We start from the raw sequence: 281,196 nt of genomic DNA on the forward strand, positions 1-281,196 counted from the left end.
CAGTAACTTCTGGTGAGCCGCCGCGGTCACCTGCAACCGTCGCTGGCGGCAGCGCGTGCGGTGGCCGTTGGCTGAGATTTTTGGCAGATTTGTAGATCGAGGGGAGAGGAATCCAACGGGACCGGCGGTGAGGTAAACGGAGGCCGGACGGCTGAAAAAGCTCCGATCCCAGCGCGTCGGAGGTCCGTGGCCGTGAAATTTAGTGGGTAGGCCGGACTTGAGGAGGTGGTGAGGGGTGGCTGGCGTGTGTGGCCTAAAAATGGCCGGAAAGGGGTCAAACGGCGGTGGCCAGCGGTGGAGGGAAAAATCGCCGCCGAACTTCGCCGCCTCGATCCGGGCTCATCCGACGACCAACGGCCGTGAAATTTTGGGGTTTTTCCTAAAATGGGGAGAGGCATCCGTCTGGCCGGCGCGTGTAACGTGAATCGGCCGAAAAATTTGAAAATTTCGACGGCCGGTCGGTTTCTCTCTTTCTCTCTCTCTCTCCTCTCTCTCTTTCTCTCTTTTTCCCGAGATTTTTGTCAAATAAAAGCCACCGTGGTGACACTGTTCATTCCACGTGGACCAATCAGGTGATGACACATGGCGTCACTGTGCACTTAAGCCAGATATAATAAAATATTACGATATCCGGCGAACTTCAAACGTCCATAACTTTTTAACCAAACGTCCGATTTAAGCGTGCCGCTAGTCTATGAACTCGTATCGACGAGTACTTTACAACCATACAAGAGTCAAAACAAAATTACACCACAAGAAAAAGTCAACTCCGGGCACCTTTTGGACTGTTTGCACCTCAACTTGTTTTGCCCATAACTTTCAAACCGTAGCTCCGTTTTCGACGTGCTACTAGTCTATGAACTCGGGGCATCATGCACTTCGCCAGGTACCCTGGTCAACTAGAAATTCCAACTGGGACAAAAAGTCAACTTTTGACCTGCTCGGTCAACGGTCAACCTCGATCAACGTGCACGGATTCTGGTGCGATTTGGGATGGGATGTTACACGTATCTTGTTGGGTGGGTTCGAGATAAAATAAAGAAAGGATGGAAGGCAACTATGTATTAGCTAATACCAATTATTTTCTTGTATAAGTTATTCATCACCTCTTGTATTAAATTGGACTCCATGTAATAAGCTATCCAAGCTTTTTTTTCTCACCGAACATGTGATTAGGATTAGCTAATACAATAGAAAGCCTTTATACAATGTAATAAGGCGTGCCAAACAAGACCTTAATCTAGTTGAAATTCTTATAATTAATTATTATTGCTGTATTGGCTTTCTATTGTTATTTTATTTTATTTTATTTATTTACTTTGAATTATCATTGGTCTACGATTTCTTAAAGCTAGTCAACGTGGTGTTTTACATTGTTCAAAAAAATAAAAATAAAAAAGGTGGAGTTTTACAATTTGAGCCAGATGTGAAGTTTTAGACCCAAACTAAATTTACCATTCCCATTGGACTGGACTGAGGAATCATGTCCAAAGATGATAAGCATCCTAGTTTTTTTTTTTTCTTTTTTTTTTTTTAAATAAAAATAAGCATCAAAGTTTATAGAATAACTGTATAATCTAGATTTCTGATTTAGTTAAACCAGCATAATTATTATATATCTAAATTTAAATTTTAAAATCTGAATAACAATTATTATAATATCCATAACTTATTTATCAACTAATATGGCAAATAATATAACAATGCTGTCATTGGTTTTTATTGATGAGTTCACATATTCTTTAAGAGTTTTTTTTTTCATTATTTTAACAATTAATATATTGATAATTATTTGGAATCACATAAATTGGTACACAAAGTCGTATCCATACTATAGAATTACTCTTTTGTATATACCTAAAGTTCGTTTTATTTTAACCAAAATTAATAGGTAGAGAATAACAACTGGTTTTAGTGGCTACATGCATGAAAGAAACATTTAAGTATTTAGTCGTGAGGAGTCCATGTCCATGTATAAAAATTTAAAGAAGTCAGTGACAGAATTAATTTTATGAATCTTGATGGTGTCCACTCTTTGCCAAGAGAGTATTATGATCGAGTGGTTCAGGAGCTGTCTGAAAATAAGCCTCAGGGGACCTGGGTTCTACTTTGAACTTTCTGCAAAATGGAGCCATTGCTTTGCAAACCGAGAGGCATCTAACATGGAGTAAAAAGTAAAGTCGGACCCACCATCATCAGACAGATAAACACTGAGCTTCTTCGGCGGGTAGTCATAAGCCATGACTAATAACACTGTGTTTATAACCGTGATCGGTGGAGCTGAGGGAGAGGCGATGCTTGAAAGTGTTACAATAGTCAGGATTCCATCTAATGACGACATTGATGAGGTAATAGAAAGCGAACCAGAATTCAGAAAGAAACAGCCCAAAACCAAGCCCATCTTCCTACTATACTTTCTTTGTTGGATGGCATATGGCTGATCCTATACACAAAGATCATACAGATGCCACTGAAGGTTGAAGCTGCAAACAGTCGGAATGAGACAAAGTCCCTTGCCTGTTTTTGTTTCGAAGAGTGGAATATTATCATGTTTTGCCATCACACCTCTCTTACTGTCTTTTAATTTCTTCTCTCTCTCTAATGACATACGTATGGAAAATTATATATGTAGATACAAAGAGAATGCTAGTACGAGCGGCAATGAAAAATAGTTTAAATATGTAAAAAAAATAATAATAATAATTAAAAGCAGGCAATACGAAAATCAATGCAATGATGGTACACAAACTTGTTCCCTATGATCAATGATTTGTTACATTATTTTTTCCCTATAGGGATTTTTATTTTATTTTATTATTATTATTTTTTCGTTATGGTCAATTATATTTGTTAGGCACTTAGGCTTACTTATTTGTCATGCTAAAACAAATTTTAGTTTCAATAAGAATGTGTGCATATTCTGGGGCTATAAAAAGTTTACTAGCATTTCATCAGTAGATTAATGCACATCGTTTTCAAACTATATATGATAAGGTCTTTTCTAAAATAACCACCACAAAAAGCTCAAAGCTAAGTTGGAATTGTCCAATCAAACTCAGGAGGCATGTAAAAAATCTTTATCCATTACAATTATTTAAAAAAAAAAAGAAAAAAAGAGGATAAATTAGAAGAAATGATATATTCCCATTTTCCAAAACGCTACGAACGAGTAAAAAAATTATTATTGCCTTGGAAATAATAATTAATGAATTGGATGGAAGTAGACAAGGTAGATGTAAAATACCTTTCAATTCCATAATTAATAACTAGCACAAATATTTATCTTTATTGTTTACTTATTTATTTTGGTACTAGCTTAGAGTACCTCGATTGATACAAGCAATCATCCTAAGAAAAAAAATGCAAACACTTATTCATTAATTGTAGCAACAACAAACGTAATTCTAATCAAGTTACAATTAAAAAGACAAATTTTGCTTTTTATTCGTCATTAAACATTCTAATATTGAAGGGCTGCTAAACAAGCTGCCAGAGCAAAGGCTATTGACCTGTTTGTTACTGAGGAAGGCATTCTTCCTTTGTCCTTCCTCAAGAAGAAAGCTTGGTAAAGTGGCAAATTGATGAAAACCAAAAGGCCACATAGAATAATCTGCATATTAAATGGGTTTTGACCCAAATTAATATTCGGATCCTCCAAGATCAGCAGCCTTTTTATTCCCCCAACAAGAACGAATGCATTGAGCAATGCCAGTGTGGCCAAAATGGTAAACAATGGAGAAGTAGTACCAAACTCCATAAGCTCTTGCTCGTATCTCTCGGAAACATCCTCGTCCACCACCTTTGCAGTGATGGCAAAGGCTGATTTTGAGAATCCCAGTAACTTGATTATGTTGTCACAAAATCCAAACAAGAAGGAAGTTGTTCTTCTATAAACCCACATCCTTGTATCATTCAACCATTCTGTGCATGTCCCTCCTAGGTGTATGAATTCAACAAGGCTGTATGCAAAGTTGCCAAAGAACACATACACAAATGGTATCACCCATGGGTTCAAAACCTGTTCACACACAATAAAACCTTTTAGTAACAAAAAGCTCGTCACTAATTGAGAATGGAGGACAAATCCTCCATTATTTGCACAACATATATGCTATGGCTAAATTAGGGACAGATTATTTTTTATGCTGAAAATACTATATGAGGAAACTCAAACTTTTCAAGGAATTGAACTATTTTTGTTACCTGTGGAAATAAAGAGATTCCTCTTAGCAGGCAAAGCGATGGAACAGTAACATAGTAGAGTGAGGCCAAGGAGGTTGGAGCCCATAGCAAATACATGCAATAAGAAAATTGAAGTCCAAGTGAAATTTTGTTGTGTCCGTACAAGAAAGGACAATGTGTTAGAAAGACTTCAAAATCTCCTTCGGACCATCTCTTAAACTGTACAAGTGATTGAAGCAGAGTTACGGGAGCGACTCCTAAGAAACCCGGCCTCTCTGGATTAAAGTAGACAGATTTCCAGCCTCTATAGTGTATTGATAAGCCTGTTAAAATGTCTTCCACTGGGCAACCATACTTCAAGCCCATCTGCATGTATACTTTTTTGAAAATTTTCATATATAAATTGAGTGGGCACAAAATATACAATTTAGGCGTCATTAGGTAACATGGTCGGTTATTAGTTTTTGCTTTTTATTTTTCTCATTCCAAGTAGTTTGCTTTTGCCAAGTGTTAATTATTGGTAATTAGAGTTTATTACACATAAAAGCTAACAATATAAAGTTATGAGGGGAAAAAAATCAAATTGAGAACACAACTTTAAATTATGTTGCTTTTTTTTTTTTTTTTTTGTCACTTCCAAATTTATAGTTATTTAAGATGCCTAACATATTACAATTATCATTAGCTAACACTTAATGTAAACAAAGTACATAATTAAATAAAAAAATAGAAACAAATTAATTGTTTTGGCCGACACCATATATAGTTAATTGTATATTTTCATGAAAATGTCACAATAATGAAAATGTGCAAGCAGGAAAAAGATGATATTGCAATGATTAATTAATCCATATATAGTGAGTAAGATAAAGACCTCCTTTCCCCATTGAGTGTTTTCTTCATAGCTACAACTTGCAAGAACTTTACATATTCCTTCCAAAACCTGTGCATCTTCTTCATTCTTTATAATGTCAAGCTTGTTGCTCATCAAGTCTTCTTGACATGCCTTGTCATTGTACTTCTTCCCACAAAGAGATTCCCTTTTATGAAAGCAGCCACTGCCAATATAGCAAGGTCCTCCATAACGATCAAATCCATGAAGGTCGACCTGGAAAATCAGCCAGATTGATAGTGAAAAAATTTGAATAAAACTTTCCTCTATAATTAATTCTAATAGTAGTACTCTTTTTTTCTTCATTTTTTTTTTTTTAAAAAAAAAAATTCAAAAGCTGTGTGGCTAACCTTGCTTAGAATACGCAAGGAGCTGCTGTAAACATCATTCTTGGTGAGGTTGTCAAAGACTTGTGGAAACTGAACAAAAGCAATCTCACGGCCCTTCTCTTCATCCAACAAGAAGCATAGAGCATCTCTAACCGACTCTGAATCGTTTGAGTACATGTCGCAATCCACGTTAAGAATTATTGGAGCATTGCTTATCCTGGATGACACCCTTAACTATTTTCTCATTCCAAGAAAAACAAAAACATTGTTGGGGACTGTAAATGATAACCTTGACTATCACATGAAAATTATATATGCTAGCTATTTGCGTGATTACATTAGGGCAATTAGCATTGAAAACACCATTTACATTAGGGCATTTCTTTATATATTTTTAATTTAGTATTTGGATAAATATATGGTACTAATAATCGAGTAGTTAATTGTACCAGTGCATTCATTGCTCCTGCTTTGAAGTTGTGGTGGTATTGAGGCCTTTTCTCTCGTGCCAAGTATACAAGAGAAGGCAAAGGTTGTCCTTCAGAATCCACAGCCTTGGCATGTCTTCCATCAATAAGAATCTAAGAAAAATGGAGGTCATATATAAGTTGATAATTCTTTAAAGTGATTTCTTGAAAAATTGAGGTCATATATAAGTTGATAATTCTTTAAAGTGATTTCCTTTTTTTCTTTCTTTATTTCTTTCATTTTTTTATTTTATTTTTTATTTTATTTTTTTATTTTTTTGGGTGGGGTGGTGGGGGGCGTGAAATGAAACGGAAGGGTGAAGAAATACTTGAAGAATAGTTTGATGGTCACGTCGGCTGGAAACAAAGTCCCACTCCAGAAAACCCTTGTGCTCTTTGCGTATCTCTTCTGAAATTCGGCCTGTCTTTGTGGTGCTTTCAATTCTTGTCTTCATGTCTTCGTATAGTTTCTATATATTTTGGGAAAACGAATTTTATTAATTTCTAACTTGTGGTGTACAAACGGCTAGATAGTGAAAGATGGAGAAAAGTCCTAAAAAGTAGTATCTCTTTAATTCTTCGGGAACCATGTATATAAATTCATGGAACTAAGTGACAAATGTTACAAACCTTGATGGAGGTCCACTTCTGGGCCATGATAGTATTATTATCGTGTGGTTCAGGAGTTGTCCGAAAATAAGCCTCAGGAGACCTGGGTACTACTTTGAACTTTCTGCAAAATGGAAGCCATTGATTCGCAAACCGAGAGGCCTCTAACATGGCGTAAAAAGTCAAGTCGGATCCACCATCATCGGATAGATAAACACTGAGCTTCTCCGGTGGGTAGTCGTAAGACATGACTGATAGCACTGTGTTTATAACCATGATTGGTGGCTCTACCGTGGGGTCAGCCGTGCAGACAAATATGTCTATCCCCGGCAATACCTTCTCATATCTACAATAATAATAATAATATATTATCGTGACAATTACTTGTAATCAGATGACAGATGTCTATTATATATAGATAATGTCTTCCAGCATAGCAGAACTGTATATATATACTAGAGTCGTCAGACCTATATCATTTAAAGACTGTAAATGACCGTCCTTCTCTATAAGTTTCTCACAGCCCGCTACTTCCATATAAATATACATACATATATATATATATATATATATATAATATGAGAGAGATGATAATTAACCTGAGGGAGAGGCGATGTTTGAAAGTGTTACGGTAGGCAGGGTTCCATCTAAGGACGACAGAGATGACGTTGTAGAAAGCGAACCAAAGTTCAGAAAGAAACAATCCAATCCAAGCCCATCTTTCTTTGTTGGATGATGGCATATGGCTGATCCTATACACAAAGATCACACAGACAGCCGCGAAGGTTGAAGCTGCAAACAGTCGGAATGAGACAAGTCCCTTGCCTGATTTGGTTTCGAAAAGTGGAAGATAATCATCTTTTGCCATCACACCCTCTCTCACCATCTTTTAATTTCTTCTGTCTGTCTAATAATTTTTTCTTCTGTCTTTTGTTTTAATCAATGTTTTGTTTCTTCACTGAGTGATACGCTTACTTTTCATGCTAAAACAAATTTAGTTTCAATTAAAATGATGGAATATTCGGGGGCTATAAAAAGTTTATATACTAGAGTTTCATCATTATCTACATCGTTTTCAAACTAGATAAGATAAGGTCCTTTATAAAATAATCACCACACAAAGCTCAAAGCTATTTTCCAATAAAACTCAGATGGCATGTAAAACATCTTCGTCCAAAGAACCAGAAAACATAAAAAAAAAATTAATAAATTGGATGGAAGTAGTTAGGAAATGCAAAATTCCTTTCAATTCCACAGTCAATATTTATCAGAAAAATTAATCTTTACGATTTGTTTATTTATTTTGGTAGAGTAACAATTTTAGTTTTATTTTATTTTATTTTATTTTATAAATATATGTATATATATTTATATATATATATATATATATATATATATATATTTTTTTTTTTTTTTTTTTTTCTTCTACTAACAATTATATTAATTTTATCGAACTTATAAACTTCAATATTACTTTAAGTCCTCTTATATTTTGCTTATCGCTATGCATTGAAACTAAGTCCCTTTCCGAAATTGTAATCTATGTTCGAATCTTCCACAACATATATATATATATATATATATATATGTGTGTGTATAGCATGCAATCAAGTTTGTAGGGATGGCACTTTATCCCGATCCATCCTGTACCCATGGTACCCCACCCTAGCGGGGAAGGGGGTAAAAGCCGGGAAATAGAGTCTCCTCCTCGTACTGTGCCCCATTGCAGATATATATATATATATATATATATATATTTTTGATTTGAAAATAACATAAAAATATTAACTAAGTTTCAAATATGTTATTCAAAACTATTTTTAAAGAATAATTAAACGGGGAAACAAGGCAGGGAACAAAAATCCCTACCCCATCCTGGCTCCCCCATACATGGGATTGGGACAGGGATAGGGATGGGTAATCCCCACAAGGCGAGGAACTAGAGCGAGGTCGCTTGGGCCTTCAACCGCCTCATTGTCATTCCTAATCACATGGACTTATATTTTATCATCAAGTCCTTTACTGTAAATAGCTATATCTCCAAAGGCTAAGATCAGAAAATTAATTTCTTAATATATTATTAAATTTATATTAGATTATTTTTTTTATTTTTAAATCTCAATTATTAAAGCAATTCAACGGTTTATAATGGTTTATAATGACTAATCTGATGATAAAGCTAGTTAACCTAATGTGAACTTAATTCTTCTAAACTAATTAATATTAAAGTTTTGGAGTTTAATTTATTTAGGATTCCTAAATAAAAGTCTCTCTCTCTATATATATATATAACCCACTCTCCACAAAAAAACTCTTTATCTTATATTCTTTCTTTTTACCAATATCTTTTATTATGTAAATCAACAAATTAAAATTGTTGTATTCTTCAAGAAAAAAAAAATGAGAAGGAATTTAAAAAAGAACAGCTTGTTAAAGGATCATGTATAAAAATTATAACATATACAAGTACGAATATATACTTATATAATTCACAAGTTTGGCTAAATAGTAAAAATTATTAAAAATACACTTTCTAACCCAATAGTAAAAATTATTAAAAATTATTAAGAATACATTTTAAGGTTCGAAGTTAGAGCCCAAACTTGGAGGATACAATAATCATGCAAATTAGGAAGCAAGTTTAGACATTTATACATTAACTGCAACAATAAGAAACTTAATTTTATTAAGTTATAATTAAAAAGATAGATTTTGCTCTTTGTCCTGACATAACACTCTAATATTGGAGAAGATTTATGATACTCCCGCATGGGCCCCGCATGGGCCCCACATTAGAAGGGACTATGGTACTCCGGAGTACCTAAATTTTTTTCCTAAAGGGATGCCAAACAAGCAGGCGAGTGTACACTGTTGACCTGTTTGTTACTGAGGAAGAAGGCATTCGTCCTTTGTCCTTCCTGAAGAAGAAAGCTTGGCAAAAGTGGCAGATTGATGAAAACCAAAAGACCACATAGAATAATCTGCAAAACTAAAAGGTTTTGACCCAAATTAATATTCGGATCCTCCGAGATCAGGAGCCTTTTTATCCCAACAATAACAAATGCGTAATGCCAACGCAGCCAAAATGGGTAAACAATGGACAAGAAGTACCAAACTCCATTTATCTCTTACTCTATCTCTCTGAAACATCCTCATCCACCACCTTTGCAATGATAACAAAGGCTGATTTTGAGAATCCCAATTGCTTGAGAATGGTGTCACAAAATCGAAACAGGTAGGAAGTTGGTTCTTCTGTATATCCATGTCCTTATATCATTCAACCATTCTACGAATGTCCCTCCGTAGTGAATGAATTCAACAAGGCTGTATGCAAAGTTGCCAATGGAGTCAAACACAAATGGTATCACTCATGGGTTCAACACCTGTTGGAAGTCATCACAAATTAAAAATCTACGACAAAAGAGATATTACGATGACTAAAAATTAAAGATGAGCTATTATCTTAGCTGAAAAGTAATTTTTGTGACTAAACTCAAACTGACAATGAGTACTTGTGTTACCTGTGGAAACAAAGAAATTCCTCTAATCAAGCAAAGCGATGGAACAGTAACATAGAAGAGTGAGGCCAAGCAATTTGGAGCCCTTAGCAAATTCATGCAGTATGAATGTTGAAATCCAAGGGGAGTCTTTTGTATCCGTACAAGAAAGGGCAGTATCTTAAAAAGGTTTCAGAATTTCCTTCCGACCTTCTCTTCTGTTATGCAAGTGATTGAAGAAACGTTGTTGGAGCAACTAAGAAGCCTGACCTCTTTGGATTAAAGCAAAACCTCTTTAGATTAATGTCTTCCTGTGGGTAACCATGCTTGAAACCAATCTGCATATTATAAATTGAGTGTGTGTATAAATATTCAATTCAACTAGTTAACTGATTGTATATATGTTTGCAAGAAAATGTCATAAAAATAGTGATATATAATGTATTGAAAACTAATTCAATACAAAACTCATTCACAACAGCAAGAAAAGAAAGAAACACATAGAAAACACACAAGATTTTAACAAGGTTCGGTCTAAAAGAGACCTACATCCTCGGTGAACTCCATCCAAAGAGTTCTTGCACTATGAACAATGAACAGTGATCAATACACCAGCTTCTTTGCCTCTGTGATGGTTATTTATACCCTGAAACCTCTTTTACAACTCTCACTTTCTCACAAAACCACTCACCCAGAATGGCCTAATCACTCTAGAGAAAGAGATGATAAACTCATAGAAAAGAGGAATTTACAACCAACAAAGAAAGAAGAACAAGAAGCTGAAAGATGCCTTTGATCGAGAGCTTAATCGAAGCTGTTATTCTGTTTCTGCAGTTTTTATAGCCAAAACAGAAACTAACTTGCTGACTCATCATAACCACCTTCTTAAGTGCAACGGCACCGTTTCACAATTGAAGCTATAGGAAACGTTGACTTTTGACCTCCTCTCAATTAAATCACAACTAACATACTCCACCTTGATTCAAGTGAGAGGGAAAATTATGCAAGACTCCTTGGACTTCTCAGTTCACTGATTTTAACCTCTTAGCCAGGTTCAACTCTTAGCAAACTTTTGCAAGTATCAAGTTTGCTAACTGGAGGAACTTTGGTTCCCATCTCTGCTGGATTATATGCTGTTGCAACCTTCTCCAAACCGATAACTCCTTCATTCATAACATCTCTTGTGAAATGGTACTTCACTTCAACATACTTTGTTTGATCATGATAAACTGGATTTTTACACAAATGAATTGAGCTTTGACTATCTGAATATACAGTAACTTCACCCTCCAAAAGCTTCAATTCTTGCAACAAACCTTTTAACCATTCTTTCATAGCTTATGCAGTAGCAATATATTCAGCTTCAATTGATGATAATGCCACTCTTGACTATAGCCTAGACTTCCAGCTGATACAACTATTGCAAAGTGTAAATACATAAGAACTGTTGATCTTCTTCTATCTCTGTCACCCGCATAATCAAAGTCTACATATCCTTTGAGAACCACACCTTCTTTGCAGTGACTAAACATTAAGCCAACATCACAAGTCTCCTTAAGGTATTTTAGATGTCAGGACCCGTCCAAAATTCCTAACCGGAACCCTAGACAAGCCCTGATCCCAGGAAAACTCTACCGGATCCTCCAATGGAAAATCCGGCAGAACCTCCCCTAAGGGTTAAACTTACCACAATTTTTTCTACACTGAAAATACATTTCTATATACATCACCTTATTCCTCCCATATTACTACAATTTAAGTTCCATAACTGACAGCACTTCAATAACAAATTATACAAAAGGCATATAATGGAATTAATTTAGTAAATAACCAATTAAAATATACCATCACAGATTCTCGTCCGCCCACACCACTCATTTAGTGCTGCAAATGTCAATTACACTTCAATACCGTGTTAAAAATATGCCAATGCATAACATAGAAAGAAAGGTAAAACAACATCACATTAACAACAAAATAAAAACAATAACAACGTTTTAATGATACTGGTATTAATGTAACTTGCCCCGAAGGCTACCACATAACCACACCTGCCCAAGGGCTACCTCACCTACTCAAAGGCTACCACTTGTCCGAGAACTATTATACTTGCCCAATGGCTATCTTTCTTGTCCATAGGCTGTTATACTTATCCGAAGGTATCATATGGTAGTAATAATAATATAATAACATCAATTAAGAATATTTGTAAGAAATTAAATCACAATTAGATAACATAACATAAATATATAAAAATCATATCTTAAAATCCATAGCATAAAATGAAATATGCACGCTCGTAATGGAGATACGTACGATACCTTCTGACATACTATGTGATCCATGATTCCAGCTATCGCCGCACCTTGCTACCAATACAAACCAGGGTGGTTGTCTATATTGGCCATCCGATCCCCTTGGACTCGTAGGCAACATGATTATAGGGCTAGCTCTACATGGACCACATTTGTTCGCCGCCTCCGTATGGTGCGATATATACAGAATAATATCAAATAATATAACATACAAATATATGTACGAACACACACACACACACACACACACACACATATATATATAAATATACTTGATGCACCATACTATATACCAGTCATGTCCGAAGGTACCCAACGTCCCGAGCACCGACTGACGGGAGGTTAAAGAGATAAACTTGCATACGGTCGCTTCGGCGTCCCGACAGCGCCGCTGCTGAAACCGTCATCTCGGCCATGGAGGGGGGCGGCTTATGGCCAATATCAAACTTGTCCACCCTCGGTCCAATGGCAACGCATGGGAGACATTACAACTTGTGCGCTTATCATAATCACATATACAGTACAGAACACCGGTACGTATATGGATGCATCTAAAATAAATAACCATATTTATTATTAAAATACGCAATTTTTTCCAATATTCACCGTGGGAATTATACCATTTTTTCAAATTCACCATCCCACATTTTTCTTAATTAACACCAGCATAAATCCACCGATAATAATATACAAATAATTTTTCCCCAATCATAAAATCAATTAAATAATATTCCAAGGGCATAATTATATAATTTGGAACCACCAAACTTAACCAATATTTTCCTCGAAATATTTAAAACCAAATCATGCCCAAAAATAATATTAAAATCCAAATACCCTTAATTAAATAAAAACACCTTGCTCACACGCAATGAATACAATTAAATCACAATAATAAAAATCAAGAATTCCTTAATAAACCAAAATTCCATTTAGCATCAATAAACATAATAAAATTTAAATCATAATTTCATAAAATTGGTCTCTTCCACAATAATTCAATTCAACACAATTTGGCATTTTCAATATAAATAATAACTTAGTTAAATATCCAACACATAAAATTCATTCTTTAAATATTTAAGTAACACAAAATATACTTAATTCAACAACCCAAAATATAAATATGAGGCAATATATATAATAAATCAACATACTTAGCATCATAAATTTAAATAGCAGTTTCTCAAATATTAAACACATATGATCTAATTAATTCTATAAAACGAATATGTTTAAATCACATTAAAATAACACATTAAAATCAAATAACAATATCTCTTAAAATTTAAACATATATGATATACTTCAAAATTTTGAATGATATAAAATACATATGTATAAATGTCTTGATGCACACAAGTACATAGATATATATATTCACACACACACATATATATCCACATATATATAATTAGGTATTTTCATATAACATCACACATCTCCATATATATATATATATATATATATGTATGTATGTATATGCCCATTAACAATACATATAATATATATATATATATATATATATTTATACATACATATATGCATCATATGTTTACCGTACATGTGTATATATACATATATATATATATATATATATATATATATCAATCTATACACATGCAAACTATAATTTTTTTGTAATAATTCCAATCAACATAACAAGTAAACTCACAAAATCTATAACAATCCTTTTACACCTTCTACTTAATATTATTAACATTGCCCACTCTAATTTGATAGAAAATCAGATGAACCCGTATGGCCTACACTGCAAATTTGGAACTTTTCAATATCTTGACAATTAATTCAAATTAACCATTTCTTTAGCCTCTAACAATCGTTAAGAACCCAAATGTAATGGCAATTGGCTAAGGGCTTGTCCAATCTCTATCCAATTTCAACATAAACACAACCTAACTCCATCAATGGCAACTTCCTAATTACTCAATTATAATTCACATTCTAGCTACCAAATTGAAGCTTATGATAAGAGCATTAAGGAGGTACCTTCAATTGGTCCTACCGCCGCCGGAATCCTGCCGTGAAGCTGCTGCCGAAACGGGTCTCTTATCATATCTCACGAATGAGCCAGATTTGATCCATTCCAAGCTCGGAAACGAATTCAGGGGGCCCAAATTCATGGGAAAGGACCAGTCACGCCACCGGTAGCTGCCAAAAAACTGGTCAACAGGGAGGACGCCGGCCGCCGATGTTGGGCGTCGATCCCAATGCATCCGTCGGCCAAACGGCCGGAGAATCGACGACTGAGCTCGCCTGGCCGTGGGCCGTCCCATCGCCTGGCACGTGTGGCCGTCCGATGGCCGGAAGAAAAATGCAGACCGAGAGAGAGGGACCCGTCGGGGTGAAGAAGAAGAAGAAGAAAAGAAATTCCTGTGCCCCCCCTTTTTTTGACACGTGGGGAGAAGAAAAGAAAAAGATAAAAAAAGAAAAGAAAAGAAAAAGAAAAAGAAAATAAAATAAAATAATTAAATAATATTAAAAATAATATTATTATATAAAATAACAATAATAAAATAATATGGTATTAAGGATGGTTGACATGTGGCATCTCATCATGGTGAAACATGGTCACATTTATTAAGTCACACGTGGCACATTGTTACACGTTTAAAAATAATATTAAAATAATACAATATCTTAAAATTTTGCAGGTCTATAACTTTTTAACGAGATGTCCAAATCAGGTGTGCCGCTAGTCTGTGAACTCGTATCGACGAGCACTTCACAACCATGTATGAGTCAAAACTCATTTCCCCATAAATAAAAAGTCAACTCCGGCACCCTTGGACAGTTTGGACCCCAATCTCGTTTTGCTCATATCTTTCAAACCGTAGCTCCATTTTCAACGTGCTACTAGTTTACGAACTCGTGCCAACGTGTACTTTGTAATGGTACCTCAGTCAACTTAGAATTCCATCCGAGTCAAAAAATCAACTTTTGACCCTTTCGGTCAACGGTCAAAGTCAACGGTCAACCTCGATCAAAGTTGAAAAATTTCCATTGTACTTTGGGATGGGGTGTTACATTAGAAGCCATTGAAAAGCCTCCCAATGTTTTCTTCCAAGATTTGCCATATATCTACTAAGAACACTGATTCCATGAGCTAGATCAGGCCTTGTACATATCATAATATACATGATAGACCCTATTGCACTTGCATAAGGCACATTACTCATGTCTTTTTCTTCTTCTTCGGTTTGAGGACACAAACTGGCAGATAGCTTGAAATAATTCCCAAGTGGTACATTTGTTGAATTTGCAGCACTCATTGAAAACTTAAACAATATTTTCTGAATATAACTTTTCTGATTCAAGAAAAGCTGATTCTTCAATCTGTCCCTTTCGATATTCATGCCTAAAATTTTCTTTGCTGGTCCAAGCTCCTTCATATCAAATTCAGCCTTCAACTCATCCTTTATGTCCTTGATATTCTTCATATTTTGACCAGTCAATAGCATATCATCTACATATAAGAGTAAGTAGACTGATTCATGATAGTTTTCACCTTTATAATATAAACAACTATCATAGCTGCTCCTCTTAAAACCAACTTCTAACACATAAGTGTCAAATCTCCTATACCACTGCCGAGGAGATTGCTTCAAACCATATAACGACCTCTTCAGCAAGCAAACCATCTCATTGTTTGAGTTTGAGACCTCAAAACCTTCAGGTTGCTTCATATATAACACCTCATCAAGCTCACCACATAAAAACATTGTTTTCACATCAAGTTGTTCCAGCTCACAGTTGAAATGAGAAACTAATGACAAAATCATCCTAATAGTTGTATATTTCACCATAGGTGAGAAAATTTTAGTATAATCTATCCCTTGTATCTATGTGAATCCCCTGGCAACTAATCTTGCCTTAAATCTGACTGGATCAGCACTTGATATCCCCTTTTTCACTCTAAAAATCCATTTGCAGTCAACTACCTTCTGAGTTGCAGATTTTGGAACTAACACCCATGTTTTATTCTTGTGTAATGACTCCAATTCTTCTAAATAGCCTTATACCACGATCTGGAATGATTACTCTTCATAGCTTCAGAATAGGACTTAGGCTCCTCATCAGCAAGTTCCTAAAAACATAGTAGAGCAAACATAGTAGAATTAGAAGAAATAAATTTGACAGGGGGTTTTACCACTCTTTTTTGCCTATCTCTGGCCAACTGGTAATGTTTTAAAGGATTAAAGTCTTCAGTAGCTACTTTCTCTTCATTTTCTCGATCTGGCTGTTCATCTACAAATTCTGGAAGTTGTATTTCAGCTTCAGCGTCCACGTGGGTTGCTTGATCTTCTTTTGCCTTCATATATGGCTCCACCTCAAACTGAATTGACTTGTCTTTGGTGGAAATTTCAATCCCTGCATCTTTATTACTCAAGCAAGGCATAATATTGTCATTAAAAATAACATCCATACTTACTATGGTTTTAAAACCTTTCAAGTCTCTTGCCCACAACCTATATCCTTGAACTCCTTCTTGATAACCTAGAAAAACACACTTCAATGATCTAGGTTCAAGTTTTCCTTCACTTTGATGAGCATATGCTGCACATCCAAAAACTTTTAGCCTAGTGTAGTCTGTTGGTTTATGTGAACACATTTCTTGAGGAGTTTTGAATTCTATAGCTGTTGATGGACACCTATTCACCAAATAAGTTGCTGTCATGACAACTTCATCCCAAAACGGTTTTGGTAGACCAGAACTTAGCAACATACACCTAACCTTGTCTAATAAGGTCCTATTCATCCTCTCAGCAACTCCATTTTGCTGAGGGGTATAACTAACTGTCCCATGCCTAAGAATTCCAACTTCTTTACAGAAATTATCAAATTCAAGGTTACAAAATTCCAGCCCATTATTAGTTCTTAACACTTTCAATTTTTTCCCTATATGGTTTTGAACTAAAGAATGCCAATGTTTAAATTTAACAAAAGCCTCACTTTTACGTTTTAACAGAAAAATCCAAATTTTTCTTGAAAAATCATCAACAATTGAAAGAAAATACTTGTTACCGCCATGTGTAGGTGTGCTTGTTGGTCCCCATAAATCTGCATGTGCATAATCCAGTATTGAGGTAGCTTTATGTGTTCCTAGCTTGAAACTCAATCGATGTTGCTTCCCCAATATACAGTGTTCACAAAATTCCATCTTGCTGATTTTGTTCTTACAAAACAGCCCTTGCTTGTTGAGAATCTGAAGGCCTTTCTCACTGATATGCCCCAATCTCTTGTGCCAAAGTTAAGTCTCATCTTGATTTAAACACATAGTTGCTGCATTAATCCCAGTTACTGTTTTTCCTTGCAAAACATACAACCCATTTCTCTTGATTCCTCTCATGACAGTAAGAGCACCTTTACTGATCTTCATTGACCCATTTTCAGATTTACAACTAAAACCTGATTCATCTAAGACTCCAAGTGAAATGAGGTTTCTTTGCAGCTCAGGAACAAACCTTACATTGCTCAAAGTCCTTATCACTCCATCACTCATTTTAATAGGAATATCTCCAATTCCAGTCACATTACAAGCTTGATTATTACCTAACAGCACTTGCCCACCATTTAAACTTCGAAAATTAACAAACCAATCTTGTCTTGGACACATATGGAAGGTACATCCAGAATCCAAAATCCATTCTTGACTTGTTTAATCTATTGAGACAGCCAAGACATCTCCAATGTCATCCTCATTACTTACTACAGCAGCATCTCCATTTTCAGAATGTTTCTCTCTATTTTCTTTATTTATCCTCTTGTAGCAATCTTTAATGAGATGACCTTCTTTCTGGTAATAATAACATTTCCTTCCTCTATTTCTTGACTTAGATCCAGACTTGTCTCTAGATTTTCTCCTAAAATTGTTATTAAAGCCTTTTGAGTTTCTAACAGGATTTCTTCCTCGAGTAATCAGACCTTCCTCATTAGTGTCAGGCCTCTCAATCTTCAGTTCCAACTCTTTTGCTCTCAAGGAATTTATGACAATATCAGTGGTCAAAATCTCTCTTCCATACTTAATTGCATTTTTAATATCCTTATAACTATCTGGAAGGGAATTTAACAAAATCACAGCATGATGTTCATCAATGAATTTCTCATTGCAGTTAGCCAAATCTAAACCCAGCTTGTTAAATTCATCAAGATTCTCCTCTAAATCCTTTGTTGGATTCATCTTGAAACCAAAAAATTTCTCCAGCAAGTATATTTTATTTGGCAAAGATTTAACCAAATATAATTGCTCTAATCTACTCCAGATTTCAGAAGTGGTCTTAGAATCATTTACCTTCCTCAAGATGCTGTCAGGCAGATGTAAAATTATGGTGTTGTAGGCAATTTCATCCATGTCTCTCCTCTGTTCTTCCGTGAGACTCTCTGGAAAGGAACCATCTATTGCTTTGGCAACTTTCTGTTGCACCAAGACAGCCTTCATCTTCTGTGTCCATAAGAGAAAATCTCCTTTTCCATTGAAGACCTCTAACTCTACCTTTGAACCCATTTAGCCTTCTGGTTCGTCACTCAAGAATTTTTTCGAACAACTGACAGGCAGCAGTTTCCTTCTTGTGAATGAGTATAAGAAACAGCTCTGATACCACTATTGAAAACCAATTCAATACAAAACTCATTCACAAAAGCAAGAAAAGAAAGAAACACATAGAAAACACACAAGATTTTAACGAGGTTCTGTCTAAAAGAGACCTACATCCTTGGTGAACTCCATCCAAAGAGTTCTTGCACTATGAACAATGAACAGTGATCAATACAGCAGCTTCTCTTCCTCTGTGATGGTTATTTATACCCTGAAAACCAACCTTGAAACCCCTTTTACAAGCTCTCACTTTCTCACAAAACCACTCACCCAGAATGGCCTAATCACTCTAGAGAAAGAGATGATAAACTTAGAGAAAAGAGGAATTTACAACCAACAAAGAAAGAAGAGCAAGTAGCTGAAAGATGCCTTTGATCGAGAGCTTAATCGAAGCTATTATCCTTTTCTGTTTCTACAGTTTTTATAGCCAAAACAGAAAACTAATTTGCTGACTCATCATAACCACCTTCTTAAGTGCAACGGCACCATTTCACAATTGAAGCTATAGGAAACGTTGACTTTTGACCTCCTCTCAATTGAATCACAACTAACATATTGCAACATAAAATAACATATAAGAGGAAAGTTCATTTCTACTGCATATATTACTAATAATAGAAATGCACATGCTTATGTCCTATTACCTACAATAGGACATTAATTGATGCCCAGCATATATAATCTGATGCCCTGAAGAATCAAATTATATAAAAGGGTTTAGTCCACAAAAGAAAAAGGAAATTATATAAGAGGGTGTTCATACAATTTTGCCCTTTAATTTTATTAATTAATCCATATATATTGTAAGAAAGATACAGACCTCGTCTCCCCATTGAGTGTTTTCTTCATAGCTACAACTTATTAGAACTTTACATATTTCTCCCAATAAATGTGCATTTTCGTCGTTCTTTATAATATCAACCTTGTTGCTCATCCAGTCTTCTAGACATGCCTTGCCATTATACTTCTTCCCACAAAGAGATTCCCTACTGTGAAAGCACCCACTGCCAATATAGCAAAAGTTCCTCCATTACCATCAAATCCAAATCAATATATCTGAGTAAGAAATTTGAATAAAACTTCTTGTATAATTAAAGACTAAAAGTAATATATTTTTTATTACTATCATCAAAAGCTAATTAATACGATTTTTTATCATCTTTTTTATGTCCGATCAATGATAGAATTTCATCTCATTTTAAAAGCAGTTATTATATTTCTATTAAATTTTTTTTATTTCTTTGTTTATATTTCAAAACGGTAATACAGTATCATTAGTAAATAAACATAGGATACGAAAAAAGAAATAGAAGATTCTAATCCAATGTATGAAGTGGCTAACCTTGCTTATATTACGCAAGGAGTTGCTATAAACATCATTCTTCCTGAGGTTGTCAAAGGCTTGTGGATGTTGTACAAAAGCAATCTCATGGCCCTTCTTTTCATCCAGTAAGAAGCATAAAGCATCTCTTACCAACTCCGAATTGTTTGAGTACATGTCACAGTCCACATTAAGAATTATTGGAGCATTGCTTATTCGTGACGAAGCCCTTATCTATTTTCTCATTCAATAGAACAAAAAATTACCATCAGAAGAAATGCTATCTATATATACATATATGGTGATTAGAGTTTTCTTTTTTTTTTTCTTTTTTTTTTTCTTTTTTTTTTTCTTTTTTCTTTTTTCCTTATTAGAGAATAGCTAATTGTACCAGTGCATTCATAGCTCCTGCTTTAAAGTTGTGGTGGTATTGAGGCCTTTTTCGCCAAAGATGGCAAAGCTTGTCCTTCACAATCCACCGCATTGGCGTGTTGCCCATCGATAGTAATCAAGGAAATTGAGGTCGCGGTTTTTTTTTTTTTTTTGGTGGATAAAAAAGGTCATCTACAAATAGAAATTTTTATTCGGACTAATAGGTTGGATATATTAAATTTAACAGAAATTTAGACCCGTGGTTAACAAAGAAATACTTGAAGAATGGTCTGATGATCACGTTGGATTGAAACATAGTCCCACCCTAGAAAACCCTTGCGCTTTTTGCGTATTTATTCTGAATTTCAGCCTATAGCTTTTTTGCTTTTAATTTCTTCTTTGTCTCTCTATTAATATGTATAATGTTTCTTAGTTAGTAACAAATCAAAATTAATGTATTCTGTATAAAATAAAAACAGAAACAACTTGCTGCTAGCATAATTATATAAAAATTTAAAAACATATAATATAAAATATACCTAATGCATTGTTCGTGAGATATTGATTTTTAAGTAAAAATTTAATATTATTTGTGGCATATTGAATTCCTACACAGTCATATATTGGATCAAATTTGAAATAATACAGTTCAATTTAATCTAGTTCTGTATCTTAAATGGATCAATATTTAGTTAAGAAATAATATAAAATAATGAAGTAGTATGGAGCTTCACAGAATCAATAATTTAGAAAACTCACTAAGATTCAATAGGCATTGCAAAAGGAAAATTTAAAAAAAAAAAAATCATATCAATTAAATTATTTAAAAAGGAAACACAACGTATCGAATTGAAGTCCAAAATTAAATGGGAAAATATTTACTTTCCATCGATGTATATTGTTGACATGAATTAAAATGTTAAATGACATTTTTAATGAATAAAATTGTATTTACTACAAATTTAGTAAAAAGACAGTCCATTTTATCAAATTTACAATTATACAAATGAAAAATATAATGTGGAGGCCGGTGTTATTTGACCGATCCTAAGCTGGTCAGCGTGCGGTCAAGTTGACCACCAACTGATCGATGTTTGTTTCCTTATGGTTTGCAAATTACAAATTCCCACGTATAGCCCTGTGCGAAACGCGGGAGCCCAATGGAGGTTCAAGGGCAATTTCGTCATTTGGAAAACTCCACCCTTAGACGGTTGGTAAATACCGTTATGCAGCGCAAAGCTCTGAGAATTTTGCGGCTTAAAAAGGAAGAAGTGGGATTGTACAGGACCAATGCCTAATCCCATCTCTCATTTTTGGGCTGTTTCCGTTTGCATACGTATTCCAAACAGCTTCAAACTAGGGCAAAATTCTCTTTCCAAACCAAACTAACAGACCCATTATTTCCATCTCCATTTTTCTTTTATTTTTTTATTTTTTTATTTTTTATTTTTTGAACTTTTATCTCAGAGGTCTTCTTTGCCATAACGCCATCAACAAGGTATGATCTTTCTCTGCATGTGTTTTTTTTCTTTTTTTTAACTCAACAAAATCCCATTTTTATTATGATCATTTTTCATTTTCAAGCATTTGATTTTGTCATTGTGCAATTAATTTGTTGTACTATTATATTTCTCAATTTGCATAATGTATATGAATATGAACAAAAGAAATCAAATCTTGCCCCATTTTGATTTTTCAAATATATATATATATATATATGTATACAAGGTGGATGTTTAAATTTTGATTTGATTTAATTTCAGGTAGAAGCTTTAAAAGATTAACCAAGCAAAAAAAAAAAAAAAATAGGAGGAATGGCTAACATCCGTGTAAAGGAATATGAAAGGTCATCAAGTTCATCATCTCCAAGGGCAGAAGTTGGAGAGATTGACACCAGAGCACCTTTCCAATCTGTCAAAGCTGCTGTTAGTTTATTTGGAGAAGTAGCTGTTAGTAGAGGCAAACCCACCGTCAAAAAATCTAAACTTTCTTCTGAGGTTTGTTTGTATTTATTATATATATTTTTCCCTATCAAATCCTACAATTTGGTGTTCAAGGAATCCCAAGTCCCTAGAATATTATGGATTGTTATTATGTGCTGTAACATTACCAAAACCAGATACATTTTGTTATTGCTTTTCTTTTATCACATAATACCAAGAGGATGTATTTTCATAACACAAATTGGATTAATTAGTCCATAATAAGGATTTAGTTCTCTTGTGGGATTTTTTATTTATTTTTAATTAAATATTCTGATTTTTTTTTTTTTTGAAATTTGCTATAGAATGTACTGGACAAGGAGACGCAGTTTATCTTGGTCCAGAAGGAAATAAACAAGCTTAAACAAAAACTAGAGAGTGCTGAAACAACAAAATCCAAAGCACTCACTGAGCTTGAAAAGGCAAAGAGAACATTGCAAGATTTAACAACCAAGCTTGAAAACGTAAGCCAATCCAAACAATCAGCAATTGCAGATGCAGAAGCTGTCAAAAACCGAGCCAAGAAACTCGAAGTCCAGAAATCCCAAAAGGCCATTGGATTTGAAGCTTGGAAAATGGAACTTGAACATGCAAGGAAAGAATACACCTCCACTGTTTTCCAACTTGATGCATCAAAGCAAGAGCTCACCAAAATCCGCCAGGATTTCGATGCAGCTTTGGAAGCCAAACTCGCCGCTTTCCAACAGGCTGCAGAAGCTCAGCGTTCGGCGAAAATGCATTCAGAGAAAGCTTCCGAGCTTTCGAAGCAAATTGCTGCAATGCAAGCTTCTATCGAGCAGTTAAAGCTCGCTGCTCTTCAATCCCAACAAGAGCATGCCAAAATTGTGGAAGAGAAGGAAGCCAAACTAGAAACTTACAGAACAAGCAAGCAAGAAGCAGAGAACAAGTTGCAGTCTTTGAAGAAAGAAATTGAACCTGAACAAACAAGGAACATAGAGGCAGAGCTCGAAAGAGCAACTGTGGAGATCGAAGTTGCACAAGAAGAGATGAAGAAAGCTCATGCTTCGGAAATGGATAAAGTGAGAATTGTTACTGCAGAGCTCAACGAAGCAACGAAGACATTGGAAGAAGTTGCTTACGAGGAAGGCACTCTTCGAAGCCTAGTGAGTTCTCTTAACGAGGAACTAGAGGTTGCGAAGAAAGAGCAGGCTGAATTGAAGAAGAAGGAAATGGAGGTTGAGTCCATGGCTGCAAAACTGAGTGCCGAGTTAGAGAATGTCAAGGCTGAGGCAGAGCTTAAAGCTAATGATGTTGCTGATAAGGAAAAGGAAATATCAAATGAACACAATTTAAAACACCAGCGGCTAATAGAAGAAACCAAAAGTGCGAAAAGGGAAACAGAAGAAATGAAGAACAAGATCGAAGAGTTGAAAAGAGAAGCTGAAGATTACGGGAAAACAGCAAAGGAAACAGAGAAAAAGCGGCAGATTGCATTGGAAGAGGCTGTGGCAGCAAAAGAAGCAGAGAAAAGAGCTCTTGAAGAGATGAAGATAGTGACTGAAAGAAAAGAAAGTGGTCAAGCTGCAGATTTGGAGAAAAGCAACAAAATAAAAGTGTCACTGGAAGAGTTTCAATCTCTGAGTCAGAAAGTTGCAGAATCAGAAAATGTGGCAGGGAAAGCAGAAGCAGATGCAATGGTGCAGATAAAAGCAATCAATGAAAGGAAAAACAAAACCGATAAGAAATTGGAAGCTAACCTGAAAGCAATAGAGGAGATCAAAGAAGCAACAGACTTGGCTGTGAAGAAAGCAGAGATGGCAGAGAATGCAAAAACAATGGTTGAAGGTGAACTTCGAAAATGGCGTACTCAAGAAGAACAGATTTCTGAGGTTGATCCCCAGATGTCCTAGTATTTGAAAAAAACCACAAAACCTGCCAGATTTTTTATCAGGTGGGGTGTCTAAGAATTTGATCATAATGGCCTGCCTTTTGCTAAAAATCCTTTGGCATTTTGCGTTTGATAATGGAAACAAAGAAAAGAAAAAAAAAATTGATTCTGTAAGATGTATAGTTGATCTCCTCATTTGCTGACCAAGGATTATATGTATTTGCAGGTTTTGTGCCTTCAAGAGAACATATGAGAAAATGTGTGACTCAATTGCTTTAAAAAAGTAGTTTTTTTTCTTTTTTTGCCTTGAATGCCTTTTTCAGGGTCTAAGTTAGCATGCAACTTCCATTTGTAGCCATAACGCAGTGAAAGATGAAAGAAAATGCAGAAAAGGATTTAATACAATTAGCAATGTAGCAGAAATACCAAACGAGACATGGGATTAAGCTTTCTCATCTATCCTCTTATGCAGCCAAAGAAATATGAAGAAAGAAAAAAACAAGGGCTTGCCATTCAATGTAGAATTTGTTAATTTTCCAATTACCAGATAGCCGAAGAAAACAAAGACATAATCATTTGCGCGCCACACCCCCCCCCCCCCCCCCCCCCACATCATTTTGTATTTTGGACCCCGCCCCCCCCCCCCATCATTTTGTATTTTTACCCTCCAACTTTTATATACATCCTAGTATAGGAATTTGAAAATTTTAACCATACGCACAACATGAGTATAAAATAAAATACATGAATAAATTTGTAAACAAAATTGAATGAGGTTTGTATTACTGTTTTTTGGTAAATAATGAGGTTGGTATTGCAATCTTATTGCATTTATCAGTCAAATTGAATATGCGAACTAAAATGACAAAATATTTGACGGAGTCTGAAGGGCAAAAGTGCACCAACTATTTAATCTATCACATAAAGAGCCTTTAGGAACTTGAACGCATGAAATTGATGAAGAGGAAAACAAGTTGATCTGTGCAATTTATATATTTAACTTAGAAATTATGCAAAGAAAGATGATACTTTACTTATGCTGCATCACCACTACACATAATATACCGGAAGAGCTTCATCCAGACAATATGTCAAGTTACATACACCGTATTAGCCTTTTCCACGTGGAATTATACGTAGAGAGATATTATGAGCTACTAGCAATACAACCGTCGATAAATTGTATAACTGCAATTCTAGAACCAGTTAAAACCACAAATTCCATTTTCAGGAGCTCAAAAGGGAGAGATCAAGAATCATGGGAGAAAAATCATCGGTGCAAGACAGTGCGAGCTTTAAGCTCTCTTCCTGCTCTCAAGCACCATTGATTCTGAGGCCGTTGAGTGAGTCAGATAATCTCTTTCCATTTTCAAATTTGTTAAACTCGGATTCTATGGTTTTCGCAATCTCAGTTCTGTCTGCAGGTGGCTCAGGAACATCCACGTGAAAAGACCCCTGCTTGATCAGTTCATCGGGTTCATTGGTCAATGATTGCTGCATGATGTGGTTGTAGAGTTCTTGGTGGAAGGGGTGATCCAAGGAAAAGCAATTTTCATTTCTGTTGTCCGAATTTCGCGATGATCCAGAGCCTTCTCTTTTACAAAAATGTGGGAGAGATGCATAATCCATTATCTATATGAAAATTTAGTCCCAACAAAAAAATAATTGGTCATTTTGTAGGAAGAAATTAAAATTGACCAAGTAAGATACCAGCTCAAAAAATTTTCACCCTTGTCTTTCACAGGAAATTAAGGAAAACACGGAAGAAGAGGATTAAAAAGAAGGAAAAAGGAAAGCCTTACCTTTAACAACTCATCCCTCCCGCAACCTTGCAACACTTGTACTTTTTTCCTTGTCCTCTCCTGCAAAAGAGGCTTGACAACCTGCTTACAGGCAGAACTATCTTTAGGAGAAACATAATACTTTCTCAAGAGCTACATAAGTGCTCACCTTGTAAGTGCACTAAAAAAGTAGCCAGTATTAAATAGCATACCAAATGAAAAAATCACAACGAACAATAATGAGGGCTTACCTTCCAACAAGCTGAAAATATATACGGGACATTTACAATGTAGTATGTATTTGTTTTCTCGGGGTAGTTCAGGTCATCAATGGTTGATATGATTGTCAATAACTGCATGAACACGCGAACATAATAAGACAATGTTATGAGGACTAACAAGGTTTTACATTCTAAAACTTGGAAAAACCATAACCCTATCTGTTGTCCTCAAGATAGATAGTCTTAGGCTCTTTAGATTCTGGAACTTTTCAATAAGGTGATACTTACTATTAATTATAAGATCACATCAATACATTTTTGGCCAAAAGTGAAAAATGCAAGGAATCTAGTAATCAATAGATGGTCTCATTCTTTTCATATAATATTATATAGCGAGAGATTGTCTTAAACTCTCTGCTCTGGAGTGTCAACGGTTAGAAAACACTCCAATATTTCTTGATTTTTACTACTATATATTTTAATTGAGTAAACTTTGGCTCTTTAATAATAGAGATCAAAACCCAAGTGAACATGAGATGCATAAATTAACTGAAAACACAAAGCTAAAAAAATAGACAAACAAAGAGAAAAATCTATTGTCTGTCGTAAATCATACCTTAATCTGGTTTAGTGCTGAAAGCTTCAAACCAGTCATATCTAAAACTTTCACACATGTGGTAATAGGTCGCCCATACTTTTTGGATGCAGAAGGCTGGAACAAGTTATACATGTTAAAACAATGCTTCAAAAAATGTTAAAGAGACCAAATTAGCGTACTCACCAAAATTACACGGTCCCGATATTCATTGATTTGAATGTGCGACTGCACATAGTAATGGACCTGCAGGGCAAAAAGGTATAAAATCCTTAAACACAAAGTTTGCAGAGAGTGGCACAAGTTGCTACTCAAATTCTAGTTTGTCTCGATCAACACAACCAGAGTCTTTAATCATAATACTTACAGATGCTTTGTCAAATGTACTGAGCCCCACACCAATAGCAAAGACAGGCAATCCCTGGAGAGGAAAGAGTTTTATGAGTATAAACAAAGTTATTAAAATATTTTTCATGGATTCAATATACAGTTGCTTTGGTGCCACCCCATGATGGAAGATATTGCAGGTGTGAGCAAAACAGAGAGCTTAGATGCTATTAATAAGATCAAATTTAATAAAGAAAGAGCACCTCTCTCGAGTAACCTGAAACTCCTATGAGCTGTGAATCACGCACGGCCCTATATAAATCAGTTGGAACTATGGGTTTCTGCATAAAGAAATTCCACGTTAGAAATAACTTCAAGGAATTTATAAGATTGTGGTTTAGCAAGAAAGTAGGAAACCAAGCATATCGATTGAGGTATTGGTCCCTTTATACTAGAATATTACATCATATGCATACTTAATGTTCATGGAAACCAAACATATGTTCTAGCACATCAGCAGTCATGGCCAGGTCAAATCAGAAGATGATTTTCATCAAACCTTCATAAAGGAGTTAAGGAAATGCAAGACAAAGAAATTTGTTAGCGGTCGCCCAATCAAGAAGCGAATTCTACTTCATTAAAATACAATTAGGATTAGCAGAATATTTATAATTTCCAAGGTCCAGAAGTGAAAATGAACAGCATGTCTCAAAACACAATGATCCACCTTTGCCACTGTCAATATTCATTTAATAGATAATAATTTGATGTCATATTGAAATCAGATAACTGGTTTAGCCATTTAATTCATGAATTTTAGGCACAAAAAGCAGAACTCACAATTCCTATGCATGCTGCAAGGTTTCATATATCATATAAGACATTATCCATCAAACTGACATTTCATAACACCTTCATTATAATTACTTCTCTTGGAAAAAGATCAGGTAAATCATAAACTGAATACCAGAGTAGAAGATAAACTTACCGCTAATATGTTGTCAATCTCATTTTGAACCCTCCAATTTAAGCAATCCACCAACTGGAATATTATACAGGTGTCATTTCATCAAACTAAAAAGGGAAATAAGAAAACAATAGATTTTCCTTAAATACAATTTTTGACAATGTACAAATAGCTTCAACTAAAAGAGTCGCATCTAACCATTCTATGGGCCTTGTTAACATTCCACTCTCTTGCTTTCAGAAAACGCATCAAAGTTTCAACTAGATATCCTTGGTGAACATTCTGCAAACCAAGAACCATTCATGAGAAATCAAAATACCATTGAAAATTTTAACATCAAATCAAGCTTTTTTTTTTTTTTTACTTTTGCGTAAACTATGATTGGAAAGAAGAACATGCTTTCCATCCTCCCAGACCCTTGGGCATGCTATTCATGGAAATGATCCAATCAAACAGATATCAAACATAAAATTCAGCAATTAAATGAACCAAAGTAGAGGTAGCTATTATAATATTAATTTCATTTATCTTCGACTTCCAAAACTGCCTCACATCCCACAGCTATTTAAAGGTACAACTTTAAACCTAGACCTTTTTGGTTAAGGGATAAAGAAATCCTTAAACACCATAACCACACAAAATTTCCATGCCACCAGCAGGTGAAGTTGCTTTTAAAACAAAGATAAACAAAAACAAAAACTTTGTGCGCATCTCCTCTCGATTCTACCATCCTTGATTGCACTCAAAATATGGAAGTGCTTAGTTAATTTTTTATTGTATGATGGATTAGAAACATACAAAAGCATGTGCACCCATTTAACATATGATGCTCTAAAAACAGATCAATTTCTCAGCTAGTGCAGGGAAACAAGCATATTGCAAGATCAGCTTGTTAAGGCATTAGAAAAATCCTCCATCTATCCAATATCAACAAGGACTACTTCAGTTTTTCTTAACACAACTCTGATGTTGGATTGAACTTCATGAGGCAAGTCAGATCACAACCAGAAGACCACAATGCAAAGGATTCGAACCAATTACACAGATCAACATCAAACACTCACTGTCGATTTAGAACCCATTGATGCACATCATTTGCAGTAAACATTTTGTCAAATAGCACCTCCAAATTCAAGAAAAACACAACAAACCCACAAAAATTCATAGCAGACAAATTTCCCGGAAACATAGTCAGCGCTGGTAAATCCAAAGAGTAGACGGCTAAGCTTGGATAAAAGCACCGATTTTTTGCACATTCTCCAAAAAAATGAAACATATACTAAAAAAAGGAAAAAATAAAAAAAAAATACTATAATTGTGTGGACAAGCTGCAAATAAGATCGGACAGTGAAAAAATTAAAAATAAAATAAAATAATTAAAATTAAAAAAAAAAAAAAAAAAAAAAAAAAAAAAAGAGGCAGGAAATCAAAGTGAAAGAGAAAATGGGTACCTGAAACGTTATCTTCAAAGGCTCCTCCACTGCCATTTGCGATTTATATTAAAAAGAAAAAGGCAAAGCTAAGTAAGAAACAATTTAGATAAAAATAAAATAAATAAAAAACCAGTAAGTAACAAAAAGAAGAAGAATAAAGGCCAAAAGGGCAAAGAAAAAAAAATGTTGAGCTGGAGCTTGGAGGGATGTCTATGGCTGACTAACCTTCCTTCATTCGAGCTTCCAACTCCTTGATCGCATCCTGAGACACCACTCCCATTTCTTCTGTCTTCCTCTCCAAACTTCCCACCCCCAAAAAATTAAAAAAATTAAAAATAAATAAATTGGGAATTGAAGAGGTTAGCAGAGCAAGAATCTAAAGTTGGACTTGCTATTTAGTTTGTTTTTTTTTTTTATAATAAAATTGTTAGATTTAGAGAGAAGAAGAAGAAGAAGAAGAAGAAGAAAGAGAGACTTTGAGATGTGTAATATTACAGAGCGAGAAATTGAAAGGCTTGCTTATGAGAGAGAAAGAGTAAGAGAGGTCAAGATTCAATAAAGGTTACCCCACGGAAGAACCTACAACGCACCAACACTTACTTTTTTCACTTACCCCTCACCTTTCTTTTTTTCTTTTCTTTTCTTTTTTTTTTTTTTCTCTTTTTGGAATTTCTTTCTAATAATATTAAATAGAAAATGTTAATTTCATTTTGGAAAATCAATAAAAATTGTAGAGTCAAATATTTTAGTATTTTTCTAATTTATTAAAGTACAAAAATATTTTTAAAAATGTATAAAAAAAATGACATTTTTTCCGTACCAATAATTGTGAATTTTCCTTTGCTTATTGGTGAAATAAATAGTCTTTTACATTTACTTTCTTAAATGTTTTTTTGCAGACACGTTTTGATCATGTTTAACAAGTTGACTTAGGACATTCGGTGGAAAAAAGGTAGCAAAAAAACAGAAAAAAAAAAAAAAAAAAAAAGGACAGTCGGTGGAAAATAAAAATAATATTAACTCGTTTTGTGTTTTATAGTGATTTATGTGGATGAATTTTACCATAATTATATATATATACATACGGATTCTAGTTGGACATGAAATCCCATTTCACAAATCTATGTCAAAATCTTATAATTATGGAGAAAATTTAAAATTGGTGCCAAAGAAAAAATTAAACTAAATAATTATGTGGATGAAATTTTACAATTTTTATAATCTAGAAGATCATGCAAACACAACTTACATATAATTTTTTTTATTATTAATTACAACAATTTTCTCTCCCGCAATGCCATGCACGATCTTGTGGATGTGAGCAGCAATTGAAGGTTTTAATCATATCATTTTTTATCTCTATCATATTATTTGTTTTATTTATTTTAAATTTTTATTGCCATGATATAAGATACGGCATATTCTTCTTCTTTTTTTTTTAAAAAAAAATATGGAATATTCATTATTATTCAATATTTTTTATTCCATATTTTTCATTGAAAGATCAAGCATACTTCTGATTTACGTTTGTAGACCTACATGTGCAACAATAGTGAAGTGGGTGCATCAACAATGATAACATTTTTTTTTTTAATTATATCCTACCAAAAAATAAAAGATTAATTATCGAAAAGAACAAAATAAAAGAAATTTTTTAATTTTTCTTTCTTTCTTTTTTTGGCTTCTTTGCTTTTTATAGGTGTGATTTATTGGCAGATGCTGCTTCGTGGTCACCACCGAAAATTTGGACTGTCTGCTTGATGGTCCCCACATTTTTAGATCTGTTTACAGCCATTAGATTTCAACATTTTGTTAATATTATGTAATATATATTTATTTATATATATATATATATATATTTTATTTTTTTTTTGAAAAATAGGTATATATTTATTTATTTATTTATATTGCGAGGAACAAAATTGCTCCCGCCTTCCACAGAGAATCTAGACCACACGCCACGTGGAGAGGGGAAAGCTATGCTTTTAGGAGCTAAATTTTATTTATTTTGAGAGCTTTTTGAAATATATATATATATATACAATAAAATTTTTTTTTTTTGGGGATTGGAATATATATATATATATAATAATTATTCGGCCACAACATTTTAGTTTTATAAAATCAATTAGATTGAAATAGAAATAATTAATTTATCTTTATTAATTTGAATTATATGTTAATTTTATAAAATTAAAATATTTTAATTGAATTATCAATATTTTTTGATTAATAATTGAATTATAAAATATGTATATATATATATATTTAATCTCAAATAAAGTTTGTTGTATTTTAGTAAACTAAAAGTTCATATTTAATAATCATTAATCATATCAAAATTTATAGTTTACAATTTTAAAAATATAAATTTATTAACATAAAAAAATTAAAAAATAAACATCTCAACCGAATAACTAATGAATATAATTTTAAATTGTTTCATATAATAAAAAAATTTTAAAAATTCATATTAATTTTCATATTAATTAACTTATTCAACCCAAATTATATATATATATATATATATATATAATATATACATGTTATATACTTTTTTTTTTTTTTTGGCTTTGTATATATGGTATATACTTTGAAATCCATAGGTGCACCTTTGAACCTAAAAAAATAACAAAAAAAGAAAATCCGATCTGGTGGAGATTCACATATTTTATGCAAGGACCATGGACGGTTTATCGGTCCTGAGGACCATGAAAACGATGTACCTTGCTTGCACCACAAATTTATGCCACGTATTTTATATGTGTAATAAAATCGTTGGGCATATTTTCTGTTTTCGAAATATTATTTTCAAAATAGAAAATAAAAAATTATTTTTTACTATTTAATAAAAATAAGAAGTGTTTAGCCATTAATATTTGAAAATAATTTTTAAAATTAAAAAATATAAAACATGTTTGGTTAAATAATTTTTAATTTTTTTTAAAAAAAATTCATTTTTTTCTGCTTTTTTTTTTTTTTAACATACAAGGAACCTAATATGATATATATATAGCTATAAACATACATAAAATCTCATATTAGCATAATAATAAAATTACAAACTTTTATGTATTACCAATATAGTCAAGCCACATGTTTAGACCTTCTTGGCATGTTGCAAAGGAAATTAAAAAAATAATAATAAAAAGGAAAAAAATAAATAAATTGGGAGATAAGGAAAAATAAAAAATGGAGATAAGGAATAAAAAAACAAGAATAACTTATAAAAAAACATAAAAACAATGAAAAAGAAAAAATAAAAATTTTAAATTTTAAAAAAATATCTAATAGAAATGGAAAATAAGAAAAAAATAATGGAATAAAGGAAAAATGGAAAATTAGAAAAAAGAACAAAATAGAAGAGATAGAGAATATTTGATAAGAAAAATAACAATATAGTAAAATAAATAATTGATATAAGAAATATTTGTCCAATTGATAAAAGAAGTAAGATAAAAAAATAAAAAATAAAAAACTAGTAGGTATATAACAAAGGAAAAAAAAATTTAATAATATAAAAATAATTGATGTAACTTATAAAGGATTAAAAAAGAAAGAAAAGAAGAGGAATAACTATTCTTTTAAGTTGTTCAAAAAAAATAAAAATAAAAAAAGGAAGATAAAATAAGAGAATAAGAAAATTTAATTGGATACATTCATCAAGATATAATATTCTATCTTTCTCTTTCTATAATTTTCTCTCTCTATAACTTTCTCTCTCTAAGATATTCCAAAAAAATTAAAATAATGTTTTCTTTCTACAACTTTCTTTCTATAAGATAGAGAAAAATGATGTAGAAAATAAATTAAAATAATATATATTTTATTATTTTCAAAACAGATAAAAATATTATTTTATTATTTTCCAAATTTTGGTTTTTTTTTTCATTTGTTTTCGAAAACTGTTTTTGAAAACTAATGGTCAAAAAGTTAATCTTTTTTGTTTTGAAAACAATTTTCTATTTTACAGAACAAAAAATTATTTTAAAAACAGATAGCCAAATAGATCTTTATTTTTCGTTTTTAGTTTTTTTTTTTTTTTGAGAATTTTTCTTTTTAGTTTTTATTGATTGTTATGTTGGGACAGGAAGTTATAGCGTCTTCATCTTAGTTATGTATTATTCTAATCAATAAATAATTAAAAATTATATTTAGTTATCCAAAAATATAAATCAAATATTTTAATCTCATATCCTTGTATTTCTGTTATTTATATTATTATTATTATTATTATTATTTTAAGCGAGTTTGTTGGAAGTTGAACAGTGGTCCATGTTGGGGTATCGGACTTCGCAATATTGGTTGACAAGATTTAATGGCATCCGTACATCCGGACGGCAAGCAATCTTTCTCTGTTATTGCTATGGGTGAAAAAGTCAATTCAACTCCATGAGCTCTTTGATTTAACAAAAGTTACCCCAAAATAAAATGTATTTTTTATTTATTTTATGTATTATTTAATTTTCTTATTTTAATTTTAATATTTTATTACAAAAATGTATTTTTTTTATTTTATGTATTATTTGAATTTTTTCGTATGTATTATAGAATTCAATTTTCTATTTTTCTATTTTTTTTTTGTTTTTAAAGAATATTTAAGTATGGCCTACTTGTGGTTAGTAGGTGGTTATCAATTTGCGTAAGGTAGGGTAGGATTTATTTCCTGTACAACTAAATTCCTTATCTCTATGCATAATTCATGAATTATGATCACTCCTTTCGTCTGTCTTTCTTGCTTAATGTCAAGGCTTGAACCGAAAATCTCAAAACTAAATATATCATACTACTATTAATGGCCATCAAAATAAATGAAAAGGAATCTTTATAATTGCTTGGTTGACTTTTCTTGTAAAAAAATATATATATTTTCCTCGATGTAATTAAAGTAACAAGGGAAAAATAAGTGAGAATTTAAAAGTCATGTAAATTGATTACGTTTTAATATCGATAATTTATTAAATTAATGGTTCCTTTTATAGAAAAGATATATGAAAAATCAATATATTATCGTGCAGAAAATGACCAACGGATCCTCATACAAGTTAATACGGCTATTTGATTAGACTATGATTTAATTTTCCACTCAGGTTTTTAATTCTAGAAAATGAAAAGAGATTTAAATAGGCTACCATGTAACATGATAATTTGTTATTGTCAAATAGTTTAATTTTATGAGTTCACTTCCTCATATATAATTTTTTATTTAAAAAAATTAAAGGTAGAATTCCACGGTTAATAATCATTGATGCTGATAAATACTAACACTTTTATTAAAAAAAGTTAATCCCTGATTATACACTTGAAAATATGCTAAATAAACTAATGATTATCTATTGAAAAAGTACAATTTGTTTTTTTAAAAAGAAGTAAAACTCAAGAAATCAAGTGGATGTAGGTAAAACCCAACAAAAAAAAAAGGACAAGCTTAGGCAAGCATTTTGTTTTTGATGAAAAGTTCCAGGCAATGCTTATAATTGTTGATGTGAAACAAACATGGAAGGTGTCATCATCTCGTGGTCTTGGTGTGATACACCAATTAATTAATACTTTGCTTTCGGCTTTGATTCAAATTCAAAATGTTTGGGTCCACGACCATTGTGATAGCTTGGGAATGGGATATTCTAACATTCTTACATATTATAAAGCCACGCGTACTATTTATATGAATATTTTGACTAACCTATGTTATGTTTGACCATGATTTTTCTATGCCTTCGTGCCAAGCGTCCTATTATTACAAGTAAAACTAGTCCAAATGAGACCCTGAATTTTCGTGCATGAAAATTATGCAAAACTTGAAGATGAACAATACAAATTTGATAGGAAGAACTAAGCATGTCAAGTGATAAGTGATGCTTTTTTATAAACGGTATTTTTTTCGTCTCTGACATTTTTGTTAGATAATAGGTAAAGGAAAACATTAACAAAACAGGCTCTTATTATGCATGCAGTGTTTGCATATTGAAGTTTGGAAGTGTGTGAAAAGGGTTAGCTAAAGAGATGGATTGCTTTTTCTTTTATGACCAAAAAATTGCTGACCGATGTGGTGGCAGTAATAGAGACTTGTGCATCGGCAGTATGTGGTCATGTGGGCTTTGCATATTGCTACGCGGCAATGCATACATCCATCCAACACAATTCTTTGATTTTTTTTTTTTTTCTTCGCTGAAACACAATTCTATGATCGTGCAAGTTCTTTTGTTTTTTTCTTTTGTTTTGTTTCTTTTTCGTTTCTCTCAAATGCCATGTGTTGTCCTAACAGGATGGTTTAGTAATCTATTAATATCATTTTTATGTTTATATAATTTGTCATAAATTTGAAAATTATATGTAAATTCAATTAGCTCATATAATTTTTAATATTCAAATTTGTATAAATTCAAACTCAAAGGTTCAACAAGAAAATTTATTTACTTTTATACAATAATTTTGAGTTTTAATTTTTAATCAATTTTCCATGTAATAACTCATAATGGGTTGGTGGAATTGAGTTGATCTTTTTGTAATTAATTATGTTGTTATTCAAAAAAGGAGCTTTATGGATATGTGCCACTTTACACATGATTTGAATTCGGGATATTTTTTTCTTTTTTTTTTTTTTTTCTTTTGTGAGAGGCACACAAGACCAATCTTATCTGACAATCTACACATATTACATCTTTTTTTAATTTAACTTTAACAACAATTACTTTTTTGGTCAGATATTTTGAACTCATGATGTGACGCCAACTGAGTTGACCTATTTGATATCCATACATACCATTTGATGAGCCGAAAAGAAAAAGGAGATGGGCTTGGATGTGCAAAACAACCGAAATTGGGTAAAGCCTAATTTTTGGTCTTTATCCATTAGATGATATAGGTTCTCGACCCATCAAACCCTAAAGATTGAACCAGAAAAAATATACATAAAAATAACGAAGCAGCGAACCAGGTTCTGCCTAAAAAGAGGCAGAGACCAGCAATAAGCAGTATGAAAGCAAGTAGAAAAAAGGCAAAAGAATCCGGACTCCAGGGTCTCCTTAGGTCATCCAAAAAAAAATAATAATAATAAAAACAAAGAAAGTTTATGCAAAGTTTGGACTAAAAATCAGAAATATATTACAAAGGTCAGAAAAATTAGAGTATTTCCAATTGGCGTGCCATGTTTGACAACAAGCTTTTGTATTATGCCAAAGCCATTTTCAAACAAGCTGGAGACTTCAACTTTAGTTTTTTGATTTTTTTGATTTTTTTTCAGATAATAAAACTAACAATTTTTTTTTGCCCCTTAGAAAAAGACTGACTTGTTTTTTTGTATTGATGCAAAATCAGAAACTATACTTGTCTAGGAAATATGTGTGGAGTAAAATGCCTCTTCAAACGAAGAAGCAGGAGAGATAAGGAATTTTTTTTGTTTATTTGTTTGTTTTTATGTGCATATTTTCCACCATTTCGTTAATTAGATGTGATTTGTCGCCCATTGGAAAGCTCAAGGCTTTGATGCTAATATCTCAGACTTGAGCACTTTTTTTGATTGTATTTCGTTTGTTTGGATTTCTACATAAGCCAATAAATAGTTTAGCTCATTTTCTTTGTAAATGGGGTTCTGACAGTTCTGTAGCTCCTTTAATTAGCTTGTATTGAAGGAGAAGGACCTTTCGGTCATCTCCTTATTGGCGTTTCTTTGAGCTTTTTTTGGTTAATTCAACCTTCCATTTAGCCAAAAAAATATAATGATTCAGGATTGATTTTATGGACACATAAATTCTTACATGTGACTTATATTATATATATTTGATAAATTACTGTTGTATCATATTATTTCTCCATTATTTTCAACAAACATATGCAACATAATTTGAGCATCATATAATCATGCATAATGTTAAACTAAAATATAAAAAGCTAGCAAATTAATTATTGACCGCTGTACTATAAATGACTTGTTGTATTACTTCAATCGTATCTAAAAATATATAAATAATGTATACATTAAAAGATAATAAATAAATAATTTTTTATAGACCATCATTAACCTTAACCCAGCGCGCCATTGTCATTTACCAAGAAGGATTTTCTTCTTCTTCTTCTTCTTATTATTATTATTCAATAATTTGACATTTTAAAACAGACTCTAACAAAGCTTGCATACGTGAAAGGGGAAAAAAAAAAAAAAAGTGTTATTGTAGCATTTGGCACTCCATAAATAATTATACAAGTTGTTCACAGTCAAATGACAAAAACCATTATTTTCTTCAAATAAAAGTAAGAGCTAAGATTAAAAAATAATTATAATAATAATAATTATAAAAATTACCTTTTTTTTTTTTTTTTGGGAGGGGGGGGGGGGGGGGGGGGGGGGGGGTTGTTGTAGTGATGAAGCTAAAAAATGGTTACGATGAGTTGTTAATTCATGAAATTTGCAAGCAGCTCTTGATCAGGTAATATCTTTTTCTTTTTCTATCTGTCTTTTTTTTTTTTGGTTTTTTCTCCATTAATGCCCAACAATGAACCTCTTTAATCTTCTGATGGTAGGAACGCAATCTTCTTATCGTTATCACCATCAATTCACCTCATGTAATAAATCAACAAAATGTAGTTAACTTTTTAAATCTGTCTTTATATTTCTAAAAGTAGTATTTTAATATCTCTGTCTTCAATTACTTCGTCATAATAATTTAGAAATGGTGTATTTTAAAACACTATTATATAATTAAATATATTTCAATTAGCAAAACTCATTAATCTCAAATATTCATATACACCATATATACTTTTAGGCTTAGCCCAATAATAAAACCATTAAGAGCACACTTTAAATTCAGAGTCTATATTTTTTATTTGAATAAAAATCTTTTTTCTCCAAATTATAATAATATAAAAAAAAATGTTTATAGATATTAACACAGCTTTTAACTATCAAAATTCCATTTCTAGATGGGGTTTGTGATACTCGACCGTTAATTCTAACCAAAGGATCCAGATCTCATCTTGGACAGATCCATATTACCAAACAGTTGACTTTTGACTGATTCTTGATAAACGGCCTTGATTCCCTTACGATATTCGCATATTCCCATGCATTTCGCATGCGAACAGGAATAATAGATTAATGTTGTTATTTCAGGAATATATATATATATATATATGTTGGCCGTCCCTTCCAATAATTTATTATACTCATAAAAATAATAACAGATAATAATAATTATAATGATAGAAATAATAATAATAATTTTTAAAATGAAAAACAATAGTTTTTTGACATGACGATTATGAGAGCATTGAATTATTGCCAAACGATGCACCAAAGTTAATTAATTTTATATAAAAGTTTTGGTTGTAGTATTAAATAAATTCTATACTGTTTTATTATAAATTTATATTTTTATTTTTATTTAAAATTATTATTAAAAATATTTATATTTAAAAGTATATGATTAAACATTTTAAATGTGTTTAAAAATATATAATCGAATACTTTATATATATATATATATATATAAATATAAGATTTAACGTATTTAAATATGAATATCTCAGATGTATTTAAAAATATGCGATTGAACATCTCAAATATATTTGTAATTATGTGACTGAACGTTTTCAGATATGAACATCCTAAATATGCTTAGAAGTATGTAACTAAATATCAAATATATTTAAAAGTATACGATCAAATATTTTTAGAAATGTTCATAGGTTTGAAACCAAACACTCCAATGAATATATCTTTTTATTGCTTAAAAATTTTCTAATAGAATTTTTTTTTATAACTATCAATTTCATTCAAAAATATTATGGAAGATTTTTGTGAAACATTGTTTGATTTGTTAACGATTTATTTATAAAAAATAAAAATAAAAATTTGGCTTAGCTAAGATTTTATAAATTATGAATATTTTAAATATAAAAAATATTATATAAAACTATTTTATATTTTTATATATTTAAATAATAATAATATATATAAAATAATACTATATAATTTTTTTTTAAAATTATGAAAAACACTTCTCAATTTTATAATCAAATACACGATCCCAATACTCGGGTACAGTTAACAAACAATAATTAAATTATAATTATATGTAATTAGCTTCTTGCTCCATCCAGATTAATTAGAACCATATTAATATATATCAAAGGATATATAATTGGTATCTCGAGCCCTTTTTTTATTATTTTATTTTCTCGCACAAGGGAAGGCAGGAAACAACCCCATCTTTTCAAGTGCAACACCAAGCCTCACAGTGATATTATGCTGCGTAGTTGACCATAAAAATAATGAGATGGTTTTTAGACTGCCAATCTATACAAATTATTGATATTAATAATAGTTTATTGTATAATTTTAAAATAATTGATATAATTTAACATTTTTAGTTTAGTTTTTATCATGCAGAAATAAATGGTTTAGAAAGCATTTGGTTTTATCTCCGTCGATGAACTCTTTCAAAATATAACAAATGGGCATTGACATTTGCACATACACAATAGACTGATATAGAGTACCATAAACTGAAATTACAATCAAATCCTTCCTACTTTATCACTCATTCACGGGTCAAAATAAGAGAGAAAAAAACAAAAAAGAAAACAAAGCTTCAAAGTCCTTATTCCTCCGTTCAAAAACCAAAGCAAGCCAAACCCATCAGAATTTGGTTTTTTTCAAACCTCCAGCGTAAAAATGTCTGCGACATCGTTGACTGAAACCGGGAGGTTGTGGCCGGAGGAAACGAGTACAGATGGAATAGAGGGTTGTCACCAAAACCATGATCAAAGGCAGTACCAGTTTTACAATTCAAGCAACAGCATAAGCGAGATAGAAGAAGAAGAAGATGATGATGATGATGGTGATGATGGATCGAGAGAGGTACCGAAGGAAGTTAAAGAGCTGTTCGGGATGGGAGAATTCGCACCGATGCCGCCAATCAGGGAAGATCAACAAGAAAAGTCATCTTCTTCATGTGATGATAGCGTTTATGTGGCGGTGGGGAAGAGTGAGTCTAGCATGGATGCGTTAACATGGACGGTAAAGCATGCTATAAATCCATCATCATCAACCATGGTCTATCTCATACATATATTCCCTGAGGTTCGATACATTCCCAGCCCATGTAAGCTCTAGCTTTCTCATCAATATATCACCATCTCTTTTTTCACTTTTTTCTCTTTGATCTCTTTGGTCTGTGAAAAAATCAAAATTAATTAACCTGCAGTTTATAATTTGTTCCTAATTAATTAATCATTAGTTGCTTTAAGACAAAAAATACATGACAATATTAGATTATTATTATTATTTTTTTTTTCCCTTCTCGTAGCTGGATAGAAAGTTTTTATATAGTTGAAATGTTTGAAAGAAAGATGTTATATTTGTTGTTGACATCTAGCTGCAAAAATCACCGGGAAAAAACCAAGTGATTTGAGGGTTCAATAATTGTAACTGCAGATATACGATGAGTTAACGTTTATTTTTATTTTATTTTTTGCTAAGGGTGTGTACGGAAAATTAATTACATATAATTGGATGTTAAACCTTTAAAATAAATCAAGTAATGGAATTTAGTAAATAATTACAATAATCTTCTTGTAAGCAGTGGGGCCATAAACTATATTTCAGATCTAGATGAAAATCAAAACTATATATTAATGTCTTAATAGCATGGTGATGATGGTGTATATATTTATATATGCACAGTAGGAAAGCTTCCGGTGAATCAAGTAAGTCCAGAGCAGGTAAAAACCTACATGGCCCAAGAAGGAGGGAAGAGAAGTGAGCTTCTTCAGAAGTTTCTTGCTACCTGCTCAGCTGCCAAGGTAGACCACCAAAGTCTATTAGCTCAGGCTGACTATGAATGACCATCATTATTGATAGGCCTTAATTAATTAATTATTATTGTTGTGACAATAATATGTATAGGTTAAGGTGGATACCGTGATGATTGAGAGTGATTCTGTGGGAAAAGCTATATTGGACCTCATCCCTATTCTCAACATAAGGAAACTTGTTCTTGGAACCTCCAAATCCAATTCAAGGTAAATATATTATAACTAGTGTGGAAAATTACATAATATGGGATAATTTTTTAAATTTATATCAGTAAATTTTACTTTGAGATTTCATGTGTGTACTTATTATATATATACAAATTTCATGGGACAGGAAATTAAGGTCAAGGAGAGGAAGTGGAACATTAGCTGATCAGATACTCAAGGGTGCACCGGAAAGCTGCGAGATCAAGATCATAAGCGAAGGAAACGAAGTCAAAATGGACCAGCCGCCTCCTGAGTCCTCCCCATCTCCACGTGGCAATGCTGATGACTCCAAGTACATGCAGGACGAGGACAACAAACTCAACCAATCGTTTTCCTGCAACTGTTTTAAACCCAAGTTCTCATAATTATCTACATTTGAATGTCTTGCAGTTGGAACCTAATTGCGGGGATAGCTCAGTTGGGAGAGCGTCAGACTGAAGATCTGAAGGTCGCGTGTTCGATCCACGCTCACCGCACGACCTTTTAAAATTTTCATCAAATTTGTTTTTCACATTTATTTATTTGACTGCCTTAAATATTACAGGGGCATGTCTGTCTTTTTGCATTCAAGATTGTGAAAAATGTACCCTCACTGAGTTAGTTTCCATGTGAACACAAATTTACTGGCCGTGCTTGCAAAAATAAGAAAATATTTCCAAAATCAGATGCAAAGTACTTGGCTTAAAAAGCTTTTTGTTGTTTCAAAGTACTTACAGAGGGCTTCCACAGAAGCTTCTATATACCAAAAAAGTACAGTAATTTTTGGGTATACCTATTGACATTTCCCTATTGAATATTTAGGGTAACTTCTTTAGAAGAAGCAGGACTGAAAACATTGACAATATACTCTTTGGTTTCTGAATTCTGATGCGGGCACAAGGAAAAAAAAACAAAAAAAAGAAGGAAGGTGCGCATGGCTTTTCATGCCTTAAAATGACAGAGAATCCATGCCATGCCATTAAATATGCAAATACATATTTGAAACTGTCAATAAGGCAACAACAACATACACTTCCTCATATCCATCCATCTATCAAGAAAAGAACTTAACCTCACTACCAACAAATCCCCTGTAAATTGTCCCAGACAAATTTTCCCCAACTACCGAGAAACCCTTTTTTCTTTTTTGCCCTTTTTTTTTTTTTTTTTGGCAAATCGGATTACCATTGCTAAAAGAAATCAAACTCTAGATAATTATCGGAACCCTTTTGTTCTGCAGCCCCTATTATGGTTGGGGCAGGTGCCTTTTCACTTGATGAGGCCGTTGGGGCAGGTATTCGCTCAATCTCAACAGGCCTTGGGATCTCTGGTGGAGTCGCACAGCGTATCAGAGCCCAATTTACACCTTCAAAGAAGGGGTGTTGCTTGATCTCGGTTGCCCCTCGTTTGTATGCCAATCTATGCTGTGGTTCCTTAACAAGCAACCCCCTAATGAGATCTCTTGCAGCAAAACTCACAACTGGTGATTCTGGAAAACGAAGGGGTTGTCCCACGACATTGAACAGAGTAGCCCGGTTTCCAGATCCCTTGAAAGGAGTCTTACCAAATAAGAGTTCATACAAAAAGATTCCAAAAGTCCACCAATCAACAGCACTTCCATGACCTTCACCCTTGATGATCTCAGGTGCCAAATATTCATGAGTCCCGACAAACGACATAGAACGAGCATCAGTTGGCTCTGCAATGAGCTCTGGTAATGGGCTGACTTGGTTTCCAACCTCATTTTTGGGTTTGCGGTCCTTCTTGGACTTGCTAGAAAAGAGGCGGGGTGAGAAGCATGTTGTGGGAGCTACACAAGATGGCTGGATACAAGAAGGCTCAATGCAAGCTGGCTGGACACAATATACAGGGTTCTTCCGCAAAGGTTCAGAATCCATTGACGATGTTTTTACAAGAGTAGGACTGACAGCACAACGGAGGGAAAGGTCAAAGTCAGAAAGCATTATATGTCCATCTTCCCTCACAAGGACATTTTCTGGCTTCAGGTCACGGTAGACAATTCCAAGCATGTGGAGGTATTCCAAAGCCAGTAGGACTTCTGCTACATAAAATCTGCAAGTTAAAAGGGCAAAAAATAATTGTTACATTCCAGAATCATTAGAACTTTAGCTATAGTCAAAATGAAGAACTTCCATAGTTCTCATTCGATAGAATAGATGAAGACAAATGGGCATCATAACCTTGGAGGACAATGGTTCATCACAGATAATAAAACTCCAAATAAAACTGACCATGAAATTATATAAAAGGTTTGTTGTTTATTTTGGGCATTGTGCATTATAAATACAGACATAATTCAAGGCATTTACATGATTAGCATTTATCATTCCAAAAAAATTAAATAACTTAGATGGTTCAGAGCAGAATATTTGGTTAGCCTGCCAAAACAGACAAAGGGAAAACCAATTGTCGACTTAATATTAACTCATTGCATTTTAACTTTGTATGCATGAATGTGAAGTTCCAAACTTGGGTCTTTCTAATTAAAGAATAACTACAAAATGAACTCTCTTATCTACTGACATCCAGACAAATTTGGCTTCTCCGTTAAAAGCATAATATATGTAAAACATTTGACTGAACAGCAAACATCAAATCTTTCTAACATAATATCAGAGAAGACACACACACACACACACCAAAAAAAAAAAAAAGTGCACAAAAAAGAAATTGAAACAGAAAAAGCAGATCAAGTAAAATGAGGTAAAGAAATTATTAAAGAAATTTGACCGAACATACTTCACTGCCTGTTCAGGGAAGTGTTTCCCTGGCTGCCTCTGCCTTAGAGTGTGTAAGTCCCCTCCAGGACAGAACTCCATCACCAAGCATGAGAACTTATCTGTCTCAAAGTGAGTGTACAACGTAGGAAGAAAAGGATGGTCTAGAGATTGCAATATTTCTCTTTCTGTCTGAGCACGGAGAAGCTTTTTACGACTTGCTAGGGACCCTTTGTCCATAACCTTCATTGCAAAATAACATTTAGTTCCACTTAATTCTGACAGATAGACACTCCCAATATCCCCACAACCCAACCTCTTTAGCAGTCTGAAATGACCCAAGCCCAAATTCCCATCTCTAGTTCGTATAGCTTGGATAGCTTCCCACCTCAAGTCATTTGCTTTGTGAGGCTTGCTGATACTGCTACTAAAGCTACTACAAGTACTCTCATCGCTCACATCACTGCTTGTGCTTCCTCTACACATACTGCTCTTTCCACTCTCAACTAAATCAGCTCGGTCACTAATCTTTGCACTTCCACTAGTCTTGGCAATACTGCTGGCACCATCACTAACCTTGGCAGAAACTGAACTATCCTTCACACTTCCATACCCGGATGTCTTCTTTTCTTGATCAACAGAACTTTCCAGAGAGCCACGAGTATCATTAACAGCACAATCTGCTCCAGTTGAGGCTTGCTCAGGACTAGGTGACAACGAACTTGAACTAAGTTTATCAGCCAATGAATCCGTAGATCCATTTAGTATAGAATTTGGTGACTTTTTATTCTCAGAATCTTCTAAAGCAGCCTGCTTTGGTGCACTTTGTGCAGATTTTGGTAATTGTTCAGGAGTAGCTAGCTCAGGTTTGCTTGCCTTTAAAACTTGTGGAGGCAATGGCCTGATATCATTAGTCTGTACCATTTGAATAACAGCTCCTTTCTGCTGCGGTTTTGAGGACACTCTAACGCTATTTTTCGAGGCCATTAGAGATACCAAGAAGTTTTATAGTCAGTCAGATTGAAAGAGCTCATTGCTCATAGCCCATTATTAACAATATTATGTCTTCCACTGGCAGCCCAATATACAAATTCCTCAGTTCTGCCAAGAGCAATGCTAATATATTAGAGACATCTCAATAGATAACAACTATAATATATTACCATATAAAAGTTAGATGCAAAGTTTGCTTCCTGAAGGAGGAAGAAAAAAAAAAAAAAAAAAATTAGTGTAAAAACTAAATCAAAAGAAAACGGTGTTCCATAAATCAACAGACAAAAATCTTAGCAAAAAATTAACCACCAGTAAATTCCCTTTCCATAAACAATTCATCCAACAGTAGATCATACAGTATAATCAAATCGAAGGACCTATCACAGAATCAATTTTTGCTAGAAATTATGAGACGGCTAGAAGTACTGACAGCCTATTTGACAGCGGGAATGTATCAAATATGTGAAAAAAAAAAAATTAGTTAAAATCAATACTTTCAAGAGCAAATAGTTCATAACAGAATACCCAATTGTCAAATCATAGTAATATTCCCCAGAGGGTGCACAGAGTCAGCGGCATAGCTACATGCAGACCTTGATCGGATGATTTCAAGTAGACGTGGATAAGTAGAAGATTTGATTGCAGTAAGTATACAACTTAATAAACAATTTCCCAAAAAGCCCCAATCAAAAAACTACAAGAAGAAAGGGCAGGAGACGGAAAAAAGAAAAAAAAATAATAAGAATCCACAATTGAATAGATTCAGTAACAATATACAGGATTTGCGGACCACCAAAATAATAAAGGATAAGTCGTTGAAATAAGCCAACTAGAAATGCAGTTCGTAGAGATATAAGTATGCTCATCTTACATGGATGAACTTGCAAGAACTATACACACAAAACATGATCAAAGGTCAATTACATAAAAATAAAAAATAAAAATAGGATAAAAAATTTTAAAAAAAAACCCAGATCTAAAATCACAAAAACTCAAGCTTTCTCTAAACCCAAATACAGATCCAAGAGAAACATAAAAACCCAGATACAGAAAGCAGTTCTAGAAGGCAAAACAGATGAAAACCCATAACCGATGTGCCAAAAGGGTAAAGCTTAGGGAAAAAAAAAAAAAAAGTACCTAAATTTCAAAGGATCAAACTTGCGGGGCTTGTTCGCGTTGGAAGTGGAAAAAAGGAACGGCACTGTAGATGGAGAGAGTTGCTGATTCCGAATACCCAGTCTCTAGAGAGAGAAAGAGAGATGGCCAAAGAGGAAAATAAAGCTTAGAGAGAGTGATAAAATGGACTGGGCCTCCGCTTCTGATGGACTATTAGGCGCAGAGAGAGAGAGAGAGAGAGAGAGGGGTCAAAGCTAAAGTAAAGCTTTTATTTTGTTTTTATTTTTTATTTTTCTTCTTTCTCATTCAACAATTTTATTTTATTTTTTTCTTTTTCTTTTTTCCCGGAACTAAAGGGGTCCGAATCACCACACAGCTCTCTGAGGTTTCGCACCTGTCTTTCATGCCTTTGCTCATAACATCTAAACCAATCAAAACCCTCTTCACGTTTTCCTTGATCGTTTTACTATTTTATTTTATTTTTACTACTTTATTTTATTCCCTCTCTTAACTTCTTTGACTATTCAATTTACAAAATCAATTTTTAGTCTTTGGTCCAATTAATTAATTGTTTTTTTTTTTTTAAAGAAAATTGAATGTTTTTAAAATTTTCTAAAATTTGGTCCCCTACTTAATTAAACATCCAACTCACTCACTCTTCTTCACCCCCTCCCCCCCGGGCACAATTTTCTATACAAGCCTTTTCAATAATTTTGATGAAAAATAAAAAATTCACATCAAAAGTAAATTGGATGCTTACTTAATTATGGATTCCTAAACCAAGTTTCAATGGACATGGATGGTGACATATAATAATTATGAATTTGATGATGGGATTAAGCAGAATAATTAAAAGCATGCTTAACACTAGTTAGATTTTCTTAGTTGACCCCATTAATTTCTTTTTACTTTTCTTTGGGTAACATAAAATATATTTTTTTTTCAGGGTTTTTTTTTTCTTTTCATTTCGAACTTGGTTTATTTATTGACAGGGTAATTTTTATCCCCTCACTCAAATAATAGTCTAACCACCTCTCTTTTGCAGGAACCAGGTTAAAAGTACTACCACCATTAGTTTTTTTTTTTTTTTTTTTTTAAGAAAAGATTATACTATATTATAGTATACTTAAAGTGTATACAAAATAGTGTACGAATACTACTGAAGCCAACAAAGATAAAAATAAAATAGTGTATGAATACTAAATGTGCCATTAACTGTACCAACATGGGGGGTCTGGTTTGGGATAGCCTGAGTGCCTAAATTAGGTAACCACTTTCCCTTATGGTCAAGAAAAACCAGCAGTAATGAACCAATGGTCAATGGGAATGTTTTTCCATTATCGATTGGATAATAGGAATTTGTACACCTAAAATCATCCAAAATGTGTGGGTGGTTCATTTCTTAACAGATTATTGGGAAAAAAAAAAAATCATTGAAAGTGTTTTTGTTTTTTAGGTGTGGGGTTATTCAATTTTTATAAAGATTTGTCAAAATAAGGACCTCCTTTTTCCTCTCCCAAAAAGCTATATATATTAAGCTCAGGAAATCACCTTCATAAAAGCTGTTTTGTGGTGTTGTATTGCAATCCAAAGCAGGGCCCAAAATCTCTATATCTTTATTGTTTTTGATGGGACAAGGCATAGCATTTGGATCACTAAAACCCAACCACAGAGAGAGAGAGAGAGAGAGAGAGAGAGAGAGAGAGAGAGAGAGAGAATAAATAAATAAACACCTTGAGAGGAGATTTGCATACCAAGTTAGGTTAAAATTGCATATTCAGCTAGAGGATGATGACGATGACCAATTCACAGTATGATAATGTGGGAATGATATACGACTTTAATTACAATGTGGTCTATATATATATATATATATAATATGAAAACAGAGAAAGGGATTTTTACAACTGCATTAGGTCCCAAAATAGTGACCATAAAATACAATTAATTTTTTAACAAATGGGGTTGGTTGGAATTCATTGATAGTCATTATCCACAAATAAAATAATGCATTTTTTTTTTAATAAAAATTTAAAGCTTAATATATATATATATATATATATATATATTATAATTTTAGACATCACCATCTTTCCAGAAGATATATAAGTTACCTGGCAAAATCCCACAACCATCTTCCTTTTGTTTGACAACATGGATACGCTGTCTATCCAGTGGAATATATACAAATCTCTCCCCCTACAACTAGCCAAATTTTCACGGATATCTACTCTTTTATTATTATTATTATTTTTTTTTGCCCCCTTTTTTGATGAAATCAAGGATATCTACGTGGTTATAAGCTTGTTCCCTTCCTTTTTATGTTTCTTGTACTAGCATATATTTTACAAGGCAACCAATTTTTTTTTTTTATTATATAATTAATCATCCTGACAGAAAATTCATATACACGCAATATGGGGGGAAATTGCTTGTATATGCAATGCAAGGGGTTTCCTTTCTTAATTGGAAAAACATGTGAATGTAAGAGTTCTGAAAAGCTGGCTTTTCCCCACTTATAATCTAATACCAGAAAACAATACCCCAATAACATCATCATTAACATCAAACAAAAGTATTCCATTTACGTCACCCTGTTCTTTATTATTATTATTATTAGTTTTTTATTTCTAATCAAACATGTCACTTTCAATGTACAGTGAAAATCCCCCTTCGTTTAATTTTCTTCGCTTTTTTATGCCTCCAATTTATGAAATAATTAATATTATTATTCAACAAACAGGCATAATAGCATATTCTCATTTGCTGGTTGCATTAAACCTGTACGTCTTTAATGCACAGACCATCCCATACGTAGACCAGTTGTAAGACAAACTACGCTGAAAATTATTATTATTTTTTTCATTCCTATAAAGTAGTGTGTATATCTATAATATTTAATAATAGTGCAAGCTAGTTGGAAAACTAGAATACCTAATTCCTGATTATGTCATGGACTTAATACGACAAGGAATCATTTTTTTGGCAATGTGAGTTTGATTTTTACCATTATTTTGTTTGATTTGTTTTGTTTGTCGTGGGGCGGCTCTTTGATTTATTGGTCCAGGTCACAATCTAAGTCATCCATACCCCAACATACACATGGTTCAAGTCTCTCTCTCTCTCTCTCAATTCCAATGTTTTTTTCAAACTAATTAGTGGTTCAATTTAGGGGTTACCTGTTAGGTTCCGTATGGACTACACCAAAATCCTAATTTTGTTAGTGATTATCCAAATTCGTTCAACTCTGCTAGCTTCTACCTTTAGTCATTCTTTTTTTCTTTTTTTCTTTTTTAGATTTTTTCTTCCACAATTAGTCAAAATCTTCTTTCCAAAGCTTTTGCTGTGTTATCAAGGCGAAAACATAAACAATGATAATGGAAATTTTGACAATGTTTGATTCTTGGAGTGTTTCCAAACAAAGCATTTAATTTATACAATATGCAACTTATATGCTTTTTGAACGAGTCTTCTAATTTAGTTTGAGCCGTAAACTTTATCGTCAAGTTGAACAGTTTTAATTATTTTGTTTGAAAAAAAAAACCAGATTCTTTTTGTCGTAGAGAATTATTGAATTTTTACTATTCGAGATTATTATAAATTAATCTTTTTAATTGAGGCCAAAGGGGAAAAAAAAAAACAAAAGGGGGCGAAGAAATAAATGAAAGATCAAATAATTGTGGAGTGCATGGGAGGAAAAATCGAAAGTAAAAATATACTTTTCAAGAAATTGCGAAACTGGGATAAGATCAACTATAACTGAAACAGTAACATCAAATTCTGCAGTAAAAGTTTTATAGTACTACGAAAAATTTGTTCATATGTTGTTCCCAATCAAACTCATATATATGGTTTGACCCCCCAAAAAAAAAAAACTCATATAAATAGATTTGCTTTAAGCTTCCCCAGACAATATCTTGGGCTTAAACCTATCAAATGGAAAACTTTTTAGCAAATGATTCTATTTGCACTTGCTTTTCTTCAGAGTCAATTAAAGTATGATTCACAGAGAATAAAATAGAGAAACTTAAACTATTACATGCAAAAACCAATAATAACAAAAGAAAAAAGAAGACCTATATTTATATAAAAATATTATATATATATATATATATATATACATATAATTAATTTATGTAAGTACACAGCTCCAGACATGGAGGCTCGAGCAATAGCCCATAGTTAAACCACCAGACCACATGCATCCACGAAATAGTTTTGGTTGTTTATTGAATAATAATTAAAATTAAACCACAATCAGTTTTATTTTTTTTCCCATGTACTGCCAGTGGTCTCCAATTCCTGGCTTCGGTTTTCATTGTTTATTGATCACCGCCGATTACTGATCATTCTGATATCGCAAAAGCAAATTGATTATGACACGTGGCAGACAACGGAGATATGGGTCCACCCAATTGCGCGAGTGCTGCGATGAGTAATTTTTTTTTTTTTTAATAAATTTCAATAAATCGTTTGTTTTAATCGAAAATGGAATATATTCCATGAACATGGATAGAAATGCTGAGATGAGTAAAGGACTCTGGTTGAAACTGAATAGTATAGAGGAAAAGAGGAAAGATGGTAGCTTGTGAAGGCACAGCTTACTTGCGTTTTCCACAAGGCCTGCAAAATTTACTTCTTCGAATAACTTCATTTGATGGGGACCCTTCCTCTTTATATATATATAATAATTATACATTTAAAATTTTTTAATTTTATAAAAATGATCAATTTATTTTAACTAATTTGAAACTGCATCTGAATTTTATAAAATTAAAATATTATGAACAACTTAGAACTATATATGTATAAAATTAGCAAATTTTACATTTTTTGTTGAGGTATAATTATTATTAATTTCTTCTAATTGATAAAGGAAATATTCTTGTACAAAGCAAATAAGTCCCTATTTGGGATAGTTTTTTTGTTTTTAGTTTTGAGTAATGGGATACTTGGCTATTTTTTATGTAAAATGAGCTTCACTTACTTAGAAGTAATATTAGAAAAATGGTTAGACAGTGGCAGTGAGAAGAAGAGGTCACTTAATTTAAGAAAGTAGGAGAGCAGGCGCATAAACAATTACCTTCTTCCTGATGGATTTATAAATCCATATACATACATACATATATATATATATATATATATGTTTTTCTCAAACGAAATCAAAATAATAAATAAATGCACATATATGGTGATGATCATAAACGCATAAAACTAGCTACCACATGATGAAACCATATATTATACATTTATATATATATAAATATATATATTGGTAATAACATTTATAATGGTGTTAAATGTATATTTATGTAAGTGGCATTTTAACTTTTTTAATACAGAATAAATACTTTGTCTTTTATCTTAGTATTTCCTATTTTTATAATGAATTGTATGGTCCAACTGGACCATACATTTGTTCCTAGAATCCAATAAAGTAAGAAAAATAAAATAGAAACATTTTGATTAAAAAACGAAACAAAAAATAAAAACATACCAGATCAATAAAGTAATACATATCATATTAATTCTAAACATGCTTTTGTTCCCAGGGCTCTTTCAATGTATTGGATATTGGCTCCTTTGAGTATTTTTCAAGCAAAAAATAAATTGATAAAATCATCCTTATAAATAAAAAACAGAGAATTTTAAAATGCATTCTATTTTAATTTTATTAAAATTTGAAATACTGTGAAGAAAAACAAAATGAAAGATAAAGAGGAAATCAGAGTGAGGAAGGAAATCTGACAAGTCAATTACTTTGAGTTCAGAGTATCCCCGAATTATTACTGTCGCTTGTGGGGTCCATTTCCTGCCAAACCATTAACCACGTCACCATTTACGTATTTCAAATTAACAAAATGGTTATTTTTTTCTAGAAAAATGCTATGTATCCCTGTTGATAATGGCCTATTAGTGGTTTTATATGGTAAGTGATAATTTATTTAATTATTATTAGATTTTTAATATATTAAAATAAAAAAGATTAAATATAATTAATTAATATTTATCAAATTAACATAAATTTTAATGGTAATAATCATCACTATCCATAAATAACAAAATTCTTTTTTCAATGGTTTAATTTAATCCTGCAATTTTTCCTTTCTTATTTATTTATTTTTTTTCACTTTTTAGAATAAGGAACTCAAATCCATATATGATTGTTAAGTTAATTAAGGGAAATGCCTATATTTTAATTCAATGAAATCTCATTGCTAAGAAAAACTCCATCAAAACTAGTGAAGGTGGCTGAGCATGGTCGATGTATAATAAAGGCAGAAGATTAAGAACACATCATTCATTTTTGGTGAATAAGAACACATCATTCGTACAATTATGGAAGTCAGACTTGAAATATAATTTTTCTTTTATCAAAGTAATATAATCTAAATATGTAAATAAATGAATCTTAAACGAGCTTTTTGAAACAACATTATATGAGCAGGTATTCAAAATTAACATTCCATGATGTGAGTGTGACACGCATAGAATTATTGATTTTAATCCATTATTCTTTTTGACCCGAAAATAAACCCAAAAAAAAAAAGAAAAAAAAAAAGAACTCTTATTCTTTATCTTTCTCTAAATGGGTATCAACCGGCTGATTTTTTTATATTTTTTTTAGAAAGGAGTTATATTAATCAAAAAAAGATAAATATATAAAAAGGGTCATTAATAAATCAGGATGTAATTAACATACTATATTCTAATGTATAACATAGATAAAATATTTAAAAATTATAAAAAAAAAAAAACGATATCAGAATGATCACTAGAAAGATCCCAGTACAAAACTAAGTGTGCCAACTTGTTATTTTATTTTAAAATCCAAATAAAAGACATAGAATGAAAGAGGGGGTGCAAATCTAATATCATCAGTAGTTAAGGTTTTGAATGAAAGCTTTGGAGTCAGTCTCACAGCAAAACAGTAGACCAGTGGGCTGGAATGTTTTTGACCCTGTAGTAACGAACCAATATATAAGCCCAAGTCCAGGCTAGTAGAAAAAGTATGGTAATAATTCTTAGGCTTCAATCTCGTACAATAATGATTTTCCTTGGTGCCGATAACTTAAATTTTTTTAAGTAATTATCAATTAAGTAATTCTTGACTAATAAACAATCTTAAAAATAGACGAGCTATTTCAAATCTTAATATAAATGAGCTACTACAAATTTGTAGATTTACATACATGAATATGAAAGAAAATTGCAAGATGGGCGGTGATTGCGCTAGCGCCGCATGGGACTTTACTCTCATTTTGCATACCAACACTGGACTTTGAATTCGATGTTGCTTTGCATCTACCTCTTCATTATTATTATTTGGAAGTGTTTATATATCCATGGTCTTACCATTAGGAATTCAAGGCAATACCAAGAATATTCGGCACAACTTGTGTTGCAGTGAAGCAAAATCTACCATGACATGCTTTATTTTGTTGCTGGTTGTATCAGACTTGTGAATGCCAATAACAGGGATTATAGTTATACGATGTGGATTACTTGTACTATTAAGTGTTTATCCAACTAAAATTTGATTCCCAATATTGTGCACTTGATTAGATATACTCTTAGCATGTGAAACAATAATCATTATTGTTTTTTTCTGTTAAAAGGTTTAGAATTTGAATCACCAAGCTTAAAATAATAATAATAATAATTAAAAAAAGAGGTATATAATACTCCTCAACACAATCACGTGATTGGTTAATGCCAATAGGATGAAATTATATATGTCTGTTATATTTAGAAACTTAGAGATGACAAATCAAAGAATCAATAATGAATTGACATTTTATTAATTGTTATTTATATTATTTTTGATACTGTGATATTGGTTATCCTATGTATGACCAACCACATGATGTGATGAACAAAGAACGAACTTTTTTTTTTTTTTGTTTTTTTTCAATTTAAATTTAATGGAATATATTAGCACACAAGAACCTATGTCCATAAATGAAGTTGGAGACAATCAGTTATAATTCATAGACCAACGGAATTTTATACAATTATAGATCCATAAGTTGGTACTTAAAAAACTTTCTAAAAGGGAAACAAGATTAGAGATATTCATACTGAAATTGATCTGTTTAGAATATTAGAAAAGTTGGGTGAAAATGTATAAAAGAATTGCCTGGACAAGTGGCTATATATATGGGTTGGGGAACAAAATTTATGTACCAAATTGCATATATATAAACTACAGAAAAATGATCGATTATATTACTTAAATCATTTGTCCTGACAATTCATATGGTACGCTGCACTATGACAGAAAATGCTACTTAGTCTCCTTAGATTTTATGATGTTCCAACTTTCAAACACAACTTGACTGTATTTAAAACTTTGATCGATTGCAAACATAATTTCCATTTAATATCAAATATCTAATGGTTGAAATAAAAAAGATAAAAAAAAATAAAAATAAAAAATTCAAAGCAGTTAGAGCATCTTGAATTATTTCTTTATTTTAAAATGTATAATCTTTAAAATAAAGAATATATTAAAAAAATCTTCTAAAAAAGAGTTTGTTTTTTATTTAACTCCACTAGAAGATTTTGTTTTTTATTTAACTCCACTGGTGTTTTTTTTTTATCATGATATTTATTTTTTCATTACCCAATAAGTAATTAATATTCAACTTTCTCTCTATTTTTTCCATCAATGGCTTCCCTTTTTTTTCTTTTTCTTTTTTTAAAGTCAGTTTCCCTCAATCATTAATAAACTTTCCATTAGAACCAAATAAACAAGTTTATGTTTCTACCAAAAAAATAAAAATAAAAAAATAAACAAGTTTATCTTTCTACCAAAAAAATAAAAAAACAAAAAAAAAACAAGTTTATGGTTTTAAAATTTCAGAACATGCACGAAAATCAGTCTATTTTTTTTAATCCCTCCTTTTTTATTTTAAGAGTTTCATTTTCCTCCATCATTTATTATCAGTAAAGAAGAAAATAGTTTTACATCCTTTTTTTTTTTTTTTTTTTTTTTTAAATAAAGAAATCAGTAAAGAACATAATTTTATGAACCTTTTGTTTTCATCCCTCCTTTTTTGTTTTATCAGTTTCGTTTCCCTCCATCCATGGCTTCCTTCCTTCTTTTTTTAAAGTACAGAATAAATGCAATTGCGAGAAAGTGTTATATATATATATATATAATCAAATAAATCCAAATAAAATTTTACTAATTGTGCATTGAAAATTGTAAGTTGATAAATAAATGCATTAAAGATTTCTTATAAAGAGTGGTCCCAATCTATATTTAAACTTCTTAACATACAAAATAAAAAATATCTTACTGTGACTTTTTTTTTTTTTTGAATAATTAGCTGTGACTCTTTAAAATAGATAAATTAAAGCTTTTAAAGAGCCTGTTGAATATGATTTTACTCTTATAATAAAGTTTAATATTAAAAAAAATTATAAAGTTGAATATGAGGCTCCTTTTTCATAGTATATATGGAAATTGCAACTATATACTGCCAATATTTAAATGTCCAATTGTCACTGTGACAGAAAGATAAAAACGAATCTTTATATTCTGGATTAAATTGAAGCCTGCGATCCAATAATTTGTAGTATTTCGAACAAAAGTAAATAATTTTCTTGATCATTTCACAAGGTAAATTTTTGGTTGGCTCTGAAAAAAAAAAAAAAAATAATAATAATAATAATAAAGATTCTTATCATAAAATGGTCTTCCAACTACAGAAATCCATCAGAGCTGGCTGGGCTGTAGCTGCAGCTGTCTTCCAATTGGGATTGTGAATAAAAGTTCCAACTACCAAAATTAATATCCCCCGACAATTTATAGAACATATTTGACTGAGAAACTCAATGTCTTATCCCAAAATTTTTACATCCATCTATAATTCTTATCTATTAAGCAACCCAAAAAAAAAAAAAAAATCTAGAATTCTGGTCGACAACATTTTAATTTGCTAACTTGTTTATGGTCGTCTTATGGCATTTTAGCAGCAAAGCACCGAAAGAGTTCTTTACCTTCACTCCTCCATCCACACAACGAAGACCATTAATGTTGGTCCAGTACCTTTCGGAAAAGCACACCATATTTATGGCAAAGCGATATATTTCTAATACAATCCAATCAGATATGAGATTTGCGGTTTGGTCTATGAAGATTTTAATGTCTGGTTTTCGTCTCAATTTCTTGAATTAATTAAGAAAAAGAAGTTTCAAAAGTTCACATATAATTGCATTTAGAAGTGACTAAAACTTTGACCGGTACAATTATGCAAATTTGACCATTAGCATTATTAGTGCTTGATTTTAATGTCTGGTTTTCGTCTCAATTTCTTGAATTAATTAAGAAAAAGAAGTTTCAAAAGTCCACATATAATTGCATTTAGAAGCAGTATTCTAAAAGATAGAAAAAGATGCCGTCTAGCCATGATGCTTTTAGATAACGTCTCATATAGTAGCAAAACTTAGAAAAAAGCAGTCAACGCTGTGTTAACAGCCTGATATGCTCTTAGGTGTTAAAAGGCACTAGCTTTTTTGTTTAAATTTTTTTTTTCTAAGATTATTTTTTTAAAAATGTTAAAAAACAATTCATAAGAAATTAAAAAATAAAAAATATTGTTAAAAAATGGAAACTTTTTTAAGATTAAGTTTTTTTTTTCTTAAACAAAAAAAAAATGAAAACATAATGTATACGGATTAAGGAATTAGAGAAAAAATTTAATCAAAAAAAAGAAAAAATGAGATTAAAAAAAAGGAATTAGAGACTCTACTAGCAAATGATGCAAGTAATCCACAATCATGGATTGCCGAAAGTGGTGATGATGATGAAAATGATGATGAGATGGAGAATGATATGTTACCATCTAAAAAGTGTTCTAAAAATGCTCAAGTTGAAATTAGAAAGCCCGAGAAAAATGATTCTGTATCGAATGGTATGGAGATAAGTTGGATAAAGATGTAGATATTAAATCGTAATCCAATAAAAAATTAGACAAGAGTTAGATTATGGTAATAGTTAAAGTATGTATTAATCTAAGAATTCTTACGTACTTGTAGATTTGTAATATATATATTTTGAAACTAATTTGTTATTGGAAACTTAGAAAATATAAATTTTTATAAATCTATTATGATTAATTACATATTAACTCATATTTGTTGTACATACAAAAGTAATATAGACTTATATATATTTTGACATTTAAAATATGAATTATTTTATTTATTTAGTAGCCTTATAATAATTAAATAATAATATAATTATGAAACGCATTTCCATGCCTAGGTTTCGTCCAGACATTTCTAAGCTCGTAAGGCTTAAAGTTTGACTTTGCTGGTTTGCAACGCCTTATGCTTTTTAGAAGTGACTAAAACTTTGACCGGTACAGGCAAGTATCACCTATTTTGTGCACCATAAAACTTTATTATTGCAGTTATTTTCTTAAGCCAAATTAAAGAAACAAATTTTGAGCAAATAGAGTACGACAAAAACTATTGAGAACTATTCCTCCACGTCCAAGATTTAAACCTTGGTCTGGCTAAAATCCCTCCTCCCTCAGTTGTATTTTCTTTTTGCTACCTCAAAAACGAGAGTGACATTTATGCATGGTAAAGTGTGAGCTATGAAATATTCCTCTTTATAGTCTGATTCAGCATTACTCAGTTCAGATATGCTTTTGGCTTATTCAAACTAGAAAAAGGTATCTTAGCCTATAGATTCCAAGAATCATGTTTCAGCATCCTGTCTTTCAAAATTGGACTTTTTTTCCAGACAGGAAAAATTAATAAGGAGAAAAGTATGCGTACAGAAAATGGAACTTTATTTTATATATTGATATAATTCTCAGCCAACTAGTCACTGAAAATTTGAGGGTCAAGTTAGTAAAGAATGGAGCATACTGGTAGTCAAGAATTCTCTGTTTCATATCAGAACAAGAAGGTTGAGACAAATGCTGGTATGCTTGAAAAATCTGCTAAGCTCTTTTTTTTCTTTTCTTTAAGGACATAAAAAGTTGTTCATATTATATAGTTATTTTTGGAATCACCATGAGTAAAATATTTAAGGAAAGTTCAAATATTGTTGCTCCTTTGCAGATGAAGAAAATAATGATTCTCCAATTGAGGAAGTCCGGCTGACAGTTGCAATCACAGATGATCCGACTTTGCCATGCTTGACATTTCGAACATGGGTTCTTGGGACCATATGCTGTGCTGTTCTTGCATTCCTGAACCAGTTCTTCGGTTACAGACAAAATCCGTTGTATATATCTTCAGTTGCAGCACAGATTGTAGTACTTCCAATTGGAAAGTTCATGGCTGCATCACTACCAAGAAAGGAGATTCGGATTCCAGCTACAAAATGGTCTTTTTCATTGAATCCAGGGCCATTCAACTTGAAAGAGCATGTGTTAATCACTATATTTGCAAATTCAGGTTCAAATTCCGTTTATGCTGTGGGCATTATTACCATAGTCAAGGCATTCTATCACAGGAAGATTCATCCTCTGGCAGCTCTTTTGTTATCACAAACAACTCAGGTTATAATAATTAAAAAAAAAAAAAGAAGAATACTTCCATTGAATTGTAAACTTTTGAGTCTCTAATATATAATATTGTTCAATTCCTTGTATTACCATGCAAGCTTTTTCTGTTTTTCATGATAAAATTGATAACTTTATCTCATTATACAAAATACTGAAATGGGATTTGATTGATTCATTGTTCCCTGACAATTTTTTTTTTCTTCTTCATCCTGATGATGGAAATATTTAGCTGCTTGGCTATGGATGGGCTGGAATTTACCGCAAGTTTCTTGTTGATTCACCATACATGTGGTGGCCTGCCAACTTGGTTCAAGTCTCTCTCTTCAGGTGCACTCTAGCTAGCTAGCGTTTCATAGTTTATGTCTTTTCACCTCTATTTCTCTCCCTCCATTTATCTCCAATGAATTCATTTCTCATAATTCTGACATATATATATATATATATATATTTTTTTTTTTTTCTTTTTTCTTTTTTCTTCTTCCGACTGATATATAGGGCACTACACGAGGATGAGAAAAGGCCAAAAGGGGGATTAACAAGGCTGCAGTTTTTCCTTATTGTCCTTATATCAAGCTTTGCATACTATATCGTTCCCAACTATCTGTTTCCATCCATATCAGCCATCTCTTTTGTTTGTTGGATATGGAAGAACTCAGTCACAGCCCAGCAGATTGGCTCTGGAACTCATGGCCTTGGCGTTGGCTCATTCGGCCTTGATTGGTCAACTGTAGCTGGATTTCTAGGTTCTCCCTTAGCCACACCAGGATTTGCTATCATCAACATTATGGCTGGTTTCTTCATATTTCTCTACATATTAATCCCCATAGCTTACTGGACCAACTCTTTCAACGCCAGGAGCTTCCCCATGTTCTCATCCCATGTTTTCGATGCCAACGGGAGAAGTTATAATGTCTCAGAAGTTTTAAATGACAGTAATTTCCAATTCAATGAGCAAGGATATGATGCCTATAGTCAAGTTAATCTCAGTATAATATTTGCATATACTTATGGTCTTAGCTTTGCTACGTTGGCTGCAACATTATCTCATGTTGCACTCTTCCATGGAAGGTACATAATGATATAGGTTTCCGTTTTTATTTTTGTTTTTCTTTGGGTTTTCATTATGACTCATTGATATGTGAGATGCAGAACCATTTGGCGACAAACAAAGGCAACTTTCCAAGATAAGTTTGGTGATGTGCATACCAGACTGATGAAGAAAAACTATGAGTCTGTGCCTCAATGGTGGTTTTACACAATCTTATTAGTGGTTCTTGCACTATCCATGCTTACTTGCCAAGGCTTCGGCGGAGAATTGCAACTGCCCTATTGGGGAATCCTTCTAGCGATTGGGTTAGCCCTGTTTTTCACTCTCCCAATTGGAGTGATCACAGCCACCACAAATCAGGTACTTTTTGCCTTTCCAATTTCCACACCTTCATATTATATCACCCTGTACTTTTTTCTTCTTTATTTTCCTTTTCAACATTCTTTGTGATGTTAATTACAACATGATTATGGCCTTTCTTGTGCAGCAACCAGGACTAAATGTCATCACTGAACTCATAATTGGTTACATGTATCCAGGGAAGCCTCTTGCAAATGTTGCATTCAAGACCTATGGCTACATAAGCATGACCCAAGCCATAACTTTTCTTGCAGACTTCAAGCTTGGACACTACATGAAAATTCCTCCAAAATCCATGTTCATTGTTCAGGTTCTATGTTTTGAAATAATTTCATAAAGTCTATCCTGATTTTAAAGTTGACTAATGAGCTCCTTTCGTATTGAACTAACACCTAATTTTTTTGGGGTTCTTAATGAAGTTGGTGGGAACCATACTATCATCCTCAGTCTACTTTGCCACAGCTTGGTGGCTCTTAACATCAGTAGAAAATATCTGCCAACCTTCTAATCTACCAGAAGGAAGCCCATGGACATGCCCAGGAGACGATGTTTTCTATAATGCATCCATCATCTGGGGTGTTGTTGGTCCTCTTCGAATGTTTGGCCGCCTTGGCTTATATGCCAAGATGAACTATTTCTTTCTCATTGGAATTCTAGCCCCATTGCCTGTGTGGATCCTCTGCAAGAAGTTTCCACAGCAAAAATACTTGAGGCTCATTCACATTCCCATCATTCTAAGCGGCGCAGGTTCAATGATTCCTGCCAGGTCCGTAAACTTCCTTTGTTGGGGTGCCGTTGGCCTTTTTTTCAATTTGATTGTGTATGGTAGGTATAAAGGCTGGTGGGCTAGGCATAACTACATTCTGTCTGCTGGACTTGACGCTGGAGTTGCTTTCATGGCCATTCTCTGCTATTTTACATTGCAAGTGAGGGATATTGATGGAATTAGATGGTGGGGTTTGGAGGTAGATGATCACTGCCCTCTGGCAAGTTGTCCCACTGCCCCTGGCATTGAAGTTCAAGGTTGTCCTGTTTTCCATTGACTGGGTTATGGAATGCAGTTGTAGAACATGCAGGGTGAAAAAATTTAATAATAAGGAGTGCATATATATAAATGTTAGAAAAAATCGTTTGTCCTATTTATAACGTGTGCATCTAAAAATTTACAAGCATATTCTTAAAATGACAGGTATATAAAAAAATTTACCCACATGTCGTTTTAAGAATACGCATGTAAATTTTTATATGCCCACAGACAGACTTTTTATATAGCAATATCCTATATATATAGAATTTCAATGTTAAAGTGGAATTCTTAATGTGAAAGCATAATGTTCTTCTAAATTTTACGGCATCTGTCCTGTTCTACATGGTTGTTATAGAATTTCAATGTTAAAAGTGGAGTTCTTAGTGTGAAAGTATAATGTTCGTCTAAATTTTACAGCATTTGTCCTGTTTTACAGGGTTGATAATGTTAAAAACTGATCTATTCAAGGTCATCCACTGTAACTGAAATGCATGCATAGCAAAACTATTTGAATGCACTCAATTACTAAGGTTTAATGGTTGCTAAATTAAATACGTTGAACAACATTGTTTAATCACAAAGGAATTTTATAGCACTTTTGGAACTCAGACCTATAAATTCTGTTTAAAGGAAGAAATTCTTTTGCAAAAGACCAAAAAAAACAACCAAAAAAAAAAAAAAAAGGAAAAGAAAAAGAAATCCTCTAAATACTATCTTAAATAAGGATATATAATGGTATTTTTATTACAAAGAAACTTCTTCATATATAGGAAAGGAGAAAACTAGCAGTTGATTATAAGATTTTTCCACCAAGGGTACTTAAATTAAACAACTAATAAACGATAGCTTTTTTAATATTTGAAATATTAAACTCATTTAAAATTGTAAAAAATATTTTTTAAAATCTAAAAATAATAAGATTTAAAAAATATATTTTTACGATTTTTGTCATAAACAACTCAAAGTTAAACTTAAATTAATTTGGACACAATAGATTAAAAAGCACATATTTGGTCCATAAATTATAATTAAATTTCAGAAAAGAAACATGTAATATTTAATGAAGAAACATAATAATATGTATACTAGATAATATTACTGTTCTCTTTATTTTAAAAAAAAAAATAATCCACCCATATTTAGTGAACTTAATTTGTAATTTAACATCATCTCACATATTTATTTTGTTTGATATCTATTTATTTGTGTTTTTTTTTTTTTTTAAACAATCAGTCTCATACCTTAAAAAAAGTTCGATAGCCGGGTTTATTTTTATTTCCTTTTCTTCTTATATTAATCGAGGATGCGAGCTTTTGCGTCGCTTACCGAGAAGAGCTAGGAATGAAGCAAAAGAAATTTTCCTAAACTTTTTCCAAGTTAAAGTAGACTACGGAGAGAGACACAAACAAAGGATTTTATTGTCTACGTTAATTTCCAAAAGCATATATGTGTGCGTGTGTGTGTGTGTGTATGTATATGTAAATTTTTCCTCTTCCTCCTCCATTATTTCAACTCCTTAAGGTTTTGATCATGGATTCCTCTGCTGTGGAGCATGAGAAAGAGAAAAATCTCATTCTTCGTGATGATATAGTTGAAGAGTGCCATCATGTCGATGAGATTGATGATGAAAAGAGCAGCTCTTACAATCTACCATCGGATAAGAGCTTCTTTCTAGCACTCACCGACCAAAAATATTGTCCACATGATCACCAACAAGAAGATTACAGTTCTAAGGATATTGATGATCAAGGCCAAGCCATCGATAATTGTTCTTCTCAGGATAATGCTCGTGACGATAAGGAAGAAGAGGAGCTGATTATGAGAAATAGGAAATCATTATCCAACATAGACATAGATGCATTGTTAAATGACAACATATGGCACCCTCTTCTATCTCTCCGACTTTTCCTCTTGTGGGTTCAAAGAAAACTGGTTTCAAGTTGAAGACTTTTTGTTTACTTTTTTAGTCAGATTATTTAGGGCAAGTAACGCTATTGTTTTGTTTATGAATATTAGTATATTCAATTTACGTAGTGTGTTCTTTTTATGAATATTATTGAGATTGTTTTAAGTTATCCATCGCTTGGAAATTAATTAATTATGAACATTCCATTTGTCCCCCCTTTAGATTCAAATTTTTGAGGAATTTTCTGTTTTTATTTTAAGAATCTTATATAAGCTGTGCATTTATAAAAGTCATTGGCAGTGCATAACCATTTATTACATTAATCTTGGAAAAGAACCAAAAAAATACATACCTATATATATATATATAGTGAAAATTGGGTATTATTTTCACCAGCCATCAGTATCTTTTAAGTCGAAAATAGAAAGCTTCTAAAATTCCTACCATAGCAGCGTAAACTACTTTAAAAATAGGCGATTGTTGTCTTGTGGATATATGAGAACCAAACAAACACTAATCCGCATCAGTTCTCTCGTACCAAGATGGAGAAAAAACAGTTCATAGAAACTCAACAACTACTTATTTCCACCAAATTTAGTCAAATCTTTCTTCTTCTTCTTCTTCTTCTACCTTTTTTTTTTTTTTTTTTTTTTTTTTGGGGAAAAGGTAGAAGAAATACATACCTTTCCCGTGTTTATTGTCCAGTTTAAATTGCACCTACTCCTCAAATTCGAGATCTTCCTTTGCTAAGAACATTCTCAAATTTTTTAACCAGCATAAACAAAGAATGCTGATCACTGATCTATCTATGGCCCCATGAACTCAAAAATATCTGAGACCTTGCTTGTGTAGTAATCTGGTATTATCTTATTTGAATCGTCTTGAAGAGTTGTTAGATTTGTCACACCTGTTTTGCGATATAGCTTATCAATCAGCATCGGAAAATTTCATGGTTGAGTAACAAAACCTTGTAATAAATATTTATTATGGCATTGAGATAATAAATAGAATACCTGAAAGAACAAGGAGAGTTTTACACCCAGCATTCTGTCCAAACAAAATATCAGTGTCTAATCTATCACCAACCATACACATCCTGGAGCAACTGATATGAAATCTGCAAAAGAAAATACAAGTGAGTATAAACTCCTAAGATACATCCAAACTAGTCTTGAAACATTATTAACCACAAAATACAAAAGTAACTTGCATTTTCATCTTTTTCTTATGCTTTAAGCATGAAATTTCAATAAAAATCTGAGTTAGTTGCCGTTTTCTAAAACAATGTTTATAAGATCTGTGCTTACTTTTCTATTAAAAAGTCCATTAGAAAAGTGGATGGTTTTCCAACTACAATAGGCTCCTTCTCGGTTGTCCCACAGATAGCTGCAACCATGCATCCAGCACCTGAAACCCAAAAGACAAATTACAAGGTGAAACTGCATTTCACTGAGTATTCTTTGAAAGACTGAGTGGAAACGAATAAGTACCAGGCCATTCTTGTAAATTAGTCATGTGCCCTACTGCATCACGGTTGGTAGCTATGAATAGGCATCCTGGATTCTCACGAATGCAAAGGGTTCCATATCTGCCAGTTGAAATAAACGAATAAAAAATATTCAAGTCCTGTGTGTGGATATTGACTAGCAGTCTAGCAAGTTGCTACTGTAAACCAAACAAAAAAACAAACAAAATCTTTTGACGTTGATAACCTTATTACAGAGTTCTACTCTTCTACAAGATGTTTCAACCACTATTCCCTTAAGAATTGGTATTTAAAAAACTGGAAAAGGAGGCCATTGACTAGATATTGGAAAGAACGGAGATGAAATTAAAAGTTCTTACTGAAGCTTGTAATAATTAATGTAACGGTCTAATCCAACCACAACAGCTCCAACCTGGGAAAAGGAATTGCAACTGGTTTAATTGCAAGCCAACAGGACAAGCAACTTAAGAAAAGTAGTAGGCAAGCTGTTACATTACACTCTTATCGTGTTCAAAGAGATGATTTGGTTTGAGTTCGGCTGTTTTTTTGCCATCTTCCTGCAACGCAATGTTTCCATCAGTATCTACTAAAGTAAAAGTTCAAGGCAGGCATTTAAACCCCATTATTTGAGTCAAAACCATTATGCCATTACCATCCTTATCATAAAAATATAAATATGCAAAAGCAATAAAAAGATACCAGTAACAACTAAGCAAACACTATTGAAAAGATAAAAAAAACTACTCACTAACAAATCTGAAACCTCTTAGCTATTTCAAAAGGCTTGTGCCGCACTTCACTAAAATATGGCGTATATGAAGTAATGAGTTATTGTTAAAACCACAGAAGACAGGGTGAGCGGAGTGAAGCCAGGGATGCTTTAATTAGCCAAAGATGCGACCAAAAACAACAAAAATCTTCACAGATTGAAAATGCCATGATATTTACAGGCTGCAGAGTGCGTATATGTAGCGTATGCTCTAATATATAAGCTCAAAAACATAATTGGAAGGAAGAAAAATTGAGATGAGCTTACAGGGCCACCAAGACCTGTGAATCCAGCAAGCTTCAGCTCCTCTAATATGCCTTCCTCACCTATTACATAAACCTGCAATAATTTTTTTTTTAAAAAAATAAAAATAAATAAATATTAATCTTCAAAATTGAATTATGTTTAACCAATCAAAATGATAGGCCCATTGATTATATTATACAGAATGCTTCTGCCATTGTCAATCTTCAAATACGAAGAATAAGAAAACGAGAACCAACCTTCTTATCCTTGGGAAAATTATTAACCTTCAAGAACATAGCGGCCGCAAATGAGGAGGAGAACATTTCATCCTACAAACACATACATATACATACATACATACATATAAATAAAATAATTGGAAAATGAATATGAAAATTAAAAATAATAATAAAAAAATAAAAATTTGGAATAAAATGAAACCTCAGTGACAGAAATGCCGACGGAACGGAACTTTTGGGCGTATTGCCTTCTTGATTTTGTGGAATTGTTCGTAACGAACACCAGCTTCTTTCCCTATTAATAAATATTAATATTATTCAAAGCCATCCCCCATAAAAACCCCAATTCCTCCAAAGTATATATAAAAAATCCAATCTTTAGGAATCTTCGTAGAATTAAAAACTATATAAAAATAAGAGATAAAAAGATGGAATAATGCCTTTGATCGAAGAAAGTCCAGCGTCTGCGCGACGCCATCGATGAGCTCATCGCCTTTCCAAATGACTCCTGATTATCAAATGCAGCATATATATATATATATATATATATATATCATCAATTCCGCCATATAAAGTAAAATTGCAAAAAAAAAAAAAAAATGATAGAAATCATGGAATATTAGATATAAGAATGTCGTGAAGACCAACCATCGCAGTCGAAGAGGAATGCATCCACGGAATCCAGAAGATTTTGCAGGTTGTCAGCTGCGAGGAGACGTGAGGTCGATTTGCTTGCGGTTGCAGAGTTCATCGCGTAGGATCAGCTGTATACTAGTATCCTCGGCTGCTTGTTTTTCCAGGTTTTGCTGAGGCGCAAGGACTCAAGAGACTCACGGAAGTGTGGCAGAGTTTGTAGATAATGGTGCTCTTCCGAGTCTTCAGACCAACTCGCGAATCAAATCCACGGTTGCACTCCACCACCCAAATCTGCCACGTGGATGTTCAGACCCACGTATGGCCCCATTGGCCAACCGAAAGATGCTAAATGGCATGCTTTTTTATTTTTTATTTATTTATTTATTTTATTTTTGCTCCAATACTGTGATGCTCTTAGAATATTCTCTTCGTCATGGCATATGTGCTAACTTTTTTCTTTATTTTATTTAGAGTAACTTTTTCTTTTCTTTTCTTGTTTTTTTCCTTAAAAAATCTAAACTAATAGTACCAAACTTTCCCAACTTGATTCAAACTCTTTACATTATTCTGTGGACTGGATCAATATTCGCATATTTTAATTTTATTTTAATGCTAGACTACATGCTGACGAATATTTAATTACTAATTACTATTATAATTCCACTTTGATAATTTCAAATTTTTACAATATAAGTTTTCAATTTTTTTTATGCAATAATATTGATTTTTTATTTTTCAATTTACAATTTATACCTTATTGGAGTTTGGAATATTAAATTTTAACAAACTTTTCATGATATTAAATTGTAATAATTTTTAAATTATAATAGTAAAGTACAAGTTCATACAAATAATATATATACATACTAAAGTACATAATATCATACCTATTTTTAAAATTTTGGATTTTGATGATCTTTCATTAAAAAAATATGTACAAATTATTGAGATAATATTAAACTGTATTAAATTTCAAATTATAATTTAATAAAAATATAGAATTTTAAAATTAATATTTAAATTTTACATTTTAATATCTTTTAATCAAAAATTTGGTGCATTTTAATATTAATCACATGATATGATTCTTTACCCTATTAGTCTAAGGCTCAATTTGGTATTGATTTTGGGAATTCTATAATCAATTGTAAAAGAATTGTGGATCATTTAGTTGTTTGGTAAAAGTATAATAAAACTGATTATTTGAATTTTTTTAACAATTGCACAGCAGTTAACTGATCCTATGATGATTTTTAAAATTCGATTCTTTTATCAAGATAGATAAATTAAAGTTCATAAAATACTGTTAATTAATTAATAGAATACTAAATTATATTTATCTTTTATTCTATTAAACAATCATTCTCAAATTAAAACTATTTTATAAATAAAAACTCAAATAAAATTTTTAATATGAATTAACAACATATAAATTATTGATAATTTATTATACATTATTTAATTTTAGTGTAAGAATTATCATAACATAACTGCATATTAACTATTGGTTTTATTTGTTGCAAAAAGGAAAAACAAAAAACTTATACACACCATGTCTATTTTAGTTTTTGTAATATTTACTACAATTCAATTCTGTAAGTTATCAAACACTTATAATATTTATATCTTACAAAATTTTATTAATATAAATTATCAAATATTGATTTTGTTTTTTAACACAGCAGAAGTTGATTTTTTTATCACAATCACAATTGATTTTTTTTTTATTTTTTATTTTTTATGTAATCTAAGCATGATCAAACTAAATGAAAAGTAAAAAAAGTTCATACGGCAACAAGTTGAAAAACTAAGAATGTAAATTACTTATTTAAAAAGTTAAAGATTTTTCTTTTCAAAAAAAAAAAATATGGATTTAAATTTTAAAACCATAAAATAAAATGCTTGTAGTTATCAAAGTTTAATTAACCCCTAACATAACATATTTGTGATTTGTATATTAAATTAAGTAATATTAAGGAGATAAATAATACTTATAACAATAATATTTTTTCCAAAACTAACAAGAGATAGAGTAAAACTTAATTTAAAGCACAAAGATAAATTAATATTTTTTTGAAAGGACGGATATAGATTACATTAAATTATATTTTTTTTGAAAGGACAAAGATAAATTAAATTTAACAACTATAGATTATGCAACATATTAGTTATGTAATTAATCATAATTAATTAGAACAATTTTCTCTTGATAAATTCCACCATAAATTCCTCCAACTGTTTGTCCCTTTTGTTAGATCGGTGATACACGCATGCTCTAAATTCTAAAAGCCATCGAGGTGTACTTAAAAGACTTTTGGATTTCAACTTTGATACGCTACACTATGTGTTAGTCACAGTTTATAAAATAAGAAAAATCCAAACACATTATTACCCATTAAAGAATAATCACCAACTAGTATACGTTTAAGAACCTACATACATTTCTTCGGAAAAACAGAACCTATATACTTGATTATTGGTTTTGAGTTTAGAAGGCAATAACTAGCAGTTATATTTTTAATTCTTAATATTAAAGAATAATATTATAAATACCAAATTTGCTTATCAATTATTACGATAGATGAATCTATGAAAAATGAAAATAAATATCTTTCGTACGCTGTTAGTGATCTTTGAAATCTGTCCCAAAGATTTGTTAGCAATACAAATAATTGTATGGAGATCCACGACACTCTGCTTTGTTTTGTTTCAATTCGCAAAACGTGATTTTTATTCATTCGAAAAAAACGAATTGAATTATATCCCCTCTTATTAAATGCTCAAACTTAACTTTTTCTCTTCGAAGTGCGTGCACAGCAAAAGTCTCTTTCTCATTCTCCACCAACCCTTTTTTTTTTTTAATAATTTATAATTGCAATTATAAAACTCAGCATTAGTCAAAATCTTTGCTCCAAAAAAATTGTTCTAATCTGGCGGCCCAAGTCTGATATGAACTTCCAAATTATGATCTAATATTCAAAAATCAGGTGCCCATATCTCTCCGCCATGTGCGACCTCGTGCCTGTTAAATAAATTGCGTCCTTTTCAACATACTCACCTACTCTGCTACTTGGAAGTTCGTATGATTGTTTTTGTTCAATTTCAGCCTCTTGATTTTAATACTCTGACTCGGTAAGTTTGCCTTTGGACGGCTTTGATTGAAATGGTGTGGTATACGACATAGGGTCGCTGAATAGGTTAGGTATGAAGATTGATTGGCTTGCAGTGTGCATGTGTGCATTTACTTACTATATACGGACAGTGGACCAAACAAATAGGCGAATCTCTTTATCAAATCCTGCAATTAGGAGCCTCCACGTGTCACCAATCATGTTCCAGCCGTCCATACTAGTTTTTCTCCGTTTTCAATTTACAGAAACTATGGAACAGAAAAGGCTTTGGATTTTTAACTAACCACCACTACTTATTTACTTAATTTCGGTTTTACCATTCCTTCTTTTTTTTTTTTTTTTTAATAATTCTTTTTTCCGGTTCCAACACTAGTAAGTGTCTTTAAATTATTTTGCTGTCGTGTATTATTATTGACTGGGCTTGTACATCGTTCTTGGTTAAATTTAGAACTTTGACTTTGAATTTCACATGAAATGTTGGGAGATTCATTTAAATTTAACGAAGAGTTTGCCTTTTTTTTATTTTTTTTATTTATTTTTTGGGTGGGTAGAGTTTGCCAAATTTGCTTAGGAATATAAAACCAAGTGACATTTTTTTAAGCAACTAAGTTTATCATTAATTACATTACCAAAAAAAAAGTTTATCATTAATTACAGCACTAAAAGGTCATCTCTGATATTCATTGAAGGAAACAAGTAGTCATAAATGATTTTTTAGAGGATCAAATGCACATTTACCAAGCATATAAAACTGTTTGGGAAAAAAAAAAAAGTTGCTAAGAACTAAATTATTTATTAAATAATATAACAAAATGATATATTATTTTACTGATTGAAAAATTAATATAATTTTAATAAGGATAAAAACATTTAAAAGAAAGAATGAAATTGGATGACATGATTGGTGAACTACTCAACTTGTAATATATAGCATTATTGGAAAAGAAAATTACACATTTGGTTGGACTTTGAAGAAAAAAAAAACAAAAAAACAGAAAAAAGAGCAACCGATTTGGAAAAAACTTATCTATATTGCATTCCATTTTGACCTGCCCCACTCCTTAAAAAAAAAAGAAAAAAAAAAAAAGAAAAAAGAAGAGAATTTAGCAAACAAATAATTGATAGTGGCAAAAAATGGTGTAATTTACTTAAATGTTGAACCCCTTTATAATGAAGACTTGGTTTTGTATATAAACCTCCACCAACTCAACACTTATTTCCTCATTATATACCAAAGACGCAATTTTTTTCTCATCCCGTGCAGTTGAGAGAGAGAGAGAGAGAGATAGAGAGAGAGTGTGTGCTTGTCTGTCACAGTCATGGCGGATTACAGGTCAAAGTTCTTGAATGTCTACTCCATCCTGAAATCGGAGCTCTTGGAAGATCCTGCTTTCGAGTGGACAGATGCTTCTCGTAAATGGGTCGACCGGGTAAGTCTCTGTTTTCTTCTTCTTCTTCTTCTTTCTTAGAATGCTGATCTCTGTTCGTTTATGTCAAATCTTTTAGCTAGTCTAATTCAAACAAGTATTTTTGGACCCTTTTTTATATAAACAAATTTAAGAAGTATTTAATGCGATATTCTTTTAGATTTACTTCATCTGGGATTCCTAAGTTTTGATTAATTATATGGAAATTTGTTGTGTGTTTTTATCAAGCACACGTGACCTTGAAAATGATTGTTCCCATTTGGCGTCTGTCTTTGTAATCTGCTCTGAAAATGAGGAACGCAAAAAATGAAATTGGTTTAGATGTTTCTAAAAATATGCTATATAGCAAATTTGACTTCTAGATGGTAACCCTCCATGTCAGAACCTGATAAATAAATCATATTGATTTTGAATGGCTGTTTCAAAATTTGAATTGAATTGTAGAAACGTATGTATTTGCAGTATTTAGATTTTGGAAATTGTTTTTGCCAAAATGGATTTAATATATAAAACGTAAGAGTAAATCCTGGATTTTTTTTCTTTTGGGAAAATTTTTAGTAAACTGTGCATGTGGTTTATATATATATATATATATATATTTGGTTGTTTCTGAAAAAGTAGCATTAAAACTGGTTGTCTCTTAAAGGTGGTGGCTGTGGCTTTCTGGATTAAGATAAATAAACATGCTTCATGGCTTCTTGTTGATCTTTAGCTTTTCTAACTTGTTTAATCTACTTTTTGTTTGCAGATGCTGGACTACAATGTGCCTGGAGGTGAGAATTGAGAATTTAATGTAAAGTTTGTTAGGAAAAAGTTTCTTACGAAGTATTAAATTTTCAACTTAGCAGAATGCTATCAAAGAAAACTAAAAGGGATGAAGGAAGGGAGAAACTGATTAAAAACATGTAAAATTTGTCAGGACAAAGTTTCTTACAAAGTATTAAATTTTCAACTTAGCAGAATGCTATCAAAGAAAACTAAAAGAGGTGAGAAAGGGAGAAACCTATTAAAAACATGTCTTACTGTTTGATCTCAGTCTTTTCTTTTGTCATTCAGGGAAGCTGAACCGGGGGCTATCGGTTATTGACAGCTACAAGTTTTTGAAAGAAGGACAGGAATTGACTGAAAATGAAATCTTCTTGGCCTGCGCTCTTGGTTGGTGCATTGAATGGGTATGTTATTAGATAAAGTCTCATATTTTAAGTTGAGCTTGAAAATTCTTTATGTAGCGATTAGAATTTGTTCTATTTGTTTTGTCTTATTGTTATTGCAGTGCATGAGAACCTTATCTTTTTCACAATAATGTTTGCAGCTGCAAGCATACTTTCTTGTTCTTGATGACATTATGGATAACTCTCACACACGACGTGGTCAACCTTGCTGGTACAGATTGCCCAAGGTATGTGTCAAGAGTGAAAAGTGTTGTTTCTGTATAACTATTTTTTTTTTTTTTTTTGGGGGGGGGAATTTCACTCTGGATTCTACAATTGACTTCTGAAACCGTATTGTGCAGGTTGGTATGATTGCAGTAAATGATGGGGTTCTACTTCGAAACCACATTCCGAGGATTCTTAAAAAACACTTCAGGGAAAAGCCATACTATGTTGATCTGCTAGATTTGTTCAATGAGGTAGTGGAATTAATATGTTTAGTACAATTAGCTATTTTTCTTAATAATTAGCTGAAATATAATCTATTTCCTCGTTTTTTAGGTAGAATTTCAGACTGCCTCAGGGCAGATGATAGATTTGATTACTACCATCGAAGGAGAAAAGGATTTATCCAAATACTCATTAGCAATGTGAGTGAACTAGTATGGAAGTTTTATAGTCATAAGGTTTCCTTGTTTTCAAGTGTTAGTTGATCAATAAATTGTTTGGATTACTTGCAGTCACCGCCGCATTGTTCAGTACAAAACTGCCTATTACTCATTTTACCTTCCAGTGAGTATAAATCCTTATAACAGTTGAAGCATGCACTACTTGGATTCTTTCTGTATGTTCTATTATTATGGTGTTTATAAGAAATCATAATTCTCTACTAAGAATCTTGGTGGCTTAGTTGGCTTGTTTTGTGCTAAAATCATAACTTCATCTAAAATTCAATTTTTCTTGTGATCCACAGCTTAACTTATGTAGACTTCAAATTGATATTGCATTATACATACTTTGCGATACATTCAGATACATTTTGTTTTTGCATATTTTTGTGATGTTTACATTGAAAGATTGTCAACTTGACCGACTGTTGTTGTGCATATTCCCAATATCCAATCAGGTTGCCTGTGCATTACTCATGTCAGGCGAGAATTTGGACAACCATATTGAAGTGAAGAATGTTCTTGTTGAGATGGGAACCTACTTTCAAGTGCAGGTAAATTCTGTTTAACATTTGAAAAGCCTGTAAATTTGTTGATGTCAATATCTGGGATTATGCATGGAATGGTAGATTAAGCATATCGGAAGTTTCCTCAGTGATATACCTGGAAAACTTTTGTAGGCTACAGCAACCTCAGCTATATGTTACAATATGGCTCAGCCACTTAGAAGAATGGGTGCAATCTACTGTCATTTTCTCGTTATTATCATCAATGATATATATATATATATTTTTTTTGGGTCTTTTTGATAGGATGATTATTTGGACTGCTTTGGTGCTCCAGAAAAAATTGGTAAGGTGAGTTTCAGCGCGATTTTCAATCTTCAATGGTTAAAATATTCTATTTATTATCTGTTCGTTTGTTTGCTGGGAATTCACACTTTTGAGTTCTTTGTACTCTCAGATAGGAACAGATATTGAAGATTTCAAGTGCTCTTGGTTGGTTGTGAAAGCATTAGAACTTGCCAACGAGGAACAAAAGAAAACATTATTTGTAAGATTTGCTCTGTTTCTTAATATCAATATGCTGTTTCCATATCTGATATATGATAAAAATCCCATCTATGATTCTAATTTTTTCATGCTTCTTGTTTCAGGAGAACTATGGGAAACCAGACCCAGCTAATGTTGCGATAGTGAAGGCCCTTTACAATGAACTTAATCTTGAGGTTTGTGGTTGGTCTTATTTGTTTCAAATTGTTTCCTATAATATTTTGTTAAAACAATCCCAATAAATGCTGATTATGTTTGTTTAATTTTAACAAAAATTCGATATAGGGTGTATATTTGGACTATGAGGAGAAGGTGTCCAAGAAGCTGACAGCAACTATTGAAGCTCAACCTAGCAAAGCTGTTCAAGCATTGTTGAAATCCTTCTTGGCTAAGATATACAAGAGGCAGAAATAGATAATGAATTATCAAACAATGAGGAGGGCCAGAAAAAGTTGTAAGATGTAAAATTTATTCGGGTTATTTTCTAACCCGATTTGTGTTTTTAATTTTCAGATAAGATTGTTGAATTAGCATCTTGTTCCCACCGGTTTTGCATAGCTTGAGCTTGAATAAAAAAAAAAATATATATATATATATATATATCTATCCTTTTCTCTTAATTCCATTTTCATATTAGTCCCAAATTTGCTCTGTATTAACCTGTTATGAGGTAGAATTCAGATGTTGTTAATCAGGGACTTGTTAACCGATTATCTGCTTCATGTCTCCATTTTTTCCCTTTCAAACTTTCTCATCCAGTTTTTAATAATTAAAATGAGATATATCTAATTGGCAATCCTTGGCAGTTTACCAACAGTGACTCTAGCTATCCTAAAGAACTGCCCAATTCATCTTTGTTGATCTCATCGCTTACCAACCTTCCGAACAAATCTTTGATACTCTTGGAGTACTAGGGGTGTAAACAAGCCACCTAGGGCAAAGTACTGGCATTTTCAAGCTCGGCTCTTAAGATTTAGCAATATTTAAGTTCAACTAAAATTAAAGCTCACAAAATTTTAAAATTATTTGCTCAAGTTTAACTCATCTTGGATATAAAAAGTTTGAGTTTAAAGTTTGGTTTGTTATATTATAAAAATTTTAAATTTGAATATTTACTTTCTTAAAAATAAAAATTTTAAAATATTGTTTTTATATAAATATATATAAGTGATAAATTCTAATTATTTATAAACTACTTAATTTATTATTCAAAATCCATTCGGGAACTTAATTTCTTATTAAGTTCACTTCATTTGCTTTACAAATCAAGTTCAAATGAGTTAAAATCGAATTGAATTCGAGCCAATCACGAGCTATTCTAACTTATTTATAGCTCTACAAAGTATTATTCTCCCCATTTATAAAGATATTTGTACATTAATAATGTGCTCATGAGCGGGGAGGATGGTACTTAAGAAGCAAGTCATATGTTTCCAACCCAGTATATATTTGGTCATTCAACTTATCAACCTCATTCCTCCTAACTTTTCCAACTCAGTAATCGACTCAATTTACTCAATGACACCAACAAATTGGGACAATTTATGAAATAGGGATAAAATTGGGATTATATTTCATTCTAGCATTTGCCTTTGAAAGCTCTGAAAGGGAAATGCAGTAATAAAACAGATGGCGTTTTGATAAGACTGGGACTGCAAAGTCAATCCCAAAGAAGTTTCTTGGCATTGCTCCAAAATCTTACCGATCAAGTTTTCAATTTTGTTCCACTCCCCCAACAAAATTTTTTTAAAAAAATATATATAAAAAAAGGCGAATTTGTTTGATGACTGTAAGGGATAGTTATTAAATTTGACTTAAAAGATGGCCCAAAATTTTGTCCCGTGGAATAATAAACAAGACGAGTTGGATATTGGTACGAGGTGTGCTTAGACAAAATAATCACCATCTATTATTAATAGAACAAATTCATGTCATGCAGTTTTTTTGTCATCTTAATATAATTTCTGAAATATTAAATTTTTAACATTTTTAAAAAATATTTCTGGACTAAATTTTACATATTTAAATATAAAATTTGTTTCGTTTTTACGTTATGCGATGTATGATAGAAGAAGATGAAATATATGACAATACCAAAAAGAACAATGTCAAATATATATAACTTATGTTATATTCAAATTACGTAAGAACTCACCAAAAAGAAAAAAATTGTAGTCAGTCTAAAGTTAATTAATGTATAGAAACCAACTATTTAGATTCAACACCTCCTTATACCTGACCCCAAAAAAAAAAAAAAAAAAAAAAAAGATGCAACACCTTATCCTATAGTTTATTTATTAAGCTTTTTTAGTTATGCAAATTGTCAATCCTCCTACAATTTTTTTTTTCCATGCTAGTTTAGAAATAATTAAAATCACTTTGTAATAATAAAATTCCACCAAAACATATATACTTTTTTATTTTTGAAAAAAAGTATGCAGGTTTAACAACTGTTAAACATTGGAAGAGCCTGTAAATTTGTTGATGTCAATATCTTGGATTATGTATGGAATGGTAGATTACGCCCAGGCACTTGGAAGAATGGGTGCAATCTACTGTCATCTTCTTGTCATTATCATCAATGATATATATATATATATATTTTTTTTTTTTGGGGTCTTTTTCATAGGATGATTATTTGGACTGCTTTGGTGTTCCAGAAAAAATTGGTAAGGTGAGTTTCAGCGCGATGTATTTTCAATCTTCGATGGTTAAAATATTCTATTTATTATCTGTTCGTTTGTTTGCTGGGAATTCACACTTTTGAGTTCTTTGTACTCTCAGATAGGAACAGATATTGAAGATTTCAAGTGCTCTTGGTTTGTTGTGAAAGCATTAGAACTTGCCAACGAGGAACAAAAGAAAACATTATTTGTAAGATTTGCTCTGTTTCTTAATATCAATATGCCTTTTCCATATCTGATATATGATAAAAATGCCATCTATGATTTTAATTTTTTCGTGTTTCTTGTTTCAGGAGAACTATGGGAAGCCAGACCCAACAAACGTTGCGAAAGTAAAGACCCTTTACAATGAACTTAACTATAATATTTAGTTAAAACAATCCCAATAGATATTGATTATGTTTGCTTAATCTTAACAAAAATTCACTATAGGGTGTATATTTGGACTATGAGGAGACGGTGTACAGGAACCTGACAGCAACTATTGAAGCTCAACCTAGCAAAGCTGTTCAAGCATTGTTGAAATCCTTCTTGGCTAAGATATACAAGAGGTAGAAATTGATAATGAATTATCAAACAAGAAGGAGAGCCAGAAGAAGTTGGAAGATGTAAAATTTTTTAACGGGTTATTTTCTAACCCGATTTGTGTTTTTTAATTTTCAGATAAGATTGTTGAATTAGCATCTTGTTCCCACCGGTTTTGCATAGCTTGAGCTTGAATTAAAAAAATAATAATAATTATCCTTTTTTCTTAATTCCATTTCATATTAGTCCCAAATTTGCTCTGCATTAACCTGTTATCAGGTGGAATTCAGATGTTGCTAATCAGGCACATCTTGTTAACCGTTTACCTGCTCCTTGTCTCCATTTTTTTCTTTTCAAACTTTCTCATCCAGTTTTTAATAATCAACATGGGATGTATCTAATTGGCAATCCTTGGCAGTTTACCAACAGTAACTCTAGCTATCATAAAGAACTGCCCAGTTCATCTGTTACGAAAAATAGAATAAAAATAATAAAATAAAATGAAAACACATACAGATTTACATGGAAAACTCTTAATGGGAAAAAATTACCGACAAAGAAAGACAAAACTTTTGTTGATAAAGATCGGAACAAAAGATCAGCAAACAGAAAGGTAAAAACACAATACATCCAAAAATTCCCAAAAATATCCAATTTTTTCCTTAAAATAAATTTCACCAAACGTGTCACATCGCGAGCTTTTTGGGTCAAGTCAATAAGAATTTGAATCACCAACTTTAATATCATCTTTGTTGATCTCATCATCAATCAACCTTCCAAACAAATCTTTAATACTTTCAAAGTACCAAGGATGTAAATGAGACATGTAGAGTAAGAAGATCGGCATTTTCAAGTTCGACTTGCAAGATTTTAAAAGTGTTTAAGCTTGTTTAAGCTCATTAAAATTTTTTAAATTATTTCCTCAAATTTTTTCAATACGGTTTGTTCATAAAAAAATCCGAGTTTAATTCAGTCCAACTAGTTAAATTATAAAAATTTTAAAATTAAATATTTGTTTTCTAAAAATAAAAATTTTAACATTGATATTTAATGAATTTCTTTTGTTCTATTAATTTAATTTTAAAAAGTTTATAAATTTAAAATATAAAAAATATTAATTATGCATTATGAATATATGTTTTCTAAAAATAAAAATTTTAATATTAATGTTAAATGAATCTTATTTATTCTATTAATTTAATTTTAAAAAGTTTATAAATTTAAAATATAAAGAATATTATTTATGTATTATGAATATACGTTTAAATTTATAATATAATTTATATATATAAATAATAAATTCAAACTATTTATAAACTACTTATAAACCTAACTTAATTTATTGTTCAAAATCAGCGCAGAAGCTTTATTTCTTATTCAAATTCACCTCATTTGCTTTATGACTCAAGCCCGAACGAGTTAGAATCGAGTTTAAGCCAATCATCAGCTTTCGAACTTATTCACAACCCTACAGAGTACTGTTCTCCCCATTTATAAAGATATGTGTGCATTAAGACCGTCCTTATGAGCCGGGAGGAAGGTACTTTTGAAGTAAGTCATATTTTTTCAACCCAATATATATTTGGTCATTCAACTTATCAACATCATTCCTCCTAACTTTTCCAACTCAGTAATCAACTCATTTACTCAATGACATGGCAAATTGGGACAATTTATGAAATAGGGATAAAATTGGGATTATCTTTTCATTCTAGCATTTGCCTTTGAAAGCTCTGAAAGAGAAATGCAAATTTAAGTGTAATAAACAGATGGCGTTTTGATAGACTGGGACTACTGCAAAGTCATTCCCAAAGAAGGTTCTTGGCATTGCTCCAAAGTCTTACTGATCAAGTTTTCTACTTTGTTCCACCCCCAAATAATAATAATAATAATAAAAAAAAAAAAGCGGCAAATTTGTTTGATGACTGTAAGGGATAGTTATTAAATTTGACTTTAAAAGTAGGCCCAAAATTTTGTCCAGTGGAATAATAAATAAGACGAGTTGGATTTTGGTAGGAGGTGTGGTTAGACAAAATAATATCACCTTTTACTATTAATGGATCAGATTCATGCGATGCAGGTTTTTTTGTCATCTTAATATAATTTCTGAAATATTAAATTTTAATATTTTTAAAAAATATTTTGGAATTAAATTTTACATATTTCAATATAAAATTTGTTTTGTTTTTACGTTATGATATATATGATGGAATAGAATATAGAAAAAGAAGATGAAATATATGACAACATCAAAAAGAACCAACAAAAAGTTATTATATGACATTGTTTAATGTCAAATATATCTCATATTATATTCAAATTACGTACAACCCACCAAAATGAAAAAATTGTAATGAGTCTAAAGTTAATTAATGTATAGAAGCCAAATATTCAGATTCAACACCTCATTATACCTGACAAAAAAGAAAAAAAGAAAAAGAAAAAAAAGATGCAAAACCTTATCCTATAGTTTATTTATTAAGCGTTTTCAGCTATGCAAATTGTCAATCCTCCTACGATTTTTTTTTTCATGCTAGTTTAGGAAATAATTAAAATCACTTTGTAATAATAAAATTCCCCCTAAACGTATATACCTTTTTTTATGATTCAAATGCATTAGACAAGAAAAAAAAGTACAAGAAGATGACTTGAAACTTAATTTAAAAATAAAAAAATAAAAAAAATTAACATATCTCAGTCACTCCCATCAATTAACTTTACTTGAAAATGGCATATGAATTTTGTCTCAACATAAACCATAATATACTCCCATCTGACATACATCCAAAACTCCTCTTTTTTTTTCTTCTTTTTATTATTCTTTGGATTATACAATCAAATTTGTTGCTATATATATATATATATATTTAAATTATATAATTTAAAATTAGCCACAAATTGCATTAAAAAAACTTCTGTATCCCATCTCTTTGAACAAAAATTAAAAGAAAATTGGGACGTGACACATTCAATAATTTAAGGTATTTTGGATCCCATATGTTGTGGGAGCTAATGTCGGCGATATATTTACATTTTATTCATATTTAAAAATAAAAAAATAAAAAAACAAAAAAGGGGGGGTCAGCGATGATGAGGTGGCATGTAAAACCGGGAAATAAATTCATAAACAGAACGTGGCAAACACTCAAGTGGATAGCACCAATAAAATAAGCATTGATCTACGTTATTTCCATTTTTTAATGGGATCCACAAACAATTTTTGCGTACAAGAAAGAGAAAAAGATAAAATATTTAATCATTATTTTTTGTGAATTTTAATAATTGTTTTAGTCGAAAAGTCTAAAATCATAAGCGCACACAAATTAAAAATAAAAAAATAAAAATAATAATAATAATTGAAATGGAAAAAGGGCAAAAGAAAGTAAAAGCATGGTAGCTTTCAAGTTCAAATCTTTTTCTCTCTCTCTCTGTCTGTCTTTAACTCAACAATTTTTTTTTCCTTTTTCTTTATATTTCCGTTAGCGTTCTCATTCATTCTGTCTCTCTTTTTCAATTTCTTTTTGGATAAAAGTGATTTTTTTTTTTTTTTGGGTTGAATTATTTGTTTTGTTTTATTTCTTTAATTAATTATATTTGGAAGAAACTAAAAAGATTTTCGTTTTCTCTCTGCAATTTCAATACTGTGAGGGTTATGGCTTTGATTTTCCTTGTCATAATCCTCATTTCAAGTTCTCATATTTATCCTATTTGATCTAAATTTCCGTCCTTCATTTCTTTCGAAATTATCCTCTGATGCTTCGAATTGTTAGAATGAGGAAAATCGAATACTTTTCTTTTTATATATATATTTTTTCCTTTCTCAATGATCAGATCACTGATTTTTGCAGCGTCATTATGAGGTAAATTTTATGAAATAAATACCCCAAAAACAAAAATTGAGTCTTTGAGCGTTTTTGATCCTCAAATATAATTCCCAAAAGTCCCATTTGCATAGTATTTAAGCAATTTTGTATCTGTTCCAACGTTATATACATTTTTATTTTTTTTAACGCACAGAAAGAAAATTCCATATTGTATTGTTTGGTTTTGATAATTCTCCAATCAATCATTGTTACTGAAAGAACCAAAAAAAAAAAAAAAAAAATGAAACTTTTGGTTCGTGTAATGGAGGCTCGAAATCTTCCACCAACGGATTCGAATGGGCTGAGTGATCCGTACGTGAGGTTGCAGCTGGGAAAGCAGAAGTCAAAGACCAAAGTGGTGAAGAAGAGCTTAAACCCAGGTTGGGGAGAAGAGTTTAGGTTCAGAGTTGAGGACCTTCATGAGGAGCTGTTAGTCTCTGTCTTGGATGAAGATAAGTACTTCAATGATGACTTTGTTGGGCAACTCAGAATCCCAGTTTCCCGGGTTTTGGATGATCCTGATAAGTCGCTTGGCACTGCTTGGTACCCTCTTCAGCCCAAAAACAAGAAGTCTAAGAACAAGGATTGTGGTACGCCTTTTTCTTTCTTGATTGCTTTTTTTTTTTGTTTTTTTTTTGTTTTGTTGGTTGGGTAATTTTTTGGTTAGATTTTCTGTGGTGGGTAGTTGGATTTTCTGTGTTTTCGCATTCATTTTAAGTAGTTATATACCTATAATACGTATAGATATATGTTTAACTTTCTAGCAAATCTTCTATTTGTTCCTTTTTAGTGTCTATGGAGTATGGACATTTATGTTTCTCCTGTTTTCCTAGAATTTTTTTATTAGCTTTCTCGATTGATGTTAGCGTCTAAAATGCATAACAGGGTTTGAAGCACCAAAGTATGATAATTTCCTAAAATGAATTTGCTTTAGTGAATTGAATTTAAAAAAAAAAAAAAAATGTAATTTGCATTACATACTGGCAACAGAAATGGTAATTCATAGTATATTTATTGGTTGGAGTAATCTATGCTTCTTAATTTTTAATTTTTTAATTTTTTTACCTTTCCTTATTTGTAGGCGAAATTCTTCTTAGTATATGCTTCACTTCAAACAATTCATTCATGGATTTGAATGGTGATGTTAACAATGCATCACCATTAAGGAGGGATGCTGAGGTTGGAAGCGAATCACCTTCAAAGTCTTCAAGTGGGCCATTGAACTCATCTTCTTCTGCAGCACAAGAAGAATCGGGATTGTCCAAGGAAGATAAGTCTTGTTGTGCACAGAAAACCTTTGCCGGTCGCATTGCTCAGATTTTTAATAAAAATTCAGATGCAAGTCCATCCACATCTAGTAAAGGCACTGATATATCAGAGCCAGCTGAAACTGCAAAGCCTGATATTTCTGATGTCAAGTCTGAGGATGAGTCTTCTGGTAATTTTGAAGAAGTGATGAAAATGATGGAGTCTAGAGATCAAGGAAGTGAGATGCCAAGCAATTTTTCAGGAGTGCTACTTGATCAATTGTATGTCATTGCACCTGCCGAGCTAAACTCTCTACTATTTTCACCACACTCAAGTTTTCCCAAAGCACTGGCAGATGTGCAGGGAACTACAGAATTGCAGTCTGGAATGTGGAAATTTGATGACAGTGGGAGCTTGAAAAGAGTGGTTACTTATGTCAAGGCTGCAACTAAACTAATTAAGGCTGTTAAAGCCTTCGAGGATCAATCATATCTCAAAGCTGATGGGAGCAATTTTGCAGTTTTTGTGAGTGTGAGCACTCCCGATGTCATGTATGGGGGCACTTTTAAGACAGAATTGCTCCACTGCATAACACCTGGACCAGAGCTTCCATCTGCGGGACAATCTTCTCGTTTGGTTATATCCTGGCGGATGAATTTTGTGCAGAATACCATGATGAAAGGAATGATAGAAAATGGAGCCCGGCAAGGTCTAAAGGACAGCTTTGATCAGTTTGCTACCGTTCTATCTCAGAATGTTAAGCCAGTTGATTCAAAGGACCTTGGATCCAGTAAAGAACAAGTTTTGGCATCACTCCAAGCGGAACCCCAATCGGATTGGAAACTGGCAGTACAGTATTTTTCAAATTTCTCTGTTGTCTCCACAGTTTTTATGATATTGTATGTGCTTGTTCACTTATGGTTGGCTACACCGAGCACCATTCAAGGGCTGGAGTTTGTTGGGCTTGACTTACCTGATTCTATTGGTGAATTTATTGTGTGTGGTGTACTGGTTCTACAAGCTGAACGTGTGCTAGGGTTGATTTCACGCTTCATGCAGGCCAGGATGCTTAAAGGTATGCGGCATACCATATTTTCCAGTTGGCTAGTTGCCCTTTCTTGTTAGTGTAAAAAACGTTGCCTTTTAAGTTGAGAGTCTTAAGTTGTCATTATTAAATCATTGATTTATTCATTGATTTTCACAGTAATGGGTCAGTTGGACTCAGAATTCTGTCTGCATTGCATCTATAACCACTTTTCAGTAAATGCTATTTCTGTTTATAATCTTTTATTTCTTGTGCATCTCCTGACTATTCATTGTCTTATATTTAAACTACTGAAACCTTATTTTATCTCATTGCTTGCTTTTTATATATATTTTTTTCTTAATGCTTCCGAATAGGCAGTGATCATGGAGTGAAGGCACAAGGAGATGGCTGGTTGCTAACTGTTGCATTGATTCAAGGGTCTAACTTAGCAGCTGTTGGTTCCAGTGCGTTCTCCGATCCATACGTGGTATTTACTTGCAATGGAAAAACTAGAACTAGCTCAATCAAGTTCCAGAAATCCAATCCTCTATGGAATGGTGAATTTTCCTAATTTAAATCTAATCATTTTCTGCCTATATCCTTATGCCACAAATAGCACCCTTTTTTTTTTTTCCCAACCCCCTCCCCCTTCATTAGTTAGATTAAAATTTATTTAGCCTTTGTCCTCATATACAATCTGATTTTGTGTCTGAACCCCGATTGGCCTTTGCAGAAATATTTGAATTCGATGCAATGGATGAGCCTCCTTCAGTGCTTGATGTGGAAGTATATGATTTTGATGGACCTTATGATGAAGCTACACCTCTGGGGCATGCTGAAATCAATTTTCTAAAAACCAATATACAAGATTTAGCTGATTTTTGGATCCCTCTTCAGGGAACATTAGCTCTGGCATGTCAGTCTAAGCTCCATTTAAGAATTTTCTTGGACAATACAAGGGGTGGTAATGTTATTAAGGATTATTTAACTAAGATGGAGAAAGAGGTGGGGAAGAAGGTAAACATCCAGTCACACTATTTTTTGAAATTGCATTTGCCTATGGGCTATTCCTTTTAATAGCCTTCTGCACTCAGTTTTATATATTTCTATTCATGGCTGCAATGAAAATTATTGTAGATAAATGTGCGGTCTCCGCAAACAAATTCAGCCTTCCAGAAACTTTTTGGGCTCCCACCAGAGGAATTTCTCATTAATGATTTTACATGTCACTTGAAGAGAAAGATGCCCCTGCAGGTGCTGTTAGTATAATTATGTCGTGTTATAATTTCTCTTGAAGCACCTTATGGTGGGTGGGTGGGTGGGTGGGGGTGTGTGTGTGTGTGTGTTTTTAATGTTTTCTTCCTTTTAAGCCATTTCTTGTGTTGGGATACAATCGATATAAGGAGATTCTTTCCCTTTATGTGTTTGACTGACATTTACTGTGTCTGTTATATATCTCATAATCTTGCAGTTCTTCTTTTGCAGGGTCGACTATTTATCTCTGCTAGGATAATTGGGTTCCATGCAAATTTATTTGGACATAGGACAAAATTCTTTTTTCTCTGGGAGGACATAGAGGACATCCAAGTTGTCCCTCCTACTCTATCTTCTATGGGCAGTCCAATAATTGTTATGACTCTCCGACCAGGCAGAGGTATGGATGCAAGGCATGGTGCAAAGACCCAGGATGAGGAAGGCAGGCTGAAGTTCCATTTTCAGTCCTTTGTATCTTTCAATGTAGCCCATAGGTAGTTGTCTATCATAAAAATCATGGGTTCATGTCTTTATCCCTCCAATTTTTTGTAATATTGATTGTTCTGAACAGGACAATCATGGCTCTTTGGAAGGCTAGATCCTTGAGTCCTGAACAGAAGGTGCAAATAGTTGAAGAGGAATCTGAAACCACAAGCATTCAAACTGAAGATAGTGGGTCTTTCTTGGGCCTTGACGATGTCAGCATGAGTGAGGTTTATTCTTCTGTTCTTTCTGTTCCTGTGAGTGATCTATCTCTCTTCTGTACTTGTAATTGTATATGTCTTCCATCAAGTGCCTCAGATGATCTGATTACAATAATTACACATTGTCGTAATTGCATTTCTCCACTGATCATAAAATGTTGTGGCATGTAGTCAAGCTTCTTCATGGAGTCATTTACTGGGGGTGAATTGGAACAAAAAGTTGCAGAAAGGGCTGGTTGTCTTAACTATTCTTCCTCCCCGTGGGAATTGGAGAAGGATGATGTCTATGAGAGGCAAATCTATTACAGATTTGATAAACATATTTCCCATTTTAGTGGAAAGGTGACAAGTACTCAGCAAAAGTCCCCGCTTCCTGATAGAAATGGTTGGCTTGTTGAAGAGGTCAAGACTATCCATGGAGTTCCACTTGGTGACTATTTCAATGTATGTATACAATATGGTTTCTTGTTTGCACTTCTGGTTAATTATCCTTTTTGCCGTTCTTTACTTTTTGATTTCCGTTTAATTGGTGAGAGAAGGGTTATTTGATTTTGAAGCTCTCCTTCCTCTGGTCTCATATCTCCTGCACTGTTAATGATCTTCATTTTGTAATTTGCAGGTTCACGTTAGATACCAAGTTGAGGATTTGCCATCCAAACCAAAGGCATGCCAGGTAAAAGTATTCTTTGGAATTGCATGGCTCAAGAGCACTCGGCTTCAAAGAAGGATTAGTAAAAATATTCTTCAGAATCTGCAAGAACGCCTGAAGGGGAGCTTTAGTTTAGTTGAAAAGGAGTACACAAGTAGATAGTGGGATGGATATGTTGGATTTCCTTTAGTGTACAATGTTTCGACATGGAGGAGAGAGCTGACAATATTTTTTTGCAGAAAAAAAAAAATATCTGTTGATCTATGAGTCTACTTTAGCTGATACGGGTCAACTTGATGAGAGAGCTTGTTTTTAAGGTATGTCAGCTTCAAAAATCCCATGCAAAATGTGCCTTTAAACATTGGTTTGGACAAAAAATTTTGGGGTGTTAGGGTTTAATTACTTGTATTGGACCAACCAGTTTTAAAACCCCCCAAAAATAACCAATTAGTTGAGAAGAACCAAGGGAAGACCACCTTTAAAAGAAGTGGTTGATTACGCATCCATGGAGGCTCTGCTTGTTGGTACCAAACGGCATAAGAAAAACAAAAGAAATTGAAGACCTGATTCAACTGAGTAAAAGGATGTTCATATTTTCTTGGTGTCAATGTTATTTAAGGTCCAGGTCAAGGTCTGTCAATGTATATGTTTTTCCTCTGTACCCAATGGAAAGAATTAAAGCAAAAATTTTTTTTGAAGCTATATATATATATATATGTACTTTCTGATTGTATACATGCATGGTTGTGTTGTGTACCTATATGCAGATTATGGACCAGCTGCTTTGGGCTTCCCATAAAATGTAAAATTCCCAAAAAAAAAAAACAATGTGGTTTTTGTGTAAAGAATTGTGAGGTATCCACTATTGTAATGACGTAATCGTTTGCTGAGTAATGGAACAAGACATTAGAGCATAGCTTTGTTAAGCGGTGGGACATTTCTTACAGCTAAATGGTTTGAGATACGTCAATCTACAAGGTTCAATGACTAGAATATTAATTCGATCGGAAAAAGGGGAAAAAAAAAGAAAAAAAGAAGACTAGAATACTAAGGTCTCCATTCACCCAAATATATATATATATATATATATATTAAGGTCTTCTAATCAAATCAAAATTGACAAACCCATTATTTTCAGATATTTATATATATGTATATAAATTTTAACCTAATCAAACTTAGATGAAACACTTCTCAAGAGAACAAATTCTAGTTCTGAGATCGTATGGTAGCCCTGTGGTAAAAGGTAACAACAGTCCAACCTATGAGCTGGGTTCGAGTCTCACCAGTCAAAAAAAAAAAAAAAGGAACAAATTTCAGTTTTGTATTTATAATAGGGGGATAACGTATGTACCTTTTTTTTTTTTTTTTGGTTTGAGCACGTATTCTTATATACTATTCAAATATCTTATATTTTGTGATTTAAATTATAAAATTTGTAGGTATAGAAATGAATGTTCAATTACTAGTGCTATCTACTTGTCAACTTATATATTTTGCAGGTTGAAAACAATGATTTATCAAAATAATAATAAACTTTTAAATAATTTTGTATTACATTTTAAAATCTTTTTAATGGGATAATATTTGAGTAGTGAATCTCAAAGATATTGCTTAAGTGATAAATGTTCGAATGTTCATTTTTTTTTTTTTTTTAGTGTATCATTGTAAAAGATAAAAAAAAAATTCTAAAATATTACATATTTTAATACTTCTTCTTCTTATTATTTTTTTAAATAACTTATTAAATTTGAAATTTGTAAAATTGGTATATATGTAAAAAAAAAAATTGGTATTGCAGTTGAAAATAGGAGATTTAATTGAAAAATGGAGGGTATAAATGGCAAATTGGTCGACTGGTTTAACATTTTTAATAAAGAGCTTTAGAAGTTAAACCCGATGCTCGTTGCCCTCCTGAGAGAACTTGGAAGGCCTCTCCTTCTGTCCGTTGGCTGCTTCTAATTAAACCACAAAACCCTGTGCTCCTTTGGTAAGCATAGCTACCCCATATTCTACTTCTTTTCCGTTGTTTGCTTTTCCTTTTTTCAGATGATTTTGTAATAGAAATTCTACGCAGTATCTACGCAAACCTGATCAGTAACAGCCAAAAAGGGGGGAAAAAACAAAAGTTAGATGAAAATAGATAGACCCAGTTGGAAAAAAAGAAAGATGGTTGTGATTTTCAATGATATATATGCAGTTTTTAATTGGGTTCGATCCTTTTGTTATCAATATTGTAGATCTGGGTATTTTTTTTGTTTTTGTTATTTTGTTGGTACTTGTATCTGCCTTTGCAAAACAATAAGCTTTTATGCGCTTAGAGGTTGCTAATTTTACTGGTTGTCTTACTTGTTCAAGTTTGAATTTGTTTATCTTACTTTTATATGTTGAAGAACGTGGGGTTTTCGATAGGAGCAATTGTCTAGCTTGAACCTGAGCATTGTGTATAGATTCAGCAGCATTGATATTGAAAAGGGTTTTTATAATGTTTTGATGCCAATGAGACTTTGTGAAGTGAGAGAACTAAGCTCGTTATAAAGCAGATTATTTGAGTGATTCAGGATATAAATAATGTTCGGAAGGGCGGGTCTTGATAGATTCAAGAAAGCTCAAACCTTGGAACCTTTCTCAGTGTCCACCAATTCGGCTTCCAAATCTGCTTCCCAGTCTTCCCCTAAACCAGTTACCCAGCCTTCGGTTTTGCATTCACAGTCCAAGAATTCCATCTTGCAAACCCAATACCAACACCAAGTCCGTGTTGCTCAGAAGCCGGAAGTGCCTGAGGCAGCGCCGCTTGTGGGTCAGGCTCAGCAGGTGACTCAGGTTGGAGGGGGTCAGTCAACTTGGCAACCACCTGATTGGGCAATTGAGCCTCGCTCTGGTGTTTACTATCTTGAGGTTTTGAAGGATGGTGAGGTTCTAGATCGCATAAATCTTGATAGGCGGAGACAAATCTTTGGGAGGCAATTCCAAACATGTGATTATGTTCTTGACCATCAGTCGGTATCACGCCAGCATGCTGCAGTCATTCCTCACAAGAATGGAAGGTTAGACTCTTGCTCTATTTCCTTGGTGTTGTTTTGGTTGGATTCTGTTTTTGCTTCTTTTGATGCCTTGATTTAGCTTAATCTACATTGTAAGTTTTAGTTTTCACTTTTTGCAGAGGTTAAGCTTCTGTTGATTAACTTGTTATGAAAATGAGGGAATTGAGTTTTGGATATATCAGGGAAAAAACAAAATGCCAGAAAGGGGGCTAGAAAATGTTTGTCTGATTGGTAGTGAATATGAAAGTTGAAATTTGGTTTGTATTTGTGATGTTGATTGGTTAATGCTTTACACTAGGCTTTCAATTTTCTAGAAATTGAAGAAAACAAATAAATAAAAAAATGCATGTTTGGGTTAATTTTAGTATCTGATTTACAGTTGGATGTTTTTGCTATGAATTGTTTAGAGTAAAAGTTCACTATTATTTTGTTGGAGTTCTATCTATATTGGCACTAGGGCCCCCCAGCTTAAATCTAGTTGGCCGTCCTCCATCATGGCTTGGTGATTGCATCTACAATTTCTTTCATAATGGCATGGCAATCTAATTATCGCCGTATGACCTTTAGAAGGTTTCTCTCTTTGTTTTCACTGAGGTATATGACATTTACAAGCTTTTATCTTATTATCTCATTCACAGCATATATGTAATTGATTTGGGGTCTGCACATGGTACTTTTGTTGCAAATGAACGGTTGACGAAGGATACCCCTGTTGAGCTTGAAGTGGGGCAGTCTCTACGATTTGCTGCATCAACTAGAACCTATATCTTGAGAAAGAACAGTGCAGCACTTTTCCCTCGCCCTCCACTGCCCAGTGAGATTAATTTACCACCACCTCCTGACCCATCTGATGAAGAAGCTCTTGTGGCCTATAATACACTTTTAAATCGTTATGGCATAAGCAAGACTGATGAATTGGCTAAATCCCACGAGTCTGGTAGCTCAATAGGTGGAACAATTGACAGCCAGCAGTTAGAGAGAGCCACCAAGAGAATTAGGAAGGCAAGAGTGGCCTTCAGGGATCAGGTTGGGGGTGAACTTGTAGAAGTTGTTGGGGTTTCGGATGGTGCTGATGTGGAAACAGAGCCTGGTCCAGTAGGTGTGAAAGAAGGAAGTCTTGTTGGAAAATACGAATCTCTTGTACAGATAACAGTAGTACCCAAAGGAAAGGAACAAAACTCTGTGAAGGGAGATAATTCTTCTCAAAAAGATGTCACTGATAAACTACAAGAGGTTCTAAATAAGGTAAAAGGTGCTCCGAGAAGTGGTATTTATGATGATCTTTATGGAGAATCCTTTAAGGGACAAGTGGGTTCCTCCTGGGCACATTCTTTTGTCAGTTCAAGTGGAAAACCAGCTTCTTCTCTTACTAAAGATGCTGATGAAAAGTCATTGAGTATAAAAGCTGGAAATGACTCAAGCCGTGCTGATGCTGACGATGACGATGATGATGATTTATTTGGATAGAAGACGGTTGAATAGCTTGTGAAGAATTTTCGTACCTCCTGTTTCCAATTGGTTTTGAAACTATAATGGGAGGTTGGAAATGCAGCAATTCCTGAAAATTAGATGGTACTGCTTCCGTTGTAAAAATGAGATTTTTTGTTGTAACATCAACAATTTTTCTTTGCAATCGCAGACATGTTAGTGTTAATCCTACCACAAACATGTCTCATTGGGAACGGAATGGAAAAGAATATAGTTGTTTCAAAGGTTACAACCGGTTAAGTTATTTCTTTTGCCTGTTATTTGACTTGTTGAGCTTCTGATCTAGCAATTATGACAGGTTGCATAACTGGTCTGTGCTTCTTTGACAGATGGTATTGTTTTGCTGCAATTTGGATTTTGGACAACTCCAGACACTTGTTCTTAATTTTTATTGATGAAGATTGGAGGATATATGCATTTGTGGATCATTAGGCTGAATTGCTGAAACATAAAGGCTAAACTGTTCTCTAAATAAAGGACCAGAATAGGTGTTTTGCATTTTTTAATCAACCTGCTTTTACCATTAGTTGGTTTCGTCTTGATGTGTTGGAAATGCTTTTTTCCTTTTTCAATTAATTGGCAAAACAAATAGAGTTAATATAAGTTAGGAACTTGCATAAGAACGTCCATAAAAACCTAATATAAGCTAGTAACTTCCTATTGTTTATATACATGGTCCAATCTATATATATCTGGAGTTAAATAAGCGATAAACATCCATGAAAACCTAGTATAAGCTAGCAACTTGCTGGAAATACTAATCAAATATTTGAAGGTGTAATCAAAGTGGATGCTGATATTGATCTTCGAAGTTCACTTTTTCCTCTCCTTGTTCTGGAATTTCTACCCACTGTATTGTGAAACTGTCATGTTTACAGAAAACACAAAAGGTGTCACAAAAAAATATTTTGCTAGACAAGAACCATTTCATAAGGGAATTTACAAAATTAAGTTCTAAAAGGCAAATGATTGAGATCCCGAAGGGCAAAAATTATAAAATTGGGGTAATATCATTGGAATCTTGAGGAATGAGCAAAACAATTGCCAATGTTTTTAAGTGAATGTTTGGAAGGAAGATCAAAATTAAGGAAAAAGTAAAGAAGAAAAACCAATGCGTAATAAAACGTATTTCATTTTCAAAAGGTCAAAGCCGTGAATATTTGGATATATATATATATATATATATATAGAAGAAGTTCATTCTGCAGCAGGTCAATAGATCCTAATTCACACAAGTAACATAATGTTAATTTTTAGAAAATCTTTGAGGAACAGTACGCCAAATATGCTAATCCTTATAGTTTGTGGCTAAGCAAAACTTTTAACAACAAAGCTGTATTGAATATTGATACCTGCAACCAGTTTTTCCTAAATGCATTTTCCTTCCGGAGGTTCCGACACTGCAGCTCCAGTTGGCGGATGTAGGCCTATATAACGAAGATCCAAAGAGAGAGAACAAATAATTTTGCAATATAAAAAAAGATAAAATATAGTTTCCAAAATTTTAATAAAATGATATTCATTAGTATGTATAATTTAACCTGCTTTCTTTCAAATGATCTGGCAGCAGCAATTCTGTTCTTGATCTTATACTCTTCTTTTCTTTGAGCATCTTCTGGAGAACCCTTTTTGTATCTCTTTCTGGTGACCCATTTCTTCACATTATTGTCACCACCACCATCACCACCACAACTCCTCTTCAATATTGGCTCTGTCTTACAATTAGTTCCATGTATTATTTCTTGTGTTGTTTCTTCATTCAAGAATTTTTCCAAGTACTCCAAATTGTTATTGACGCAATTGTTGTTACAGTCATTGAAGGGAGTCAATGCTTGATTTGCCTCTGCAGGCTCACCTTCTTGACTTACTGTTCCTGAGTTAACCAAATCAAACACACATTGCCAATCAATAAGATCAAAGTCATTGAATGGAGAACGATCCTTCTGTTCTGCATTGCAGTCATGATTGCCGGTATCACAATTGGTTGGTGGTGTTATAGGTTGATTAGCATTGGCAGCTTCTTCGTCATCATGTCCTACTAGATGAGGTATTTCTTCATCAACTATGGTCATTTCCTCAACCAGGGTTTCTACATTATAAGGTGATACATGATCAGAAAGGTGATGATCCTCAATCAAGTTCCTCACATTGTTGTTCGTGGTATTGGCATTGGCATCCGCAGAGTAAGGAGGCAAGAAGGTGTCCTCAAAAAGGTTGAAATCATGAAGAAGTTTATAGGCATCCATGTCATATTCTTCAAACTGGTTGATGATGATGCCGTCCATGGTTTTGAACTCACAAGTAGTGCATGTGCTGTCCTGCTCCAAAGTGAGAAATAATGTTATTGAAAATAGCAGCAATTAGAAAGACACTGTTTGATCAGGAAACTTTTGTACATGATCATACAAAGTAGTGTAGAAATTAATTTGATACATTTTTTGAGACCAATGATTTTTAGTTTCCACAATTTCATCAAATGTTTACTAAAAAACTTAAGAACATATGCATAAACGACAAGCAAGCTAATGACTATGTCAGAAAAGTGTTAAAGAGTAAACAGACTTCTAATGGCATTTGAAGTGTTACTTATAATGGATGCTAAATGTTTAATGGTTAAACATTATATCTATATCTATATATATATATATGTAAATATATAAACAGATATTTTTGGTCTTGGAAAGAAAGCTAAATGTTCAGATTTCAAAGCTCGAAGAAGGGGGAAAAAGTTCAACATTAAGTTAGAGAAGGAAACAAAACCCAACTTGATTCAAAGCTTAGATGGTCTCCATCGGTTTGCAATAGAGCATGAAAAAATGGGGGTGGCTTTGTGATATTTTACAGTTGTGGACTACTTTTTAAATGTAATATATAATCGGTGCTTGGAATATATTCTAGAGCCAATTTGACATTTCAAATATTGTTATTTCAGCCCACATTTTCTGTGCTTCTCCATGGTTAAAAGATGCCTTTCTCACCATGAGGAGTGGATTTGAACCACAACAAAAAATAAAATAAAAAAATGTTAAACAAATTAAACAATTAAAAGAAAAAAAGAAATAGACTTGTATGTAGAGAGATTAGTTATCAATTTAGAAGGTATAATATGGCAAAAGTCCCAGCATCAAACGCAGAATGTGCTCATCACACGAAACAGTTATGCAAACCGTACGTATTATTGCTTTTCTTTCTTGCACATTCGCCTAAGTTATGAAACAAATAGAAAATAAATAAATAAATTAAGGCTGGGTCATTACCCATAAAGCCCAATTGTCCATAAACAACTGGGCTCAACACATGAGGCTCCTCCTCATACTCCTTTCAGCTTGGACTTTCTAGCAGAAATGGATATGGACCTATTTGGTTTCATTTTTATACATATTTTGTATTTTTATTTATTTATTTATTTTGTTGCATAATTATGAACTTCCACACACATAAATAGTAAAGATATTTTATACAAAGGATTTTAATTTTATTATGAAACTGAGAGAAAATGGATCTTCCTGTGAATATAGAGGTAATATACCAATGAGTGGAGGGGAGGAAGAAAGAAAGAAAATAATGGAGCTGAAATTGTGTAAGGAATAGTTGGAAAAAGTTCGAGAAGAGAATCTTTTGTTTCTAAAAGCATACATTAGATACGGGGATCACAATGGACCATATTTCAGAATTGAGATGCAAGCAAGCTAAGCAATGCTGCTGTGGAATTGACTGCCCAAATATGGAAGACCCTTGCTTTTTGGAATTTTGAGTAGGCCCAATTTTGGTGGAGTGCACAATTGACTATTACCATTTAGGAGAATAGGGTTTCCCCACCTACAATAAAACCACACCCTCCCTATTTTTGTCTATCCTTGGCATATTTGTCTATATTGTCAATTTGGAGTTAGGCTTGGAGGTCCCATGTAAGACGCAACATAAAAGAAAATCAAACTGAACTATTTTAAATTTAGACTAATTTGATTTATACGATATAAAAATATGTTTACAATGAAATATAAAAATACATTTATAATAAGGTAATGCGGCAATACATTTGCGGTCATAATCAATTTTTACTTGTTGAATGTATTGGACTTGTTAATTAGTCTTAATGCAATGAGCCATGCTATTTTGAATTTGTGATACCATCTTATAATTAAATTGTGATGATGAAAAACATTTTTGATTCAACATATAGCACAAAGGATTGGTGAAAGTCATGTATGTATACAAATGCAAGATTACGAAAAGCTAGCTACCCCTTGTGCACGCATATATAGTAAGATTCAATGGCTATAAAATTTCCAAGACAGGCAAAAACTTAAGGTGGACGATAAACAAACTACCAATAATTTTGCCCAAAACTTAACAAGGAGAGAGAGAGGTAGAGTGGAAGAAGGAACAACAACTTTTTAGTTACTAATTAATCGACCGCAACTCTCCAAAATATATATTACATGATATTTCAATTTGCATTTTCCAAAGAAAAATGAAAATAAAAACCAATCTTATAATTATATTATCTTCTTATTTATGTTAGTTTGATAAGATATAATCATGAATATTGACTTGAACAATAAAATTTGATCTTCCTCTATTTGTAAATAATTATCAATTGAAAAAAAAAATTTAAAAATTCAACCATAAAACCGATTGATCTAGAATGTATAAAATATCTCCATCGTAGACTAAAACTAAAGTGTACAATGTTGCATAAGAAAATTTTCATATATGTAAATTACGTTAAGAAAGTTGTAATTTATTAGAAGAATAAATAAAGATTTATTTTTTCCCTTTTTTGCTTTAAGAATAAATAAGCAAGGTTATGACGCAATTAACACGCCCTTTTATGGTACAACATTAATTACTTGAGTTGATAAAAAGCCTATTAGACTACTAAAAAGCTAATGGATTTCGAGAAGAAACTTTTACTTTGTTATAAAATTCAAAAAAGCTACATGGTTTGGCTCTTTTTCATAGGTTTAAAAATCTCATAATGTTTAAGAAAAACTTGAAACATCTTAATAATGATTAACATGAATCATAGCCATACATGATGATGATCATGTTGTCATGATCATGGCCATAATAAGTGTTTTGGGGGACCAAAAAAAAAAAATTAATACAAAAATAAAAAATAAAAATAAATAGTTAGAACATCCCCTCCAACGAAGAGGATTGAAATGATGGGAAGTGGGGCCCTCTATTCATCTTCCAAAAATTAGATGATATGAAGTGGGTCCCTGAGATTTTGCCAATCAAATTAGCAATAGGACTGATTGATGCACGTGGGAATGCACACGAACACAGAGAGAGAGAGAGAGAGAGAGAGAGAGAGAGAGTCCAACATCCGCATGGAAATTTGATGAAAAATAAAAAAACACACACATGACATCCAAGTCCAACACAAAGTTGACAGTGGAGTGAGTGTGGAAGGAAATAGTTGTCTGTGTTGGGCCTCCAAACAACCAACAATATGAGGCAGAGCAATCCCATCAAGATGATGTAACCAACGGCAGAGGACAAGACACGTGGCCGACATGCAGATCATGGGAAGGAAGAGCCAAAGCCCATGGAGAGAGAGAGAGAGATAGAAATAGAAGGAGAAGAAGAAGAAAGAATATACCTGTCCTCTGCTCACTCACTCTCAACCCTCATGGGTTTAGTGGGGGGAAGCATGATGAAGAAAAGCACACAGGATCTTTCAAATATGGGATTGGACCCACCTTTTAGGAAAAAAAAAAAAAAAAAAAAAAAAAAAAGAATCCTTATATCCCTCTTTAAGTCGGAGAGCACTTTCTTCTCTTCTTTCCCACTTGCATTGCATGCTTTTCAATCATGCACCACCATTTTCAAGCCTTGTTGGGACACCATAAAATATAAAACAAGAAAAGAATTAATTGCATTTTTGACCTCTAATTTGTAAATGTTGCAGTCTGGCTGATTGGTTTTTCACTGTACTTTTGATAATTTTGGAAGGGTGATCCATCACAATAGACTTTTAATATTAAATATAAAATTTTTATAAATGATAGTTTTAAAAGATTTAAAAGTTATTATATTGAGTGTTCAATTTTTTATTTGTTATAAGTCGAACTGTGGTTGACTTTTGTCTATAAAATCAAGATCACTCCATCTGAATTGCATACAGAACATCAAAAATACAAGTTTTTGAAAACGAGAAAGTATTTTTAAAAAATGAACTAGGGAATGAGGCAATAAATAGGAATCTTTCTATAGTTTTAGATTTTAAATTGTATAAAAAAAAAAAGTAGTAGAAATTTTAAGATAGTTTTAAAATTTTACATTTTAATATTCCATTTTTTAAAAATTTACATTTTGATATTTCACATATAACTCATATGAATAACCTTAATTTTCTTAATTAATAGTCAACTATAATCCAATTGACAACAAATCAAAACTTATAGGCTAAATATGATAAATTTTAAAATTGAAAGCTGAAATTGTAATGTTTTTAGAAAGTATCAAAATGCAAATTAGGGAACAAGAGACTGCTCCTCTTCACACCTAACATTTTCTTTCATTTTTTTTTTAATTACAATTTTTTTTTTTTTGGCATTCAAGGAGTTTATCATAAATATGCTTTTTGATACATTACCATGTTGACTAATCCCAACCAACCACCTTATCTCGCTCACTTTCACTTTCTCTTTCTCTTTCTCTTTCTTTCCAGAAGTCTTGTGGGTGACACCTCGAGCGACTCATTTTTCTCTCTCTTTAGTTGGCTAGTCTCTCATTTATGTTGATTTTATAACACAACCTTAAGCCACCCCTTCTCTTCTTCTTCTTCCCTCTCAACCTTCTCTCTTGCACTCTTTCTGTCTCTGAGGATTATGTGCATGAAACTCCATTCTCTGCTTCTGTCTCTGTCTCTTACAAGCTTCAGTTCATCATAAAGCTAAAGCCAATTACTTGGAGCTTTGAAGAGCAAAGAAACATGCTGCTTTTTCTCTCCAAATTCTGCAACTACAAACTAGTAATCACTTGGAGTAGTTTTGAAGAGTAAAGTTTGGAGCTTTTTCTAATTCTCAAATTAATGGTGGTTTGCTGGGATTGGAATCAAGTAACAACTTATTCAATCGTATGTATATACATCTGGGGTACGTTTTCTTTTCCGAATTCGTTTTGAGTGTTTTATTCCACCATTTACTTTCAAGCTAGCATTGTTACTTCACTGGTTTTGGAACTGATAATATATATAGTGCCAAAGTTTTATTTTATTAGAATAGAAGGGAAGAATTTTAGGGTAGGGTTTGATGGATTTGATATTGAATAGAAATCTGCTTGACTTGTAGTATATAATAATAATAATTGTAACATATATTCCCACCTAAAAAACCAATCAAAAAGCTCAAAGCATTTGCTTTCTTTTTCTTCTCTTCTTTTCTTTCATTTTGTTATATATCCAGATGAAGATTCTTCTGCCCATACTTTGGAGGAAGATTAAAAAGAAAAATGTTAAAAAGTAACTGTGTACCGCAGGCTTTAATTATATACTTCCAATAAAATATGGACAAAAATATATATATATATATATATATAATATACTATATAATATTTAAAAAAACCCTTTTATATAAATGGAGCTGATGGAGGAATTCTTTATCAATCTCATAAAAAGTTGTTGCTAAAACTGAGTAGTTAAACGCCAAAAACAGTGAAGCTAGCACAACTTGCATAGTTTGCAGCACAAGTATACCTGGCATGCCCTTATTCGTTTGAGACAGAGTTGTCAGCTCCTATAGCAAATAGAAGAATGCCATGTCAACTTGTGCTATTAAGCATTAAATTTTTCGACGAGTAGTGAAATGCCATACGGATACCGCCCCAACTTGAGAGAGAGGTTACAGGAAATTGAGCAAGGCTGACATAAGCTGTGCGTTTTATATGTATGACTAGTAAAGCTAGCTAAGCTAAGCATTGAAAAAAGTGGCTTTGGAGGTGAGCCTCTTCTTTTTCTTCTTCTTCTTCTTCTTCTCATTGTATTCCTAATTGGAAGAAAAAATCTAATTGGCTTTTTGGGTTTCTGATATAAAGTAATGGTTGTTGTTCCACATTAGCCACTGTGGTTTTTTTTTTTATCCCTCTCTCTCTCTCTCATCTTCCTTTGTCTGTCAAAGCACAGACCACCCTAAACTCAGATTTCAACCAATCAATGGTAACATAAAAGCAAAAAAAAAAAAAAAAAAAAAGAAAGGAAAGCTAAGCTTCTCCTTCCTATAACATCACAGCCTCAAGGTTAAGTTTTTTTCAATGCTTTTATTTATTTATTTTTTTTTTCCCACTTTTTACTCTCTCTTGTCTTTATTGCAGCATAAAAAAAGATTCTTGCTGTTTTTCTATTTTCTATTTTCTTTTTCTTTTTCTTATAAATTTCTGGGGACTAACTTTTTCCATATCTCGTAAAGAAGTCCTTTTTCCATATCTTGTAAAAAAGTCAAACCGGTATTAAATGATTTGCAAATTCTTCTTGACTTTATTTTATCTCCTACTGAAAAAGACCAGAAATTATAGTTACCGGTTTCTGTATTTATATAATTAATATAGTTCACCTCAGATTTTTTTTAAAAACGGATGCTTAAAAGCCATGAATGCATTATTTGGTGTGGAAGGTTATAAGTCAAAATTGATCATAAATGCATTATTTATGAAACAACAAGAAATAATAGTTGCTAATATATATATATATATATATATATTTGGTTATACAGTAAGTAATTTATATACTAGTGTGTAATGTGGAAATTGTTTCTTGCTTCCCAGTTAGGAGATGATGATAAGATTGCCAGATTTGTTTGTTAAAGTCTTCTCACTGAAATTTTCTAGGAAAGAAAAAAGAAAGTTATTGATGTAAAGGTGGGCAATTAAGAGTTAATCTTGTTGTTTTGGAGTGGTCCAGGTTACAATAAATGTTAGATATTTAGTCACAACTATTTCAGGGATAGATTAGCCCAAAAAAAAAAAAAAAAAAAAAAAAGAAAAAAAAAAAAGGAAGAAGAAGAAGAAGAAGAAGAAAATGTTTTTGGGAGTAAATTGCAGTTTTGTGAGTACTGAAAATAACATTGTTTTTTAATTAATTAATTAATTTTTAGACAACATACTTATAAAGTCACTATATATGCATGCACAATAAATCAATAGATATTTATTGCCAAATGCATGGCAATAAATCTTAGATATTTATTGCTAGATTTGTTGCAAGAATTGAAGATCTTTCTTGGTCTCCATTTCTTAATCACCAACCCCTCCAATTAATATCCAAGAAACAAAGAGAAAGAAAGTTTGGGTTTTCCCTTTTTAGTAGGAAACCAAAATCCTTCTGTCTGTCATGCCACATTACTTCCACCAGAAAGAAAGGGGGTTCCCTAAACAAACAGATCACTAAAAAAGCTCATCCAAACATAAAATAAGAAGAAAACTTACATTAGCCACGAATCACGAGAAAGTCACAGTAAGATCTTTCATTTATCTTTTTTATTTTTGTCCTTTTTCAATCTTTTCTATCAGTTAATCTCTGATTCTGCAATAGGGTTTTTGGAATTTATCAACAAATGTACCAAATAGAACAGAAAATTGGAAATTTATCGTAGAAACTATTAGTTTATACTTTATAGTCCCTTAAGTAGGAGATATTTGGTTATAATTACTTGTGTTCTAGCCAGTCAGTGATCGTTTTGTGCTAGTAGAGACAATTACTCTCAATTTATTGAGAAATTGGATGAGTAATATCTATTAGGATTTTTTTTTTTTTTTAAATAATTTTTAAGACCAACCCTCTTCTTTTTTTGAGACAAAAAAACATTGTCATAATGAATATATATTATATATTATATATATTTATGAATAATGTATGCCATCTAGAACTGAATTTTCAGGTTGTTCGGTTTCTTGTATACACATGGCACAGAACAGAAACATCCTGAGCCCAATGTAAGTCAGTCAGGGAGTTTCACAACCTTTTAGATAAGCTTTAACCACTTATAACTTTATAGTAACTTCCAAAACATTGCTAGAGACAAATTTTGCATGGATTGTAGCAGAGGCTGGAAAGCAGCATCAAATTTTTATTGCTCACTTTTAGAATTATGGGTCTTTAATATTGTTTCTCAGTTTTGACAGCAAAAACTTCTACATTCATTTTTTCTTTTTCATTTTTCATTTTTCATTTTTGTTGTTGTTTTTTGTTTCTATGTGTTACAGGTCATGAAAGCTTCCTCTTTTCCTATAAATCGAAGGGCTTGAAGGGTTCTATAATGGAAACTCTCAGGAAGAAGGGGCCCTTTGAGGCATAAAAGGTAACGGTAGGTTCTTAACCTACAGACTTAAATTTTACAGTGAGCTTTTGGTCTCACTTTTTTTAGGCTTTGCATGCATGTAAAACTTCTTTTTCAATTTTACAGTGAGCCTTTAGTCTCATTTTTTTTTTGGCTTTGCATGCATGTAAAACTTCTTTGAATTACATATCATTCTTCTTCTTCTTTTTCATTTCCGTTTTCCTTGTGTTTTCCATGATTGAGAATTAAAGTTCTCTAACCATCGTTGAGTTTCTGCAACAATTAAACGGAGCTTTCTTTAATTTGGAAACATGTTCAAAGAACACCATTTCCCCCTCTCTTTTTTTTTCAGTTTACTGATTAGTTTCAGCAAAAAGCCAAGAAGGATTTTTGTTTTTTGTTTTCTAGACTAAATATAATCACAGTTTCCTTTTTCCTATCTTAACGATGAAGTTTATCTTTGATTAGCCATTCTTTCTGGTGGATCTAGTTGAGCATCTGTTCAATCACCTCGTCATAGCTTTAATTACTTGATATTTCTTACTGGCAGAATTGATTGTCATTGAATCTATAAGTACTCAGATTCAGGATCTTATTTGTTTCAGAAATCATTTAGGAGAGCATCTTGCAGCATTATGAAGTAAAAATTGACAAAGATCCTTTGGGATATATACAAATTACCAACAGGAAAAGATGAAGTTTATGAAACTTGGGACAAGACCAGACACCTTCTATACAGAAGAAGCTACCAGGTTGTATCTCTTTTTCATTTTTTTTCTACTTGAATAAGAAATTTGTTGTACAAAGGAGTTTATTTCCAACTTTCTTTTATATTTCTTAGAAAGCCGGACTTCTGAACCTCTTTCCTTTGCTAATTAACCAAATTTTCTTTTAACCATTCAGGACTGTGATCTCAGATGTACCTTATGATCTTTCTATACAGATAAACAATATCAATTTTCTTCTTCATAAGGTATGGATAAAGCATAAATTGCCCCTATCGAGGAGAATGTCTATGGATGACTAGAATATATGTTTGTGTGTGTGTGTAAAACAGCGGCAATATTCCTTTTTGGTTGTGTAACTTAGATTTAAATGCTTTTGAAATGTAAAATATTTTATGAGCATCACAAGACTGGAGAAAAAAAAAAAGGTAAGGAGAAAATGTAGAGATCTCAGATGTTCCTCTAATTGCTACAACTTAGATTTTTTATTTTCATTTTGTGCATAGAATTTATTCTTCTTGGTCAAGAAATCATTGTACTGTTTCCTAGCTGCAGTTTGCACTTCTTCCAAAAAGTGGCCTTTTGCAACGGCTTTGCTCTAATGATTCTGGTGGTGATCAAACCGACCATTCCAGAATAGAGCTTCATGATATTCCAGGAGGCGAAGAAGCTTTTGAACTATGTGCTAAGTTCTGCTATGGAATTACTATCAATCTCAGTGCCCACAATTTTGTACCTGCATTTTGTGCTGCTAAGTTCCTTAGAATGACCGAGTCTGTGGAGAAGGGAAACTTTGTTACCAAACTTGAGGCATTCTTCAATTCATGCATTCTTGAAGGTTGGAAGGACTCCGTTGTTTCACTGCAGACCACAGTTAAGTTATCTGAGTGGTGTGAAAACCTTGGAATCATCAGGAAGTGCATAGATTCAATTGTTGAGAAAATCCTTGTACCCCCAGCAAAGGTTAAAAAAGGACTCCGCCTGTTTTTTCTTTCGTTGTTATTCTGTTCAACACAAAATAGGTCCTTCTTATGTGTAGCTCAAAATTTTCCTCTTTAATCTTTGCAGGTCACTTGGTCATACACATATACTAGACCAGGTTATACCAAAAAACACCAACATTCTGTCCCAAAAGATTGGTGGACAGAGGATATATCAGATCTTGATATAGACCTTTTTCGATGTATAATTCTTGCCATTAGATCAACATATATATTGCCACCACAGCTTATTGGTGAAGCTTTACATGTCTATGCATGTCGACATCTACCTGACACCACAAAGGCTAGAACTCAAGAGAGTTCAGTCTCTCACACTGAAGAACTTGTGGAAAGGAATAGAAGAATCCTCGAAACCATTGTGAGTTTGATTCCTGGAGATAAGGGATCAGTATCTGTTGGCTTTTTGCTTAGGCTTTTTAGCACCGGAAACTTTCTAGGAGTATCTCCAGTGACAAAAGCTGAATTGTTAAGGAGGTCCAGTATGCAACTTGAGGAGGCAACAGTGAATGATCTCCTTTTTCCTTCATATTCATCCTCTGACCAGCATTTCTATGATATTGACTTGGTTCTTGCAGTGTTGGAAAGCTACTTGTTGATATGGAGAAGACAATCCCCAGTAGTCACAGATAACAGCCAATTTTTCAGATCAATAAGAAAGATTGGGAAGCTTATTGATTCTTATCTTCAAGTTGTTGCTAAGGATGCAAATATGCCAGTGTTAAAATTTGTATCTTTGGCTGAAACTTTGCCTGATATTGCCAGGGAAGACCATGATGACCTCTACAAGGCAATTAACATTTACCTGAAGGCAAGCCACTCTACTAAATTGATATTCTAGTTTCCATATTCTCAAACACATTGAAAAAGTATTTCCTTAAAAGCTTTTGGTCAACTTATTAAGATTCCTGATTCCATATTCTTATTGATGCAGGAGCATCCTGATATGAACAAGGCGGAAAAGAAACGCCTTTGCCGGATGTTAGACTGCCAAAAGTTGTCACCGGAGGTACGTGCTCATGCTGTGAAGAACGAGAGGCTGCCATTGAGAACTGTGGTGCAAGTTCTCTTCTTTGAACAAGAAAGAGGTTCTAGTAAGGCAATCAACAACAAAGTGCTATCCCAGGAGCTAAATTCCAGAGGAAGACAGACACCAAGTGATCTCGGGAAGCTAAAACTGGGTCCGGATGAGAAGTTCAGTAGAGGGGAAGGAACAAGAAAAACCGGTTCTTATGATAAGAGATCAGATAGTGGGACGATGGCTGCTGAGAAATCGGAAAGCAAGGCGGTAAGAGGAGAAATTGAGGAGGTGGCAGAAGCAGATCATGAAAAACGAAGGGAGGTCAGAGAAGGAGGAAGGTCCGGGAGCAAATTGGAAGCAAAGAAGATCATGCAAAAGGGAAATGGATCAGACTATGTCCGTGACAAAGGAAGAGACAGATAGTAAATATTCATGAACACCCTCTTTCTCTTTTGACGTCATTGTAATTCTCAAAGCCTTCTTTTTTTTTTCTTTTTTTTTTTTTAAATCTCTTAGTAAATGTTTGTAGTCATAAACCAAATTTATGATATAAGGACCCTTCTACACAATGAGGGGATTCAAGTAGTTTTTTTCCCTCTTAATTAACACAATAAGGTTCAATCTACAAAGTAAAATGCCTTAATTGCATTCTGAACAGGACCAATTATACTCACATGGAAATATGAATAAATTGTAAGAAACTACAGGACAAGAAAATCAGCAAAATACGCTGCTAAGCGCAGAGGGGGAGAGAGAGAGAGAGAGATCAATAAGCCCTCTTAGAAGATTTGGTTCACAAGGATTAGAACAAATATAGCTGTATTTCAACCAAACTAAGTTGCAGAATGGAAACATTTTCAGCATATTGAGGCTATTTCACATGGCGGGAAAAATCTTATAAGTGAATCACCAATAATTATAATTTATTTTGTAGAATCCATGCAGTTTTCAATTTATCAATTATTGATTGATATATTCACTATTTTAACTTAACACTTTGTTCAATTGGACAGGCCATTTTTCCCATCAACTTTGGTCATAGAGAAGTGCTGTAACACAAAGAAGTAAAGATGGGAATAAGAATGTAACAAATATTTGAGCATGTGGTTATTCTTTTAAATTTCTGACTGTATTCGTATATTCAACTGGTTCCTAGACCGTAAGAAAATTTAGAAGAAAAATAAATGGGTGTCAGAGAAAACTGACATGTTCTTATTATATTATAAGCTGTTCGTTCTTGTTTGGCTGTTTATAATTAGAAAAAAAAAAACCCAAGAAAAATGCAAAATTGTAAACGGTGGTCTCAAGTCTTACCAGATTTTGTTGAAGTTTCCATTTACCAAAAAAAAAGAAAAAAAAGAGATTGTGTTTGGAGTTTCTTACTGCTTACGTAAGAAGAGCCACGTGTGGGGGAAAAGGTAGAAAGTCAGAAATGGGTTTCACCATTCCTAATATAGCCCATGTGATGTACCTGAAATGAGTAAACTTTCTCGTAATTTCTCCATCGCTTTCTCTCTTTCTCTCTCAATTTTTTTTTCTTTAAGCCGCGGTGTATCTCAGTTTTTATATTTATTTTTGGTTGATATACATATTCATTTTTTTTTTGTTTATTTAATTTCTATTATAATTATTCATCAATCTCAATCAATCCCAACTGCGTAAAGCAAGAATCTTCCTCGATTATGATTTCATTGGTAGCTTTTTGAATAAAAGTTTTATTTTTATTTTTATTTTGAACTTTTTTTTTTCCTAATAAATCAGTGAGAAATGTCTGAGAATATTGACTCTTCCACATCCTCCTCACCGTTTTCATTATCTTCATTACCAGCTCTCTGTCTCTCTTTCTGGTTTATCTGAAAGGTAAAGGAAAGCCCTTTTCTTTTTTCTCGTATGTTTTTGTTTCTTTTTTAAAATAGTTCTTATCGTTTTATTGTTTGTTCTATTACTTTTTGTCTGGGGAGATATTTTGAGTTTAATTTTAATCCCTAATTTGATTTGGTTGCTTCTGTTAGGATCTATAATAGTTTGGAAATTTATAAACAATTCTAGGTTTTGTTCGGTGGGGCATTGGGTTGTGTTCGAAGCTCCAAAATTGGGTTTTGAGATCGGAATCTATAATGCAAGCTTGTTAATTTGTTGGTCATAAATTTCTATTCTTTTTGTTGCAAGTGGCTGGATGTTTTTAACAATATTATTATGCATATAGGTTATTAGTCCAGTATTTACAAAGAAATGTTTATTTGTTTTCTTTTTTTTGGGGGGGGGGGAGAAAAAAAAAAAAAAAAGAAGAAGAAGAAAGTTTCTTGATTCTGCCGTGAAGACTGCAGCTTTTTGATAATTTATTAAGCCAGTTAATTTTCATTTTAGGTTTTGAGTTATTTGATTTTCTTAATTGTTTGTGGTTGGCTTGTTTTTTTTCTAGGGAATGAGATGTAAGAAATTTGGGTGGAAAATGGAAACTTTATCTCTTGATGATACACTGGGATTGGCACCTTTTTGTTAAAACTGATAGTCAATGAATATGAAGGACTTTATGGATGTTAAACATATGATGTTCCTCAATCTCAGTATTATGCATTAGTAGATAGCGCTTTCTAGCATGGAACTCCTTTGCATGTTAGTGGACAACCTCAGTTGTGTAGGCGTAAAAATAATACAGGAACTCATGTAACTGACTAGTACTAATCTATTAAAATAATGCTAATATAATGTGAAAAGCATATGCAATAGAATTTTACCCGATTTTTTCCCCTAATCATTTGGCGAATATAACTTTTTATGAACCAAATATTGAAAATATCTTTGAGTTTGACTTCTTATTCTTCTCTGTGATCATTAGGTCAATTTTATTCAGTGCATGCATTTATTTGTACTATCTGTATTGCCTATAGTTTAGGCATTTGTCATATTGCATATCTGGTTTTCTTGTTGCTAAATGCAGAGAAGACGGATAAAAGTGTCAAATATTTTATTCTTAAATTTAGGGAAAATGATTTAAGATTCCTGTTTTTCTTCTCCTTCTTTTAATTAGTAATTACATAATGACAAAGGAAACATATTCTTTTCCTGATTAATGGGTTTGAATAGGAAACGAGACCTATAATTGATACTGCTCGTTCTGTTATCAAGCTTACAATTCACTGAATGATGGTATGAATCTTTGTCGTATCGCTGTTATGCATATTTCTAGCCCAAAATATAGAGGAGATGGAAAAATGCTAGATTCTAGCACCTATCTCAATCCTTTTGAAATGATTCTGATTTGTCATATTCACTTTTATTTTTTGTCAGGGTTTTTCTTTTTGGGTTTCCGTCTTTGTCTCCTTTTTGCAGTTTTTTTTATTTTTTTTTTCTTTCCAATTTTTCCTGGTTAAATAAGCTTAAAAGAACCATTGGAATCCTAATTAAGTGGAAGACTATGAAATCAAATTAACTATTGATTCTGTGAACCTAGCAGGTTCACCATGCATGTATGTTAGTTTTGCCAATAGCAGGGCGGTTTGTCATATAGCATTTAATGACTTACAGGTTGCAGGGATTGAAAAGAAGTTGTAATATTCTATTTTATTATTTATTTATTTTTTATTTTACATGTTGAAGAAGGGAATATCTTGGTTCCTTTTGTGAATGTTACTATTGGTTATTGATGTTGTTATATATGTGATCACTTCCACCATGCGTACATATGATTACATCTTTAGACTATAGAAAAGGGAATTTGCCATGCTGTAATTATGCCATGTTTATGCTGACTGACGTTTTGAAAACTTTGTTTGAACAAAAATTTAAAGGAGTAATGTCTTTCTCATTTCTTTTCTTAAATTTATGTGATGAGGGTTTTGTTTTTCTTCTGGTCATATATAGTAGGATTTTGATGATAGTCAATAGCCTCTATGTTATTATATATGATAGAAGATACACCACACATGTGTGTTCGTTTTGTAAATATTGCAGGCATTCTCTTTTAACTTTTTATCTATTAGTCTTCAAGAAGACGTAGAACCAGATAATTGTTCCTTTTAAGTGGAATTATACAACTTAAGAATTGGTTTTCACTTGTGGGCAGGTATGGAGTGTTTTGACATCTTGAAAAGATCATGTTGCAGTGCCTAGGAGGACTGAAGCATTTATGTGCTGCAGTGATAAACTGTTGTGATGCTGATTTATATAAACAACCCAAGGGTCTGGAAGATCCAGAAGCTTTAGCAAGGGAGACAGTCTGTATATTACCTTCTTTTTAACTTTCCATTTCTAGATATTAGGAAACATTTAGTAATATAGGATTCATGTGTGACGCAGGTGATACAAGTTTTATTTGTAATCTTGATTCTTTAGTGGTTCTACCCAGCGAATATGCGTGTAGAATTTTTTCCCCCCCATCATTAGTGCCATTTTGAAAGTTTGAATTCTAAACCAGGGAAGAACATTAGTTTTCCGCTTTCTATAGTCCAAGGAATGTTGACCCCGATAGGCCATATCTTCATTATTTATTGTCTTGGGTGGTTCATACTCTTAACAAATTGGGTTTCTATTCTGTACTTGCTAATATATCTCTATGTTGTTATAATAGGGACCCTTTTTCCCACCCCTCGAATGGAATCATGTGTTGTAGGCCGTGCTTATTTATTTTTCCCCCTTGAATGGAAACATAAATACTACCCTGTGCTTATTTATTATTCTTTTTTCCTAATGCAGTTAGTGTAAGTGAAATAGAAGCTTTGTACGAACTGTTTAAAAAAATTAGCAGTGCTGTAATTGATGACGGGCTTATCAATAAGGTAAGAAGTATTTTGTATACTTAGGTTACTTTCTTTTGTACTTTGGCAGTGGAAAATGGTTTTATATTGTTCCACATCTTCTGTTTCCTTTTGGGACATAATAGAAACTGGTCATGTGCAACTATTTACATCTGCACTATTATTTTTGGCAACTTTAATTTACCATGTACCGGTATTTAGTTTGTTGGTCTTCCAAAAATGCCATTCAGGAGGAGTTCCAGCTTGCATTGTTCAAGACAAACAAAAAGGAGAGTTTATTTGCAGATCGGGTAATCTTCTTACTTTATATGTCTGTTGTGTTTCACTTCTTGCATCTTCATGTATGTCACTTCGTAGACATGAAATAGTATTTTAACAATATGTATCCAGAATATGTTAATTATGTTAGTATGTTTTGTGGGATTAATTGTTGGTATGTTTATCATCTGTTTGCCATTTCATTGACCTTTTTTTGCCTTTAAAACATCTGTTCTGCTAAGAGGATGTAACTATGGAGCCATGGTGAAGATGGCAGCTTAGTAGAATGGGTGATTGGGTGTTTTATTGGTGCTCAGGTTTAAGTTTGAGTTGACATAATTCATTAGTGTCCCATAACCCGTATGGTTGCACAACACATATGTACATGTATGTATGTTGTGTGTGTCTTTACATTATTTCATATATGCGTTCAGTTAAGTCACCTTTGCACATGCTTATGATATATATATATATATATATATGTGCAATTATTTTATATATATATATATATATGCAATTATTTTATCTCATCTGTTGTTCAAATTGTAGGTATTTGACTTATTTGACACAAAGCACAATGGGATACTAGATTTTGAAGAGTTTGCTCGTGCCCTCTCCGTCTTTCACCCCAATGCACCCATTGAAGACAAGATCGAATGTATGTTTAGCTCTGCTCTTGAAATTTGCTTTGGCTTCTAACTTAATGCCTTTGTTAAACAGAGAATTACAGCTGTAGTTTGTCTTTGGTTATGCTATATGCCCTCATTCTTTTCAGCAGGCAAAATGAGTTCTTATTTTTTCTTGGGGCAGGGGATTGGGTTTGATGTGAGGAAAATATTATAATCTTCAGTGGGGATGCCTAAATTTTGCTTGTTCTTGCAGTTTCCTTCCAGTTGTATGACCTCAAACAGCAGGGTTTCATTGAGAGACAGGAGGTAATTTCTTTTATTTTGTTTTGAGGAGGAACATGTGAAACAAACCCCTTTTCAATGTGCTTGTTTTCTGTGTGTATATTATTTTTTATTTTAAGCTAAAAGGCCTTTGTATAAATTTTTATCATTGTTATTTATCGAAAAATGTTTAGTTTTGACATCTTTTTGGAATAAGGTTGCGTGATGCATAGGATTGTATTCTTTTACTCTATTGAACTGGCAGGATTGATAAATTACAGTAACTTACAAGAGCCTATATAAAAATGTATCTGTGTTTATATATATAGTTAAGGATAGAGCTTTGGCAGGACTGATGTCTACTTTGAAGCTTAAGTGGTAGATTCTATGGGACTGGCTAAGTTAGTATCAGCAGGCAGTTCACCCATAATACGCAATGTATTTGCTATGCTGTTTCCAGCTCCTAAAATTTTGTTTCTTGCAAGTATTCTAGGTTCTAGAAGAAGTGCATATAGGTTTATGTTTGACCATCTACCCTTTTTTTCCCCATTGTGTAGGTAAAGCAAATGGTGGTGGCTACACTTGCTGAATCTGGTATGAACCTGTCAGATGATGTCATAGAAAGTATCATTGACAAGGTGCTTCCTTTAAGCTAATTGACTAAATTACACAAAATCTTGATTGCATTTGATAACCATGTATTATCTTCAAATTCTGGCTTTTTCTTCTGTATGTTTCCTTTCTTAGTTTATTATTCAATCCAGCTACATATTTTTTTTTCTTTCTTTATTTATTTATTTATTTTTTGGACTTGGATGCTAGTATCTGTTTGAATGGCACATGGAGACTGATCTTAGGTGTAAAGGGACTTGCTCTGATCATATTGCAAGATGTTGTGGTCCAATGATTGATCATCAAGAGTTTTAGTAGGGGAAAAGGCCAAAACATTTTATGCTCAGTATGAAAGGGAATTATATGCTTCAGATATTAACAAAATAAATGTGCTTTTGATTGAATAATTATGATAATTCCTTATCAAGTGTGTGTGTGGAGTGTTGCAAGTTCAACATATTTCTATTATTATTTATATGTATATGTGAACAATTTATCATTTGTCTAAGATGAAATTCTGTGAACCGTGTGACTGATTGGGCACTCAATTGGGCTGCTTTTAAACCAGGTTTCTCATTATAGTTAAGGCCCCAAGATGTTAAAAATTTTGGATTGTCCTCATTTTCATTATCTGTTTTGATATAAGTATATAAACTATATAAGCAAAGTGATTTCAAATACTAGTTTATTTCTAATTATGAACAAGATACATAAGAGTAATATCTAGGATGAACATGCTTGCGTTGATTTCAAGAGCTCTCATACTTTTCTGGGCCTGGTGGATTACCATTTTTGGCGTTGAAGTTTTGAGCCTGCAAACATTTTTCTCTCCATTACTCACTGGATCTGTGTCAATTCTGGTTACTCTAGACCTTTGAGGAAGCTGATACCAAGCATGATGGGAAGATTGACAAGGAAGAATGGAGAAGCCTTGTGTTGCGACATCCATCCCTTCTGAAGAATATGACACTTCAGTATCTTAAGTGAGTTAATTATTGTCATTTTGTTTTCATGGCATACGTGGGAATCATTTTATTGATAGTTAAAGAAGTTAATGTTGATTGATGGATCCCCTTGATACTCTTTGCATAAGTAGTTTATGGATCTAGTGACGGGATGGAAATGTATAAATATGCATTCTCCCAGAATGTTCATTGCACTTTTTTTCATCCATTTAATATTTTAATCATGAAACATAATGACTCCGGGTTCTTGCAACTTACATCGGTACTATCTTTCTTGGACAGAGATATCACTACTACATTCCCGAGTTTTGTGTTTCACTCACAAGTGGACGATACCTGAACCCGTTATGCATCAAGTTTAGCAGTACATATTGGAGGAGACTTTGGTTCGATTTTATGGAGAAAATTTGGCATTTTTGTGTGAAAAAAATGTCAAGAGAGCCGAGGAGATTGTTGATTATTGCTTTTATGAAATGAATGACTAGAAAGTTTTTCTTTCGCTTTTTCTTTATTTTTATTTTGATTTTTTGGATAGTTCAGTTGGGTGGCGGTTTATTTTTTCTGTTTGTTGGTTGGTCTGTTTATTTGTTTGCTTCCCTGGGAATAAACTGTGACTCGGAGAGGTAAAAAAGAGAAAAAAAAGTAGGAAGTGTTTTCAGTGTACATGGAATTTGGTGTTGGGGGATACCTATAATATGGTTTCTGGCTGCTACAAGTTTTAGAGAGAAGCAATTTAGTGGTGGATAAAAGAAGGCAAATGCATAAGTTCTAGCTGGCCAATGCTTTTAAGCCCAAGTTCTTGTGCTGCTCAGCCATTGTCTTCCCCTTTATCTTTCATCTCTTAAAGTCTGAAATTCTGGTATAAACATTTGCTTTGTAAAGTTGGTTCTTTATTTCCCTTTCTTTGGTTGGGTTTGGTTTATTTTAATTGTTTTATTTATTTATTTATGTATATTTTTTTTTCATGTAAACTCTCTCACCGACTTTACTGGGATCAAAAGTGTTTTCATGTATATGGTGCACGCATGGCCACTATGACGAAGATTTTGGCAGCTTCTATTTTACATTGAGAATGAAATAATTAGTTGTTATTTCGTATTGTTTTAGTATGAATAAAATTCTGCCAAATTTGTCGAGATTAATTTGTAGCTGGGATTAGTCAAAAAATAAATAAGTAAATAAAATATGACTACGAGCTGTCCAAGGTACGTCATTTAATTTCTCAATTGTCATTGGTTTTTCTCAAAACTATTGTAAATGTGTTTTGAGCCAAATCCAACAGTCCTAAAAAAGTATTAACTTTATGTGAGTAATTTGTACAAGAAATTTAAAGAAACTAGACATGTTGGGTTTGAATGTGAAAAATTGTACTCAAATAAATATTTTTAAGAAATTAGTTATTTCCTTAGTAGAGAAAATTACATTTATGTGCAGTTCAATTAGTTTTGCAAAAATTACATTTATAATAACAAAATTTTCGAAATACTTCTTTATAATTTATTCTATTACAATATAATAATAATAATTATTATTATTATTATTATTATCCAAAAACGTATTTTTGAAATATTTTTTGCAAAATTGAAAGAAGAGGTGGAGTGACCATGTAAAAACTTTCCATTTTTTTAAATCACAACAGGAGTGGACCGAATCCAAAGTTTGTATGACCGAATTGCCCTCGAGCAGAAAGCAGCAGCCCTCGTTCAAAGCTGGGTTATTTTCGTCATGTAGGAAGAATGGGAAACAGATAGGTGGACGAGAACAAAAAGCACGGAAAGGATTTAAAGGGGGGTTTAAGCCCTCTGAAACCTTTTCCCTCCGGTTGCTTTCACTGATCGCTCTCTCTCCGGTACTTTTCCAATTTTTTTTTATTTTTTATTTTTTTTATCTGTTTTAGTTTTGGTTTTACTATAAAATTTCTGGGTTTTTCTTCATTTTTCGTACGCTTGGCTTTGAGTGTGTTTGCTGATTTATGAGAATATATCACATTGTTGTACTGTAGCTTTGTGTTCGAGTGCAGTAGTAATAGCAATGGCGGAGAAAGGAGGAAAAGGGTTTTCACTGCCCCCAAAAGGAGGAAAGTCTTCCATCAAATCTTCCCCTTTAAAGGAAGGTTTGAGCCTTTTTATTCATTCCTGAACTCTTTTTTTACTGCTTTGTTTTGTATCTGGTGAAAGCATCTTCTGCATGTTGAATGATTGCAGTTCCTTTTTTTTATTTTTTATTTTCAAAATTTTTATTTTGACTTATATGCAATCATATAGGCGTAGTTTCTGTTATGTGTGATCTTTGACATATAAATAATTTGATTATGTCGAAAGAAAAAAAAGAATTGGGTTCCTAGGGTTTTCACATCTGTGGAATTGATCATTGATAAAAGATTTTCATATGAACCTATTGATTTTTCGAAATATATGATACCACCAACTGTTGATTAGATTTTTGATGAGTGATTTTCATTTAACGAATGGAATGTGAAGATTAATGACCTGTTGTGGATTGTGGAGAAATGTCTTTTAGTTGATTATGACCTGTAAATGGAGAAAATTTAGTTTTGCTTTCGAGGACTTTACTAGCATGCTTCATATTTCTTTCCTTTTTCTTTTTTGGTATTTTGAAAGTGCTTATGTTTTGAAGCACATCTTTCTCTGCATTCCTTGTTGTAGCATCCATAAAAGGGAAGGATGATAGCTCAACAAAGAAGAAAGGAAGAAAAGTTCAATTTGATTCTGAAGGTTTCTCTCTCTCCATCTCTTCTCCCTCCAAATTTGCTGTTGTAACTTTATATTTGTAAATAGATTTTTTGAAGGTGATATTACATTCTCATTGAATGGTGTACTAATTGTATGTTTTTGGGTTCAGCTGTGAACTTTTCATCAAAATCTGGTGGGAAGGACTCACCAACCACATTTCCTAAAGGTTCGATATTCTCTTTTAATTTTTCAGTTTTTTGATTCTTCTTTATGCAATGCTAATGGTTTAGTATCTTGGTTTACCATCTGGAAATTGTTTTACCATGAGTCTTGATTTACTTTCTTTGCATCAATTGTGACTTCTAAAAACTAGGAAAAGGAGACAAGGGTGCAAGTGGTGGCAAGGGTTCTGTTTCGAAAGTACCACAACCTCTGGAGCTGAGAATTGAGCAGGGTAGGTACTTGCATTGGCTGGAGTGTAACTTATTTAATGTATGATGTTTAAACAATTATTGTGTATTAATTCTATGTTTTGTTGACTCATACTGAATGACCAATATCTAGATGCTAGATGTTATATCACATGACTCGCAATAACCAAAAACTTCTGTGATCCCTGTGGCAAAGAAACTTGTAGAATGATACAAAAAAATCACTACTTGATCGTTTGGACTCTGGTTTTCACATTTTTGGGTTGCCCTGTAAAAATTTATGTCATTTTTCATTCAGTGAATCATCGATATATAAAGCCTAGAGGTGTGTATTATATAGGATTTTTTATTATAATTTTTGTTATAAGTATCCAACGTATGCCATTTTTCATTCAGTGAATCATTAGCATGTAGAACCTAGAGTTATGTGTTATATAAGATTGTAGATTATAACATCTGGTAAAAGCATCCCTGGAGATGGAAATGCTTTCAAATGGTAAAACAATATCATATTTATTTTGGTATGTGCAGAACTTCCAAAAAATGCCAAATGTCTGATGGCTTGTGAGGCTGCAGAAATCTTGGAAGGAATCCAGGATCGGATGACCACATTGTCTAAGGATCCTTCTATTAAAATCCCTGTGTACGGAGCGTTCTTAAATATTTGTTGCCAATTAAAAATAATAGCTTAGTTGGTTATAATAATGATTGATGTTGATGTTTTCATATTCAGTACCATACCATTTTGTTTGTTCTTAGATCATTTGACAAGGGACTGCAGTATGCCAAAAGAGGCAGCCATTATACAAATACTCAATCTGTCAGAAGATCTCTCGAGTATCCTTAACTGTTCAACATTATGTCTTCGTATTATTTGTATCCTTTTTTCTTCATTTTGTGTTTATGTATTGATACCACTTGTCTATGTGGACTCTTAACTCAAATTCTAGGACTCTAACAAAATACAGTGTCATGGATGGTGAGGTATGATCTGAATCTGAGTTGCATAATTCTTACTATTTATGTATCCTTACTATGTATACAGTGATATTGACTTAAAGTATTTTGGCTGCAGATTTGTGTGATTGCTAATGTTTGTCCAGATAATGTTGATGAAGCTTTTGCACTAATCCCGTCCTTGAAGGTACCTATTGAACTCTTTATCAAAATGAAATCAAATTACTTTGTTGCTTTATACCTACTGGACTGGTTATCCATGATTGACTTCTTGTTTCCAACTGTGTTTGTCTCTTCCAGGCTAAGAGAAGCATAGTCAGTGATCCTCTGAATGATGTTTTAATTGACCTAGCTATGGTTAAAAAGTAAACGTAAAATCCTTACATGTTGAGAAACCTGGTAAGGTATTTCAATTGTCACCTGTTCTGGGTAGGCTTATCGTACATTCTTGAATGCAGCATTACTTTTTTTACTGGTTTTCCATTCTGATCATACTTAGAGCTGGCTGAACTTTTAATGAGAACCTTGCTGTGGAAGATGCAGATGGGAACTATCATGGAGGGATCTTGTTGGTGCAGATGACTTTCCATTGCCATTGAAGACTGGCAGCTTTACCGATTATCACTGTGTTAAATGAACTTGTCCATGGAATATGTATAACCTTTTTTGGGTTTTGTTTCTAGTACTCCTGGAACTGTGGATGCTTTGTAAAACTCTCTTGGTAAGAATATGTAATTAGTATTCACATATAGTGCTTATTCATGTGAATTTGTGTTTCTGGTCCTTGAAAGTTTTCTGCTGTGTCAATGTACTTACTACTGATGCATCTTGTTAAGTTTTACTCAAAGATACACATTTAGCTAAATAATGTTCTGGTGGGGTGGAGGCCCATATGATTGTAACATTTTTTTTAATGCAATTTCCATATACAAATTTTCGTACATGTTTTTGAAATGAATAAAACACAAAAATTACAATCAAGTTTACAGATTAAATTTTAGAACAATGGTTTAGATTTAATCGCATTGTTAAACACAAAACACATTAATCTAGTAAAGCTAAGTAGCCCTTTCTAAGAAAGAACCAAAGCATTATTTTTCCAAATATTTCAATTTTCTGATAAACAAATGTGAAAATTTCATTAACATAAGTAACTTTTAAATCCAAAATCGCAAATTCTCACTTAAAAAAAAAAAATGTAGTTCGGGCCATATTTTTTACAGTAGGCTTTTGGGGTTACGCGGCCTTGTTCGTTGTGGACTTGGCGGGAATAGCAAGTGGATTACGTGTGGAGGACTTGAGGTCAAAGAGCTCAAAAAAGTTTAAAAAAGTAAAAAAAAACAAAAGAGAATTTAAAAAAGGAAAAAAAAGCAAAGCATATAACATTATTGATGCAGTGAAATTATCATCGCCAAACCCATCAACCAATAATGGGAAAAGTGGAAGAAGACTACATAGAAATGGAATCAGAGGAAGATGATGAAGATGAAGACGAAGACGAAGAAGAGGAAGAAAAATGGAGAAAACACTACTCGTCCAGGCACAGAATCCTATTGGTTGGAGAAGGAGACTTCTCATTCTCACTGAGTTTAGCCACCAAGTTCGGCTCTGCCCAGAACATGGTCGCCACGTCCCTTGATAATCAAGGTTAGCAAGATCACTTTTTTTTTCAACAATTTTTCTATAATTTTGGTCCTTTTGATTAATGGGTTTTAATTAATTAATTAATTTATTTTATATATGGAAAATTTTGGGTTTTCGTTTATGAGATGATGAATTTTTACAGATACGGTTGCAAATAAGTATAGTAATGGAATAAAGAATGTGAGGGAGCTAGAAGCAAGGGGTTGCACTGTGTTTTTTGGAGTAGACGCAACGAAGATGAGTGACCACTTCTTCCTGACCACTCAGAGGTTCCATCGGATAGTCTACAACTTCCCTCATGTTGGCTTTCGCTTCCGTGAGAATAGCTACTGCCAGATTCAGTTAAATCTCTCTTTTGCCTTTTTTTTTTCTTTTTTTTTTTTTTTTCCAATTCTGACTAGTTTCTTTTGGTTTTTTTCATATTCATATACATTAAAGAATTTTGTATTTTGTGTCTACATGGTGGGTTAAAAAAGGTGCATCAATACCCAATTTTTTGGTATACAATGAGAGTATTATATTTGTTTATTCATTATTAATTTTTAAATGCTAATATTCCTTCTTAATTAACTTGATGATCAATGCTAGGAGCACTTTCACATTGGACTAAAAGCTGAGAAAGACTGATGAAAAAAAAAAAAAAAGGATCTCTTTATGATGTGTAGAGAAAACTAAGCAATTCCTATGAGTGAATCTTTTTGTCCTTCAAGAAAAACACAGGCAAGCTGATCACAAGTCAAGTCTGAATAATAGTCAACAAGCAAAGGATATGGAAAAATTTAGTATTTCGTTGGGCAAATATGTTTCATTTTCTAACGCAATACAGGGTTTTCCTCCGATTTTCTTGTTTGACCCTCTGCCTTCTGACTGAATTTCTGCAAAGATTTTATTTTATTTTTTTATTTTTAGTAGATGGATTTGTTGGGACTTGTTTGTTCTCTTTATGATAATGTATAAATATTAATGCTTTTGATGGAACTTAATAGGTTGAACAAGAGATTGGTGAAGGATTTTCTGAAGAATGCAAAAGTTCTGTTGAGAAAGCAGGATGGTGAGATTCACATAACACACAAGGAAGGTGACCCTTATAACAAATGGGATCTAGTGAAGAAAGCTCACAAGATTGGTCTAGTTTTGCATGAGACAGTGCCATTTTGCAGGGATGATTACCCTGGTTATAACAACAAAAGAGCCCAAGGTAACTTTTCTGATGCCCCATTTCGCCTTGGGGATTGCAGTACATACAAATTCAGGCTTGGCCAATCTTCCTAGTGTTCCAAAATGTGGTAAATAATATATATATATATATATATATAGCAGGCTTGATCAAAAGTTTGGACCATACAGAAATGTTGATGAATATTATTCAGTGCTTTTCTATATTTTGTAAGAATGGTTATGACAACAAAAGACCCCAAGGTAACTGTTGTACATACAAATTCAGGCTTGGCCAATCTTCCTAATTTTCCAAAATGTGGTAAATAATATATATATATATAGCAGGCTAGATCAAAAGTTTGGACCATGTAGAAATATTGATGGATATTATTCAGTGGTTTTCTATATTTTGTAAGATGGTTTTGTTTAGGGTCGAAATTTAATGAATGTTCCATTATTTTGCATTACGCTCATACCTTTAACCTATTTAATCTGATTCCAAATTCATTGTGTTAATGTAGATCATCTAAAAAATTATCTTTGAATTCTATTTACAAACTTGGTTATTTTTAATTGAAAATTAATAAATAAAAATCTATTCGAAGAACATAAGAAAGATTACAATGTTGAGACTCTCAAGGATACATATTGGAACTAAATTTGGATACTACAAGGCAAGCTTTTCGTAAAGAAGTAAAACCTAATGACGAGCTTTTTCATCACTTTGAATTCTATTCCTAACATCTCCTTGCACTATGAAGCTATCAAAATCTTCTGGATGCTGATATGAAGAAAGAAAATATTATCACAGGAAGTGTCGCTCTTGATGTGAATGGTATATATTCTTTGAAAAGCTTGGACAAAGTCTATTATCACATGTGTCCTTGCAGCTAGGGCGGGAATCAATTCAGTGTTTGCTTAGTGAATGCCAAGAATATTATTGAGTCTTAATTTTGATATCACTTTTGGAGAGTTTAAGCATTGTTTTGAATATACTTATGAGCTGGTCAAAATCGCTTAATTGCTCTTTTGTTTGGATTAATAGGGGATGATAACCTACTTGACCATAATCTTTGTAAATGGGCATTTGCATTTGGTTTTTTAGGTTCTTTGGGAGCAACTCTGATGCGGTGCAATTAGCTCTAAATTACATCGTACGTATGGAACATCACGAGTATGGATAATTTTGGAATTTATGCAGTGCTATGTATTAGGCAAAAAGTCAAAAAAAGAAAGAGAAAAAAAAAAATTTATATATATATATATATATGTATATGTATATGATATTAAATACAAACCAATCACCAACTGATTAATGTATAGTTTTTTGTTTTTTGGATCGAAAGATTAATATATATATAATTTCTGCGAGGATATCATTAGGCTCTGCAACTGGTTTTTCCCATAATAATCAGTTTGAATATCTCATTTTCAATATTAAAATAATAATAATAATAATAAACAGTTAATATTAGGTGATATTAAGTAACATAGATTCAATTAGTAATTTTTTTTCTTACTTGGTGGTCTTAATTATTTATCAAATAATTCAAGAATAGGAAAGCCAATTACCTCATTTTCTCTTTTTTGCAGCTTGCACGCATGAAAGGGAAAAACAAGGAGGAGATGTTGAATTTATTACATATTCTACTACTTCAGATTTTTATTAAAAGCCTATTTGGAATTTGGATTCTTACTTTATTTAGTTTCCTTACCTTTGTTTATTTTCTTGATCTTTGTTTTGTTTAGTTTCCTTATTAGAGTAAATTTATAATTATAAATAATAAATTTGTTTGAACGTAGTGATTTGATATTAAACTTTTGTAATTCCTTGATTGAATTATTTCTTGCAAGAAGATGGTGAGAAGTGGTTCTTTGATTATTGCATGATAGAAAATTGGCCTCAGTAAATTGCTGGCTTGCAATAATTCAAGCATACAACAAAAGGTTCTCTTCTTCATTAATCATTTCATTGTATCCTTGTTTATACTTATCTTTTCACAATCGATAGCACTTTGAATCTGTTGAAAAATATTGTATTTGGATTGCTCATCGAGTACAAACAAGGATCATAGAAGGGCCAAGCTCATCAGTGGGTCGGAGGAAAATTCTATCTAAACCTGAGGAACCATGTTTTTCAAGTTTAGTTTTAGTTCAATAATTATTTTTTTGGATAGGTTCTCAAGGAATATTAGACTTCGATTTTTAAGGTATTGGTGAGTCTTTTAATTTTGTAATTGAAGAATAATATAGCGAATTTGTTGTGACACTAATTTTCTTGGTCTATGTAATATTATATCTTCCATTGTCAATTTCCTTCTCATTGATTCTCTGTAATGTTCAGCTTGCATTGAGAAACTAATTTTTCGCATAATTTCCAATAATAAACCTTTGCTTTCATGGGTTAAACCTTATGAATTTTAGCACTTTTTGAGTACCCACGTGCCAATTATTCAAGAATGGTCGATCATACAGCACATGGATTGATATGTAAAATCATAATATTATAGCATGAATATATTTATATTATGTTTATGCTTCTTCTTTTTTTAATATAATTTATGACAAAGTCATAATGATGCAATCACCAATGCTACAACACTCCTAAGCTAATCTGTAATAATAATTTTCAAACCCACTCTCTAATTATAGCTATAATATATTCTATCACCTAAATTACTAGTTTCAGAAGAGGGGACACTGAAAAACCCACCTGAGAAACTCTCTTCTTTTTTCCCTTTTTTTTTTTTCATATTATAAATACCCAAACCCCCAATAAATTGAGAAACCAAACAATGATCCAGCTTGTATATCGTTGAGAAGAAGAAGTAGATGTAGTAGTATCAGTGACAGCAACAAGAAACCTACAATCACCAACAGAAGGATCTAGAGAAGTGATGATACCGAGCCCATCGAAATCACAACTCTGTGCATTCTGCATTTGCAGCTGATAATAACTGTTGAATGCATATGAGACATTTCCCTTGGCCCCAATTCCGTTACACGATCCACCATAATTGAGTGTGGTGCAATCTGCATAACTACAGGCTAGTTTCATAGGGTTTGCTACATTTGACAAGTCCTTATATGGGTTTGCCACACACCATCTAGACGGTAGATACTCAACGTTCCTTGCGTTTTTCAATAATCGGTTACCCAAACCAAGGTTCAACGGATATTTTGCCTGGCCATCAAAGGAAAAAATCCCCCAGTGTCTTTCAAAGTTTCCAGGAAGTGTGCTCTTTGCCCCTTCATCAAGTAAACTAAAAAGATAGATATCCATGGGAGGAACCCCCGGCCTTAGAGGTGTTCCTTTATTGCTAAGTACGTGGTTTATGAGGCCTTGGTTGAACACCTTTGCAGCTGTGAGATTAGCATTGATGGCTCCATCTGTGGGCCAACCAATCTCTCCAATAACTATGGGCATCTGACCATATCCCAATTTGCTGAGAGCTGCAACTAGAGTGTCGAAATTTCCATCAAATGCATTGGAGTAAACATTGGCCCCATCTGTAACAGCATGGCTGGTTCCCTCGAAGAATGCATAGTCTTGAGGAAAATCTGAGCTCCCATAGAGGCTCAGAAATGGATAAATATTGACAACAAATGGAGAACCATTTGAATTGAGAAATGAAACAAGTTGAGTCATAATTTGTGTCAGCTCAGGCCGGAATACTCCTTGAGAAGGAAGTGAAGCCTCATAGGCATCAGCATTGCATGGAACCACTAACTTTATGTAGCCTGCAAGATTCGCCCTGGCCAAGGACTGCTGTAGATTTTGCAGTGCAGGCATGACTAAGGACTGAAACTGACCCGAGTAACTTGTAAGAAAGGGCTCATTTCCAACTGCGATGTACCTGTGATCACAAGGCATGTTATGGTAGAATTCCTGATATTACTAAAATGTAACTACATATATTATCTTATAAAGAAGCAACAGAAACAATGGTTATAACAGACAAAGTTTGAGAGTTTCTGAAAATTGACATTATCTGTTGCCAGCATGTGTGTAAATATCTCTTTCCTACTTGGACTGAATAGTAAACTCCAAATCAGTCTGAAATCCCAGAACTTATCAGGACAATATGGAAGAATCTAACACGAGTCTTTGTTACCAATCCATACATGTGGTTTTGGACCTCTCGGTATATTATCTCTTACCTATGGCTTTCTTCAGTGCAGTATAGTATTTATTAACCAATTGATTAACACAGACTACTAATTCAACTAGCACGATAATTGGTTGAATGCGTCCATTCAATCAAGAAGTTTTCAACAGGTGGAACCACCAATGAATAAATAACCCACAGTACTGTTACATACCTAGTCGTTATATTACCCTAAAGCAACAATCTTTTTTTTGGCCTAATTATAAGGATGGGGCTACATAACACGGAAAAACTAAAAGGACACTTGTTTGGAGTAATCTCATCATGTTATAGTCTTAAATAACAAATCTTGGATGAGATAATTTTTTTGGTGGAATTCTTAAAGAAAGAAACTACAAGAAATCTTCGATTTAAGCCATTTTTATAGACTATAAATGTCTAACTAACTAAAAAAAAAAAAAAAAAAGACTTTCTAACATGAAGAACATTGTAACTCACTGTTGGAGATTATCTAAGTGGGAAACTCTATCATCACATGAATGATGTCCTGTGCTGTTCCAGGATGAGGAGCTGTGCTAGAAGCTGGATATGAAGAAAGGCACAGCAACCCACAGGGTGACGAGCAGGCTGTTAGAGCTCCCAAATGACCATATAACTAATTGTTGGGAAAGTCTAGGACAGAGCTCAGCGGCACAGGAACAGTAAGCTAGCAAAACAAGACTTTGTTAATGAAGTACAGTTTCCAGTAATTTATACAACTTGGTTTAGACTCGACGGAAAAATAGATTACACGCGCAGTACAACCAAATTACCATCCTAAAATGCCACCCTAGCCGGTCCCAACTGAGTATAAACTCTCTAGTAATTTTATAAAGCTTTCAAATATCTGATTTTTAGACAGCACAGAGAAATTTGTTTACAGTTATTTCAAGTCTTGCGTTAGCTCTCAACAAGTGCAAGTTTTTAACCAAAAGTTAGCAAATACACCAGATAAGTCTTTTATAACTAAAATCCCGCAAGTTATGAAACAAACTATTAGCTTCTTCCAATTCAAGTAATTTAACCATATTTGCTTCCCAAATACGTCACTATCTAGCGATTAAACTTTCTACTCCTTCACAAATCCCTTCGTTGCCCTAGCTCATATTTTAGGCAACCAAGATCCAGTTTACGCCACCAGAGAAAGAGGTTGTCTAAAACAGGACAGAGAAAAAAAGAAAAAAAGAAAAGAAAAAAAAATGGAACAAGTGTTTCTTTTTCCTCTTCCTACCATTTCCTAGCAACCAAACAAACAAACCCAACAAACATTTAGAAGAAAGAACAAACTTGAAGACATTCAAAATACATATTAAACATAGAAAACAGCAACAAGGAAGAAAGAGAGACAAAACGAACCTGATATCAACACCCCCTTTACGCATATAAGCAGAAACATTCTGTCGGACATATAAATCAGAAGCAGCAGTGGAAGAGCTCAAAAGGGCAAGCATTTCATTAGGAATCCCAACCATGACCTGAATCCCACTACCCATAAGAGCCTTGAGAGCCCCAGGCTCTGCATCAAAGAGCTTAACTTTCTGTATCTTGTTCTGTTGCAAGAGATCAACAACAGTGGAGGGTTTGAGCCTGTGGAATGAGACAGTCCCCCAGTTCACTCCTACGGCAGATTCAACCACCATTGGAGCTGATGAGCTCCAAACCACCACAACCACCATCAAAGAAATCAAGGCTGATACTTTGACAGTTCTGAATCTGGGTTCCAACATTTTGTCTGAAGCCCAAGATTTGGTGGGTGGTAAAATCATTCAGTCATACGTTTGGTTGGGGTCCTAAAGAATGCTATATACTTCTCAGCTGGGCAGAGAGAGAGCGAGATAGAGAGAGAAAGAGAGAGAGAGAGAGAGAACTAGCAAGGAGTTTTACAGGGCGGAAATAGTGGGAAAAAGTAAAGTTGAAGGAAACCCGAGGAGCTCCCCCACATGATATAGAGACGGACTCAATGAGCAAATCACTGTACGTGGATTTGGAGGATACTGAAGATTGTTTATACTTTATCGTATATTAAGATGTGACATCCTCTCTAATCTCCATCCCTATGTGAACAAATAAAAACAGATGTAACTATCCAATGTTCACTTGTCAAATTTATTTATCCAATTTTCAATGATAATGATATTACTTTATGAGATTTTTTTTTAATCATTGTCTAGTATTTTTTTTTCCTTTAGTTTCTGCATTTTAATTTTTAAATTTATTTGTATTCAAATTAGATCCGTAAAAAAATCTCCTCTCTCCTTAATTGTAATAAAATAATTTTTAAATTTCTCTCCTCTTTTTTGGTGTTAAAATTTTTAAACTTTACTAATAAAACGTAATTCCTCATAAGAATAGCAGTTTTATAAAAAAACATGAAAACAAAAAGGGTTTTATTGCATTTCGGGATTTTTAATTTGTAAGATTTTGCTATTTAAATCTTTAATTTTCATATATGATGATTTACTCTTTTAATTTTTAAATTAATTGGAGATTGATTAAATTATTAGTTTTGCAAATAAATTGGTAATGATTTCGCTTTTTTTCTTTTATATTGATTAACACTTTAATCTCTTTGTTCACAAACTCTATTGTAAGTTTCCAAAACAAAATAATTATTAATTTATTATGTCAAAATTAAAAATTAAATTAATTTATAATAAATTTAATAATTAAAGATTTAATAGGTGTATTCAATTTAGAGTTTAATGAATTTAAAATAAATTATAGATTTTAAAATATTTGATGTATTATTATGAAATTCTATAATTTTCATAAAGAATTTATAAGAATGCAATGAAATTATTGAGATTAATGCTGGATTTGATATTGATAATTTTTTTCATAATTTTACTATTAAATCCTTCCAAATCCATTAAAATATATCATTTTTTAAAAATTTTCAAAATTAATGATTTTTTGAATATCGCTATATTTTAAAACAATTTTACAAAATCCTAAACCTATATTTTAATAAAGTTTTATAAAATCTATTAAAATCTAAATTAAATATTATTAAATTTATATGAATTTTTTTAAACTCTAAATTGAATATATCTCCCTAAATCGAATATTTTTAAATTTTCAAGTATTTTTAAAAATTTTTAAACTCTAAATTTAATATATCTTTTTAAGTTATTATATATAAAAATTAAAAAATTTAATCATAAAACTTACAAGTTAAGAATAAAAAATTATAATCGACCCATAAAAAATCCTAACACAGGGATTAACAACCATAGAGATTTACTAATAAGTTGGAATTTTGGATTAATCAAAGGTGGGGGTCATGTTAGGCAATGTCTGTCATTTAGTGAGAAGTATATTTTATATTTTATATTTATATTTTTATTTTTATTTTTATTTTTTTTGGGACCTTATCTGGTAGTAACCGACCTTTCATGTGAAAATGGTGGCAGAATATATCAGCCGGACCACCATTAATCTGTTAGATTCTTAGCCCCAAGATGAAGATGGGCATGTCTTTCTCGCCTGATTTAGCTAATATATAATGTTGAGCTGCAACTTTGACATAAAGTTCTTTTTGGCCATGACAAAATTGAATTGGACTTTGATGTCAGATTCTCTTTCCTGCTACGAGTCGGTAAAATTTTTTGTTTGTATGTGGCACGAGGAATAACAGGATTGGTATACGTGTCACAGAAAAGAGATGCAAATTATTAATATAATAAGTAATCATGAAATGGAGGATCTAATTCATTAGAAAAAAAAGAGAGAGGGAGAGAGACAGGTCTACCCAGGAAAAACAGAATTATGCATCAAACAGATAGATGAAAGTGAAAGTTATAGTCGCATTTAGATTTTTATTTTATTTTTCCTTAAAATAATCCCACTTCGTAAAAAGTAATCGAGTATTTTGTTACAAAATAATATAAAAATATTTTTAATATTCTAATTCACTCATCCAATTACAAAGGCTATGGATGGCTTATCTTGGATTGCGATAAGGTAATAAAAACAGGGTTGTAACCATCCATGTAATTCTAATAGTTATTAGATCCACGATCCTCATCAAAAGATTTTTTTGTTTTTCTTTTTTATCAAAAAGAATAAAATCATACATGTCGTATTTTATTTTTTTTAATATAGAATGTTTGTCAATAAGTTTTTCATAATATAAATTTTGTTACTTACAATAAAAAAATATTTCTAAATTTATTTTTGATATTTTTATTTTTGTAATTAATGCATTGAATCATTTTTTAATTTTTAATTTTGAAACATTTATGGGTGATTATATTTAAGGAGTGTATTCAGTTTAGAATTTAATAGATTTAAAATGAATTATAGATTTTAAAAATTTTGATAGATTGTAATAGAATTCTATAAATTTCATAAAAAAATTTACAAAAATTCAACGAAATTTTTGGAATTAAAGTTGGATTACTTATTAATAATTTTCTTTACAATTTCACTGTTAAAATCATTTCAAATCCATTAAAAATCTTTTAAAATCAATTACTTTTTAAATACCATTAGATTTCAATATAATTTTATAAAATCTCAATTGAATATATCACTTTTGTAAAATCCATTAAAATTTGAATTAAATATCATTTGATTTGTATAGACTTTTTTAAAATTTAAATCGAATACTTCCAAATTTTTAAATACTTTTAAAATCTTTCAAACTGTAGATTGAATACATCCATTTAGTATTGACTATATTTAATGTTCATCTTTTTTTTTTCCCAAAAAGAAAAAGCATTTTTTAATATTTTATCAAATATGATCATATGCTTTTTTTTTTTTTTAATTATCTAGCAAGTACTTATTGGAGTTCTAAAAACATTAACAAAAATGTTCTTAACAATGTTTCTTTTCTTCCCCCCCCCCCCCCACCCCCCCCCCCCCCCCCCCCCCCCTCTCGCTTTGCTAAACAATTAAGAGTTTTTTTATTTTTTCTTGGCAGCCTCTTTTGGAGTTTTAAAAACACTATCAAAACATACCTCCATATGAAGTTTTTGTGTTTTTCAATCTCACTGAAAAGACACATCAGCACCTTATTAAGGATTACCATGTTTTTTTTTCTTCAAAGGTTTTTTTTATTAACAAAAAATGAAAAAAAAAAATTCATAATTTGACGATAGAAAAAGGGCCACCAGGTCGACAAGCAGCCATTGCCATTCCACCGTTCCTTATCCTTCCACAAGCTCCACAACCACCTTATTTAAAGTGCACAACTCAAAAAGGATGAAATGAAGAAAAAAAGACATAAAAATAATAATAAAAATAAAGAATTGGACTTAAATTAATGGAAATCGGTCAATAGTTTTAAGTTGTGGGGACTAGTGAAAAGAGTCTGAACATGATTATTATGCTCCAAATAACTCAGCAGAAAAGTAAGAACAAAATTATTCGGTTGTAAACTTTTAGATGATTCGACTATAAATTTTTGTTAAATTTTGATATTGCTTAATTATAAGCTTTTTAAATTATTCGGTTGTAAATTTTTGTACAACTGAAAATATTCGGTTGTGAGCTTCTGAACATATTAAATATTTGTATATAATATACGATATTTAATATCTATATATATACAATGTTTGATATATAAAAACTAAATATCTTAATAATGTTCGGATGGACGTTTTTGAACAATTAAAAAATATTCAGTTTTAAACTTACAAATAAAAGATAAATTTTAATATACCAGATCAAATATAAAAATGTTGTTCCAACCTGGTCATTAATAAGTGATAAAAAAAATCCAAACTAAAATAATCATTACAAAATAAAAAATAAAAAAAACTAAATACATCTTACTGTTTCATATTTTTGAGCTTCCATAATTTTTGAATAATTATTGTATCTACAATCCTAATTTTTGATGAGTTTTCATAATTTTTGAATAATTACAACCCTAATTTTTTATGAAGTATAAGTTAGATGGACATATATAAAGTATTATTTAAGAAGAAGAATGAGACTGTATTAAAAAATTATTTAAATAGATTTAGTTAATAAATATCTTTAATAATAATTTTAAATAGGATAAAAATATAAATTAATAATAAAACTGTATAAAACCAATATAATAGGGCAATAAAAAATTCCCAAACAATACAAAATATCTGGGCACGGTTGACACGTTAAGCACCATATATGAATACCGCTTGCCAAATCTGTGACGACAAATCCTACTCTATACCAATCCTAGTCCCAAATCCTTTTCTCTCCCACATCTGCATATTTATCAGCTTCATCTTTATACCCATCCATCTAAAAAATTCAAGGTTAAAAAGGGACTTTTAATCTGCTACACACAGTTTCCATCTAATCATGCATATCGGATGCCATGTGGCTTCAAATGCTACTCTGTTTTCTAACAGGATTTTATTTTGTTTTTGTTCTTTTTTTATTTTTTTTATTTTTTTTAATTTACTGAAAGCAGAGGAAAGGGATACAGGATAAACAGTGAATTCAATGAAAATAGCGATTCTATAGTTAGTAATTGAAAATTTGATAAACAATTTTGATGCCTACTGTATTAGTTTATTAATTTGTTTAGTAGGGAGTGGATGAAGAAAAGATGAGTGTTTGGATTGTAGTGCTTCTACATGCTACATGGTTATAACCCTTCAAAAAGTGGATTGCTAAGGACAGTAAAAAAAAAAAAATAAAACAAATTTGATGCCATTAAAGGAAAATATTGTTTCCTTCTATTTGTTTTCCCTTGTCAATAAAGCTATGCATGTGCTGTTTGTAGGCCAATGTTCCTACCACTAAGCCTAAATGCATGTGGTCTGTAGTCATTTCTACTAAATGGTTAATCTATTATCTTCCTAAAATGTTAATTAAGAGAGGCATATTCCAGGCATTTAGGGAATGCTAATTTTGTCAACACCTTTAATCTTCTGAAATATTTTACTTTTTCAAACTTTTTGAGACATTGAAAAGCAGAAACATCGTTTTGAAAGCCACGTAGTACTTGATTATATCTGAGATTCCCTACAAATTAATTTTATCAAATATATATAAAAGGCGAAAAGTAAGAAAAAAAAAATTTGTTAAATTTATATCCTTCTTTTATAAAAGCTAGCATCTTGCTCAAAGCAAAAGATTAATATCAGCAAGTCCCATACCAGTATGGTCCTAAAATTGCTGATTCCACTGTCACAGCAATAACTTTTTTTTCTTTGGTTCACTTTATCTTTTTTTACACCACTTTCCGTGTATGGAATCTAAATTGAAATTAAATTCTATTTGGTGTGGAATAATTGTGAAAAATTCCTTAATTACAACTCAATTTTTTAGTATTCAATTACCAATGCATGATGCTAATCAGACATCACATCCCTGGCTGTTGATTCTCTCAAGGACCTGTAGATGATAATCCTTGTTTGACTATGGTATGCTAAAGTTTCATAAAGTAAAAGATATATGGGTCCCCCAATGCAACCATTCATAATCCATAATATTATGTGGAAAATAAAAAGGTCAAAGATCAAAGATTTAGATTTCACTCATACTTGATTATGCAGTGCGCGTTACTCCACCTGAAATTACTCTGATGGTACAGCCGCTTTAATCATTAATGAGCACCATCTTTGGTCTCATTAGGACGCAACATGTCATTTAACAGCCCTTTTTGACTCTTCTAATAGTAAATCATAAATTTTTTCAATGTTATTTTTGATGTCAAATCTGTGATTGATAAAATTTGATAAGGGATGGTAAATTTTAATAAAATTTGTGAGATCCAAACTATTTTGTTAATATAATTTTGATTTCGATTTGATATTTAGTTGATAAAAGTTAAATTGAACTGGATCTATAACCAATTTTAAAGTTATAATTTGACAATACTATTTTCATACTATTTTTTAATATATGCTATCGAAAAGCTGATGTAAAAACTTGATGTTGAAATTGATATTTATTATTGAAAAACTTATGATAATGCCAAATTATAGACGATGATGTAAAAATTTGATGTTGAAATTGATATTTATTATTGAAAAGCTTATCATAATGCCGTTTATAGACAATTCTGAACTCAGAATTCCAAATGTAGAAATGACAATGCCAAACTGGCATTAGCTATCGAAAAATGCTCTTAGAAGCCCTCAGATCCACGATTCTATGTCTCTTTAGGCCTTCGGCCTCTACTGAGTCAAAAACAAAGTCCATGATTCCATCAGTGGCATTCATGCCTTCCTTTTCAAAACTAGCTTTTGAAATAATATTAATTACTGCAAAGTTAGTACTTCTAATTTCCCTAAACCTCAACTTACTCAATTATAGGAGAACAAAACTGAAGAAAAAAGCTATTAATATCAGATTTTTGTATGAAATTTATTTGTTTTTATAATATAATTGGTTATTTGCCATTCATATCCATACTCTCTACATATAAAATGCGTCTGACAGATAAAGATTATTGCTAATATATCTTAACAGCATTTTCAAAAGATACAAAATTCTGTATAAAAAACACACATATAACACAGTGGGGAAAAGTCTGATAAAGAATTCACAGAGACTAAGATCAGACTCAATGAAAATATCTCAGATTCAAATGCAGCATAGTTTCAAAAGTTTAGCTCCTCACAAAATCAGGCTGGCTGGAAACAGATCTGACCCATGACCATTTATGGTCCTTAGTATTGACCACATTTTTAGCTTGTGCAACCTCTTCTAATGGAATATATGCATAGTTTCCATTAATAGGACCAGAGACAAATCCAGTGTATCCTGCCATAACTCCATGGATTGCTGAATGTGCTAGAAGTGTACAATATGTATTGTCCGTAGCATTGGCAGGAACTGCACGTACCATGTAAGTGGGATCTATATATTTCACTGTAAACAACTCATTCGGATGCTTCCTAGACCACCATTTCTTCAGCTCTGACTTCAACCATCCACCAACATCCAAAAGGACTAGGTTCCCAGATTCATCCCTCTCTTGTTTCTCAGCATCATTTCTTGGTATCAACTCTTGTCCTGCTCCCTCAGCCACTACTATTACTGCATGTCCGTTTTCTTTAAGTCGCTGTTCGAGAAACTCGAATAGCCCTCCTTTGCCTTCCAAGTAGAAATCTATTTCGGGAATCAAGCAGCAGTCCACGTCACGGCTGCTGAGTGTTGCATGAAGAGCAATGTGCCCTGTGCTTCTTCCCATTAGTTTCACCAATCCTATTCCATTAACCGCACTCTCAGCTTCCACATGACCTGCATTGATTGCTTGTTGGGCCATTTCCACTGCTGTTTGGAATCCAAAGGATCTGTCAATGATTCCTACATCATTGTCAACTGTTTTGGGGATTCCAGCTACCGCAACATTCAGTTTTCGGCGACATATCTCATTGAATATATTCACAGCCCCACGCATCGTGCCATCTCCACCTATGATATACACCTGGTCATAATGTATCTGTCAATCCTTAATGCACATTGTTGGTACCTGCGTCTACTTACTGGGTGAAAGGAATGTTTAGAAAAAGAAAGTTGAACAACAACAAGAAGTTCTATATATAGCAAATCAGCGTACATCTTGAACTACCTCTCAAAGCAGACTCCCCATTCATTAGATAGAGAAGATCACCAAGATTTCATGAATGATTGAACTTAACTCAAATGTTCTAGAAATGTGATGTTTTTGTTCAGACTAGCCAATTCCTACTCTTATGTAAGAATTTCTCTACCCAGTCTCGTTCTATCATCAACCTCACAGAACTAATAAACTAAAATATAGGAAAGCAGGACATTTAGATGACACTATAAGGGAATCACTATAAAGACTGTTTTTTTGACATCAACTATTCACTTGGACAGAAGACACTCAACTAATAGATTGGAATTTGGAAGACCCTTTTCCCTTAGTTACTGTCTTTGCGCTCAAAAATTCATCCACTTAAACTCTTAATTATAATCAGCTTATGTGGAGATTAGTTTAAATGGTAATATGAGTGAGGCAGTCTTCCAAATTCTCAATGTCCTGATGGTAAGTGTCACTGTGAAATGAAAGTAAGTATTCTAAATATTGGTTAATCTGGGAGATATGGATAATGGCTTAAGCGAATCAAAGAACTATATATAGCCCAGCCACTAGACAAAGAAAACTATAAATAAGGCGTGTTTGGGGACATTGATTCTATATGGAGGAAGTTTAGAAACTTGAAAGAAAACGATACGTTTTACAGAGGCAGGGGCGGAGGACCGTGATACGTTGTTCAAAAGCTTTATGGATACTTATCGAAAGTATATATAATTGGACAAAACACCAAATCATACTAGATGTCATAACCCCAAAAAAAAAATAAAATAAAAAAAAAAAAAAAATGAAGAAGAAGCTAGAGAGAGAAATCATCAATATCCAAGCAGTCGGTATGCATTTTATGCCCCTAAGAACCACTATCACTGAGACTTTGCAACTGAAACATGTTCTCGGAGAATCATTTCAAATCCAAAAAGGATACCAACCCACAATCACAAAAAAGCAGAAACCACCCGAAAGTTCAAAACTTTGGAAAATAAAATAATAATAATAACATGATAAACTTAGAGAGCTAAAAATAAAAAAGAAATTAAAAAAAACCTGATTAAACCCACGATCCTGAATAGCATCCACAATCTTATTAAGATCAAAGCCACCTCTGGAGGTCTCAAGCGCAGTACCACCCGTCTTGTGCCAGCTATCCACAAGCTTCGGGTTCAGTTCCACGCAATCTCTGGAGTAAAAACCCCGAAATCCGGCGGTGATACCGAAAATCCGACGAACACCGTAGAGCTCCCAGAGGCCAACAACCAACTCTCTTATGACGGTGTTGACGCCCGGACATAGTCCTCCGCAGGTGACGATAGCTGCCTGGGTCCAAGTTGGGTCGCAGTAGATACGCTCTCGAGGTCCGGCCTGGTGGTAGGCCAAGTGGGGTGAAGGTGACGGGAAGGTTTCGGAGAGATCGTAGACGATCTGACGGAGGATGACGTCCGAATGGTTGACGTAGAGACCGTCGGAAGTATGGTAGAAGCGGTTGTTTTGGAGCGGGTTCGGGTGGGTCTGGAGGTCCGGAAGGTAGTGCGTCAGGTGGGGAAGTTCTTGGAGCTTGACGGTGGAGAATGGTACGGAGCTTCGACGGTCGTCGGAGTTTTGGGTAGGGAGGTTGGTAGCTTCCGGTTGACTAATGTCCATCATGGTGTGGCTTGGTCTGGTTTGGTGTTTTTCTTGTTTTTGTTGTTTATGTGGAAAAAGGGTAATGAAAAACAGAGACAGAGGAAAGCAGAGAAGACGAGAACAAGAAAGAAAGATAAAGAACAAAACCAGGTTTTGAATACGTGCCGAGAACTGTCTACATGACACGTAGTGTGAGTTTGCCTCGCTGGCTTCAGAAAACTGTCGCTTCGTGGAAGATGGAAAGACTTTATATGTGCGTAGCCAAAAACAAAAACAAAGGAAAAAAAAAAAAAAAAAGATTTTTATAATTGCACAAATACGGAATAAGATAAATATATATATATATATATATATATATTTCTTGTTTGAAATAAGAAAAAGAAAAAGGCAATTTTAGTTTTGCCTCAGTTTTCAATACAATGTGCCATTGTGCCTTAGTTTTCCCCCTTTGTTTTTGTCCTACGTCATAAGCCTTGGTTTTGTAACTTAGTTTTCCCTTATCTTGAATAAGATAAAAATATATATGTATTCTTCAATTTTAGTTTTGCCTCAGTTTTCAATACAATGTGCCATTTTATTTATTTATTTATTATTATTATTTTTTTTTTCCCCTTGGTCATAAGCCTTAGTATTTCTGTGTTTGGCATATCAACACAATTGTGGTTAGTGGTAGTATAGTAATTTCATATCCCACAATATAGGGACTTAATATTTACACAATTTTAAGCTTATCTGCCTCGTAATTTATTCCCATTTTCACTTCCAAGTTGAAATTGGAAGTTTTGAAAATGATAGATTATATTCCTTTCTAATCTCTTCTGTAGAGATCTTTCGAAAAGTAAGTAATATAGAAATTATTAAGGAGAACAAAACACAGACTACCTTTAAGAAGCAAAAATAAATAAATAAATAAATATTAAAAAAAAAAAAAAGCATTAGCATCGAAATACACACAACCCAGTTCCACCAGAAGCTAGTTTTGCAAGAAAACAGAGGCTGAAAATTTGAAAACCAAAATGGTTATCACTAATCAGCAAGAAAAATAAATAGAAAATAGAAATACAAGATAGAAAGCAATCAAATAAATTAAACCATGGGATGGAATTTACCAATAAAAGATGTATACTTAGCAAAGTGAATTTCCACCTTCCGACTGGACTGCTGACCAAGCGAATCATTCAGATTTGATAAAAAGTAACGTGTTCAAATGAAAATAAGACCAACGTCTCCTAATCATTTTTAGTTTTTTATCTTTTGGATAGGGATTGCAATATTCTAAAATTAAAGAAGATTTCACCCAAACTTGGATTGAATCTAAAATCTGGAAACATATTTTCAATGGTTTTGGCCCCTAGGAATAACATCTCTAACACATGTGCATGGCACCAATCCTTTTCCAGAGTGTAAAGGCTCTAGATAGAAAGAGACAACCATTGATGAAGTAGCACTAATACAATAGCCTCCACTATTCTACTCTCTTACCTGAGAGTCTGAGCCTAGAACTTAAAGAGTCTGTTTGGTTTTATATGGCCGAAAGCACTTTTTTTTTTTTTTAAAATTATTATGGATATCACAGTATCCTGGTGGCTCCAAAGCTCTATCTTTGTATTTTCAGGCAGTGTTAAACCTGAATCTTCATCGGGATCAATAATAAAATAGGGGAAGACCGTGGTTGCCGCTGTTTTGTTGATTGTTACTCAAATAGACTTCCCCCAACACTGATAATCTCAGCTGCTCCCACTTTGGTCCTTAAAATTTTTACCAACTTCACAGCATCATTTCCATTCCCAATCACCAGCATTTCGTCTCTATGATCCCCTTCTAACCTCACAGAGCCTACTCCATCTGCATTTCTTCCAACCTCGAGTGCTTTGGTTTTGGATTTCTGGGAGTTCATCTCTACCTTCATCACAATCTTCATCTGAAAAAAAAAAAAAAAAATAGGCAGATAAATATATTACTCATCATGTTGTGATTATTTCAAAGTGAAAATATTTACTTACAGCGCATATGCTGTCTGTTAGACCTTTTGTTATTCTTGATCTTCTTCTTGGTACCCTCTCTACTACACCCATAAGAATGAAACCTCAAGAAAACAAAACAGTGCTTAATTGTTCGAAACACAGGACCTTCTAAACAATAAGCTTAATATAGAATAGAGATATATAATTTTTTAGCAAATTGAACGAAGCGTTTCATTGATAATTTTACTGTACATATATGAAATAGAATTGAGCCATAAACAGTGTTTTTTGGTCCCACACATTATTATTTCTTTTTCTACGTATTAGATTTTGTAGTAGTTGTCGTTATTTCTTACTTTTCTTTTTTAGTCTTGGTCTTGATTTTTATTTCTGGTAAAAGTTGGCATATATTTCATAACGAAAACCAAATACCAAAGCCGTGTTCACAACGCGTATGTTTATTAAGAAGCTTCTATTTACACGGTACTTCTTTAGCCTTTACACAGTATTTTCAGATTTAGAATTGAAGACATGGACCACATGGTTAGGTAAGATGATAGTCTCCTACAAATCACAGTCTTTATGAATCTTGCCATTTGGGTAAGTGAAAATGAATGGGGAAAAAAAAAAAAAAAAATTTGAGATGAACCATAACTTTCTCGGTGGCTTTAACTGGTGGTGGTGGACGATAAACGTAGTTCATAAGAAAAACTTCCTAATTTAGGGTAAAACACACTTTACCCACTTAAATTTTAGTCTCTTTTTTTTTTTTTTTTTTCACTTTACCATTTGAACTAAATTTAAACACATTACCACCTATACTATTGTTTTGTTGTCATTTTAATACAATTGCAAATTGCTGTTAAAGGAAATATTACAGAATACCAATATGTGCATCTCACATGATAAAAATCAAGGCATTTGATGGAAGGAAAAATTGATTTAGGTTGAATTTGGGTTTCCACGATTGAGAAGCAGAGAAAAAAAAAACTTTGGTTTTTCGTTCCCCTGCTCATATTTTATTTAACAAAGGATTTTCAAATCCTTTATTTATTTATTTATTTTTATCATAATCATAAAGCCCCTATTCTCAATAAAGTAATAAGATTTGGCACAATTTGTAGCAATCTTGTATATTCTTCATTCAAAAATTGAATCTTCAGAAGTTCCCAAGTAATTTTAGACTGCAACAACAAGCTGTTAAGCAACTTGGTTAAGATGCCACTGGCCACTGGATGTGATTCTCCTTCCAACTTTATTGAAGTGCATGACTGCCTTTCCTTTTGCTATCTCCATATATTCTCATATAACATGCCATATAAGAAAATCCACAGCACGGACATAAGCGAAATCAAAAAATCAAAAAGCCAAAAAGTCAATTATTAGTTTAGAAATTATTTCAAATCCTTTGTTTGTAAATCTTCTGTTAAGGAAAATATGAGCGAGAAAGGAAGATCAAAGGTTTTCTTCTTTTTGGTATAAAAAATTACTCTAGGCCTGTTTGGCCAACTGTTTTTAGAACACTTTTTTGTTCTTGAAAACATAAATTTGTTTTTAAAACAACAAGATAATTGTTTGGTCATTTGTTTCTAAAAACAAATCCAGAAAACAAATTAAAAAAAAAAAACAAAATTGGAAAAACATCAAAAAGATGTTTCCACCTGTTCTCTCACCTTCGCCACTCGACTGTTCTCTCACCTTTGCCGCTTGACCCGCTCCTTCATTGGTCTTCGAAACTCACCGCTCTTCGAACCACTCACACCAGCTAATCTTCATCGAACAGATCTCTAATAGCCAGCCATTCCTTCAACAAATTTCGAACAGATCTCTGCTCTTGAAGTTCACCAATTGAGGTTTTTCTTCTCTTCTCAAATCTTTCAACGTTCTATACTGTTATATTGATATACTGGTTGGATTTTGTATTTCTGTTGATAAATTAAGCTTGTTTGTGGTTTTGTTGGATTTGGGTTTAATTGCTTATTATCGATTGTGAATTTTTCTTGGTTAACCTTTGAGTTTCATACCAATTTCACGATACTCTGCAACCTTTCTTTCTTCTTCTTCTTCTTCCTTTCGATGTCTTTGATGAAACTTCTTTGTCTTTTCCCTCTGTCGGGCTTGCCATTCCTAAAATAGAAAAAATAAAAATTTTTAAAAAAAAGGAGCTCAAATTCAACCCAACTTTGCACATATACTAAGTGGTATTCGAAACCAGTCAGAAAGTCACTTTACATCGAATACATGGTCGAAGACGAACTGGATAATGGTGTGGGTGGCATGCAAGTCAGCCTCAAAACCTTGCTTTCCAATTTCCTTTTTTTTTTCTTTTTTTTTTTGGTTTTTTCTTTGGGGTCTTTTCCTTCTTTATTAGATAACCCGATACAGAAGGAGTGAGAGTGCAACTGAATAATTGTACTTGGGATAGACGGAGATAGATAAATAATCTTCAAACTAGACAAAACCTTTACGTACAGGACGTTTAGGTGCAGTTTGTTTATTTGTTTTGGTAAAGCTATCACCTTAAGCCAAGGTCAGTTCTATCTTTGGGTTGAGGGATCAAGGGGGAAGCAGTAAATGTGAACCTATTGCAGACCACAGAGAAATGGATAGGAAACAGGAGCTAGAGATATGAATGTAGATTAATATTAGTTCCATTTTTTTTTTTTTACCAAACCCATTTTTGACAAATGGGTTCTGCTATGTTATGTTTTTACTGAATGATGAAGATTGGTATTTACACTATTGTTAATTTGGTCTTCTAGTTTCACGTTGATCATCTTTCTTGCCTTTTCATTAATTGTTTTGTCTTTGTTTCAGCATGGAATTTGTCTCTCTCACTTTCTATAATGATTGCCTTTGCTGAAACTTTTAAATTTCTAGAAATGTTTATGGTGATTGCTTCAATTCTGCTGTTTATGTTTTCTATAGTATATTTGTATGATGTCAACTATGGAAAATGATAGTGGTGATGATTCAACACTATGGGGTGCTACCAATGAAAAGATTTATATAGATGTTATGGTAGATTTGATAAACAAAGGTGGTATGAAAGATGGTCAGTTCAGTTCAAAGGAATGGACTAATATGCTTGAAGCTTTGAATAATAAATCTAAAAGAAACTACAACATGAAGCAAATTAAGCAGAAATTCAATAGGCTTCGAAGTAAGCATCGTGAGTTTAGTGAGCTGTTGCAACAAACTGGATTTGGTTGGGATGTTGAAACTAATACTGTGAATGCTACAGATGAAATGTGGCAAAACTATATACGGGTATATGTACTTTTGTTTGAGGATATACAATATATTATTATTATTATTATTATACGTTGATGAATATATTATTTATTATTTTAGGTGCATCCTAAAGCAAATCAATTTCGAAAGAAAGGATGTGAGCATTACAAGCTATTAGGAATTATATTTAACAAGTCAACTGCTACTAGAGTGTTTCGTCATGCATCTACTAGTGATTCACCCAATACTAATGATGGGATGGAATTGGAGGCTGAGAGTGCACATGTTAGCATTAGTCATGATGATCCCCTTTCTACTCTCGATAAATTAACAAGCAATTTGAGGAAAAGCACTGCATCATCTAGCTTAGAACGTAGAAGTAAAAAGGAAACTACGTCACAACAAATAAGTGATGCAATCCAAGCATGGACTGAGACAGCAAAGGCAAAGATAGAAGTTGCTAAAGCTAAGGTAGAAAAATATAAAAGTTTCTACACTGTGGATGATAATAGTATTGGTAATGCAAAAGATTGTTCCATTGCTACATGTGTGAGCCTTCTTGAAGCAATAGATGGAGTTGACAATGCTACTTATCTTAAAGCAGTAGAAAAGTTGAAAGAGGTAGATTGGAGAGAGATATTTATCCATATGTCTTCGCCTAGGAAGAAGGCTTGGTTAGATAGTCTTTAGCTAGATTATCATATATCATACTTATATCTTTAGTTGGATTTGATATATTAGGATTTTATTTTGTCGGTTTAATGTTTTTGAATAATATGTTTGGATTTTTTTAGACTTTTGTATGTTTTATATGTTTGGATTTTTGGACTTTATATGTTTAGATGATATGTTCAAATGAATGCTATGTTTGCCTATAATTGGTTAATGGTGTGCTTGATTATTGGATGGTTAAATTATTTTAGAAGTTAAGATCTCTTAATTCTTTCGTCTTAATATATATTTATATTTTAATATTATATGTAGGAAGGACAATAGGTAAAACTCATCTATGGATGATATAAATAGTTCCTCTTCCTCTAGTTCAGATGAAGAGTTTCAAGACTTTATGATGTTTCTTGATGTATGTCAATACACTGAACGTTTTCTAGAAAAAATACCTCAAATAACTTCAATGTTGAGTGGTCAAAATTTTATAACAGAATTGTTGAATGGGAATGGAAAAAACATGCTATGAGTTGTTTCGAATGGACAAAAATACTTTTCTTTCTCTTTGTACTTGTTTGAAGCAACATGAATATTTGAAAGATACTAAAGAAGTTAGAGTTAAAGAAGCACTTGCTATGTTTCTTATAATAATTGGTCACAATGTGGGAATGAGACTTATAGCGGATCATTTTCAACATTCCCTTGAAACTGTGGATAAACATTTCACTTTGATGCTAAGAGCAATATATAGACTTGGAAAAGAATTGATATGTCATACAAACTCTCCATTGCCTTCACACATCGTCAACAATCCAAAATATTTTCTATGGTTTGAGGTAAATACTTGCTTTTGTAAATATAATTTATGAATTTTGTTACGCTTAGTTACTTTTTTAAAACTAATACTATAATATTTTGGTGTTTTTAGAAATGTATTGGTGCAATTGATGGCACACACATAAGCAAATATGTTGCTGCTGAAAAGCAAGTTAGCTATAGAGGTAGAAAATCTATAGCGACTCAAAATATTTTATGTGCATGCAATTTCAACATGATGTTTACTTTCATTTATGCTGGTTGGGAGGGCACTGCAAATGATTCAAGAGTTTTTCTTGATGTAATTACAAGATCTGAGAATAAATTTCCATTACCTAAAGAAGGTAAACATAAAAAAATTTATTGTATTATTTGATTTTTTTTAGTATAAAAAATTTCCATACATGATTTCATTTTTAGTATCTTTTTAGGTGAATATTATGTTGTTGATTCTGGAATTCCATGTACTGTGGGTTTTCTTTCTCCATTTCGAGGTGAAAGATATCATTTGCAAGAATATCATGGTAGAGGTCGCCAACCAAGAGGACCAAAAGAATTGTTTAATTATAGGCATTCATCACTTAGAAATGTTATTGAACGTTATTTTGGTGTGTTGAAAGCGTGGTTTCGAATTTTGAAAATGATGCTACCTTACAAGCAAAGTAGACAGCCTTTGGTAGTTATAGCTTGTTGTACACTACATAATTCCATTCGAAAGTGGGCACAAAATGATGTTATGTTTAGACAATGGGAAGAAGAAGAACAAAAGATTGAAGATGAAGAAACTAGTACAAGTGGATCAAACAATAGTATAGACTTGCCAGACGAAGCAGCAACAACTATGGCAGCTTATCGAAATAAGCTTTCACAAGTAATGTGGCATGACTATGTTAGTCATATGTAAAAATTAGTAACTTAATGGATATTTATAGTTGGAGATTTTATATTAGACTTATAAAATTTAATTTCCTATTAGCAATAATTATTTTATTATATAATATCAATTACGTTTAATAATTTATTAATAAAAAAATAATTGATTGATAATGTGGCACACATGGAATGGAGAGATATAGTTCTAGAAAGCTAATTATAAACCAATAAAAAATTATATACATACAGTCAAAAAAATATATAACTATATACATATATATATATATATATATATATATATATTATAATATCAATGAATCAATACTAATAGGAAAAAAAATAAATCAATAATAATAGACAAAAAAAGTTCAACGGAAAAAAAAAGTTATATTATATTTCACTATATATTTTATATTATATATATGTATATAATTCATTAATATGTGAATGAATTAATATTATGTAAATATATATAAATATATTATTGCTACATATATTATATATAAGGTTCTTTGTATGAAAGAAAAAAAAAAAAAAAACCTTGTATGTAACCAAAAAAAAAAAAAAAACAAAAACAAAAACAAAAAACTATTTAAAAACATGTAACCAAACATGTTTTCTGTTTTTTGGTATTGAAAACTGTTTTCAAATATCAATGGCCAAATACTCTTTATTTTCATTAAATAAGAAAAAACAGTTTTCTATTTTCATTTCTGAAAATAATATTTCAAAAACTGAAAACAAAAAACATGGCCAAACAGGCCCTTTGTTTTTGGCATCTCTTCTTTTGATCCTAAGATAAGGAAATCCAAAGAAAATTTTTTCTTCCATCAAAATGCTCGTGATCATGGTCATGTAATGTACACATGTTGGCATTGGATTGATTTTCCGTTAACAGTGTTTGAAATTGTGCTAAAACAACAAACAAAGCAATGGTATAGGCAGTGAAGAAAATACCGTTGTCGATGAAAATATCGAAGATATAAATTTCCAGAAATATCGATGGAAATGTTGATATCGATGAAAATATAGATAAGGTTACGGAAACTGTAAATTTTTAATTTAAAATACAAATTTTAACGTATGAGATAATTAATGTAGTAAAATAATATAAAAATACAATAATAAGAATACAATAATAATAAAATATAATAAAATACTCATCCAATTCGGCATATATACTAAAATCTTATATATTATATAATAAAAAAATTAACAATGTTATTTAATTCTTTTTAAATAGATAAAATTAAATCAAACACTAAAACAAAAAGATTGTATTGATATGCTACAATATAAAAAGCAAGCCATGTATCATTCCTTATAAATATAATATTATTATTTTATTTCTTTCTTTTTCCTTTTTCCTCCATGTGGGAAGAAAGATTTCTTTCTTATCTTTTTTTCTTCTTCCTCCCTTTGCTTCGTCTTCTTCCTCCCTCTCTTTCTCGGCCTAAACACACAAACACACAAATACACAGAACAAATCACATTCACAAACACACAACACACAGACCATTTTCAGATTAGATCTCAAACATACACACACGCCGGTTGAGATCTTCCCGAAATTTCCATCGACAACCGACGACAAATTGTCGATTTCTCCACCTTTTTTCCACCATTTCCATCCAAAAAAAGAAACTCCCACTGACACCTGGCGATTCAGGCAATATGCGTCGACTCCGACGATATTCCTCCGGTAACCATGATAGAAACTTCCCCCCTCCCCCCCCCCCCCCTCTCCCCCCTTTTCGTGTCAACGATGGACGATAACCGATAGTATCAATGACTTGTCAACCATCTTGGTGACATTTGTTTCCTTGGGTATAGGTGACGATGTATTGAAATTTTTAGCGCAGGTGGTAAAATGAAAAACAAGGTAAAGTATGGGTAAAGTGAATTTTATCCTTTTATTTTATTTATTTATTTATTTATTTCATGAGTGCTTCTACTTGCACGGTTCTTTTTCTTCTCTTTATACAATTTTTGACAAAAATTTCTAAAATGGCCATTCTATACCCATTTTATCTTATTTTATTTTTTATTTATAAAAGCATTACCAAGTTGTCTTCATCAAGTCCTATGGGTTTCTTGTTGGAAGGTTGTTGGAGCCTTGAAGGTGCCAGTGGACAAATGGTGTTGATAGTCTTTCCATGGGTTTGAAATTTTTTTTCATGTAAATTCTTTTTTTTTTTTTTTTGTTGATTGTCATCCTAATCAAGTAAATTAAATTTAAAATTATTAATAAGGTTTATCGCTAGTGACAATTACATTTGAGAGCCTATAAATTTATGGTTCAGCTATGAAAGTGATAAATTCATGTTTGAATGTCAAAGGTTTGTTCAATTTAGTTATTCGAATACCTAGATGGTTTTATTATTATTTTTTTTTATAAAAAAATTATATATATTTGATGATTTGGTTGTATGAAATTGAACATTTTATTTTTATCCTAACCTACAATAAATGTTTAAAATATAGGTATTTTTTAACATCGATAGGGATATTTATGAAATTTCATAAAATGCAGGGTAGAGGCAAAAAGGAATAATTTTAAAGTTTTTTTGAAAAATAGCCACCTGATTGCTGAAAAATAGAAATTTTTTTTTTAAAATCTAACCCACTTTTTACCTATCTGGATAAAAATACTCTTAACGAAGATATTTTTTTCTTTTCTCTATCAAAACGCACGTGGAGGGATAAAATCTAGTATTCTAATGAGCAAGAGAGAATGTACCACTCCAAGATTATTGATCTTGTTGGGGTGGGGGTCAGCAAGAAAAGCTTCGGTGACACCAGTGATGGGGTCCCTAGGAACTGGTTTAATGCGGTCCCACCAGCCAAGCACACTGGTTGTGGTTGAGCTTGAAATACACCTTCTTCTTGTACAACTCGATGCCAAGCATGATTTGAACATGGTGATACTGATCTTTTCCTACACAAAATCCTTTGGGTATTGGGCATGAAGAAGAGCAAAAGCATTTGGTGAGGCATTTGTAGAGGGTAGTAGGAGGAGGTTGACTAAGACAAGCCCTCCTCATCTTTTCTTCTCTTTTCTTCTTAAGCTCTTTTCTTTTTCCCTGTGGTCAACCTAATAACACTGTTGTCAAATTTTTTATTTTTTTTTAATTTTAATCATTTACAATGTTTTTTCAATTTTCAATTTTGATATTTCCAATTCATTATTTTTTTAATTATAAGTATAAATAACTTAACAATTAAATTAATATTACCTAGCTTAAAGACATTCTTATAATTTGACCGTCTATCATCTAGATTTTGGATTTTTATTTATTTATTTATTTATTCTTTGATTTGGAAGGTGGGTTTGAGAGAGAGAGATAAAATTAGATGGATATTGAAGGATAAAATTGTAACACGTTGGATTCTTTGAATAGAAAAAATAAAATAAAGCTTGGATTCTTTTTATTTTTTGTTTTGCTTTTCTAAGCGGTTTGAATTAGTCCTTAGAATATTAATCACACAAAGAAAATTGAATTTAATCATAATTAAATATATGAAGGCAAGGCAACCATGCTCCGGTTTGCTTCCTTACCATTGTATGTTTAACTGCAATTCAATTGACCATAAAATTTACTTTTTTTTTTTTTTTTTTGATAAACACCTCAAAATTTACTTTAGATAACCATGTGACTAGTCAACCAAGTTTCCAGTTGATGGCCCTTCAAAGATCAAAAAATAAAAAATCAAAATCAAGGAGGAAGTATGCTCATGAGACTTACAATAAAGAATTAAGCATATGAATTTAGGAAAAAAACTAAAGATGCATTGTTTTTCCTATATTAGCATTTAAATGTAAAGATAATGATGGATTATTTTGATGTTCATTTATCGAAGATAATAATGGATTTTGATGTAAAGATAACTAATTTACAGTCTACAAAATGTGGCATGTTTATTAGAATTCCATTTTGCACAAACCCCTTATATGTAACTCAATTCAAGCTTTTGGATAATTTTCCGTCTGTCGAAATTTTTTTCCTCCAAGCGGAAATCATTTTTCTCCTGTCGAAAAATATTTCCTCCTGTTGGAAACTGTCGAAAAATATTTACTCCTCTTGGAAACTAATTTCCTCCACTTGGAAAATCAATTTCTAATAAATGAATAAATTAATATTGGGGTAAAAAAATTAAGAGTGGAGATAAATATTATATAAGATGAAGATGGATTTAACAAAACATGTATTGACTTTTAAAATAAATAACCAATTAAAAGAAAATAAAAAATGATATATATTTGTTTTTCTTTTCAAAATCATTTGGACATTTCATAAAATGAGATGTAAACTAAAGATTTAAAATCAATTCCAAAATACCTTTTTCATTTGGGATTTAATTCTTAAAATAAAATTGTTAAATACATATTACACCATTATCATAACATAAATATAGCATTACCATCGAGTAGAAAATATAATATCCATGATATAAAATAATTATCGAAAGATATTAAACCAGAATGTTAAATTAAAAATTTTTAATTCGAAGCATAAGACCATGTATTCGTACAAGGTAAATGGATTCAGTATAAGTTGCACGATATACGTCCACAGTGTAGTAATGGGAACACATGCCATAAGGAGTAATTTTGCATTCTTTGCATGAGCATGTTTTTTATTGGAGGTTAACTGTGCATTTTAAACTCTCACCTTCCACAAGAAACTCATACATATTAACTATCTTCACACATAGCCTGATAGACTCCAAATTGAGAATTCTGAGTTGCTCTTCCATATGATCAGTCACAGGCTTTGTCAATTTTGCACTAGCAGTATGTCTTTCATAAAATCACCTTTGTAGTAAATCCAGTATGTGCTCAATCAATACTACTGTTAGCATCTTTCTAGCATCTAGCAAAATATCATTCAAGTTTTTTGCAATATTATTGGTCATGATAGTGTACCTTCTACATGGAGAAAAAGAATGGGCCCACCTTATAGGATCACATGATCGGATGTACTGTGCAGCCCTATTGTATTTTGCCTCAAATTGCCCCATATAAAACTCAAAATCTTTAACAAAATATGCTTTAGCTACGAACATGAAACATTGTATTATTGTATCATCATCTTTTGAATGTCCATTTGTCTTAATATTTATGCTTATGTGGTACGTGCACAGCCCATGGTATGCATTGTGAAATTCAAAAACTTTGATACTCCCAATGACCACCATCATTTTATAACAATGTTCCATTATATAAAAACCGCAATTACAATATCATCATCTTTTATTTTACTACAAAATTAAATGAATAACATTAAACTAGATTAATAACTATATAAAAATATGAATAATATTGAACAAACATATTAATTGTACCAAAAAAGTCATTTCTGTTTTTTTTTGGCCAAATATTACGCTTTCCTATTGAAGGAAAATTAGTGGAAAACCGGTGGAAAACTAGCGGAAAACTGGCGAAAAACTAGTGAAAGCTAACAAATTGGCTGAAAATGGATGAAGTTCATCTTTTTCGCCAATTTTCCTCCGTTTTTACAGGATTTCGCAATTTTTCAATTTTATATAATTTTTTCACTATTTTCATAACATATATCACCTAAGTATCATTAAATTCATATATAACTGCTTATAAACTAATTTATTACACACCCATATCAACAAATCTTAAAAGAAAATGAGAAAATATAAGAGATGCCAAGGAGAACAAATACATGACATGCAAAGGAGAAAATACATACCCATATCTAAATTTCTACCCGATTTTAACTTCGAATATGAGACAATACAAGAAAAAGAAAGTGAAAGTAGATGAAATACCAAAGGGATCGGTGTCACAAAGTGAAAATGCTTTTTTCAAAAGAAAACTAGTGCTTATTTGAGAAAGAAAAAAAATGAAAAAGTAAGAGAAATAACATTTTATAATTTTCAATTTAGTCAATAATATTTTTGTCCATAGTTGGTTTTTTTTTTTTAATTTTTTTTTTTTACTATTTTTTAAGTATCCATGTGTAAAGTAGCTATTTTTTGAAAAAACTTTAATTATATTTGTGTGAATGCGATCGATATACTCTGACAACTACAGATTCATAATTTTTACTTTTTATTGGAGGAAGCTTCAGGAGCAAGGGTTGCAAATGGACATACATGCATATTGCGTATAGGAAGGATTCGGATAACACAGAGGGTACGTTGCAACCAGACAAATTAATCAAAGAAACTAATAAGATTTGGAATTGTTTATATATATCCTTTGTTTTTTTGGATAAAATTTGTTTTTATGTACAGATATAAGAATACTAGTGTGGGTAAAGTTTCCTAGAAAGTGGTGTGCGAGGACCAATCAAGACCATCCGGTGGTCATATTTCAGATATTGACTAAAGTAATTTCCATAATAGACTGTATTTTCCCCATAAAATACAGGACCACTTGGACCACCTCATCCATATTACTATTTTCTATATATATATATATATATATGTTTATATGTTTATATGTATACGGTTTTATTTGCACTGATACTTTCTAAACTATTGAATTTGCTGCATCATGTCTCTTAAAACTTTAAAATTAGCAACCATACCTTTTTAATTTTCAAAAATATGCACCATTAACTCTGTTTCTGTTTTGCCATCAAATGTCTCATGCCGCTCACACAGAAAAATGACGTACCTTATGGCATATATCCAAGTAATGCATATAATATATCTCCGGCCATTTATAATTTTTCAAACTTAACATCTCCATTTGAATTTTTATTATTATTATTTTTATGAATAATATCTCCATTTAATTTGGTAATGCATGTATGAACGAATTTTCACTTTTCTTAGACAGGAAAAAGATTTTTAATAAACCATGCTCAAATACCATTTAAATTTATTTAATTTTGAATGGAGAAACAGGGGAGGGAAAAATGGAGGAGAAGAAAACAGAGAAAACAAAGAGACAGAAACCAGAAACCCAAAAAAAAAAAAAAAAAAAGCAGTTTTGAATACGCGGCGGAAACTTTCACATGACAGAGGGGGGATTGAAGTGGTATACCTCGCTGGCTTAAAAAAAACAGTCGCTTTGTGGAAGATGGACAACTTTACATATGAACTTTAGTGTCAATATCGTAGGCTACATGGTATATACTACCTTTTTTGATCATTTTATAATTGCCCTTATGGGCCCTAAGTTAAAAAAATAAAAGGAAATTTTTTTTTATTTCTAAAAAATTAATAAAAAAGCCATTTCACATAAGATATGCAGCTGTCTAAGTGGAAAAAGTTGTAGTCGTTTTCCGGATTAAGGTTTTGACTACTAATAAACCAAACCAAACCATTTTTCTGTCTTTTTTCTTGGCTAAATCCAGTTTGGTTCATTCTTTTTTGGGCTTTATTCTTGTCTAAGCTTTTGGCAGTTTGAAGTTAATGAGGACAAAATGTCTATTTGAAGCTAGTCTACGTTGTGAACACTTCCTTTCTTCCCCAAATTAACAAAGCTTTGCTACTATATATATATATATATGCAATGTGCCTCATTTTTCCATTAGTAAAAAACGGAAGCTTTTACCCCTGTTTACACTTTGAAGGTGCATATATATTCACTTTGGACATGATTTTCAAACTGGTTGTTAATTAGTACTGTAATAGTAATTATACCATGATAATATAGGGACATATAATTAACATAATTTCAAGCTTTTCTAGTGTAATAAAATTTTACCATTTAAGGTTTAAGAAGTGAGAACCATATATCTCCCTCTCTGTGTCGTTGACAGTTGACTCGTTTATTTGCTCCCATTTCACTTACAAGTTAAAAAGTGGAAATTTTTGAAATGGCTGTTTATACCTCATTTCCAATCTCTCCAGGAAAAATCTTCAAGAAATTAATTAATAAAAAGGAATTGTTAAGGAGAACATGGTAAATTAAAGAACACAAAATACCTTAGCAACAAAATTCACACAACCCACAAGAAGAAATTTAAGTTTTGGAAAGAAAACAGAGGAGGATGGGAAAAAGTGAAAAACCAATTATTGGTGATCACTGATAAGCAACAAAAACGGAACATAATCCCTAAGCCAACCAAGTCAAACGCTTAAATTTCTATACAAATTAATGAGAAAATAGAAAACCAAGATAGAAAAATTAGCAATTAAAATAAATAAACCCATGGAATGGAAACTTAGTTCTTCAGGAGCTTTTGACATCTGCAACAGTAACAATCTCAGTTCCTCCGACTTTCTTCCTCAAATTCTTAGCCAATGCCACAGCATCTACTCCATCCCCAATCACCACCACTTTGTCTTTCTGATCTCCTTCTAAACCCACAAAGTTCACTCCTTCTGCTGTTGCGGCAACCTGCAGTGCTTTCGTCTTGCATTTCTGACAGCTCATCGCCACCTTCATCACAATCTTTTTCTGCCAAAAACAAATCCCAAAACCCACAAATTTTTTAAACTCTATGAATGAGAATTAACCAGACCCATAAAGCCAAAAATGCAGAGAAATATTAATGAATATATGTCAAAGTGATATTATATATATGTATATTTATATATATATATATATATATACATACTTACCGCCATCTTTTTCTTGGTCTTTTAACTGGTATAGTTTCTCTGCTAGACCCAGAAGAAAGAACACGATGGTTGTAGAAGAAGAAGGGCCATGTTTATATATATGTATATGTGTGTGGAAACCTTGTTGGCCAAGGAAACGAACGCGTCAATGTCGTTCAATTAATTATGTTTCCCTACGTGGAATTGACTTGTGGCGTGTGCCACGGAAACCGTGTCTTTGCTGCCACAAAATACTTTTTCGTTGCATTTGTAATTTCTTTTTACATTTACTAGACTTCTAGCAGTTGCTGTTGTTTCTGGAAACCTTCCTTTTCTTTGACAATATTTGGGATTTTTCTCTTACCCTACAAAAGTCTTGGTCTTCTTATTTTATTTTATTTATTTTCCTTTTAAAGTCTTGGTCTAGGTAATATAAAGTAAAACCAAGCTCCAAAGCACTGTCCACAACTTTTATATGTTGTAATTTATGCCCCCACTGATATACCTCCATCAACTAATAAATTATTTTAGGGAAAAGAAAAAGACTACGTTTTTTCAGTCACATAAACATTTTTGTGTCGTACCTATACGTTTGGCCACATTTTCCACAAAAGTTAATTGGAGATAAATTTTCCACAAAAGGTAACATTTTCCACAAAAGTTTTCGCTGGAAATAAATTTTACTTACAGTTGTTTATTTGATTATTTAAGAACCTTAATAAGTAGTCATATACAGAAAATATAAGACATAAATTAATTGGAGACCAGAATTTCTACAACTATATATATATATATATAATATCAAGGGGACGTGGGGTAGAATAGAAATGGAAAAATCTACAATACAATCCGAATACGTATTCACTTTTCGATACACATGTTGGTTCCACATGTAGGTGTAGGAAAAGAATAGAAAGGACAATATTTACAATACGGTTATAACAGTAGTATATACTCCCTCTGATATCAGATTCACATGGATATTAAAGAGAGGGGAGTATTTATTCCTGTTTCACCAGAAATATTTCTTATAGAAGGAACCATGTATACTGTTTGCTTTGGTAGTGATGTACTTTTCTGGGCTCGCATTAATTAATTAATTGCATCCCCTTCCAATTTTGAGTCGTTGGATTGTACTAATTTTATAATTTTATTGACATTTAAAAAAAAAAAAAAAGAATTTTATTGACATATGTGTGAAAATGACTAATATGCTCTGACAACAACACTTTCACATTAATTTCTACCTTTTGTTAGCGTTGAATATTATGTCGTTTCTAGGAAGCTAGTTACTGTTAGCGTTGGATATTATGTAGTTTCAAGGAAGCTTCAAGAACATCCAATTATGACAAACTTGTTAGCCAAAAACTCTCTTTTAAGTCTAATTTATGCTTTTGTTTTGATTTTGTTAATCTAAACTCTTTGCCCAAGGCGCTTTCATCAGTCCATTTGATTGATTCCCTGGGTGCTGTTTGTATTCTCCATTTTGGAGGCCTTTTTTGTACTTAAGAGCAATTATCTCTCTCCAAACCAAAAAACAAAAAGAAAAAAAAGAAGAAGCAAGGTTTGCATATAGACATCATTACCAGAAAAAAAAGGATTGCATATAGATATGCAATTTTTATTTTTTTATTATTTTTATTTTTTGGTGAATGTTGCATATAGATATTCATACATGCATATAAGAAATGATTTGGACATTGCATCCAAACCAAATTAATCAAAGAAATTAAGATGTGGGATTTTTTTTTAATAAAATTAAGATGTGTAATTGGTTATATTTATATTATGTGTAAATTAATAAATTAATCTTTCCAACAAGAAAAAGTATAGAAAACTTAACAACCTAATCTTTAATGTATTTTACTGTTTTAGGTTAGACATTAAAACTTTTTAACAACCTAATCTCTACCTAATCTTTAATGTATTTTACTGTTTTAGGTTAGACATGAAAACTTTTTAACAACCTAATCTTTAATGTATTTTACTGTTTTAGGTTAGACGTTAAAACTTTTTTTTTTCATTTTCTTTTTTATTTTTTAAAAACAAGGTAAAAAAATTATGAGTTTTTTAAAGCATAGTAGATTCATACATGCATATAAGGAATGATTTGGACATTGCATCCAAACCAAATTAATCAAAGAAATTAAGATGTGGCTTCTTTTTTTTTTTTTTTTTTTTTTTTCTCTTCTCTCTTTGGGATAAAATTAAGATGTGTAATTGGTTATATTTATATTATGTGTAAATTGATAAATTAATCTTTCCAACGAGACAAAATATCGAAAACTTAACAACCTAATTTTAATGTATTTTACTATTTTAGGTTGGACATTAAAACTTTTTTTTTTCATTTTCTTGTTTATTTTTTAAAAACAAGGTAAAAAAATTATGAGTTTTTAGAGCATAGTATATATTTCTCTCTCTTCCTTTTTCCCATGTCTATATGACAATGAGTTAACGATATCCTAAATTTTTTTGTGCCTAATTTAATAAGACCTTCAAACCTATCGTCGGAAATAAAGCTTCAAGGGGACCTCCTTTTAATCGATCAAGGACTCGAATTTTTTTTTTTTGGGGGCTCTTAAGCTTACTTATTGTAACAATGAGCGAGGCTTATGCTTTTATTCGATGTAACAAAGCTAGCCCTTTACTTTTCAAATTTTCTCAATTTTTTTATTTTTTATTTTATTTTTTTAATGTGCCTTATTGCATAAATTATTATAATTATTATTTATTGTGAATGGGAGACCTTGAACTCAGACCTTTATCTGAAACAGTGGACTTTAACCTTAAAAGTATGGATATTTATTTATTTAGTTTATTTTATTCTTCTAAAATTTTAAATTTATAATAAGATATTTATTTTGATCAAAATTTTAATTCTTTTTTGACCTATATAAAAACCATGAACTGAAATTGAGAGTTTTAGTTGAAAAAAAAAAGAAAAAAAAGAAAAAGAATTATGATAAAAAGAAGTTGGAAAAATTGAAAACATTGGATCTAAATTGAAACTAAAATTAAAATTGAAGCACTCAATTAAAAATATACAAAAGGAAGGATCGAGCTTGAAAATGGGGGCAAACTAAAATGTTAAAATAAGTGTAGCTAACCATCTAATTAAACATTCATTGCTATATAGGGTGTTATTGTTACGTAGATCTTATGATTGTGATGACATCTTAATGAAAACTTGTTAGATCTAACACTTTTTTTTTTTTTAATTTTTTAAAGGGGGTCATAATTTTGAGCAAATTAAAAAGAATTTTGCTAGTTCTTAGCACTCGTTCATTATTAGTGGGACCCTGATTGTATGAAAATTATTAATTGTGGACATTTAATTTTAGTTGTTAGCATCCTTTTATATATATATATACTGAGTGAGGTTTACTTGGTTTATTTACACTTACCATTAGAAAGTTGCTGATTCTAAACATTTTTGGAATAAAAGTAAATTTATTGTAAATAATAAAAAATTATATATATATATATATATAATACTAAAAATATAAAATAAAAATTTAAATTTTATAATTATAACCAAATTAATTGTTAAATGTAAATGCCATTAGTATTTTATTATCACTTGCCATAAATAATATATTCAATTTAAAGTAAAAAAGAAAAAGTGATGATGAACATGTAGTAGATATATAAACAAAACAAAAGCACATATATATATATATATATATATATAGCTACAGTAGTACGCAGGTGATGGGGATGATAGTGTGATATTTTGTTGCGTTCTCACGGTTTGGTCACTGTCGTAATTGGCAAGTCAAACTTGGCAACCCCTCACAAGGGTCAGAGTACCAGTGACTGGCTATACACACAACGGTCTTCTCTAATTAAATACAATTAATAGTGACAGCTTAATTACTTTACTAGGGATAAATATTAATTAAGTTTAAAAAGCTTATTTTTCTTTAGTGGAGCTAAAAAAGATTAGTTGTCATCGACAGTAACGTTATATATATTATTTTTTGCCAATATTATATAATATGATATTTATTTTATACACAAATTCATCAAGACCGTAAAAACCATGCATATTAATTAAAAAAAGTGGTATATATATGCATAAAAAGAAAAACTATATGCAATTGTTGTCGTTAAGTAGCTTATGATGAGGGTTAATGTCTGATTATATTACCAGGATTATGTCTAATCAGCCTAATAAAAGCTATTCTTGTATATATTAATATTATATACACCTTACATGGACGAATTAAGCCCCAGAAAGGTCCAACACTAAATTGATGTAAGACAAATTGTGCAATATATTCAATTAAGTAGAAAATTATGTATGTGGATGTTGGACAGGCATTTGCCATCAGTAAGTTTCAACAACAGAGAGATCCAATCTAAACCAAATATATACAAATCAAAAGCCCCACAGCACAAACGCCCTGCTCTTCAGGCTTCTACTTGGTAGCCTGATAGCCACACATATATTTTACTCACTCTTCAGAAAATATTTTCTTAATCATCATCTCAACGTTCAAAATAAATAAATAAATAAATAAATAAAAAATCATAATCTCAAACTTATCCAAGAAGATATACCATCCATATATGCATGTGTATAAATATATACATATATATATATATATATATATCAATTAATATCTCAATAACATATCTATATCTCAATCAAACTTATCCGCCTCCATTACTTGCCAAAGGTCAATTAATATCTCAATTAATTGGGTAATCCATGCAAGAAAGAACTTTACTATTCCAGAAAAGGAAAAACCCAAAAAAAAAAAAAAAAGGAAAACTTTATAATTAAAACCACATGGTCATATACTCATATTCCACTTAAATTTAATTAATTTTTTATCCTGAAAGTGAGTGACATTGTAGAGGGGGAGAGAGAGAGAGAGAGATTAACAAAGTAAAAATAAAAGCTTACACACATTAGTTTTGGATGATAAGGCTGAAAAGGGAAAGGCACCACATATCTATCTGATTGTGATTTAGATGATGAAGAGCACAAAATGGTGTGGTTTGATTAAATATATAGATAGATATATGATGAGCCTGCGTGACTCCCCTTATGCCAAGTAAGAAGACTGCCAACACTTTTTTGGCAAAACTTGTTAGATGGCATTCAGGGAGCCAGGCAAGCTTTTTTTCCATATCCATCAAACTCTCCCAAAATACACTTTTACTTTGGCCTTCTTCAAATCCATATTCACAATTAACCTGCACAAACATTTTCAAGTAATAATTTACACCTCCAACTTAATCATATACAATAAACATACATAATCAGGATTTCATATACATCTACATGAACTTACTGTAGCTGCTGATCTCAGAAGATTTGCAGAAAAAGGAAAGAAAAACCAGAGAGACAAAAGGAGAGGCAGAGCATTACAGACTATAGAGGCAGAGATACTTACAATATACATATACAAAGTACATATATGTAGTTAAAAACTTCGAGCATTTATATATATATATATATATATATATATTAGTAATGGAATTGGTGTTTTGGATCTGGGTTTTGAAGCAGGTTGGTAGCAGGAGAAAGGTAATTGGGGGATGGGATATATAAAAAGGGAGTCGTTAAAAGCAGAGAGAGGAGGAAGACAAAAGAAAGTCCATGGAGAAAGAGAAAAGACAGGTACTGGAGAAGGCGGCAGGCAAACAAGGCTTAGGCTTTCCTTTCTTATTTCTTAATATAACAAATAGTTCCATACATACAGCCAAACCTGCCTGGGTTTTACAGGTACTCTCTTTTGGATTTTCTTTTCCCCTTGGAAAAGGTGATATATCCTTGCCCCCCAGAAAATTTCTTTTTCTTTTTGTTTCAACTTTTCCTGTTTTCGTTGTCAATTTCTTTTCTTTAATTAATTAGTTTCCTATTTCACCATTTTTTTATTTCAAAATATTATAGTTTACTTTTTTTTATTTTATTTTTTCTGAAACAGGAGTTACATTAATTGCGAAAATAAGATGATAAGGGGGGGTGTGTTTAACGGCTTTTGATGGGTTTGCAGAGGGGGCCAGAAAACAACCAGTGAATAAGACAAAGGCCAGAGTTGCAGCAGGGTGCGTTAGCTGAGTCTAAGCTTTGGTTGGTTCCTCAATAGTGAAACTGAAATACATGTATGGACGAAACACTATAATAATTAAAATATTTTAAAACCCACTCCAAATTTAACATATTCTTCAATTCTCCTCCCTCTCAAATTAGTTGAAATAGTATAAAAATCCTGTAAAAGAAACTACTGTTTCTGTTGGACTTTTTCCTCTTTCTAGAGTATACTTTTGGTAGATTTTTCTGAATAATCATACATGGATATTGAATTACAAAATTAAAAAAAAAATTAATTAATTAATCTTTTCAATTGTCGTTTAAGATAATATTTAGTTGTGCATGAGAATTGCATGAATCTATTTCTTTAAGAATGATTTAAATTCGAATCTTTGTGCGTTCATATATATATATATATATATAGTTGTGCATGAGAATTATGATTACTTTAAATTTGAATATTAAGGTTCCTTTTCTATATTGTTTCCGTTTCGTCAAAGAAAGGACTGAATAATTGGTATTTTCTTTGTTATAGTTATATTTTCTTTGTTCCCTTCAATGAATGCTGCAAAGAACTTTAACTCCATCATTGATGTTTGGGGGTCTTCAATCTCTAACCATAAGACTACTATTGACCTTGCTTAATTATATTATGAACATTACCTTTCTTTTAGGGAATATGTGTATGACATTTTCTTTTTCTTTTTTTTTTTTTTTTTGGGTTTTAAGGTATATCCGAGAGCCAATTTATGTGCAACTCAACTAGTTTATTCCTAGGTGATCTTTGAGGCACACTCCCCAAATTGGTTTGGTGCAGGCCCACTCCCTCATTTTGGCCATAAAATTGAACACTAGTTTTGTTTTGTTTTTTTATTTTTGTTTTTTGTTTTTGTTTTTGTTTTTGTTTTTTTGTTTTTTTGTTTTTTTTTTATGGTAAATAAATTGAACATTAGTTGATAAGGAAAGCAGTTCGCCTTAGTTACCAAGGCGCCTAACCTTTTAACTTTTGTTCAACGGTACTTTAAATAATGTTGAATTAAAATATAATCCAAATTTAAGTCAGTGGGTTTGAATCTATTCTCATAATTAATGACATTAGTAATAACTTCTTATAAATTCCTAAGTTAGAAAAGGCTGGAGGCATGCTTGGTTTATAAAATTAATATACTAATAGAATATCTATCTTATAAATTTAAATTTAAATTTTTAAATTTGTCAACAGCTATTTTATAAAAATAAATATATTTTTATTTAAAAAAATAGCAATTATTTTTATAATTTCAAAATTTTTATTTTTATATTTTAATCAAAATAAATTTTGAAATATATATTTCTTATCACATATTAAAAACATATAAATAAATATTAAATTTAATTTCAATTAATCTTTTTAAATTTGAATAGTTTTGAAAAAAGTATTTATAAAGATTAAATTTTAATTTTAAATATATAAATAGAAATGTACTTTTTTTTTTACTTTTCATTTTTAAAAATAATTATTTTTATTAATGATTATTCTGTATATGACTCAAGTCCGAGTTACATTTAATACAACAATAGTGCTTGATAGGTTTATTTATTTATTTCTTTTACTCTCAAATAAAAGGAGTAAAATTAGTACAAATGTTAGAGTGTATAGTACCAATTAAACGAGCGTCTAGTCCATTCAATTCCATTCCACAGACTAAGACTCGTTATGTACTTTTGGTCGGTGGGGGTCTGCTTCAGGACCACAGCCATTGTTTCCAAAGTTTATCTCATATTTAGGATCTCATGAGTCATGATCACCTTAAGTTTTTATTTTTTTTTATTTTTTATTTTTTTGATGGGGATGGTCAACTTAATTTAAAAAAGAAAAAGAAGGAGAAGGAAATTACATATATTAGTCTTTTTTTTAACAATTGAGAATTTATTTTTAGAGATTAAAAAAAAAAAAAAGTTAAAAAGGGGCATATATAAAAGCAAAATCATTAAAGTAAGCAAAGCAGGGACATGAGAGGTGAGGAGGTATGATGGATGGAAGAGAAGAGATGGAGAAGTGGGGGTCCGTTTTCTTTCATTAGGAGCCAGCCAGCCACTTATAATTTACATACATATGTATATGTACAGAAACATCCTCTCAATCTCATCAAACCCTTTTCTTTTTTTTTTCTTTTTTTTTTTTCTTTTTTTTGGCTGAAATCATCAAAACCCCCATGTTACCCCATTGACCCTCACTCTCTCTGATATTAATTAATTTTAATAGCTTATATATTTTCAATTAATTAAAGAATACATTATTAGGAAAATGGCTAATTATATATTTCCACATTAAAATTAATACCTATATAGTGACTTTCTTATAATCAGATAAAATTTGTTTTACAAAAAAAAAAATTCATCAGATCAAATTTAATTTAAAAAAAATAAAATCCATTGTCCATTGATGGAATATATTGGCCATTAATTACCGTCTACCATATTACATCATTTATCGGTGACAGAGGTTGTAGTTCTTTTCTTCTAGATGTTAAAAGCAAAGTTTCTATTTACGAGCAAATAGTTTGGTTTTGGTTGGCTGTTTAGTTTTTATATTAGAAATTTATGTATATCAGACACTATTTTTTGGGACATATAATTTTTAGTATTTGAGTTTATAAATATATGTCTCAAATAATAAAACTTACTAAATTACATAATTTTGAGTGAACTATATAATTAGATGAATATTGGTTCGTGATTAGACAGGTTTAAGACATGCATTTGCCTCAACCACTTCATATTCTTGTTAGAGCTGCAAGCAAAGGAGTTGTTAGCATGAGGGACAGTTCCAATTGAAACTCAAGCTACAGTACAAGGTGTGCCCGCTGATTAATTTGCTTTTGTTAGTTTGTCTCTTTTCCTTACCAATAATAAAACAATTAATCAATTTCATGGTTGCAGCCACTGTAGAAGTTCATGTTCAGATTAAGTAATGCAGAAAAATCTCAACTTAATATAATTATTTTGGAGCATTTTTAACAAGAATATAAATTATGAAAATAAATATGTCAAATAAGTAATATTTAAAAAAAAAAAAAAACTGCTTTCCCTAACGGTAATATTTAAAATAAATGTCATTCTAGATATTGTCAATATCACTATTAATTTCTAAAAGTTATATCACATATTGTAAAATTTTTAAAAAATTTAAAAATTATTTAAAAGTTATTTTTTAAAAAAAGTAATAAAAATATAATTAATTAATAATTATATAAATAGTTTTTGTACATATTAAAATAGTTTTAAAATCAAATTTATTTTTATACCACCTAGCTAGGTTTAAATATGATCAAATTTTATGCTACATGAATAGTAACCTGTATCCATGATTGAATATGCTCTTAGATAAATTATCATACAAAGTAAAAAACTCACTATACAAACATAGTTTTATATATATATATATATACAATTATTTTTCAATCATATAATTAATATTAGTGCTAGAGTTTTTTTTTTTTTTTTTTAGTTTTTAAATCATATCGATGATTAAAATTTAAAATTATATTTATTATTCATTATATCATGAAAAATTTATTTTTTTATAAATAAAATTTTAGAATGTAATTAAATTTATATTTTATAATTTTTATATTTTAAATGTCAATTTTTAATGTGATTTATAAGTTAATAAAAAAAAATATAATATAAAAACAAATGAGGTCGACCTGACCATATATATATATATGTGAATAATGAGAATTTTTTTCCCAAAATAAATAATAAAAATTCATTTTTTTTGAATTATAATAAATAAAAATTCGAAACTTATTGATTGACGCAATCAAAAGGAATTATTGATATAATTTTAAAATATTATTTCATAGAAACGTCCATTACAATTCGAATATGAAATATAACTAGGAAAAACGAAAAGTGAACCCTATTAATCCGAATTTTCCAAAACAAGTAAAATATTATAAATAAAATGTTTAATTTTTCACAATTACATGATAACACACGGCACAAAATTCAGACTATCCCATTCAAAGAATACTAGAAAAAGTTAAATTTGCTTATTTTCAGCAAAGTTAGCGTATTCGAAGCCTAAAAGATTGGATTTGACGCCTGAATAGTACTCGGAATTTCGTTTCCATTCATAAAAGAGGTAATATTCTACTTCAAAATATGAGACCGGATCAGTCAACCCCCAAATCCTCCAAAGTCAACCCAATTTGTTTGGAAGCTCTGTATGTGACTCTTGGTCAAATGTGGAGATTTACTCCATGTTCAAAGTTGACCAATTCTGTTGGTGCTCCATGCTTGAAAATAATTTGTTTATGTTACCTACGAATGAATATGGATGGAGAAAGCATTATATGCATTTAAGGTTACATCGTACCATTTGTTTCATTTTAATTATCAAATAAAATATAAATTTAATAGCCTATAGTTATATATGATGTCAAATTAAAAACATAAGTCCGACGTAAATATTGTTATATATTGAATAATAATTGACTTGTAAATCATTTTGACATGTAAGTAGAAATTTTCAGTAAATATGTCCCTGCCATGTTTTTTAAAGAAAAATATTAATTTGGATAATGTGATAATTAGAATCGTCTATGGGTCGTAACATGTTGGAATCTAGAAATTTGAGTTTTGTTTTTGGACCATTAATTCAGGGGATTGTTTCAATCCTCAATTCCTTATCATCATCATTATCATCATCTAACTACAACAGCTAATTAATTAGTATTTTTTTTTTTTTGGGTAAATAGCTAATTAATTAGTCTGAGACTTACCAACTACTGACTGGCTAATGGTTAGGCCATATCAAAAATAGAATCAAAAGATACAAACTAAACGACATAAGATCATAATCCCATCACTAGATTGGGATTATAAGACAATAAAAACATCTCTATCGTGCATGAAATTTAACAATATTTAAAATCATATTTGGTATAGTTTTTAATTATATTTTTATTTATTTTAAAGTAATTTTTGAAGAAAGTATTTTTCATTATCTTTGATTAAAAGTGTTTTTTTAAATATTAAAACACTTTTGAAAATTATCCAAAAACTTTAAAAAAATTTATCAAATAAAGTTAAATCTAAATGGTAGGAATATATAATTAATTTTAAAATTATTTTATTACTATATGTATAAAAGCTGTTTATAGCGAGGCCGTGCCTCACCATTTATATATGCATGTCCAATGGGCCAAATCAAATGGCAAGGAACCCAATGTTAGTTAGAGACGTTATGGTTATTGACCCAACTTATACATGCTTCATCCTGAAGATCTTTGGGCATAACTCAAGAATAATACCATCTCTTAGACCATTCAAAGGGATACTAGATGAAAACACGTGGCAAGAAGTACATGATTGCCCTCGTAGGATATAAGTGGCTAGGGCACCAAATGGGAGGTGCCTTGTTTGAACTCCATCCAAATATTTTACCCAAAAAAGGTCTCAAACTTAAGCATTCAAGGGGTTTTAATCCGCAACCCTTCAATTCCCATAAGACCTTTTTTGCAAGTTTATATCACAGATGGTACATCATCGAATGGAGTTGGAAAGATGACATGATGTGATGATACTAAATCATGAATTAGCTATTAATTAATTATATACCTTAGTTTTTTTTTTTTAAAAAAAAATCATTTTTCAAAAGTTATTTTTTTAAAAAACAATTTGTAATGTTTAATAGAGCTTTTACAGATAAGTAAACATGCGGTATACACTACATCATCTTGATTTTTATTTTTATCATTGTATAATAATTTTAAAAAAATATTATTTATATTAGTTATGTAACATAATTATTTTTACAATTTACATTTAAATGCTTTATGAATAAGATTAAATGCAATTGGTGAGCACCGTAAATAAAGTTCCTTGTTCATTGCGATGTTTGATTATGTGCAGGTCCCATGCTGAAGGACAATAAAATACACACATACAAATATAAAATGAATTTATTGACATTAATCCTGTATATAAAAATCGATTAGTACCACATGTCGGCGCAAACGCAAAACAAACTATATTAAAAAGCGATAAATAGGTGTGGGTCGTCATTTATAAATTGTAGTAAACCAATATATGAATTGCAAAACCTTTCTTCGTTCAATGTTTGGATACTTAAGCCAAAAGGCAAAACCTATATATGTATATGCGGCATGGACCATCTAAAACAGTAACAATAAATATATATATATATATATATATATATGTATATATACATGAAATTAAGGCCTATTTCTACTAAATTTTTTAAAATCCTTTTCATTTCTACCATATATGATTATATTTCAATATTGCCTATATATATATACACACTATATTTCAAAATCAAAGCAAACCTAGTCTAGCTAATATATATATATATATATATATATATATATTTTTTTTTTTTTTTGGGATAAAATAGTCTAGCTAAAAGTTGTTCTTATCAAAAATAGTCTACCTAAAGTTGTAGGTACTACAACTTTTTTTTTAAATTTTTGATGGTGTATCTGGGTACTATAACTAAAAGCCCCTTTTAAAAGCCCCTTTTAAGTAACTAGTCTGTGCATGGGCAAATAGTAAACTTTTTTGGTTAATACTTTTTAAGGTTAATAATAGACCTGACAATTTGGATCATGACATGGCGACACGACTCGAAAACGACACGGAATAAATGGGTTTGGGTTTATTATAAATGGGTTCGGGTCATAATCAGGTCAACCCGTTTAACACGATTATTAATCGTGTCATTTTCGGGTTGACCTGTTTAACTCGAAATTGACCCGTTACGACCCATTTATTAAACGTGTCAGTTTCAACCCGACACGATTATATACCTATTACAACCCATTTAAATTTAATTTTAAATTAATATTTTATCATTAATATAATATTTAATAACTAAAAAATATTATAAATTAAAAATTTTATAAAAATAATTTTCTATTACTAATTTTTTAAAAACAAAAAATACATCTTTAATAAAACAAAAACATAAAAATAAAAAAAAATAAAAATAAAAAAAAATAAAAAAAATTTCGGGTTAATAGGTTAATTTTCGGGTTAACGGGTTAATAGGTTAGTTTTCGGGTTAATAGGTCAATTTCAGGTTAATGGGTTAATAGGTCAACACGACCCGTTAAAATAATCGTGTTAAACGGGTCGTGTCGTGTTGACCTGTTTATAAACAGGTCGGGTTAGTGTTTTAGGTACCTGACACGATTAATAAATGGGTCGTGTTCGGGTTAGGCATTTTTGACACGATTATTAAACGGGTTGACACGAACACGACCCACCAATCCGAATTGCCAGGTATAGTTAATAATATTCATTTGTAAACTCCCAACTTGGTAACAATTCAGAGTTCTTCAGTGAGACACCTCAACCATTACCTGATTGAATTTTACTTAGGAATAATGATATAACAATATCTTATAAATTGAAATACATTAAAGAAAAGTAATTTCTTACTTCAAATATAATACATTAAAGAAAAGTAACTTCTTACTTCAAATATAAAAGACAAGTAGAGTATAAGTCTCTACATTTGATCCATATATATATATATATATATATAAGTCTCTACCATAATACGTACTGGTTGGCATATGTCTTGAGGTACACATTATCATTGAAAATGAAGGTTAATAGATAAGATTGGACTGAAAAAAAAAAAATGTATAAATGCTATAAATCACAATAATAAAATTTAAAAAATAAATCATTATCAATGTTGCAATATTAATTTTCATTACCCTAAATAATTTATCAAGATTTCATTGGAAACTACTATAAGCTTTTGGGCTCACAATCATTTAAGAAAAACACACAATAGCTTACCTCAACAGACCATAAAGTTTCATAGAGCTTTTGATAGGTTCGATCATGGTTTCTTTTCTTGGACCTACTTATTCTATTATAATAACAATTATAGTCCTTTTTCAAATCAATCAACCCAACGTATCTTTATGACATAATTGAACTCCAAAAATTAAATTAAATTAAAAAAAAATCTCAATGTATGTGCATGGAACATAAAGTGCATGCATATCCACTCATATGAATCAATCAACGCATTTAACTCAGAAATAGTGAAATAGTTATAATGGTTTATGCACAGAGAGAGAGAGATATATAACCGCTAGAAGCTCCAAGAATAAGGTAACAGATTGCTGGTTTTGCTCCAGATTTGAAGCCAATAATCTCTTCTTCCTAAAAATCATACAATATCCACTTCAAGGAAGAAAAATAATAATAACAATAACAATAATGATTAATTAAAAAAAAAAAAAAACAAACAAACAGCTTTTGTTTTTAAATTCTTTGAAGCCGTTGGAAGATACGAGGATTTTCTCCCTATTAATTGAAAGCGTTTAAAGCATTCTTTACAAAGCACAAAGCTCCTCTGCTTCATCTCCTAACCCACTCTGCTCTCCAAAAAGAACAGAGGAAAACAGAGAGAGAGCTTTCTCTTTGAAGCTTTTTCCTTTATGGTAGAGCACAGTTTTAATTAAAAAGAAGAAAAAAAAAAAAAAAGAAAAAGCAGCAAAAGAGAGTGAGAGACTGTCACTTTTTTTTTGTTTTTTTGAATTTCCTGTTCCTCTTCCAACTGACAACAAAAGCAAAAGAAAATGTGGCCTCCAAAACTTTCAAATTTCATCCACTTACTGTTTCTTTTTTCTCTGTTTCAACTACCAGCTTTTGCAATAAAAAAAGTAAGGCCCTAAAACTTGTGAACTCTCTTGTAATTCCTTTTTTTTTTTTTACAGTAATCTTTCAGTTTAATAATCACTACGGAGCTCTGCTGCATTGGATTTTTTTCGGAGACTTTAACATTTTATTTATATTTATTTCTTTTGGTGGTTAGTGTTATATAGTGTACTTGGGATCACATGCACATGGTTCTCAAGTTACAGAAGAATATCTTGATCGTGTCACTGATTCTCATTATGATTTCCTTGGCTCTTTCTTGGGAAGGTAGGTTTATCTTCTTCTTCTTCTTCTTCTTCTTCTTCTTGTCCTTCGTTTAATTTCTTTGTAAACTGGTTTTGTTAATATTCATGCAGTAAAGAAATAGCGAAAGAATCCATTATTTATTCCTACACAAGGCATATCAATGGTTTCGCAGCACAACTTGATGAGGAAGAAGCAGCTGAAATTGCAAGTAAGAATGTACAAATTACATACATACATACATACATATCTATATATATATATATAACTTGAATAATTGATATGATTCATGGTACTGAAAATGCTATCTGCCAAATGACAGAGAATCCAAAAGTGGTCTCAGTGTTCTTGAACAGAGGAAGAAAATTACAGACTACACATTCATGGGAGTTTATGCTACAGAAGATTAATAATAAAGTTATACCAAATTCACTGTGGGATAAGGCCAGGTTTGGTGAAGATACAATCATAGCAAATCTTGATACTGGTACAGAACTCTCTTTTTTCTGATCTACATTTTTGCTTTTTCTGATTTTTCTTTTTTTCTATAGCTCTTGCCTGCCTGCCACTGCAATTGGTGGACCCCAAACCTTGAATGTGTATATCAATGGCTTGATTGACTCCATTTGTTTTAGTTATATAAAGGAATGTGATTCTATGTCTAGCCATCTTTTTTTTACTACAAAAAAATGGATTAGGTTCATTTATGCTGTAACCAGGGATTTTTTTATCTTTTTTTTTTTTTTTTTTTTTTTTTTCTCTCTCTCTCCATATGTTTGTTTTTTTTAAAGTCTTAATGCATCTTATTTAGGTTGTGTTGTTATTATAATAATTATTATTTTTTTTTATCTTAATGCTAATTAGTGTCTAAATGAGTATAAATGTTTAAGTGATGAAATATGTATGTTTTCCTTTTTTTTTTTTTTTTTTTTTGGTTCCATATGTTTGTTTTTTCTTTGAATATCAAAAATAGGTGCTAAGAGGTTGAACATTTTAATTATTTCTATTTTATATATTTGCGTTTGTAAGTTGTAATGATTATTGCATTGTTATAACATCCCTAACTAGAAGGAATTTGTTATAACTTATTGAAAAAGTTGAGCATAATTATAAGGAATTTGTTATGACTTAAGAAAGTAGAATTATTTATTTATTTATTTAATACTTTTTCATTGAGTACAGGGTTTCTTACGAATGGTGGTATGGAGAAATAACATAAAAAAAGGAAAATAAAATAAAATAAAATGAAAACAACCTTTGCTTTGAAAGCACTAATCTAATCTAATTATTTCATACTTTTTTTTCTCAAATATCAATGAAAAGGAGTTTTCCGAGAAAAGAAAAAATTAAAAATGAAAAAGAGAATCCAAATATATACATCACCTTTTGATTGTAACATATTTCAATCTTTACAGTTCTCATTGTGGATCCATTAGATTTGATGATGAAAAGAAAAATAAAAATGTGTTCTGTGAAAATGGGTAGGTGTTTGGCCGGAATCACAGAGCTTTAGTGACAAAGGCTTCGGAGCCGTTTCATCAAAGTGGAAAGGAGGCTGTGTAAATGACCACGGCCATAATGCTGTCACTTGCAACAGGTTCATTAATTACCTTATTATTATTTTATCTTTCACATGATTTTTGCCTTTTAATTAATTAATATTATTTATTTTCTAATATCTAATTGGTTCTCCATGTCACATCCACCTAGAAAGCTTACTTTAATTTTCATTTTCCTTTTATATAATTCACCAATTACATCTAAATAGACGTTTAGCTACCCAATAAATAATTTCTGTTTATATAATATATATATATATATATATAGATATAGAGAGAGAGAGAGAGAGAGAGAGAGAGAGAGAGAGAGAGAGAGAGAGAGAGAGAGAGAGAGATCATTTTTATATGCAACCTTTGACTGATCAAGTTAGAGGGAATGAATGTTTATGATTAAAAAAAAAAAAAAGATAATAAGCAACATATTTCATTAATCTTCTCTAATTAATGTTTATGTTGTGATTTTTCTTGGTCACCTAGTACGATATGCATGGAATTTTTCAATATTGGAAATTGCTAAAAAAAAAAAACAAAGAAAAAGAAAAAGAAAAAGAAAAAGAAAGGAAAAAAAAAAAAAGAAAAAAACTTTTTACAATGAGTGGCTTTTGAGAGGACAACAAGTTGCCAAATGACCAGTACTTTATTTATTTATTTATTTATTGTTTTTCAACGTTATGAGTGGATAAAAGATTTGCAAAATAAAGCTTCATAAATAAAAGTTGCACCTAGCTGATTCAGCCTATTTAGAAATTCGTACGGCTATAATATTATACATTATTACCTTTAATCTAAAGCAATATTTTAATCACTATGCATACATTTTTTTAATCTGTGTTGTCATTTTAGATGTGTGACGTTTCGATCCTTCATTAAAAATATATGTTACTGTATATGTTGATGGATATATATCACGGATGCAGGAAGCTGATCGGAGCAAGATACTTCAACAAAGGCTATCTTGCATATGCAAAGTCTATAAACTATTCAGTAGCGGGTGTGCCGAATTCTGCAAGAGACCTCGACGGACATGGAACTCACACTCTATCCACAGCAGGTGGAAACTTTGTTCCCGGAGCCAGTGTATTGGGAGTTGGAAATGGAACAGCCAGTGGTGGTTCACCTTTAGCCAGAGTGGCTTCATATAAGGTATGCTGGCCACCAATCAATGGCAGTGAATGCTTTGACGCTGATATCATGAAAGCATTTGATATGGCAATTCATGATGGGGTCAATGTCCTATCTATCTCCCTTGGTGGGGACCCGGTTGATTACTTCGAGGATGGTCTTGCCATTGGAGCTTTCCATGCTGTCCAAAATAACATCGTTGTAATTTGCTCTGCTGGCAACTCTGGCCCTGATCCTGGTACTGTCTCCAATGTCTCTCCATGGATGATTACTGTTGGTGCTAGCACTTTGGATAGACAGTTTCAGGCTTCTGTTCAACTTGGCAATGGCTTGAATCTCATGGTCAGTGTTTTTCTTTCCATTTGTCTTTATTTGATAGCATATTAAGCGCTCAGTATATGTAACTTATAAGCCAAGGTAAGTTTTCTGATGGAATCCCGTAGATGATTTCTGTATGTTTCGTTGTGTGTTTTGTGATATATCAGGGAACGAGCTTGTCGAAAGGTTTACCAGAAAACAAATTGTATCCATTAATGAGTGCTGGTGATGCTGCATTACCTGGTGTCGCTGTTGAAGATGCGTAAGAAAAACAATACTATGTTTGATCAATTGGAAAACTAACATGAATTATTATTTGTATATATGATGCATAAGTTTGTAATTGGTTCACAGCCTTCTCTGTAAGTCAAAATCACTGGATCCAAAGAAGGTGAAAGGGAAGATTTTGGCATGCCTGAGAGGCGAAACTGCAAGGGTGGCAAAAGGAGAAGAATCGCTTCTGGCTGGAGCAGTAGGGATGATCCTTTGCAATGACAAGCTCAGTGGCAATGAAATTATTGCTGATGCTCATGTTTTGCCTGCTTCACAAATTAATTATACAGATGGTGTTGCCGTTTTTGCCTACATCAGTTCCACAAAGTAACCAAATCCTCTTTCATTATATATCTTATATGTTTACTGCTTTCTGGTTTGATATATATACATATATATATAATTACTGACAGAGATCCAAAAGGATATATTACTTCACCAAAAGCAGTACTTGGTACAAAGCCTGCTCCATTCATGGCAGCATTCTCCTCTAGAGGGCCAAACACTATCACACCTGAGGTCCTTAAGGTTCGCCTCTGCTACATATCGAGATATATATATATATATATATATAAATATACATACACTTTTATTTTGAAAACAAAGTCATTGTCATTAATTAGATTCATTTGTAAATTAATTATTTATGAATGTATGATCAGCCTGATATTACTGCCCCTGGAGTAAACATCATAGCTGCTTATAGTGAAGCAGTAAGCCCTACAGGCGAACCTTTCGATAAGCGCACGATTCCTTTCAATGTTGAATCAGGCACATCTATGTCCTGCCCTCACGTTTCTGGTGTTGTTGGCCTCCTCAAGACACTCTACCCCAGTTGGAGCACCGCTGCAATTCGATCTGCAATCATGACAACCGGTATACAGAACATATATATACACATATAAGATCAATCAACATTATACTCTTTTGCTGCTTCATCTTCTTATTCTGTTTTGAATTTTTCACTATGTTCTATGATTGTTTTTGTTGCAGCAAGAACTAAAGATAACACAGGGAAGCCAATGCTCGATGCCTCATATTTGGAGTCCACTCCATTCAGTCACGGTGCTGGACATATAAGACCAAACCGAGCAATGGATCCTGGCTTGGTCTATGACCTTACCATCAATGAATACTTGGATTTCCTTTGTGCTCTCGGATATAACCAGACATTGATTGCAGCTTTTGCTGATGATCACGAATGTCCTAAGAATGCCATGAATATTTATGACTTCAATTATCCTTCAATATCAATAGCAAACCTGTCTGTAACTACAGGCTCATCTGTGACTGTGACTAGAAGAGTGAAGAATGTAGGAGCTGCAGGGACTTACGCAGCCCGTTTGATCAGGCCTGATGGAGTTACACTTTCTGTCGAGCCTAATGTGTTGAAGTTTGAAAATGTTGGTGAAGAGAAAAGCTTTAAGGTCACACTAAAAGCAAAAGGAAGGGCAGCTGGGATTAGGATCTTGAAAGCCAAGAAAAAACGTGTGCCTAAAAGATATGTATTTGGAGGGATAAATTGGTCAGATGGCAAGCACTATGTAAGGACTCCAATTGCAGTTGGTCTAGAATTTTGATCATTTGCCTAGATAGAAGTGATAAATAGGCAAGGTTTATTCTTATTTAACATTAGGATTTTGATGGGATAAGAAGGTCTTTGGTGGATGGTTCTCCATTGAAGGCTAAGCTAGCTCATATAGCTGCATAAAGTAGGTGATTTGCAGAGGTTTTGATTTGATTTTCTCAAATTTTAATGACTCCTTTTGAAATTTGATCCTCTCTAGCTATTAGTTTCTTGTTTCAATTTTAAAACTAATTCTAGATTTTCTTCTCAAATTCAAAGTACATATTCTTGAAACAATATTCTTATGATTTTATCCCAGGGGTTGTTGGAAAATTCATACAAGATCAGCCGTAAAAATTAATATGTAAGAATGGGAAGATTATCAGAATATTCAAGAGTTTTTGAATTTTTTTTTTTTTTTTTGGGGTTAAAAAAGCTGGGAAACAACTTGTGTTTTGTTGGTATACCGCAAGTGAAAGAAACAGAAGAAATCATTATTAAAGGTAGTGTGACATTATGCGGGGTTCCTTGGCCTACTGATAGAAGCCCTGCTGAAACATTTTATTGTCGTTTATTCACCAAAAAGAAGAAAAACATTTTGTTGCCGTTTTGAAATGTTCCAGAATTTATTTGTAATCTCTACCGTCCAATTTTATTTATGTTCTTACGTAACCGCGGGATTTGGTCCTAGGTTTACCAACTTCGTACCTCACGTATCCTGTAAAAATGGTTGCTCCATATAAATAGGTTTACCAATAAATGCCCTGTTTTTTATACAATATAGAAATTAATGCCCTGTTTTTAGAACAATAAATGGACAGAGAAAGTAGCAGCAGGATAACATATGCAAAAAACATTGCGATTGAATGGGTAAGAGAGCTTAACTAAATGTATTCCATTACTGCTAAAAATTACCCTTTTCATTTATCTATTTATTTTTGGATTTGGAACATATATATGATGCGCAATAAAAAGGGCCTAGTTGGCTAGCTCTCCAACATTTTTCAATTGGACCGTATGCAAATTTATAAACTTATAAAATAATAGAATTAATAACACTTTATCTATCTGAATTATTATATAAGTTTTACACTTTATCCTCAAATTAGAAAAAGTTCCGTAAGACTAAGAGGGCTAGTATTTATTAATTTATTACAATATTACATGTGAAGGATGCAACAATATATTGGAAGTGGGGGACCTAGTTGGGGTAATTGTTGTGAGGGGGTGCAAAATGAGAGGACAGTAACTGCCCCAATACAAGATTGAAAATGACAAAAGGGAAAATGTCCATTTCCAAACCAAAATGTGGTCATTAATCGAAATGCAGAAATTTGTCTAATAATCCAATCATCAATATCTTTTTCCTATCATCATGGAATATCCAATATACATCACATATCTTCTCCCACTATATACATAACGGTCAAACATATATTACACTTCAATGAGTCTTTAGCAGCTCTTCCACCATTACCACAGGACTCTTTCCACCATACCATGATTTCTCCTCCTCTGAAATCCCTGCAACTTGATTTTCATTTCCCTTCGTTTGCAGCTACTAGCCAAAGAACCTTCTTCTCTCATGGCTTTGTGGGTAACATCAATGGTAATCATAGGAAAACATGGAGTCGACATTCCATGTTTCTTAGTACAAAACCTGTCCTCAAAGATGGTGCTCTCAGTTTCAATGGCACAGATGCTTTGACAAGTGTGCCAGACAATGTGGTAGTGACCCCATTTACAAATTCATCTGCATTTGTTGGTGCTACTTCTAAGGAAGCTAGTTCAAGACAAGTTTTCAAACTTGGAGTCATCCGGTATTTTACCCTTATTAGCTCGTTTCGTGAGGTTTTTTGTGGATCTTCCTTGTAGTTCTACAGGTTTCTCATAAAGAAAAGGAAACTTGTAAGCGGAAAATTTGGGCATTTGGTAAAGGAAAGAACGAGTTTGTGTAGTAAATGGGAAATTGAACTTTATTTAAAACTTGGAGTCATCCGGTATTTTACTTTTTTCGTTTTAGCTAGTTTTGTGAGTTTTTTCTGTGGATCTTCCATGTAGTTTTTAGATTTAGTATATATAACTATATGTTGCTCATAAAGAGAAGGAAACTTGTAAGTGAAAATTTTTTGCATTTGGTGAAAGAAAGATTGAATTTGTGCAGTAAATGGGAAATTGAACATGTCTCATTCTGTATGATATTTTTGCATGATACAGGGATGTCAGATTTTTATCTATATATAGATTCAAAATTTGGTGGATGATGCCGCGATTCGGTAATTCAGGAAGTGAAATCCCTGTTGAAACTCAGATGTTGCTCCTGGAAGCAAAGGATGATGAATCAGAGAGTACTGGTTACATCTTATTCTTGCCTTTGCTTGATGGTGAATTCAGAGCCAGCCTGCAGGGAAATTCGTCGGACGAGCTTGAGTTCTGTGTTGAAAGTGGTAATTTTGTATTTCTCATCTTTTAACTTACAGGACAAAAGGGAAATGAAGATATATATATATATATATATATAGGACGGAAATTTTATTTTTACTGGGAGATTTTAACTGAGCAACAGTGGAGAGATTATACTCTGTAGAAGTAGGGACATGAGTTGGGAATGTATTTTAGTTTTTGAGCTTGTACTAAATAAGCAGTTTTGCACTTTCACAGCCTACTGTTTAAGAAAGAAAAACACTTCTTCCCACTTCTCATCCGTTATCAACTTTTTTAATTTCTCTCAATCTTTTTTGGTATAATGACGGTTTCTTTATGTGTTTTTGATAGGGGACCCTGCAATAGTTACCAAAGAATCACTAAAAGCAGTTTTTGTGAATTCTGGAGACCATCCATTTGATCTAATGAAGGAATCGATGAAGTAGGTCAGCTCTCTGAGAAAACTTTAAATTTAAATTTTTTTTAATATATAATTTTTTTTATGAAATTCCTTAGGCACACTAATTTTGTTGATTATAAAGTACAACTGAATTATAATCTGAAATCTTCAAGCAGAATATCTAGTATAACAATCATAAGAGAAAGACTCTCAGTAGTTATAGCTGGTTTTTACCAATTTATTGATGCTTGTTTGTCCTTTGGACCATACAGGATTTTGGAGAAGTATACTGGAACATTTTCAGCTAGGGAATCCAAACAGGCAAATTTCAAACCTACCATATACGTCTAAAAGGCAAAACTTCACTCAGGATTTAGTTAACTTGTGTTTTGTTCAATAACACATGTGATGCTTTTTTTATGCAGTTGCCTGGAATGTTAGATTATTTTGGTTGGTGTACCTGGGATGCCTTTTATCAAGAAGTTAATCCTCAAGGAATCAGAGAGGGGCTAAAAAGGTAAACTGCTAACTTGAAAAAGAACCGCAAGATAAAAATTCCTGTTTAGACTTCCACCTATACTTCCTGGACTTTAAGGGGTCAAACCCATGTTAAGAATATGACATTCCCTATGTATACCAGTAAGGAGTTCAAATTTAAGTTATGATGCTTCCATAATTGATACCTAACCTTCATTTTGAGCATCTTAGTTATATCACATATATGAAGACAAATCAGCATTTTGATTGAGTTCTATATACTAAGCTTGTTTTCCAGTACTGTAATCTAGTTTGGGCATTGCAAATAATTCATAATTATTCCTGTCTCGGTAAATTAGTTGCTTCACAATAATGCTTATGCAATCAAACTTGTGTTTCAGGAGTAAATCCTTGGTTATTTTGTGTTAGTGATTTTTCTGTCCTTAAAATTCTCTATTCAGAATTTTCTTCCTTTTTTCTTTTTCTTTAGAACTGTATCCATTAAAGTAGCCATATCTCAAACACAATACACAAATACAGCTTATCCGAGGGAGGTGCTCCACCCAAGTTTTTGATAATTGATGATGGTTGGCAAGATACAACAAATGAGTTTCGAAAAGAAGGGGAGCCTTTTATTGAAGGGTCACAGTAAGTTTTATTTACATAATTTGTTTTATTACTTCTAAAGCATATATATATATATGTAAATATATGTATATGTATATACAAGCCTTCTGATTTTATACAAATTGCAGATTTGGTGCTAGATTGGACAGCATTGAGGAGAATAGTAAGTTCAGAAGATCAGTAAATGACACTGAAAGTGAGGCACCAAGTAGTCTTAAGGATTTTGTTTCAGAAATTAGGAGTACTTTTGGGCTCAAGTGAGGTTTTCTACTACCATGAACATTTTGTAATTTTGTTTTAAATAAATAGAGATCGAAAGTATGAGACAATCTTGCTGTCTATGAAGCTTATTAATATTTTCTGATTTTTCTTAAATTCTCCAGGTATGTCTATGTATGGCATGCCCTAATGGGATACTGGGGAGGACTTAATCCAAATGCTGAGGGAACTAAAAAGTACAATCCAAAGCTAAGATACCCAGTACAGTCACCTGGGACTTTGGCAAACAGTTGGGATATATCAATGGCCTCGATGGAGAAGTATGGTGTAGCTGCAATTGAACCTGATAAAGCATTCCAGTTTTATGATGATCTGCATGGTTATCTTGCTTCACAGGATGTTGATGGAGTTAAAGTCGATGTTCAGAACATATTGGAAACCATTTCTGCTGGCTTAGGAGGCCGAGTCTCTCTTACTAAGAAATTCCAACAGGCACTTGAGAAGTCCATTGCAACCCACTTTCAAGACAATAGCATAATCTGCTGCATGGGTCAAAGCACAGACTCCATTTACCAGTATATTACTTATGCACTTTAACTATAACCATTAATATTAGATTTCTAAAATATTTATAGATTTACACTTCAATAAATCAAGCAAAGCATGGATAGTTCACAAAAAAGCCATCAAGAATTCACTTTGTTACTAACTCGCACTTTATCTTTCTATTTGGATTCTCATGTCATACATGTTAGCTTGAAAAATTCCTCTCTGTATTTCTTACACTCCCCATACCCTAGTAATTTTTCTCCTCAACTGTCACAGTTCAAAACAAAGTGCCATTACACGGGCATCTGATGATTACTACCCGAAGATCCCCACATTCCAGACATTGCATATAGCTACTGTGGCTTTCAACAGCATATTTATTGGTGAAATAGTTGTCCCAGATTGGGACATGTTCTATGTAAGGCATGGTTTTCTTTCTATTAATGATTTTTCTGTTATTTTAAATCCATTATTGACATATTTATATAACAACTTTCAGAGCAAACATGAATCATCTGAGTTTCATGCTGTTTCTAGAGCTGTGGGAGGTTGTGGAGTCTATGTTAGGTAAGACAAATTATATATGTTGAATCTATTTTTTATCAGTGTAAGATTTTGATAAGTATAGTATTGGTAAACTTAATTAACAGGGTACACGCAACTTATTGCATCATGATTTAATTACACAACATGATTGCTTTGAAATAGTTTTCAACGACAAATTATGCAACATGATTTAATTGAATGGCAGTGATAAACCTGGTCACCATGACTTTGAAGTACTTAAAAAGCTTGTACTTGCTGATGGGTCAGTTCTTAGAGCTAGATACCCAGGAAGACCATCGCGTGATGGTTTGTTCAATGACCCTGTTATGGACGGGAAGAGGTATGCCTCTTCTACTTAAAGTGTGAACTATGTTATACATCCCAACTTGTGCTGCAGCATGGTCCATATGGCATGCTCCCATTTGCTGGCTACACTGGACTTGTCAGCCTCAATGATGGTATGTGCCATGTGGATTGTGCTGCAGCACAAGGTCTGCTAAAAAGCATTTTTCTTAAAATTATATAGAAGTTGTTTCTATTATGTACATTTAATTTAAAAACTAACTTCCATTGATTTTTGACATAGTCTTCTCAAGATATGGAACTTGAATAAATGCACTGGAGTCATAGGTGTATTCAACTGCCAAGGAAAAGGAACATGGCCTCGTCTGGAAAATTCTGTTCAGCCGGAGGTTGAAACTGAACTTTCAGGGAAGGTATCTCCTTCTGATATTGAGTATTTTGAAGAGGTTTCTGGAAAGCAATGGAGAGGAGATTGTGCAGTCTTTTCCTTCAAAACAGGTAATGTTCATCTTTGCAGCACTTCAAATGCTATGACTCTTGAAAATATGTGGTACTTAGACCAATTATTCATCAAGCTGTTTGTTGAACTTTATTATTTTCAATTGGCTTATTTAATTTCCAGGGTCTTTGTCTCGAATATCAAAGGAAGAATCATTTGACATCACATTAAAAACTCTGGAATGTGATGTCCTTACTGTCTCTCCAATTAAGGCTTACACTAAAGACATTGAGTTCGCACCTATTGGATTATTAAACATGTACAACTCCGGTGGAGCTGTTGAATCAATTGACTTCTTCAGAGGTTCCTCTAACTCAGAAATACATATCAAGGGAAGAGGAGGTGGTAGCTTTGGCGCATACTCAAGAACAAAGCCTAAGTCTTGCTCTCTAAACTCAAAAGATGAGGGATTCAACTTTAAAAGTGAAGAAAATCTTTTGACAGTCACAATTCCTGAGAATAGCATTTATTGGGATATTACACTATCTTATTAAGAAGGCTTTATATTCCTACGTTTTTTAAGTTAAAGCCCAACAGAAATCATTTTTCGATTCTTGACAAGAAATATGGAAGAAAAGAAAATTCTGAAACTAGTAGTTCTTGACCAAGAAGAATATGCAGAAGGGAGATGAAATGAGGCACAATCAATGCAGCATTGAAGAATTAAAGTTTGTGACTGATGGCTTGGCTTGCTTACTTGAACTCCAAGTATGTTGAGAAGCACAAACATCATGAAAGAATCTTTACAAATTTAGAACGAAAGAAGAATGTTTTGCTCATATCCATTCCATAGATTGGTTGGTAGGAGATGAAAGGTATTATTCTCTCTCTATATGAGTTTTTTCTGTGGCTTATACTTCAAGTTTACTACAAAATGCAGGCCAACTATTATTGACTTTGATTGAGGATTTGAATCACTTTAAAGACTCTTTCTCATGATTGTAATTAAGGTGATATGTTGATATCATCATTTGGGTTTTCTTACTTCGTGAGTAACAGATTTAAAAAAAGAGTTCAATATGTTTAGCAAGGCAAACTACCATGCTCCAAGAGCATAATACAGTTAGAAAGTAGAAAAAAAATCCAAATATTTCTTCCTTTTTCTATTTTTCCTGAGGGAGTATTAAAAAAACCCCCAAATGGAATTTTTAAGTCAGACATGTCCATAATATTGTATGAGAGTAAAATTATAATTAAAAATAAGAATAAAAGCAGTTAATCTGATCTTTAAAAGCTATCTACAGTTAATCAGTTTTGTCTTTAGAGACTTCCAGGCAAAGGTTCCTAGGTTAAAAACATGGGTCAGTATTAGGACCCTTAATCTCTCTTAAACATTATAACATTTGAAACTACTTCAAAAGCCCTTTTTTTTCCCTCCAAAAAAAAAAAAAAAAAAAAAAAAAAAGAAAAGAAAAGAAAAATTTATCTACTCTATTAGCTCTATGGTCTGCTTAATTCAGACAACATTTACAACAACCTTTGCATCAGAATCTGCACCAACCTCTTGGGCACTGGTTTTGGTTTTCGACAAGTTTTGCTTGCTCAAACTTTCTTGTTGGTCCTTGAGGTTAAGTGATGTGTAAATGGACATTCCACAGAGAGCTAAAACTGCCCCACAGATGCTCACTAACCCTGGATCTGAGTTGAAAAGAATATACCCTCCTAGTAATATCACACAAGTCTTGAATTGTCCAAGAACAACATGAGTAGTTGCTGAGGTTGCGCTGCATAAAAGGGGAGTTAATAGAATCCTATTGTTAATTGCCATATAGTCTACGAAATGCAAAGTAGGATTAAAAAAATGCTATTTTCCGACTATGATGCTATGCATTTTACCGTGCCTATGCATAGGGAAAATTACACTAACACCAACTCTGTTTTACAAGTTTTGCTTGAATTCTTTGTATTACCCCCTCATATTTCCATTTTTGTTGCAATGTTGCCTTTTAGTCAGTTACACTTTAGTTAATTCCATTTAAATGTATCAAACTCAAAAAATGTGTACAAAAGAGGAGTGATAGTGCAACAAATCTTAAATTTGTTGAGGGAATTTTCATAATTTTTGAAACTAAAAGGCTTATCTGCAAAACTGTTCAAACAGAAGCCACTGTTACTCTAATTTTCCCTTCTTTGATATATTATCATTACTTCCAAGTTGAAAGAAGAGAACATGGCTCACCCAAGTGTCAGAGCTCCAGACCATTGGAGGAGAAAACCGAGAGCAGCTGATATCAGAACGGCAGTGGAGTTGGTGACATCCCACTTGAAAGAAAGAATTCCCGGTGGATCCAACCATGGCATCAGAGCCAGTAGAAAGAATATTGTAGTTGGGGTAGTCTTCCACATTAGCCTGCATGCATATAATATTCAGTTTATCTATAGATAAGCGTGGTTGATTGCCTAATATGCACAAGCAGAGAATGAAAGAGAGAATGCTTACGCAAGAGCAGTCCAATTGCCTTGCTGTTGCAGATTAGACCATAGGATTTTGTTTATTGCACTTGGGATTATCCATGCAACAGCAATTAAAGCACCAAATAGATTGAACTCTAAATCTGTTACTGTTGCTATAGCTACACCTAATGAAACAATCACTAGAGACAAAACCTGCCTCCAAGAATGAACTTTTTAACATGATTTGCATATACAAGTAGAAAAACAAAGACACGAAAAAGAAATCAAAAAGTTTACCTTCTTAGAAGAAATGGTTTTCCTGTAGATAATGAATTCTGCAATAACAATGGAAGGAGTGACAGCGATTTTAGCCATCTGGTAGAAACCAACACTGGAAACATGAGATTAATGGTGAGCAAATCGAACAACAAAGGGACAAAAGTGGTAATTGGAAGAAAAAAAATGGAAGAAAGAACAATTTGAGAACCTGTTGTGTTTTAGACTGGTATTTGCAAGACCAGAGGAAAAAGACATGACAACTCCCAAGGAGAAGAGAGAAGAAAAAGGAGTGCTTTTTGAAGGAGGAGAAACAGGAAGGATTGAAAGTGCCTTGAAGATAGCAAGAAGAAACCATGCTACTACATAATGGATTAATGTGAGAAATATTGGGTAATTGAATCCGACTTTCCCCATAACCTGGAAGCAGATTATACAAATATTTATAAGATAAATGGACATTCAAAAAAAAAGAAAAAAAAAATACAAATACAAGAAGCACTTGGAGCTAGCTCATCCCAACTAACAATAATGTATGGATAAGTTGAATTCTAAAAGAACACAAAACTGCCATAGGAAAGTTGAAGGGGAAAAAGTTCATACTAATTTGTTTGCCATGATTATTCCAACGGAGACCATGAAGTTAAAGGTCATGGCTACAACAGGACCACAAAATCGTTGCTGTTGACGCTTGGCACCTTCGGAAGTCCGAAGGTCATTGTAAAGCGAACTTCTGAGTTCCTCCAGTGCTCTACCTGATGACAATTAGACTATGAGAAACTATAGGAAATTCAAGAAGAGACATCAAGGTACTTTTTGTAAATTAATCAGCTTCTCTGATATCCTTGGCATCTTTTACTAATACCATGAAAACCTTTGCATTAAAGGAACTTTAGGACATATCATGAAAATTATAAATAAGAATGTAACATAGCTATTGCATTCACATGCTTTGCAGTTCATGATGGAAAATAAAAAAGAATAACTAAATAAATAAAAGGAAGCTTTAGGGAATTTTGCATTGTATTAAAGAACTTAAGTACCCTTTTCTTGAATTTATACCATAAATTTGTTTGCCTGAATCAACAGACTCATTAATCAGAAGGTCAACAAAGCATGAAAGCAAAATCTATGTTGTTTACAAGCTTTAAACATCTCAAAACCATCTAAATAATTATCAAAAAACCACTAGCAAGGAAACCATCTTAAAAGAAAAAAAAAAATGGAAAAAAGAGAGATAAAAGGAAAGAATTCTCATAAACCCAGATTTCCAGATGAAGGAGCAGAGATACATTCTAAAAAAGTGTAAAATCATGAGGAAAAAATAAATTACATGCAGGAAATATAACTTTTCTATTTCCTTATATATAAAAAGATAATGAGGATTGAGTGAGTAAGAACCTGCTTCTCCTGCATCACTATCTTTCCGCTTGATAAACTTTTTACCCTCTCCTCCCAGCAACGAATCAAACAACCCCATTGTTAATCCAACAAAACCATAATATGTTGGATCTTTTATATATTATTTGTAAACCACAAACCATATGAGGCAGTACATATATATATATATATATATTTCTTATCGTTGATAAGAAAGAAAATAAGACGAACTCGATGAAATATGCACAACAGAAAAGTTGGCTCACAGATTCCAACAGCAGAATCCACTTAGAAAGCAAAAAGGAAAAAAAAAAGAAAAAAAAAAAAGAGAGTTTTATTATTTGATAAAAGAATATTATTATATTATGTTATATTTCTTTTTTATATCTTTAGTAATTCTTAAGGAATGTGTACAATAAACAAGAACCCTGATGAAGATATAATGCCACTTGTAGAGTATGTATAGCTCTCAAAACCGTTAACAAGGTGGTGGGTGAGAATAGTGTTCTAGTAAAAATACTAAATACAAAACCCAATTGATGTGGGGTTTCCGGTTAAGTCTAAGAAAAATACTTGGTCAAGACCAGTACCAAAACATAAGAGATAGGTGACAAGTTTTAACTTGGTATAATCATTTTGCGGAGATAAAGAGTTTGATAAGGAATTATATATCTATTTGGTTGTATAAATCTACATCTATTAGAATTCTTAGTTTTTTAGACAATTTTCCAATATTGTCTCGGAGGATTTATAAATAGGTAGAGTTTTATTAGATATAATTGGTATTTGTAATCCTCAAATTAAACACCAAAATAGAGATTGTACCATTCTATGAATTGAAGCTTTAACCATAAATAAATAAATAAATTTGAAAAAGGAAAAGAAAAAGAAAAGAAACCAACAAAAGAAAGTAATCTGTTAAGCTGTCCTTTGCGTCCTCTTTGTCTTCTCCAACCACCGCTGCCCTAGTTAGGAGAAAACGTATGCATGCAGCCACCATTTTTACCAATCTGATGGTGCACCTTTCTTTATGTTTCATCAGCTAACATGTGAACGATTCTGTGCTTGATGATTACACCAGTAACAAAGAAACAAAAAAAATAAAGATAAAAATAAGATAAAAATAAAATAAAATCCATGAAATTCTTTTTCACAGCTTTCTTTGGACTACACGAGTAAATAGCAGATTATGCCGAAATAAAAATGCTAAACAACCTAACAGCAATGCTTATAGGAACAAAACAGAGCATTTGTTTCGAGGTTGAGCAGCTTATAAAACTAGTTTCTTTGTTTTTTACGAATGGTTTTAAAGTTGAAAATGATAGAAAAAACGAATTTTGAGAATATTTCTCCATAACAATCTCATTGTAATTGTAGGAAATAGGACAGACAAACATACAACGTTTCCCCAAAAAAAAAAAAAAAAATTGGTTCCATGAAAACGCTATAAAAGACAATTTCTCTGATTTCCAGAATGCAATCAAACCTGATTTTTTTTTTCTTTTTTTTTTTTTTTTTTTTGGGGCGGTCCATTATATATCATACCAAGATGCATTTCACAGAAACTGTACACCTCTTTAAGGCATCAAGCCTCAGGAGGAAATAAAAATGAATATATTCTTCTTTTGCCTTGGCAATGTACATGAAAGACACAAAACATATTAGATATATACAAAGATGCTGTACAGCCCTATGATTATGACACTTTCTTGGATCTTTTAAAGGTGCTCCTGATATCTATACTTATGGAAAGATACATATTACTGTACCACTAATCGTGTTCCACAGAAGAAAAATTCTCGTGAAGAAGTCATCTTTAAACAACACTCTATCCATGGTGGTTTCCTAGCAGCATTATCTTCTTCTTCACAATTTGCAGGCACTCCAAGCAATTCATTCATCTTGCTCGCTAGAACATCCAACGACAAACAACATGTGGAAAACCTTGTCTGCAGAAGTTTCAACATTGAATTTGAGTCAAAGGAAATGATAAAATCCAAAAGGGAAGTTTTCAGCTTAGAGAGCTTAGTATCTTTGCAATTGTCAATCTAGGTTGATGTTTTAAGTGAAAGAAAATTATTTGAGCAAATACCAATTCACGACCACATAAATGTGCATGTATTCTTGCTGTCGGATCCTCTAGAGTCAGTCTGATCTTCTGTTCAGTAGACCCAACTAGCTGACAAATCTCTCTCACTGATGGACATATTGCTACCACTCGAACAATACATCTACCAGCAATAGCCACCTATTAAATATACACAGAGATTTAGACAAACTAAAAGATAAAATTGTAAATAGCATATCTAGAAGAGAATGGATAAATCCATTTAATTTGAAATTTAAATAAGAAAGGAAACATCGTCACTTCATTGCTTTGGAAGTTGTCATCTTTGTACTTTATATTGAAATCTTTAGCCTCGATTAAAAAAATATTCTAGCAACTTTTAGCAGACAAATCAAATGCATAATCAGAATCAAATTGATTCAAAGTTTTACTGGAACTGCATGTCAGACCTCCTCCGAATTAGTAAGGAAATCCATCAATGTTGAAGTCGGAAGACTAGGATAGTCTACCACTAAAAAACAGAATTTGAAGACAAATTAGCCATGGATGTACATAAATATTTAATAGTAAAGGAAATAGTGAAATGCTCAAATGTAGACAAATTTGTTAAATATACTCAAACATTATGCATTGGTTACCAGTTAAGTTGGGAAGAGGAGTACTCCATGTAGGCAAAAAACCTTCTTCCATTGTTTCACGCTCATCAATTGTCCTGATATATGATTAATATGCAACCACATTAAAAGCAAAGGAATAAATATATTAATCAATTCCTTTGTAATAAAAAAGGCCTTTCTTTTTACCTCTTACATTGTAAGACACTGTCATCATTTTCAGAAAGAAACCTAATTCTAGAAGATGGAAGAAATAGGCCGTGCCACAGTCCAGAATGCTCTTCACATCTAATGTTACGAAACTTAACCCATTTACCAATGCCTTTGAAGTGTAAACCAATATCTTTAAGCCCTTGATCAACAGTCACCCTTAAGACAGTTCCAACACAAGGAAATTGACAAATGATGTGCCTAGCAAGAGGAACAGGTTCTATTCCCAACGGAATTTCTGAATCCTTATATCTACATATACAAAGGCAAATTTTGTATAAACACTGCCAGTCATACCAACTTTCCTGTACCTATCAACTTAAAACCCATGTCTTCTTAAAACACAAGATTGAAAAGAAAAATACAAAAAAATTATGCAGCATCAATGTATAGAAGTTATATAAATGCATTTTAGATTCCATAAAAAACTCCTAAAACCATATATATTCTAGTTACTTTGTGTCCAAGCTTAATGGAGGGGCATCATTTCCATCCCAAACAAAGAACATCCATCTATTCCTCGAAGCTTCTTGGACATGCAGAACCTAATAGGAATGGTGAAAACACAAGTTTAGTATTCCAAATCAACACTTAAACTCCAAAGTTATTACCAACTGACAATGATACACTCACCTTACATATAAGATCAAAATGTTGATTAGCTGCGAGATTTTTCATCGAAACAATATATTCACTGTTTCCTAGAAAACATAAAGATAGAAGCTTCAACTCAGTATTGCTCTCTGTTAAAGCAATGCGATATTAAAGCCAAATAGATCACAAAATTGATGTAAGAACATTGACCGAAAAATAAAAAACAAAGTCAAAGATAAGTACGCTTAGACCTGCACCCATATCATGGTAGCGGGAAACTTGCCACATACGTGGAACGTAACCGGTGTCCTGTTCTAGAAGAACAAATCCACGAGAAGCTTGATATGGGGTATAATTTGGTGTATTTGAATTGACATCGAACAGAGCATACGATGAGTACTGTTTATTACAAATTGCACATGGCCTATTCTCATACTCCTTAATCTGCAAATAGGATAAGCAAAATGAACAATCATACAACAAAATATGGAAATATTAAGAAAACAGTAAGAATTTTTTAACGAAAGGGTGGACTTTTTTCATCTCTTTTTCAAAAACATGGATAAGTATTCCATTTGAAAAGTTGCAACAAAGAGGGAAAAACTTATCTTCAAAAGTAAAATAAGAGTAAATAAGTTGGCAAATTAAGTAAGGCAAATAAGCAAATACCATGACATGGTACAGAATAATGAAGTCCTTATACGACTGAACCAGCGGAAGGTCCTCAATTCTGTCAGAGAACATATGAACTGATAACTCCTCGTGCATTTCAGATTCATCCACAATTTTCAGTATTGAAACGTAGTCTACGAAACACAGGTATTCAAAAATAAAAAAACCAAAAAGAGAAAAGCAAAGCGATAAAATAACAATACCCAATACTCAAAATCAAGAAAAACAAAAACAGCAAAAAAGAAAAACCCAAAAAGACAAGTGGGTTTTTTTCTTTTACCAGTGCCAGCACTCTTTCTGGGAAAGCTGAACTCGGTGACAATGCCAGCAAGATTAGCTTTCTTTTTTAGGCGCTTCTGTCGAGCCTCTCTGATTGAAATTATAGTGGAACTACTCGCGCTCATCTTTTCTTTCTTTCGTTTATTATATTGGTCGTGACTCGTGAAACTGTAAACGCCTAGATAACAGAAAAGAATAGGACAAAGAGAGAGAGAGAGAGAGAGAGAGAGAGAGAGGGTCTCAAAGTTCGAAAACTGAAAACTATGAAATAGGTTTTCGGTTGTGATTATGAAGCAGGTAATCGGCTTTTGGGTTTTCTCATTCCTCTCCTACTTGTTCAGTTTGTCTAATCAGAATTATTAGATTTTCCTGTACCCTACTTTTCCGAAAAGATTTTGGCTTAATCTAATATTATGTCAGACCACAATCATTAAATCATACCAGCTTCCATAAAATATCCTAGACCCCAAAAAAGGGGAAAAAGAAAACACCACTACTTTTTTTTTTTTGGGGACAAAATACAAGATTTACTCTGATTAATTTACTTCTCAGTACCGACCGATACATGGATATTTTTCAGTAGAATGATAAGAATTACGAAAAAAAAAAAAAATAAATTTGTTATTTGTTTATTAATGTTTACTATTTTATAGTTAATATGTGTATTTTGATAAATGTCAGCCGTTTAATTTCAGGGAGGCTTAAACAAAATCCAAAACAAAGATTTCAAGTGTGAAATAGCCAGAATGTTTAATTTAAATTCCTGTACAATGGTTACCAAATATTTCCTGTGGAATCTCAGACAACACTAGGTCTTAAAGAGAATGGTTAAATTTGTAGGGATTTTGAAAAAATAAAAATAAATAAATATATAAATTCATAGGATGGTAACCAATTGATGTTGCATTTCATGAGAGCACGTAGTTGAAGGAAACCTTGCAATCTCTAGCAGAAACAATCAATCCAAAGCCAAAAACAAACCTGGTTTTTAATGACCCTTTTTATCAAGCTCGAAAATTCTCTTTATAACCGCACAACATACTAGGACAAGCTCATGTTGTTTCCCGTGGTTTAACCTCTTGCTAAACGAGTACAATTTGAGTAAATTAACCCTGTATAACTTTGAATTTGAAAAAATAATTGGAACCAAAATAATGTACATTGGCAACTTAAAGAATTGATTTCTAGTTACAACCAGTTTCCTGATTCACTTATCCCGGAGGCTTTTCTCAAGGTGCTCATTTTCCCTCTTAATGACATCAAGATCAGCTTGCAGCTTGTCTATATTTAGGCTTCGTGAGGCTATGGCTGCTAGCTTCTTTTCACGTTGAGCCACCTCTCGTCGTATTCTATCAGTTGCCATGATCTTCTCAGAAATTTGTTCAAAGCTCTCATGGATGCTTGTGAGCAGCCTGTAAGCCTGTTTTCCTACTGTGTCTTTCTTAGCTTCCCTGCAGATAACACATACTTCTTTAGTAAAGCAAACTCTAGTTCTTTATGTTCGACCCCAAAAAAAGAAAAAGTTGTGACTGCAGTTCACGAAAAGAATGAAAAGTGCATCATGATCAATATCTGATTTTAAGGACACAAACAATTTATAGGCAAGCGGAGTTGAAATGATGAGATTGTACCTGAACACCATCTCATCCACAACAGCATAGGTTCTGTGAAGACGTTCTTGAATGGAGTTACTCTCTAACTGAAGTTCCCTGGTATCCTTTAAGATCCGCTCAATGTCAGCATCTTGTTTTCGACTGTTTTTTGTGATCTCCTTTATCCGCTCAATATAGGATTTTCTTGATGCCACTTTTGGCTGCTTCTCTAGATCTGTTGAAAGTTTAGACAGTTCATCCTCCCTGAAGCATGGTAAAAAACCACAGTAATTATCCAACAAGAGCTCATTGCTTAAAGAACCTTGTGATAGAAACCCAAAAAAAGCAATAAAGTTTCATCATGTTTTTGCTTCTTATTATGAATCGTTCTGTATTATAATATAACAAACTCAAAAGTCCCAAGGTACAATCACCACGACCTCTTCTGACTTATGCCCTGGTTCATCCCTCTAGAATGAAAGAGTCCATGTCAATGGAGTGTACGCATACTCTAAATGTTTAGCCTCACCAAATTTTAGTCAGAAGTTACATTCATGCCTATATACTCCTGAAAAGCTTAAAACAAAATTGTAATTTCTACAGTGACCCATTCCGCTGAAAATGTAATAAAATGGAATCGCAACCCTTACTTAAGAAAGAACAGCATATCATCTGCAAAAGTTTCAGCATATGCATATATATTCTATTTTATGGCCCAAAACTTGCCTACCTCTTTTCAATGTCAGATAAGAAGGATTGCTTTTCTAGCTCAAGTTCTCTCAGCTTTTGAAGCTTTTCCTGACCCTGTGGAACATTTGCATACAGAATCTGCTGCAGACCTTCCTTTTTCTCTTCCAAGGGCTTTTTGAGAACTTCCCTGTAAAAGAGTTCACATGCATACTTTAGATTTTCTCATGTTACACTCATGCTAAGTAATTATGACTAAATTTTCAAGAAAACTTAACAGTTATGCCCCATACCACTGTGACTTTAATTCCACAAGGTGATGTTTTCTAGTATCTACTTTCTCTTTGAGTTGCTCAAGGTAAAAGTCAACAGGATGCTGGTTATTAAATGCCATTTCTGCTGCTGCTTTTAACATTTCTAACTCTTCCTCAAGATGGTGCAAGTCAGAAGCCTTCGCAATCACCTCTTCCAAGAACACTTTCTCTTGACATTGAGTTTGAGTCTCATTTCTTATCTAGTTAAAAGAACAAGCATCAAGCAATAAAATCAGTATCATAATATCTCTGTCTTTCATCTAAAAAGAGAAATAATTTTCTTTTATGGGGCTCTTTGGACCTTCAGTATCTATTTAAACTAAAATTCTGATTTGTCTTTTTAGCACCACATTCTTATAGTACCAAGAAACTAGTTCATGTGGACAACATTGTCCATTTCAACTCCAATTTACCAAAATTCATATTTTTGTCTGGTAAACATACCTTAGAAGACTGCTCTCCAGAAGAAGCTACTTTCTTTTCAAACACCAATGGATCTTTATCATCTCCCTGAACTGCAGTTTCTTCACCTCTGGGTGCATCTTGTCCAGCAACAAGAGGTTCTGCAATAGAATCCTTCAAACTTAATACGTTAGTCTGTCTGCCATTGTTGAATTCTCGTGTGCTAGATCTTGATTCATCATCAACAGTCATTTCATCCTTTTCCTGTGGAATAATATTAACATCACAAGGCTTGCTGACAAAGGCATGCCCTGTCTCAGAATTCAGGGAATCCATCACTTCAGATATCAGCCTAAGATCATCCAAGTTGCCTCCAATTTTCTGTATATCAATATCTGCTCCATTTTCATCAAGCTTTCTTGTCGATTCCTCCCAATGTCTCTCAGATTTATCTCCTTTGGCTTTCCTTCTACCAATGACATCATTTACATCAGCAAGTCTTCCACCTTCAGATGACTCAGAAAGCCTCTCCACCAAGAATCTTACCAACTTATACAAGTCCTCTTCAGATGGATATAACAACTGCCGTAAGCAAGACATATAATCTGTTTCTAAGCATAATTTCAGAATAAGAATAACAATAATCACAATCAGAAGAAATAAAGGGGGCAGACATGGCAACAGTAAGCAAATAAGAAGCAGAGGAATAAAAAAACAACATAAATTCATTCACAACAAAGATTCTAAATTTCCTCTGCCAGCAGAAAAAGAGCAATGTCATACTGATAATAAAAGAGCAATGCTATACGTATTACACATACAATGCCATAAAATAATAATAGAACATATTCATTCACAACAAGTCCTCTTCAGATGGATATAATAACTGCCCTAAGCAAGACATATAATCTGTTTCTAAGCATAATTTCAGAATAAGAATAACAATAATCACAATCAGAAGAAATAAAGGGGGCAGACATGGAAACATTAAGAAAATAAGAAGCAGAGGAATAAAAAAACAACACATATTCATTCACAACAAAGATTCTAAATTTCCTCTGCCAGCAGAAAAAGAGCAATGTCATACTGATAATAAAAGAGCAATGCTATACGTATTGCATATACAATGCCATAAAATAATAATAGAACATTCGAATTTGCAGCATGAAAATTTTGTTTATTTTCGTTAACTAATATGTAGACACTGTTATAAAAATGATGCATGGCAAAGTTGCTATGGAATGTAAAATATCATAATCTGTATCAGCTTGGGGCCAGTAGATTAATATTCAAATAGTAAAATTTCGAAGCTCTAATATATAACTCAACGAAGCTTCGTTCGTCAGTAAAATCGCATTAAAAATTATTCCTTTAATTGATTTCCAGCTTTTTCACGGCAACCAAACACCGACCCAGTTAACCAAAACTCAAAATTTGAAAAACTCAATAATTTTTCTTTTTAACAGTAAAACGCACCTGGTGGAAACTCATGTCGCCGAGGTAACCCAGATTCTTTATCCGAGCAGCGATGTCCGTACAGATCTTGACCTGTTCGGCCACTGAGGAGTCAGGCAGGGAGGTGGGAAACGAAACAGTGTCGTCGATTAGGTTGAGGGCCTGACCACAGATCGAGACCAAGGTGGTGGGCTTCAGTTCCGGGATTGAGAAAACGTTGTTTGGAACACAAACCCCGGAGTTTTCGAGGGACTTGAGCAGTATTTCCTGGGACTCTTCCATGGGTTGTTATTTATTTTATTTTATTTTCAATTTTTCTGGGGTTCTTTTCTATTTTCTTCTTTTTTGCTCGTAATTTAAATCCGATCAAAGTGGAAATTTACCAACTTGGTTTGTCTGGTTCTCTGAGTTTTCTATGCTTGTGCTCAGAGAGAAGCCATTGGAGAAATCAGTAGGTTGGTCTGGTTGTCCCCTTAGATGCCGTTATGGGGTTTTGATCCTATCAAATACGGCGTCTTTAGTACTTAATGACCTGTTTGGTATCCTCATTTAACTAATGGACTGCTCTGCTAAATCCATTTTAACGTTGTACTAAATTCTTCAAAGATAATAGTTTTTCCCTTCTTTTTTTTTTTTTTTTTCCCCCTCAATCGATCAAAGATTATAGATAAATTACTCATAATTCGGATATGAAAGATATTAAATGTGACAACATATTAGTGGCTTAAAATTTAAAAGCAGCTATGTACAAAAATGATTAAATCTAGTACAACCATTAGTATGCTACAACATCATTGTGCATTTAAAAATTTGGTAACTCGTAGCATTATTAAAGTAAATCATTCCTTTCATATGGATTTCAACTCTATTACTTTGAGCCAACAAAGAAGAAAAAAGTCTTGTTATTATTGCACTTGATTAAATGAGACTATCCAATTAGTGGATTCCCATTTAGGTCTAAGAATACAAAAATGGGTAAGCCAGCAAAGATGAAAAAAACCACAAAAGCTAATTCCTAGTTTGCTAGTCATGTACTTGGTGTGTTTATGAGGAAAGCTTCAAGGGTGTGTGTGAGAACTTACAAAAATCATATCTATTTTTTCTCCCCCCTAGTTCTATAAAAACAAGGCATGGAAAGCATGTGGCGTACCAAAAAACACCCTGCCTCGATATATAGGCAAAATTTTGGTTTGATACTGTTGGTTCACCCCTTTTCAAATAGTTATTGAGCTTTCTACCTGATTTTTGGGTGCTTTTTCAAAGAACATGGAAACCAAGAGGGAGGATGAGATTGAGGACATGTCATTGTCACCCCCAACAATTGGTTCTATGCAGATTGCAGGGAGCAATGGCTTTGGTCACAACATAGAGTTCATGTCTCAAGCTTATCTTAGAAATAGATACTCCGAGATCGATATAGAAGATGAGAGCTCTAAAACCAACAAGGATCGCCCTCTTCCGGTCTACCTCAAGGTAGAAACTTCTCTTTGAATCCTTCTTTTTTTCTCAGCTACTGATAGGAGTTTATGTCAAGCTCTTCCAATATTGAAATACAATGTACATAGTATGTCATGTCATATTCTGTGCTTATCTTTGTAAATGCAGTTTGAGGATGTGGAGTTTAAAGTAAGAAACAGCAAGGCTTCCTCTAACCCGGTGAAAGCAGTGGTATCGAAGGTAGCCTCACAGCTGAACATGGATCAAGATAATTACAAGCATATTTTGAAGGGGATAACAGGAAGTGTTGGTCCTGGTGAAATTCTCGCATTGATGGGTCCTTCTGGCAGTGGGAAAACAACCTTGTTGAAGGTGATTGGAGGAAGATTGCTTGACAATGTTAAAGGGAAGATAACTTATAATGACATACCATATAATCCAGCTCTTAAGAGAAGGTAAAAACCAACACTGCAAGAGCTTCTCTTTGTTGTACATGGCATAAAATATTTATGTTTCTTTCCTTCTTTTTTAACATGGCAGGATTGGATTTGTCACACAAGATGATTTGCTATTTCCACAGTTAACTGTGGAAGAAACATTAGTATTTTCTGCATTTTTAAGGCTTCCCAGTCACATGACCAGGCAACATAAATATGAAAGAGTGGAGATGGTTGTGAAGGAGCTAGGCCTTGAAAGGTACATATTCTTGGGTTTATAGCCAGATACTATTATTAAGAGTCTAATTTGACTCTTTGACTCAAAATTTCCTTTAAAATAAAGTCATTGAGCTCATTCTCTATGTGATATCTCATACAACTAGATGTCGTCACACAAGAATTGGAGGAGGATTTATCAAAGGAATATCAGGAGGAGAAAGAAAAAGAACCAGTATAGGTTACGAAATTCTTGTTGACCCTTCATTATTGTTGCTCGATGAGCCAACCTCAGGCCTTGATTCTACATCTGCAAATAGACTTCTTATGGTTCTTCAAGGACTTGCCAAGGTATCTATATCAGTTCTTTTTCTTTCCTCTTTCTTGGCTGAATTTGTGAAAAAAAATGCCCCTTCTGAAAATTTAGACATTTGATGGTCTACAGGCAGGAAGGACCATAATCACAACCATCCACCAGCCATCAAGCCGGATGTTTCACATGTTTGACAAACTTTTGCTAATATCAGAAGGCTACCCTGTGTACTACGGGAAGGCTAGAGAGTCCATGGATTATTTTTCATCATTGAGATTCATCCCAGAAATTCCCATGAACCCTGCAGAGTTCTTGCTTGATTTGGCCACTGGACAAGTTAATGACATTAGCGTCCCCGAAGATTTCTTGGTACCTAGACAGAGTCCTGACTTTGAGAAGGCCGTAATCAAAGTAAGAACCCCTTAGAATTTAACATGTTCTATATTTTCTTTTATTGTTTCCCTTATCAGAACATCCGTTTTCATTTTATTACTAGTATCTACAACTCAAATTCAAAACTCTGCTGGAGCCAAAAGAAAAAGAAGAGAATCACCGAACAGCAAAGACCCCAGAACATCTTCAGTTGGCTATTCAAGTTAAGAAGGATTGGACAATGAGTTGGTGGGAACAGTTTATGATATTGTCTAAGAGAACATTCAGAGAAAGGTGCAGGGATTATTTCGATAAGCTAAGACTAGTTCAAGCACTTGGTGTTGCAGTCTTGTTAGGCCTCCTTTGGTGGAAATCCAAGACGGACACCGAGGCACAACTTAGAGACCAAGTAAGTTTTTCATGGCTATAACAAATAAGAAGAAACGAACATCAGTTAGTATATCAACTTCCATGAATCAAGTTAGTAAGCTGAACGGTCATTCTATTGAAAATGCAGGTTGGTTTGATGTTCTACATTTGCATTTTTTGGACTTCCTCATCAATCTTTGGAGCAGTGTATGTCTTTCCATTTGAAAAGGTATATTTGGTGAAAGAAAGGAAAGCAGACATGTACAGACTGAGTGTATACTATGTATGCAGCACCCTATGTGACATGATAGCACATGTTTTCTATCCCACATTTTTCATGATCATATTGTACTTCATGGCTGGCTTCAAGAGAACAATCCCTTGTTTCTTCCTCACATTATTCGCCATACTACTGGTGGCTGTGACAAGCCAAGTAAGTTCATACAAATCAACAACGTTATTATTGCTTCTTTTTATTTTATTTTATTTATTTATTTATTTATTTTTAACTGTTAAAGAAAAATGAATTTCTTTTGGAAATTAGGGAGCTGGGGAACTATTTGGAGCTGCAGTTTTGAGTATAAAAAGAGCTGGGATGGTTGCCTCTCTGGTGCTAATGCTGTTTCTTCTTACTGGAGGTTATTATGTGCAGGTACTCTAATTTGTCTTTGTTTATTCTTTCAAGCTAATTATGCGTACCCTTTTTCTTTAAGTTCTAAATAATACCAGCCGAATTGGAAACAGAAAAAAATATATTTGTAACTTGCAAAAACAGAAAAATAAGTAATCAAAATCATTACTTGTCCCTTTTTTTTTTCTTTTTTTTTTTTTTCCGATGAGGCTTTTCAAAACCTTGCTTTATGAATCCATAGTCCATATTGAACATTGAAAAAATAGGAATATCATGAAAGAAGGATTCGGAATATAATTCGTATGGAGCTGACAAAAAAATGTTTTGGTTTTGGTTTTTGGTGGCTGCAGCACATACCGAAATTTATGCAGTGGTTGAAGTACTTATCCTTCATGTACTACAGCTTCAGACTTCTCCTGAAAGTGCAATATTCAGGAGATCAATTATATGAATGTGAAAGCAGAGGAGGTTGCAGACCTCTTCAGAGTTCTCCCTCCTTTGACACTGTCAGCTTGAATGGAGGCATGAAAGAAGTTTGGATCCTGCTTGTCATGGCTCTTGGTTACCGCTTGTGTGCTTATTTTTGCCTTCGAAGAAGAATAAACATAAGCAATATCTGAGTATATATATACACACATGTATACATATATATACAGTTCATATCCCATGGATATATATTTTATAGTAAGCTGAAAAAGGTTTTCAACCATTCAGGAAAAGCTCCTCAATTCCATAGGTTTTAGGGTGGAGATTTGGACAAGAAGGGCTTAAAAAGCTGATCTTCTTTCTAAGCTGTGGAAATGAACTTTGTGATTAATGGCAATTCAATACCGTTTTGAATCAGAACAAGTGATTTCATCGTGGAATTTGATCCAAATGGTTGTTTTTGAATGTAAAACTAATTTTCAATAAGCCTCTTACAACAATTGATTTATTCGTTTGTCACCCCCTATGCGCTTTCATGTTTATGCTTTCTATAGTAAATAACTAAAAATTGTGAATAGAAGTAAAACAAAATAATAATAATAATAATAATAATAACTTAATCTAATCCAACTACTACCACTATTAATTAAGAGTTCGAGGGGATAAAATTAAGATGGTCACCAAAAATAATAATCCTACGTTCTTTAACCTATTAAGTGAGCATAATGTTTAATTAACGCAGACATGTTCTTTAACATTTGTATAGCCTTGCAACTGTGTTGAAAGAACTAAAACGATGACACGTTTGTCCATGTCATCATTTCAGTGAGCAAAATTACATATTCGTTTGGTAGTTAAGTTAGTTATCAACTGAAAAAATGTTTCTATTTTTGTTAGAAGTCCTTAAAGTTCCCAAAAATGACATTGCAAAATTCCATTAGTTAGCTTATCAAAGTCCGCCAATCACTTGTGATATTGGTGAAAAGTTACGTCTTATGACATAATATTACTCTTAACAATCGAAGTTTTGCATATTAGAATCTTTATTTCTTTTGTGGGTTGGTTTCTATATCTTGGGTTTACTGATCTTACAATCCAAAAAAATTCTCAATTCTACGTTATTAGTTAATTTGCTAATTAAATGTTTCTAATTAAACATTTTCCATTTACTATTGAAATTATCAAACAGATGGTTGTTAGAGAGCTACATGAATAAAACGGTGATTAAAACATATATATATAAATCAAATTAACATGATATTTACACGATTACACTTTATAAAAGGGTCAATATAAGATTTTTATTTTTATTATTATTATTTTTTTTGCGGGGAGAATTTGAGGGGGCAAACATGCAAGCGACAAAGTAGTGATTTCTTCAAGTGGTGAAAAAGGTCATGGACAGTTTGGTCATTTTACACAAAACAATAATCATAAATAAATAAATGGTGAATAAATGAAGAAAAGAATAAAATAAGGAAGGGTGATTTTATATTTTTATGGTCAAAAGCAGTTCTTTCTGACAAAAAATAAAAACCTCGGCAGAGGCTCAAAGGCCCAAACTTTATAAAATTATCCAATCCACTCCCATTTCTTGACTTTCCCCTCTCTCTCTCTCTCTGACGTTGTTTGTCCGCAGTTTCTCTTTCATTCCCTCTGTGTCCAGTTCAGCATCCAGCAGATTCAAACTTCAGACTCTCTTGTGTCAGACTGGGATTGGCGTCAAATTTCTTCGACTTCTTCTTCTTCGTCTTCTCTTTCTGTGAATGGAGCTAGTACCGTACGGTGATCCTAGCTCCAAATCCTCTTCCTCAAGCCCAGCGTGGCAGGACATGTTTCGGTCAGCATCTATACGAAAACCATCCCCAACCCCTCCGTCGAGCTCGCCGCCGCCGGAAGTGGATGGCCGGCCACCGAAATCCGACCCAGATAAAAAAACAACTCTTTCCAGCGATCCCCAGGTACGGCTCGCACTCTACATAGCCATGGCTCATGCTGGCGTTGCCTTTACAATTTTTGTACTTTATGGTGTTTTCAAACTTTTAGAGGAGTATCTTAGACCCATTCAGTGGGCTGTCCTTTGTTCGATTCCTCTTAGAGGCATTCAACAAACCCTTGAGGCTTTTTGGTCTGAGCCCTTGAGACTGGGGCTCACTGAGACCGTGCTCGCAGTCCCTGTGGCTATATTTCGGGTTTTTGTTGGTACCCTTGTTGAGATTCGTGAAGTTTGTGTCCGGGTTCTTTGCCGGAAGCCCAAATCCGAATTTCCGAGGCGGCACCGGAGCGAATTCTCAAAGCTGCTACGGTGGTTGGTATCATTTTGGGTATTCATATTTGCCTATGAACATATTGGTGGTATTGGGTCTTTAGCACTTCTTGGTTTAGGCTTTGTGTTCAGTGCCAAGAGTGTTGACTCCACCATGTCAACAGTGTCTTCATTTCGGAGTAGTAGCTTTCCGAGAAGTCCGGTTAGTGCATTTTTCACTAGAGGAATATTGAAAAGACTGAAAACCATCGTGGCTATTGGACTGATTGTTGGTATGATTCTGGGGTTTTTGGTTGGTGTTATATTTTTCTCATACAAGATTGGAGTTGAAGGGAAAGACGCTGTCATTTCGTTGAAATTACATGTGGAAGAAAGCAATTATGCAGAGAAAATTGGTGTTAAGAAGTGGATGGATGAGAATGATTTGCCTGGAATTGTAGATAGCTACACTGCCAAATTTTATGAGACTGTATTGGACCAGGTAGATAGTTTGGCAATGCAGTATAATGTAACGGAAATTGTTACTGGGATTAAGCATTTTGTAATAAAACGACAGGTTAACTCTTCAGGACCTTCCACTGCCTTGATGACCCCATCACCATACACAGAGAAGTTTTTGAGTTTAAGGAATCGGATCAGTAATAGGGAATGGGGACAGATTTATACTGAGATTGATGCTATTGTCAGAGAATTAATAATCAGAAGGAAGGATTTAGTTGAAAAGGCAAAAGAGTTTGCTGTTCACGGGAAGGATATATCTCAACGTGTCTTGGCTAGTAGTACATCTATTCTAGGAGGCAGTGCGAAACTAATGTTCTCCATTGGAAATTCCATCATCGATGGGGCAGCTGAGGTTTTCAATTTTGTTTCTCAGTCGATGATATTCTTTTGGGTTTTGTATTATCTTATTACTTCGGAGTCTGGTGGAGTGACTGAACAAGTGATGTCTATGCTTCCAATCTCCAAGCCAACAAGGGTTAGATGCGTTGAAGTTCTAGATAAAGCTATTTCCGGTGTCCTCTTGGCTACAGCTGAGATTGCATTTTTTCAGGGATGTCTCACTTGGCTTTTATTCAGATTATTCAATATACATTTCTTGTACATGTCCACTGTTCTTGCTATACTCAGCTCGTTGTTACCAATATTTCCACCTTTGTTTGCAACAATTCCAGCTGCTCTGCAACTAGTGCTGGAAGGTAAATACATGCTGGCCATCATCTTGACCATTATTCATCCTGTGCTTTTGGGTTATGGTGCATCTGAAATCCAGGAGGATATTCCTGGTCATAGTGAGTATCTTACAGGTCTTAGCATCATTGGTGGAATGACTTTGTTCCCATCGGCGCTGGAGGTAGATTCCTAATCTTTCTATGATACCTATTTTTATTTCTTGCACTTCCTGTGGAACAATCCTCGAGTTGTTTTCTGAATGAATTTTTAGGTGTTGTACTTGTTCTGTGATAAATATGCACCAACTGAGCATAATGGAGCATTAATATGCATGTTGATTATGACCGAGTTCTAAGCGCATAAACAATCTCTCATGTATTGATGCTTTCTGATCTCCATCACTGACCTCTTCTATGACATGTGCTTTTCTTGATCATTGAACGGCCAATTCTAGTTAAATTTCGTTTGATAATTTATCATGTTTAGTTAATTGTCATGAAAAGTATACTGATAAATGGTTCTTTGTTTGTTATTATCCTCTAGGGTGCAATAATGGGGCCCCTCATAACTACAGTTGTGATTGCTCTCAAGGATCTATATGCGGAATTTGTTCTTGGGGAAACGAAAGAAAAGGAAGAGTAAAGCTAAGTTTGTGTCTCTTCCTCTGCAAGGTTTCCATTTATTTGCTTGTAGCTTCGATGTAAGTGCAAGCACATATTCTTTGGCAATCCGTTTCCACTGATTTTCTTTACACAGATAATGCGTTCATTCATTTCGGTCCATGTTAATTTATATCATTTAGGTACCGCAAGTAGGTGTCATTTTTCCCTATTTATTTTCTGGCCCTTCATCTGTAAAACTAAATGTATCATTATATCCCTCTGTGAGATTAAATTGAGTTGTTGTAACGTTGCGGTTTTTGCCGGTAAGTATGAAATGAACATTGTACATTTTCCATACTTGTATGAATTTGTCTTCATGTTGGAGCGTGTAAAGATAGTTATATAAAAAGTTATTTGTGTTTCAATTTTCTGGTTTTAACATTTTTTCAGAAAGACTACTTGAGCATACAAGCTGTTCAAGCAAGATAATTTTAAACGCAGTAATACCAGTCAAATCATGTCCACTCAGATCACCAGTTCGTACAAATCTTTTTTTTACAGGCGATAAATTTTAACATCAAGATTCAACTTCTTTGGTAAACCAAATTGTCTGACTTATAGGCAAAATTCAGGTCCAGTACACTCATTTCTAATTTCGTTAAGTACAACAATTCAGAGGCACAAGTTTCATTAACTTGATAATGTTCTTATTTCATATATTTCTGCAAGAATTTTCTGTGGAAGTCATTCCTGATGGTGTCATTAATGAAGCGCTTAGGAGTCTTGGTTTCACCACGAGCCTGATTTTTGAAGACCACGTCATCATCCCATCTAATCCAAAAAAAAAAAAAAAAAAAAAAAAAAGAGCATACAAAAGAATTATCTTAGGACAGGAACCCAATAGGAACCCTAAAGTTTGCCAAGACCAATCCAAAAAAAAAAGAACATATAAAAGAATTATATGAGGACAGGAACCCAATAGGAACCCTAAAGTTTGCTAAGAGATTGAATGATGAGTCACCAACAAACCTTCTTTTCACGTTAAAGGATGTTGCATTGTTAAGCAGTGGATTTCCTCGGATAAGCTCTGCTTCCTTGGCTTTCAGCTCTTCCTCACGCTGTTGCCGTTCCTATTGAAGCATAAAACACATATTTTGTAATTAGGGAACCATAATCATTTACAAACAGTGCATTTCGATGCAAACTCAAACTACAGTATCCATCATTTGGAGGCTGGAGCACATAAATATTGGTCCAATTGCACATTTCAGAAAAATGGTCGTCGTTTTCCCAATCAAAGAACTATGATCAGTGATGCCTTATTAAGACATTGAAATAATATACTTAATCAATGGGCTTCACAAGCATAAGCTTAAAGAAATCTTAATAGTTTAACCACACAGTGACATATCAGAAGATAAGAGAAAGATCCCTTGAGATGAAACTCACCTTCCGCAGCTTTTCCTCTGCCCTTTCCTTCTTTATCTGTTCAAGCTCAGCCAACAGAGCTTCTGTATCGTCCTCATCATCGTCGTCATCATCATCATCACTAACACAAATAGAAGTTGTTCAAGCACATAAATACAAATCCAAAATGTAATGTCACCACTACTACTAAAACAATGATGAGTCATAGAATCACATAAGCTCAAGAAACATAATATAACCACCAATTTAATAACATAAATCCAGGCTTCTAGTTCTAGACTACCATTCTGAAAGAATCGCTTATTCATATTACTGTTATCAATATAAACAAAGGCGTGACATAATTAAACAAATCCCAACCCCAAAAAAACAACCTCCCTCTCAGCTGAAAAAATGCACATGTACAAGCATACAACAACATCAAGTCATCAAAACTAAAATGCACTAAGATAACAACCAAATAAAGATTGTGAACTTAGAAACATTATGCACTTTGCCCGTTCAGCTCCTGGACATCTAGAGAAAAGACTTACAGACATCATGAGCTCAACTGGGGAACAGAAAAACTAAGATAGTCCAGCACAATTAGCAAACTTGCAAGTAGGATTATGGACTCAACTTAAATCCATAAAAACATGCCTTCCAATACACTGGAATTTCTCCAGACAGCAAAGCATAACATAAAACTAGATAATTCATTGTAAGTTCTCCAAACAGCAAAGCATAACATAAAACTAGATAATTGATCGTAAAGCTTATGTGATTCACATATATGGGTAAGGAATAGTACCTCTCATCATCACTTTTGACTTCCACATCAGAGTCATCAGCATCTACACTACGTGGCACAATTCGGTCTTCAGTGTCCCTCTTAGCCCCTATTAAAATAAGTGAAGTCACTGAACAAGCAAACTTATAGGCCACATAATTAAAATGTAAAACCTAGGATTTTACAAAACTAACCTTCCAACAGAAGATGGCTTCCCTTCCTACGATCTCTATCATCTGTAAGATATACAAGTCAAAAAATATAAATCAAACTTTTTGGCAAACAAACCAAAGAATAAAAGATAATAGAAGGAACAAAGGATTTGCAAGATGAGGTTGGTAAACATTTTAACCATTATAAGACTTATCCTTTGATGAGAAATGTCTTCGTTCACGCTCTTCCAACTCATCCCGGAGGTTCCTCTTTTGCAATTCATCTTGGGTGTCCTGCCCTTCTTTTCTATTATGTGCATAAAACAATACAGAAAAAAGTTAAAACATTGAACGTATGGACAGATAAGACATATGGGTAAGAAAAGAGGGAGAGAGGTCAGCATATGAACAAATATTGAAACGGTAGTTTTCATATCATTCCTTATGAACAAAACTATTGCTGAAATACTTCTGAGACATATACATAGCTAGCAATAGCATAACTTGTTTATATATATGGCTTTACCCCGACTTATTTATCTGCAGTTAGTATATACAAAAACAGATTATGAAGATCAACCCTTTCTCAAAAGATGACATGAAACGCTCAAAAGAATTGTTATAAGACTCCGCAATCTCTTAACTTATTTACCAGCAGTTAGTATATACAAAACAGATTATGAAAATCAACCCTTTTTTACAAAAGATGAAACGGAACACTCAAAAGAATTGTTATAAGACTCTGCAATCTCTCCTTTCAGAATAATGGAATACAACACTTCATGGGACAAAAACAAGTACAACAAACACAAAACTAGAGGGACAAACATTCTTGTTGGTAAAGTGAATATACCTGGGCTTTAGAGTAGTGTGAGCGGCAAGGTCCCTGGACGAGTATTTTTGTGAAGGACCAAAAATCCGAGTACCACCTTGTTCATTACCACCTTTTGCAGGTGCCCATGTGGGTCGAGCTGCAGTTGTCATTTCTGCTTGCTATTATTGCAATACCTGTTAGACCCAACAGAATACATTAAGACACAAACTTAACTATGAACCAGAGCTATCAAAACAAAAAGTTCAGAATCCTCAACTATCAACGAGCTACAGCCCGCTGCATACGTGGAATTATCCATGCATCAGATTGAGGACTCCATAAAGAAATACTAATTTGCGTACATTTTTCAAAACAATAATCAAGGTTTTTCACAAATAGCAGGCCAAAAAACCGTTACTCTACATTTGAATGCCAAGAAACAAAATAAAAATACCAAATTATACGCACCAGATGCATATACAACATACAAGCAATGAAGAATTCAAATCCAAATCCAAGTTTTAAAAACATCATAATAGTAATTAACCTAAATGATTGGGCAATTTTTTTTATACTGACGAACAAAAATTCAGGGATGAAGATTTAAAGCTTCCAATTTTTCCGGACCTTCAGAACAACATAATAATTCGTGAATGCGATCCTAATAAAGGGTGAAATAATAAATAATAATAATAAAAAAGAAACCCTAAAAACGATTCGAATTTAATTTGCCGAAAAAAGTTGTAACAAAACCTCCCATTATACATAAGACAATTGATAATAAAAATTAATAGGAAAAAAAAAACATAATGATGGTTCAAATACGAATTAGGTTTTTTTTTTTTTTTTTTTTTTTTCTTTACCTTCTGAAAGAAAGCGCTTTTCGAATCGTCCCGACCAGAGAGAAAGAAAGAGAGTAAAGAGACAAGAATGCGGTGGGAACTTGGCTTTGTAAATAGTATAATGGGTCGGTGAAAGGAACCGGGTCGAATCCGGTTTCTTAAATTACGGTTCGAATCCGCTTTGACTTTCTTTTTATTATGTTTTTTTATTTATATAAAAAAAACAAGTAACACACTTTTTTAACCTCTGACTATAAATTACTTGTCATGGCTTGTTGTCTCACACACTCTCACAGTAGCCCCCAGCGGCGAAGGCCACCATCCAACGGCATTTCCTCCGTGCAGCCGCCGGCCAACATCTTTTTCCGACCCTCCTACTCTCACCGGCGCCATTTCCTCCGTTATATTTATTTTTCCATCTCTCTCTATCTCATCTATTCATATAGTTAATATTTTGTTTTGGGATTTTTGGGGGATTTTTCCAAGTTCTTTAAAGTAGGTTTTGTAATTCTTCTGCAATGTTTCCCCTTTTGGCATTCAACCTTTATAATAGGCAGCTTACAGGTAGAGATTTTGGCAATCTCCCTTTTTTCTTTTTTGCTTTTTTTTTTCTTTTTTTTTTTTCTGTTTTTGTTTTTGTTTTTGTTTTTGTATTTGTTTTTGTTTTTGTTTTTTTTGTTTTTTTAGTTTTGTTTTGTTTTGTTTTACACCTTTAAACGAACTTATAAATCATTAGTTAGCCTCATTTATGTTTTCTTCTATAAAATTTTATTTTTATTAGAATTCCTAGTGGCCATGTCTTTGGTTCATGCTAGCTCGCTTGCTAAAGGGGAATGTGAATACTTTCTTCTATTTATTTGCTTATAAAATTCTAATTACTGTGTAGGGTTACCATCATGAGTATCATAATCATCGTTCTCTAATTAAGGACTAGAAAAACGAAAACTTTGGAAAGGATGTAAATTTTATATCATTCAATCTGTTCAAGTTTTAGAAAATATTGGGTTCATTTGATTGAGACAGTATATTTCCCTCCATGAGAGGAAAGGAAAGCACAATTGTTCTCCTCTTTATGATCTGAATTTTAACCCTTTTTTTATTCTTTTTATGATATATTATATTTTCTGATGAAGATTGATTCCTTATTTTGTTTTTGGGGTCCAAACAGTTTGTTGATAATGAAGTTGAACTCGAGGAATCCCGTAGACATTTTTCCTTATAGAGTTGTTGTCATGAAGGTAGTTGTGAAGGAGGATAAGAAGATTCAAAAAGTGGAAGAAATTGTAGTTGTGAAAGGAGGGACAAAATGGACCATGAAATGTTGGTGAGCATAATGGAGAGGTTGTCATATGGCGGCAACTGGCTTTTGTTGTGGGCTATATGTTTGCAAGTCATGGTCGCCAGCACTCCTGGATTTCTTGTTCCCTCTGACCTCCATGCTCAACCTCCACCCCATTGATTCTACAGAAGGCATACATGTCCAAAATAGGTTTCTCTGTCACATGGAGCTGGTGGCACCCAACTTTACCAGTCCATATAATGGTCCGAGTTCCACTGCTGCTTGCTTAGACAGGACATACAAGTGCAACAATATCAGTCAAAGGAATGATAGTACACCATACAATGGTTTGACAGCGCATACAGTTATATCGCTCAAAGGTATTGCAGTTCTTCAACTGGAAAAATTGGAATTTCTTTATAGTTGTTTTTTTTTTTTTTTTATGCTGGTTAACTTGCTTGTTGCATACTTGTGTAGAGGGTTAGAGATTAGTTGTTTGGTTGTCACTGGTTGGTTTGAAGTATACTAAGTAGGATTAGAGATAAATGGATTTAAAAAGAAGCTAGAGCTTCTGGTCTCTGTCCTGAATATGACACTACTACTTTGTTCATCATTTTGCTAGAGTAAGTCTTTTGTATATGGGAGTTAGATAATGGGGAAAACTTTACATGGTATTCAGAAAATGACAACAAATGTAAAGAAGTGGAAAGAATGAAATTAATAGCATATAGGTCTTAGATAATGTGATCAACAGTTTTCCTTATTCCGTAATTTGCTTGTTTATATGCGTTGGACTGATTGGAGTATAGGTTTCTGATTTATATGCTTGATGCAATTTCCGTCTAATTCATTTATATGGATCTTTCTAGTAGTTGTCTTGAATGATATAAAAGCTCCCAAGTTCACTGTGTTTAAAGCCTAAGTATTGGGGGGAGATTAGCTGTTCAAGTACTGATTGTCATCTCTCTGATTTTTGTGATCTTGGAGTGTGCCTGAATTTGATAAATGAATTATTGATTTGGTGGCTAAAGCTAAAGAAAACGGATTAAAAATAAATAAATAAAGGTAAGTCTAGCAAAAGAATATCTAAAGAAAAAGGATTAAAAATATATAAATAACGGCAAGCCTAGCAGAAGAATATTCTTTCAGGAATATAAAATTCTAAAAGGGAATGGCTTGTATGAAGAAAATTAATTACTTTACACTTGTTAGGAATTAATGTTATAATCATGCAGAAATAGATGAAAACCAATTTGTTCAGTATCTGTTAAAATATATGCCTTATACATGATATATTATAGTACCTACCTTAAGGGTTGAAATTTCTTGTGAAGGACAAAAAGATAAGGAAATTTGTTTCTTTTCTCATCTTATATTATTCTTTTTTATTTTTTTTCTTTTCTTTTCTGGGTTTAAATAGTAATGATTTTGTAAAAAGCCAATTAACAATTTAAAGTTGAAAAATGCGAAAACGCAAAGGCCCTGGCTTACTAAAAAGTTAATAAAAATAGCTGATATTCTTCACCATGTTTCTCTGTTAGAAACTAATTGTTGTTTTTTTTTTTTTTTTTTTTTTGGTCTTTTTGAGTTGATGATTACATATAAACTAATGATAAACTATATACGTAATTAGGAGAATCCTAATCATACAATCTAACAAATAGAAATCTTTTCTGACGATAATGATACATTTAGTTTCAAAACAAATTAAGTTAGCATTTTCTTTTATAAGAAGCTGTCAAAAACATGACAAACCATAAATATGGTTGTTAAAACAACTGAGTACTTTTCTTTATGTTTAGATTCTGAAGTCCACAAAAGAAAGAAATAATAAGAGAGCCTAAAATTCTTACAAATTTTAGTGGGAAAAAAACAAAATATATACGTTGCTTCTCATTTTAATTATCTTTCTTTCGAGAAACTAATCCATTGAATGATCAAAAAATAAACTTCTATAGAAATTGAAATTGTATGTTTCTTTCTTATGATCAACTTCATGTTAAAGGTATTCATACTTTATCAGCACTCAAGCATGATTATCATGTGTTGTAAGATTGGCCTGATGCTTGACATGGGCTAACTAATTTGCTTCCGCTCTGCCATGAATGAAATATTTATTGGAGTAGAGATGGAAAAATTCCTCCCAAAAGCATGCCTTTTTGAGGTTGCAAAAGCAGCCTAATTAAGCTACCCAGCCCCTTTGTCTAATTGTATATTCCTATCTACTTGTAAAAGAAACAACCTCTCCACCCCTTGTTTGTTGCGCATAAAGACACCCGAAGTTGAACCTTAAACAATTGAATGCGTGTCTTTGTCTTTTCCTTTCTCATTAGTTTCAAATTTTTTTTTTTTGGGCTTAATTAATATCTATATATCCAATAATAATCTTGTCAAAAAATCATAACGTTATAAGATATTTTAACTTTGTAAAATTAGGTTAAGTAAAATTGATTCGATTTGTAATCTATTTACACATATGATTGAAAGACCGTGCATAAATGATCCACCCCCAAAAAAAAAAAAAAAAAAAAAAAAACTTTATGAAAGACTTCTACTAAAACTTTCTCATGAGTCACTCTAATAAAAAATTTCAAGTCGGTAAGAATATCTTTTCATCTTAAAACAAAAATCATACCGGATACAAGATGTCACTTCATTCTTTCAGCCAAAAAAAAAAAAAAAGATGTCACTTCATCCTTCAGCAAAAAAATAAATAAATAAAAATTTGTGACTTCACCATATTATATATATATATATATATATATATATATATATATGATATAACTTTCTCCATCATTTATATTTCAACTTTTAATTGTAGATTAAGGCACGTAAATTTAATGTGTACACGTACGTCCCTATGTACTGATTTGGGGAAATCATATCAACATGCCATTTATTTTGCAAGTTTTATAGATGTGTCCTTGTAATTTTAAGAACTATAGAAAGTTCCCTCTTGGATTTGATTTTTTGGGCAAATTCACCCTTTTTGCATACAATTTTTTCAAAATTTCGCATGTAAATTCTAAGACATGAAAGTTTACCAATGCCAATTATAGTTTAATTTTGATTGATCATATTTACATCAAAATATCCCAAGTTAAATATGAAAACTTCACCCAAAAAAAAAAAAAAAAAAAAAAAAAGAATGTACACAAAAGGAGTAAAATTGCAAGAAAAATAAAACTTAAAGCGGTGCTTTCGTAATTTCTAAAAATGCAGAGGTTATCTGCAAAATTTGTAAAATAAGTTGGATGTTGATATAACTCATATATATATATATATATATATATATGTATTTGCTTCATCTCTCTCTTTCTATATTTATATTATGGTGCAAACTAGATATGCACTCTAATTTACATAATATATTGTCTAACATTTTTATTAAACAAAAAGTTACGTTAGATATGCAAATTATGATAAATACATGATGTGCATCGTAAAGTAAGAAAATAAAAAAAAAATAATAAAAAAAAATAAAAAAATTAAATATATATATATATATTTATATATTAGTAAATATATATATATATATATATATATATTATGCATGTCTATATTAAAAACAAGATCGACAATGTTTATCAAAGTTTCACATCATCCTTTTGAGGAAGGGGATGCCAAAGTTCCCCATCTGGATCGTATACATTTCTGATAAAGACTGCTTTCCTCAGCAGGAAAATGGTGAATCTTCAACTTCTACACGTTGCTAAGAATCATGGGTTCAGGGCAGTCAAATTCCGGTCAACTACGAAATGTTAACCAAAAGCTGATTTGAATTGTCTGATTTTATAATGTTTCTCTCTCTCTCTCTCTCTGTGATAATTTTTATCAAATTAAAATGATCAAAGCATTTGCCATCTAAATAATAATAATAATAGTGATGATGATATCACATTCAATATTTTATTTGTTTAGTCATTTAAAATATGCAGCTTCTATTATTCTCTGGATGTGGCCACATCATGCAGTCATCGATTTACAATAAATTATATGCCTTAAATATAAACACTGTTTCTAAAATCTCCATTTATGCGGCCAGAAAGCAAGCATGTTCAATGGGATTCAAATTTCACTTTCATGGTTAGCATCCAATCAATAACTGACACTTAATAGGCGACCAAAACGTCTACCATCACAAGCTAGCTTTGGGGCTCACATGTGAGACGTGCCTATAAACTCTGCCTTTAATCTGCATATGATATGATTTTTCCCTTTTTTTTTTAATTTTTTAATTTTTTTTTTTTGGGGGTGAAAATCTGAATATGATATGATTACAAAGAAAGTTTTATCATCTTTAATTATTTCCTTATTAGGTTTAGAAAAAAAAAAAGTAATAATATTACTATTTCCTTCTTTAATCTAGATAGAAAATTGCAAATCTCATTTATACTTTTTGGCAGGGTTTCTGAAAAGTTGAAAACAAAAGTTAAAAATTACATTTGAAATTATGTGGATAATTTTTATAAAATACTTCTAATCTTCAGATACATTTTTATTAGTCAAAGCGAATGGAGATTAATTTCTTTAAAAATAACTTCTGTAGAAGCAAAAGAAGAAACAGAAGCAAAATTAAAATTTATACTAATCATGATCTTGTTTAATCAAATCTGGATTTAAACATCAACACTAATAATTAATTACCAAAAAGTTGACATAATTACTTAAAAACTTAGAAGATCCCACAAGTTATCTCTCTCATTCTGCAATATATTGGGAACTTTCTAAATTTTGGAAAAATAAAAAAATGAAATAAAGTAAAACGGTCATAGAAGGAAAATACTATGTGGGTTTCTTCTAAAAATTCCTGCATAATCTCAAATATGTGTTTATATAATATAATATAAGAGTCAGAAAATTAATTTGTTCTTATTTGGGCGGTCTAGATAAGCTTGTTATTTTTGGGTGACAATGCAAAGTACCCCACAAAGACACGAAAAACTTCCAAACCGCTTTTATGGTCAAAAATTGCAAAAATAAAGAACAAAGATGGCCCATCTGCTCTTATCTTTTGAATAAAAACAAAAAATCTTAGAGCTGGTTGAATTAGGTGGCCAACCAGCTTAAGATAAAGATCCCACAGCCACTGTACCCGCCAGAATTCAAATCAGTTAATTCCCATTTGTCGCATAAGTTAAAACACATAAATCTCATATTAATTATAGTCCAAGTTGAATATAAAAATTCATTTCCTAATTTTTCTCTAGAAAGAAAAAAAAAGAGAAAGTGAGAAAAGAGAGAGAAAAACCTTTGCTTTGCAGTTGAAGAAGCAGTTGCTCTCAGCTTTGCTTACTTAATAAACAAAAGCCTGAGGGAAGTTAGGCCAACGGTTAGCTTTCCCTCCAAACTCTGTGATTCCCTTGGAAACAAAGCAAAAGACCTTTTTTTTTTATTTTTTGATTGCAGGAGTTTGATTCTTGGTCACCATCTGAAACCCAACTTCACCTTCCTGACTTGTTCTTCACACCCTTCTTCTTCTTCAGCAAAAACCCCTTGTCGCAAATACCGTCCTATATACACTTCGGTTTGTTTCCCTTCTGTTCATGTTCAAGTCTTTGCTTTAGCTTTGAGTTTGACTCGCAGTGCTTGTTGCTTTTCTTCTTCGCATGGTTTTTGGTGGAATTTTGATGGGGGTGGTGACCATCTGATGCAGACCCCATTAAAGTTTTTCCATTAAGGGATCAAATTCACCAAAACCCATCTTGAATTTCTGCTTGAAGATTTTTGAGGTTTCTTTGATTTTGTTCTGCAAAAGAAATTTCCCAAGTTTCTGAATTTGGGGTTTTTGGAGTTTTCAAGTCTGAGCTTTCAATCCCTTGGAGGGTTTTCCCCAACCTAGATGGTATTTTCATCTTTCCCTCCAACTCTAATTTACTTGGAAGTGCATGAGAATTTTATGATGTAATGAATTACTGCTAGGCCCTTTAACCGAAAACAGCTGGAAAACCCCGTACTTGTGATTTTTCACCAACACAATTTCTGTGACTAAAAGTTTCATACTATCCATGCTTAGAATCCTAATTTCATTTCCTTCTACAGCGGCCAAACCGGAACTAGTGGAGCTTGATTTTGACCCCATGAAATCTTCACCATGAATACCCGTTACTTTTTTCAATCGGATTCCTTGTGCAATTCCAATAGTGCTGTTTCATTTTCATCAAGTTCTCCACCAGGAGGAGCTATGCTCAATACCCGAAACAGGTCTGCTCGAGCTCCCCCGAATTCGTTCTTGATAAGAATGGCCATGAGAATATCTAGAGCAAGGTGGTTCACTTTCCTGAGAAGAGTGTTTCATTACCAAAATGGTTCAAGGTCAGATCTTGGGTCCAATCCTTTCAATACCAGCACTTGGATGTTGATGGAGTTCACAGCTTTGGTTGTTCAAATAAGCATCACAACACTTACTTTGTCCATATCCAAAGGGGAAAAACCAGTTTGGCCTATGAGATTGTGGATTGTTGGCTATGATATTGGCTGTGTTCTTAATCTGTTGCTACTCTATGGGCGTTACCGGAATCTCTATGTGACTCAAGGAGATGGTTTTGGACTTCCTGATGTGGAACAGCAGAGGGCCATGGAAGAATCCAGGTATCTTAAAAACTATTTGCCTCAATAACTTCCATAGAAATCATTCAGTCTGGATTAATTTTGAATATTTTATTGGAATACTGTCATCAATATCCTACTGTTGCATAGAAAACCAACACATTTTTCCTATATTTGGGAAATGATTTACCCTGTTTTTGGGATAAATCATGCCAAATAAATAGTGGGAGTTTTTATTACTTCTGTCTTTGATATTCATTTATGGAATTGTTGTTAGCAAAATGTTTATGATTTCTTGAGTAATTACAAGGTTCAAACTCTTTAACAAAAAGTTTTGAATTATAACCAGGATTAGTTGTTATGATGATTAGATTGTTGACCATGCTCATCATAACATGATTAACATCGGCAATAAAGAAAGTAACATTATGTTAAAACACAAGATACCAAAACCACTAAGGAAACTCAAATTATAAGCAAATAAATATACTTTTCTTGCCTTGCTATCACACACTGACAAGTTTTAATTAGTCCATGGAAATGGTACACAAACATTCTACACTTTCTAAGTTTGATATATAATTCATACAGGACCAATCATTTGATGAACAAGTGTAGGACTTCACTTGAACTGTTCTTTGCGATATGGTTTGTGATGGGTAATGTCTGGGTCTTCGATTCTCGCTTTAGTCCTTTCCATCGAGCTCCAAAACTACATGTTCTCTGCATCTCCCTGCTTGCTTGGAATGCTGTCTGCTACTCCTTCCCCTTCCTTCTGTTTCTTCTGCTATGTTGTTGTGTGCCATTAATTAGTAGCTTTCTGGGATACAACATGAACATGGGGTCCATTGACAGAGGAGCATCTGATGATCAAATTTCTCAGCTACCCAGTTGGAAATATAAAGCAGTTGACACCAAGTTAGACCATGGAAATGATGCTGACTGCAATTCAGGCCCTGTCAATGAAGATCCAGTAAGCCACTCTTTATTCTTTACAATAGCTAAGCTAGCCATTAGATATTAGTTTGGCAATTCATATGGTACTAACTTACTGAATTTATCATCACTGTTTTAAAAAATAAGACTCTCAAGTACATATTTAAATGATGTGTAATGAAATGAGACAGATGATCTAAATTTCTCACATATCAACCAAATAATAATTTTTAAAATCAAATTTGATCAGCGACGCACAATATTTAGTAGATGTTCTTGATTTGCTCATTATTTTCTCTTGTTGTGTCATAATTGGCAGGAATGTTGTATTTGCCTAGCCAAGTACAGAGAAAAGGAAGAAGTGAGACAGTTGCCATGTTGCCATATGTTTCACCTCAAGTGTGTGGATCAATGGCTGAAAATCATATCATGTTGTCCTCTTTGTAAACAAGAACTAGAGAGATAGAATTGGAGAATATGGGTTCTGTTTTTTTATTTTTTTGTTTTTTGTTTTCTTTTAATATTCTCTTTTGTGTGATTTACATACTTTTTTACATGGTTACTTGAGTGAGTTTATTGTTTGTACAGTTGAGCTCACCAGTAACCAAAACCATACAGGGAGTCTATAGTCAATCTTTGAGCACACCCCACAAAATAGCAGGAGATAATGTTGGAGCTTTCACTCCCTCAGCACTCCAAGACTTTCCAATACATAAAATATGATTTTTTAGTATATCATCTTTTATATGTAATTTTACCAAAAATAATACGGCAATGTTATGAGTTTATATTTATACATTAATATGTGCTTTACCCTTTATTTCTCGCGATTCTCATTTCTTTCAATTCAGTGGCCTAGTTACTTATCCTAGCCAACCGATACTGACATGTATGTCAGCTATATTCAATGGGTGCAAAAGAACTTCCGTTATCCTAACAATAATGTTACGAAACTAATAAAACCAATAAACTAAATAAACTCCAACAATTACCATGAGTTCATAGAACTCACCTCGATATTTTGGCTTAATCTTCCTTGGAAATCAAGTCAAAACAATCGTAAGGTTTCGAAATTTTCCCCACCACCAAATTTGGAACGTATGAAGACATTAGGTACATGTTGAACAATATGGTGGAGTTGTCCTCCTGGTTTCAGACTTTGATGGAATTCAAAGGGCATATTGTGAAAGTAAAGCAGATCAAGCAGTTTTAGGTGCCGGATTCCGAAGGGCACCTCCAGTTTTGGGCTGGGCCCGATTATAAGTTTTTCAAGGATAGGCAATGCTCCTTCCTCTATCACAATCGAATTCAATTTACTCAAATGCATGGCGCTGAGCAGCTTCAGCCTTGGAAAAACACCTTCCTCAAACTGCAATTTCTCACCATTATAAGCATCATATAGCATCCTCAGCATCAACAGGTTGTGCAGATTTCTAAAGGTTTTCACTGGATCATCCTCCAGTTTTGTTAACACCAGTGTTAAGTTGACTAGATTCTGAAGCTGTGATATCCATTCTGGCAACTTACTTAAAGGACCAGTTAAAGAGAGGCTCCGAAGAGATTGTGGTAAGGATGAGAGGAATTCAATATGAATAATATCATCTCCACTGATTGTAGTCACATTCAAAGATTCCAAGTGGTTCATCTTCTCGATGCATTCGAATAGTATCTTTCCATCTTCACTTTTGAGCTTAAAGATTTCCAAGATTTTCAACTGTGTCAACTTTCCCAACTCTTTTATTATGTCAACCCCCATTTTACTTGCATCCAGAAGTGATCACTTTTGCAATGCTCCTAAGCAACCTATCCCTTCGTGTACCTTCATTCCTCTTACAGTAGATAGATTAAATTGAATGCTATCAATATTGAAATCGTATCTACTGTATGCCAAAAGGTATCGGAGCTTACTTACCCTTTTGATCTCAGCTGGTATCTCAACTACAAATGAGTCCCTTATATCCAAAGTCTCAAGGTTTACCAATTTCCCTATGGACTTTGGAAGCATCTTCACTTTTGTGTTACGGAGACTAAGATATCTTAAATGGAAGAGGTTGCCAATATCTTCATGAATGTAATCCAACGCACTATCTTCAAAATCTAATAATTTTAGAAGTTTGAAATTCTTTGTGAGTGTGCTCAAAATAGAATCGGCAAATATTCTATCACTGCTTTTGAAATTTAAAATGCTGCGAACTTGAAAACTCTGATCAATGTTGTGGAGAACATTAATACTTGAACTGTTGCTGATTGATAGCCGCCGAGTAACTAGTTGATCTCCTCTTAAAGTCGATTGATCATTTACAGATAAAACGCGACAAAAACTTAAGTCCTCCATTTTTTTTAGAATAACCTCATGTAGAAGATCATGGACGCGGCAAGCTTTACAAGTTCCCCTCAAGAAATGAACATCCGATATCTGAACTAGACTTCTATGGATTAGCTCAGACAAGTATTGATGTGCAACACCTTCCAATGTTTTATCTTTCTTCGATTTTATGAAACCCTCTGCAATCCATTGCCGAAGTAACCTTGAAAGCTTGATAGAATAGTCCTCTGGATACATGCCAAAGTACAAGAAACAACATTTGAGGTAGTATGGTAGATCATAATAACTGAGCAATAAGATTCTTGTTATGCTAGTGAGATGGGGATTACTCTCCAACTCTGAACTGAGGCTAGAATGCAATTTATCCCATTCATATACGGTCCTGTCTTTTGTGGATAAAAGACCAGCTATGGCTACAATTGCAAGTGGCAGTCCACCGCATTTTTTGACAATTTTCCTTGACAAATCATTTAAGTTGGGGGGACAACGTCCTCCAAATTCAACTCGAAAAGCCCTTTTGCAAAATAGTTCATAAGCCTTTTCGGGATCCAAGGGCTTAAGCTCAAGGTCATAAACAGAGGATGAAATTTTGCAGAAGTCTCCAACCTCCTTACTTCGTGTTGTGATCACTATCCTCCCACCAATTTTATTATCAAGTAAAGCATGTTCTATATCACCCCAAAAACCTACTTTCCAAACATCATCGAAAAAAACAGCGTACCTCTTTTTCTGCAAATATTGTCTCACTTTCTCTGTCAGTGCCTCTTCATCCATTGAGTCAATTCCTTGAGGAGCAGGTTCCTTGTTTCCTTTGCAAAACTGCTTTATGATCTTCTTTAATAGTCCCTCCTTCTGGTATGATTGAGACACTGCTATCCAAGCATGGCAATCAAAATCATTTTTAACTAAATCATAGACCTTTCTGGCAAGAGTTGTCTTGCCCAGTCCCCCCATCCCCCCCACTGAAATCACAGCTCGTTGAGTATGTTGATCATTATTTAACAACCAACCAACCAATTCATCTCTTGGAGACTCAATCCCCACAACATCATCATCCTCAAGGTACATGGATCCTTTCCGAGGATCGTACCCTGAAACATATTGAGAAGGATTGTCAGCATTTGTAGTTCCTTTTTCAATTGAATCAAAGCCGTACCTTGCACTTCTTTCCTTGATTTCAACAACAGCTTTTTTGATCTCTTGTATGCGAGATGCAATATTGTGGCGTGGTTTAAGTTTGATGACGGATCGACCAACTTTACAGAGGGAAGCAATGAAGCCACGAGCACTGCGGCCTCCTGGATGTTGCTCCAAGTGGAAAGTGTATTCATCAATGACATCTTCTATCTGAAATGCAATTTCTGTCAGTTGCTTCACCCAAGCTTTAACACCATCTCTAGTTGTTTGATGATCTCCTTGGGAGTATTCTAGATCTGCCTTCATATCTGCGTCCTTGAGGAAACACTGTATGGCCTCTAGTTCATGTGTGATGCTTGCAACTTCTGAATGAACATCTCTCAACAAGCTGGTTTCATTGGTCAGCAATGAAACCATGCGGTCGATAGCAAAGCCTACTGCAGTCTCCGCCATTAATGTAAACTTTTGTTTGATTATTCAGGTGTTGCCTATTGAGTTCTAATTGCAGATGGTTAATAATGGCTTAATACAATTCAATATTATCAATTGTTTCAACTTTAATTTATTAGGCTGAACGAATATCAAATTATATATACTCTATTTCGTACGCATACTTTCTCATAAAGAGAGCGCGCAGGAAAAGCCGTAACAATAATGTATACATCAAGAGTTGAAAATGAAATAATATATTAAATATATATATATATATATATATATATATATGTATTCAGGGTCGTATAAAGTAGCTGGACTATTTGTTGTTAGCAGCCGCGTGCGCCCTTTTCTTAATTAATCATATACATAATTCATTAAAATCAAGTAAAACAACTGTATCCTATATGTGATTATTTGTCTCATATTAAATTAATTATAACATATCATGTTAATGTTTGAAGGAATTGTACGTGGATGGAAAAACATTGCAATCAATATACAATATAGAAAGACTTTTGACCTTTTCTATGTCTAGAAAATGGCATATGTACATGTGGGAACAAGTGGGTTATTTTAGTTTGATCCAATTAGATTTATGTCATTTAGATTTATTTTGGTTGGACGGGGTTGGTCCGATATTGAGTCTAACAATGCAATCACTAGGTCCATTACTACATTATTAATTGCAAAATGTCTTTTGATATTAAAAGATCAAATTAAACTACATAAAATAGTCTAATTTAGTCTGGTTAAACAAATTGGGTACTTATGTTCAATTTGTTACAATAGTTACTTCGATATTTGGGATTTCCTCACACTTTGTGGGAAGAGATTTATCAATTATATTCACAACTATATCTGGCAATTCGGGTTGGTGGGTCGTGTTCGTGTCAACCCGTTTAATAATCGTGTCAAAAATGCCTAACCCGAACACGACCCATTTATTAATCGTGTCAGGTACCTAAAACACTAACCCGACCTGTTTATAAACACGTCAACACGATACGACCCGTTTAACACGATTATTTTAACGGGTCGTGTTGACCTATTAACCCGTTAACCTGAAATTGACCTATTAACCCGAAAACTAACCTCTTAACCCGTTAACCCGAAAATTAACCTATTAACCCGAATTTTTTTTTATTTTTTTTATTTTTATGTTTTTGTTTTATTAAAGATGTATTTTTTGTTTTTAAAAAATTAGTAATAGAAAATTATTTTTATAAAATTTTTAATTTATAATATTTTTTAGTTATTAAATATTATATTAGTGATAAAATATTAATTTAAAATTAAATTTAAATGGGTTGTAATAGGTATGTAATCGTATCGGGTTGAAACTGACATGTTTAATAAATGGGTCGTAACGGGTCAATTTCGAGTTAAACAGGTCAACCCGAAAATGACACGATTAATAATCGTGTTAAACGGGTTGACCCGATTATGACCCGAACCCATTTATAATAAACCCAAACCCATTTATTCCGTGTCGTTTTCGAGTCGTGTCGCCGTGTCATGATCCAAATTGCCAGATCTATTCACAACAACTAGTAAGTTTTCAAAACTTTCTCCATTAGCGCACTGGCAAGGGATGATGACATGAGGTACATGTTGAACCATGTGGTGGTGGTCTCCTGGATTTAGCTTACATATAATTCATTCATTGTGGATTAGTTTTGAGTGCTTTTTTGAATATCGTACTTTTTTAGAGTACCAATAAGTTTTTTCAAAATTTGAGAAATGAGATACTCTTTTTGGGACAGATCATGCCAAATAAATAATGGGAATTTTTGATGCTTTTGCCTTTTATGTTCATATATGGAATTGTTGTTAGATAAATATTCATGATTTTTTGAGTAATTACAAGGTTCAAAAACTTAATAAGAAGTTTACAAATATAAGCAGGATTAGTTGTTATGGACGATTAGATTGTTATGTATATATGGTCATCATAACATTATCATCAACATCTGCAATGAAAATGAAACAATGATAACTATAAGACACCAGAAACTCGAAGGAAAAATGAATATACTTTTCTTGCCTTCGCTATCACACTGACAAGTTTAGTAAGTTAAGTGGAAACGGTACATAAAGATTCACCCTGCTAAGTTTGAAATATAATTCATACCGGACTAATCATGCAATGAACAAGTAGGACTTCACTTGAACTGTTCTTTGCAATATGGTTTGTAACGGGTATTCTCTGGGTCTTCGATTCTCGCTTTAGTTTCTTTCCTCCAAGCATGGAAACTCCATGCTCTCTCACTAAATAAATCTCAGCAATAGTTTAACAAATTTTCCTTTCACAGAAATTGATGTCACTGAATGTCCACCAACGGTGACAATAATTGTCACTGTCACATTATTATACTTATTCAGTGACAATAGTTGTAGTTATTACATTATCACGGTTGATCCCTTTATTCAGTGCTAATTTTTTATCTTATTTTGTTACTTAATTTTTTTCACAAAACATCCAAAAAATAAAAAAAAAATTAGGACGCAAATTTACCTTTTATTTTTTTATTTTTTTATTTTTTTTACCCCAAAATTATGACGAATTCTTAAAACTTTGTCACTCAAAATGGGGTGAGTTCACCGGCCAAACTGTTACCGTTACAAAGGAAAACCGTTACAACGTTGTTTCGATACAAGACACCGCGTTTTAACATGCCCCTTAGAAACTTTTCACTCGGAACGCTGCGTTTTAATCACTGTTTCCTAAATTTATTTTATTATTCGAGTCTCATCCCCTCAAATCGCTTATGTAGGCTCTCACTGTAAATCCAAAATCCCTCCCCAAATTATTCCGGTAGCTAGCCGACGCTCCGTTCAATTTTAGTCTGTGTCAATGGTGGAAATCGAGCCAGAGCAAACCACCCACAACCTTTCCCAAATTCGGCATCCAACATTTCTTCGAGCGTTACACTCAGAACGACGATCGAGCGGAAAGACGTTTGCTGTGGTCTGATGGGTGTAGAGCGACACAGTCCGCGACCACTTATCGCTACGGGAAGGGGACGGCGCGCTGGTGATGAGGAGCTTCCTTCTTGGACGAGAGGAAGAGGTGTAGGAGATAGTCAAAGAGTGAGTACATCCTCACTCTAAGACTGGACATGGTTGTGTGTTTCAAAATAAAGTGGTGTAGTTGAGTTGGATTATCAAGATTTTGAAGTTGTAGTTTCCATTTAACATATTTGAATTATTACCTGACTATCTATAGCAAAATATTGTTATGTCTGCTGGTTTGCGGCTGTTTATGGCTTTTGATAGTAGTTTAAAGTTAAATATGGTATTATCATTTGCTGGATGCTATCTCATATTATATTAAACATGTCTATCTATGTGAATGTATAAGCTCCTAGGCATATGGATTTATGCCCTGTTAAAGAATTAGTGTAATCTAGATGGTCATTAAGGTATGCATTTGGTGGAACTTAATGGTAAGTTCTGTTATGATATGATACTGAAAATGCATTCTCAGTTGAGAGGAGCTGTTCTATCAAACTTTTTCTTTTACCGTTTTAGCAAAAAATTCTAAAACTGAGTTAATTTTGTTGCTCTAGTTGATGACCTGGATGCAGAGGAAAGGCTTGAAGAATGGGAGAATGTGGACAATGCGTGAAGGAGTTTGTGAGACTCTTTGAGGAGGTAACTTGGAATGAATTTGAACTAGTTGGCTATTTAAGATAGTTTTTCACCATATATGCATTCTGAGTTTGTAAAAATGAAACTGGTAAATTAGAAAAGAAAAATTGATAAACATAGACATGTTTATATTATTACTATGTTATTTTCTCTTTCCTAGTTTCAGGCTTTTAGCTTTGGAAATATTTAGATTTGTTCATTATAGTTGCTCCCAAATAAAATCTTGGGCTTACAGTGAAAATGAATCTTCTCACATATCATGAACGTAATTTTAGGTGCTTCAAGTTTCCCATGAACCAAAAAATGTGATTTAAAATATATATATCGATGAAGAATGAACACACTAGTTTGAAAATTTTCATTGTTACATGCAGATCTGCATCTCCCTGCTTGCTTGGAATGCTATCTGCTACTCCTTCCATTCCTCCTGTGTTCTTCTCCTGTGTTGTTGGGTGCCACTGACCAGTAGCTTTGCGGGATATAACTTTAACATAGGTCCGATGACAGAGGAGCATCTGATGATCAATTTTCTCAGCTACTCAGTTGGAAATATAAAGCACTTGACACGAAGTTTGGACATTAAAATGATACTGACTGCATTTTAGGGCCTGCCAATGAAGATCCAGTAAGTCACTCTCCATTATTTGGAATAGCTAAGCTAGCCGATATATACATTGGTTTGGCATTTCATATGGTAGTAACTTGCTGAATTTAGATTGTCTATATCTCTCTTCTTGTCTCATCACTGTTTTAAAAGATAAAGACTTTCAAGTCAAATTTGATCAACCACGTGCAATATCTAGTAGATGTTCTTGAGTACCCACTATTTTCTTCTGTTTTGTCATAATTGGCAGGAATGCTGTATTTGCGTAGCCAAGTACAGAGAAAAGGAAGAAGTGAGATAGTTGCCCTCTTCTCATATGTTTCATCTCTAGTGTGTGGATCAATGGCTCAAAATCATATCAAGTTGTCCTCTTTGTAAACAAGAACTAGAGAGATAGCAATTTGAGAATTTCGGATCTGTTTTTTGTTTTTTGTTTTCTTTAGAACATTGTCTTTTGTGTGTTTTGATTTACTTTTTTACATGGTTTCTTGGCGAGTTTATGTTTGTACAGTTGAGCTCACCGGTAACCAAAACCGTACCTGAGAATCTATAATCAATCTTTCAGCACACCCCACAAAAATAGCAGGAGATGATGTTGGAATTTTTCACTCCCTTAGCTCTCCAAGACTTTACAATACGTATATATATATGTATGATTTTTAGTGTATCATATTGTAGATGTAGTTTTACCAAAAATAATACGGCAACCCGTATTCTTATTTATACATTATGGTTACTATAATTCTTGTTTCCTTCATTTCAATTCAGTCGCCTAATTTTTATACACGTGTGTATTTATATATTAAGTTCTGGGAATGCACAACCGAATTTGAATTCAGCATATTCACCAACATATAATTATATATATATAATTCATATTTTTGAGCCAACCACATGTTTAGAAATGCCCATTTTAATTTAAACGGTTTCAAACACAATCCTTTACATGTAACAACAACCAAAATTTTATTTGGATTTTTTTTAGTCACTGAGAGCATCTTCAAAAAAGCAAGAGATTTCATATCATTTTTTATTGATCATCGTTTAATTTCAATGTTAATTTCCATTTGTAATCAAATAATGTAAAAGATTTTTCAAGAGTTTAATTAAGTACGAAAAAATGACTAGAACTTTTCCACGAAATAAAGTTAAGCTCTGTTCAGATTACAAGATGATATTCGAAATACAAGATGATATTCGAAATGCTCTGAAATTATTGAATTTTACAAATTCTGAATGGTCAGGAAATTAGAAATCCTGAACTGTTTCATATGTTGCTAGACAAAGCCAAACAATTTAAGTCAAAATAATAATAATAATAATAATAATAATAAAATAAAACTTAGTGGAAGAGGTAAAATGAGAGCTCCGAAGTAACACTTGCATCCAACAACATAGCAGTACAATATTACCCCCAAAAAAACAAAAAAAAAAAAAAAAAAACAAAAAAACAACATTGCAGTACAAAACTGCTTGAGCGATCAATTAGTTTACCTAATCACAAAACCAAAAGATACTGTATCAGTATAGACGAAATTATATACATGTAGATATATAATATTTTTGCCAATTTTTTTTCTCAAGACCCCGGCAACAAATAAAGAAAATGAAGTTTTCACTTTTCACCCCAAAAAAAAATATATATATATATTAAATAATTAAATAAAAAGTAATTTTTTTTTTTGTCAGCATTGCAATAATTTTTCTAAATATAAAGAAGAGGGGGATTGGCAACTCGAATTCACCACCTCACTTGTCTTGAAAATTAAAAAAAAAAAAAAGGGAAAAAAAAAGGCTATTGAAGGAGCATATTTAAGCCTTTCGTAAATTATGTTCGCTGGATTCAAATAAAAATAAAAATAATTAGAACTTGAAATGATAATACATACATACATATATATATATATATATATACAGTATTATAGATGTATAAATAATGAGTTTCATTAAAGCAAAATTGATGATTGACTATAATAAGTTTCTTGAAGTTTCTTATATATATATATATATATATATATATGATTTATCTATTTGTTATCTTGAAGTTTCTTATATAGATATATGATTTATCTATTTGTTATGAATGAAACTTACATATATGAATTTTTATTACCAAAAGAAGAAAAAAAACTATATGCATTTTACCTTTTTTATTTGTAATTTCTTAGTATTTTCACTCATATAACTCAATTTATATATTTTATTTGAAAATCCCATGTGTAGAGCACATGTAAATATGTATAATATAGTTAAATGAGGTTGGCTTATTGGTAATACCCCTTGTACCTATACCCATAAAGTTGTAGATTTAAGACATTATCACTTTTACTATAGATTAGAAATTATTGTAATGATGAAAAGATATGTATTGCTACTGTGTAAGTAGCCAGAGGTTGGAAAATTTTACAGTTACAATATTTATGAAACAATAAACTAACAATAAAGCTCCAGCCTAATTACAAGCGAGAAAATTATATATATATATATATGTGTGTGTGTGCGTGTGTTTGTGTGTGTGTGTGTGTATGTTTTTATGAGGACAAAAAAAAAAAAAAAAAAAAAAAAAAAAAAAAAAATTGAGAAAAGAGAAATAATGTATATGAGGTTGATTTGCTAAGTGATCATTGATATTATTCTCTTAATATCTTGTAATTAATCGATTTTGGAGATGTTCCATTTTATCAATTCAGATCTTTTACCAAAATCTATAACGTAAAGATCAAATTGTTTGTTTTATTATTATTATTTTTTACTATATTAGAGATATACAACTTAAATGAATTATGCAACAAAGCATTTGGTAGTATTAAAAAAAAAAAAAAAAGAAGAAGAAGAAGCAGAGCTAGTAGTGGACTATACATAGAACCGTTGAATTTGTTAAAAAAGTAGAAGTAGTAAATTAATTACCTGGATGGATATTTGGTTCCAGTGATAAAGCAGTCAAAACAATCGTGAGGTTTCAAAACTTTCTCCGTCATCATCATCGCACTTGTAACGGATTAAGACAAGAGGTACATGTTGAACTGTATGGTGGTGGTCTCCTCCTGGCTTCAGACTTTGCTGGAATTCAATGGGTATGCTGTGAAACAAAACAGATTCAAGTTCTTTCAAATGCTGGATGCCAATGGGCACCTTCAATAGTTTTGGGCAGAGACCAATCCAAAGGTCTTGAAGATTAGACAATGCTCCTTCCTCTATTACTATTGATTTCAATCCACTCAAATGCATGATACGAAGCTCCTTCAATCTTGGAAACACTCCCTTCTCAAACTGCATCTCCTCACCATTATATGCATCGTACACTATCCTCATCTCCACCAAGTTATGCAGATTTTTAAGACTTTTCACCGGATCCTCTTCTAATTTTGACCCACCAATTTCTAATCGTTCTAGATATTGAAGTCTGGTTATCGATTCTGGCAACTTCCTTATGGGAGCTGTTAAGCAGAGAATCTCAAGAGATCGTGGTAAGGATGACAGCCATTCAGAATCAAATGAGGCATCATCTTCATCCATTGTACTTACATGCAGATATTTCAGGTGGGCCATCTTCTCGATAGCCCCAAGTAGAATCCTTCCATCTTCACTTCTCAGCTTCTGGATGGCCAAATACCTCAACTGTGTCAACTTTCCAAACTCTTTTAATACCTCAACCCCTGTTTCACTCGCATCCACAAATGCTAACGATTGCAAGGCTTCTAAGCACCCTATCCCCTCATGCACTTTTATTCCTTTTACCTGAGATGGATGGAAGTGTGGGTCGTCCAAGTTGTACTCATACTCACCACAGCCAAACAGAAACAGCAACTTAGTAAGCCTTTTAATCTCAGCTGGTATCTCAACCACAAATGAGCCCCCTGAATCCAAGGTCTCAAGATTTACCAGTTTTCCTATGGACCTTGGAAGCATCTTTACTTTCGTGTTATTAATATTCAAATATCTTAAATGGTATAAACTTCCAATATCGTCGTGAATATAATCCAATATACTATTTTCAAAATCTAGCACCTTTAGAAGGTTGAAATTCTTCGTCAACGTTCTCCAAATAGACTTGGTAAATATTTTATCACTACTATTGAAGTTCAAAAAGCTACGGACCTGAAAGCTTTGGTTAACATTGTGAAGAACATTGCATGAACCATTGACAATTGATATGCGTCGAGTAACTAGTCCTCCACTAAAACTTGATTCATTTTCAGACAAAACGTGACCGAAACTTAAATCTTTCATTTTTGTTTGAATAACGTCATATAGAAGATCATGGACCTGACAATATATAGCATTTGGGGTCCAGTCACTAGTTTTTAATTTCTGAACTAGACTTCTGTCTATTAGCTCAGTCAAGTATTCTTCTCCTACTTCTTGCGGTGGTTTATCCTTCCTTGGTTTCACAAAACCTTCAGCAATCCATTTTGGAATTAACCTAGTTGGCGCAATCCAATAATCCTCTGGGTACATGCCGAAGTACAAGAAACAACATTTAAGGTAGTAAGGCAGATCATAATAACTGAGGGATAAGATTTTTGTTATGCTTGTAAGATGGAGATTACTCTCCAACTCGGAACTGAGACCATCGTGCAATTTCTTCCACTCATATATTGTCTTGTCTTTTGTGGATAGAAGTCCACCTACGGCTACAATTGCAAGTGGTAGTCCTCCACATCTTTCAACAATTTTATGAGACAGATCCTCCAAGTCAGGGGGACAAAGTCCCACGACTTCAGATTGAAAAGCCTTTTTGAAGAAGAGTTCTCGAGCCTTTTCTGGATTTAAAGGCTTAAGCTCATGGACATAGACAACAGATGAAATTTTGCAAAACTCCCCAACCTCCTTGCTTCTCGTCGTAATCACTATCCTCCCACCAATTTTATTATCAAGCAAAACATGTTGTATATCCCCCCAAAATTCTTTTTTCCAAACATCATCGTAAAAAACGACGTACCTCTTTTGCTGCAAATATTCTCTTACTTGCTCTGTCAATGCATCTTCATCCATTGAATCGATTCCCTCGGGAGCAGGTTCCTTGTTTCCCTTGCAGAACTGCTTTATGACGTTCTTTAGTAGCTCTTCCTTCCGGTATGATTGAGAAACTGTTATCCAGGCATGACAATCAAAATGATTTCTGACTCGATCATAGACCTTTCTGGCAAGAGTTGTCTTGCCTAGTCCCCCCATCCCTACCACTGAAATCACAGCTCGTCGAGGTTGTTGATCCTTATTTAACAACCAACCAACCAATTCATCCCTAGGAGACTCAATCCCCACAACATCATCATCCTCAAGATACATGGAACCTTTTCGAGGATCGTACCCTGAAACATATCGACAATCATATGTTGAATCAATTGAATCAAAGCCATACCTTTCACTTCTTTCCTTGATTTCAACAACTGCTTTTCGGATCTCTTTTATGCGAGATGCAATATGGTGGTGTGCTTTTAGTTTGATGATGGAGCGACCAACTTTGCCAAGGGAAGCAATAAAGCAATCATGACCAGTACGGCCGGGATGTCGCTCCAAGTGGTCTGCGTATTCGTCAATGATATCTTCGATGTGGAACGCCACTTCCCTTAGTTCCTTCACCCATAATCTAACACCTCCAGCTCTACCACTTGCTTCTGATCCTTGGGCTTCCAGATCTGCCTTCATATCTGCGTCTTTGAGGAAACACTGAATGGCTTCCAGTTCATTTTTTATTCCCGATACTTTAGAATGAACGCCTCTCAACAACTTTCGTTCGTGGGTCAGGAATCGGACAAGGCGATCGATAGCAAGGCCTACTGCCATCTCCGCCATTCCAAGCTTATCTTCTAACTACTCAGGATGAGAGATATGCAATGTCTTCCAAACGCAGCTTTACTCTTTCTCTTCTTTCAACCATGCCGTGTTAAAAGGAGAATAATAATAATGAATAAATCAATGTTCTTTTTCTTTTCCCCAACCACTCATTATTGTCCAGCAAGGATCATTTTTCGTTTTTTGGTGAAACATCAAGGACTACTTTTTTTTTATTTTTTTATTTTTATTTTTTCTCCGAACCCGCTCAAGTCATATCCAGGACTACTTTTGTTCACATATATTTTATATCTATATATATGTATATATATATATATATTACTATTTTTTTTGCTAAAATTGTTCATAAAAAATATTTGTCCATAAATATAAGTACGACGCTCTGCCAATTTACCACACTTTTTATGAACTTTAAAACATTGTTTTGCAAAATTTGGTGACTTTTGTAAAATAACAAATAGTAATTTTGTTTTATTGCCAAGGCCTTGGATTTTATTAAATGAACTAGACTCTTCCTCTTATATTATATAGGGTGTGAAAATTCAATTTTGAGTCTCACAGCCTATATAGAGAAAAGTTGAATAAATTTGATGTACTGAAATTTTTTGCATCACCTCGTATGATAGATGATGGAAGACAAGCACAGCCATAACCATTTCTTAATCAATTTCTATTAAACATCCACAATCAGGTCCCATTTAAATAAGCCAACATTCTTCCCCGTCAAATTTGATAAATAATGGATAGATGTTACAGATTCTCTGTTGAGCCATGAATAGATCATTTAAACTTACTTGATAAAATGCCATCGCTAAATATATCATTTATAAGCAACTGTGCATGGCCACGTGCATGCACCTGGCTTAATCTAAAATATAAGTGTTGAATAGTTTTAGTTAGTTTGTAAAGGGTATAGTTAAAAAATTCTTAAATTTCGCGCGAGTGCGTGCGTGCATGTGTGTGTGTTTTTGGGTCGGATCCTCCAATGGCCCCTAAAATTAAAAAGCTAGGCAGAGATCATCGGATATTAGCTACCCAATTTTTGAATTCTATTAGAAGGATAATCCTAAAAAATGGACTCCTAGATCTAAGCTTGAAGTAGAGTATGCTAAACTGTAAGCAACCATAAGAAAGCATAAGAAAATTAATCATTTTATCCGAATATAGATTAAGCCTAACATACAAACAACATAATTCAACAGTAAAAATATTATGAACTCCCAAATTAGCAAAAAAAATCTCCAACAGCAATAACCGTTACCATTCCTAATTAGACCCTAGCTCTATCTTTTCAGAATTTTTTTCATACATCAATCAGTATTGAATGTGTTTGACTATTTATTGAGAATAAATTAATTATAAGACTGATCAAGACATAGACAATTTATTCTGCAGACCATAATTATGAGAATAAATCATTATTCATGGATTTATGTATCAACTAAAAGAAACACAAAAAAATAAAAAATGATAATAGGAAATATAAGTACAATATATTTATAAAAACTCATAATTACTATTAATAATCATTTGTTCATGGAGAATATTGTATATTTTCATTAAACAAAAAGTTATAGTTGTGAAAATACAAAACACTTACATCATAGTTGAAGCTATCTTAGCATCGTTGATATCTTTCTAAGATAAATTGTTACATTTAATACATTTAATAGAAATGTATTAGGTTATAATTGTAAGAATTTTCTATTGCAACTTATAATATACAAAATAATAATATTATTGCTACTATCATAAAATAGTCAACAAAGTGTTTTATAATAGTTCATAAAAACTTATAGTAATCTATCATAGCATATTATCAAAAGATAGCTCCTATAATGGAAAGCTAAGCATTGTCTTTAGGCTTAGCAAACTACTTTTACTATCTTCATCAACCTCTAAGTGAGACTTTCAAAATTCAATACATTTGGGTTAGCCTTACCTGTACTTTTGGAAGACACCAACTTTAGTATTCTTTGTTTTGCAGTAACTTTTGAAACTCAATTAGCTAGCACTTCATCATCATTGTCCTCAATACTGTCAATATTTTTAGATATATTTGATTTTGAAAGTTGGAAGATCATTAAATAAAAGTCTATGTAATTTACTTAAAGACATAATATATTGAACATTTTCATACCTTTCAATTCAATTATGTCCATTGATGTTTTGGCAAATGAGAAAATAATTATTTTTTTACATATATCTTTGCCATTTTGCTCTCTAACTTCTAAAACCACATTAACTTTAGGATTGTTTGAAGCATATGCTTATGTCAAGATATTGATATGTTTTGAAATGGTATCACAAACAAAAAGAACAATGTATTTCCATCTTGTAGTATTACGATATTCATATTTAAATGTTTTAACTTGAATCAGAAACCTGTAATTGCTAGATAGTGTGCTAATTTTTTCAATTTCTTTGACCGTATTCAAAAAAAAAAAAAAAAGATTTACTATTAGCAATCACATAAGAATTTACATGATTTATATATGTATTTTCAAAGAATAAGTTAAAATTGAAAACCCATTTCAACAAATAGATATTCACATAACATTTGCAAGTTTTCTTTAACCATACATGTAATTAAAAAAAAAAAAAAGGAAAAAGAAAAACTTTAGTGACACGTCCATATATTTTCATAATAATTTTTTTCTTTCCTTAAAATATTAGGTATATTATTATTCATCACAACTTTTGTAGACATGCAGACAATATTATCTTTATCAATCAACAATAGTACTGACACAACAACTCAATAAAATTAAAATTATGTAAATTTTTTTAAAAAACTTAAATAAAATATATAGCCAGCCAAATTTAGGAAATAAAACCTTAGAAAAAATTGTTTACAAAGAACCGTTAGCAAAAAACATAATTACAAACAGAAAACGGGGAAAAAATGAAAAAGAAAACCTACACTTGCTATTTTTTTTTTTTTAAACAAAAAACTCATTAACTTCAAATATCCAACAATATTAAAGATAAAACAACACTGCAAGCAAAACCACACTATAAACAAACTATAAAGTGAACAAATCAATTTTCCAAGGACTTTCATTTCCAAAAAAGAGCTAAAATCTACTGTCTTTTTAAGGTTAGTGTATATGTTTAGTATAATGAGCTAGCTATTTTTTGAGGTTAGTGTATATGTTTAATATAATGAGCTAGCTATCTATCTTTATAGCTAATGACATTCTAAAGCACATCATCTTCTATTTTAACTTTGCTTTGATATTTACATTAAGATTTCAAAATTCCATACATAACTTAGTGAGCTCTATAAACCAATGTGCAAAACTTTAAATACACCTTCAGGATAGAAAATGCAAGTTAAACATAGGAAAAACAAAAGATGGACAAAGAAATAAGATAACAACATATAAAAAAGGAAAAACATTTTTTGTTTGTTTAATCTTCTGTTGACTCCTAGGAAAGAGTATATGAACAATACACAGCTACATGCCATCTAATAAATATTATGTCACTATCTACATTTATTCTGTATAGGCATGTTGTACAACGGATATCTGTCAAGATATACGGCATGTAAGTATGAATACAACAGGAATGACCATTGCCTATCACAAACAAATAAGCATGTTAATTGACGGAAAATCATAATTTTAGGGTACAGGGTTAAAGCCATGTTCTGCATAGTAGAGAATCACATGTAGTAAAAATAGGCAACTTCAAGTCTTAGATTAAATCTCTTTTTCAATTATAACAAAAAAGTGATTGTTTTCCTAATTCCTTTGTCTATTGATTAAGTCGTTACAGTTACTTCAAAAAAAAATAAAAATATATATATATATATAGTACTTATACTAATCTAAATATTTAGAGCATTTTCAAATCCTTAAGCTAATATAACAAACATATACCACGATTCTAAGAGTAACCAGATAAGAGAGCATACAAGATGAAGAAGAAGAAGGAAAAAAAAAAAAAAATCAATAAATAACTTGTTCATCTACATTGCATAAGCATCTTGACATTCTTCCAAAGTAGACTATACTCACTTTCATGTGACCACGCCATATAGATACACCCACTTGACATCCAATTAAACTTACACACACAAAGACGAAGAGAGAAAGAAACTAAGAAAGACCCGAATGAACAAAGAGCTAATGCCTTGCAGCATCAATCGTTGTTAGTTAAAGTTGCAACTAAATAAATAAATTAATTAATTAACAAGGCAACGAAAAAGCTAGTAAAAAAGCATATACTGAATTAATATAATGAATTCTACGTCTGCATGGCTTTAATACATCATTCATATTTAAATCAATTAGATACCTCAAACAATATCTTCTATGTTAAGGTTTAATGGCACCAAAATCCGATATTATTTGCTTTTCCCTCTTTCAAATTGCTAAACAATTAGTTAAACAATCAGTTAAGTTTAGAGTCCTAGATGGTAGGGGAAAATTAGAGTCAATCCAAATAAAAAAATATCAACGGATTGGGAACAAAAACTGCAGACATACAAAAACGAACAAAACAAAATACAAAATACAAAATAAATTGGGAAAAAAAAACAAGAAAAAAAATCCAAAGCAAGATTGCATGCATCTATAATATCATCACTGATAACGTTAAAAAACCTCTCAAAAAAAAAAAGAAAAAAAAAAAAAAACAGAGGATGGATTCCCAAGTATTAATATATACATATACATACATACATATATATATATATATATATATATATATATAGTTAGCGTTGTTACCAGTTGAAGCAAAATTGAAGAGTTGGAGCACTGAAGAAGGACAACGAAGAAAAGGAATGTCCATAGCGTCTCCGGAGTGCGAATATATCAAATACATGAATAGGGCCACGGTACAAATAAGTGGTGATAGCCAAAAAGACCTTCATAGCCCCTAAGTTTCTCCAAATTAATAAAGAAAATATCTAAATACAAAGAAATAAAATGATATACAAGAAAAAGATATTTATGAATGTGGCAATCAAAATGCAAAATAAAAGAGTAAAAAAGCAGAGGAGAGGGTTGTTCTTGAACCATAATGAACAGTCAAACATGATCAAATTCTCCAATTTTTTTTTTCATTTTTTTATCCTTTCAGTCTATACAACAAGCTGGAAGTGGTACAGAATTTTGGTCCATTTTTACTGTTCAAAATAGTTGAAAAATGGCTGCTTCCTCCGCGTTTTGGTTTTGGTTTGGGTGTTTCTGAAATTTTTTTTTTTTTTTGGTTTAAATTCATAAAACCACGTCATTTCGTTGTTGGAAAAGCCTAAATCTACCCTTTTTCTTGGTTTTTCCAGTTGTATGGCATATTAAGGATAAAATAGTAAACACAAATTTGATCCCAGATTTTCGAGTCCCACGGGGAGGAGAAAATCTTCAGTGCATCGGTGGTACCAGCTCAGCTGATACCACTTCAAATAATTTGCTGACATGTGGATGATTTTCACGTTGGATAGTCTTCCCATAAAAACTCATTAACGCTATTGAGCATCGTTTCTATTTTGTGCCTGCCTTCTCCGCCTCCTGCATTGAAGCTGCTGCATCCTCTGTGCTGTGGAACAAGCTGCTGCCTAATTATATTATATATATACATATATTTATATTCATTGTTTTATTATAATTTTTTTTTTAATTTTTGGGTAAATAGCTGCCTCCCCATTATCAAGAAAGGGGAAAAAAAGAGAGAGTAAAAATCAGTGGACAATTGGCTATGGATCCAGTTAGATTTTTTTTTTCCCCTAGTTTCTCTGTAAACTCCATTAAAGCTGAAAAAAAAAAACATTTTCACGGTAAGTAATTGTCTCTCGTTAACAACTAAGATTTACAATATCCAAAAACTTAAGAAGGTGAAATAGAGTTGAAACCAAGTCCGCCGGAGCTGGAGTAATTTTTTTTGTGGTGCCAAAAATGACTACGCCTGGAAATCAATTATTTATTTATTTTTTTTTAAGAGGTGTTCCATCGGATCTTATGTATGAAAAGAGTGTTAGAAATTTTATGGATCTAAATATACATAATAAATTCCATAGATCATAAATTACTAACCTCCAAACGCAGCCATTGATAAATTAAATCTTTAATCCTGCAAAATAGAAACAACGTAAAGTAGTGCCTATGGACACACTACTCTCAAACCACTTTCAGATTTCTGAAAACCCTAATTTCCAAAATACTGTATGGTGTATCATGTTTGCTTGCCCTAGACCCTTTAAATAGTCTCTGCAAGTCAGACTTATCCATTAATTTTGACACACATAAAATAATAATAATTTGATAATATAATTATACTAGGAAAAATATGAATAAGTCAATGGGCTTTTAAAGAGAGTTGGTCCTCCAGTCCAATGGGTCAACTGGAGTCTTATAGAGAGTGTGTGACCAAGGGCCCTACTACAAAATAATAAAATAAGCCAGTCCCATTAATGGCATAAATAGGCCCTGTAAGTGAGTAATTGATTATGCCAAGTCCACATATATTAATTTAATTCAACATTCTCCCACTTGGACTGCATAATCATCATCATATAAAATCCAAACTCACTTACTATAGAATCTCCCGAACCATAATACCATTTCATCCAAATATATAGTATACCGACAGGGCACAACAATATACTAGACTAGGCAGTAGAGATTCTCTCAGTAAATCTCCTAAAACATTATACCATTTCAACCGAGTACTTTGCATGCCATAAACTCAGTCTAGGTAGTAGAGATTTACCTAACCATGTGCAATCCCCCAACATACAAAACCATTTCATTCAAGCACATTGCGTATCGACAGGATACAACAATATACCCAAACTAGGTAGTAGGGATTCACCATGACACCTGTGGATCAACATACACATATACATAGACTAATAGTCTCAACAGGCCTGTAAATACAAGGAGCAATAATATGTGTAATAAATCATCTCATAAATAAATAATGATCCACATATATCAATGTATTAAAATATTCAAAGAAATAAATAATTCTTAACATGGATATTACTACAGAAAACATAACAAACTCCCACTGACCCACAGCAGTCTCAACTGCCTAACAATCCCATACGGGACACATGCTCCTCAAATATGCCTACCGGTAAAGCCTTGGTCAGTGGATCTGCCACCATGCTATAAGTCGGCGTGTGAACAACAATAATGAGGCTCTCGTCAACTTTCTCCTTTACCACAAAATATTTCACATCAATGTACTTCGCACCAGGAGTACCTTTTAAATTATTAGAGAAAGACACCGCTGCAGTATTATCACAATACATCATAATAGGCCTCTCAATGGAGTCAACTACTCCTAAATCACGGATAAAATTCCATAGCCAAACTGCATGACGGGTAGCCTCATAACACGCCACATATTCTGCATCCATAGATTTCTTATCATTCACACAACCTTTATAGTCTGCATCACTATAACCCACTACTTCAAGAGAGTTGGTGCGACGATATGTCAACATATGATCTTTAGTACCCTGAAGATACCTAAAGACCTTCTTAACTGCTTGGTAATGAATAGGACTAGGATTGCTCATAAATCTACCAAGCACACCCACAGCAAAGGCTATATCAGGCCATGTACAAACTTGAGCATACATTAAACTACCTATTGCTGAAGAATAGCGAACATTCTTCATTGCCATCCTTTCTCTATCATTCTTGGGACACTGATCTTTAGAAAACTTTTCACCTTTTGTAACAGGTACACTTCCATGAGAACAATTATGCATATCAAATCTCTTAAGAATTCTATCAATATAAGCTCTCTGAGACAATTGCACTACATAATTAGTCCTATCTCGAACAATCTTGATGCCCAAAACAAAAGAAGCCTCACCAAGATTTTTCATATCAAAATAGTTGCACAACATCTGCTTTGTCTCAGCTAATAGGTCAGTGTCATTAGTAGCCAAAAGTATGTCATCAACATACAACACCAGAAATATAAAACTGCTCCCACTGACCTTCATATATATGCATCTATCAACAACATTCTCCTTAAAGCTATTTTGGATGACAACCTCATCAAACTTAAGATACCATTGTCTTGAAGCTTACTTAAGACCATAAATAGATTTCTTAAGCTTACAACCAAATTACCATTCCCTGTTTGTTGGAAACCAACTGGTTGAACCATATATACATCCTCATATAAATCACCATTCAGAAAAGCAGTTTTGACATCCATCTGATGCAACTCCAGGTCATAATACGCCACAATCGCCATAATGATTCTAAAAGAATCCTTTGTGGATACGGGAGAAAAAGTCTCTGTATAATCAATTCCTTCCTTCTGGTTAAACCCTTTAGCTACAAGTCTAGCCTTATACCTCTCCACTTGACCATTAAAGTCCTTTTTAGTCTTAAAGACCCATTTGCACCCAATAGGCTTGCTACCCTCTGGTGACTCAACCAAATCCCAAACTACATTTGATGCCATGGATTTCATTTCATCTTCCATTGCATCCAACCAAAAATTTGAATTTGAACTGCTTATGGCTTCCTCATAAGTGACTGGATCTGAATCATCACTTATGTCAAACTCATGCTCCTACAAGTAAACCTCATAGTCATTAGGAATAGCTGATCTCCTAGCCCTTTGTGACCTCCTCAAAGGTACATCAGCATCTGCAATAGCTGAAATATCCTGCTCTTCAACAATGAGTTCATTCTGACCAACTACTGGTTCATCAACTACTGGATCAACAATATCTCTATCAGGAACAACTATACTGGGAATGAAAACACTTTCTTCTCTAAATTGAGATTCCCTTGGACCATTACTATCACTAAACTCAAAATCATCTTCAAAATAAATAGCCCTGTCTGATTCCACGATCCTGGTGGTGTGAGAAGGACAAAAGAATCTTGAACCCCTAGATCCTATACAATAGCCAACAAAATATCCACTAATGGTTTTAGGATCCAACTTCTTAATTTGGGGATTATAAATCCTTACTTTAGCTTTGCAACCCCATATTCGAAAATGGTGCAAATTAGGCTTTCTTCCTTACCACAACTCAAAAGGTGTCTTAGGAACGGACTTACTTGGAACTTGATTCAAAATATAAGCCGCCGTCCTTAAAGCCTCTCCCTACAAATAATCTGGCAACCTAGAATTTGCCAACATAGACCGCACCATATCCAACAAAGTTCTATTCCTTCTCTCAGCTATGCCATTTTGCTGAGGTGTACCAGGCATCGTATATTGCTCATCAATGCCACACTCACGCAAATAAATAGCAAAAGGCTCTGGGTTCCTTCCAGTCTCATCATATCTACCATAAAACTCACCACCTCTATCAGACCTTACAGCTTTTATTTTCTTATTCTTTTGAAGCTCCATCTTTATCTTAAACTCTTTAAAGGCAACTAAAGAATCTGACTTCTCACGAATAAGCTCAACATGTCCATAACGAGAGTAATCGTCAATGAAGGTGATAAAATATCTATAACCACCCAAAGCAATTGGTGTAAAAGGTCCACATATGTCAGTGTGGATTATCCCATCCTTCACTAACCTTTCCATTCTGTGCCTAGAAATATGTCCCAAACGTTTATGCCATAACATTGAGGAATTGTCATTAACTCTTGGGCGTTTGGAAGCAACAATAGAATTAACAGAGAAATTGAGACCATTATTAAATAAATCAAGCTTATATAAATTGCCACATAAAATTCCAAAACCAACAACTTTACCATCCTTAAATAATTCAACTTTGTTATTTCCAAACAAAAAACTATAACCTTGACTATCCAAAACAGAAATAGATAACAAGTTCCTTCTTATTGAAGGTACATAAGAAACTTCTTGTAACTCCAAAACATATCCAGTGGCAAGCTTTAACTTGATTGTTCCCACAATGTCCACCTTCACTCTTGAGCTATCTCCCATATAAACATGCTGCTCAAGATTGGTTGGGCCCCTTCGGCTTATCATCCCCTGCAATGAATTAGTAACATGAATTGTAGCTTCAGTATCTAACCACCAAGAATTCATAGGCACATCGATAATATTGGTCTCAATCATTAAAATATTACCTTTCTTCTCTTGCTTTCCCTTTAAGGTCCAATAGTCTATCTTCTTGTGCCCAACTTTATTGCAGTATCCACACCTTCCATTGAAGTACTCTTTCCTTTCTCTAATCTGAAAACCACCATCCCTCGGCCCTTTAGGCTTCATACCAGAAAACTTCTTCCTATTGGAGTTAAAACCCTGCCCAGGCTTGAAACCTTGTCCTGGCTTGAATCCTTGTCCCTTCTTTTGGAAAAACTTCTTAGACTTATCTACCTGATGTGAAACCATAGCAACAGCCCTAGACTTACTTAATTTAATATCATCCTCTTCCCTGACAAGGATAGTAGTCAATTCCTCCAAACTACAACCTTCTTTCTTAGTATTGAAACTCGACCTTATATTATCAAACTGTGATAGAAGACTCCTCATTATAGAATAGGTCAAGAACTCCTCTCCAATGTCCATCTTAAGATCCTTCAGCTTATTATAATAGGAGGAAAGTAGTATAATATGGTCCCTTACTCCTTTAATACCATCATACTTGGTATTATTCAATAGGTCCAAATAATGATGCTTCTCATTCATATCAAACTTGATAAACTTCTTTCCTATCTCTTCAAGAAGTCCCTTTGCAGTATCCACTTTAGGAATACTAGCATATATGGCCTCATCCATGTAATTCTCCATCATCATCATACAACACTTATTAGAGTGCTTCCAATCCTCATAAAGTTTCTTAGCTGCTGCAGTACTCTCATCAGTCGGTATCTCTGGTGGATCTATCTCCAAAGCCAAATCCAATTTCATGAAAGTCAAATTCATAACTAAGGTTTTCTTCCATTTTTGATAATTTGTCCCATCCAATTTCATCATGGCAGTCATAGGCATAAGATTTGGGGTGCTACTAGCTGTAAAAAATAGTAAACAACAAGACATTAAAAAATTTAAGACAATTCAATTACTATTTTCCAGCCCCTCAACACAAAAACACAAACATAAATATCGCTTAGGGTCTTTGTAGCACTAAAGATACCCTTACGCGGGCCAGAGACAGTCAACCAAATAACCACAATCAAATGCATTGAACTGAATCACCGACAGGGCAACTCAGAACTTGCAATACATGGCATTTAATTAACTTCCACTGCCATTACAGGCGTCATACAAAGCAACTAAAATTACCGACAGGGTAGCTTAATTACCCGCATAGACCCTGGTTAATAAGTGGGAGAAAAATAGCATATTGACAATTTCATGAAATAGGCAAATATAAAACATCCCATCCACTATGCCAATATACATTACATTGGTACACATAATGCAGATAAAATAAGTCTCACGATAGGTGAGTACCTAAAATCCCACACTACTATACCAACTAGGCACAAAGCCTCTTTGGGTAAGCTCACACAATCCAATTTTCCAATCACAAATATTTAATTTAATTTAATAAAATTGGAATGTGATAATTAAACAAATAAACAAACAATAAATAAATAAATTGAACAATTGAATCATTAAATTAATTAATAAATAAACAACAAATAAACCAATAAATAAAATAAAAAAAATAAGTTTTCTTTTTTTTTTTTTTTTGCCTGCTGACGTCAGCAAACGACGTGTCGTGCTGACGTCAGCAGATGACGTCAGCAGTAACCCCAAAACGACACGTCGTTTCTCTCTTCTTCTTCACCCAACCGGGTCACGGGTGATCCGGTTCCAGTCCAAACGGGTCACGCGACCCGCTATTCTTACTCGACCATATCTCACCGTTTCGGCCACCGTCCCCGACGATACCGACGGTGTTAGTTTCGTCTTCCCTTGGGCAACGTTTCCCACAAATAAATTTGATTCAAAATTAACCCAAAATAAACATCCAAGCAAAGGTTTGTATTCGGCCAAAACACAAACAAACACCCATGAAACACAAGAAATTCCAGCAAATTTTAGGCAAAATTGGTGCCGTTTGTTTCGTGTATTCTTGGGAAACTTTTCACCAAATGAATTTGGTCCAAAACCCAGAAAATTAGCATGTGAAATTCAATGGCCGAAAACCCATTTTTTTTATTTATATATATATATTTATTATATTTATTATTATTATTATTTTTTTTTTTAGAACAAACAAAAAACCGACCATGAGTATATATATATACGTAAATATGTTTATAGAATACATAATCTTGAATCTCAAAATTTACATATGTACACAATTCAAGAAAAGAAAAGAAAAGAAGAATTAATGTAAAGCAACGTATATATATATATATATATATATCTAGAACATTGATAATAATGGCCAAAACACAGATCAATATTCACATGCTAACTGCAATAAAATACAAAGAAATTTACTATGCATATTAACCATGTGCTCTGATACCAATTGTTAAAAATTTTATGGATCTAAATATACATAATAAATTCCATAGATCATAAATTACTAACCTCCAAACGCAGCCATTGATAAATTAAATCTTTAATCCTGCAAAATAGAAACAACGTAAAGTAGTGCCTATGGACATACTACTCTCAAACCACTCTCAGATTTCTGAAAACTCTAATTTCCAAAATACTGTATGGTGTATCATGTTTGCTTGCCCTAGACCCTTTAAATAGTCTCTGCAAGTCAGACTTATCCATTAATTTTGACACACATAAAATAATAATAATTTGATAATATAATTAGACTAGAAAAAATATGGATAAGTCAATGGGCTTTTAAAGAGAGTTGGTCCTCCAGTCCAATGGGCCAACTGGAGTCTTATAGAGAGTGTGTGACCAAAGGCCCTACTACAAAATAATAAAATAAGCCAGTCCCATTAATGGCATAAATAGGCCCTGTAAGTGAGTAATTGATTATGCCAAGTCCACATATATTAATTTAATTCAACAAAGAGGACATTTGTTTAATCAGTGATGTATTGAAGAGGGAATGTATTGAAGAGGGAATGGTGGGGAGCGATTGTTCTTGAATCCATGAACATCCACTATTTTAGAGAAAGATCATGAGAAGGTGGGTGTTGAACTAGCTTCAGAGGCAACAGATGTACTCATAAATTTCATAGTGCACACCGAATTAATTTTTGATGTACTCTAATTATTTTTTACCATTTTATTTCATTTTATTTCTTTCCTTTCCTTTTATCACAAAGGATGCAGCAGCTTCAATGGAGGAGGCGGAGAAGCCAAGGCATAAAAAAGAAACGGTGCTCAACGGCGTTAATGAGTTTTTGGGGGGAATGCTGTCGACATGGAAATCATCCATATGTTATTAAATGAAAGGGAGAAGTACTGAGTTTTGAATACTTGGCTTATGATATGGATTTTTTTTAACACATGTCAGCAAATCATTTGGAGTGGTATCAGTTGAGCTGGTACCACCGATGCACAGAGATTTTCTCCATGGGGAGGCTCCTCTGTGTTTGACTTGTGTGGCAACAAGTCTCATGTTCGAAAACTATCGTCTTTTCATTTTCTTCTTCTGTTTATTGATTTCATCCTATAATTCTAAACAATGCTACCAAGAATCTCTACAACAATAATTGCAAAATCATACCAAAAATCTCTTCTCCGACTGGGACACTGAGATAGGTATTTTCTATGTTTTTATTTTTCTCTTCCTTCCTTTTCTTTTCTATATATGCTGTGTATTGATCATATCCATTGAAGGCTTTTATCAGGGCTTTTTTTGTGTGCTTAATTGTGAATACATCCCTCTCTTTCTCTTTCTTTCATTTTTTTGTTTAATTAGTAATTTTCTCATTATTATTATTATTATTTATTTTAGAATATTATCTCATAAAGTCCCTAAACTATATGGTTTGTGACAACTTTGTTCTTAAATTATTATTTTTAACAATTAAGTCCCTAAACTCATTAAAATCAATCACCGTTGGTCCCAAAATATCAATTCTCTTAATATTGTTAAACAGAAAAAACATGTGAAAGGCACATGCCCATTTGACAAGGGCAACGAAGGTCATTTTCTCAAAAGGTCAGCACCCTCTGCAGTTGCAAGAAGATTACGCAGTTTTGTTGTAGACTGTTGAGATATTATGATATGTTTTAGGAACGTAGTTGCTATTGTTTAGGATTGTTTCCTAAACTTAGAGTTTTACCTTAATTAGGATTGCTTGATGTACTATATATATGCGTGAATGAATATCAATTAGGGTTAAGCTTTAACCCTTTAATTACTCTTTACATGGTATCAGAGCGAGACATACACACACAATAAAACAATGGCCGGCGACGATGAACAACCACCATCGCCGCCACCTAAAATGGAGATGAATTCACCTTTTTTTCTCGGCACAGGAGACCGACCAGGGGACTTCATCACTCCCACTCGCTTATGCGGAGACAATTACGATGATTGGGCTTCAGATATTTAGTTGGCATTGGAGGCATGCCGCAAGTTCGAATTTTTGGAAGGCACTATCACCGGACCGCAACCTCCATATACCCAATCTGATTGGAACACCGTCAATGCAATGTTGGTTTCTTGGATTACGAACACAATCGATCCCGAGGTAAAAAGTACCCTATCTAAATTTCATGATGCGAAACGCTTATGGGAGCATCTTAAGGAACGATATGCTATGGTTAATGGCCCAAGAATTCAACAGTTAAAGACTTCAATTGCTAAGTGTGAGAAACCAAAATCTATGTCTGTTACAACTTACTATGGCAAATTGAATGTATTATGGGAGGAATTATTTAAGCATGAACCGCTAATTTATGGGAGGAATTATATATATGCTCATCATAACCTGATCAACATCTGCGATGAAGAAATAAAATAATGATAATTATAAGACACCAAAAACACTAAGAAAAAATGAATATACATTTCTTGCCTTGCTATCACACGCTAACAAGTTTTAGTGAGTTACGTGGAAATGGTACACAAAGATTCTACACTGCTTATAAGTTTGATATATAATCAAGTAATGAACAAGTAGGACTTCACTTGAACTGTTCTTTGCACTATGGTTTGCGACTGGTATTGTCTGGGTCTTCGATTCTCGCTTTAGTTTCTTTCCATCAAGAATTGAAACTCCATGTTCTCTCACTAAAAAAATCTCAGCAATAGTTAAAAATTTTCCTTTGACACAGAAAATGATGTCACTGAATGTCCATCAACAGTGAAATTGTTTTCATTGTCACATTATCATGTTTATTCAGTAACAATATGACAATAGTTGTCGCCGTTACATCATATCATGGTTGATCCCTTTATTCAGTGACATTATTTTATTTTATTTTGTCATTTAATTTTTTTCACAAAACATCGAGGGAAAAAAAAAAAAGGGACTCACAATGTCATTTTTATCCAACTGCGTTTTAACATGCCCATAAAAAACGTTTCGCTCGAAACGCTGCGTTTCAATAATTGTTTCTAAATTTATTTTATTGGAGTCTCTTTCCCCAAATCTCTTGTATGTACTCTCTCACTGTAAGTCCAAAATCCCTCCCCAAATTTTCCGGTAGCTAGCCTGCGCTCCGTTCAATTTTAGTCTGTGTCAATGGTGGAAATCGCGCCAGAGCAAACCACCCACAACCTTTCGCAAATATGGGATTCAACGTTTCTTTGAGCGTTACACTCAGAACGACGATTGAGCGGAGAGACGTTTACTGTGGTCTGATCGGTGTAGAACGACGTAGTGCGCGACCACTTACCGCTACGGGAAGAGGACGGCTCGGCGGTAATGAGGAGCTTCCTTCTTGGACGAGAGGAAGAGGTGTAGGAGATAGTCAAACAGTGAGTACAGCCTCGCACTAAGACTGGACATGGTTGTGTGTTTCAAAATAAAGTGGTGTAGTTGAGTTGGAATGTTGGATTATGTAGATTTTGAAGTTTTTGTTTCCATTTAACATACTTGAATTATTACCTGACTATCCATAGCAAAATATTGTTGTGTCTGCTGGTTGTTGCGGCTGTTTATGGTTTTTTAATAGTAGTTTAAGTTAAATATGGTATTATCATTTTGCTGGATGCTATCTCATATTATATTAAACATGTCTATCTATGTGAATACATAAGTTCCTAGGCATATGGATTTATGCCCTGTTAAAGAATTAGTGTAATCAAGATGGTCATTAAGGTATGCATTTGGTAGAACTTAATGGTAAGTTCTGTTATGATACGATACTGAAAATGCTTTCTCAGTTAAGAGGAGCTCTTCTATCACACTTTTCCTTTTACTGTTTCAACACGTAAAAATTCTAAAACTGAGTTAATTTTGTTGCTCTAGGTGATGACGTGGATGCAGAGGAAAGGCTTGAAGAATGGGAGAATGTGGACAATTCGTGCAGGAGTTTGTGAGACTCTTTTGAGGAGGTAACTTGGAATGACTTTGAACTAGTTGGCTATTTAAGATAGTTTTTCACCATATATGCATTCTGAGTTTGTAAAAATGAACCTGGTAAATTAGAAAAGAAAAATTGATAAACATAGACATGTTTATATTATTACTATGTTATTTTCTCTTTCCTAGTTTCAGGCTTTTAGCTTTGGAAATATTTAGATTTGTTCATTATAGTTGCTTCCAAATAAAATCTTGGGGTTACAGTGAAACTGAATCTGCTCACATATCATGAACGTAATTTTAAGTGCTTTAAGTTTCCCTAGAACCAAAAAATGTGATTTAAAATATATATACATAGATGAAGAATGAACACACTAGTTCAAAAATTTTTGTTGTTAACATGCATCTCCCTGCTTGCTTGGAATGCTATCTGCTATTCCTTCCATTCCTCCTGTGTTGTTGTGTGCCATTAATCAGTAGCTTTCTGGGATACAACTTGAACGTAGGTCCGATGACAGACGAGCATCTGATGATCAAATTTCTCAGCCACTCAGTTGGAAATATAAAGCAATTGACACCAAGTTAGGACATGGAAATGATACTGGCTGCATTTTAGGCCCTGCCAATGAAGATCCAATAAGTCACTCTCCATTATTTGGAATAGCTAAGCTAGCCAATATATATATTGGTTTGGCATTTTATATGGTAGTAACTTGCTGAATTTAGATTCTCTATATCTCTCTTGTCTCATCACTGTTTTAAAAGATAAGACTTTCAAGTCAAATTTGATCAACCACGTGCAATAGTTAGTAGATGTTCTTGAGTACTCACTATTTTCTTCTGTTGTGTCATAATTGGTAGGAATGCTGTATTTGCGTAGCCAAGTACAGAGAAAAGGACGAAGTGAGACAGTTGCCCCGTTCCCATATGTTTCATCTCTAGTATGTGGATCAATGGCTCAAAATCATATCAAGTTGTCCTCTTTGTAAACAAGAACTAGAGAGATAGAAATTGGAGGATTTCGGATCTGTTTTTTGTATTTTGTTTTCTTTAAAACATTCTCTTTTGTGTGTTTTAATATACTTTTTCACATGGTTACTTGGCGAGTTTATGTTTGTACAGTGGAGCTCACGGGTAACCAAAACCATACGTCCATACCTGAGAGTCTAGTCAATCTTTAAGCACACCCCACAAAAATAGCAGGAGATGATGTTGGAACTTTTCACTCCCTCAGCACTTCAAGACTTTACGATACATATATATATATATATATATACAGTCCGTCTATGGTGTGGAAGGTCCTCATGCGGACACAGTATTGGTGACAGTTTTTCATAGTATTGGTGACGATTTTCTAAGAAACCGTCGTTAATACTATGAAAAACCGTCACTAATACTGCAGTCCTCATGCGGACCATCCTCACCATAGAATTTCCATATATATATATATATGGATGATTTTTTGGTGTATCATATTGTAGATGTAATTTTACCAAAAATAATATAGCAACCTGTATTATTATTTATACATTATGGTTACTATAATTCTTATTTCCTTTATTTCAATTCAGTGGCCTAATTTTTATACGTGTGTGTATTTATATATTAAGTTTTGGGAATGCACAACCGAATTTGAATTCAGCATATACACCCATATATGTATGTATATATATATATATAATTCATATTTTTGCGCCAAAAAGGATAAAATGTTCTTAATTCTAATACAGGCGTATTACGTCTGACTTTTCCGAGTAACAATGTTTAGAAGTGCCCATTTTAATTTCTTATTTAAACGCCTTCAAAACACAACCCTTTACATATAACAATAACAAAAACTTTATTTGGATTTTTTTTAGTCACTGAGAGCGTCTTGAAAAAAGCAAGAATTTTGTATTATTTTTTATTGATCGTCGTTTAATTTCAATGTTAATTTCCATTTGTAATCAAATAATGTAAAAGATTTTTCAAGAGTTTAATTAAGTATGAAAAAAATGATTAGAACTTTTCCACAAAATAAAGTAAAGTCCTGTTCAAATTTGCATACAACATGATATTCGAAATTGTCTGAAGTTATTGTATATTACAAATTCTGAATGGTTAGGAAATTAGAAATCGTGAACTGATTCATACGTTGCTAGACAAAGCCAAACAATTTAAGTAAAAAAATAAAAATAAAAAAAAATTAAAAATTAAAACTTAGTGGAACAGGTAAAATGAGAGCTCTGAAGTGACACTTGCATCCAACAACATAGCAGTACAATATTACCCAAAGAAAAAACAAAAAAACAACATAGCAGTACAAAACTGCTTGAGCGCTCAATTAGTTTACCTCATCACAAAACCAAAACATACTGTATCAGTATAGAAGAAATTATATATATTAACTGCCAGGAATTGAAAGTATACTATATAGATGCCTCAAATATTTTTGCCCTCTTAAAGTAGAATAATAAATTTTATACTATTACTAATTAATTAAACATAATATACACATGTAGATATATAATATTTTTGCCAAATCTTTTTTCTCAAGACTCCAGCAACAAATAAAGAAAAAGATGTTTTCATTTAAGCCTTTCGTAAATTATGTTTGCTGGATTCAAATAAAAATAAAAATAAAAATAATTAGAACTTGAAATGATAATACATACATACATACATACATACATATATATATATATATATATATATATAGCTATAGAGTATTATAGATGTATAAATAATGAGTTTCATTAAAGCAAAATTGATCTTTTACTATAATAAGTTTCATGAATTTCTTATATATATGTATGATTTATCTATTTGTTATCTTGAAGTTTTTCTATATATATATATATATATGATTTATCTATTTGTTATGAATGAAACTTATATATATGAATTTTTATTACCAAAAAAAGAAAAAAAAAACTATATGCATTTTACCTTTTTTATTTGTAATTTCTTAGTATTTTCACCCATATAACTCAATTTATATATTTTATTTGAAAATCCCATGAATAGAGCACATGTAAATATGTATAATATAGTTAAATCAGGTTGGCTTGGTAATACCCCTTGTGCCTATACCCATAAAGTTGTAGGTTTAAGACATTATCACTTTTCGTATAGAGTATAGATTAGAAATTATTGTAATGATAAAAAAAAATGTATTGCTATTGTGTAAGTAGCCAGAGGTTGGAAAATTTTACAGTTACAATATTTATGAAACTATCAACTAACAATAAAGCTCCAGCCTAATTACAAGCGAGAAAATTATATTTATATATATTTGTGTGTGTGTGTGTGTGTTTTTGAGGACAAAAAAAAAAAAAAAAAAAGGAAATAACGTATATGAGCTTGATTTCCTAAATGATCATTGATATTATTCTCTTTATATCTTGTAACTAATCGATTTTGGAGATGGTCCATTTTATCAATTCAAATCCTAACCAAATAACGTTAATATCCAGTTGTATATCTCTAATATTAAAAAATAATAATAATAAAACAAACAATTTGTAAATGAATTATGCAACAAAACATTTCGTAGTATTTTTTTTTTTTTTTTACAAAAAAAAAACAAGAATAAAAAGAAGAAGAAGCAGAGCTAGTAGGGGACTATATATAGAACAGTTGAATTTGTTAAAAAGTAGAAGTAGTCAATTAATTACTGGGATGGATATTTGGTGTTTCCAGTGATAAAGCAGTCAAAACAATCGTGAGGTTTCAAAACTTTGTCCATCATCACCATCGGGCTTGTAACGGATGAAGACACCAGGTACATGTTGAACGGTATAGTGTTGGTCTCCTCCTGGCTTCAGACTTTGCTGGAATTCAATGGGTATATCGTGAAACAAAACAGATTCAAGTTGTTTCAAATGCTGGATGCCAATGGGCACCATCAATAGTTTTGGGCAAGGACCAATCCAAAGCTCTTGAAGATTAGACAATGCTCCTTCCTCTATCACTATCGATTTCAATCCACTCAAATGCATGATACGAAGATCCTTCAATCTTGGAAACACTCCCTCCTCAAACTGCATCTCCTCACCATTATATGCATCGTACACTATCCTCATCTCCACCAAGTTATGCAGATTTTTAAGGCTTTGCACCGGATCCTCTTCTAATTTTGACTCACCAATTTCTAATCGTTCTAGATATTGAAGTCTGGTTATCGATTCTGGCAACTTCCTTATGGGAGCTGTTAAGAAGAGAATCTGAAGACATTGTGGTAAGGATGACAGCCATTCAGAATCAAATGAGGTATCATCTTCATCCATTGTACTTACATGCAGACATTTCAGGTGGGTCATCTTCTCGATAGCCCCAAGTAGAATCCTTCCATCTTCACTTCTCAGCTTCTGGATGGCCAAATACCTCAACTGTGTCAACTTTCCAAACTCTTTTAATACCTCAAACCCTGTTTCACTCGCATCCACACATCCTAACACTTGCAAGGCTTCTAAGCACCCAATTCCCTCATGCACTTTTATTCCTTTTACCTGAGATGGATGAAAGTGTGGGTTGTCCACGTTGTACACATACTGATTACAACCAAACAGAACCAGCAACTTACGAAGCCTTTTAATCTCAGCTGGTATCTCAACCACAAATGAGCCCCTTGCATCCAAGGTCACAAGATTTACCAGTTTTGCTATGGACCTTGGAAGCATCTTTACTTTCGTGTTATTAATATTCAAATATCTTAAATGGTATAAACTTCCAATATCCTTGTGAATATAATCCAATATACTATTTTCAAAATCTAGCACTTTTACAAGTTTGAAATTCTTCATCAACATTCTCCATATAGACTTGGTCAATATTTTATCACTACTATTGAAGTTCAAAAAGCTACGGACCTGAAAGCTTTGGTTAACATTGTGAAGAACATTGCATGAACCATTGACAATTGATATGCGTCGAGTAACTAGTCCTCCACTAAAACTTGATTCATTTTCAGACAAAACGTGACCGAAACTTAAATCTTTCATTTTTGTTTGAATAACGTCATATAGAAGATCATGGACGTGACAATATATAGCATTTGGGCTCCACTCACTAGTTTTTAATTTCTGAACTACACTTCTGTCTATTAGCTCAGTCAAGTATTCTAGTGCAACTTCTTGCCGTGTTTTATCCTTCCTTGGTTTCACAAAACCTTCAGCAATCCATTTTGGAATTAACCTAGTTGGCGCAATCCAATAATCCTCTGGGTACATGCCGAAGTACAAGAAACAACATTTAAGGTAGTAAGGCAGATCATAATAACTGAGGGATAAGATTTTTGTTATGCTTGTAAGATGGAGATTACTCTCCAACTCGGAACTGAGACCATCGTGCAATTTCTTCCACTCATATATTGTCTTGTCTTTTGTGGATAGAAGTCCACCTACGGCTACAATTGCAAGTGGTAGTCCTCCACATCTTTCAACAATTTTATGAGACAGATCCTCCAAGTCAGGGGGACAAAGTCCCACGACTTCAGATTGAAAAGCCTTTTTGAAGAAGAGTTCTCGAGCCTTTTCTGGATTTAAAGGCTTAAGCTCATGGACATAGACAACAGATGAAATTTTGCAAAACTCCCCAACCTCCTTGCTTCACGTCGTAATCACTATCCTCCCACCAATTTTATTATCAAGCAAAACATGTTGTATATCCCCCCAAAATTCTTTTTTCCAAACATCATCGTAAAAAACGACGTACCTCTTGTGCTGCAAATATTCTCTTACTTGCTCTGTCAATGCATCTTCATCCATTGAATCGATTCCCTCGGGAGCAGGCTCCTTGTTTCCCTTGCAGAACTGCTTTATGATGTTCTTTAGTAGCTCTTCCTTCCGGTATGATTGAGAAACTGTTATCCAGGCATGACAATCAAAATGATTTCTGACTCGATCATAGACCTTTCTGGCAAGAGTTGTCTTGCCCAGTCCCCCCATCCCTACCACTGAAATCACAGCTCGTCGAGGTTGTTGATCCTTATTTAACAACCAACCAACCAATTCATCCCTAGGAGACTCAATCCCCACAACATCATCATCCTCACGATACATCGAACCTTTTCGAGGATCGTACCCTGAAACATATCGACAATCATATGTTGAATCAATTGAATCAAAGCCATACCTTTCACTTCTTTTCTTGATTTCAACAACTGCTTTTCGGATCTCTTTTATGCGAGATGCAATATGGTGGTGTGCTTTTAGTTTGATGATGGAGTTACCAACTTTGCCAAGGGAAGCAATAAAGCAATCATGACCAGTACGGCCGGGATGTCGCTCCAAGTGGTCTGCATATTCGTCAATGATATCTTCGATGTGGAACGCCACTTCCCTTAGTTCCTTCACCCATAATCTAACACCTCCAGCTCTACCACTTGCTTCTGATCCTTGGGCTTCCATATCTGCCTTCATATCTGCGTCTTTGAGGAAACACTGAATGGCTTCCAGTTCATTTTTTATTCCCGATACTTTAGAATGAACGCTTCTTAACAACTTTCGTTCGTGGGTCAGGAATCGGATAAGGCGATCGATAGCAAGGCCTACTGCCATCTCCGCCATTCCAAGCTTATCTTCTCACTACTCAGGATGAGAGATATGCAATGTCTTCCAAACGCAGCTTTACTCTTTCTCTTCTTTCAACCATGCCGTGTTAAAAGGAGAATAATAATAATGAATAAATCAATGTTCTTTTTCTTTTCCCCCACCACTCATTATTGTCCAGCAAGGATCATTTTCCGTTTTTTGGTGAAACATGAAGGCCTAGGGGTGGGCAAAATCTAATCCAATCCGTTCAATCCGTCCAATCCAACCCATTTTTAACGGTTTGGATTTGATTTTTACATCAATTAGATTGGATTGGGTTCAAAATATTATAAATTGTATGGATTGGATTGGTTATGGATGGAAAATATAAATCCAATCCAATCCAATCCAAATAATATATTATATAACTAAAAAATTATATATTTTTTATTTTTTTCCTTTTAATATATTAATTTTAGAATATTTTTTCATTTTTATATATTAGTTTTTAAATTTTTTTCCATTTTTATATATTGATTTTTAATATATATATGTATATATATATTTTTTCTTTTGCATCCCCATATTCTAAATTCTAAATCAAATTATAAGTTGTAACGCTAAACTAAACATTTACCTTTGTTGCCTCCCACCACCAGTCCATCACTATCACCATAATATATATATATATATATATATATATATATTTTACATCCCCACCATATATATATCTACATATATTGTATCCAATTGTTACTTATATATATATATATATATAAATGTTTAAATATAATTTATTGCTAATTTTATTGTTTTGATCTTTATAGAGTTTACAGAATCAACTAAAATTAGTGAACCTGTCAACGTTGATTGACTTATGGTTTACCAAAGTTTTAAAGTTAAAAAAAAAAAAGAATTATGCATTGATTCTTGAGTGAATGAATTTTGACGAATGTATTATTTTACATTATTTGTTCTGACAATTTTAATTTGATTTTATAGGAGTGAGATGATGACATTAATGTTTGCTATTTAATAAATACATGATGTGTATTATTTGCTACATTTTCTTCTTTATTTTCCATTGTAGACTATATTGTATTATTCTAATTGTATTTTATGTTTGGATAATTATAATTTATTATTTATATTTTATATTTGGAAATTTTTTTATTTGTATTATATATTTATAAATTAGTAAGTTTCAAACCGATCAACCAATCCAAACCAAACTGATCATAAATGGTTTTGTTTGGTTTGGATTTAATACTTCAATGATTTGGTTTAGATTGTAAACTAGAAAAACCGATATGTATGGATTGGGTTGTATTTCGGTCTAAAACCGAACCAACCCAATCCATGCCCATCACTAAAGGAAAAAGAAAAACTTTAGTGACACGTCCATATATTTTCATAATAATTTTTTTCTTTCCTTAAAATATTAGATATATTATTATTCATCACAACTTTTGTAGACATGCAGACAATATTATCTTTATCAATCAACAATAGTACTGACACAACAACTCAATAAAATTAAAATTATGTAAATTTTTTTTAAAAACTTAAAAAAAATATATAGCCAGCCAAATTTAGGAAATAAAACCTTAGAAAAAATTGTTTACAAAGAACCGTTAGCAAAAAACATAATTACAAACAGAAAAGGGGGAAAAAATGAAAAAGAAAACCTACACTTGCTAATTTTTTTTTTAAACAAAAAACTCATTAACTTCAAATATCCAACAATATTAAAGATAAAACAACATTGCAAGCAAAACCACACTATAAACAAACTATAAAGTGAACTAATCAATTTTCCAAGGACTTTCATTTCCAAAAAAGAGCTAAAATCTACTGTCTTTTTAAGGTTAGTGTATATGTTTAGTATAATGAGCTAGCTATTTTTTGAGGTTAGTGTATATGTTTAATATAATGAGCTAGCTATCTATCTTTATAGCTAATGACATTCTAAAGCACATCATCTTCTATTTTAACTTTGCTTTGATATTTACATTAAGATTTCAAAATTCCATACATAACTTAGTGAGCTCTATAAACCAATATGCAAAACTTTAAATACACCTTCAGGATAGAAAATGCAAGTTAAACATAGGAAAAACAAAAGATGGACAAAGAAATAAGATAACAACATATAAACAAAGAAAAACATTTTTTGTTTGTTTAATCTTCTGTTGACTCCTAGGAAAGAGTATATGAACAATACACAGCTACATGCCATCTAATAAATATTATGTCACTATCTACATTTATTCTGTATAGGCATGTTGTACAACGGATATCTGTCAAGATATACGGCATGTAAGTATGAATACAACAGGAATGACCATTGCCTATCACAAACAAATAAGCATGTCAATTGACAGAAAATCATAATTTTAGGGTACAGGGTTAAAGCCATGTTCTGCATAGTAGAGAATCACATGTAGTAAAAATAGGCAACTTCAAGTCTTAGATTAAATCTCTTTTTCAATTATATCAAAAAAGTGATTGTTTTCCTAATTCCTTTGTCTATTGATTAAGTCGTTACAGTTACTTCAAAAAAAAAAAAAAATATATATATATATATATATATATAGTACTTATACTAATCTAAATATTTAGAGCATTTTCAAATCCTTAAGCTAATATAAGAAACATATACCACGATTCTAAGAGTAACCAGATAAGAGAGCATACAAGATGAAGAAGAAGAAGGAAAAAAAAAAAAATCAATAAATAACTTGTTCATCTACATTGCATAAGCATCTTGACATTCTTCCAAAGTAGACTATACTCACTTTCATGTGACCACGCCATATAGATACACCCACTTGACATCCAATTAAACTTACACACACAAAGACGAAGAGAGAAAGAAACTAAGAAAGACCCGAATGAACAAAGAGCTAATGCCTTGCAGCATCAATCGTTGTTAGTTAAAGTTGCAACTAAATAAATAAATTAATTAATTAACAAGGCAACGAAAAAGCTAGTAAAAAAGCATATACTGAATTAATATAATGAATTCTACGTCTGCATGGCTTTAATACATCATTCATATTTAAATCAATTAGATACCTCAAACAATATCTTCTATGTTAAGGTTTAATGGCACCAAAATCCGATATTATTTGCTTTTCCCTCTTTCAAATTGCTAAACAATTAGTTAAACAATCAGTTAAGTTTAGAGTCCTAGATGGTAGGGGAAAATTAGAGTCAATCCAAATAAAAAAATATCAACGGATTGGGAACAAAAACTGCAGACATACAAAAACGAACAAAACAAAATACAAAATGCAAAATACAAAATAAATTCGGAAAAAAAAAACAAGAAAAAAAATCCAAAGCAAGATTGCATGCATCTATAATATCATCACTGATAACGCTAAAAAACCTCTCAAAAAAAGAGAAAAAAAAAAAAACAGAGGATGGATTCCCAAGTATTAATATATACATATACATACATATATATATATATATATAGTTAGCGTTGTTACCAGTTGAAGCAAAATTGAAGAGTTGGAGCACTGAAGGACGACAACGAAGAAAAGGAATGTCCATAGCGTCTCCGGAGTGCGAATATATCAAATACATGAACAGGGCCACGGTACAAAAAGAATTGGAAAATAAGTGGTGATAGCCAAAAAGACCTTCATAGCCCCTAAGTTTCTCCAAATTAATAAAGAAAATATCTAAATACAAAGAAATAAAATGATATACAAGAAAAAGATATTTATGAATGTGGAAATCAAAATGCAAAATAAAAGAGTAAAAAAGCAGAGGAGAGGGTTGTTCTTGAACCATAATGAACAGTCAAACATGATCAAATTCTCCAATTTTTTTTTTCATTTTTTTATCCTTTTAGTCTATACAACAAGCTGGAAGTGGAACAGAATTTTGATCCATTTTTACTGTTCAAAATAGATGAAAAATGGCTGCTTCCTCCGCGTTTTGGTTTTGGTTTGGCTGTTTCTGAATTTTTTTTTTTTGGTTTAAATTCATAAAACCACGTCATTTCGTTGTTGGAAAAGCCTAAATCTACCCTTTTTCTTGGTTTTTCCAGTTGTATGGCATATTAAGGATAAAATAGTAAACACAAATTTGATCCCAGATTTTCGAGTCCCACGGGGAGGCTCCTCTGTATTTGACTTGTGTGGCAACAGGTCTCATGTTCGAAAACTATCGTCTTTTCATTTTCTTCTGTTTATTGATTTCATCCTATAATTCTAAACAATGCTACCTAGAATCTCTACAACAATAATTGCAAAATCATACCAAAAATCTCTTCTCCGATTGGGACACTGAGATAGGTATTTTCTATGTTTTTATTTTTCTCTTCCTTCCTTTTCTTTTCTATATATGCTGTGTATTGATCATATCCATTGAAGGCTTTTATCAGGGCTTTTTGTTGGTGCTTAATTGTGAATACATCCCTCTCTTTCTCTTTCTTTCATTTTTTTGTTTAATTAGTAATTTTCTCATTATTATTATTATTATTATTTATTTTAGAGTATTATCTCATAAAGTCCCTAAACTATATGGTTTGTGACAACTTTGTTCTTAAATTAATTTTTTTTTAACAATTAAATCCCTAAACTCATCAAAATCAATCACCATTGGTCCCAAAACATCAATTCCCTTAATATTGTTAAACAGAAAAAACATGTGAAAGGCACATGCCCATTTGACAAGGGCAACGAAGGTCATTTTCTCAAAAGATCAGCACCCTCTACAGTTGCAAGAAGATTACGCAGTTTTGTTGTAGACTGTTGAGATATTATGATATGTTTTAGGAACGTAGTTGCTATTGTTTAGGATTGTTTCCTAAACTTAGAGTTTTACCTTAATTAGGATTGCTTGATGTACTATATATATGCGTGAATGAATATCAATTAGGGTTAAGCTTTAACCCTTTAATTACTCTTTACATGGTATCAGAGCGAGACATACACACACAATAAAACAATGGCCGGCAACGATGAACAACCACCATCGCTGCCACCTAAAATGGAGATGAATTCACCTTTTTTTCTCGGCACAGGAGACCGACCAGGGGACTTCATCACTCCCACTCGCTTACGCGGAGACAATTACGATGATTGGGTTTCAGATATTCAGTTGGCATTGGAGGCACGCCGCAAGTTCGAATTTTTGGAAGGCACTATCACCGGACCGCAACCTCCATATACCCAATCTGATTGGAACACTATCAATGCAATGTTGGTTTCTTGGATTACAAACACAATCGATCCCGAGGTAAAAAGTACTCTATCTAAATTTCGTGATGCGAAACGCTTATGGGAGCATCTTAAGCAACGATATGCTATGGTTAATGGCCCAAGAATTCAACAATTAAAGACTTCAATTGTTAAGTGTGAGCAACCAAAATCTATGTCTGTTACAACTTACTATGGCAAATTGAATGTATTATGGGAGGAATTATTTAAGCATGAACCGCTAATTTCTTGCAACTGTTGTTCGTCTTGTACTGCCGCATCATTGCACCAAGCAAGACGTGAACAAGGAAAATTACATGACTTCTTGATGGGACTCAACACTGATTTGTACGCTCAATTATGAACCAATATCCTTTCTCAAGATCCCTTGCCTTCGCTTAATCGAGCATACCAACTGGTGATACAAGATGAGCGTGTGCGGCTTGCCAAGACAGTCACAGAAGATAAGCCAGTAGAGGTCCTTGGCTTTGCTGTCCGTACAGGCGCTGGAAGAGGACGAGGAAAAATGGAGAGGCCCGTGTGTAGCCACTGCAAGAAGACGGGGCATGATTCTTCAACTTGTTGGTCCCTCGTTGCTTGTCCTCACTGTCACAAGCATGGCCATGACAAAAATAATTGCTATGAAATAGTGGGCTATCCCGAGGGGTGGTCGGATCAAAACAAGGCTGATGGGGGTGCTGGCTGTAGTCGTCAGCAGGCTGGTCATGGGCGTGGTTCAGCTCGTGCCAATGCGGCCAGTAGTACAGTTGGAGCATCCTCTACTAAAAGTTCTACCGATCAACTCTTCACACCCGAACAATAGAAAGCTCTTGCGGGCTTAATTGGTAATGCTCAAGTTCCGGATGACAGGTTGAATGGTAAGTTTGACACGAAGTCATGGATCATTGACACCGGGGCAAGTCATCATGTGACCGGTGATTTGTCTCGGTTATTTGATACTATGGCGTTGTTTGAGTGTCCGGTTGGACTTCCTAATGGTGAATCTGTTGTTGCGGCCCAATCCGGTTCAGTTCGATTGTCGGATAAAATCACTATTAAAAACGTTCTTTATGTGCCGAAACTCAATTGCAATTTACTTTCGGTTTCACAATTGAATGATGACTTACATTGTATTGTCCAATTTAACTCTTATATATGTGCTATACAGGACCACACCAGGGAGCTGATTGGAACGGGAGTTAGGCGAGATGGACTTTACTACTTTGGTGGAGCTGAAGGTGATTCGGTACAACATGTTTTTGTCCACAACGCAGCATCGACTTTAGAGTTGTGGCACAAAAGGATGGGACACCCTTCAGAGAAAGTAGTGAAGTTACTTCCTCCAGTTAGCAATCTTAAGGGTAGTTTAAATAAAGCTTGTGAAATATGTTTTCGTGCTAAGCATCCTAGAGACAAATTTCCTTTAAGTGACAATAAGGCAACTAGAATTTTTGAGAAAATACATTGTGATTTGTGGGGCCCTTATAAACATGTCTCTTCTTGTGAAGCTCGTTTTTTTTAACTATTGTTGATGATTTCTCAAGAGCTATGTGGATTTATTTGCTGGTTGATAAAACAGAAGTTTTTCGGATGTTTATGTCTTTTATTGCAATGGTAGATCAACAATTTTCTCAAACAGTGAAAGTTGTTCAAAGTGATAATGGTACGGAATTTCAATGCCTACTTGACTATTTTTCTGCAACTGGTATTTTATTCCAAACTTCATGTGTGGGAACCCCGCAACAAAATGGGAAGGTTGAGAGAAAACACAAGCATATTTTAAATGTGGGGAGGGCATTACGCTTTCAAGCCAATTTGCCTATTTATTTTTGGGGAGAAAGTGTTCTTGCCACCGCTCATTTAATCAACTGCACTCCCTCTCCTTTGTTACACAATAAAACACCATTCGAAATCCTATTTGGGACCCCTCCTTCATATGAGGCAATTCACACCTTTGGTTGTCTTAGTTTTGCTCATGATCAAAAATCCAAAGGTGACAAATTTGCAAGTCGAAGTAGAAAATGTGTGTTTTTGGGTTACCCGTTTGGAAAGAAGGGGTGGAAGTTGTTTGATTTGGACAAAAAGGAATTATTTGTTTCTCGTGATGTCAAGTTCTTTGAGGATGTCTTTCCGTTTGGTAACTCGGGTGCTGTGAATATTATTCTGGACAATATTGTGCCTACGATAAATGTTGGAATTGATAGTGATTTTGCTGATTTTGTTGATGATGATGCTGATTTGCCTAACCCACAAGCCCAAACACAACCTTCCAACCTCATCCAACCTGAACCCCAAGCCCACCAAGATCCGGCGCCCCATTTTGATACAGATCTAGACCTGGACTTGAGGGAGGGTGGGCCGGCCCACACCGAGGCTACATCAGCGCCACAAACAGAGGCTTCTTCAGCGCCTCTTTCACCTGGGCCGGAAGTTGTTTCCACAGATGGGCACGATTCACTTGGGCTTGACAATACAAGCAATGGGCAGTCTGCTCCTATGGGAAAGGGAATGAGGGATAAATTTCCTTCTGTTCTATTACGAGATTTTGTTACTCATACGGTGGTTGCTGAAAGTCCATCTCCCGGCACTCCGTCTCCACAGCATCCCTCAGGTACTCCTTATCCCATCGCACATTATATAAATTGTGACAATTTTTCTGTACATTATCGAAAGTTTCTTGCAGCTATTATTTCGAGCAATGATCCTAAGTCGTTTAAAGAGGCTATGAAAGATGTAGGTTGGCAAAAGTCAATGCAGGAGGAGATTTGGGCTTTTGAGGAAAATGGTACGTGGACTCTTGAACCTCTTCTAAAGCGTAAGCGTGCTTTGGGAAGTCAGTGGGTTTACAAAATCAAGTACTTCTCAAACGGTGATATTGAAAGGCTCAAATCCAGATTAGTAGTTATGGGGAATCATTAAGAAGCCGGTATTGATTATAATGAAACATTTTCTCCAGTTGCCAAAATGACTACGGTACGTGCTTTCTTGGCTGTTGCGGCTTCGAAAAATTGGGAACTTCATCAGATGGATGTTCACAATGCCTTTTTGCATGGAGATCTTGAGGAGGAAGTGTATATGAAGCTACCCCCAGGATTTGAGCGTTCCGATCTGAACTTGGTCTGCAGGTTACCAAAATCTCTTTATGGGTTGAAACAGGCTCCGAGATGTTGGTTTGCAAAGTTGGTCACGGCTCTTAAAGGGTATGGTTTCTTACAATCCTACTCTGATTATTCTCTTTTTACTTACACTAAGGGCAATATTCAAATAAATGTGCTAGTGTATGTCGACGATCTTATTATTTCTAGGAATGATTTCGCTGCACTTAAGACCTTTAAAGCCTATCTCAGTGATTGTTTTAAGATGAAAGATCTTGGTGCTTTGAAGTATTTCCTCGGAATCGAGGTGGCAAGGAGTTCGGCTGGTTTGTTCTTGTGTCAACGCAAGTACACGCTTGACATTGTGTCGGAGGCCGGATTACTGGGAGCCAAACCGTGTGGCTTCCCGATCGAGCAAAATCATAGATTAGGACTCGCAAATGGGGAGCTCTTGTCGAACCCTGAGTCCTATCGCAGATTAGTAGGTCGACTCATTTATCTGGCAGTGACCCATCCAGATTTGGCCTACTCGGTTCATATATTATCTCAGTTTATGCAGGAGCCTAGAATTGAGCATTGGGAGGTGGCTTTGAGAGTCGTTCGTTATTTGAAAGGTACTCCGAGTCAGGGTATCTTGTTACGTGTAGATAGTGATCTGTCCTTGCATGGTTGGTGTGATTCTGATTGGGCAGCATGTCCAGTCACTAGACGCTCTTTGTCCGGATGGCTTGTGTTTCTTGGGCAATCTCCTATTTCTTGGAAGACAAAGAAGCAACACACAGTTTCCCGCTCGTCTGCAGAAGCGGAATACCGAGCTATGGCAGCAGTTACTTGTGAGCTCAAATGGTTGAAAGGGTTGCTTCTGACCTTAGGTGTGCACCACCCAAAGGCAATTAAGCTCTTTTGTGATAGTCAGTCAGCCCTTCATATGGCCAAAAAACCAGTATTTCATGAACGCACCAAACACATTGAGGTTGATTGTCACTTTGTTCGGGATGCGATAACAGATGGTTTGATTGCTCCGTCATATGTTCCTACTGTTACACAATTGGCGGATATTTTTACAAAGGCTCTTGGAAAGAAACAATTTGATTATCTTCTTGCCAAGTTGGGCATTTTTGAACCTCATGCCCCAACTTGAGGGAGGGTGTTGAGATATTATGATATGTTTTAGGAACGTAGTTGCTATTGTTTAGGATTGTTTCCTAAACTTAATTAGGATTGCTTGATGTACTATATATATGCGTGAATGAATATCAATTAGGGTTAAGCTTTAACCCTTTAATTACTCTTTACATAGACCCTTGTTGTTTGACCACTGTGAGGTATGAACATCGGAATCTAAACAATCAGCATTGACATATTTAATTCCCTAATAAAGGCTCTCTCAGCAGGACTTGCATTTTGTGACCATCTATGCCATTCCCACCCATTAATTGATGCATAAGCACTCCCATCTGATCTAAGGCATGGTTTTAATGTCTTGGATTCACAGTACTTTGTCTTTTTTACAATCTGCTATTTACATGCTGCCTGTTTCACATCACCATTTACTACTTTTAAAACTTTTTTGGATTGTGGTGACAGCACACCAGCTCCTTCTTTTTAAGCTTTGATGGCTTATTTGCTGCATAAGAAAAGAAATATGAATATATAAACAAACATATTAAAATAATAAAAAAAAGGACAAAGTGTTAAATGATATTTAAATTTGCTCAATTAAAAATATACCGAAATAAAATAAAAATATTAATTAGATACTTACAAATGTTTTCTAGAATTTGAACATCATGGTCATAGCCATTGGCCACTTTCTCAACACCAACACAATTTCTAGAGAAAATTGAAACCTGTAGTATGCTACGTTTAACAACACTTTCTTTGGGAAAAAAGAAAAATAAATAATTTCTTTAAAGTTATATATATATATATATATATATATAATATAAAAAGTATTCAACTTTGTCCTCACCTATTATTCACCCAAAAAAAAAAAAAAAAATTTGTCCTCATCTTCACTATCTCATATAAAGAATACGTGTACAGAGGCTTTCATCTTACTTAGTGTCGGCAAACAGAGGCTTTCTTCCATTCCACAAAATCTTAACTGCTATAGACTGGTGCGTTTTCTTATACCCATTCCATATTTCTTAACTTTCATCACATATTGAAACTCAGATAAAAATTGAAAGTTTAATATATAGTTGCTTGTTGAACATATTTTACAATGGTCAAACTTCAAAATTAAAAAGAAAATACTTACGATCTATGGGTTAATTCTTCTCCTTAATAGCTTTGTAAGGTTCCATCAAATTAGGATTAAGCTTCAATTTGCTTGTCTGATACGTGTTTTGATTTTTCTCGCTAACAACTTTGTGAGGTTCCATTGAAAAAAAAGAAATAAACTTTAATTTGCTTGTCTGATCAATCACACTCTATAATCAAAATCTTAAATCTTTTTTCCCCAAATTTTCCCTCCCCGTTGCAAACGGGAATACGATACAAGGGATAGGAAAATATGTGAGAATGACCTTCGTTGCCCTTGTCAAATGGGCATGTGCCTCTCACATGTTTTTTCTGTTAACAATGTTAACGGAATTGATGTTTTGGTACTAACGATGATTGACTTCAAAGAGCTTAGGGACTTAATTGTTAAAAAAATTAATTTAAGAACCAAGTTGTCACAAACCATATAGTTGAGGGACTTTATGTGATAATATCCCTTTTATTTATTTATTTTTTTCATATTCAAATTAAGCTTAAGAAAAAAAAATTTACTAAAGTTTTCGTAATCCAACCCTGTATTCAAAACAGAAGCCTTTTTTTGGGGTCAGATTCAAACCTTGCCCCTGCAATGTATTTATTAAAATTCTTGCTGTTGTGCTTTTATTGAGTAGATTACATGATATTCGTTCAGTAAGAAGGGACATTCTCTTCCAAATTTGTTTTGCTGCTGCAGAAATTTGTCTTCAACCTTGCAGGTTTTCTTACTGGGTAATGGGTAAGAGTATACAATATTTTCTTCATTAAATTATAATAAACATTTTCTTATGGTTGAAGATTCATTTAAATTGTCAATTTTATATAATATGTTTAAATATGTAGAATAAAAAATCACAACTTAAAAGATCTCCTTTTTTTTCAAAAAAAAAAAATGCCGAAATTTAATTCATAGTAAAATATGAGAAATATAGTTAATAATAATGAATATTGCCTAAGCGGTGTTGATAATATTTAGTAGAGTCGGTAGCCGAAGCAAGAAGCTGATTACTAAACTTCTCTTGTCACCATTGTTAAGCTTAAAATTTCATGTTATCAATGGGTCTATTAGGATTTAAAAGATTTACATATGGATGTCTAAATTATGTGCACAAAAGAAGAAGAAAGGGAAACAAGGTGTACGGTTCTATCTTAGTTTTCACTCCTCTAAAACTATAACTATTTTTCACCTATTCTCCAACATGGGTGCTGTTGATACCCTTATTTTCTTGTATTGTTTTGGCACTAACCACGAGATCTAACATGAAATTATAGTAAACGTTAAGTAGTGTTTATGAAAATATCCCCGGGGTTATGAAAATAACAACGGGGTTTTCGATTCTCGCTTTAGTTCTCTCCATCAAGCATTGAGACTCCATGTTCTCTCACTAAAATAATCTCGGTAATAGTTACAAATTTTCCTTTGACACAAAAAATGATGTCATTGAATCAACAGTAACAGTGATTGTCATTGTCACATTATCATGCATATACTTATTCGACGACAGTAATTATCATGGTCACATTATCATGGCTGATTTGTTTATTCAGTGATATTTTTTTTATCTTATTTTGTCATTTAATTATCGTCACAAAACATCCAAAAAAAATAAAAATTGGGAATGACAAATTTCCCTTCCTTTCATTCCCCACCCCCACCCAAAATTATGACCAATTTTTAAAAACTGTCACTCAAAATGGTTGAGTTGACCGCCCAAACTGTAACAGTTGCATAGGAAGATTGTCACTATGTTGTTTTTATCTCATAAAAAATTTTCATGCGAAACGCTGCGTTTTAATCATTGCATTTTTATTTTTATTTTTATTTTTGGGAGTCTCCTTCTCCAAATCACTTGTACAATCTCTCACCGTAGATCCAAAGTCCCTCGCCCAATTTTGCGGGTAGCTAGCCCACGCTCCATTCAATTTTAGTCTGTGTCAATGGTGGAAATTGAACCAGCGCAACCACCCCCAACCTTTCCCAAATTCGGCATCCAACATTTGTTGGAGCGTTACACTCAGAACGGCGATCGAGCGGAGAGACGTTTGCTGTGGTCTGATCGGTGTAGAGCGACGCAGTCCGCGACCACTTACCGCTACGGAAGGGGACGGCGGGGCGCTGATGAGGAGCTTCCTTCTTGGATGAGAGGAAGAGGTGTAGGAGATAGTCAAATAGTGAGTAAAGCCTCACACTAAGACTGGACATGGTTGTATGTTTCAGAATAAAGTGGTGTAGTTGAGTCGGATTATCTAGATTTTGAAGTTGTAGTTTCCTTTTAACATCCTTTAGTAATTACATGATTATCCATCAAGTAAAATGCTTCTTGTATGCTCACTTGTATGCTTAAACAGGAACTGAATACCACATCAAGTGAAAATGCTTGTTTGCTCACTTCTTAACTAATTTTTTTAAGGCAGATGTGATGATGTCTTTGCTACAAGAATAGCTTTTGCGAGAAGTGTAACTTTATTTGAGTTGCAGGGAGATGCCTTTGACGCTGTGACATGCGGTCCAATTTATTTTATTATTAGTTTGCATCTGTCTTTTTTATGTTTTTTAGAATCTGTAACAATGCCCAAACAACTGTGAATTTTTCTTTTGCCTGCAAAGTTTTAATTGTGTTTTATATTGATTGCATCACTTTTTGGTTCAATTTGTGAATTCCATAGTGCTTTATGTATATCCCCAAAAGTCTGGATTGTGGTCTTATATTAGATTAGATTAAAGTGGTTTAAATTTTTAGCATGCAAAGCGAAATATTGTTATGTCTGCTAGTTGTTTCAGCTGTCTATGGTTTTTTGATAGTATTTTAAAGCTAAATATGGTATATCATTTGTGAAGTCCAGCCGCACCACCACTGCACCGACAGTGTGAAGACTGCACAGCCATCACTTTTGACACCACTGCACCGACAGCCACCATTGTTGACAATGGCCATTGCTGCACCGAAAATGGATTGTTCAACAATTGTGGGCTCTGCAGAGGCTGTTGAAGATTGTGGCCATGCAACCGACCTTGTAAGCCTATAAATAGGCTCCATCCCGTTGTATGCAAGCAAAGCCAAGAGAGCAAGCTCAATATTATCCCAAGTGAGGAATATTGAGAGAAAACTCCGAGAGAGAGAGTGTTTAAGTTCCAGAGAGAGCTTGAGAGAAGAGTGAGCAATTCCAGAGAGAATTTGAGAGTGTAGGGAGAGATTCCACGTGAGAATCCAAGAGAGAAGTTTTTGTATTTTTGTATTCTATTTCCAAGAGAGTAATAGAATTCTTTTTATTTTTCTTCTCATATTTCTTCTCTAAAGTGGTCAGAGAACCACAACAAGTGGTATCAGAGCTCCAGGTCGAGAGCTTGGGTTCAAAATTTGAAGAAACAGAGCCACTGTTCTTCAGGTTGGTGTTTCGAAAAGTTGCTCAAATAATTAATTTGACAATACCAGGTGAAAGTACCCGACGAGACGAGAACAACGAAGTTCGCCGGAGAGAAACGCAGCGTCTCACGCGCCCGCACGCGCCACCTGAAGTTTTCTGCAACAGTTCACGCGCCGCACACGCCGTCTGGAGGTTGAAGATGACCACGTCAGCAGACACGTCAGCGCACCCTGCCACGTCATCTGCCACGCCAGTCGACACGTCGTCAGCCATGCAAGCCGACACGTCATCTACCACGTGTTGACACGTCAGCCCAAGCTGCCATGTCATCTGCCACGCCAGCCGACACGTCGTCCGCCACGCCAGCCGACACGTCATCTGCCACGTGTTGACACGTCAGCACAATCTGCCACGTCATCAATACTTTCTGTAATTACGGAACAGCCCCTGAACTATTGGAAATTATAGATTGACCCCTGAAGTTTCTGTATTTGCAGGGTGACCCCAGAAATTTTGTGAAATTATAGTTTTGCCCTAAAATTTCTGGTAATTATATTTTGACCCCGGAAGAGTCAAGTCCACCATTTTCGGCCGTTCCGGATGCAACGGTTAACTCCGTTTTGCCAAATTCAGCTCCATTTTTGGTTAAGCCATAATGTCAATGGAAGAATCATCTTCGGGAGCTATGGTTAAGCTCACTGCCACAAATTATACACTTTGGAGACCTCGGATGGAAGATCTCCTCAATTGTAAGGATCTGTTTGATCCTATAGAAGCTAAAGGAGAAAACCCCGATCCCAGTAAAGTAGCAGAATGGAAGAAATTAAACAAGAAAACGATTGGTCAAATCAGGCAATGGATCGATCATAGTGTCTTCCATCATGTAGCGAAGGAAACGGATGCATATGCCCTCTGGACAAAATTGGAGGACATGTACCAGGCCAAGACTGCTCGGAACAAAGCCCTGTTGCTTAAGCGATTGGTAAATCTAAAATTACAGAGTGGAACTTCTGTAGCCGAGCATACCAGTGAGTTCCAGAGCTTGGTAAATCAACTATCTGCTGTGGATTATCAACTAGGGGATGAGGATCAGGCCCTCCTACTTCTAAGCTCTCTTCCAGACAGTTGGGAGACATTGGTAGTCTCTCTCAGCAATTCGGCCCCGAATGGCAAACTTACTATGTCTATGGTTAAGGATGCCCTATTTAATGAAGAGGCCAGGAGAAAGGACATTGGCATGGATCAGTCACATGCCCTCGTCACAGAGAGAGGAAGATAGCAAAGAGGTGGTCGAGATAGGGGGAGAGGCAGGAGCAAGAGCAGAGGCAGATCTACAGACGGCAGAAAATCATCGTATAAGTGCTATCATTGTGGCCTGGAGGGTCACATGAAGAAGAACTGCAGAAAGTTGTTGAGAGAGCAGAGACTCCAAGGTAATCAGCCGAAGAAGGATGGAGAGACACTAGTCACTGTTACAGGAGAAGTGGTGCTCTGCTCCACCGAAGAAGAGACATGCCTTCATATATCAACCCAAGATGTTGAGTGGGTAGTCGATACTGCAGCATCCTACCATGTCACTCCACACAGAGATTTCTTCAAAACGTACAAAGCAGGAGACTTTGGTACGGTAAAGATGGGAAATTCCAGTTTCGCAAAGATTATGGGAACTGGTGATATTCAGGTAAAAACAAATGTTGGTTGTACAATCACTTTGAAGGATGTCCGTCATGTTCCAGATCTTCGGCTTAATCTACTTTCGGGAGCAGCCTTAGACAAGCAAGGCTATGACAACTACTTCAGCAAAGGCACATGGAAAATGACGAAAGGTGCCATAGTTGTCGCCCGAGGACATATTTGTGGAACGCTGTACAAGACTCATGTGAAGATATGTGCAGATAGCCTCAATATTGTAGAAGGAGAGGCGTCTCAAAATCTGTGGCACTAGAGACTCGGTCACATGAGTGAAAAAGGATTGTCCACTTTGGCAAGGAAGAAGCTTATCACTGTTTGCAAGGATGATGCACTAGATCCTTGTAGTCACTGCTTATTTGGTAAGCAACATAGAGTCTCCTTTAGTTCCTCTGCATTAAGAAGATCAGAGTTGCTTAGTCTGGTGCACTCTGATGTTTGTGGTCCCATGTAGGTGGAATCATTAGGTGGCAACAAGTATTTCCTAACCTTCATTGATGATGCTTCTCGGAAGGTGTGGGTATATTTCTTGAAAACAAAGGACCAGGTATTGGATTACTTCAAACTGTTTCATACCATGGTAGAGCGTGAAACAGGAAAGAAGCTGAAATGTCTCCGCTCAGATAATGGAGGCGAGTATACTTCCAAGGAGTTCGATGCCTACTGTAGAAGACACGGCATTCGACATGAGAAAACGGTCCCTCGCACCCCACAACATAATGGAATAGCCGAAAGAATGAACCGAACCATTATGGAAAAGGTCAGAAGTATGATCAGTATGGCTAAGCTGCCAAAGCCATTCTGGGGAGAAGCTGTTCGTGCCGCCTGCTATTTAATCAACAGATCACCATCAATACCGTTGAATTTTGAAATTCCAGAGAAAATGTGGTCGGGTAAGATTCCCTCCTACTCTCATTTAAGAGTGTTTGGTTGTTTAGCTTATGTACATGTATCCAAGGAGCTCAGACAGAAGCTCGATGCAAGATCTACTCCATGCATCTTTATAGGATATGGAGATGAAGAATTCGGATACAGGTTATGGGACCCGAAAACAAAGAAGGTTATTAGAAGCAGGGATGTAGTATTCCATGAAAACCAGAAAATGGAAGACATTGAAAAGCCCAGAATGTCTCCTAATTGTAGTTCTAGTGCCGAGAATTTTTGTCCTAATCCAGCACCAGCACAAATAGCCACAGAAGATAATGAGGTGCATGAAGATATACCAGAAGCAGACCAGGAGGAAGAAGGGGATATTGAGCAGGGGGAGACTCAATCCTCTCAAGCAGCTGCAGGGCCATCACAGCGGTCAGATGATGGTACACCTCCTGAAACCAGTGGTTTACAAGTTCGGAGATCTGAGCGAGGCCGAATTCCATCAAAGAGATTTCCAGAATCTGAGTATATTCTGCTTACTGAAGAGGGGGAGCCAAAGAGTTTCCAAGAAGCTGTTTCTCATCAAGAGAAGGAAAAGTGGCTGCAAGCAATGCAAGATGAGATGGAATCCTTGCAGAAAAATCATACTTATGAGTTGGTTGAGCTTCCAACAGAAAAAAAGGCACTAAAGAATAAATGGGTGTTCAAGCTCAAGAAAGATGGCAGCGGGAAGGTGGTGAAACACAAAGCCCGATTGGTGGTCAAAGGATTTCTTCAGAAGAAAGGAATTGACTTTGATGAGATTTTTTCACCAGTGGTAAAAATGACTTCAATTCGAGTCATTTTTGATTTAGTAGCAAGTCTAAACCTAGAGCTTGAACAGATGGATGTGAAGACAGCATTTCTTCACGGTGATTTACATGAAGAAATCTACATGGAGCAGCCAGAAGGATTTGAGGTTTCAGGGAAAGAAAACCTCGTATGCAAGCTAAAGAAGAGCTTGTATGGCCTCAAGCAAGCACCAAGACAATGGTATAAGAAGTTTGACTCGTTTATGGTGAGTCAAGGCTATAAAAGGACTGCAGCAGACCAGTGTGTTTATATTCAAAAATTTTCAGGTGGAAACTTCATTGCACTTTTGCTATATGTGGACGACATGTTGATCGTTGGACAAGATGCAATGAAGATTAGTCAGCTGAAGAAAGAATTGTCTAAGTCCTTTGATATGAAAGACTTAGGACCAGCTCAACAAATTTTGGGAATGCAAATAATCCGAGACAGGAAGAATAGAAGGTTATGGCTATCTCAAGAGAAGTATGTTGAACGGGTGATAAAGAGATTCAACATGGATAAAGCCAAACCGGTCAGCATTCCACTTGCAAATCATTTCAAGTTGAGTAAGAGTTTGTGCCCCTCATCCAAAGAAGAGATAGAGGAGATGGCTTCAATACCATATTCTTCAGCGGTAGGAAGTCTGATGTATGCAATGGTGTGTACCAGACCAGACATTGCTCATGCAGTAGGTGTTGTGAGTAGATTTCTTTCAAATCCTGGAAAGAAACACTGGGAAGCAGTCAAATAGATTCTCAGGTATCTTAAAGGTACATCGAAGCTGTGCTTGTGCTACGGGGGAGGTGATCCAATCTTAGAAGGCTATACAGATGCAGATATGGCCGGAGACCCTGATAATAGAAAGTCTACATCAGGTTATCTCTACACTTTTGCAGGGGGAGCTGTGTCATGGCAGTCAAGATTGCAGAAGTGTGTTGCTCTATCCACTATTGAAGTAGAGTACATTGCCACAGCGGAAGCGGGTAAGGAAATGTTGTGGTTAAAGCGTTTTCTCACAGAATTGGGCATCAAGCAAGAAGACTACAAGATACATTGTGATAACCAAAGTGCCATGGATTTGAGCAAAAACTCAATGTATCATTCCCGTACAAAGCACATTGACATCCGCTATCATTGGATACGCGAAGTAATAGATCAACAGTTGTTGAAACTGATGAAGATCCACACAAAAGAGAATCCAGCAGATATGCTAACAAAAGTTGTAGCTCAAGAGAAGCTGAAGCTATGCAGAGACATAGCTGGAATAGATGGCAGATGACCATCAGTTTAAATGCGGCTGGAGGGGGAGAATTGTGAAGTCCAGCCGCACCACCACTGCACCGACAGTGTGAAGACTGCACAGCCATCACTTTTGACACCACTGCACCGACAGCCACCATTGTTGACAATGGCCATTGCTGCACCGAAAATGGATTGTTCAACAATTGTGGGCTCTGCAGAGGCTGTTGAAGATTGTGGCCATGCAACCGACCTTGTAAGCCTATAAATAGGCTCCATCCCTTTGTATGCAAGCAAAGCCAAGAGAGCAAGCTCAATATTATCCCAAGTGAGGAATATTGAGAGAAAACTCCGAGAGAGAGAGTGTTTAAGTTCCAGAGAGAGCTTGAGAGAAGAGTGAGCAATTCCAGAGAGAATTTGAGAGTGTAGGGAGAGATTCCACGTGAGAATCCAAGAGAGAAGTTTTTGTATTTTTGTATTCTATTTCCAAGAGAGTAATAGAATTCTTTTTATTTTTCTTCTCATATTTCTTCTCTAAAGTGGTCAGAGAACCACAACATCATTTTGCTGGATGCTATCTCATATTATATTAAACATATCTACCTATGTGAATGCATAAGTTCCTAGGCATACAGATTTATGTCCTGTTAAAGAATTTATGTAATTTAGATGGTCATTTAGGTATTCATTTAGGTGAATTTAATGGAAAGTTCTATTATGATATGATACCGAAATGCATTCTCAGTTAAGAGGATCTCTTCTATCACACTATTCCTTTTACTGTTTAGCACGTAAAATTTCTAAAACTGAGTTAATTTTGTTGCTCTAGGTGATGACCTGGATGGAGAGGAAAGGCTTGAAGAATGGGAGAATGTGGGCAATGCGTGAAGGAGTTTGTGAGACTCTTTGAGGAGGTAACTTGGAATGAATTTGAAATAGTTGGCTATTTAAGATAGGTGTTTTTCACTATATTAGCATTCTTAGTTTATGAAAATGAAACTGGTAAATTAAAATGATAAACATAGACATGTCTATGTAGTTACTATGTTATTCTCTCTTTCCTAGTTTCAAGCTTTTAGCTTTGGAAATATTTAGATTTGTTCATTATGGTTGCTTCCAAATAAAATCTTAGGGTTACAGTGAAAATGAAGCTTCTTACATATCATGGACGTAATTTTCGGTGCTTCAAGTTTCCCATGAAGCAAAAAATGTGATTTAAAATATATATATATATATATACATGGATGAAGAATGAACACGATAGTTTATTTGCGTTGTTTTACATGCAGGTCTGCGTCTCCCCGCTTGCTTGCAATGCTATCTGCTACTCCTTCCATTCCTCCTGTTTCTTCTCCTGTGTTGTTGTGTGCCAATAATCAGTAGCTTTCTGGGATACAACATGAACATAGGTCCGATGACAGAGGAGCATCTGATGATCAAATTTCTCAGCTAGTCATTTGGAAATATAAAGGAATTGACACCAAGTTAGGACATGGAAATGATACTGACTGCATTTTAGGCCCTGCCAATGAAGATCCGGTAAGTCACTTTCCATTATTTGGAATAGCTAAGCTTGCCAATATATGCATTGGTTTGGCATTTTATATGGTAGTAACTTGTTGAATTTAGATTCTCTTCCTGTATCTCTCTTCTTGTCTCATCACTGTTTTAAGAGATAAAGACTCTCAAGTCAAATTTGATCAACAACGTGCAATATTTAATAGATGTTATTGAGTACTCACTATTTTCTTCTGTTGTGTCATAATTGGCAGGAATGCTGTATTTGCGTAGCCAAGTACAGAGAAAAGGAAGAACTGAGAAAGTTGCCCTTTCCCATATGTTTCATCTCTATTGTGTGGATCAATGGCTCAAACTCATATCATATTGTCCTCTTTGTAAACAAGAACCAGAGAGATAGACACTGGATTATTTTGGATCTGTTTTTCGTTTTTTGTTTTCTTTGAAACATTCTCTTTTGTGTGTTTTAATATACTTTTTTATATGGTTACTTGGTGAGTTTATGTTCGTACAATTGAGCTCACCGGTAACAAAAACCATACCTGAGAGTCCATAATCATCTTTGAGCACACCCCACAAAAATAGCAGGAGATGGTGTTGGAACTTTTCACTCCCTCAGCACTCCAAGACTTTACAATACATATATATACGATTTTTAAGTGTATCATATTGTCTATGTAATTTTACCAAAAATAATGCAGCAACCCATATTTATACATTATGGTCACTATAATTCTTATTCCCTTCATTTTAATTCAGTGGCCTAATTGTTATACGTGTGTGTATTTATATATTAAGTTTTGGGAATGCACAACCGAATTTGAATTCAGCATATATATATATATATATATATTTGTATATTTCATTTTTTTGGGTCAAAAAGGATAAAATCTTCTTAATTCCAATATAGGCGTATTATGTCTGACTTTTTTGAGTAACATGTATAGAAATGCCCATTCTATTTTTTTATTTAAACGGTTTCATAACACAATCCTTTACATATAACAATAACCAAAATTTTATTTGGATTTTTAGTCACTGAGAGGATTTTGGAAAAAACAAGAGATTTCATATCATTTTTTATTGATCGTCGTTTAATTTCAATGTTAATTTCCATTTGTAATAAAATAATGTAAAAGATTTTTCAAGAGTTTGATTAAGTATGAAAAACATTACCAGAACTTTCCCATGAAATAAAATAAAGCCTTGTTCATATTTACATACAACATAATATTCGAAATGCTCTGAAGTTATTGGATATTACAAATTCTGAATGGACTGGAAATTTGAAATCCTGAACTGATCCTGGGCCGTTTCACATGTTGCTAGACAAAGCTAAACAATTTATGTCTAATTAAAACTTAGTGGAACAAGTAAAATGAGAGCTTTGAAGTGACACTTGCATCCAACAAGATAGCAGCACAAAACTGCTTGAGCTCTCAATTATTTTAGCTAATCACAAAACCAAAACATACTGTGTCAGTATGGAAGAAATTATACATATTAAATGCGAGGAATTGAAAGTATACTATACAGATGCCTCAAATTTTTTTTTTTTAAAGTAGAATAATAAATTTATACTATTACTAATTAATTAACCATAGTATATACATGTAGTATATAATAAAGAAAAAGAAATTTTCACCCAAAAAAAAAAAAAGATAAATAAAGAAAAAGAAGTAATTTTTTTTGTCAGCATTACAATAATTTTTCTAAATATAAAGAGAGGGGGATTGGCAACTCGAATTCACCACCTGACTTGTCTGGCCCAAAAAAAAAAAAAAAGCATTGAAGGAGCTTAGCAGATTTAAGTCTTTCGTAAATTATGTTTGCTGGATACAAATAAAAATAAAAATAATTAGAACTTGAAATGATAATACATAGATATATATATATATGTATATATATATCTATAGAGTATTATAAATGTACTCAATGAGTTTCATTAAGGCAAAATTGATCTTTGACTATAATAAGATTCTGATATATATATATATATATATATGATTTATCTATTTGTTATGAATGAAAACTATATATATGCATTTTTATTACCAAAAAAAAAAAAAACAAAAACTAAATGCATTTTACCTTTTTTATTTGTAAGTTCTTAGTATTTTCACTCATATAAATCAATTTATATATTTTATTTCAAAAGCCCATATATAGGGTACATGTAAATATGTATAACATAGTTAAGTAAAATTGGCTTAATTGGTAATGCCTCTCATGTCTATACCCATAAAGTTGTGGGTTTAAAAAATTGCCCCTTCTTCTATATATTATAAATAATTGTAATGATAAAACAATATGTATTGCCATTGTGTAAGTAGCCAGTGGTTGGAATATTTTACAGTGACAATATTTATGAAACTATAAACTAACAATAAAGCTTCAGTCCAATAACAAGCGATAAAATTATATATATATATATATATATATGTTTTTCTAGGGGGGAAAAAAAAAGAAAAAAAGAGAAAAGAGAAATAATATACATGAGGTTGATTTCCTGAGTGGTCATTGATATTATTCTCTCAATATCTTGTCATTAATCGATTTTGGAGATGGCCCATTTTATCAATTCGAATCCTTAACCAAAAACTATATGACGTAAAGATCGAGTTGTATATCCCTAATGTCAAAAAAATAATAAAACAAACAACTTGAAAATGAATTATGCAATAAAATATTTAGTAGTATTTAAAAAATAAAAATGGAAAAAAGAAGAAGAAGAAGAAGAAGAAGAAGAAGAAGCAGAAGCAGAGGTAGTAGTGGACAATGTTAAATAAATTAATAATTGTGGACTTAGCATATCAATTACTCACTTACAGAGTTTATTTATGTCATTAATGGGATTGGTTTATTTTAATATTTTATAGTAGGGTCCTTGGTCACACACTCTCTATAAGACTCCACTTGGCCCATTGGACTGGAGGACCAACTCTTTTTATAAACCCATTGACTTACCCATATTTTTCCTAGTATTATGATATTATTAAATTATTAGTATTTTGTGTGTGTTAAAATTAATGGGTAAGTGTGATTTGCAGAGACTATAAAAGATCTTGGACAACCAAACAGATGCCATACGGTATTTTGATATTAGGGTTTTCAGAGATCTGAACGTGGTTTGAGAGTAGTGTGTTCATAGGCACTACTTTATATTGTTTTCTATTTTGCAGGATTAAATATTTAATTTATTAATGGCTGCGTTTGGAGGTTAGTAATTTATGATTAATGGAATTGATTATGTATATTTAGATCCATAAAATCTAACAATTGATATCAGAGCATGGTTAATATGCATAATAAATTTCTTTGTGATTAATCTTCGTTGTATCTATGATGATCGGATTGAACAACATATATTCGACCATTGATGATCTGTACATTAATTACATGATATTTTTTTTTATTATTGTTTGCTCTTCCTTTATTAATAAGATATTATATGTTGATTGTCTGTGAAATATAATCCGACTGTTATATATTCAATAATAATAATAATAGTAATAATAATAATCAAATAAAAAATTGTAAAATTTTCGACAGTATATTCCTTTTGCAAAATATTGAGAAAATTGTGTTGGGCTGATTCCGAAGGGCACCTCCAGTTTTGGGCTGGGCCCGATTATAAGTTTTTCAAGGATAGGCAATGCTCCTTCCTCTATCACAATCGAATTCAATTTACTCAAATGCATGGCGCTGAGCAGCTTCAGCCTTGAAAAAACACCTTCCTCAAACTGCAATTTCTCACCATTATAAGCATCATATAGCATCCTCAGCATTAACAGGTTGTGCAGATTTCTAAAGGTTTTCACTGGATCATCCTCCAGTTTTGTTAACACCAGTGTTAAGTTGACTAGATTCTGAAGCTGTGATATCCATTCTGGCAACTTACTTAAAGGACCAGTTAAAGAGAGGCTCCGAAGAGATTGTGGTAAGGATGAGAGGAATTCAATATGAATAATATCATCTCCACTGATTGTAGTCACATTCAAAGATTCCAAGTGGTTCATCTTCGCGATGCATTCGAATAGTATCTTTCCATCTTCACTTTTGAGCTTAAAGATTTCCAAGATTTTCAAGTGTGTCAACTTTCCCAACTCTTTTATTATGTCAACCCCCATTTTACTTGCATCCAGAAGTGATAACTTTTGCAATGCTCCTAAGCAACCTATCCCTTCGTGTACCTTCATTCCTCTTACAGTAGATAGATTAAATTGAATGCTATCAATATTGAAATCGTATCTACTGTATGCCAAAAGGTATCGGAGCTTACTAAGCCTTTCGATCTCAGCTGGTATCTCAACTACAAATGAGTCCCTTATATCCAAAGTCTCAAGGTTTACCAATTTCCCTATGGACTTTGGAAGCATCTTCACTTTTGTGTTACGGAGACTATGATATCTTAAATGGAAGAGGTTGCCAATATCTTCATGAATGTAATCCAACGCACTATCTTCAAAATCTAATAATTTTAGAAGTTTGAAATTCTTTGTGTGTGTGCTCAAAATAGAATTGGCAAATATTCTATCACTGAATTTGAAATTTAAAATGCTGCGAACTTGAAAACTCTGATCAATGTTGTGGAGAACATTAATACTTGAACTGTTGATGATTGATAGCCGCCGAGTAACTAGTTGATCTCCTCTTAAAGTCGATTGATCATTTCCAGATAAAACGCGACAAAAAATTAAGTCCTCCATTTTTTTTAGAATAACCTCATGTAGAAGATCATGGACGCGGCAAGCTTTACAAGTTCCCCTCAAGAAATGAACATCCGATATCTGAACTAGACTTCTATGGATTAGCTCAGACAAGTATTGATGTGCAACACCTTCCAATGTTTTATCTTTCTTCGATTTTATGAAACCCTCTGCAATCCATTGCCGAAGTAACCTTGAAAGCTTGATAGAATAGTCCTCTGGATACATGCCAAAGTACAAGAAACAACATTTGAGGTAGTATGGTAGATCATAATAACTGAGCAATAAGATTCTTTTTATGCTAGTGAGATGGGGATTACTCTCCAACTCTGAACTGAGGCTAGAATGCAATTTATCCCATTCATATACGGTCCTGTCTTTTGTGGATAAAAGACCAGCTATGGCTACAATTGCAAGTGGCAGTCCGCCGCATTTTTTGACAATTTTCCTTGACAAATCATTTAAGCTGGGGGGACAACGTCCTCCAAATTCAACTCGAAAAGCCCTTTTGCAAAATAGTTCATAAGCCTTTTCGGGATCCAAAGGCTTAAGCTCAAGGTCATAAACAGAGGGTGAAATTTTGCAGAAGTCTCCAACCTCCTTACTTCGTGTTGTGATCACTATCCTCCCACCAATTTTATTATCAAGTAAAGCATGTTCTATATCACCCCAAAAACCTACTTTCCAAACATCATCGAAAAAAACAGCGTACCTCTTTTTCTGCAAATATTGTCTCACTTTCTCTGTCAGTGCCTCTTCATCCATTGAGTCAATTCCTTGAGAAGCAGGTTCCTTGTTTCCTTTGCAAAACTGCTTTATGATCTTCTTTAATAGTCCCTCCTTCTGGTATGGTTGAGACACTGCTATCCAAGCATGGCAATCAAAATCATTTTTAACTAAATCATAGACCTTTCTGGCAAGAGTTGTCTTGCCTAGTCCCCCCATCCCCACCACTGAAATTATAGCTCGTTGAGTTTGTTGATCATTATTTAACAACCAACCAACCAATTCATCTCTTGGAGACTCAATCCCCACAAGATCATCATCCTCAAGGTACATGGATCCTTTTCGAGGATCGTACCCTGAAACATATTGAGAAGGATTGTCAGCATTTGTAGTTCCTTTTTCAATTGAATCAAAGCCGTACCTTGCACTTCTTTCCTTGATTTCAACAACAGCTTTTTTGATCTCTTGTATGCAAGATGCAATATTATGGCGTGGTTTAAGTTTGATGATTGATCGACCAATTTTACAGAGGGAAGCAATGAAGCCACGAGCCCTGCGGCCGCCTGGATGTTGCTCCAAGTGGAAAGTGTATTCATCAATGACATCTTCTATCTGAAATGCAATTTCTGTCAGTTGCTTCACCCAAGCTTTAACACCATCTCTAGTTGTTTGATGATCTCCTTGAGAGTATTCTAGATCTGCCTTCATATCTGCGTCCTTGAGGAAACACTGTATGGCCTCTAGTTCATGTTTGATGCTTTCAACTTCTGAATGAACATCTCTCAACAAGCTGGTTTCATTGGTCAGCAATGAGACCATGCGGTCGATAGCAAAGCCTACTGCAGTCTCCGCCATTAATGTAAACTTTTGTTTGATTCTTCAGGTGATGCCTATTGGGTTCTAATTGCAGATGGTTAATAATGGCTCAGTACAATTCAATATTATCAATTGTTTCAACTTTAATTTATTAGGCTGAATGAATATGAAATTATATATACTCTATTTCGCACGTGTACTTTCCCACAAAGAGAGCGCACAGGATTAGCCATAACAATAATATATACATTAAGAGTTGAAAATGAAATAATATATTACAAATCTATATACATATATATATGTATATATATATATACGGAAATTCTATGATGAGGACGGTCCGCATGAGGACCGCAGTATTAGTGACAGTTTTTCATAGTATTAACGACGGTTTTTTTATAAAATCGTCACCAATACTATAAAAAACCGTCATCAATACTGTGGTTTGCATGAGGACCGTCCGCATCATAAACGGACTGTATATATATATGCAGAGTCGTATAAAGTAGTTTGACTATTTGTTGTTGGCAGCCGCATGTGCCCTTCTCTTAATTAATCGTATTTATAACTCATTAAAATCAAGTAAATAACTCTTCCTATATGTGATTATTTTGTCTCATATTGAATTAATTATAATATATCATATTAATATTTGAAGGAAATTTATGTGGATGGAAAAACATTGCAATCAAAAAACATTATCAAAAGACTTTTGACCTTCTCTTTGTCCAGAAAATGACATATGTACATGTGAAAATAAATGAGATTATTTTTGTTTGATCAGATTAGATTTATATCGTTTATATTTATTTTCGTTGGACGGGATTGGCCGATATTGAGTCTAACAATGCAATCACTATGTCCACTACTACATTATTAATTGCACATAGTCTTTTGATATTAAAAGATCAAATTAAACTACGTAAAATAGTCTAATTTAGTCTGGTTACACAAATGGGTATTTATGTTCATTTTGTTACAATAGTTACTTCTATATTTGGGATTTCCTCACACTTTGTCGGAAGAGATTTATCAATTCGGATCGATAGTAAGTTTTTAAAACTTTCTCGATCATCGCACTAGCGAGGGATGATGACATGAGGTACATGTTGAACCATGCGGTGGTGGTCTCCTGGATTTAGCTTATATAGAATTCATTCATTGTGGATTAATTTTGAGTACTTTTTTGAATATCTTACTTTTTCAGAGTACCAATAAGTTTTTCCAAATTTTGGGAAATGATATACTCTTTTTGGAACAGATCATGGCAAATAAATAATGGGAATTTTTAGTGCTTTTGCCTTTTATGTTCATATATGGAATTGTTGTTACAAAAATATTTGAGATTTTTTCAGTAATTACAAGGTTCAAAATCTTAACAAAAAGTTTACGAATATAAGCAGGATTAGTTGTTACGGATAATTAGAATGTTAAATATATATGCTCATCATAACCTGATCAACATCTGCGATGAAGAAATAAAATAATGATAATTATAAGACACCAAAAACACTAAGGAAAAATGAATATACATTTCTTGCCTTGCTATCACACGCTAACAAGTTTTAGTGAGTTACGTGGAAATGGTACACAAAGATTCTACACTGCTTATAAGTTTGATATATAATCAAGTAATTAACAAGTAGGACTTCACGTGAACTGTTCTTTGCACTATGGTTTGCGACTGGTATTGTCTGGGTCTTCGATTCTCGCTTTAGTTTCTTTCCATCAAGAATTGAAACTCCATGTTCTCTCACTAAAAAAATCTCGGCAAGCGTTACAAATTTTCCTTTGACACAGAAAATGATGTCACTGAATGTCCATCAACAGTGAAATTGTTTTCATTGTCACATTATCATGTTTATTCAGTAACAATATGACAATAGTTGTCGCCGTTACATTATATCATGGTTGATCCCTTTATTCAGTGACATTATTTTATTTTATTTTGTCATTTAATTTTTTTCACAAAACATCGAGGGAAAAAAAAAAAAAAAGGGACTCACAGTGTCGTTTTTATCCAAAAACACTGCGTTTTAACATGCCCATAAAAAACTTTTCGCTCGAAACGCTGCGTTTCAATAATTGTTTCTAAATTTATTTTATTGGAGTCTCTTTCCCCAAATCTCTTGTATGTACTCTCTCACTGTAAGTTCAAAATCCCTCCCCAAATTTTCCGGTAGCTAGCCTGCGCTCCGTTCAATTTTAGTCTGTGTCAATGGTGGAAATCGAGCCAGAGAAAACCACCTACAACCTTTCGCAAATATGGGATTCAACGTTTCTTTGAGCGTTACACTCAGAACGACGATTGAGCGGAGAGACGTTTACTGTGGTCTGATCGGTGTAGAACGACGCAGTGCGCGACCACTTACCGCTACGGGAAGAGGACGGCTCGGCGGTAATGAGGAGCTTCCTTCTTGGACGAGAGGAAGAGGTGTAGGAGATAGTCAAACAGTGAGTACAGCCTCGCACTAAGACTGGACATGGTTGTGTGTTTCAAAATAAAGTGGTGTAGTTGAGTTGGAATGTTGGATTATGTAGATTTTGAAGTTTTTGTTTCCATTTAACATACTTGAATTATTACCTGACTATCCATAGCAAAATATTGTTGTGTCTGCTGGTTGTTGCGGCTGTTTATGGTTTTTTGATAGTAGTTTAAGTTAAATATGGTATTATCATTTTGCTGGATGCTATCTCATATTATATTAAACATGTCTATCTATGTGAATACATAAGTTCCTAGGCATATGGATTTATGCCCTGTTAAAGAATTAGTGTAATCAAGATGGTCATTAAGGTATGCATTTGGTGGAACTTAATGGTAAGTTCTGTTATGATACGATACTGAAAATGCTTTCTCAGTTAAGAGGAGCTCTTCTATCACACTTTTCCTTTTACTGTTTCAACACGTAAAAATTCTAAAACTGAGTTAATTTTGTTGCTCTAGGTGATGACGTGGATGCAGAGGAAAGGCTTGAAGAATGGGAGAATGTGGACAATTCGTGCGGGAGTTTGTGAGACTCTTTTGAGGAGGTAACTTGGAATGAATTTGAACTAGTTGGCTATTTAAGATAGTTTTTCACCATATATGCATTCTGAGTTTGTAAAAATGAACCTGGTAAATTAGAAAAGAAAAATTGATAAACATAGACATGTTTATATTATTACTATGTTATTTTCTCTTTCCTAGTTTCAGGCTTTTAGCTTTGGAAATATTTAGATTTGTTCATTATAGTTGCTCCCAAATAAAATCTTGGGGTTACTGTGAAACTGAATCTGCTCACATATCATGAACGTAATTTTAAGTGCTTCAAGTTTCCCTAGAACCAAAAAATGTGATTTAAAATATATATACATAGATGAAGAATGAACACACTAGTTCGAAAATTTTTGTTGTTAACATGCATCTCCCTGCTTGCTTGGAATGCTATCTGCTATTCCTTCCATTCCTCCTGTGTTGTTGTGTGCCATTAATCAGTAGCTTTCTGGGATACAACTTGAACATAGGTCGGATGACAGACGAGCATCTGATGATCAAATTTCTCAGCCACTCAGTTGGAAATATAAAGCAATTGACACCAAGTTAGGACATGGAAATGATACTGACTGCATTTTAGGCCCTGCCAATGAAGATCCAGTAAGTCACTCTCCATTATTTGGAATAGCTAAGCTAGCCAATATATATATTGGTTTGGCATTTTATATGGTAGTAACTTGCTGAATTTAGATTCTCTATATCTCTCTTCTTGTCTCATCACTGTTTTAAAAGATAAGACTTTCAAGTCAAATTTGATCAACCACGTGCAATAGTTAGTAGATGTTCTTGAGTACTCACTATTTTCTTCTGTTGTGTCATAATTGGTAGGAATGCTGTATTTGCGTAGCCAAGTACAGAGAAAAGGACGAAGTGAGATAGTTGCCCTGTTCCCGTATGTTTCATCTCTAGTATGTGGATAAATGGCTCAAAATCATATCAAGTTGTCCTCTTTGTAAACAAGAACTAGAGAGATAGAAATTGGAGGATTTCGGATCTGTTTTTTGTATTTTGTTTTCTTTAAAACATTCTCTTTTGTGTGTTTTAATATGCTTTTTCACATGGTTACTTGGCGAGTTTATGTTTGTACAGTTGAGCTCACCGGTAACCAAAACCATACGTCCATACCTGAGAGTCTAATCAATCTTTAAGCACACCCCACAAAAATAGCAGGAGATGATGTTGGAACTTTTCACTCCCTCAGCACTTCAAGACTTGACAATACATATATATATATATATACAGTCCGTCTATGGTGTGGAAGGTCCTCATGCGGACACAGTATTGGTGACGGTTTTTCATAGTATTGGTGACGATTTTCTAAGAAACAGTCGTTAATACTATGAAAAACCGTCACTAATACTGCAGTCCTCATGCGGACCATCCTCACCATAGAATTTCCGTATATATATATATATATATGTATGATTATTTGGTGTATCATATTGTAGATGTAATTTTACCAAAAATAATATAACAACCCGTATTATTATTTATACATTATGGTTACTATAATTCTTATTTCCTTTATTTCAATTCAGTGGCCTAATTTTTATACGTGTGTGTATTTATATATTAAGTTTTGGGAATGCACAACCGAATTTGAATTCAGCATATACACCCATATATGTATGTATATATATATAATTCATATTTTTGCGCCAAAAAGGATAAAATGTTCCTAATTCTAATACAGGCGTATTACGTCTGACTTTTCCGAGTAACATGTTTAGAAGTGCCCATTTTAATTTTTTATTTAAACGCCTTCAAAACACAACCCTTTACATATAACAATAACAAAAACTTTATTTGGATTTTTTTTAGTCACTGAGAGCGTCTTGAAAAAAGCAAGAGCAAGAATTTCGTATCATTTTTTATTGATCGTCGTTTAATTTCAATGTTAATTTCCATTTGTAATCAAATAATGTAAAAGATTTTTCAAGAGTTTAATTAAGTATGAAAAAATGATTAGAACTTTTTCACGAAATAAAGTAAAGTCCTGTTCAGATTTGCATACAACATGATATTCGAAATTATCTGAAGTTATTGTATATTACAAATTCTGAATGGTCAGGAAATTAGAAATCATGAACTGTTTCATACGTTGCTAGACAAAGCCAAACAATTTAAGTAAAAAAATAAAATAAAAAATAAAAAATTAAAACTTAGTGGAACAGGTAAAATGAGAGCTCTGAAGTGACACTTGCATCCAACAACATAGCAGTACAATATTACCCAAAGAAAAAACACAAAAACAACATAGCAGTACAAAACTACTTGAGCGCTCAATTAGTTTACCTCATCACAAAACCAAAACATACTGTATCAGTATAGAAGAAATTATATATATTAACTGCCAGGAATTGAAAGTACTATATAGATGCCTCAAATTTTTTTTGCCCTCTTAAAATAGAATAATAAATTTTATACTATTACTAATTAATTAAACATAATATACACATGTAGATATATAATATTTTTGCCAAATCTTTTTTCTCAAGACTCCAGCAACAAATAAAGAAAAAGATGTTTTCATTTAAGCCTTTCGTAAATTATGTTTGCTGGATTCAAATAAAAATAAAAATAAAAATAATTAGAACTTGAAATGATAATACATACATACATACATACATACATACATACATATATATATATATATAGCTATAGAGTATTATAGATGTATAAATAATGAGTTTCATTAAAGCAAAATTGATCTTTTACTATAATAAGTTTCTTGAATTTCTTATATATATGTATGATTTATCTATTTGTTATCTTGAAGTTTTTCTTATATATATATATATATATGATTTATCTATTTGTCATGAATGAAACTTATATATATGAATTTTTATTACCAAAAAAAGAAAAAAAAAACTATATGCATTTTACCTTTTTTATTTGTAATTTCTTAGTATTTTCACCCATATAACTCAATTTATATATTTTATTTGAAAATCCCATGAATAGAGCACATGTAAATATGTATAATATAGTTAAATCAGGTTGGCTTGGTAATACCCCTTGTGCCTATACCCATAAAGTTGTAGGTTTAAGACATTATCACTTTTCGTATAGAGTATAGATTAGAAATTATTGTAACGATAAAAAAATATGTATTGCTATTGTGTAAGTAGCCAGAGGTTGGAAAATTTTACAGTTACAATATTTATGAAACTATCAACTAACAATAAAGCTCCAGCCTAATTACAAGCGAGAAAATTATATTATATATATTTGTGTGTGTGTGTGTGTTTTTATATAATGTGTGTGTGTGTGTGTGTGTGTTTTTCTGAGGACAAAAAAAAAGAAAAGAAAGAAATAACGTATATGAGCTTGATTTCCTAAATGATCATTGATATTATTCTCTTAATATCTTGTAACTAATCGACTTTGGAGATGGTCCATTTTATCAATTCAAATCCTTAACCAAATAACGTTAATATCAAGTTGTATATCTCTAATATTAAAAAATAATAATAATAAAACAAACAACTTGTAAATGAATTATGCAACAAAATATTTAGTAGTATTTTTAAATAATAATTAAAAAAAAAAAAAAAAAAAAAAACAAGAATAAAAAGAAGAAGAAGCAGAGCTAGTAGCGGACTATATATAGAACAGTTGAATTTGTTAAAAAGTAGAAGTAGTAAATTAATTACCCAGATGGATATTCGGTGTTTCCAGTGATAAAGCAGTCAAAACAATCGTGAGGTTTCAAAACTTTGTCCATCATCACCATCGGGCTTGTAACGGATGAAGACACCAGGTACATGTTGAACGGTATAGTGGTGGTCTCCTCCTGGCTTCAGACTTTGCTGGAATTCAATGGGTATATCGTGAAACAAAACAGATTCAAGTTGTTTCAAATGCTGGATGCCAATGGGCACCTTCAATAGTTTTGGGCAGAGACCAATCCAAAGGTCTTGAAGATTATACAATGCTCCTTCCTCTATCACTATTGATTTCAATCCACTCAAATGCATGATACGAAGATCCTTCAATCTTGGAAACACTCCCTCCTCAAACTGCATCTCCTCACCATTATATGCATCGTACACTATCCTCATCTCCACCAAGTTATGCAGATTTTTAAGGCTTTTCACCGGATCCTCTTCTAATTTTGACCCACCAATCTCTAATCGTTCTAGATATTGAAGTCTGGTTATCGATTCTGGCAACTTCCTTATGGGAGCTGTTAAGCAGAGAATCTCAAGAGATTGTGGTAAGGATGACAGCCATTCAGAATCAAATGAGGCATCATCTTCATCCATTGTACTTACACGCAGATATTTCAGGTGGGCCATCTTCTCGATAGCCCCAAGTAGAATCCTTCCATCTTCACTTCTCAGCTTCTGGATGCCCAAATACCTCAACTGTGTCAACTTTCCAAACTCTTTTAATACCTCAACCCCTGTTTCACTCGCATCCACATGTGCTAACGATTGCAAGGCTTCTAAGCACCCTATCCCCTCATGCACTTTTATTCCTTTCACCTGAGATGGATGAAAGTGTGGGTCGTCCAAGTTGTACTCATACTGACCACGGCCATACAGAATCAGCAACTTACTAAGCCTTTTAATCTCAGCTGGTATCTCAACCACAAATGTGCCCCCTGAATCCAAGGTCTCAAGATTTACCAGTTTTCCTATGGACCTTGGAAGCATCTTTACTTTCGTGTTTCTAATATTCAAATATCTTAAATGGTATAAACTTCCAATATCGTCGTGAATATAATCCAATATACTATTTTCAAAATCTAGCACTTTTAAAAGGTTGAAATTCTTCGTTAACGTTCTCCAAATAGACTTGGTCAATATTTTATCACTACTATTGAAGTTCAAAAAGCTACGGACCTGAAAGCTTTGGGTAACATTGTGAAGAACATTGCATGAACCATTGACAATTGATAGGCGTCGAGTAACTAGTCCTCCACTAAAACTTGATTCATTTTCAGACAAAACGTGACCGAAACTTAAATCTTTCATTTTTGTCTGAATAACGTCATATAGAAGATCGTGGACGTGATAACATATACCATCTGGGCTCCAGTCACTAGTTTTTAATTTCTGAACTAGACTTCTGTCTATTAGCTCAGTCAAGTATTCTTCTGCTACTTCTTGCGGTGGTTTATCCTTCCTTGGTTTCACAAAACCTTCAGCAATCCATTTTGGAACTAACCTAGATGACGCAATCCAATAATCCTCTGGGTACATGCCGAAGTACAAGAAACAACATTTAAGGTAGTAAGGCAGATCATAATAACTGAGGGATAAGATTTTTGGTATGCTTGTAAGATGGAGATTACTCTCCAACTCGGAACTGAGACTATCGTGCAATTTCTTCCACTCATATATTGTCTTGTCTTTTGTGGATAGAAGTCCACCTACTACTACAATTGCAAGTGGTAGTCCTCCACATCTTTCAACAATTTGATGAGACAAATCCTCCAAGTCAGGGGGACAAAGTCCCATGACTTCAGATTGAAAAGCCTTTTTGAAGAAGAGTTCTCGAGCCTTTTCTGGATTTAAAGGCTTGAGCTCATGGACATAGACAACAGATGAAATTTTGCAAAACTCCCCAACCTCCTTGCTTCGCGTTGTAATCACTATCCTCCCACCAATTTTATTATCAAGCAAAGCATGTTGTATATCCCCCCAGAATTCTCTTTTCCAAACATCATCGTAAAA

The 281,196-nt window shown here is 33.1% G+C and overlaps 35 protein-coding genes, 5 long non-coding RNA genes, 1 other non-coding gene and 1 pseudogene across 71 annotated transcripts in view; 24 read left to right on the top strand and 18 right to left on the bottom strand.

The window, feature by feature from the left end:
* Positions 1–3,232: 3,232 nt before the first annotated feature.
* Positions 3,233–7,493, bottom strand: LOC107416024 (cellulose synthase-like protein E6). The gene is made up of 8 exons (XM_048467258.2): positions 7,079–7,493; positions 6,501–6,825; positions 6,200–6,340; positions 5,853–5,984; positions 5,425–5,637; positions 5,057–5,290; positions 4,204–4,548; positions 3,233–4,018 (listed from the first exon to the last, which is right to left on the bottom strand). The coding sequence occupies exons 1-8, from the start codon at positions 7,363–7,365 to the stop codon at positions 3,461–3,463; spliced, it is 2,235 nt and encodes a 744-aa protein (XP_048323215.1). The 5' UTR covers positions 7,366–7,493; the 3' UTR covers positions 3,233–3,460.
* A 14,098-nt stretch (positions 7,494–21,591) lies between these two features.
* On the top strand, positions 21,592–25,020 carry LOC125424112 (WEB family protein At1g12150). 2 transcript variants are annotated; one of them, XM_048480492.2, is made up of 4 exons: positions 21,592–22,098; positions 22,364–22,597; positions 22,888–24,494; positions 24,658–25,020. In XM_048480492.2, the coding sequence occupies exons 2-3, from the start codon at positions 22,415–22,417 to the stop codon at positions 24,451–24,453; spliced, it is 1,749 nt and encodes a 582-aa protein (XP_048336449.1). In that variant the 5' UTR covers positions 21,592–22,098; positions 22,364–22,414; the 3' UTR covers positions 24,454–24,494; positions 24,658–25,020. The 2 variants fall into 2 exon arrangements, with proteins under 2 accessions (XP_048336449.1, XP_060672917.1); XM_060816934.1 differs by lacking the exon at positions 24,658–25,020 and having other exon boundaries at positions 21,593–22,098; positions 22,888–24,650.
* A 419-nt stretch (positions 25,021–25,439) lies between these two features.
* Positions 25,440–30,278, bottom strand: LOC107408859 (SEC14 cytosolic factor). Its single transcript, XM_048480499.2, has 11 exons — positions 29,981–30,278; positions 29,774–29,802; positions 28,521–28,604; positions 28,344–28,397; positions 27,619–27,696; positions 27,396–27,449; positions 27,215–27,274; positions 27,050–27,145; positions 26,464–26,565; positions 26,234–26,314; positions 25,440–26,063 (listed from the first exon to the last, which is right to left on the bottom strand). The coding sequence occupies exons 1-11, from the start codon at positions 30,033–30,035 to the stop codon at positions 25,746–25,748; spliced, it is 1,011 nt and encodes a 336-aa protein (XP_048336456.1). The 5' UTR covers positions 30,036–30,278; the 3' UTR covers positions 25,440–25,745.
* Positions 30,279–40,255: 9,977 nt separating this feature from the next.
* LOC107416359 (U-box domain-containing protein 33) lies at positions 40,256–42,440 on the top strand. Its single transcript, XM_048474702.2, has 5 exons — positions 40,256–40,860; positions 41,442–41,560; positions 41,664–41,779; positions 41,907–42,071; positions 42,170–42,440. The coding sequence occupies exons 1-5, from the start codon at positions 40,431–40,433 to the stop codon at positions 42,264–42,266; spliced, it is 927 nt and encodes a 308-aa protein (XP_048330659.2). The 5' UTR covers positions 40,256–40,430; the 3' UTR covers positions 42,267–42,440.
* TRNAF-GAA (transfer RNA phenylalanine (anticodon GAA)) lies at positions 42,183–42,255 on the top strand. Its single transcript has one exon. It is a non-coding gene; the product is annotated as a tRNA-Phe (tRNA).
* A 238-nt stretch (positions 42,441–42,678) lies between the features above and the next one.
* On the bottom strand, positions 42,679–46,903 carry LOC107416352 (serine/threonine-protein kinase D6PKL2). Of its 2 annotated transcripts, none has more exons than XM_016024840.4 (3): positions 46,627–46,903; positions 44,519–45,597; positions 42,679–43,831 (listed from the first exon to the last, which is right to left on the bottom strand). In XM_016024840.4, exons 2-3 carry the CDS (start codon positions 45,481–45,483, stop codon positions 42,949–42,951), a joined length of 1,848 nt encoding a protein of 615 aa, XP_015880326.2. In that variant the 5' UTR covers positions 45,484–45,597; positions 46,627–46,903; the 3' UTR covers positions 42,679–42,948. The 2 variants fall into 2 exon arrangements, with proteins under 2 accessions (XP_015880326.2, XP_024927611.2); XM_025071843.3 differs by lacking the exon at positions 46,627–46,903 and adding an exon at positions 46,015–46,532.
* An 11,207-nt stretch (positions 46,904–58,110) lies between these two features.
* On the top strand, positions 58,111–61,964 carry LOC107416060 (oligopeptide transporter 1). The gene is made up of 7 exons (XM_048467619.2): positions 58,111–58,550; positions 58,690–59,132; positions 59,368–59,465; positions 59,634–60,206; positions 60,288–60,546; positions 60,674–60,856; positions 60,966–61,964. Exons 1-7 carry the CDS (start codon positions 58,484–58,486, stop codon positions 61,587–61,589), a joined length of 2,247 nt encoding a protein of 748 aa, XP_048323576.1. The 5' UTR covers positions 58,111–58,483; the 3' UTR covers positions 61,590–61,964.
* A 1,795-nt stretch (positions 61,965–63,759) lies between these two features.
* LOC107416543 (phosphoglycolate phosphatase 2) lies at positions 63,760–67,097 on the bottom strand. Its single transcript, XM_048467370.2, has 11 exons — positions 66,868–67,097; positions 66,660–66,727; positions 66,422–66,514; positions 66,238–66,309; positions 66,002–66,073; positions 65,463–65,522; positions 65,325–65,377; positions 64,970–65,067; positions 64,787–64,886; positions 64,493–64,596; positions 63,760–64,386 (listed from the first exon to the last, which is right to left on the bottom strand). The coding sequence occupies exons 1-11, from the start codon at positions 66,968–66,970 to the stop codon at positions 64,286–64,288; spliced, it is 924 nt and encodes a 307-aa protein (XP_048323327.1). The 5' UTR covers positions 66,971–67,097; the 3' UTR covers positions 63,760–64,285.
* Positions 67,098–71,169: 4,072 nt separating this feature from the next.
* LOC107416506 (farnesyl pyrophosphate synthase 1) lies at positions 71,170–74,904 on the top strand. Its single transcript, XM_016024995.4, has 12 exons — positions 71,170–71,416; positions 72,162–72,186; positions 72,470–72,585; positions 72,726–72,812; positions 72,927–73,043; positions 73,126–73,214; positions 73,305–73,356; positions 73,691–73,786; positions 74,045–74,089; positions 74,196–74,285; positions 74,389–74,460; positions 74,570–74,904. The coding sequence occupies exons 1-12, from the start codon at positions 71,306–71,308 to the stop codon at positions 74,696–74,698; spliced, it is 1,029 nt and encodes a 342-aa protein (XP_015880481.1). The 5' UTR covers positions 71,170–71,305; the 3' UTR covers positions 74,699–74,904.
* Positions 74,905–76,795: 1,891 nt separating this feature from the next.
* Positions 76,796–77,723, top strand: LOC107416282 (farnesyl pyrophosphate synthase 1). The gene is made up of 5 exons (XM_048475582.2): positions 76,796–76,813; positions 76,914–76,958; positions 77,069–77,158; positions 77,262–77,300; positions 77,401–77,723. The coding sequence occupies exons 1-5, from the start codon at positions 76,796–76,798 to the stop codon at positions 77,521–77,523; spliced, it is 315 nt and encodes a 104-aa protein (XP_048331539.2). The 3' UTR covers positions 77,524–77,723.
* Positions 77,724–80,890: 3,167 nt separating this feature from the next.
* LOC107416418 (C2 and GRAM domain-containing protein At1g03370) lies at positions 80,891–86,973 on the top strand. Its single transcript, XM_016024909.4, has 9 exons — positions 80,891–81,946; positions 82,438–83,679; positions 84,006–84,188; positions 84,365–84,648; positions 84,769–84,885; positions 85,117–85,379; positions 85,457–85,625; positions 85,761–86,033; positions 86,209–86,973. Exons 1-9 carry the CDS (start codon positions 81,598–81,600, stop codon positions 86,398–86,400), a joined length of 3,072 nt encoding a protein of 1,023 aa, XP_015880395.1. The 5' UTR covers positions 80,891–81,597; the 3' UTR covers positions 86,401–86,973.
* A 1,120-nt stretch (positions 86,974–88,093) lies between these two features.
* On the top strand, positions 88,094–91,296 carry LOC107416449 (protein phosphatase 1 regulatory inhibitor subunit PPP1R8 homolog). Of its 3 annotated transcripts, none has more exons than XM_016024950.4 (3): positions 88,094–88,228; positions 88,800–89,285; positions 89,921–91,014. In XM_016024950.4, the coding sequence occupies exons 2-3, from the start codon at positions 88,810–88,812 to the stop codon at positions 90,747–90,749; spliced, it is 1,305 nt and encodes a 434-aa protein (XP_015880436.1). In that variant the 5' UTR covers positions 88,094–88,228; positions 88,800–88,809; the 3' UTR covers positions 90,750–91,014. The 3 variants fall into 3 exon arrangements, 1 of the variants encoding a protein (XP_015880436.1); XR_009634682.1 differs by adding an exon at positions 91,100–91,296 and having other exon boundaries at positions 88,118–89,285; positions 89,921–91,005; XR_007238937.2 differs by adding an exon at positions 91,100–91,296 and having other exon boundaries at positions 88,118–89,285; positions 89,921–90,995.
* A 6,098-nt stretch (positions 91,297–97,394) lies between these two features.
* Positions 97,395–104,399, top strand: LOC107416194 (BTB/POZ domain-containing protein At5g47800). Of its 11 annotated transcripts, none has more exons than XM_048475398.2 (8): positions 97,395–97,879; positions 100,641–100,709; positions 100,980–101,074; positions 101,659–101,805; positions 101,957–102,026; positions 102,328–102,741; positions 102,847–103,587; positions 103,711–104,399. In XM_048475398.2, the coding sequence occupies exons 4-8, from the start codon at positions 101,747–101,749 to the stop codon at positions 104,218–104,220; spliced, it is 1,794 nt and encodes a 597-aa protein (XP_048331355.1). In that variant the 5' UTR covers positions 97,395–97,879; positions 100,641–100,709; positions 100,980–101,074; positions 101,659–101,746; the 3' UTR covers positions 104,221–104,399. The 11 variants fall into 11 exon arrangements, with proteins under 11 accessions (XP_048331355.1, XP_024931746.1, XP_024931728.1 ...); XM_025075978.3 differs by having other exon boundaries at positions 100,655–100,709; positions 100,980–101,080; XM_025075960.3 differs by having other exon boundaries at positions 100,655–100,709.
* A 933-nt stretch (positions 104,400–105,332) lies between these two features.
* LOC107416526 (calcineurin B-like protein 3) lies at positions 105,333–112,323 on the top strand. Of its 2 annotated transcripts, none has more exons than XM_025076003.3 (10): positions 105,333–105,657; positions 106,220–106,413; positions 107,864–108,018; positions 108,493–108,575; positions 108,785–108,844; positions 109,362–109,470; positions 109,695–109,747; positions 110,260–110,340; positions 111,185–111,297; positions 111,562–112,323. In XM_025076003.3, the coding sequence occupies exons 3-10, from the start codon at positions 107,895–107,897 to the stop codon at positions 111,617–111,619; spliced, it is 681 nt and encodes a 226-aa protein (XP_024931771.1). In that variant the 5' UTR covers positions 105,333–105,657; positions 106,220–106,413; positions 107,864–107,894; the 3' UTR covers positions 111,620–112,323. The 2 variants fall into 2 exon arrangements, with proteins under 2 accessions (XP_024931771.1, XP_048331383.1); XM_048475426.2 differs by lacking the exon at positions 106,220–106,413 and having other exon boundaries at positions 105,337–105,491; positions 105,626–105,657.
* A 624-nt stretch (positions 112,324–112,947) lies between these two features.
* Positions 112,948–116,143, top strand: LOC107416483 (DNA-directed RNA polymerases IV and V subunit 4). Of its 7 annotated transcripts, none has more exons than XM_048475437.2 (11): positions 112,970–113,128; positions 113,282–113,392; positions 113,946–114,014; positions 114,142–114,198; positions 114,346–114,426; positions 114,935–115,046; positions 115,163–115,240; positions 115,354–115,387; positions 115,479–115,547; positions 115,661–115,764; positions 115,898–116,143. In XM_048475437.2, the coding sequence occupies exons 2-10, from the start codon at positions 113,311–113,313 to the stop codon at positions 115,727–115,729; spliced, it is 651 nt and encodes a 216-aa protein (XP_048331394.2). In that variant the 5' UTR covers positions 112,970–113,128; positions 113,282–113,310; the 3' UTR covers positions 115,730–115,764; positions 115,898–116,143. The 7 variants fall into 7 exon arrangements, with proteins under 7 accessions (XP_060673079.1, XP_048331394.2, XP_015880466.2 ...); XM_016024980.4 differs by having other exon boundaries at positions 115,904–116,143; XM_048475446.2 differs by having other exon boundaries at positions 115,661–115,759; positions 115,860–116,143.
* A 563-nt stretch (positions 116,144–116,706) lies between these two features.
* Positions 116,707–118,629, top strand: LOC107416474 (uncharacterized protein At4g26485). Its single transcript, XM_016024960.4, has 3 exons — positions 116,707–117,007; positions 117,147–117,345; positions 117,991–118,629. The coding sequence occupies exons 1-3, from the start codon at positions 116,791–116,793 to the stop codon at positions 118,274–118,276; spliced, it is 702 nt and encodes a 233-aa protein (XP_015880446.1). The 5' UTR covers positions 116,707–116,790; the 3' UTR covers positions 118,277–118,629.
* A 2,022-nt stretch (positions 118,630–120,651) lies between these two features.
* On the bottom strand, positions 120,652–124,270 carry LOC107416428 (glucan endo-1,3-beta-glucosidase 5). Its single transcript, XM_016024916.4, has 2 exons — positions 123,667–124,270; positions 120,652–122,019 (listed from the first exon to the last, which is right to left on the bottom strand). The coding sequence occupies exons 1-2, from the start codon at positions 124,074–124,076 to the stop codon at positions 120,912–120,914; spliced, it is 1,518 nt and encodes a 505-aa protein (XP_015880402.1). The 5' UTR covers positions 124,077–124,270; the 3' UTR covers positions 120,652–120,911.
* Positions 124,271–130,692: 6,422 nt separating this feature from the next.
* LOC107416407 (ATP-dependent 6-phosphofructokinase 2) lies at positions 130,693–133,668 on the bottom strand. The gene is made up of 2 exons (XM_016024900.4): positions 132,869–133,668; positions 130,693–131,689 (listed from the first exon to the last, which is right to left on the bottom strand). Exons 1-2 carry the CDS (start codon positions 133,463–133,465, stop codon positions 130,868–130,870), a joined length of 1,419 nt encoding a protein of 472 aa, XP_015880386.1. The 5' UTR covers positions 133,466–133,668; the 3' UTR covers positions 130,693–130,867.
* Positions 133,669–133,871: 203 nt separating this feature from the next.
* On the bottom strand, positions 133,872–135,717 carry LOC112490109 (heavy metal-associated isoprenylated plant protein 47). The gene is made up of 2 exons (XM_025069563.3): positions 135,448–135,717; positions 133,872–135,365 (listed from the first exon to the last, which is right to left on the bottom strand). The coding sequence occupies exons 1-2, from the start codon at positions 135,517–135,519 to the stop codon at positions 135,138–135,140; spliced, it is 300 nt and encodes a 99-aa protein (XP_024925331.1). The 5' UTR covers positions 135,520–135,717; the 3' UTR covers positions 133,872–135,137.
* A 2,640-nt stretch (positions 135,718–138,357) lies between these two features.
* Positions 138,358–141,028, top strand: LOC125422919 (uncharacterized). The gene is made up of 5 exons (XM_060819068.1): positions 138,358–138,678; positions 138,763–139,263; positions 140,237–140,296; positions 140,393–140,468; positions 140,556–141,028. The coding sequence occupies exons 1-5, from the start codon at positions 138,358–138,360 to the stop codon at positions 141,026–141,028; spliced, it is 1,431 nt and encodes a 476-aa protein (XP_060675051.1).
* A 7,863-nt stretch (positions 141,029–148,891) lies between these two features.
* Positions 148,892–149,693, bottom strand: LOC107416262 (heavy metal-associated isoprenylated plant protein 47). The gene is made up of 2 exons (XM_016024742.4): positions 149,551–149,693; positions 148,892–149,386 (listed from the first exon to the last, which is right to left on the bottom strand). The coding sequence occupies exons 1-2, from the start codon at positions 149,554–149,556 to the stop codon at positions 149,159–149,161; spliced, it is 234 nt and encodes a 77-aa protein (XP_015880228.1). The 5' UTR covers positions 149,557–149,693; the 3' UTR covers positions 148,892–149,158.
* Positions 149,694–154,336: 4,643 nt separating this feature from the next.
* LOC107416287 (uncharacterized) lies at positions 154,337–154,974 on the bottom strand. Its single transcript, XR_001581284.4, has 2 exons — positions 154,836–154,974; positions 154,337–154,737 (listed from the first exon to the last, which is right to left on the bottom strand). It is a non-coding gene; the product is annotated as an uncharacterized LOC107416287 (long non-coding RNA).
* On the top strand, positions 154,734–155,907 carry LOC125423598 (uncharacterized). The gene is made up of 2 exons (XR_007242303.2): positions 154,734–154,953; positions 155,054–155,907. It is a non-coding gene; the product is annotated as an uncharacterized LOC125423598 (long non-coding RNA).
* Positions 155,908–163,911: 8,004 nt separating this feature from the next.
* LOC107416070 (subtilisin-like protease SBT5.4) lies at positions 163,912–169,685 on the top strand. The gene is made up of 11 exons (XM_016024529.4): positions 163,912–164,274; positions 164,427–164,536; positions 164,626–164,723; positions 164,835–164,999; positions 165,998–166,109; positions 166,989–167,535; positions 167,679–167,773; positions 167,866–168,111; positions 168,198–168,312; positions 168,447–168,660; positions 168,778–169,685. Exons 1-11 carry the CDS (start codon positions 164,191–164,193, stop codon positions 169,362–169,364), a joined length of 2,373 nt encoding a protein of 790 aa, XP_015880015.3. The 5' UTR covers positions 163,912–164,190; the 3' UTR covers positions 169,365–169,685.
* A 1,081-nt stretch (positions 169,686–170,766) lies between these two features.
* On the top strand, positions 170,767–176,379 carry LOC107416052 (probable galactinol--sucrose galactosyltransferase 2). Its single transcript, XM_016024500.4, has 13 exons — positions 170,767–171,171; positions 171,569–171,798; positions 172,127–172,217; positions 172,448–172,496; positions 172,601–172,692; positions 173,193–173,300; positions 173,408–173,536; positions 173,663–174,073; positions 174,324–174,465; positions 174,547–174,614; positions 174,799–174,933; positions 175,180–175,394; positions 175,519–176,379. The coding sequence occupies exons 1-13, from the start codon at positions 170,852–170,854 to the stop codon at positions 175,887–175,889; spliced, it is 2,361 nt and encodes a 786-aa protein (XP_015879986.2). The 5' UTR covers positions 170,767–170,851; the 3' UTR covers positions 175,890–176,379.
* A 130-nt stretch (positions 176,380–176,509) lies between these two features.
* Positions 176,510–180,909, bottom strand: LOC107409930 (nucleotide-sugar uncharacterized transporter 2). Its single transcript, XM_048478166.2, has 7 exons — positions 179,467–180,909; positions 178,669–178,820; positions 178,277–178,485; positions 178,087–178,180; positions 177,836–178,002; positions 177,575–177,745; positions 176,510–177,119 (listed from the first exon to the last, which is right to left on the bottom strand). The coding sequence occupies exons 1-7, from the start codon at positions 179,543–179,545 to the stop codon at positions 176,852–176,854; spliced, it is 1,140 nt and encodes a 379-aa protein (XP_048334123.1). The 5' UTR covers positions 179,546–180,909; the 3' UTR covers positions 176,510–176,851.
* Positions 180,910–181,044: 135 nt separating this feature from the next.
* LOC107416233 (protection of telomeres protein 1b) lies at positions 181,045–184,356 on the bottom strand. Of its 5 annotated transcripts, none has more exons than XM_016024715.4 (10): positions 183,884–184,350; positions 183,601–183,737; positions 183,222–183,375; positions 182,971–183,038; positions 182,794–182,882; positions 182,317–182,589; positions 182,152–182,225; positions 181,963–182,024; positions 181,538–181,693; positions 181,045–181,394 (listed from the first exon to the last, which is right to left on the bottom strand). In XM_016024715.4, the coding sequence occupies exons 1-10, from the start codon at positions 184,005–184,007 to the stop codon at positions 181,206–181,208; spliced, it is 1,326 nt and encodes a 441-aa protein (XP_015880201.3). In that variant the 5' UTR covers positions 184,008–184,350; the 3' UTR covers positions 181,045–181,205. The 5 variants fall into 5 exon arrangements, with proteins under 5 accessions (XP_015880201.3, XP_015880193.3, XP_015880209.2 ...); XM_016024707.4 differs by having other exon boundaries at positions 183,183–183,375; positions 183,884–184,348; XM_016024723.4 differs by having other exon boundaries at positions 183,183–183,375; positions 183,601–183,661; positions 183,884–184,024.
* Positions 184,357–184,864: 508 nt separating this feature from the next.
* LOC107416178 (uncharacterized) lies at positions 184,865–188,835 on the bottom strand. Of its 3 annotated transcripts, none has more exons than XM_016024640.4 (6): positions 188,354–188,835; positions 186,920–187,459; positions 186,455–186,675; positions 186,205–186,351; positions 185,514–185,738; positions 184,865–185,333 (listed from the first exon to the last, which is right to left on the bottom strand). In XM_016024640.4, the coding sequence occupies exons 1-6, from the start codon at positions 188,612–188,614 to the stop codon at positions 185,090–185,092; spliced, it is 1,638 nt and encodes a 545-aa protein (XP_015880126.2). In that variant the 5' UTR covers positions 188,615–188,835; the 3' UTR covers positions 184,865–185,089. The 3 variants fall into 3 exon arrangements, with proteins under 3 accessions (XP_015880126.2, XP_015880134.2, XP_048334105.2); XM_016024648.4 differs by having other exon boundaries at positions 186,920–187,482; positions 188,354–188,492; XM_048478148.2 differs by having other exon boundaries at positions 186,920–187,488; positions 188,354–188,466.
* A 214-nt stretch (positions 188,836–189,049) lies between these two features.
* LOC107416341 (ABC transporter G family member 26) lies at positions 189,050–192,816 on the top strand. The gene is made up of 9 exons (XM_016024833.4): positions 189,050–189,805; positions 189,938–190,224; positions 190,310–190,465; positions 190,590–190,773; positions 190,868–191,146; positions 191,232–191,516; positions 191,625–191,909; positions 192,021–192,128; positions 192,458–192,816. Exons 1-9 carry the CDS (start codon positions 189,599–189,601, stop codon positions 192,725–192,727), a joined length of 2,061 nt encoding a protein of 686 aa, XP_015880319.3. The 5' UTR covers positions 189,050–189,598; the 3' UTR covers positions 192,728–192,816.
* A 1,255-nt stretch (positions 192,817–194,071) lies between these two features.
* On the top strand, positions 194,072–196,928 carry LOC107416379 (uncharacterized). The gene is made up of 2 exons (XM_016024868.4): positions 194,072–196,150; positions 196,513–196,928. The coding sequence occupies exons 1-2, from the start codon at positions 194,300–194,302 to the stop codon at positions 196,609–196,611; spliced, it is 1,950 nt and encodes a 649-aa protein (XP_015880354.3). The 5' UTR covers positions 194,072–194,299; the 3' UTR covers positions 196,612–196,928.
* A 147-nt stretch (positions 196,929–197,075) lies between these two features.
* LOC107416386 (uncharacterized) lies at positions 197,076–200,742 on the bottom strand. The gene is made up of 8 exons (XM_016024879.4): positions 200,598–200,742; positions 199,774–199,928; positions 199,121–199,227; positions 198,963–199,004; positions 198,790–198,877; positions 198,021–198,120; positions 197,601–197,701; positions 197,076–197,402 (listed from the first exon to the last, which is right to left on the bottom strand). The coding sequence occupies exons 2-8, from the start codon at positions 199,902–199,904 to the stop codon at positions 197,279–197,281; spliced, it is 693 nt and encodes a 230-aa protein (XP_015880365.1). The 5' UTR covers positions 199,905–199,928; positions 200,598–200,742; the 3' UTR covers positions 197,076–197,278.
* Positions 200,743–200,831: 89 nt separating this feature from the next.
* On the top strand, positions 200,832–204,361 carry LOC107416255 (uncharacterized). Its single transcript, XR_001581282.4, has 2 exons — positions 200,832–201,140; positions 201,745–204,361. It is a non-coding gene; the product is annotated as an uncharacterized LOC107416255 (long non-coding RNA).
* Positions 204,362–206,836: 2,475 nt separating this feature from the next.
* Positions 206,837–210,160, top strand: LOC107416515 (E3 ubiquitin-protein ligase At4g11680). 2 transcript variants are annotated; one of them, XM_048478188.2, is made up of 5 exons: positions 206,837–207,187; positions 207,265–207,700; positions 207,898–208,446; positions 208,996–209,377; positions 209,660–210,160. In XM_048478188.2, exons 3-5 carry the CDS (start codon positions 207,950–207,952, stop codon positions 209,804–209,806), a joined length of 1,026 nt encoding a protein of 341 aa, XP_048334145.1. In that variant the 5' UTR covers positions 206,837–207,187; positions 207,265–207,700; positions 207,898–207,949; the 3' UTR covers positions 209,807–210,160. The 2 variants fall into 2 exon arrangements, with proteins under 2 accessions (XP_048334145.1, XP_015880501.1); XM_016025015.4 differs by having other exon boundaries at positions 206,837–207,700.
* A 957-nt stretch (positions 210,161–211,117) lies between these two features.
* On the bottom strand, positions 211,118–213,256 carry LOC132804515 (disease resistance protein RPM1-like). The gene has a single exon (XM_060819082.1). The coding sequence runs from the start codon at positions 213,254–213,256 to the stop codon at positions 211,118–211,120; it is 2,139 nt and encodes a 712-aa protein (XP_060675065.1).
* A 2,731-nt stretch (positions 213,257–215,987) lies between these two features.
* On the top strand, positions 215,988–218,947 carry LOC125423603 (uncharacterized). The gene is made up of 4 exons (XR_009640511.1): positions 215,988–216,328; positions 216,808–216,892; positions 217,264–217,514; positions 217,744–218,947. It is a non-coding gene; the product is annotated as an uncharacterized LOC125423603 (long non-coding RNA).
* LOC125423544 (disease resistance protein RPM1-like) lies at positions 217,362–223,528 on the bottom strand. 2 transcript variants are annotated; one of them, XM_060820007.1, is made up of 2 exons: positions 220,401–223,528; positions 217,362–217,497 (listed from the first exon to the last, which is right to left on the bottom strand). In XM_060820007.1, exon 1 carries the CDS (start codon positions 223,287–223,289, stop codon positions 220,434–220,436), a length of 2,856 nt encoding a protein of 951 aa, XP_060675990.1. In that variant the 5' UTR covers positions 223,290–223,528; the 3' UTR covers positions 217,362–217,497; positions 220,401–220,433. The 2 variants fall into 2 exon arrangements, with proteins under 2 accessions (XP_060675990.1, XP_060675987.1); XM_060820004.1 differs by lacking the exon at positions 217,362–217,497 and adding an exon at positions 218,688–218,987.
* A 15,245-nt stretch (positions 223,529–238,773) lies between these two features.
* Positions 238,774–240,562, top strand: LOC132804522 (uncharacterized). Its single transcript, XM_060819104.1, has 4 exons — positions 238,774–239,073; positions 239,567–239,652; positions 240,127–240,325; positions 240,482–240,562. The coding sequence occupies exons 1-4, from the start codon at positions 238,885–238,887 to the stop codon at positions 240,560–240,562; spliced, it is 555 nt and encodes a 184-aa protein (XP_060675087.1). The 5' UTR covers positions 238,774–238,884.
* Positions 240,563–243,051: 2,489 nt separating this feature from the next.
* Positions 243,052–246,203, bottom strand: LOC132800387 (disease resistance protein RPM1-like; annotated as a pseudogene).
* Positions 246,204–258,569: 12,366 nt separating this feature from the next.
* LOC132805448 (uncharacterized) lies at positions 258,570–266,863 on the top strand. The gene is made up of 4 exons (XR_009640915.1): positions 258,570–258,877; positions 265,533–265,617; positions 265,993–266,242; positions 266,476–266,863. It is a non-coding gene; the product is annotated as an uncharacterized LOC132805448 (long non-coding RNA).
* A 2,682-nt stretch (positions 266,864–269,545) lies between these two features.
* Positions 269,546–272,511, bottom strand: LOC107416091 (disease resistance protein RPM1-like). Its single transcript, XM_060819122.1, has 2 exons — positions 269,830–272,511; positions 269,546–269,605 (listed from the first exon to the last, which is right to left on the bottom strand). Exons 1-2 carry the CDS (start codon positions 272,509–272,511, stop codon positions 269,546–269,548), a joined length of 2,742 nt encoding a protein of 913 aa, XP_060675105.1.
* A 2,088-nt stretch (positions 272,512–274,599) lies between these two features.
* LOC107416306 (uncharacterized) lies at positions 274,600–277,004 on the top strand. The gene is made up of 4 exons (XM_016024798.4): positions 274,600–274,926; positions 275,420–275,505; positions 275,980–276,109; positions 276,338–277,004. The coding sequence occupies exons 1-4, from the start codon at positions 274,738–274,740 to the stop codon at positions 276,386–276,388; spliced, it is 456 nt and encodes a 151-aa protein (XP_015880284.3). The 5' UTR covers positions 274,600–274,737; the 3' UTR covers positions 276,389–277,004.
* A 2,034-nt stretch (positions 277,005–279,038) lies between these two features.
* The window catches only part of LOC107416591 (disease resistance protein RPM1-like), a 3,146-nt gene continuing 988 nt past the window's right edge, over positions 279,039–281,196 (bottom strand). For both annotated transcript variants that reach the window (XM_048478118.2, XM_060820523.1), the window contains one exon: positions 279,039–281,196. This exon is cut by the window's right edge. In XM_048478118.2, the coding sequence (XP_048334075.2) occupies positions 279,205–281,196 (1,992 nt within the window). In that variant the 3' untranslated portion in view covers positions 279,039–279,204.

This window comes from Ziziphus jujuba, chromosome 1, assembly GCF_031755915.1.
Source record: "Ziziphus jujuba cultivar Dongzao chromosome 1, ASM3175591v1".
Classification (NCBI taxonomy): domain Eukaryota; kingdom Viridiplantae; phylum Streptophyta; class Magnoliopsida; order Rosales; family Rhamnaceae; genus Ziziphus; species Ziziphus jujuba.

Bases quoted from the DNA above. Each gene is read 5' to 3' on its own strand.
- LOC107416178 (XM_016024640.4), bottom strand. From the start codon at position 188,614: ATGGAAGAGTCCCAGGAAATACTGCTCAAGTCCCTCGAAAACTCCGGG. The intron at 187,460-188,353 runs GTGCGTTTTACT...TGCTTACGGCAG, and splicing joins GCGACATGAGTTTCCACCAG to TTGTTATATCCATCTGAAGA. The intron at 186,352-186,454 runs GTATGGGGCATA...ACTCTTTTACAG, and splicing joins GTGGAATTAAAGTCACAGTG to GGAAGTTCTCAAAAAGCCCT.
- LOC125423544 (XM_060820007.1), bottom strand. From the start codon at position 223,289: ATGGCGGAGATGGCAGTAGGCCTTGCTATCGATCGCCTTGTCCGATTC.
- LOC107416543 (XM_048467370.2), bottom strand. From the start codon at position 66,970: ATGAACTCTGCAACCGCAAGCAAATCGACCTCACGTCTCCTCGCAGCT. The intron at 66,515-66,659 runs GCATTATTCCAT...ATTTATTAATAG, and splicing joins TGGACTTTCTTCGATCAAAG to GGAAAGAAGCTGGTGTTCGT. The intron at 64,597-64,786 runs GTAAGCACAGAT...TTTCTTTTGCAG, and splicing joins ATGGACTTTTTAATAGAAAA to ATTTCATATCAGTTGCTCCA.
- LOC107416483 (XM_048475437.2), top strand. From the start codon at position 113,311: ATGGCGGAGAAAGGAGGAAAAGGGTTTTCACTGCCCCCAAAAGGAGGA. The intron at 114,015-114,141 runs GTTTCTCTCTCT...TTTTGGGTTCAG, and splicing joins AGTTCAATTTGATTCTGAAG to CTGTGAACTTTTCATCAAAA. The intron at 114,427-114,934 runs GTAGGTACTTGC...TGGTATGTGCAG, and splicing joins GGAGCTGAGAATTGAGCAGG to AACTTCCAAAAAATGCCAAA.
- LOC107416052 (XM_016024500.4), top strand. From the start codon at position 170,852: ATGATTTCTCCTCCTCTGAAATCCCTGCAACTTGATTTTCATTTCCCT. The intron at 171,799-172,126 runs GTAATTTTGTAT...TGTTTTTGATAG, and splicing joins TGAGTTCTGTGTTGAAAGTG to GGGACCCTGCAATAGTTACC. The intron at 173,301-173,407 runs GTAAGTTTTATT...TACAAATTGCAG, and splicing joins CCTTTTATTGAAGGGTCACA to ATTTGGTGCTAGATTGGACA.
- LOC107416474 (XM_016024960.4), top strand. From the start codon at position 116,791: ATGGGAAAAGTGGAAGAAGACTACATAGAAATGGAATCAGAGGAAGAT. The intron at 117,008-117,146 runs GTTAGCAAGATC...GAATTTTTACAG, and splicing joins CACGTCCCTTGATAATCAAG to ATACGGTTGCAAATAAGTAT. The intron at 117,346-117,990 runs GTTAAATCTCTC...GGAACTTAATAG, and splicing joins AATAGCTACTGCCAGATTCA to GTTGAACAAGAGATTGGTGA.
- LOC107416341 (XM_016024833.4), top strand. From the start codon at position 189,599: ATGGAAACCAAGAGGGAGGATGAGATTGAGGACATGTCATTGTCACCC. The intron at 190,774-190,867 runs GTATCTATATCA...GATGGTCTACAG, and splicing joins TTCTTCAAGGACTTGCCAAG to GCAGGAAGGACCATAATCAC. The intron at 192,129-192,457 runs GTACTCTAATTT...TGGTGGCTGCAG, and splicing joins CTGGAGGTTATTATGTGCAG to CACATACCGAAATTTATGCA.
- LOC107416282 (XM_048475582.2), top strand. The intron at 76,959-77,068 runs GTGAGTTTCAGC...TTGTACTCTCAG, and splicing joins TTCCAGAAAAAATTGGTAAG to ATAGGAACAGATATTGAAGA. The intron at 77,159-77,261 runs GTAAGATTTGCT...TTCTTGTTTCAG, and splicing joins AACAAAAGAAAACATTATTT to GAGAACTATGGGAAGCCAGA.
- LOC107416024 (XM_048467258.2), bottom strand. From the start codon at position 7,365: ATGGTGAGAGAGGGTGTGATGGCAAAAGATGATTATCTTCCACTTTTC. The intron at 5,638-5,852 runs GTACAATTAACT...ATGAGAAAATAG, and splicing joins CAGGAGCAATGAATGCACTG to TTAAGGGTGTCATCCAGGAT. The intron at 5,291-5,424 runs GTTAGCCACACA...CTGATTTTCCAG, and splicing joins CCTTGCGTATTCTAAGCAAG to GTCGACCTTCATGGATTTGA.
- LOC107416091 (XM_060819122.1), bottom strand. From the start codon at position 272,511: ATGGCGGAGACTGCAGTAGGCTTTGCTATCGACCGCATGGTCTCATTG. The intron at 269,606-269,829 runs GTGCCCTTCGGA...ATTAATGTACAG, and splicing joins GGCCCAGCCCAAAACTGGAG to ATCATCAATGGTCGAATATA.
- LOC125424112 (XM_048480492.2), top strand. From the start codon at position 22,415: ATGGCTAACATCCGTGTAAAGGAATATGAAAGGTCATCAAGTTCATCA. The intron at 22,598-22,887 runs GTTTGTTTGTAT...AATTTGCTATAG, and splicing joins AATCTAAACTTTCTTCTGAG to AATGTACTGGACAAGGAGAC.
- LOC107416506 (XM_016024995.4), top strand. From the start codon at position 71,306: ATGGCGGATTACAGGTCAAAGTTCTTGAATGTCTACTCCATCCTGAAA. The intron at 72,187-72,469 runs GTGAGAATTGAG...TTTGTCATTCAG, and splicing joins GGACTACAATGTGCCTGGAG to GGAAGCTGAACCGGGGGCTA. The intron at 74,286-74,388 runs GTAAGATTTGCT...TTCTTGTTTCAG, and splicing joins AACAAAAGAAAACATTATTT to GAGAACTATGGGAAACCAGA.
- LOC125422919 (XM_060819068.1), top strand. From the start codon at position 138,358: ATGGAAAATGATAGTGGTGATGATTCAACACTATGGGGTGCTACCAAT. The intron at 138,679-138,762 runs GTATATGTACTT...TTATTATTTTAG, and splicing joins TGTGGCAAAACTATATACGG to GTGCATCCTAAAGCAAATCA. The intron at 140,469-140,555 runs GTAAACATAAAA...GTATCTTTTTAG, and splicing joins ATTTCCATTACCTAAAGAAG to GTGAATATTATGTTGTTGAT.
- LOC107416515 (XM_016025015.4), top strand. From the start codon at position 207,950: ATGAATACCCGTTACTTTTTTCAATCGGATTCCTTGTGCAATTCCAAT. The intron at 208,447-208,995 runs GTATCTTAAAAA...TAATTCATACAG, and splicing joins AGGGCCATGGAAGAATCCAG to GACCAATCATTTGATGAACA. The intron at 209,378-209,659 runs GTAAGCCACTCT...CATAATTGGCAG, and splicing joins GCCCTGTCAATGAAGATCCA to GAATGTTGTATTTGCCTAGC.
- LOC107416070 (XM_016024529.4), top strand. From the start codon at position 164,191: ATGTGGCCTCCAAAACTTTCAAATTTCATCCACTTACTGTTTCTTTTT. The intron at 164,275-164,426 runs GTAAGGCCCTAA...TTTGGTGGTTAG, and splicing joins CAGCTTTTGCAATAAAAAAA to TGTTATATAGTGTACTTGGG. The intron at 168,313-168,446 runs GTTCGCCTCTGC...ATGTATGATCAG, and splicing joins TCACACCTGAGGTCCTTAAG to CCTGATATTACTGCCCCTGG.
- LOC107416352 (XM_016024840.4), bottom strand. From the start codon at position 45,483: ATGGCCTCGAAAAATAGCGTTAGAGTGTCCTCAAAACCGCAGCAGAAA. The intron at 43,832-44,518 runs GTATGTTCGGTC...TTTAACTTGCAG, and splicing joins TTCCCTGAACAGGCAGTGAA to ATTTTATGTAGCAGAAGTCC.
- LOC107416386 (XM_016024879.4), bottom strand. From the start codon at position 199,904: ATGACAACTGCAGCTCGACCCACATGGGCACCTGCAAAAGGTGGTAAT. The intron at 199,228-199,773 runs GTATATTCACTT...TGCACATAATAG, and splicing joins CACACTACTCTAAAGCCCAG to AAAAGAAGGGCAGGACACCC. The intron at 197,403-197,600 runs GTTTGTTGGTGA...TTTTTGGATTAG, and splicing joins TCCTTTAACGTGAAAAGAAG to ATGGGATGATGACGTGGTCT.
- LOC132804522 (XM_060819104.1), top strand. From the start codon at position 238,885: ATGGGATTCAACGTTTCTTTGAGCGTTACACTCAGAACGACGATTGAG. The intron at 239,653-240,126 runs GTAACTTGGAAT...ACTTGAACGTAG, and splicing joins TGTGAGACTCTTTTGAGGAG to GTCCGATGACAGACGAGCAT. The intron at 240,326-240,481 runs GTAGTAACTTGC...CATAATTGGTAG, and splicing joins TTGGTTTGGCATTTTATATG to GAATGCTGTATTTGCGTAGC.
- LOC107416407 (XM_016024900.4), bottom strand. From the start codon at position 133,465: ATGATGGACATTAGTCAACCGGAAGCTACCAACCTCCCTACCCAAAAC. The intron at 131,690-132,868 runs GTTTTTTTTAAT...CATTATGACCAG, and splicing joins AGGATCGTGGGTTTAATCAG to GTGTATATCATAGGTGGAGA.
- LOC107416306 (XM_016024798.4), top strand. From the start codon at position 274,738: ATGGGATTCAACGTTTCTTTGAGCGTTACACTCAGAACGACGATTGAG. The intron at 274,927-275,419 runs GTGAGTACAGCC...TTGTTGCTCTAG, and splicing joins GTGTAGGAGATAGTCAAACA to GTGATGACGTGGATGCAGAG. The intron at 275,506-275,979 runs GTAACTTGGAAT...ACTTGAACATAG, and splicing joins TGTGAGACTCTTTTGAGGAG to GTCGGATGACAGACGAGCAT.
- LOC107416060 (XM_048467619.2), top strand. From the start codon at position 58,484: ATGGAGCATACTGGTAGTCAAGAATTCTCTGTTTCATATCAGAACAAG. The intron at 60,547-60,673 runs GTACTTTTTGCC...TTTCTTGTGCAG, and splicing joins TCACAGCCACCACAAATCAG to CAACCAGGACTAAATGTCAT. The intron at 60,857-60,965 runs GTTCTATGTTTT...TTCTTAATGAAG, and splicing joins AATCCATGTTCATTGTTCAG to TTGGTGGGAACCATACTATC.
- LOC107416526 (XM_025076003.3), top strand. From the start codon at position 107,895: ATGTTGCAGTGCCTAGGAGGACTGAAGCATTTATGTGCTGCAGTGATA. The intron at 109,471-109,694 runs GTATGTTTAGCT...TTGTTCTTGCAG, and splicing joins CATTGAAGACAAGATCGAAT to TTTCCTTCCAGTTGTATGAC. The intron at 110,341-111,184 runs GTGCTTCCTTTA...TGGTTACTCTAG, and splicing joins TAGAAAGTATCATTGACAAG to ACCTTTGAGGAAGCTGATAC.
- LOC107416379 (XM_016024868.4), top strand. From the start codon at position 194,300: ATGGAGCTAGTACCGTACGGTGATCCTAGCTCCAAATCCTCTTCCTCA. The intron at 196,151-196,512 runs GTAGATTCCTAA...ATTATCCTCTAG, and splicing joins TGTTCCCATCGGCGCTGGAG to GGTGCAATAATGGGGCCCCT.
- LOC132804515 (XM_060819082.1), bottom strand. From the start codon at position 213,256: ATGGCGGAGACTGCAGTAGGCTTTGCTATCGACCGCATGGTTTCATTG.
- LOC107408859 (XM_048480499.2), bottom strand. From the start codon at position 30,035: ATGGGAGTGGTGTCTCAGGATGCGATCAAGGAGTTGGAAGCTCGAATG. The intron at 28,398-28,520 runs GTTAGATGCGAC...ATAATATTCCAG, and splicing joins TTAACAAGGCCCATAGAATG to TTGGTGGATTGCTTAAATTG. The intron at 26,566-27,049 runs GTATGATTTACG...GTGTTCATGCAG, and splicing joins CAGCACTAAACCAGATTAAG to TTATTGACAATCATATCAAC.
- LOC107416449 (XM_016024950.4), top strand. From the start codon at position 88,810: ATGTTCGGAAGGGCGGGTCTTGATAGATTCAAGAAAGCTCAAACCTTG. The intron at 89,286-89,920 runs GTTAGACTCTTG...TCTCATTCACAG, and splicing joins ATTCCTCACAAGAATGGAAG to CATATATGTAATTGATTTGG.
- LOC107416428 (XM_016024916.4), bottom strand. From the start codon at position 124,076: ATGATTTTACCACCCACCAAATCTTGGGCTTCAGACAAAATGTTGGAA. The intron at 122,020-123,666 runs GTTCGTTTTGTC...TTGTGATCACAG, and splicing joins AAAGGGGGTGTTGATATCAG to GTACATCGCAGTTGGAAATG.
- LOC107416418 (XM_016024909.4), top strand. From the start codon at position 81,598: ATGAAACTTTTGGTTCGTGTAATGGAGGCTCGAAATCTTCCACCAACG. The intron at 81,947-82,437 runs GTACGCCTTTTT...CCTTATTTGTAG, and splicing joins GTCTAAGAACAAGGATTGTG to GCGAAATTCTTCTTAGTATA. The intron at 84,886-85,116 runs GTGCTGTTAGTA...CTTCTTTTGCAG, and splicing joins AGAGAAAGATGCCCCTGCAG to GGTCGACTATTTATCTCTGC.
- LOC107416233 (XM_016024707.4), bottom strand. From the start codon at position 184,007: ATGAGCGCGAGTAGTTCCACTATAATTTCAATCAGAGAGGCTCGACAG. The intron at 183,376-183,600 runs GTATTTGCTTAT...TCCTATTTGCAG, and splicing joins TTATTCTGTACCATGTCATG to ATTAAGGAGTATGAGAATAG. The intron at 181,395-181,537 runs GTATTTGCTCAA...AAACTTCTGCAG, and splicing joins ATTTATGTGGTCGTGAATTG to ACAAGGTTTTCCACATGTTG.
- LOC107409930 (XM_048478166.2), bottom strand. From the start codon at position 179,545: ATGGGGTTGTTTGATTCGTTGCTGGGAGGAGAGGGTAAAAAGTTTATC. The intron at 178,486-178,668 runs GTATGAACTTTT...ATCTGCTTCCAG, and splicing joins TAATCATGGCAAACAAATTA to GTTATGGGGAAAGTCGGATT. The intron at 177,746-177,835 runs GTAAGCATTCTC...ATATGCATGCAG, and splicing joins GGCAATTGGACTGCTCTTGC to GCTAATGTGGAAGACTACCC.
- LOC112490109 (XM_025069563.3), bottom strand. From the start codon at position 135,519: ATGGGTGTAGTAGAGAGGGTACCAAGAAGAAGATCAAGAATAACAAAA. The intron at 135,366-135,447 runs GTAAGTAAATAT...TTTTTTTTTCAG, and splicing joins TAACAGACAGCATATGCGCT to ATGAAGATTGTGATGAAGGT.
- LOC107416194 (XM_048475398.2), top strand. From the start codon at position 101,747: ATGAAGTTTATGAAACTTGGGACAAGACCAGACACCTTCTATACAGAA. The intron at 102,027-102,327 runs GTATGGATAAAG...ACTGTTTCCTAG, and splicing joins TCAATTTTCTTCTTCATAAG to CTGCAGTTTGCACTTCTTCC. The intron at 102,742-102,846 runs GTTAAAAAAGGA...TAATCTTTGCAG, and splicing joins TCCTTGTACCCCCAGCAAAG to GTCACTTGGTCATACACATA.
- LOC107416359 (XM_048474702.2), top strand. From the start codon at position 40,431: ATGTCTGCGACATCGTTGACTGAAACCGGGAGGTTGTGGCCGGAGGAA. The intron at 40,861-41,441 runs GTAAGCTCTAGC...ATATATGCACAG, and splicing joins TCGATACATTCCCAGCCCAT to TAGGAAAGCTTCCGGTGAAT. The intron at 41,561-41,663 runs GTAGACCACCAA...TAATATGTATAG, and splicing joins CTACCTGCTCAGCTGCCAAG to GTTAAGGTGGATACCGTGAT.